General features: G+C 40.8%; 19 protein-coding genes across 29 annotated transcripts in view; 8 read left to right on the plus strand and 11 right to left on the minus strand.

Moving 5' to 3' along the window:
- Positions 1-20,258: 20,258 nt before the first annotated feature.
- On the plus strand, positions 20,259-21,907 carry lbx1a (ladybird homeobox 1a). Its single transcript, XM_047029911.1, has 2 exons — positions 20,259-20,859; positions 21,414-21,907. The coding sequence occupies exons 1-2, from the start codon at positions 20,532-20,534 to the stop codon at positions 21,905-21,907; spliced, it is 822 nt and encodes a 273-aa protein (XP_046885867.1). The 5' UTR covers positions 20,259-20,531.
- Positions 21,908-39,927: 18,020 nt separating this feature from the next.
- On the plus strand, positions 39,928-44,817 carry tlx1 (T cell leukemia homeobox 1). Of its 2 annotated transcripts, none has more exons than XM_047029556.1 (3): positions 39,928-40,560; positions 41,165-41,366; positions 42,272-44,817. In XM_047029556.1, exons 1-3 carry the CDS (start codon positions 40,116-40,118, stop codon positions 42,480-42,482), a joined length of 858 nt encoding a protein of 285 aa, XP_046885512.1. In that variant the 5' UTR covers positions 39,928-40,115; the 3' UTR covers positions 42,483-44,817. The 2 variants fall into 2 exon arrangements, with proteins under 2 accessions (XP_046885512.1, XP_046885511.1); XM_047029555.1 differs by having other exon boundaries at positions 39,936-40,560; positions 41,129-41,366.
- Positions 44,818-45,059: 242 nt separating this feature from the next.
- On the plus strand, positions 45,060-46,179 carry sdhaf4 (succinate dehydrogenase complex assembly factor 4). Its single transcript, XM_047030317.1, has 3 exons — positions 45,060-45,258; positions 45,497-45,610; positions 45,780-46,179. Exons 1-3 carry the CDS (start codon positions 45,180-45,182, stop codon positions 45,887-45,889), a joined length of 303 nt encoding a protein of 100 aa, XP_046886273.1. The 5' UTR covers positions 45,060-45,179; the 3' UTR covers positions 45,890-46,179.
- Positions 46,180-46,532: 353 nt separating this feature from the next.
- Positions 46,533-53,500, plus strand: cep68 (centrosomal protein 68). Of its 4 annotated transcripts, XM_047030310.1 has the most exons (9): positions 46,534-46,691; positions 47,990-48,025; positions 48,609-48,964; positions 49,204-50,521; positions 50,673-50,863; positions 51,001-51,123; positions 51,255-51,351; positions 52,184-52,340; positions 52,524-53,500. In XM_047030310.1, the coding sequence occupies exons 3-9, from the start codon at positions 48,701-48,703 to the stop codon at positions 52,534-52,536; spliced, it is 2,163 nt and encodes a 720-aa protein (XP_046886266.1). In that variant the 5' UTR covers positions 46,534-46,691; positions 47,990-48,025; positions 48,609-48,700; the 3' UTR covers positions 52,537-53,500. The 4 variants fall into 4 exon arrangements, 3 of the variants coding, with proteins under 3 accessions (XP_046886266.1, XP_046886265.1, XP_046886267.1); XR_006956804.1 differs by lacking the exons at positions 47,990-48,025; positions 52,524-53,500 and adding an exon at positions 51,664-51,751 and having other exon boundaries at positions 46,533-46,691; positions 52,184-52,198; XM_047030309.1 differs by lacking the exon at positions 47,990-48,025.
- A 953-nt stretch (positions 53,501-54,453) lies between these two features.
- Positions 54,454-61,876, minus strand: rab1ab (RAB1A, member RAS oncogene family b). Its single transcript, XM_047030316.1, has 6 exons — positions 61,472-61,876; positions 57,689-57,761; positions 57,336-57,431; positions 56,816-56,911; positions 56,376-56,507; positions 54,454-55,740 (listed from the first exon to the last, which is right to left on the minus strand). The coding sequence occupies exons 1-6, from the start codon at positions 61,483-61,485 to the stop codon at positions 55,543-55,545; spliced, it is 609 nt and encodes a 202-aa protein (XP_046886272.1). The 5' UTR covers positions 61,486-61,876; the 3' UTR covers positions 54,454-55,542.
- A 59-nt stretch (positions 61,877-61,935) lies between these two features.
- Positions 61,936-66,966, minus strand: zgc:153169 (uncharacterized protein LOC767799 homolog). 3 transcript variants are annotated; one of them, XM_047030312.1, is made up of 12 exons: positions 66,876-66,966; positions 66,483-66,613; positions 66,112-66,250; positions 65,714-65,870; positions 65,557-65,602; positions 65,407-65,445; positions 65,096-65,184; positions 64,793-64,808; positions 64,569-64,636; positions 64,313-64,417; positions 64,008-64,160; positions 61,936-62,700 (listed from the first exon to the last, which is right to left on the minus strand). In XM_047030312.1, the coding sequence occupies exons 2-11, from the start codon at positions 66,589-66,591 to the stop codon at positions 64,050-64,052; spliced, it is 879 nt and encodes a 292-aa protein (XP_046886268.1). In that variant the 5' UTR covers positions 66,592-66,613; positions 66,876-66,966; the 3' UTR covers positions 61,936-62,700; positions 64,008-64,049. The 3 variants fall into 3 exon arrangements, with proteins under 3 accessions (XP_046886268.1, XP_046886269.1, XP_046886270.1); XM_047030313.1 differs by having other exon boundaries at positions 61,936-62,696; positions 64,001-64,160; XM_047030314.1 differs by lacking the exon at positions 66,876-66,966 and adding an exon at positions 66,712-66,801.
- Positions 66,967-67,606: 640 nt separating this feature from the next.
- LOC124474311 (persulfide dioxygenase ETHE1, mitochondrial-like) lies at positions 67,607-70,765 on the minus strand. Its single transcript, XM_047030315.1, has 7 exons — positions 70,426-70,765; positions 69,593-69,737; positions 69,368-69,516; positions 69,036-69,165; positions 68,270-68,359; positions 68,008-68,124; positions 67,607-67,799 (listed from the first exon to the last, which is right to left on the minus strand). The coding sequence occupies exons 1-7, from the start codon at positions 70,534-70,536 to the stop codon at positions 67,753-67,755; spliced, it is 789 nt and encodes a 262-aa protein (XP_046886271.1). The 5' UTR covers positions 70,537-70,765; the 3' UTR covers positions 67,607-67,752.
- A 450-nt stretch (positions 70,766-71,215) lies between these two features.
- On the plus strand, positions 71,216-79,306 carry exo1 (exonuclease 1). Of its 3 annotated transcripts, none has more exons than XM_047030132.1 (14): positions 71,216-72,173; positions 72,588-72,800; positions 72,910-73,029; positions 73,231-73,354; positions 73,446-73,583; positions 73,938-74,150; positions 74,421-74,608; positions 74,775-74,877; positions 75,088-75,325; positions 76,247-76,460; positions 76,844-77,360; positions 77,474-77,566; positions 77,755-77,951; positions 79,096-79,306. In XM_047030132.1, the coding sequence occupies exons 2-14, from the start codon at positions 72,640-72,642 to the stop codon at positions 79,199-79,201; spliced, it is 2,412 nt and encodes an 803-aa protein (XP_046886088.1). In that variant the 5' UTR covers positions 71,216-72,173; positions 72,588-72,639; the 3' UTR covers positions 79,202-79,306. The 3 variants fall into 3 exon arrangements, with proteins under 3 accessions (XP_046886088.1, XP_046886089.1, XP_046886090.1); XM_047030133.1 differs by having other exon boundaries at positions 71,216-71,645; XM_047030134.1 differs by having other exon boundaries at positions 71,217-72,173; positions 77,758-77,951.
- Positions 79,307-83,430: 4,124 nt separating this feature from the next.
- si:ch211-125o16.4 (neuroblast differentiation-associated protein AHNAK) lies at positions 83,431-91,865 on the plus strand. The gene is made up of 5 exons (XM_047028691.1): positions 83,431-83,662; positions 85,134-85,203; positions 85,407-85,530; positions 85,639-85,814; positions 85,984-91,865. The coding sequence occupies exons 2-5, from the start codon at positions 85,201-85,203 to the stop codon at positions 91,144-91,146; spliced, it is 5,466 nt and encodes a 1,821-aa protein (XP_046884647.1). The 5' UTR covers positions 83,431-83,662; positions 85,134-85,200; the 3' UTR covers positions 91,147-91,865.
- A 128-nt stretch (positions 91,866-91,993) lies between these two features.
- edaradd (EDAR-associated death domain) lies at positions 91,994-97,322 on the minus strand. The gene is made up of 6 exons (XM_047028693.1): positions 96,737-97,322; positions 93,908-93,966; positions 93,539-93,581; positions 93,369-93,439; positions 93,214-93,262; positions 91,994-93,090 (listed from the first exon to the last, which is right to left on the minus strand). The coding sequence occupies exons 1-6, from the start codon at positions 96,876-96,878 to the stop codon at positions 92,705-92,707; spliced, it is 750 nt and encodes a 249-aa protein (XP_046884649.1). The 5' UTR covers positions 96,879-97,322; the 3' UTR covers positions 91,994-92,704.
- Positions 97,323-97,938: 616 nt separating this feature from the next.
- On the plus strand, positions 97,939-125,876 carry pdzd8 (PDZ domain containing 8). The gene is made up of 5 exons (XM_047029122.1): positions 97,939-98,957; positions 105,974-106,099; positions 108,833-108,935; positions 120,781-120,943; positions 121,169-125,876. The coding sequence occupies exons 1-5, from the start codon at positions 98,074-98,076 to the stop codon at positions 123,499-123,501; spliced, it is 3,609 nt and encodes a 1,202-aa protein (XP_046885078.1). The 5' UTR covers positions 97,939-98,073; the 3' UTR covers positions 123,502-125,876.
- Positions 125,877-128,221: 2,345 nt separating this feature from the next.
- On the minus strand, positions 128,222-137,923 carry slc18a2 (solute carrier family 18 member 2). The gene is made up of 16 exons (XM_047029892.1): positions 137,768-137,923; positions 137,310-137,521; positions 136,037-136,367; positions 134,595-134,653; positions 134,376-134,459; positions 134,129-134,221; positions 133,810-133,899; positions 133,600-133,643; positions 132,527-132,587; positions 131,971-132,066; positions 131,364-131,442; positions 130,706-130,757; positions 130,175-130,238; positions 129,938-130,057; positions 129,676-129,809; positions 128,222-129,347 (listed from the first exon to the last, which is right to left on the minus strand). Exons 2-16 carry the CDS (start codon positions 137,440-137,442, stop codon positions 129,243-129,245), a joined length of 1,545 nt encoding a protein of 514 aa, XP_046885848.1. The 5' UTR covers positions 137,443-137,521; positions 137,768-137,923; the 3' UTR covers positions 128,222-129,242.
- A 1,572-nt stretch (positions 137,924-139,495) lies between these two features.
- On the minus strand, positions 139,496-145,405 carry kcnk18 (potassium channel, subfamily K, member 18). The gene is made up of 3 exons (XM_047029294.1): positions 145,044-145,405; positions 144,746-144,889; positions 139,496-141,170 (listed from the first exon to the last, which is right to left on the minus strand). The coding sequence occupies exons 1-3, from the start codon at positions 145,258-145,260 to the stop codon at positions 140,344-140,346; spliced, it is 1,188 nt and encodes a 395-aa protein (XP_046885250.1). The 5' UTR covers positions 145,261-145,405; the 3' UTR covers positions 139,496-140,343.
- Positions 145,406-149,525: 4,120 nt separating this feature from the next.
- Positions 149,526-160,156, minus strand: LOC124473524 (cytosolic phospholipase A2 zeta-like). Of its 2 annotated transcripts, XM_047029043.1 has the most exons (20): positions 160,090-160,156; positions 159,310-159,388; positions 158,504-158,640; positions 157,911-158,048; positions 157,470-157,510; positions 157,341-157,383; positions 154,854-154,899; positions 154,636-154,772; positions 154,358-154,456; positions 153,980-154,014; positions 153,747-153,885; positions 153,439-153,575; positions 152,564-152,786; positions 152,240-152,357; positions 151,695-151,832; positions 151,509-151,616; positions 150,988-151,167; positions 150,649-150,821; positions 150,261-150,447; positions 149,526-150,150 (listed from the first exon to the last, which is right to left on the minus strand). In XM_047029043.1, exons 1-20 carry the CDS (start codon positions 160,147-160,149, stop codon positions 149,891-149,893), a joined length of 2,478 nt encoding a protein of 825 aa, XP_046884999.1. In that variant the 5' UTR covers positions 160,150-160,156; the 3' UTR covers positions 149,526-149,890. The 2 variants fall into 2 exon arrangements, with proteins under 2 accessions (XP_046884999.1, XP_046885000.1); XM_047029044.1 differs by lacking the exon at positions 154,854-154,899 and having other exon boundaries at positions 154,636-154,788.
- Positions 160,157-167,006: 6,850 nt separating this feature from the next.
- LOC124473525 (cytosolic phospholipase A2 zeta-like) lies at positions 167,007-177,273 on the minus strand. 2 transcript variants are annotated; one of them, XM_047029045.1, is made up of 20 exons: positions 177,190-177,273; positions 176,489-176,567; positions 176,001-176,137; positions 172,858-172,992; positions 172,719-172,759; positions 172,591-172,633; positions 172,328-172,373; positions 172,116-172,252; positions 171,857-171,955; positions 171,700-171,734; positions 171,467-171,605; positions 171,159-171,295; positions 170,265-170,487; positions 169,942-170,059; positions 169,462-169,599; positions 169,276-169,383; positions 168,626-168,805; positions 168,286-168,458; positions 167,898-168,084; positions 167,007-167,787 (listed from the first exon to the last, which is right to left on the minus strand). In XM_047029045.1, the coding sequence occupies exons 1-20, from the start codon at positions 177,196-177,198 to the stop codon at positions 167,531-167,533; spliced, it is 2,421 nt and encodes an 806-aa protein (XP_046885001.1). In that variant the 5' UTR covers positions 177,199-177,273; the 3' UTR covers positions 167,007-167,530. The 2 variants fall into 2 exon arrangements, with proteins under 2 accessions (XP_046885001.1, XP_046885002.1); XM_047029046.1 differs by lacking the exon at positions 172,328-172,373 and having other exon boundaries at positions 172,620-172,633.
- A 47,363-nt stretch (positions 177,274-224,636) lies between these two features.
- On the plus strand, positions 224,637-234,040 carry eno4 (enolase 4). The gene is made up of 12 exons (XM_047029388.1): positions 224,637-224,813; positions 225,285-225,413; positions 226,533-226,726; positions 228,689-228,831; positions 229,352-229,521; positions 229,864-229,992; positions 230,193-230,261; positions 230,784-230,948; positions 231,185-231,310; positions 232,101-232,296; positions 233,358-233,419; positions 233,825-234,040. The coding sequence occupies exons 1-12, from the start codon at positions 224,637-224,639 to the stop codon at positions 234,035-234,037; spliced, it is 1,773 nt and encodes a 590-aa protein (XP_046885344.1). The 3' UTR covers positions 234,038-234,040.
- Positions 234,041-234,538: 498 nt separating this feature from the next.
- On the minus strand, positions 234,539-258,168 carry shtn1 (shootin 1). Its single transcript, XM_047028807.1, is given in 18 exon segments — positions 234,539-235,020; positions 238,716-238,871; positions 239,496-239,616; positions 239,808-239,858; positions 240,519-240,625; positions 243,313-243,395; positions 244,890-244,945; positions 244,947-245,017; positions 245,219-245,372; positions 246,251-246,397; positions 246,905-246,999; positions 247,681-247,762; positions 248,052-248,149; positions 248,393-248,558; positions 252,840-252,934; positions 255,912-255,972; positions 256,769-256,821; positions 258,005-258,168. Coding segments are annotated over 17 exon segments (1,608 nt in total). The 5' UTR covers positions 258,063-258,168; the 3' UTR covers positions 234,539-235,020; positions 238,716-238,761.
- Positions 258,169-258,287: 119 nt separating this feature from the next.
- atp6v1ba (ATPase, H+ transporting, lysosomal, V1 subunit B, member a) lies at positions 258,288-277,249 on the minus strand. The gene is made up of 14 exons (XM_047028808.1): positions 277,023-277,249; positions 268,763-268,818; positions 268,512-268,610; positions 267,997-268,090; positions 267,205-267,282; positions 266,340-266,479; positions 264,191-264,292; positions 263,256-263,353; positions 262,930-263,053; positions 261,462-261,612; positions 261,080-261,162; positions 260,857-260,961; positions 260,560-260,689; positions 258,288-259,323 (listed from the first exon to the last, which is right to left on the minus strand). Exons 1-14 carry the CDS (start codon positions 277,129-277,131, stop codon positions 259,181-259,183), a joined length of 1,512 nt encoding a protein of 503 aa, XP_046884764.1. The 5' UTR covers positions 277,132-277,249; the 3' UTR covers positions 258,288-259,180.
- Positions 277,250-283,594: 6,345 nt separating this feature from the next.
- vax1 (ventral anterior homeobox 1) overlaps positions 283,595-285,973 on the minus strand; it is a 5,871-nt gene continuing 3,492 nt past the window's right edge. The window contains exon 3 of the mRNA XM_047028809.1: positions 283,595-284,134. Within this exon, the coding sequence (XP_046884765.1) occupies positions 283,595-284,134 (540 nt within the window). The remainder of the gene's footprint in view (positions 284,135-285,973) is intronic.

Below are 285,973 nucleotides of genomic sequence, written 5' to 3' on the forward strand. Positions count from 1 at the left end.
AAGTAACCATCTACCATTTTGTATTACATAATATTCAGATGATAATAACTCAAAGCACAAACTCACAAATGTGGAAATAGTAGGGCTGTCCCTATGACCCTTTTGTGGGCTCCAACGTGTTGGTATTAATCAAAAGGGAGGGAGGAGAGGGGGGATTGTAGGGGAAGCTGCAGTGCCCGGGGGCCAACTTCAGTTCCAAATTCCATCGACTATTAGCCAAAGTCTGTTACATTTTACAACCTGACCCTACCAAGAGTCAAACAAAGATACAAAATAGAATAGCTGTAACAGTAAGCTTCACAGCGCAAAACTAAATGTATTTTGCAGTTCACCTTTATTTATTGCCTGCAATTAGAAAACAAACGTGAACATCCCAATCGTCAAATTGCAAACTGAATACTTGCCCAACCATCAAATATCCGACAGTCAATTATTTGTGTCCAGCTGTACTAAGTAGTAATGCATAAAATAAATACAAACAACGGCTTGGACTCATTCTGACTGGTGTGGAACCCTTAGACAATACATTCCCCCAGTTGAGACTTCCCTCAGCTCAGCTGGGTTAATAAGCGTCCGCTGCACAGGTCAGCAGTCACTGACAGGAAGTGTGTTAAGAGGAGGTGGTAGAGATTTGTTTAAAGCCAGCACCAATAAACTTCATCATGATGAATGTGTGTGTGTGTGATGAGACAGCATGTTGGAGGGCTGCCTCTCTTTGTGGGATGACTGACTCAGCTGCTTGTCAGTGGGGGGGTGGGGGGAAGTAAATGTTGTGATTGCTGGGTGGGTCCAGCCACCTTAATGATGATGTCAGTCTGCTCTCATACACACATGTGAACGGACGGTGACAGTGTGCACACACATTGGAGATGTCAGGCTGTGATCTGTCAAAGCTTGCCCAGACAAAAGCCTCACACTTCTAGGACAATAGCCCAGTTCATTTGCATAGAAAATAACCCCTACGCCTTACAGGGGGTGGGGCTCAGGGGTCAAATGGCTCCATATGGGGGCCCTCTGGTCCCAAACCCTCTAAATGAAGTGAAAGGAACATGCCTCACTCTGCAGTTTATTAAAAAACCAGGCCAATGAATAATGCAATAAAGGCTTGAAATGTGGCTGGTTTAACAGACTGTTACTCAGGAAAGGGGGACACTACCTCCCCTCCCAAATTATAATATAATTGGAGCACTAGTAACAATACTGAATGTTATTTAGTACCTTTTCTGTAATAATAAATTAGATTATTTCACAGATTCGTATTATTCTGTGATAGTGTGTTTTATCAAATATCTGCTGTCTCTATTGATTACCTCTTTGTTTTGGAGAGAAGTGTAACATATAAAATGTTCATATGCATGTTCAATCATCTACAATGCCAATTTCCACCTCAGGTCAATTATTTCTGTTATGTTATGCTAACATTGTGTGTGTGTTTGTGTGTGTGTTTTTCTGGTCATGCATGCGCATGCGTGGTCTTAGCTGCCAAGTCTCCGTTGTGGGAGCAAGCTGCTGTTGTAATCCAATTACGGGAGCATAAGTGATTTGTTATACACTACTCATAATGTAGCAGTTTTCCAATAAACTCTGTCCGTAATAACGATGCTGAGCAAAGGCATTCATCTAAGGGGGTTAGGGAATAATGGGCTACAGATGCACTGTACTGCTCTCAGGACTTTCAGTGTGTGGATGAGTGTGTGTGTTTGTGTGTGTCTATTACGTGTATTACCACTTTCTAGTCTAATCTTGACTGTTGCATTTTCCATTTGGCTGTGCGGCAGGTCCAGTCTAACCGGTCTAAACTAAAGGTACCTGGTGTAGCAAGGCTAAAGTACAGGTACCTGGTATAGCCAGGATTGATTCTAGGACCTCTGTGGATCTTCTCTATGTTTGAAGGCTTCTGATAAATGGACACACATAGGAAACAATAGGCGTATAAGGACGTTGTCTCTATATTTCCAAATGTAGCTGTCTTATTGACTAGAATCTATTTTATTAAGTTTTATTGTTCTGGCATCTTATAAGCATGACTTGATGTCTGTGTTGGTAAAATAAAGTGGATAGGTCTTCATCTCCATAGACAAAAACAGGAATCACTCATTGTGTTCAATCTAGAGTCTTTTGTAAATGAAGGAACTTTTACAAACAGGACACAACCCCCCCCCCAATCCTAGCCAAAACACGATTTGTCCCCCCCAACGTAGGTAATGTATTACAGCACAACTTTTGGTGTGTCCCCTTCATAATTGCCCTTGAGAAAATGTCATGACATTGTCCCCCCCAAAGTATATAACAAGATTTTCTCATTTTGTCTTCTAAATTGTGGCCAATGGGTCTTCAGTCAGTCCCCTGGCTCTCAGGGGTTGTCACATCAAACAACACAATTGTTTGCTTCGGAACTTCTACGCAGTTGATTTGGAGTGACCTTTTATATAATTTACTCTAAGCCTAAGACTAACCCTAACCCTTAGCCTGTAAAGCATTACTTCTCCAGAAATCAATTGTCATTCCAAAAACAGAGTGATGCAGATTGGGGGAATATAAACACAGTATTTGTGCTCAAAACATAGGTAATAAAGAGAGTACAACTTCCCCTACATTCATAGCTGTAGTGCACAAGAAACAAATGATTGTTATCTTTTTGGTTTATTTGGCAGTATGAAAATGCAGTGCTTCTATGGCACCCACAATGTTTTGTCTGAGCTGCACATGACTGTAACACGCGTGTTAACAGAACGGAGGCTAGGGATCGTCTAATGAGATCAGATGCATCGTGTCCAAAACAGACCAGAAGGCCATTTATCACTATATTCATCAAGCACTGTGTGTAGACAGGTTCATTACCATCAAATTAGTGCTAGAAATCATGGCAGAGCTCTGAAATGATGTGGAAAGACAGAGCTGATAAGATTAATGATAAATACATTACCCATGTGCTAGCTTAGCCCGGGCATGATGGATGGCGTAGGCATTAGTGGTGTGGTAGTATGTAGCACTGATAAGATGAATGATGAATAACATGGTGTTGTTTTAGCCATGTGCTAATCTGATGGTGCAAAACAGGCCAAACACCTCATAACATAAACTGTTGTCAACACAAAGCCAAAACCTTGTTTGGAAATACTCCTGTGATTATCGGAATATTTCAACGGGGACTGTGGTTGTTGAAGAACAGGTGGAAACGTTGCTCCATACCGTCTGCCTTCGTGATTGGTGATTACAGGTCTAAGGACAAGTCTATTAGCCCCTCCCCATTTAAATGTGAAAATATGGATTACATTTTTATCATGTGATCATACTGTATGTCCATCTGATAGGAATACACTAATCTCTAGACTGAGACAGGCTGAATATTAGAAGACTCAACCCTAAAATATGAAAATCTGGCTGAAGTTCAAATTAGACAGCTGGTCTCACAGTAAAATATATAGAAATAGCCATAGAAACAGACAGACATGTTTAAAGTGTAAGGCTGAGCTACATGAGTGTTATATGGGGCCAGTCGGTGAGCCCCTCTGCCTAGCCCCAGACTGGCTGTCACAGTCCACAGGGTTTAGTGTGACAACTAATTTCTGTCATGGGGGGAAAGAGAATGGAATGCTAACAAAGAGCCTCTGCCACACGTAGTCTGAGGAGCTGCCTTGGGCTCTGTGCATCTGCCATTGAGATGGGAGGGAGGGAGGGAGGGAGGGAGGGAGGCAGGGAGGGAGGGAGGGAGAGAGGGAGGGAAAGAGGGAAAGAGGGAGGGAGGGAGGGAAAGAGGGAGGGAGGGAGGGAGGGAGGGAGGGAGGCAGGCAGGCAGGCAGGCAGGCAGGCAGGCAGGCAGGCAGGGAGGGAGGGAGGGAGGGAGGGAGGGAGGGAGGGAGGGAGGGAGGGAGGGAGGGAGGGAGGGAGGGAGGGAGGGAGGCAGGCAGGCAGGCAGGCAGGCAGGCAGGGAGGCAGGGAGGCAGGGAGGCAGGGAGGGAGACATCTTTTTTTGTTGGTTTGGTTTAAAACAACTGAGAAAGGTTTAAAATAACTACAATAAAGACCACAAACAACCTTTTGTTGGATGTTTAATGGGGGGCAGGTCTAGGCTAGACCGGGGAGAACTGTTTGAAGGTGTTTGTCCTGAGCTCAGCTGCCTGGGCTCTAGGGGGCGCCGTGAGTTCATGCCACGGTCAGATCCACTGCTCATCCCTCTAGCTGAGACACAGGCTCCAGTTTAACCATAGCTTCTTTCCCTCCTTCCTTCCTTCCTTCCATTTTTTTTACCGTGAAGAAAAAATGCACTGATCTTATATTACTTGGCTGAGACACACATTATCATCTATCATTTAATGTAGTAGAAATGTTAAAGACATAACCTTAAGGAAAGAAAGGTCAAATGTACATTCAGTATGTAAAGTTTTGATTGAAGTCAGATGGATGAAAAGGTGTTTCTCTCCATCAGGGCCAATAGATACAAAAAAACACAATCTTCTTTGTTAAAACTTTGTATCCTACATGCCTTCACTTACTTGATTTGCGGTACACTTTTCGAGTGTTTAATTTAGGCTGGGGGGGCTGAAAGCTACTTCTAGCGGGGAACTCAGGTAAGTGGCAAACTTTGGTGCTGTAGGAAGTGGTTTGCCTAGTAATTATGAGGAGATGAAAGTGTCAGCAGGAGGGTGATAGCCTCTCTACTCCAACCTCCTATCTCCCACCCAGCCATGCCATCTCTCAATACGAAGGCAGACATGCGAGAAATTAAGAGTGGGCCAGTACCAATCACTGCTGTTAACAGGCCATGTGGTCACAGGAGGAGAACCGCACACACGTGCTGGCACGTGTGTACACACAAATACACACAGACATGGAATGTGAACAGTGACTCACACGCATAGCCTGTATAAGTGCACACACATACACACGGCCAATACCTGCACTCTAAGCAAGAGAAGGGGAGTGTCCATCCAAGAGAATTTCATCTGTGTAATGGTCAATTGTTCAGACAGCGTCTCTGGCCCATTGGCTTCAGTGGTCAGATTCAATTTCAGCTGTGTGATTGTTGGACAACGTGCCATTAGCAGTCGTCCATTTCTTGCCCGTGGACACTTTAGGGGTCCAGCCAAATTTAAAGGCCAATTGAGTTTTAATATGAATCATGCTGGGATGGTGAAGACACATCCCTATGCTGTAAATTAACACCTCCAAGTGCACAGAACCATGTGCGCTGGGCAGATACACACCACGGCACATATTCTCACATTCTTAAGTATACAGAATTATACATGCACACACTCTATCTTTCTTCCTTCCGCTCTCTCCCTCGCTCCCGTGCTTGCTCACATACATACACCCCGTAAATATGCACTTTCCTTGCATTCGTACACACGCACAAACACAAATGTGGTGTACGTGCATCATTTGCGATCCATCTTTTTATTGACAGAACGATAAACATCTGCCAAAGGAGCAGTTTCATGAAGCAGACGAGCTTTAGGAGTTTTAGAAGTGATTCATTTCCGCTGTGTACAAAACTGCTTCATAGCTCAAAATTTTTTGGACTCACTCATATCTTCACATACCACTGTCTTTCCACCTTTCTTTCTCTCTCTCTCTCTCTCTCTCTCTCTCTCTCTCTCTCTCTCTCTCTCTCTCTCTCTCTCTCTCTCTCTCTCTCTCTCTCTCTCTCTCTCTCTCTCTCTTTCTCTCTCTCTCTGAATCATGAGCCAGAGAGGGATTCCCATTATCCTAATGGGAGAGGTGATGGTGCCCTCCAGCCACGCTCCGATTGGCCATAGAGCTGTACTTAGACACAGCACCAGAGTTCACTGTGAGTTCATTGGTGTGTGTGCATATGTTTGAAAGAGAGACAAGTGGGTAAGACATATGGATAAAGATGGAAAGAGAAAGAGAAAATCGAGATGTATAGAGCAAGATGGAGTGATGAAGAATAAGGGCTATGTCGGACAAGTGTATGTTGGCTAAAAACGAGGACTACAAAATGCAGAAATTCTGACCAGTTACAATTTGAGTCCTGGGAAATAAAGCACGTCCTTACTCTCTCACACACCTTCTTCACTTACACTTTCATGTAGACACACACTGATACACATACGGTACCTGGACCTGTCTTGGACGCCTGCTTGACTCCAGCTGCCATAATTAGCTGTGCTGTGTTATGTGCCATTGTAGATAACATTTGTTCTAAACAAACTAACATGCACAGATTGTAATACTACATGAATATACCAGAGGGTAGATGAGGAAGTAGCCTAGATGTAAGTACTTTTGTTGGAACCTCTAAGCCTGGAGAGACAAACATGAAATGTGGTTGAGCTGATTTTGTCAAACTCACAAAACTACACATGACCCATGCCACTGAATTATAAGCTTCTCATTGGTGTAACTGGCCTGTCAGTAGCATTGGAAGGTGGTCATCTATTGAAACTGCAATAAATGTCCTTTATACATACAATCACAGTTCTATTGGTGTTTTCTATTGCTTTGTTCCTATTGCATTGAGGATGCCCAGACTTGCAATGTAAAAAAACCTTCTTGGATACCCTGTGCTATTACTGGTAGCTCATGTCGGCCTTAACATAACTGACCCAGCCTCATGACAAACTTTCCTCAGAGACCTCTCATAACATGGATTCTCGGCTATTGCTCTCAGCTAATCCACACCCAGACATTGTTTAAAACCCATAAAACAAGTTTTTTTTTAGGTCATCACTCTCCTTGTGCTGATGCAGGTTTGTAAGCAACAGGCATTAGAATGCTGGGAGATGTGGGCATTGCATGTTTTCTCCATGTTGCATGTACAAGCAATGTTTATATCGGGCTTTCATCTGTGTTGCTTACGTGTGAACTGCATATCTGGACCGTGTGACATTGCAGGTTCGGCGTGTGTGGCCTTCTCCTGGTTTCTTCACGTTCCGCAGCACTGTTCGAAAGCTACAGTGTTCCAATGGCCGCTCCAATCGCACCGTAACTGTAGGAATCTCCACACAGTGACCTTTAATCCCAGCTCCATCAAAAAGGGCAACTCGTAAAATGGATTGACAGGATTTCTGGTGTGAAGAATGTGTGGACGTGAGCTAGGCCAAACACATGTGCTCATGAGAAGTGTTACATTTTCTTGACCACCATTTTGGTCGATGAATGTCGCTTGAAATCAACAATTATAACATGATCTTCAAGTAAAATGTGCTATAGTCAATTGAATACTAACTCATCATAAAGTGGAAGGATATAAAGTACTGGTCTGATCAATGACAATACAAGATACTGAGTCATCATCAGTAATAACAAAACAGATCGTTTGTGATATGGTATTTCATTGGTGAAAGTAGGCTAATTGTGCTTTTGATTGTTTTGAGGCGTAATCATAGGTCAGCCAGGTGATAGGCTAACAGATCAGTAATGTGGCTACACTCAACTCCCCCAAACATTTCTCAGACCGTGGGTTTCCCTTGCATGTGATGGGACAGTCCACTTTCCCAGCATCGCTGCCAATTTAAACAGCACGCTGAACAGAGCAATCAATGCCGAAATCCTGCACCTGTTTGGGTGACACAAACAGGGATACGTTTTCCTGGTCTCCGTGAGCGGTAGGTCTCACTGGGCACGGATCACCATGGCTATTGTGACGTGACAGTATCAGCATGCGGGGCTTAAAGGGTTAACACCGAGTCGTGTGTGAGATCATGTGTGAGTCCAAATGTCAGATTAGAAATCACACATGTGTTTTACATGTTAAAAGCTGATCCTCCATGATTACCTAACTCAGTCAGTTAAGTTATAGACGTTTAATACATAAATAATATTGAATGGAACCACCAAAATCAAGATTATTTGTTCTTATTCATCATCTGTGATCAGTTTTTTATTTTTGTTATCCATTTTCATGTAGTGGACCAGACATCAAGATCCATTCTAGCATAACCCTTTTAAATGGCCATCAATTAATTGTTTACAACCTAATTTGCAACAATTAAACTGAGAAAAGTAATTGACTCGCCAACATGAAAAAAATACAAACGCCCTGTGAAGTTCCTTTAGTTTCCTGTGCCAAATTGTTTATTCCATTAGACATAGTTAGGTGAGAGCAAGACAGACAGTCAAATGAAGGCACCGAGGAACATTGGGGATTGGTCATGGAGCGAATTTAACAGACGCTCTCCACAGACAGGACTGCACACAAAAACCAGCTCAATCTTCATCTCACACACATACTCCATTTCATATGAGCAGGGCTTGTTCAGGAGTAGTGTTGGGGGTCAGAGGTTAATAGAGGTCAGTTGACCCTGAGCCTAGAGAGCAGAGGGCCTCCTCGACCTTGCCACGGTGTTCAGATCCGTTACCGCGGTGAAGTCTAGACGTCCGCGGCTCTCCTTTCGCCTCCTCGTCCATCTGGGTGTTTGATCTGTGGCCTGCCTCGGCCTCTTTCAGCATGCGGCTGTTTCGAGAGTTTGTGAGGTGGACTATCTACCTCACACAGAGACACATGTGCATGCGTGTGAGGAATCAGGGTCTTCAGGGTCCGTAAGAATGCATGTTTTTGTGGCAGACTAATTAAGCATTGAAGCACTGAAACAGGGTTCAGGCTGTAGTGCAGAATGACAAGTGTTTCACAACACAATTTTTTACACACAAAAATCCATCATGAAGGGCACAAATTAAAAGGAAGAGTTTACGATTCCTGTCTCAGTTTTTTCTTACTAGATTTACAGATATAGAGATTTTTTGTCTGTAGGTATTTACATGTCAAGACTGATGATGATGTGTGTGTGTGTGTGTGTGTGCGTAAGTGTGTGTGTGTGTGTGTGTGTGGGGGGGTCTCCTTGAGCACCCGGATGTGAGTCTTGAAGTACAAAAGGATAACTGTAAAAACATCTATCAGATAGGGTGTGTGTGCGTGGGTGGGTGCTGACGAAAAGTGATCATTAGCTGTGACAAATGGGATTCCAAGCTGACTTCTCTGTTATTGATCAGGAATGAATGATACATCCCCAAAGTCTGAGACGTGATTCTGGGTTTGAATCATCAACTACAGAAGAGACACTTGCACGGCAGAACCCAAAACACGGGAATGATTCCAGTCTGTATTCTTTTAAAGTAAAATTCTTCAGAGTGACGGAATATCCAATGCTTCTGTTTTGTATATTAACATGAGACGGACATAAAAGTTGGAAAGTGAATAAAAATATATACACAAAATAATACACAATAAAAATATAAACTTGTTTGAGAATGTTCGGGCACCAGTGGCACAAACCTGTCTTTACCATGTATGTGTATGTGTTTGTTTCTACCAGACCCTTTGATGTCCACCACTAATGCCTTGTCAGTTCTGGACTGATGGAGATTATTTAGATAAACACACTCATTAGTCTGTGTTATCTGAGAGGAGAGGAGCGTGAGAGACCAGAGTGCAGCCGTCATGCCTGTTAGTGCTGTTTGTGTGAGTTTGTGTGTGCGTGCATGTGTGTGTGTGTGTGTGTGTGTGTGTGTGTGTGTGTGTGTGTGAGAGATATAAAGAGTTTGTGTGTGTGGGGGGAGGGATAGTTGGTTATCTAGTCTTCTATCCAAAATAGTTCTTTTGGGTGGGGGGCTAATGTCTAATGCAATTTGATGCCAAATTCAACATGAATTCCCTTACATCTAAAAAGGAACTGTATTCAGCCATCCTGGCCTCCCACAGCCTTCTGGAAGAGAGGATGAGAGGAGGAAGGGAGGAGGAAGAGAGGAGGAAGAGAGGAGTCTACTGGCCTTACTTTCCCAAAAGTGTGGATTTGGATGTGTGTGTTTCAGTGGGTAGGGGGTAGGGGCGGGGGTGTATTGTACATCATTTTGCTCCCAGAGGGAAGTCACTACTTGCACCCAGACCAGTGGCGGATCTAAGGGGTGGCAATGGGTGGCAGCGGCCACCCCAATAAAAAATACTGCCACCCCCAATTTTTTTTTAATGCATTTAGCAGACACTTTTATCCAAAGTGACTTCCAAGAGAGAACTTTACACAAGTGCATAGGTCTCTTATCATAACAACGAGAGATGCCCCAAACATTGCGGGTAGCCAAAAAGTGAAGCATACATTGTGAAAAAAGTCCCAAAGGGAAGAACCATAAGAGCATGTAGTGAAACAAGTTACAATTAAACAACATGAACCTCAATCTTCCCATGGAAAACTATTATTTGTACATTACAGAACAGTTCAATAAATAATATCAATGTTGGTGTTTAATTTAAACACCAATGTTCTAGCCTAATCATTTACCATAGGGAGTACTGTACCCCCCTACTTTGGGTTTGATTCGCCTCCAGGAGGCCACCCAACAACTTCCTTCTGCCACCCCATTGCCACTCCGAATGAAAGTCTCTAGATCCGCCCCTGACCCGGACACAGAGAGGTCCTGAAAGAATACATGCTCCAGAGTACACACAACCTCAGACTGGGGCGACGGTTCGGCCCACAACAACCCGAAGCAGACAGCCAAGACAACAATGGAGTGGCTTCGGAACGAGTCTCTAACTGTCCATGAGTGGCCAGGCCAAATCTACATACTTAATCTTGGTCCAGCACACACTCATAAAAAGCAGATTAAGCACCTGTACAGCACATGGAGTGTGAACACACGTACACATACACACAACATTGGGCCTCCCACAGTAACTGTGGCTCATGTTCCTATCACCTACTGATGTTTTTCAGTACATAGTATAAGTGATATGGAGAAGGCTCCTGTGGTTAGTGTGCAGGTGAAAGAGGCCATGTAGGACCAGAGGTTTTTCCAGACGGGTGAAAATCTACCTGCTCCAATTTGGACACCACAGTATCAAACAGACCCCATGCAGAGCGGGCCTCTCAGGGAATATTCCTGGCCAGGCCACAGCATACAACACCACTTCAAGCCCTGCCGACACACTCCCACAAACACACACATACATGCACACACAGGTTTGTTTTTCTATCCTAGTGGGGCCCGACCATTCACTCCCATTCAAAATTGTGTTTTTGCTAACTACTAACCCCTAACCATAACCCTAACATTAACCCTTAATGTAATTTTAACCTTAACACTAATTCTAACCCTAACCCTGAAGAACCCTGGAAAAAGTGTTTGAAGTTATGGGGCCCAGTAAAAGGGCCCCACAAGGTCAAGTTTTTAATGTTTCACTGAACTTGTGAGGACATTTGGTCCCCTCAAAGGTGGTTGAAGACTCACATGCACACACACACACACACACTCGCACACACACAGTCTTCTCACTAAACACACACGCACCTAGACATGAGACGTGCTAACAAATATTGCATACTAGAGCGTGGGTAGAGGAGTTAGTCATGCCAGAAATGGATCAGGTCCTCCCTGGCTGTAAACAATTTCAACATGATCTGAGAAACGCAATTTGACCCTTTCTTAGTGTTTGCTCTATAGCCTGAAGACTGAGAGTGTACATTTGTGCGAGTGTGTGTGTATGTGGGTGTGTATGTATGTATACGTGTTTCCATGTTCATACTGCACTGTAGGTAATGTATTTCAGGGCTGATTTCATTCCCTTGACCAATACTCAAGTGGAAACCTGTGTGTGTCGTGCTTTGGGTTTTTGCTGCTGAAACACTTTATGTGTGTTTGCGTTATAAAAACACTTTGTGTGTTTTGGGTGTGTTAACCTCTCCTGCAGACAAAATCATTTAAACCCGCTGCTAATCAGAGCTGAGAGCAGCACAAAATCTGGCCACATCACAAGGTTTCCCCTTTCCCTGCTCTCCTCATCAGAGGTGTGGGGGCACTGAGACAGTGTGTGTGTGTGTGTGTGTGTGAGAGAGAGAGAGAGAGAGCAAGAGAGAGAGAGAGAGAGAGTGAGAGAGAGAGAGAGAGAGAGAGAGAGAGAGGGGGGGGGGGGTTAGGATGATGATAGTCCTCTTTGTCTGTGACGAGCTAAGGAAACCATTACCCAGTATTGAACAGTAGTACAAAAACATTTAAACCAAGACTTTTACTATGGTGTGTGTGTGTGTGTGTGTTTGTGTCCCACTACACGTGTTGTGTACATCTGCCAACCTGATGATGTCCTCTCAACGACTGTACCTGGAGACTCTCTCCACAGTACAATCGGGTGTGTGCGTGAATATGTGTGCATGTGTGCGTATGTGTGCTTGTGTCACTCTCTGCAGGGGCTGAATGATATACTGGCTAAATGAGCTGCTTTATCAAGGGGACGGCAGCAGTCTGGGCTTATGTCATCAATATCCTCTTATATAAATGTCACCTAGGCCATTTTACTCAGAGCTATTTCCCACACTACTGATTACATTAGTCCAGAATGGACGGGAGCTGCACTCTCTCATTCAAACCATTCCTCACTCTCCCTCTCTCTTCCCTCAAACTCTCCCTCACTCCTTCCTGCACCAATCCCTCATACCCGCTCCCTTACCCACCCTTTTTCAGTCATATTTCTCCCCCTCTCTCTTACTCCTTCTCTCCTTCTCTCCTTCTCTCTCCCTCCCTCCCACCCTCCCTCTCCCCCTCTCTCCCCAGTAGTGTGTCAATAGCCTGCCTCCATGAAACAAGTCAATTTTCTGCTGGCTTGGCAGGAGTATAAATCTTCAAGCAATCTGAGCGATGGAGATATTTATTTCTGTATGTGTGTGTGTTTATGTGCACATTTGTCTGTGTGTGTTTGAGTGTTTGTGTTTATCCTAAGGGACCTGTCTAGTGTGTGATCTGGGTTGAGAGATTTGTCCATGCTCAGTGTAATTCCTTGTCTAAGCTAAGAGACAGCAGGTTCGCCAAATTTGCCAAATATATTTGTTCTTCACCATTTTGTGAGTTGCATAGGGACGGTCTGTGTGTATGGCTGTACATGTATGCACTTGTGTGTGTGTGTGCACGTTAGTGCATGTGTGTTTGTGTGTGTGCTGCAGGGAGACTTATGGCCAGATGGATGCTGCTGTAAAAGCTCAAGGCCTTTGTGCTTCCTGGGGAGTGGATATTGTGTTGGCCAAGTGATTCATTACCAGGAGTTCAAGTGTGGAGCAGCCTGGGAGCAGAGCTGATTTAAGGAGAAGAATCAGCCACCAAAGGACTCTGACCACACGTGCACACTTTTAACCACAGAACCAGTACAGCAGTGTGTAATTCTCTCAATTTGAATTCAATGTAATTGAAACTCTGGTATAAATATCTCTGATAAGTCTCTGTCTGTTTAGATCTGTACTGTCTGAAACCAAAATGTCAAGGCAACTTTTTTCTCTTCAAGACTGAACTTGAAAACATCAGGACATTCTGATATGGAAGATGATAAAAAAGAGCGATGTGTGAAAAAAGTGTGATGCATTTCACAAAACACGTACCATAAACCTGGCTCTATACAGGTATTAGTGTGTGTGTGTATGAGTGGTTTTGTGTGTGTAAGAAACAAATAGAACACCAAAACAACAGCTCCATTTTGGATAGATTTTTACAATGACTGCCGTTTTAGGCCGATGACCTTTACGTCCAATCAGGCGGCTCCTTAGGGTTAGGACCTTGTGCTCCTCTTCTAGCCTCGGGATGTCAGTTATTTTAAATTGATCTGAGGATAGAGAGAGAGAGAGAGAGAGAGAGAGAGAGAGAGAGAGAGAGAGAGAGAGAGAGAGAGAGAGAGAGAGAGAGAGAGAGAGAGAGAGAGAAGAGAGAGAGAGAGAGAGAGAGAGAGAGAGAGGAGAGAGAGAGAGAGAGAGAGAGAGAGAGAGAGAGAGAGAGAGAGAGAGGAGTCAACATTGAATCATCGAGACAGCAGGAACCAAAATCTTGTTTCAGTCAATATACCAAGCAGAGTACAGAAGCAAGTCCCAATAAGAAAAAACTATATGATTGTGTAATTTGCTGTGTGAATCATTTTAATATGTTCTGCATTTTTTGACGATGAGTGGGTGAAGTCATCAGCTGGATCTTTATTTATAATTATAGAACAGTTTTTCATATTACAGAATATCAACTGGTAGTCTGTTCCTGAACACACACGTACGTATGTGAAATATGAATTAGGTTATATAAAGCACTCATTTTGACCTGAAACCCCTTTGAAATAGTAACTCCTGAAAATTGCCTTACAGATGGGACACGAATGTGTGACAAAGATTGGTGGAATTGGTAATAATGGCCATTGGGCTCACTGAAGTCTTCATAGTGACAGAAGAGAAGGGTCAGATTGTCTCCGCCCCTTCCTCACCTTTTTCTTTCACACTCAGTCAGTCTGCACTAATGTACTGACACACAGTTCATTCAGCTCGATACTACAACAGCAATGAGGTTAATTTTGTTAGCTGTAGTAAGCTGTGTCATTGTATATTGTATATTTTTTTGTAGCTTGAAAATGTGAGGTTTTGCATGCTTTCTATACCATTGGGACAATATCTTTGCACATGCTGTAAAATTCTAACATTCTCACACACAAGAAGTCAGTACACACTGTCCATAGCAATCAAGGAGGCATGTGACATTTTTAGAATGTGTTAATTTAGCAGAAGGTTTTATCCAAGCAACATACAGGGGGAATTCAAAACTGAAACTTCTTGATCTACAGTCAAATAATAAACCACGCTACACGTCTCCTGAAAATGTTGAAGAGGTTTACCTCCATCTGTCATCTACTCATGAGTGATGTAACAATAGCAATCGTTTGAGTCGTGAAATTTAAAGGGCTCATTTTGTCTTTTGTTGCTAAACACCTTACCTTTAATTAAACATTGATTTTCCTCCCATTGACAAATGGCACAGTAGGAAAGTCGGCAGCATAACATTTGTTGTTAATGAACATGCACCTCTTTCTGTGAAAACAGCCACAGAAGTTCAATTCCTTGGTGGCTCTTTTGCTCAAGAGAGGATGATAAACAATAAAAACCTTTAACATGATACCGTATTGACAAAATAAGAAGGAATGATAATGGGTGGACAACCTTTATTCTGCTTGGTTCTCTGGATGAACCTTTGGGAACTGAGAGAAGTAAAGGGGAAAAGAAGAAAGTAGGCAGAAGGAAGATAAGGATACGAGGAAGTGAGAAGATGAGAAGTGGAGTGGATATTAAAAATGAAAAGGGGGTGAAGCGCAGTTAACGACTTGTGTGTGCTTGTGAGTGTCTATGTGTGTGCGTGTCTGTATGATGTGTGCGTGTGTGCGTTGCTGTGTGTCGTTGTAGTAAACAAGCCCCTCATTACTTTTCAGTAAAGTGGCACAAAAAACAGCTGAACGGCAGCAGCATCTGCTTTGTTTGTCACACCAGTCAGCAGAATACCTTTCTGTGTCTCTCTTTGCTATCAATTCATTTCTAGTCCTCCCTCTTCTCTTTTCATATTCGCTCTGTCTCCTTTTTCTCTTCCTCACTCTACTTTTCCTTCCACCTCTTTCTCCCATCACTCTCTCTCTCTCTTTCCTTCTCTGCGAAGCCTTACACGACCCGTCTGAACACCAGTTGTCCCAGAGTGTCTGCAACAGAATGATTTTGTTTGCCACACAGCCCTTTAATTAACTGACCAAAAGTGTAGTATTGCCACACCTGGATTTAATTAACTGAGTAATTCCATAGTAATTGCACAACCCAGACTGGTTTTAAATAATTCACTCTATAGTAATAGTGCAAACAAACCTGGATTTTTTACAATTATCGACCAATTACTTTTGTTGATCTCACAACAATAAATACACTTACATCCACATGAGTAAACAGTTTTCACAATCCACAAAATCAATTTCACCCCCCCACATTATGTTCAATGAAACCACTACTCTTAGACATTAAATAAACAGCCTCCTGGTTTTAGTGAGTACTTGAGTGTCTATGGCTAATAGAATCTAAGCCTCTATTTGGGTCTGTGTACAGCTGCAGTCACACAACAGCCAGACAGCTGGAGGGGAGGGAGGAGGAGTTACTTGATGACTATATCACATTAGTGACATCACTCACAATTAATGAAAAACATGCACTGTTGTCATTACTCACCCATAATGAATAAATCACATTAGTCGTGGCTTTCACTATAGGAGGGGCCAACTGTTGGAGTGCAGTCTATCATATGGTTTTACATTCTCAGTATTCATTGGCTGCACATTGTGATATGAGGTGAGGAGAGGTCTGCTGATGTGCAAAAGGTAACCCTTTACCCTTTAGACAAGCCTTGTCCTTTATGGACTGGAGGGAGTTTCAGAACAATATACACACACCCTCTCTTTTTTCAAACCCGATTAAGACGATTCACACTTGTCAACAAGAAGCCGTGTCATCCTCCCTCTCATCTGCAGACATTCCGTCTAGCTTTCCATCCTCCTCTGTTCCATCCCCTCCTCTCACACACAGAGCCTAGAGTACCATCATCCATCATAAGGCGCCCTCTCACCTCCTGTTCCTTAAGGTGTACCTGCCCTGCTTTCTGCTGTGAGCCAGGCACCGGAGAAGACATCTATCACCGCTCATATCTCTCCCTCACTCCTTACACTGAGCCACCTCCAGTCGTCTTCTCTCTCTGCGAGTGTGTGTGTGTGTGCGCGGATCTGTGGTAGAGATATGGAAAGGGCCGTCCTAATGGCGATCAAGTTGTCTAGTGGTAGGAGATCCCGCCGTCAGGAGGGGGTCTGTGCTGCCGGGTCGTGTCACTGCTGCTCCCTGCCTGTCTCCCAGGTCAGACTCTCACTGCTGCTCCCTGCCTGTCTCCCAGGTCAGACTCTCACTGCTGCTCCCTGCCTGTCTCCCAGGTCAGACTCTCACTGCTGCTCCCTGCCTGTCTCCCAGGTCAGACTCTCACTGCTGCTCCCTGCCTGTCTCCCAGGTCAGACTCTCACTGCTGCTCCCTGCCTGTCTCCCAGGTCAGACTCTCACTGCTGCTCCCTGCCTGTCTCCCAGGTCAGACTCTCACTGCTGCCTCCGGTGGCCAGAGTGATACTGTGATTAGTAACATGGCTTCAGGTCTGAGAGAAACACGCCCTCATCAACTGGGGCTTCTCTCAATCCTCAGTACTCTAAAGTGCAGGGGAATGTATACTGGGGATGGATGGTTGTATGGATGAATGGATAGATTGATGGCTGGTTGAGAGGTGTGTCTATGTTGACTGTTGAACCATTGTCATCTTGTTATTGTAGTCTACATTATAAGTCTTTGTGTTCAGTAAATTGTCTTAATCATGGATTTGTTCTACTAGAGTTTTAGCATTATATAGTGTGTCTTTGTGTTGTCTACTTTAGTTTGAGCTGGCTGCATGCTTTTGCTTTTGTTGGTATCTTCTGCTCTTTGAGACATCAGTGCTGCAGTGACATGCTGCATCTGGGTGTCGGATTAGCTGAGCTACACAGAAAGGCCGGTCACCACGCAACTGTTCAGTTAGCACCGGGCATCTGTCCAAGTGGCTGTGTTGTGCATGTTTGTGTGTGTGTGTGTGTATGTGTGTGTGTGTGTGTGTGTAACATGAGTACCATAGCCAGAGTCCTGCGAATAGTCCTAAATATGTCATATAGCATAACTCCACACCAGTATTACCTTATAAAACTGCTAAGACAATGATGATTGATGGCTGACTGGTTTTCAGACTCAGTTTTTGGTTTGTGTAACATGATTTTCGATTCAGCCTCAAACATTTGAAACATTGTGTTTCCATATGTAAACAAAATAGGCTACAGTTGATCTCGCAGTTCAGTTGTCATCAATTATGTTTTTCTTATGAGCTTCTGGATTTTCAGTGTTTAAGAAGTTTTAATGGAGATGGTAGACTACCATCTGCAGTATTGTAAAATCAATGAAAAAATATTTTGCACAAATGAAAACAATAACCACGATTCATCTGAAATATGATAACCCCCTTGTTGGCTGTGGACATCCGACAGGCCCGAGCAACGAATCACACAAGAGTGACGAAATTACACCGTGGAAATGTGAATATTTCTCAATTTCTCCGGGGGTATCGGGTGGAAACATCCATCCGTTTGTGCGGAGGTGGCCGAAATGATGAAGAGTAAAAGGGGTATGTGCCAAAGCAGGAGGCGAACTAAGAAAACATCCACCACGGCCCGTGTAATCGAATCTCACGCGCGAGGAAACCGTGAGTAAATTACAAAATAAAACTGTCACGAAAGACTTCTAAACCAAACGAATAAAGGTTATCGGGTAACAATACCATTACTCCAAACTGCAATCTTGATTGTAGATGACCTGCAATCTCCTTTAAACTTACTCAGTCGCTTCTTTTTCATTGGCTTTTGTAGTCAAGACCTACATTATTAACTGCTTGAATGAAGTAGGCCTCTCTAATGCAATTGCATAAATTGTCACGTGTGCATACGTTGGAAATCTGTGATGGACTGATTCTTCTGTCGTGCCTTTAAATGTCAGGCACTGGTTTCAATCAACTGCCGGAGGATATAAAACAGCATGGCATATATTCTGTAGGCTTATTTGGTTTGCAGACCTGTCTTATCCTTACATTTACAGTGCTGTTATTAAGGTATTCCACGGTTTTTCCATTGTGGTCTACTAATTGTGTAAGCTATTTCTAGTGAATAATAATAACCATCAAAGCAAGATCGAGCCCCCTTGCTTTATGTTAATGTAGGCTCGACATGACTGCTGTGTAGCTCACACAAGTAGGCTAGGGAAGGTAAATATCACAGGCGGGTCTAGTTGTGTCAATACTCTAGTTGAGTATTGGAAGGTTGCTTGTAGGCTGTGTCAAGCTGTTAAGCCAGTGCTTTTACACATTATTTAAAAACAATGGGATACAATATGAGGCTGTGACTGTTTATTGTATTAATGTTAGTTTCTCAATGATACTAATAGCCTATAGCTTTAACTAAATAATTACAGCAAATATTGATACCACTACAACATAAGATCGTTGTTGTTATAATTATTATCATTAGTAACCTAGTAGTTAGGCTACAGTTGGAGTAGGCCTACCCATAAGATAGCTGACTATACAACTATCATGATGTAAGTATTACAATGTAATCACCATTTCCTTCCTATTTATAATAGTCCAAATAATAATAGGGGCCTAAAATGATCATGAACATGTAGGCGTAATGATGAGCTGAAATAAACATGTAAGAAAAATGTAGTTCGAAATTGTATGTTAGTAATATTATTCTTAGTCCTATAGGCTATCTTACAGTGTTCTGAATCTATTCAGCTGCTCTTGCAGATCGATGCAAACTAAAATACGCCAAGGGTTCCTTAAAACTTGTCAATCTATCTTTTAATCTATTAGCCAGTTGTTTTGTTTGATTGTTTGTTTGTTTTGTTTTTTTTTCAACGCAATCAAACTCCATAGTTCTTTACTATTTCAATGCAATATCATTTATCCTGTACCTCACATATTGGCTACTGAATATCCATGCATAGGCCTACTTTTTAGCTCGATATAAAGCTCGGACAGCGTGGGGCAGAAGGTGAAACATCTCCCCACGCGCCTGTGCAGACTGGCCCTTGGCGCATGAGTTATAGTACAGAAGGATTTGGCGCGGCTAAAGGGAATGGTGATGCCCTCCTCTGTCTCACTGTGCCCGAAAGTATTATCAGCTTGATATACTGCCAGGCCTCTCAGTGTCTTTGTAAAAGCGGAGGGCATTTTCACACTCTCACAACACAAGGGTATGCAATCTGTATTCTTGTGCGCAGGCCACGTGACGTATAATAAACTAACAACTAGCCTAAAATAGTATCTTACTATAAAATGTACTAGGACATAACACATTGACACATGCAAATAATTACATTCTTACACATTAGTATAATTTAAATTAGCAGGCTGTCCATTTGAAAACAACGGCGGACGGTGAATTACGCATGGATGGACGTATAGGCTGCACAATACAATTTAGGTATTGTGCTGAAAAAGTTTTTTTCTCAAATTAATGTGACACTGAACGAGCGTTAAATATTCTAATTCAACTCCTCCCTCTGGCCATGCCCTCTAATTACTGCTTCTTTGCTCTTGCTGTAGCCTGCACCGTATATAGCTATCAAAGTGTGGAAAGACAGAGAGACAGAGAGATAGAGAGAGAGAGAGAGAGAGAGAGAGAGAGAGAGAGAGAGAGAGAGAGAGAGAGAGAGAGAGAGAGAGAAAGAGAGAGAGAGAGAGAGAGAGAGAGAGAGAGAGAGAGAGAGAGAGAGAGAGAGAGAGAGAGAGAGGGAGGGAGGGAGAGGGAGAGCGTGTGATAAAGTAAAAGGGAGAGGGAGACTGAGAGAGACAGAAAGAGTGTGTCAGTGGCTGTAATTGATTACCTTACAGTCTACAAACTTGTTAGTGGTGGTCATTTGCGGCTGCTTTTGGTACATCTCTGTCTGCCGGATGGGTTCGTGTTGTGGCTTGTGCGTCACCCCGGAACAGTGGTTTGGAGAAGTGGGACTGTAACGGGACTAGAAGTCTCCCAGCCCTGCGGCAAAGCGACCAATATGTGGTTGCAGAAGCACCTGTGATTCGTTGGATTTCTGTTTGCTACCACGTTTTTCTCAACTTCTAATCCGTCAACATTTTAGGCATCTCTGTTTAATTATATTGTGCAAAAATTCTAATTTGTGTAATTTGATAAGATATCATGACCTCCAAAGACGACGCCAAGTGCCCTACGGTTATGGAGGACCGGAGGCGCAGTCCGCTGGACCATCTCCCGCCGCCGGCCAACTCTAACAAACCTCTCACGCCGTTTAGTATAGAGGATATCCTGAACAAGCCTTCAATGAAACGAAGTTACTCCATCTGCGGGACAGCACATCTGATTTCCTCCAGTGAAAAGCTCCCCTCGTCGGGCCATAGCCTCTCCAACCGGGGCCTCTTCACCCAAACGTCCCCACTGTGCGCTCTTGAAGAACTCGCCAGCAAAACCTTCAAGGGTCTTGAAGTCAGTGTACTTCAGGCGGCTGAAGGTAAATATTTTCGATAAAAAATGTTATTCTGTAAAAAAAGAAAATCTATGCATTTCTGTGATTTGCATGACAATGTTTGGCCCTCATTTCGATACCCTATCATCACAATTTCCTATGTAAAATATTACCTATGTAAGGTAATATTTCCCCTAAGTCATAGGTATAATTTAATGATACAAAATACACAAAGCACTGCAAAGGTTTTTTTATTTATTTATTCCGTGTGTTTTGTTTAATGTTTTATATTGAGGATGTTAGACTTCCATTTTCATAATAATAAATCATTATGTTCAGAATTCAGTTGGCTAGAGAAATTATTTGCGTGAATTAACAATTGGCTATTTTCATTGATAGGTAGCCTATCGAAATCTTAGGTAATAGGATATTTGTGTATATAAAATCGGATGGTTTTATATCAAGCTTTTTTTTTTGGAATATGTTATGCAACATGCATTTTGTTGAAGTTGAATTGGTCTATTTATAGGAAAACAGCCCTGTACTATGCATTCACCAAAGGCTAATTGTCCATAACAGTCTAAATATTGTTCCTCTAGGACGAGATGGCATGACAGTATTTGGACAAAGAAATTCTCAAAAGAAGCGCCGAAAATCGCGTACAGCCTTCACCAACCACCAGATTTACGAGTTGGAGAAGCGCTTCCTGTACCAGAAATACCTGAGTCCGGCTGATCGCGATCAGATAGCTCAGCAACTTGGCCTAACCAATGCGCAGGTCATCACCTGGTTCCAGAACCGGCGCGCCAAGCTCAAGAGAGATCTGGAAGAAATGAAAGCGGATGTTGAGTCGGCTAAAGCAGTGGGAGTAGTCGCGTTCGAGAAAATTGCCAAACTTGCGGAGTTGGAGAAATGCGCAGCTAATGGCGCTTTGGGGCACTCTGGGCCCGAATCGCCGTTATCCCAATCGAACCAAGAGCGCGATACACAGAACAAACTGCAATTGTCCTCCCCCTCGTCCCCATACACAGACCACACGAGTAGTAAAGGTTGTTCCGAGGATGAGGATGAAGAAATCGACGTCGATGACTAAGGATTTCTTTGTCAGACGCATCAATCCGCTCACCATGACTATTTGAAGTGCCAATTAATGCACCAATTTGTAGTATTTTGTGAACTGAACACAGCATGAACTGTCATTATGCAGCAGCTACAAAACATTCTAGATATTAGCAGATCACATAAGCAATATGGGCCTCCTTTTTAATAGTGAATTATTCACACACACAGACGTGCAAACTCATAAGTCTTACCAATTATTTCATAAATCAGTAGGCCTACAGTGTTCAATGCATGTTTTTATTTTACTTACTTTTAATTTAAATGGTTGAAATGTAGCAGCTGGTACATAAGTCGGCCGAATATCAATATGGATACAGGTTTGTGTGTCATATGTAACCTTTGACCTTTTACATTTTCTAAATTGTTAATCAAACAAAATACAATTTCATGGTTGCTTGTAATATCAGTCACATTTTAATATATTTATAATGGTTTGTATAACCTACCTTAAAGTGCCTTTTAAGCCAGAACCCAATGTAGGCAAGCAAGTGTAATATGCTCAAAATGAAAAATAAACTGCGTTTCCCAGTATTGATTTATGCTGATTGATAGCTTTCCTTATGGCACATGGACTGCTTCTTGGAAGTGTTTTTTGTTAAATCAGCCTGTTATGGAAACATAGCTCTATTACATTCAGTAGTGTGTTTTATAGGCTTTATTATAGGTCCCATATATTGTCCACTGTATTTACGTTGATGTCAAATATTTTGTGATAGGCTATTTTGCTTTTGCGTTTTAGTCAACACATTATCTACGTTTTTACATTTTCCACGTTTTCCTTTCTTATTCAGTAGAGTGTCACATTATGACATCGCGACGTGTGTCACTTTCCTTAATAGAATAGGCTATGTGAGAAACACCAATCTGGTAGGCCTACAGAGAGCGACTCTAAATCACAAAACCTGGAGTTTCTGGCTAGTTTCTCTAGGCAGTGGGCCCAAAGGCCTATGCGTTGTTTTTATGCAATTTTCGTGGTCGAAGCGTGAAACCGATGGACAAATGAGCATCTCTCTCCGGTGTGACAGCGACAATGGGACATGGGCGGTCTCCAGCAGTGCGCAATACGGAGACAAGCGTGTCCTGCCACACAGAAAAGGAAACAAACGTTTGGAGGCCATATGGTTTGCGAATGTTCACAATTTGAGTCAATTTGATGGATTGAGTCAACCCTCCTTTTAAACTGTTCGGGCTTTGTTAAGAAGACGGCAACGCATAAGCTACATAGCCCCTCTGCTCGTAAGGGCATCTGGGACTGGGGATCTTGCCTTTTTTATTGTCGCGTTTTTAAACAAGTCTATGAATCACAATAGAGGTCCCTTATTTCGTCGAGGGGCATGTCTCCGCTATGTGTTTGTTAGAAAAAGCCCTAGTTGGCTACTTGGCTTAACGTTTGGGTCGACAGATGTAAAATATTTTTAGGACGTCCTGCAGAAGCCTAGTAGGGTAGGCGATAGGGTTAAGCTATGTTCGTTCATAGCCTAGCCCATTTGGTCGGAGGCATTTTCTATACCTTTTCTAAGATAGCATATCCGATATTATGATTCTTTGTGTTGTAATTTTTGTAATAGGCCTATACTATAATATAAGGCTACATTTTAAGGACTTGCCATAAATCCTTTATAATAATCAATGGCTATGAATAACATGACTAGGTTCATGCGCATGCTATTTTCCGAAAGATAGTCAGGTAGCTAATTAGGATAACATTTCTTTTTAATTGCAAACGCGATAATGCTTACATTCTCGTAATTCTGAGGGCAATTAGTTTGTATTAGACTATAAGGCGTAGCCTAGCCTATAGACTATTTAAAAAGGCAACTAAATGTTCATTTTTTTCAAAACAGTTTGCCTATTTCGTGATAGATGTAGGCCAGTGTATCATCAATCTGTGTTTAGGAAAAAGGAAAATGGTAAACACTAAAAATTGCCCACATGCTTTTCAAGCACATCAAGGGATTCATGATGTTTGGATTCAAATAGATTATTTGTTGCAATTGCCGACACCAAAGCCTATGGGGTATAATCTAAATAGGATTAATTGGGATGTAGCCTAGTGTATGCTAATTGTATAGCCTATCAGTTCACAACGATTTTTCACAAATTAGGTTGTATGAGTAGCCAATTGCATTTTATTTACCTGCGTGGCTATTAGAAAAACATCTTAACAGTTATTTCACATGATTTGACAACCTTATTGAGAATGGGGATCAAATGCATCACAGGCCTACTAGTCCAATAATGACTTTCGTAGGCCTATGTTTATCCAGAACCAACGCGTTGTGTTGGCCTGTATCCTTAAGTGAAGCCTACTGTTCTAGTTTGACTTTACCGCTCTCTTGCAGATAAGTGGCTGCTTTCTGTAGTCCTGCACATTTTGTTTTACATAAATTGTAATTAATCTACAGTCAGGAAGTGTAGCCTATTTAATTTGAGCAAAGACCCCAAAAAACAATTAATTCAATCGTCCGGAAAATGGAAGTTTGATACATTAGTCCCTTCTGATATAAGGTCTTTGCGACCTTATATAGCACAGTTATTTTGATATTGGTCGGTTTGAGTTAGGCTAACTGAACTGTAAACATTTTGCCATATCTGAATTTAGTTGACATAAATGCTATCACCACTATCACCACTATCAATATTACACACTATAATTATCATTAGCGTACATCATACTAGTCTACGCCTACCTTTATACTGTTTTTATTTGTGAAGTAGGTTAACCTATGTTTTAGCCTATGACTAAAATACGTTATGCAGGTAAAGTCTATAGTAGCCTACAACATTCTCCGCTGTAGTGGATGAGTTCACATGAATAATAATAAAGAAAAATCGACTTTCTCACCTTAGTCTATGATTTGATGTGAGAAATTAGCTGGCTTGTCCTGAGGGGAGAGCTTGATTGATCACTAAATAGGGCGCATTTGAAAGTTTTAGTTATAGCGTTCCTCTTGAGCCCCTTAACACTTCAAACTTCAATTTAACGGGCTATTGAACTAAGCATGTCGCTGACAAAATTGATATATGTATTAATTTAGTTTGAGCCATGATTAATTACGATCAACTGAGAGAATTATAGCAGACTTTATGACAGGAATTTGAATATTAATCAAATTCTCGTTGATAATTCAAATGTAAAACTGTATTTTGGGGCACTGGGATGCATAACTAGAGAAATATCTCTCTCTCTTTTCCTGCCTCTCCCCCTCTCTCTGACTCGCTCGTTCCCCTCTGGCCTGGCTCACTCTCCCTTGCGCGTTGCTAAGCCGCTTGTCGGGTGTATTAAAATCAGAGATGCAGAACGAGCTCGCGTGGCTATTTGGTGAAAACAGAAATTGCCTGTCCACTTTTATGATATGTTCATGCTGAGCAGGCACATCTTAATGTGGGGTGTCAGAGGACCCAGGATTTAGAGTAGGCACAATGTGTGAGAGTTTGTGTGAGTATGTGTTTGTGTGTGTATGTGTGTAAGAGAGAGAGAGGGAGAGAGAAACACACAAAAAGAGGTGATCATTAGATTTGTTGTGCTGTTTTGGGCATAGGGTTGTCAGACCATATACAATATGTGTGCCTGATGTTTAGGCAAAAGTATGTGGACCCCCAATTACTGGGGTTTTTCAGTTACACCCATTGCTCACAGGTGCATAAAATCCAGAACATGGAATGGCATCTCTAAAGACAAATATTAGCAATAACATTGGTCATACAGAAGAGTTCAGTGAAATTAAATATGGCAATGTCATAGGATGCTCAACAATCACTTGTCATCTGTTGCATCATTCACCGCATAATCCCAAATTTGCTTCCGGAAACATAAGCAGGAAGTGCCTCAGGAGCTTCACAGAATGGGTTTCCAATGCCAAGCAGCTGCACGCAAGCCTCACGTCAACATGCGCAACGCCAAGCGTTGGCCGGGGTGGCATAAAGCACGCCACCAATGAAGCAGTGGAAACTTGTTCTCTGGATTGATGAATAGTGCTTCACTTTCTGTCAGTTTGATATACGAATCTGGGTGTGGAGGATGCCATGAGAATGCTACCTACCAGAATGCCAAGTACCAACTGTGCCAAGTGTAAATGTAGATGTAGGAAGGATAATGGTCTGGGGCTTTCTCGGGGGTTTGGACAAGGCCCCATGTTTTGGTCATGGGTACTCTTACAGTAATGCAGGACACAAAGACGGTCCTGTTCCTGTTCCAGCAGAACTGTGCCCCAACGAGGGTCCGAAAAGAGATGGTTCAATGAGGTTGATGTGGGGGGACTCGTGTGTTGACCTCAACCCCATTGAACACCTTTGAAATGGTTTGGAATTGCGATTGTGATCTAGGTCCTTGCTGTCCAACATCAGGGCTTGACTTCACAAATGCTCTTTTGGCGTTTTACACATTTTCACAGACACACTCCAAAATCATGTGGACAGCCTTTTTTTTAGAAGAGTGGCAGCTGTCATAGCTGCAAGAAAAATGGGGGGGACTCCATATGAATGCCCATGGTTGTGGAAAGGAATGTCCAACAAGCTCATTTAGATGTGATACATACTACTGGCCCATATCGTGTACACTACACTACAACACAACCACAGACCTACAATACAGAAATTAGGAAAATATAACCAACAACCTAACCCTAGCAATATTTAGCACACTTAAAATATAATGTAAAACATTCTAAGCGTAACACAAATTCTTACATACACACATATATACACACACAAGTACACAATCATTCTAAATAGCCCCCAACCTATATTCAGTTGCACATCACAGACTTGTAAAGGTAAGACTGACAAATGGAAGAGCAGAGGTAAAGAGGAATCGCCTACACCCCTACTGCTGACGCTGGGGACCAAAGGCCACAACACCACAGCTGTTTGTTTCACATCTTACTGCAGGAGTTCAGAAGACACAGATCCAATCTGTCATGATTAGTCAGTATTCGGACATCAGTGGTTGAGCCAAGGATCTCAAAGCTATTGAGGAATCTTTCTTTCTTTCCGTTTCAGTTATTTAGATTCTGTCAATTATCTACTTACTATGAAAAATGGAATGTTCACCAATTATACACAACACTTCCCAATTATTCCAAACTATTCCCACTCACATTTTATGAGCATATCTTATGTACTGTTCTGAGGCCTGAGAAAATGCTGTTTTGTGTGTCCTGTAGTTTGTATTGTAGGATTGTCTCTCACACAGGCACATATTCAACATTATTTAGACTGTACTTAGCTTTTTTCAGTTGTCAGATACACAAAGCCATTATATTCCAGAACTAAACTGCCAAATAGCCGTAAGTTATGTGGCCAACTGTAATGCCAATTCACATTGCCATGCTTATCTTCACAAATGGATGTAAATTATTGAATGAGGATTAATCCTGATTTATGCCCCCATCCACAGTTCATATTCACAGTATTGAGTTCTCTGTTTTAAACAAGTCGATTCATATAGAGTCAGGAGAATCCCATCCTGTGTCTTCTCAACAGCCCATGTGTGTGTGTACGTGTTTGTGTGTGTGTTTTAAAGGAGGTAACCTTAAACTCTACACTTTATGTACTGTATACTTTCCCCTGTAATCTGGTGTAAATTGAACACATGTAGCCTACTGTTGCACAGTTAACTGTGTTTGTGACACAAGTGTCATCTTATTCTGGTGATTTCTCTCTGTCACTAGTCATCTGTCATCATTATCTGTATTGAGTGTATGTGTGTGTGTTTGTGTGTGTGTGTGATATGTGTCAAATAGAACTGTTGAGGCCACTGTTGAAGTGGTCGGGGAGTTTTTAATTATTCAAACCAGTTACAACAGATTTATGTGCTTTTATTGCCACCCTGTGGTCAATAGTATACCCTACAGCATTTGAACAGCTGAACCCGAGAACAACAGAACACTCATAATACCATATATAATCTATACATCTACACATCAGTTTAAGTCAAACCTAGTATTGTCATTATTTCAATTTAGGAAAAATACACAGTTGTAAAGAGATGAACATTGATGTCGAAGTGATCTGCAAATTTTTTTGAAATTTATAGACACGTTAAACATACAGAGAAATGCGTCCAAAACCCATTGTAAAGTATAAATGATAGCCTTTTCCATGCACACACACACACATACACACATATATGTATTTCAGAGAAACATAGTCTCAAGCAAGAATGGAAAGCTGCTTCCCACTCCCTAGACCCTTGTCTTGTTGAGGACAATGACTGTATATACACTTAAACACAAGCAAACACACACACAAGCAAACACACACAGACACACATGTGCACACACACACTTAGTGGCAGCTGACAGAAGCCATTTCAGCAGCAGCTTTTACTTATCTCACTGAGTTATGGACCTGTCAGCAGTAATGGGCTGTCAAACCCTTACTTTCTTTTTTTCTTTCGTTCTTTCTTTCTTTCTTTTTTCTTATTTTTGTACTTTCTTTCTTTCTTCCTTTTTCTCTCTGTCTCTCCATCACTCTCCCTTTTTTCTTTCTTTCTGTCCTTCTCTTTCCGAAACAACAGGGATTTGACAGTAATGTAATTGTTGTCTGTGTTTCTCTGTGGGCTTCTCAGAATTATGGAGCTCTTTTGGATGCAACAGGACAAGTAAAGGGTACAGTTTATGTCTTTCTATGTGTCTGATTGCCGTTGTAATTAAAGACACGTTTGAGTGTATGTCTCTGTGTGTGCATGTGTGTGTGTCTCTGTCATCTTAATGTTTTGCACTTCAGCTAACCACCACTGGAGGGCAGATTCTCCTCAGAGCCTGGAATCTTATTTCTAACCTAATCCAAATCTCCAATCATACGAAGGCAGAGAGAGATTTATTAAAATGTGTCATTCATATTCATATGAGTAAATGAATGAACAAATAAACAAATGTCTTCCTATGAAAACATGATAAAATGATTAAATATTTAGGTTGATGCATAGGCCATGAGAGAAGTATGTATTTATACATAATTTGTCATTTATATTTCATTATATAACTATTGATATGTATATATAATTGTTGTAAAAGTATAATTGTTTAATTAATATCATAAGTTCAGGCTGCTTTACAAATCCTTTTCAGACGGGCAAAGGAAACTATTAAGCTTTAAGTATTATAGTCAAGTGTTAGACGTGAAAATGTATATTTTATTATAATTGTGTGTGTGTGTGTGTGTGTGGAGTTAATGTTTCAAGTTTAGTATGTTTGTATGACGTTTAAAAAAGCTTTAAAAAGCTTTTAAACCTGTTCTAATGCTTTGTCTCTGGTTGAAAGAGTATGAGTTCAAACCATCCACTTTTTCCTGGTAACTGTGTTCAGATTGTGTCCCTGAAAAAAGAGAGGAAGAAGCAGAAAGAGAGAGTGGTGTGTGTGTGTGTGTGTGCATGTTTGTACTTCTGTGTTCTGTGTGTGTGTGAGTGAGTGAGTGTGTGTGTGTGTGTGTGTGTGTGTGTGTGTGTGTGTGTGTGTGTGTGTGTAAATGTGTGTAAGTGTATAGATTTGTGTGTAAAGCTTTATGTGTGTGTGCATAGCTCTGTGAGTGTCTGAGTGGATGTGTGTGCATATGCAGGGGTACCTGTACTCTGTCTCACTCTGTCAGTGGCTCTGACACTGAGATCTATCTTCCAGTGGTCAGGAGAGAGGGAACAGAGGGAGTGAAAGAAAAAGAGAAGACAGTAATTAAACCTCTTGGTGGACGGGGTGTTACTCTAATGTTGCCAGCCCTTGTGTGTGTGTGTGCGTGTGTGTGTGTGTGTATGTGTGTATGTGTGTGTGTGAGAGAGAGAGAGAGAGAGAGAGAGAGAGAGAGAGAGAGAGGTATGTGACATTTTTTAAATTACCAGTTGAGTGATGCAATAACTTGTCTTGGAGCCTGGGTTATAATGACAGGAAGGTGTCCTAATTATTTGAACGGAGCGGCCATTTAAACCACCATCAACAAATAACACAATCACTCCGCAATGAATGGCACAAGCCCTGGCATAGATTACATACCCCAAAATATATCCACATTTATTCCCCTAATGTTGATTTGCATCTGTGTAAGGTGAAGGTTTTATTGCATACACAGAGGCTAGTCCATCTCATAGGATCATATTTGGATTGTTGTATCAGGATGGTTTGATGGAAGTTTAATGTAACAGGAAACAAATAAATATCCCTGGCAAAGTGTGACTGAAAGTCAGTGGTGTTGTGGTCTTTTCTCCCAATGTTAGGAAGGCACAACTCATTTAAGTGTCATTGAGATGACTAGGTTGGCAGGTTGCTTCATGAACTGATATTAGAAGATATGGTCCAATAGTTACTGACATTGTGATGCATTCACATTCTCAGTCAGGTAATATCAGGTACCAGCAAAATGTGGTTCTGAATTAGCAATCATTTCTTGTATATGTTTCCAATCAACTATCAGTATGTTGGATTGGTTGGAGCAGGGTAAGGGTAATGATGAGGACAATGAAGAGAATGATGATCCCGACTTTGATTTGAGTTTTTAGTTGCTAAGGGGGAGTTTGGGACTAAAGGGAAAAGCAGAGGTGCCGATGGTGGTGTTGTGTGTAGGCTAAAGGGAGGAGCAGAGGTGCGGATGGTGGTGTTGTGTGTAGGCTAAAGGGAGGAGCAGAGGTGCGGATGGTGGTGTTGTGTGTAGGCTAAAGGGAGGAGCAGAGGTGCGGATGGTGCGGCCTCGGTTCACCCTACCCGGTTCTGCCGTCTCTACCCAAACTTCTGCTCCTTTATAACAGACATGTTGGGGTCTTCTCACTCTTGGGGTCCTTCAATACACTTAACAGTATATTGTACAATTTACTTAACACTGTACTTAACAGTATATTGTAACAATATACTGTAACTGAACAGGCCTTTTGGGTCTATGAAGCGCTATGGTAGGTATCACACACACAGACAGACCACTCATGAGGCGTGCAAGCTTGTTCCTGCTCGTTTTGTTCACAGCGCTCGCTCGTCGGTCTATGTGGGGGGGGGGGGAGGGTAGGTGGTTGGGGCCAGGGCCAACTCTGAGCAGGTAATCCATCTCCATCACTTAAATGATTATCCCCATTAATCTGGTGTAAACTAATAAAGTAAACACACCCCCACACCCCTCCTCTCCCCTGCAGAAGCTGGACGAAGCTTCATTAAGTCTTTAGTACATTAATATGTCTCCATGTCCTCCTGCCTTCCTCATCACCTGGTGTGCAGGGTCCCCCAGGGACTGTGGCAGGGGCCTTTGTGTGTGTGAGGGGAGAGGAGATGCTGTTGGGTGGTTTAGCTGGGAGTGTGTGTGTTAGTGTTTGTGTGGGAGAGAGAGAAAGAGAGAGAGACAGAGAGAGAGAGAGAGAGAGAGAGAGAGAGAGAGAGAGAGAATGCACACTTTGGTGAGATAGAGAGAATGTCTTTTTGTAAACTGTGTACACAGTGTGTATGTGTGTGCAAGTGTAAGTGTGTGTGTGAGTGACGAGCGCTGTGGATTTAATTTTGCGGCGTGAGGCTCAGATGGCCCCTGTGGTCGCCATGGTAATTTGCCTGATCAGGTTAGAGAGCCGTTGCCGCGGCACGGTGATCAATCATCCGGGTGTCACGGCGACAGGGGCCCCAATCGGCATCCACTCACCCGCCCGGCGTGAGCCTGCTGTAATTGGCTCTGGATTGATGCGCTGATGCTTTCTACTGATGTCAAACTAAAGTTTGGTCAATTAAAGGCAGTTAAAGTCCTGCCCCCCCAGGTTCCTAGGAGCCCCCCCACAAGGGCTGATGGGAGTGTTTACTTTGTCAGCGGGTGGCAGGATGACAACGCCAAGACAAGATACACTTCGGGCTTGGGGGGCCTGTTGGTGGAAACAGGGAAACGACACAGAGTGGAAAAGTGTGTGTAGGATGAAAAGGGGAGGTTCGAGTCACACTGACAGGTGTGTGCGTGTGTGTGTGTGTGCACAGACAGAGGGTCCTGGGCTGTTTTAAACTCTGACACTGTTTATCTTGTTGAGTGATGCCGTGCTGCCTCTTCTCATTATTGACCCAAACAGATCATAACTCTTTCACAACACACACACACATACTCTCTCTCATACTCACAGAAGCAGGCCTTCCTTCAGCATGCATAGACACAACTTCCGCAGACCGGCAGACACACACTCCAGGCTTCCGCCAACACACCAAAGACACACTGCTTTCTCCCTCGGACACATTAAGTGGCAAAGAGTGTAAACAACGTGTGTATGAGAGAGATGGATGTGCAAGCTCAACAGCTGGACACACATTAACAGAGACCCATACATCTACACTGTCTGTCACACTCATATGAGTAGTGGCCTCATTTCTTTAAATTGCAGAACCATTAAAATAACAGGGACATCAATCCTTTTTCTTAATAGCCTCAACTACATTTCAGAATTTGTATGTATTTGGAGAGTTTTAAGACAATGAACGTTTTTTGTGGTTGCAGGTTAGGGTTGGGGTTAGGACTTACTAAGCCTCCTGTGGAAGTGTTTTTTTTCTGCTTCCTGTGACAGATCGGAAGCTCCTGTCACCACAACTCACACCACTCAGCGATCTTTATGATCTCAGCAGTACAGGGTCCAGCCACGCTAACTGATCACCATTGTCATGTAGCTTTGTGGATAAGGTTGGTTCACAGAAGATGTATGAGAAGACATTCAGACGTCATTGCTCATAAAAAAATACCAATTCATGACGATTTCGCAATTCATAATTCCATGCTTGCGAGAAGAACAGCGTTCATCTGTCTACAACATATCAAGTAGAAAGGACTCCATACCTTCCAGGTATATTTGTGTGTGGTACTGCCTAGTACACCACACAGTACCACATAATAACTACATGACTGTCCAACATCCCTACCATAATATTCCATTAATGCATTTGCTGAACTATCATTGACGATGTCATCCAGGGTAGTCACACTATGATTTGGCAAGGCGTTCCTGTACCCCTGGCGTGCGTCTGTGTAACCCGGCCTTCTTGTTGAGCAGTGATGTTGTGTCTAGGTCCGTTTTGTCTTCTCGTTTGTTGTTCTTCTCTCGTTCTCAGTGGTGCTCGCCTCCTTCTGATCTGTGCTGACCTGAGATCTGTTTGTTTTGGTCCTGCGGCTCCATTAGGCCAATTAGGCTTGACCTTTCACCTGAGAGAGAGAGAGAGAGAGCTGTCTGTCCCACTTTTCACACTAGCACACAGTTGCCAGAGGGAGAGAGACATGCACTTTTAACTTACTCTGTTTCTTATCACGTGCCTGTTTCTCCCTCTCTCTCTCTCTCTCTCTCTCTCTCTCTCTCTCTCTCTCTCTCTCTCTCTCTCTCTCTCTCTCTCTCTCTCTCTCTCTCTCTCTCTCTCTCTCTCTCTCTCTATCTGTCTATCTCTTTGTGTCATATTTTTCCCTTTAAGATCTTTTTCGCTTACTCTCTTTTCCCCCATTCACACTCATTTTCGCACCCACATGTATTAGTGCCAACAGATGAACATATGCATGTATGTGGACCATTAAAAAGAGTAGTGTTAAATGTTCTAATGAAGTGAGTGAGTGGATGGGGGTCAGTTTAGCTGTTTTGCTGAAGGGGTGGAGGAGAGCCGGGGCACGGATCAGTTGCTCATCCTCTCACTAAGTGTGACTGGAGAGACACCGCAACCCTATGAGAGCAGGTCATTAAGCTAGCCGCACAGGCCCCTGGGGCAATCCAGGCACCAGGCAGTCTGTGTGTGTGTGTGTGTCGGTGTGTGTCGGTGTGTGTGAAAGCATTTTGAGAAAGGATTGTGTGTGTGTGTGTGTTTGTGTGTGTGTGTGAGATAGAGAGACAGTGATGTGGGCGTTTGAATGTTTGGGTTGGGGGCCTGTTTGTTTTTGTGTGCATTGCTGTGTAATTGGGAGGGACCAAGCGATAGGGCCATGCAGTGTTAACTGTTGAAACATCCAACATGTCCGACCTGCTCTTTGTTTGTGTTTTTATTCATGTGTGGTCTTCATTGTGTGTGTGTGTGTGGATTCATCCCCAAGATGTATCCAATTTTATTTGGATAATTTACATTCATATTTTTGATAACGGACCTAAAATAATTACAACAACAGAAAACAGATGTTTTCTCCACATTCCAAAATGATTTCTCATTCTGAATGATTGTGTCCCTAAGCATCTGTGTCTTAGGTGTGTGTTAGTAACAAAGCATCTGCATGACTTATAACATAATCCTCAACTCCTCGCAATAACCCCCTATTTAATGACATAACATAGATCATTAATATATGTATAAAACACTACTTGAGCATTCAGGGCAGAGATTCTAGGATAATAGCAAATTAACAGAGAAAAATCTGCTCCTTTACAGAGTGACACTTAGATTAATGTCCCCCTGCTGGTGCACCAAGGACAACAAAGTTCCTTAGGAAGAGTACCCTACCGTATATGTTCTAAGTTCCAGTAGGTTCCTAGGGTTTGTAAAGGGTTCTAAACAGTTGAGAGCTCTCAGAGGATTCACACCACAACTCTTACTGTTGTGGGGAAAAGCTGTCATTATGTTTCTCCTCTTGCTTTAACTGCAAGAGAACCATTAGCTTTCCCTGCTTTCCCTCCACACTGACCACGCACACTGCTGCTGTCTATGTTTTGTGCAGTTCCTACTGTGGTGTGAACAGCACTGACCATAGGGGGGGGGCCCAGCCCTGCACTGGAAGAGGTTGGAGTTTGAGGCATCATGGGGGAGAGCAGACCCCCTAGCCAGAGAGATGATTCCATCTGTCTAGGAGGAGTAAACGTCTCCCAGCTGGCTATGCAGTATGGGGAGAGGAAACCAGGACCCCCATCCATCCATACACACACACACACAGGCACACACACACACAGGCACACACACACACACACAGACACACACTCTTCCCGAATCAAATGCAGACAGCAGGAAGCCTGTACTCGACCCACCACAGGACAGGGCAGGCCAGGAGGCACCCATGATGCAGAGGGAAGGGGACACAGGGGAAGCAGGGTGCAGGGTTTGGGGGTGGGGGAGTGTTACTGACAGGAGCTACCGTTTGGCTGGACAAAGTCCACCTGTTAGCTTATTCTACTCAAGTGAATCCTGCAGTTCCTACGTGCATCCACAAAGCCCTTACAGTAAACATCTCAAAAACCCCACTTACTAAATGTACTGCCCTGGTAAGTTAATCCTTCTAACTAATTAGAAACCCTAGACAGGAGCGCTGCATGCTAACTTGGGTCCCAAGTTTTTCTTGGTCATGGTTGATCTAGATACAGCTGAACTCTTTTATTCCTCCTCATTGCTGTTAGTTGAGGTTCACATCTGTGTTGAGTTTAAACAGATGGTCGCCAGAAAGCTTCCACAATTCACACAGCTTTCTGCCAACCTAGTGTTCAACGTTAATGATAATCTCAGCATCGGCCCTCATGATAGATAGTGTTTGGTCTCAAATGACACAGTTCCTGTTGGGGTAGAGTGACAGGTTTTGTCCCATAGCTAGTCGTCCGTTAGTTGTGTCTACAACCTGACGCTCTAATGGCACATGTTTCCATCACTCGATACTAAAGTGACTACTGTGACATCATCATTGCTGCTTGGTGCTGCGTTAGAAGAAACCTAATGCAAGCTACACGCACCAACATCTCTTCGGTCCCTGACCACACATTCAACACATTTTTTTTATTTTTATGATAGATACCAAAGACTGACAGATTCACACAGACACACAGCCTTCATCCGCTGTCCTCTGTCAAAATGCAGGATATGAATAGGGGCTTTTCAAGTGGCATGGTCCCCCATAAAATGAGATTTCTGAGTTCTTTCTTCCGTTCTAAGCTTCCAGGCCAAACATTCTCGGTTGGATCCCTGTTTTTTACCCTCTCCTCTTAAGTCACTCCTTCCACCCACACCATAAATTCTGCTCCAGGGGTTAACCACACTGAACCTACGGGGAAAGGGGGCCTTATATGGAAACGGCAAGGGGTCAGAGGATCTTTCGGTTGGCTAGTGTAGACGTTTCAAAGAATAGATTTGGTTCTGAATCCAAGTAGGGATCTTCCTCCGGGGTTTATGTCTCCATATAGGCTTTCTCCAACAGTCTTTGGGTGTTTGTCTCACTTTCTTTTTTTCTCTCAGTCCCTCTCTGACTGGTTCCAATCCATCACTTGAAAATGGGCTTTTCTGGAAGTAGCTGACGTTCGGTTGATAAGCATACTGATAGAGACCTGTCACTCAAGCAAGTGGAAAGGACACAGCTAACCATATATTCAGCAAAGCTGGGAAAGTATGGTATCAAAGCAACTCTGTGTTTTCCATTCCTGAAAGTGGGGTCTAGAAGAAAATAAGCGAAGTAAAGGAATTTGTTCAATCTCCCCCGGAGGTTACTGTTATTTTGTATGTGTATATGTGTGTATGTGTGTGTGTGTGTGTGTGTGTCTGTGGGTGTGTGTAAGTGTGTTGACAGACCACATGAGGTTATTGTATCTGTCAGCACCTTTGTGTGGCTGCACATATGGCCTGGATTGTATGCAAGTCTTCTCCTCCCAAATGTACTCACAACTCAATTGTATGAATGATTAATCCTACATTTTACTGTAAAGATTAAAACACACAGTACGTAGGATTACATTTAGCAACATACCCAAAAATGCCCACTAATTCAGTGAGATTCCAATCTGAGAATGGATGCTTTGTTTCAGGACAACAAGAAATAAAAAAAAATGGATTTGTTGACATTGTACAACTTACACACAGACCATGCATGTGTGTGTGTGTGTGTGTGTGTGTGTGTGTGTGTGTGTGTGTGTGTGTGTGTGTGTGTGTGCGTGTGTGTGTGACAGATGTACTGCGGGTGATTCTTGCAGTCACCCTGGGAGTTTTTCTCTGCTCTCGTTTGAGGCTTTAGAACTGTGTTTAAGACAAAATATTGTGTCTTTGCTGCCTCACATTACTCACTAATGTGGCACAAAAGTAAGTTGAACTCTGAAGAATCATTTTGCCTTGGGCGGTGTGAACCAAAACAAACCTGCATATTCCCCCATGTTTTTCCCATGTGTGCATCCTATGAGTTTCTAATGTTTTCATTTAGAGACCTTTACTGTGTGTGTGTGTGTGTGTGTGTGTGTGTGTGTGTGTGTGTGTGTGTTTGTGTGTGTGTGTGTGTGTGTATATGTGTGTATGTTTGTTTCTGTGATCTCAGGAAGAAGTACAGGGGCTCTGGGTCCAGCGTGTTAGATCCCTCTGTGGCATCTGTTTCCCTGTGTTACTAAACAAACAGGATAATGGCTCACTTACCTCAGTGATTACTGTTTTTTTCAGACCTGAGATAGTCTTAGCTACTTCATGGATGTAAAAATGACTGTAGTTATATTAATAATGCAACTGTGCTGCTTGCCAAAATAACTTAATCTTATTCAATATGCTTAAAATGTCGGACTATTTTTTGGCTTAACATTCAAGAATTGAATAGCAGTAGGTTGGCCTTTGTACATTTTTTATTATTTTCGTATATTTCAATAGGTATTCCAATGGATAATGCCACTCTTCATATTCAGGGCAATGTGAACATGAAGGTACTGTTGGCAATGACAGAAATTTGGCTGTATTCCTTCGTTTTTTGTTTTTTTTACGTTTATCATGTCTGTTGATCGAACTTGCCTTTTGTTTTATCAGGCTAGTGGTTTTAGAATGTGTCACCACAATTAGATTTTTATTGATAAAATGTATTTGAGTTGGAGTAATGCCAACAGTTGACAGTACTGTCCGTTAAATTTTTCAATACGGGACGCATTATTTATTATCTATTATTTATCCTCCTTCCCCTCTCCTTCAAAGAGCTTGTGCTTTTTGCCAGGTCATCACTGTAAATAAGAATTTGTTCTTTATGATTCTGCCTGCTTAAATAAACGTTAAAGATCTATAATTAATTGGGCAATCTCTCCCACTGTCTTCCCGAAATGTGTGCTTCAGAGGAGCTGATGGAGTTGGCGCCAGACAGGCAGAAGTCAAAGGTTAAGGACTGCACAGGTAGACCCTGAAATACAATATATAGCCTCTACTGGGAGTACGAAACGCAAGTCACCACTGTATAAGCCCGTAGACATAGAAAACAATTTGACATGAACGGTCGTCCGGGCCTTTAGATAACTTCACACAAAAAGCTTAATAACACATACTGTTGATATTACTGTATTTATTGACACATGGTACCCTAAAATATAGGGTAGTTGAAGTTAGCTGCACTTGTCGGGGTGAGAAATCAATAAACGGCTTAATGAGGAGATTATGTTGGTGAAACCCCTTAAGGACAACCATGCCGCTATAGGATATGGCTGCTCGATAAAGGAGTTTGAAGAGATGCTGCTGCCAGTTTTAAACAGGGTCAGAGTAGCCTAAATCTTCTCTCATTCACAGACATCCTAAATGACCAAACACTAGCGTTACACAAATCAATCACAGCAGATTGCCAATAAATGCAACAGTCGTATTTATTTTGTGAGTTGGTTGACTCGTCAAAGTGCAGAATCTAAAAAGCAGAATAGGAAGACCGAGATGTTCTGCGGTTTGGGCGACTTTATCACTATAACTTCACACACAGAGGGTTAGAGTTATGTTCTGCACAAGTATTACCTAATTTGAATCATTAAGGCTTACTCTGCGGGCATAGTAAAGTTTGTTATTAGTAAAAATTTGGGCGAGGTAGCCTACTTTAAGGTGTGATACGTCTGCATTAAACTTTAATGTCGGTCAATTGGCCAGCGAGAATCGGCATATCAAATATTAATACCTTAATGCTCTCGGCTAAATAATCACGTCCCCAAAGGTTTCTTGAGGAGAGATAATCAATGACCCAGATGGTATAATTTTTCATTTAATTGTTTTGGAGTTTGTGTTTTGCCTATTGAAATTAATATGGTAAACATTAATTTTGTAGGCAAACCTTTTTCATAGCCTGTTGCAAATTGTACACCCACATCTGATAATTCAAAACATAGGCTAATTGGATTATAAATTCAATTTCTCTTTGGAATAGTATGCTATAGCCTCTAGACTACAATAAGACAAATACAAACCCATTGATCAAAAAGAAAATCCATTAAAAACTGTCGCCACCTAAAGTGACTAAAGTCCAGAATTATACCGCGTGCCATTTGTTAATATTTCAATCCGAATTAAATGAAGTTCTTTAACTGGATTTTGCCATAGCAAATGAAAACTAATTAAGTATTAATTGCCTATCAATGGAAAGGCAATTTAAAAACTTGGAATCATTGACACAAAATATGAATCGGCTACATTAAGCGTTTGGTTAGGATATTGGTTTTAGAGTTTAGTCTGTTGGTAAAGAAAATCAATCTCACTTTTTGCACTATAGGTCTAATCTTTATTGACCTTATTATCATTAAGAATTTAAAGTAACCTAGGCTATTATCCAAAATACGGTGGTCAATATAACAACATATAAGCCCAAGACCAAAACTTATAACAACAAATACATTTGCACTATGGGCTATTGGCTATGGTTTTCTTTGGTCAGAGCGAATTCGTTGTTCCATGCAAAGCCCCTCACCATTGCGAATGTAAGAGTCTTTACCTCAAGCAATTGTGCAAATATCGAATCCTACAGAATCCCATTATAGAACAGTTTTTTTTTGCTTTAACCTCAAAATTGAAGCCTTGAAAATGCTGTAGCCTAATTGTTGTTACAGGATGGCACACTTGACTGACACAAGCTTTCAATTATAGCACTTTCTAACAAATCCTTAACGCGTCCACAGCGTAATTTAAAAAAATACAACACCCCCTCCGAGTGCGGTGTGAGACGTCAGGAGCAAACCCAAGCGCTTTTACTTAAAGTGGCATGGGTTTGCAGTGAAGTGTTTAGCCAATTGAGTCTCGAGGCCTTAAAATTGGAGCTTAATCTCGCGCTGCCTATTTGGCACTTTGATTGATGTCTACGCGCACCAGCCGGCGAGGGCTATACTGCTCTCCCAGCCAAAAAGGGAAGAAGAAAAAACTCACTCACAGCAGCACTCAATTCACATACGCTCGTTCTCTCACACGCACAAACATACATACTGTACACTCGCACACATGCACCCACACTGATTAGATAACGACTGGAGAGCAAACAGACGAGGTTTTAAAGCTCAACAATAAGGCGCGGCGTGGAGCACCTCTGAACCTCGCAGGGGGCTCGCGGTGGCCATGGATCATATAGGAGCGCACCTCCAGCACACGCACGTGGAACCCATCAGCTTTGGGATCGACCAAATCCTCAACAATGTGGACCAGAGCTGCATGCTCGGGGCGAGAATGCTCGAGCTGGACTACGGACACAGCTGCATTGGTAGCACAGGCTACAACAACATGACCAGCAATTTTGCATGCAATAACTCCGGATATAATGGCAATGCGTGTGGGGTGACATCTAATAGCGGCTCCTATAACATGAACATGGGAATGAACGTAAATGGTAATAACGTCAACGCGGCAGGAGTCATCCGTGTGCCAGCGCACCGGCCGTTGGGGAACGGCATCTCGTCCATCCCAAATGGCATGCCCACAGTATCAGGCGCCATGAACAACCTGACAGGACTGACGTTCCCATGGATGGAGAGCAACAGAAGATACACCAAAGACAGGTTCACAGGTTCGTGCATGTATCTGCATGATTGTGGTGATTGTTGGACATGGGAAAATGGGAGTCTGATAGTTATTTGGACGTTGCTTATAGAAGAAAGAAGGGAATAATTGTGTAGCCTATAAGTCTTCAAAGGTCTATAATTCCATAGCTATAGCCTACATTACAGAGAATAGTTTAAATGTAGCCTAACTGCAGGAAGACGTTTGGAATTTTATTATAAATTGATCGTCAAGGTATTTAGCCTTAATCCTGAATATTAAGGAAATATGCAACGTCTCATTTGTGTAATTTATTTTAATTGTATCATACATGGCCACAATGTTTAGTTGTACTACTTTATAGCCCTTTGTTCTAATAGGTCTAAATATTGTTTCTGCATGACTGCATTGCGTATACATAAATTACATTATTTCTATGAGATAGTTGCCATGAATACCGTTTCTTTCGCATTGCTGTCATAGGGAAACTTCCCTTTCTGCCTTTTCATTCTTTGAACTTGCTGCGCTGCTCTGTAGCTGATCTATCGTTGATTTGTGCCGCTTGCTTTTGCCCGTGTCAATTCTTCCCTTTTTAGTGGCGCTTTCACCCCTCACTGTAACACGCCGTGTAGGTCACCCTTACCAGAACCGGACACCCCCGAAGAAAAAAAAGCCACGGACATCGTTTACACGTCTGCAGATCTGCGAGCTGGAGAAGCGCTTTCATCGACAGAAATACCTGGCATCCGCAGAACGGGCGGCTCTTGCCAAGTCCCTCAAGATGACAGACGCGCAAGTCAAAACATGGTTCCAGAACAGAAGAACGAAATGGAGGTAAAAAACAAAACAAAAACAAAAATACTGATGATTTGCAAACAGTTAAGTAGAAACATTCTCAAGTACAGAATTGTACATGTATTAAAGCCAACGTATGCATTATTAATGTGTTCAAATAGGGTCATAGCTTTGTGATTTACAGAACTTAAAGTTTGTAACCAAACGAACGTTATGGCCTAAGGTTATGTTTTCTGAAATTATGTTATTTATCAAGTCAAGATTGTCATCAATGGTTTTCAACTAAATTACTATATTTAGACAACCTGAGCATTTCTTTTTGAAAACTAGTCTGTCATTAACGAAACCTTGGCCTTCAATATCTTCTTAGAGGCCTGATGAAGTCCGTGTCAAATCAGATGGAATGTTAGGGCAGTCCAAAGGCTGAAAGTTTTGCGCATGCTAAAAAGTTTCGTCGAGCCTATTGCCTACTTAAATTATTTACGTAGAAATTGGCTTAATATAAGATAGCCTCACGTTGAGTCAAACCCATGGATGTTACCTTGAATAACCAATACACCGATCCAAAGAACCATCTTCATCAAAACAGACCTTAATTTTCCAAAGAATGACAGAGCGAAAACCTGTTCTTTAAATTAAATAATCTTTAATCTTTGTTGACCATCTAGTCCTGAAAAACCTTTAAATGTAACAGTGTAAGTTTATGGTAGCCTAAACGGACATAGCCTATTGATAAGTAGGCCTATAAGCCTATTGATAAGTAGGCCTATAATACCTACTTTACAGGGTGGGCTAGGCCACGCTAATGAATTATATTAGAGAATATATTTCGCACAGAAATTAATGTAGGCTATGTGATTTAACAATGACTTGTGCATGACGCAATGCTGGGTTGAATTTCCAACTGACGCCTCTTTGTCTCTGTGGTGTCTCCGGTGTTCAAGGAGGCAGACGGCAGAGGAGAGGGAAGCGGAGAGACAACAGGCTAACCGGATTCTCATGCAACTACAACAGGAGGCCTTTCAGAAAACTATAAACCAGCCAGTGAACCCAGACCCTCTCTGTCTCCACAACAGTTCACTTTTCGCGCTTCAGAATCTCCAACCGTGGACTGAGAACACTGCAAAAATGAGTAGTGTTTCTACGTGCGAGTAGAGGGGAAAACGACTTCCTTTATCATTGAAGTCATCGATAAATGTAAAATAATTCAGGACCACAGACACTTGAAAAGTATAGGCCTTTTGTGACTGACAAAGACCAGCATGACGGGAGTTATATAAATTGGCACATAAATTGTCTCGGTAAAACACTCTTGTCAGTGACCGAAAAATAGAGGTGTTCTTTGTAACGAGTCATTTTTTTAAACAAACATCCTATAGGATCGAGTAGTCATTTGTCAGTGCAGTTTATTTATTTTTTGTGCTTTTTTTGCTTCAAACCATAGGCTATCACCAATTTTGTAATCATTTGATTTGTTGTGGTGTTGAAAAGAGCACTGATCACTTCAGTTTGCACCTTTGAAGCATCATTCTGCTTGTTATTCATTATAGGCTAATGATTACAGTTTTTGGGGAGGTGCTTGGAGACATCAGTGTAATTTTACATTAGGCTAACATCAATGTCTCTGTACATTTTTGGTAAAATATTAAGGTAATATATTAAAATATATATAAAATGTAGCCTATATGCATTTTACTGACTTCACATTCTAGTGATAGAGCAAGAATATTTTTACAATATTTGGAGATGGTGAGTGAGAGCACATTGGTGAATAATGTGTTAATACATGATAGTATACTAAACCCAATTGGTTATTAATATCTCAGATCTTTTTATTAATTGTTTTGCAAACTGTAAGTGTCCATTGCTTGACAAAATGAAATAATTAATTTCTTGTAGTTTCTTTAAACAAATACCAGCTGAAATGTTTGTTTCATTAATTTGTAGACCTACAAAGATTTACCTTAACTTTTTTATTACAGTATGTCCAGCCCTTTCATATCCCCTTATATACCTCTAAACAATCAACTTAAAAAGAGGTGTTCAACATTTTGTTTGCAGAAGTGGGATACACTGGCGTAGGGCTATATTGTGTTCATGGGGTTCTCCCTTAGCGGAACAGTTACCATCCAAATGCTATCTGCTTAGTATTATTCAGTACTAGACTACCAGAATAATAAGTGTCTTGAGAAATGACGGACATTTGTGGTTGTATGATAAATGAGTCCTTGCTTGAATTATGAAAAAATTCAGTTGAATGTTTGGGTTGTGATAGTTTGAGCTACACGCAATTGTAGTGAGTATGTGTGTAATGCTGATTGCACACAGCTGTACAGTGTGTGTGAGCTAGTCCAGTGCCTCTCTCTCCCCAAAAAGGAATGCAAAGGGTAGAATTTCATCATCCACTCTGAAATTTCAGCACTGTGTCACATTGCTGGCTTTCCCAAATCTCCTGAAATTCCTTTGCAGAGCAGAGAAAAGGGGTCCAAGTGGCTGTAAGTGCAGCAGAGTGGAAAAACACACCAACCTTTGCAATGTAAAACTCTGTGGATTCAACTAGTCCACCTGAAATATGTCATTATCATAGATGTTTTCATTATCAATATTTACAGTTATTTATAGTAGTCATATTTACAGTTTTCTAAACACATTTAGTTTATTTAAGAATTCTATCAGCACAAGAAACAATATCAAGACATGTTTTGTTCAATTAAACAAGTCATGTATTAAGTTTGCGTAATCTGCAAAATGTTTAGGCCTTTGTGTTTCATTGCAAAATGCATTTCCTATTATGTATAATTTCCACATACATAGAGAGCATTTTCGTCTACAATAAAATTTCGTTTGACCTTTAAACAGATGTTTCTCAAATAAAGCTATCCATTAGAGAACTTTTAGCTACAGTTTGTATGCATCTGTTTGAGTTTTGCAATTTGGCAATGTTTTATTTCTATTATACAGAAAACAATAAATACTGGCCTACTGGTCTATATGGGAAGGTCCTAAAAACTATTTTATTGGGAATGATGTGCTCATTGTGAGAAACAAGTTATGGGATAGATACTAATGAATCGTCATTATGAACAGTCATTACAACAAATGTATTCTTGCACTATACCCTCTACTCCTGTGTCTACGCTATAACTTCATGCATTTATTCAACAGAGTAACCGAGTTTGAGCATCATTAATTGAAAGCATTACTTAAATTTCATCCTGATTTACAATATATCAAATTGTATGATGCAATTTTCTTTTTAAATCCTCAAGCTTAATTCTTTACTTATCATTTGGGATCGTTATTTTTTTTAAGGTATTGAGTCAGTAGTACAAAAAAAACATTAAAATGTTGTCTGTTATTGTATAATGAAGTAAATGGTTTAGCATTTCCATATAGTTTATTGCAAAAGTATTGTTTGTATCCTATTTATACATATATGGAAGTGTGGGCCTGTGTGTGCAAATTTGTATTAAACAATTCATGATTTGTAGGAGTGTTTCCTCTGAGCAGTTTAATTTTTTAGCTGTAAAATGTCGCTTCTTACCTAGAGACATATTAATTCCATGATCTGATGAACACACATTTGTATTTAGTGGTGAGGATAAAAATAATAATTCAGCTTTTTGAGTTAAACACACCTTTTGAAAAACTTCTAGCTTGTGCTATAGCCATCCCTGGTGGCCTTTGTGGGTATTACATCTGATTACATTTTTGTCGCAGGGTCTGACGCTCATTGCGTCATAATTGTTTGCCAAAACACAAGAACATTGTGTAACTGACTGTCTGAACACCTTTTTAACCAGGAGCATAGTGTACACGATAGATATTGTACCCCAATAAATTGTGCACAACATGTCTCTTCTACGCATATGTGCTTCTAAATCAAAACATATTTTGACGAAGGGATTACTCGTGGAGTCTTCTGTTACAGGTAAGAAATAAATTCATGCTACTTCTCTGACTGACACAAAACAGTATAACCTCGTACGAGTCGTTAGCTGCATACATCATATTATTGGGTTGATATGTACTCAAACGACGTTGGTTTTATCATTCTCTTATCAGCGCCAAAAAATTTCACTGTCAATCTCGATTCATGAATTCCCTGACATGACTGATGATGGGGTTTATGCTGTGGATAGAATGCTAATAATGCTGCTTTGTAATAGGATGTTCGCGGACAGTCAGTGGAGCAGCCAAGGACAAAGAACCGCTGCGGAAAGCCAAAACTCCGCAGGGTCGCTTCGACTTAAATGAAGAGAAAAGCAAGGATGTCCTCGAAAGTACGAATTTAGACGGTTGATCAGGCCACAGAATTATGCCATAATCTAGTAGCTTATTCAATTAGATGTCTGTGAAGTTGAACATGAAAAAGTTAGATGAAGTAAATGGGAACAGAATCTTAATGATTACCAATTCTTCACTTTGTTGCATCCATTTGGATCTTTCCAGAGTTCCAAGATGATGTCCACCCTGACACTAAGGAGAAAGGGGGCCCCAGAGGCCCTGAGCCCACACGTTACGGAGACTGGGAGAGGAGGGGGCGCTGCATCGACTTCTAGTAGCATGCAGCGTGAAGAAGAATTGGTGCACCTAACCCAGTGAAATTGTAACGCAACATACTGTTTCCTCGTGAAATAAACTAATGAATACCTTCATGTGCACTGTGTATGCAGCACAGTCACCACTGCTTCCATTCATGATTGTGATGTTGCAATACTGTTATTTGCACAGTTAAAATTACAGTTTTTTTTTCAAATTATGAAGCATGCAACTGGACTCCTGTAATGTAATGTTATTCCTCTTGTACAAAAATCTGAGTGTGATGATGAATAAATCGTCTGGACAATAACTTTCAGTTTAGGCTTTACGTTCAAGAGTGTAAAGCGTTCAACCAATAATGCAATACGTTCCATGCAATAGAAAATTACTTTCAGTGTTTTATAACGTAAATTATAATTTTGAGTCATTTCAAGCATATTTGTTGGATACAGACATGTTTTAGCACAATGTGGAAATAATGTTGCATATTCTTGACTGCAAATATGATAACAAATCTTATCTTTTAAAATGTCATTAATTGCAAAAGTAATAAAGTACTCATAGAGTCAGTACTACGCACCGCATGATAATAGTGACGTCTCAGTGCATCTCGTAGTTTGAGATTGTGAATCCTGTTTTGTCCACGAGGGGAGGCATATCAACCCTTTCCGTTTGTTCCGCCTGTTTACAATTGAACTATTTCCTCCTTGGCTGTATCTCAGGGTGCTGGTACACAATGAAAATTGAGACATTTGCAATGTTGCCACAAAATCGTATCTGTTGTACACATCCTGCACAAACAACTCGTATGCGCTAAATGAGGTAAGCCTATGTAGTATTTTAGGAATTAATGCCTTTTTTTGTTGTCTTTCGCTAGGTTTCTGGTGTAATCTAGGGATATCGTCGATACAATATGGGTTTGCTGGGTTTATGCCCTTTAACCTACATCATGCATAGGGTATGGTTCGTAGGACAAAATTAGGACGTGGGTCTAATGTCAATAGACCATGCAGTCCAAATACGTTTAGAAGTTTTCAGCTTTGGTATGGTTAAGGGTCCGTCACGCGTATATGCCAAAAGCAAAACCTAAGGGTGTATAATATTCCTAAATAGAAGAACATATTTAGACCCTGAGCATACGAATAGGACAGCATTCGTGTTTTGTTAAGACTGACAGACACCGGTCATTGCTGCAATGAGATGCTGAAGTACGGCAAATCTGAGGACAAGATACTTATTCATTCTAAAGTATCACGTTATTATTTGCTAGTGATGAAAAAAAACATGTTTGCAATGGAGAAGCAGTATTGAGGATTTCATCTCTATAAATCATATTATCTCAGTCAAGTCAACTGACTTATGTCACACATAGTCTTGACTTTCAGTAACTGTGTAAAGACTAAATAAGGGGAATATTTTAACCCTATTAAGGGAACTAATTGTTGGTTTACATTTGGCTTTGGTCTAATATGAAACAGCAATTAAACCAGCATACTGCTTGTATGAATGGTAACCAGCTATACAAAGCATGGAATTTGTAAGACATACAGGTCCTCTCTGACTAAAAGCAGAGTGGGCCTTGTGCTATTCACTAATGCTGTTATCTGCTGTAAACCACTGCCTAACAACTCATCTAGCCAGTCTTGTAGACTCCTAATGTAGACTCCTTATGTTGCTGTATGTGAAAGGCATGACACGGTAGTATCTGTCATGTTAATGTTATGTTAACATGTGAAACACTAAGGAATTCACATTGTCATAGGATGCTTTTAAATTAAGTATTTATTTATTTTACAATGAATTGTATCTTTGAGATAGCTATAGTCCAATGAGATTTACGTCTGGCCATTTGTTGTTAATGCTCCAAATAAAACGGCTTTACTGCTAGGTTACTGGAGCAGTTGTGTTATTGGACAACAATATCAGTGATTGACTCAGTTGCCCAGTTACTTTCTTTATCTGCCCAATGAGTAGGGGCAAACATATTGTTGCTAGGCTAGTATCTACAACAGGAGACAGTACTTTTGTACTGCAGTAGATGTATATGAGTTTGCCTACATTAGTATTGTCTGTTTTGAATAATACAAATAAAGAGAATACTTTTCTATTTTTTTCCCCAGCAAGGCTTCTACTACTATTATCCTTTGATCTAAAAGGTAACGAAGACAATCTGATAAGACGATCTGAGCCAGACCCATCATTCCAGTCTGTTCTTTGTTCTTTAGCAGCCATGCTTTGATTGACACCTCCCTCGTCGAGAGTTGTCTAATCTAAGGCCAGCCTCTTCAGGCGTTTGCCATGGAAACGAGACACACTCAAATCAGTGGGTATGCAGGAGAGTCTCAGAGTAACACCCTGATGAGAGGGGCGTCTAGCTCTTTGTTTTTAGGTTTTTGTTTGACACTATTCTTTGTGTGTCTCACCGTGGTCTGCATGGGTGTCACACTGGGATTTAACATAGCTGCTAGTCACAAATGGACAAAGGGATAGTTTTCCTACCCCTGGTACAGCAAACATGGGCAAGCCTGAGCATGCAGTCTTAATGAGATCAGTGAGGCGACGTAGGAGGAGTAAAAACATATCATTACACTCACGTGCACCCAGTGAGCGCTCTGCGTCACAAAAACACCCGGTACTAGCAAAACATGACCTGTGAAGCACAGAATTGGGGTCTTTACATGGACTGGTGCAGTTTTTTATTTGTAGATTTTTTATTATTATTTCCACATGCCATTTCAGAGGTTGCCGTGGATACGAGAGGCATCGTACTGCCCCGCCATGTAAGCATCGCCCTGGGAGTTGACAGGACCATCCCATAATCCTCTCGCCCAATGGACTTCACAGGCTGCAGTAGACGATGGAGGACTCGAATCCCGGAGTTCATTCGCAGTGGAACAGGGCAAACCACCATCCAGAATTTGGAAGACAGAGAAAGAACCCATGACAAGGAAAGGGCAGGGGCCAGGAAGAGTGTTACTATGGCACCAACGTCCAGATATATGACTGACAGAAGGCAGTATGTTATGAGAAGACCCCTGTCTGCCACAGAACACCAGACCTCCATTCTGAAGAAGTCACACGAGCACTCCGATAAGGTTAGTCAGCATTCAGAAGCACATGGAACCCAATATAACTTAAACTGGCCAATTGCCATTACAGTATCACCAACTGCATAACTTCGTTATTCCATCCACAATAGTTTTGTTTTGGATGGCTCAAGAAATAACACTACTCATATCTACAGTGTACATTCATGGTTGTGCTGTGAACATTGATGTCATTTAAATTACTGCTGAAGATAACATAAATCTTTTAATCATACCTCGTACCATAGGAAAAACAGAGGCAATGTAGCGTCACTGAAGAACACAATGATAATCTTCATCTACATACAGAGACAGATTTCCACGCTAAACAAGCTGAAGAGGAGATCCCAGACCTGTCCTTAGACCGTTTTCACATGGATATGTCACCTATCTCGCCCTCTGGAGAACATCTGTCTACCCCACTGGATGTTGCTGACCAAAGGCGCTGGTATTCCCAAGAGGAGCCTGTCTTTGGCTCTCCTTGCCAGGGAAGCAGGCTCAGTCCACGCAGCCTATCTAGCCCTCCTTTGGAAGTCCGCCAATTTAGCTCACCCCTTAGCCCCAAATGGAACTCCACTCTTCTGTCTCCTCCATCATGCAGCCCATCCTTCCGCCCCTCTAGGTCCCGACAGACAGAGTTAAGGTTAGGAGGAGGAAGAGAGACACGCTTCAAAGCAGCGTCCTCCTTAGGTTACTCCAAAAGTTACATCCCCCCTGCTCTTCACAACATGCCCCCTCATCAGGCTAACTACTGGGCGTGCGCCATCCCCACATCCATGCCCCCATCCCCAGACAGAGGCTCCCCAGCCTGGGACCCGGACAAGGAGTACCAGGCCCTCCTTGACTACACCTACCCCCTTCGGCCAGGAAGGGTGGTCAGTAGCTGGGAGACCTCTGAGCTAGAGGGTGTCTCTCTACTCCAGAGAAACCCAGGCCTCCAAGACTCAGGAATAGAACTGGATGGACTCTGTAGCTCAACCAGCCTATCAGCTATAGACTTTCCTTTAAGTGGCGCCTTGGGAGTAGGTACTGTGTGGGCCAGGGAGAAAGGAATGCTGGGCCCAGATCAGAGGTTGTCCGAGCCCCGTGGACTCTCGCACTCCAAATTCTCAAATGGCATTCTGAGCAGTAGCCCCTACTCCTCTGCAGAAGGTTTATCTTTGGAGAGCCTCCACTGCAGTAAAGAAAGGACTGGGCTGAACCAAGCAGCTTGTAGCGGGGGTGGCCAATATAGGCAAACAGGTGTCCTTTCCACTTCCAGCGGATTCATCCGATCAACCAGTGTCCTACCCCGTCTGAGTGGTCTCAAAGGTGAAGCATGGGATGAGGAGTTTTGGCCTCTGCCAGAGCGTCTGGAGGAGCTCCAGGTTCTTTCACGACAGGTCAGGGAGGTGACTGCACAGCTCAGCCAGCCTGTCACAGCCAGCTGGGAGTCCCTGGAGAGGGGGACGATGTCGCTTCACTCCTCCACAACGTTGCCTGACAAACAGGAGGATGAGGAACAGGATAAAAAAGAGGCCAGGGATAACAAAGACATAGATGGCTCTGAAGAACTTCGAAGGAAAGGTATGCCTCTTGAACATAAAATCTCTGATATTTAGTCTCTATTCAGTCCATATTTAAATGCATTGTTTCAGTTAAAACAACATAATACACACTGTTAGCTCTGTATGCTTTTTGTACTTAACGTTGGTTAAAACATGTTCTTATTTGACAGAGGTCCATGGGGATTCTCTGCAAGCTATCCAAGCCACTGCCTCCAGCTTAGACCATCCTGGCAAGGGAGTGAGGGCCAACTTGCGGGAGGTGGAGGCTGTGGTGGAGCAGCTCGTTGGACTGACCCTGCCTGAGATCCAGAGGAGTCAGAGGGAGAACCAGCAAGCCAATTCCCTCGTGAAGCACATCAAAGTGAGGCCATAAAGCGTCAGTTTTATACAGATAAAAAGTAGTTGACCCTGCTCGCCCCTTATATTTTACACAGATTCATTGTGAGTCAGTTATGAATATATTCATGAAGTAAGATACATGTTTGTTTTACCCTCAAGACTTTCTGCACAAACCTGGAGGATCTCATCCAATGGTTGTATACGGTGGTGGAGAAAATGGAGGTTCTGGCTCCGCCCAGAGTTGACATTGACAGTGTCAAATCATCACTAGCTGAATATAAGGTCAGAAATGAATCTCAAGCCTTGTGATTAGACTAACTAACTAACAATGTTACAACCTCTTCATGTTATGCATTTCCCCCCAATTTTCACCTTTCTACACTCAATGAATTTCCTTTGTTTGCCTTTTGTAGAGTTTTCAGAGAGATGTTAGTGCTCACCAGTCTTTGACCACCTCTGTGCTGCAGACTGGAGAACTTCTTCTCAACTGTATGACGTCCACCTCTCCAGGTTAGCTTTGCAACATCAAAGGCCTTGCCATGTACCGAAGACAGCACATTCATAACTCAGAATAGGGCCCACAAACACACATGCAACACAGGAGGTAAGCAAGGAACTAGAGGACTAACTGTATATCTCAAGAACTTAAATATTACAGATGGTCAAAATGTAACCACAATGAATCAAGCAGCCAACCAGTTGATCCAATATTCTTGGAATTTTTAGGGAGTGGGAGGGTTACTCAGATGACAATGAACCACACAACAGTATTATTCTTGTTTCTATTCCCTTCTTCTCTTTACTTTCCTTCTCCTTTGCCAGTGGAAAACATGTCACACTCAGACATCAGAAACTCTTGAAGGAGGCACCAAGTACTGATGGCTTCAAATTACAGTACATGTTTGATTAGGTATGAAAGGCTACATTGACCAAAGGCTAGCATGTCCTGTTAGCTTAGAGGGGCATGTGTATTTATTTTAGGTCTCGAGGACTGCTGGTTAGTTCAACAGCCAGCAACAATGTAATGTAGGTCTGAACTGGTTGGTCAGTGTAATTCTACACCCAGAATCCTCTCCTCTAACAGAAACAGGAAACTCTGTGTGACAGGAATGCTGCCATGCATGCATAACCAAGAACTGAAAAGAGGTTCTGTCATTTATTCTCAAACTCAACTTGTCACATGCTGTAGGCAAACAAGAAGTAACTTAGAAGAACGGTTTATATCCAAACAAACCAAATACAATCTGTCTACAACTATGTTCCTGTTGTCGATTTATTGAACACAACTCTGCTTCTCTCTCTCCTGATATATCTCTGTCTGCTGTTTCTATCCCTCCTCTAGTTTTGAAAGACACCCTCACTCTTATTGAGAGGCAGTCACAGGCACTGGAGATGCACACCGAGCATCTCTTCTCCTCTATCCTCTCAGCTATGGATAGCCTGACCCAGCCCAGCCAGCCTGTCCAGTCCAGCCAGCCTGGGGATCCACAGCCTAGAGGGTGAGAGGGGGCCAGGGATCTAGGGAGGTGGGATGTCTAGGGTTAAACTTTGTGTGAAAGTTTGAATGATTTGTACTGGTGATGTATGGCTGGAATGTATGTTATAAACACATCATGTTGTAAATGTGGGAATGGTCGTCATCATGGGTAGAAAGAATAAAGATCGTCCTTTCTCCCTTTCAGCAATGAAGCTTAATGGAAAGTCGATTTGTGGATCAAGTTTATCAAGAGAATTTCTTCAACTCTGTTTTTGGAAAACCACTGTTATAAAATGTCTAAGCTGTTGGATTGTTGTTATTGACAGACAAAATTACCACTTGATTGCTTTTTACATATGTGCTTTATAAACCTAGCAGAAGCTAGTATTATGTTTGCCTTATGAAGTATGGTCAAGCATGTGATGTTTTCAATTGACCTACACAGAAAAGGGCCAGATTCACTAATGTAATAAGAGCATAACGCATTGTGCTACAATTTTTTACACATATTTAAACTTTCGAACCCTTTTTGTATTACAGTCAATGTTCTTTCTACATTTAAGTCGTATAGGCATTGTGCCTCTGAACTTGACCTGTTGACTATGTTCAAGATTTCTAATGTCTGGTTATTCTACACTTGAGTGCCTTCTGGACTTACAGTCCAGATTTCACCTTTGCAGTGAATGTTCCTATTAAGTTTTACATTTACTTTATTCATCTAAAGTCACATCCAGTGATTGGACATAAAACTGTTCATAAATTACTAAAAGTCAACACGAGCAATACACACAACACAACATTTTTCATGTGTATGTTTCTGTGTCACTAGTCTTTTCACTAGAATGTTACTTAAGTTGCACTAATTTGAAGGCAGCTTTATTGGGATCGGCAGCTGCCCATCAGAGACACAGTTCTGGACAGTTCTAAGAATAGTATGTGCTGAATGTGTGTTACACTTTTTAAATTATATTAAAATGTTTTGTTTGTCACACAAACATTGGTCAAGTTAAAAAAGCAAAACAGTTTGTTGCACTTGTACTCGTTTTAACATTCACACAATAAATGTGAAAACTGTTTTAATTGTAAGACCATACTTACGAGCACAATACATTACAGAAATGTAGTATCAGTGTGTATCTTAAGTGAATGGCCTGAAGTTATTATTAAATCCATTGCTAATGACCAAAAACTGATTTTGTTTGTTATGTTTACCAGGAGATGATTTTTTATTATCTTTACTCTACCAAGCGAAAGTTACCTCTGACCTGGTTTGGTCTGAATCAAAGACACTAGCTCTGGTCTGAATCGGTTTGTATATAAGAAGTGGAAATGAATACATTTGGAATTATGAAATGTAGTCCTCTGAATGAAATAAGTCATTTTAAAAACAATTTAGAAACAAAATCCTATTTACTTATTTAACTATACTGACTCATTGATATATTCATTTGTACATGTATATATTTCAGGATTCTCATTTATTTTAGTATTATTTCATAGCCATATTTATTTCATAGGCCTACTTATTTAACATTGACTGAAATTACGTGAACACTGTGATATGCAGATTTTCTGTGTACAGAGAAGTCAACTCTTTTTCATTGTGGTGCTTGCCTTGGCCCATCTTCCGACAGAATATCATCTAACACACTGTCATGCAGGAGACTACACCCACGGGGTTTGATGTTGCACTTATGGTTACTGCTCTGTACATGCACTGTAATACATGCACATGTAACTGTGATTGAAACCTTCTTGTAAGGCTAGTTGAGGAACTGAAATCTTGTAATTGCAGTGCATTTTCTTTCACCATACATTTATCAGCTAGCAACTGTAATCAATAGGGTGTTTTTGCACTGCATTTAAGTGAGATGTTATTGTTGCCCTGTATTATTCTGTCTTGTTCAGCATGCCAGGTAGCTATGTGGCCAGTAAATACTGACCAGTCCTTGACACTGACCCTTTCAGATTTCAAGTTACCAGATAGACCTACTATGAATAAGAATGTCACTGACAGCACCTAACCTTTAGCATATCAAGTTATGAGACAATGGACTACAGTTAAATTAAAATATATGTAGTCATATCCATACCACAAGCATACCCTAGGACAGACAGTACTAGAGAAAAGGTTCTTGAGTTTTTTGTAAACTGAATCCAGTTGCCTTTATTATGAAAAAAGAACATAGTGTTTAATATGCAATTTTGTACTGAGATATTCCACAGGTATTGGCCAATTTGTAGACAGACCAAAGTCACTGGTACAATAGATTTGCCATATAAATGCAGAATAAATTATTAAAACAAGTTTTCTACATGTTCCACCAAGAAACGCAGACCGATCGTTCCGTATCATACAATCTGGTAGTACAATATTTCTTTATTTTTCCGTTTAAATGTTACATGTTGAGCAACAAAATTACAATTTTCTGCAGCCACAAATTTAATGTAGAAATAAAGTAAAGACTACCCGATAATGTACTGAGCACTAAAGATCTAGCAAATCAGATAATATATATATATACACACATAATGTATATGTACATATATATTCTTCCACTAGATTCTTTTAAATGTAGGACAATGAGACACCGTTGTGCAGTTGGCTGACAAGTTGGCGAGAAATTAACACCTTTGAAAGGGACAGAGATCTACACATGCCGGTACAAACAGCAGAATAATCAACGGGGGAGGAAAAAAGTTGGGAAAAAAAAACAGAGCTTAAAATGGGTAAATAAAAACAGAAAACAATAGCCTTTGAACACAGACCAACCCCACAGTGGAATGCAGTGAGATAGACACACAGTCACACACACACGCATTACTCTCATTAACCTGGACAGGGCGAAAGGGCATTTAACTTGAGCAGAGGATCCAGGTTAGGTTGGAAGGACCAGATGACTATTTCCATATCACCAACACTGTTCTACAACTCTTACCAGGAGGAGGAGGGAGAGAGAGACAGGAGGAGGGGATATTCAGTTATTTATATGAGGCTACAATACATACATTACAAATTCAGGCAACTTCAATTTTGTTTTCTCTCTCTCACACACACACACACACACACACACTTGCTCTCTGTATCAGACTCCCAACTCTTTCTCTCCAGAACTGCTAGGTTCACTGGGACAAGGTGGAGACCAGAGACTGGGGTTTGGGTGGAAGGGGACTGAGAGGCCAAAGAGGGGTGGGTGATGGGGGTACAGGAGGTGAGGTCTCTCTCAGCAGCAGCCCCCAGAGGAGGGCTTTACGGGGGTGCTCTGGATCTTGACGTTGGACTTCTCAGAGCCACCGGTCGTGGCCCCTGGGCCCATCCTCTTCTTGATCTCAGCTGCCATGGTCATGAAGGCCTGCTCTACGTTGGTGGCGTTCTTGGCGCTGGTTTCCAAGAACGGGATACCCAAGGAGTCTGCAAATTCCTGTTGAGAAACAATGTGGTAGGAGAACCTGTTATGTTAAATGGTAACGGTAGTGCCTGAGGTTCCTTCTCCTGTTGGTTTTCTTCTTGCTGACAAAACTAAACCGAACAGTTCCCACATAATGGACTCCCATGACTTTTTTTATTTAGACCAAGCATGACATATGCACGCTGTAAACACATGTGTTTGAGGTTAGGCTTATGTGAAAATGAGTTTAATGATTCATACTGTTTTTTAAGACTTTGCCCTTTTCTTTATTTCCATTATAATTTCCGGAGAATGAAGCATATTTCTTCACTATAATTTGGCACTATGGGTAAAAAGACTAAACCTTTAGGTCTCTATCCTGTAAATTAGGAATGCACCAACATTTAGTCAGTGGGAAACGAAAAAGTGCAAAACAAATAACAGAAAGAGGAGGTACAGTGTTGAAGCACTTTTCCACAACAGCTTTTATACAGATTCATTAAAAAGTCTAATATCAATACAATGATTTAATCATTTATATATTTAAAAATACACACAAAAAAAAAGCTATTATAGGGTTTTGGCCAAGTACATTCTGAATTTCTGGCTTCGGCCCAGATTTTTTGATAGAAGACAAACAATATTGTCTGCTATCATCTGTCCATTACCTTTGCTGTTGTGTAATCCACCACCTTCTTTGTTGTCAGGTCACACTTGTTCCCGACCAATAGCTTGTTGACGTTTTCACTGGCGTAACGGTCGATTTCCTGTAGCCACTGTTTAACATTATTGAAGGAGTCCTGAAACAAATAATGGATAATCCAGGTAAACCAAAAGTTAAATGTGAGCCAAATTAAATGTAACAAAAATAACTAATTTACTCTTATCACTGTCAATGTAGGCATCCAACAAGTACATTAAGCATATTTTTCTGTTTATTAAAGATTTAAAATGTAGGTTGCAACTCATTTATTATGGTCATGTACTGTAGTATAATCAAGCCTTAAAATTTGCAGATGAAACAGAAGCAAAAAGCCTTTTCACTATGCTGTCCTACAGAGACTAAACATGAGATGTTCCAGTGCGGTAAGGCAGGAGGCAGTCTGACCTGATCTGTGACGTCGTAGACAACAATGATGCCATGCGCTCCTCTGTAGTAGCTGGATGTGATTGTGCGAAACCTCTCCTGCCCCGCAGTGTCCCACTGTTAACACACACACCAGCCTTTAATATGGGCTCCCCCAACACCCACAAACAAACACCCACAGGGACAAGCAGACCCCCTCATCCCCTGTAAAATAGAAACTGTGACATAACTTTCAGTCTGATGGAGTTGGTAACCTTATTAGCAGATGCTTCTGCTGCCAAACAGAAGCTCATCAGACTGAGGTTTCAAAGAACATTTATTTCATAAATAATAAGTAGTAGTTCATATGGTCAGTCATACTTTAAAAGAAAGGAAGTGGATATATTGAAATAACCAAGTACTCTGTGAGAGTTAGGCCCTCTTTCTCACAAATTAGATAAGTCTAGGACAATCAAATCCATCAAGGCTACATAGACTTGTAGATCTCTTGTAGATCAAGAAACCTTACGTAGAATATGTGAAAGAGACAATCGGTACTTACAATCTGAAGTTTAATAGTCTTTCCGTCTAATTCTATGGTACGAATTTTGAAGTCCACGCCGATAGTGCTAATGTAGCTTTCTGTGTAGGTGTCATCCTGGAAGAAGATGAATATAAGTCAGCATGAGGGTTATACTTTTCATAAAACAGGAAGGGATAAGCCAGAATCATGCTTGCGAATTAGGCAATAGACATACAAGGGCATGTTGGTGAGCTTAAGGAACATCTATGGCTGCATACTGAGAAACATACTTAACGCTGGCATCTCTAGAAGCTAACATTTGAGCATCTCTAAAAGCTAGCATCTTAACATGTCTAAAGCCCAGCGAGGTGGCAGAAAGGAGGATAACTCACAGCGAATCGGAGGAGAAGACATGACTTTCCGACACCAGAGTCACCGATCAGCAGCAGCTTGAATAAATAGTCACTGGTGATGAAGATGAAAAACATGATTAAAAGTTGACAGCATGTAGATATTGTTCACAAGCTTGTTTTCCATAGTTAGGTTTAAAAAAAAATGAAAGACATCATCTTTATGTTAAATTGTTCCAACATGTTGGCTCATCACACAGGAGACGTTGATCCTTTACATTACATTTACATTTAGCAGACGCTCTTATCCAGAGCGACTTACAGTAACTATAGGGACATTCCCCCGAGGCAAGTAGGGTGAAGTGTCTTGCCCAACGACACAACGTAATTTTAACGGCCAGGAATCGAACCAGCAACCTTCTAATCACTAGCCCAATTCCCTAACCGCTGATCACCAAGAACACTGACTGGTAACACAAGTACGGTCGTTTATATTTAAGGAAGTGAAAGATTTAAAATGCAATCTGATTCTGCCAGTGTCTCCATAGGAAATAGCTGTTCAAGGAGACACTTTTCTGGGAGTTCCTCTGTTGCTACTCAATAGGAAATCCATTTAGCAAGAATCACTATGACACGCTGACTAAGCTGGGCTTTTACAGACAAACAAAACCTGGTCATGCCAAATTCATAGCTAAATTAAGATTGTCCATTAGGGTTGCAATTTTTTGGATAAACACAACCAAATCAGTAAGGTTGAACCGCCACTAATGATTGGACAGTATTTGAACCAAATCCAATGATTGGACCCTTTTTGTCTGTCTGTCTACCTCCCGATGGGCAGTTCATGTGTTTTGGAAGAGTGGCTTGTAAGGGAATGGGTGAGATATTTTGGTTTGAATCTTTTCAAACTCAAACAAAAATTGCTACGTTCGCAAATCTTATCCAACTTAACCGATCCTGACTTTAACATCCCTACTACGCTTAAGTGAAAACAAGACGTTACAATATGCTACAACAACCCAGTAGGCCAATTAAGCCTACAACCACTTCTTCACAGTAAGTTCAGCCATGAGAACCCCTGTGGGTCCTTCTCACTGAAGCCCCTCGGATTAGATGTCATATTGACCGAATGCATGTTTAATAAGCGGTTACAATAGCTGCTTGAGAGAATGCCAAAAGGTCTCTTTCTTGGCAGGCTAACAGATTCAAGTTTCAGAGTATGGCCAAACTTGATCAGCTATCGGACACTCCACATACACACAATCAGACAGGTGAACCACTAAAACGACCAAGCACGGTGAGCAAAACTACAGCAAACAACCCAATGAGAGCTAAAGGTGTGCTGGGTTGTTAGCTCAACAGTGTTGATGCAATTTAGCCTAGGCCTTGCAAATATAGATCTGCAAGACCTCTTGAGAAATTGCTGACAATATGCTGGGATTACTGTGCATTGCTGACAGATAAAGCAACTCCTTTGATGATCCAAAAGGAGCATGTTGTAACACAGGTATAGAATACTAGTGTAGTTAGTATTCTACTAAAAGTGAGAGCCCAAGTCTCTGAAAGCCAGTGGAACCAACAAACAGAATGCTTAGGCTAAGAAAACACGACACGGAAAATAATTGCAACAATCAATAACTTTGTTTTGTTCAGGCTAGAGACAAATGCTCTTGAACAAGATCTTCAACAATGCAGACATTCTTCACCCACAATCGTGTGAATTATGCTAAAGCTAATGACCCATAAAAAATAGGCCAAACATTGAAGACTTATAAGCAACCATTGTCCTGTAATGTTTCTCTACACACACACACACACACACACACACACACACACACACACACACACACACACACACACACACACAATACCAGAGTTTATTCAACAGAGTTCTGTGCACTGTGTTCTACCGCAAGGCTATACGAGGTATAAGGAAACATGAGTAAGCTGATTAAGCATTCCTCTGTGGAGGGGGAACTTGGCTGGAACTGGGTTTGGAATTCATTTGCTCAGCAAAAGGAAGTAACATTAGTATGATTATTAGAAAGTTGAATGTCAGACTTCAGGTGCGTGTTATGTTAAAAGGTGAAAAGGCAATACCACCAGGCAACAACAATTGAGCTGGTCTAAAACTAGGCTGCCACTTTTAGGACAACCATGTCAAGATAGTTTGGAAAAAAATGGGATGCTGTGAACTTTCTCATCCCCTAAATCATGCACTAATCCAAGCTGGCCAGGTCTCAAGTCCTGTGTCTAAGTAGCACTGCACCCACAGGACCTGCTGGTATCCTTCCTTCTGGGACACTCCTATTCCTCTCCTATTGTGTTGAGTCTCAGTCATGCTCTCTTCATTACACCAGTGACTGTGGACAACGGCTGCCTCTGTGTGTGCCTGGCTGACTAATACTGCTACCACTAGTCATGCTTGCAGGACTGAGGAATGGAGGAAGATGGAGAAATCAGGATTCAGCTTAGAACCTGCCTCAGACTGCTCCCCTATGCTGTTTGGGTGAAATTAAACAACATGGCAACTTTATAAAGGTGGTTAACACAAGGACACACTTGTACATTTACAGTCTGATCATTTATCAGATGCTTTTGTACACAGCGACGCACAAATGGTGCATACGGAAAGTACAACAGAAGATAACGGATTCTTCAGAAGTGCATAGTTCTACGGCATTCCAGTGGTCAAATCATGGAACAGTCTGTTTTAACTAGCCACTTCGCAGTAACCACAACTCATCTGACAGGCCCGTTGACCAAAGAAAATACTACATACTGCAACAATAACATTTCAATTGCTAAAGTATACTGTAGGGCAACTATGACATACCGATTAAAGTAACTAGCTGGCTGACTGTTACTCCCTAGCCATCACTTTCACATTCCTTAACCCTGTATCATTATCGATACTATCATACGCCAAGGTTGAACTGCGCGAAAGTGTTGAAATCATGGGCATGTCATACGGCATGTGACCTACACATGACTCACGGTACATGAGAGGAGGGGGGGGGGCACTCCATTACTTCCCACTGTATAACCAAAGGCAGACTACAGTGGAACGTGCTGTACCTATTCTTAATAGTAATGGTGATACAAAACGAAATGTATAACATTTTGAAAAAGGTTTACATTTGAATGCCTAGCCAACCTAGGCTTCTTGCTTTGGTGGCGAGATGGCCAATACTGTCTGCATGGGCACGACAGGTGTGTCTCTGACCCTGGAATACATTTTCCACAAAAAAATTAACTATAGCTAAGGTACAACTTAAGTGTTCGTCAGTCTAAGCACTAGCTGACTATTGCTGTACTAGTAGCTGGCTCACTAGACGCGTTAACAAGTGGCAAAGCAAACGTTAGCTAGATAGCAAGCTTCAGTAGCTTGTGCATTTACGTCAACAGCCTGGCACACTCTGGATTTGTATTTCACAACATACACCTAGCTAGCTACTGCGCTATACAGTACACATTACACATTAATAATCTAATGTTAGAGCTACTAGTAGTCAAACAAAACGAACATGTCATTTTACAGTTTTTCTCTGCTGAAAGTTAGTACAGTAGGTTAGCTGCAACTGTAGTCACGACTAATACTAGCCTAACAAACACCAGCTTCATTCTACACTGGCCATACTGCAATATGTTGCTTTTAAATAATGTTGGTTAGCTACTGGTAGTTATCTACAACTAAATTAAGCAGACATCACAACAGTTTAGTTAGTCCTGTAGCGATCTAGCTACTGAGCTAGCAATTACAATAACTACTAGTAGCTAGCTATTGGCAGTTAGCTAGCTACAGTTGCCATCTACTTCACTTACTATTCGGGATTCATCGTGGGCTCGTCAGAGTAAATCCCTTCTTTTAAAACGGCACTTCTTTTCTTCGTCAAGAATGTAAATATTTGGTTGAAGGGGAGAGAGCCGCCTGGGAAAGTAACGCTACCCCTAATTTCCAAAGACTGGCTAGTTTTCTGGAGAACCAAAATGGCTGCTACTAGCTAGCTACGTACACAACCAGGAAATACCAACTGCTAAACAACGGTTCCAGACGGTAGCTTCTCGAGCTGAGGTTAACAATACGTCTTAATTTATCAGAAGCATAAATTTAAGAAGGATGCTAGCCAACTACGTTTCTCAGGTCTCTTATTCCCAATTTTTTATAATGGTCTAGCCCCCGGCCCCTTCTGCAACCCAACTAGCAATACCAGTCACAGCAAGGAGGAGGGATTACGTCATTAGTGAAACGTGGCACAGTGTTGGCATGGAAATCAGTCAATGAGTGATAGCAGCAAGGATATGCTTTATTTTACTGTTCAATGATTAGAGTATTCCAAAAATATTACTCAAAAGTACAGAACTCCAAATTGTCAATACAAATTCAGTTTTAAAAAAAAATCCTGAATGTGACCCAAAAGTCAGAACATTCTTTAGACTGGCAACGCCAGACCAACTCTCAAATGCAGCAAGTAACCGTCAGCTCGCCGATTCGTCTGATTGCCAGGCTAGATTCTTCTCAATATAAGGAAAATTATCTAGTAAATGTGGGTGGCTTAAGACGGACAGGCTAGGAAATAACATTCTATAAGCTTGTCAGCACACTGCACATAGGAATGAGTTACAGTAGCCTACAAGTCGTCCATCTAGGCTACATCGAGATGCCTTCAACAAACATGTCCACATTTGATCCACATACTTTTCTAACTACAATTTCCATATCTACTTTTAGACACTAGTATATATGTATAAAGTAAATGTGATGCATCGAGGTGTCATTTAAGGTATCACTCAGGGCTCTCAAGTCTCCGCGCCGTTAGACTTGCGCATTTCAACCATTTCTCACGCTCTCATGCAACACCCTGTATTTCTCACGCTGAGAATTAAGGGTGAACATGTCCCGCTACAGTTAATGGACGAAACGCAGGCATATGGAGATACATTTTCTGCTGAGTTGAGAGCTGTCTCAACTCCCCCCCTCCCCCAGGGCTCCCCCCAGATTTTTGTACCCAAAACTTTATAATAGGTAGGCCTATGTTAATCTCAAGCCACACCAGTGGCGTAACTATAGGGAGTGCAAGGAGTGCAGCTGCACTAGGGCCCGTGGCGAAAGGGGGCCCGTCCTCGATCTCACCGTAAAAGTGAGACAACCTGACCGGGCAACTTCAGGCAATCTGACCGGGCCCCTTGCACCGCTGTGATACCACAAATTGAGGTTCACATATGATCCAGTCTTATCAATTCGCAAACATTTCTCAATTATGGTGTCAGTTATTCAGAATTATGAGCTATCACCTGCCCAATAAACATTTAAAAACAGTCAGTGTTAACAACAGCAAATAATTAATTTTTCCTCATTTGCCTTTTGCTGAATTAAACAAATGTCGTTTTTATTAAGTAATATTGCCCTCGAAAAATAGCAAGGATGTCTGGGTAATATTGTTGTCAAAGATTCCCGCCCACCCACACACGATTGTTCCCATCCAGTTGTTGGAATACCACAGACAGTTGTTGTTGGGATACTACAGTTGTGTTGCATTAGCGTTTTTAAGCGAATTAGGCTACCCCATGCCATGCCCTTTAACATAAAAGTGGCTCCAGAAAGCGGCAGGAACGAAAAGAGCAAGATGTAAGGGTGGCAAAGCTGTCAAAACTATCCTCATTTGGATTGTGGCGAAGCGTGTTGAAGAGGACGCTACGTCTGACCCCCAGCCCGGCAACAGCAATGAGTGTGAAACTCAGCCACCAGGGTAGGCTAATAATTACATAACGTTTACTGTCTGGTGTATGCAGTTGACATGGCTATTAAACGTCATAAAAATGCACATATAGGCCTAGGCTACCAGGCAGCGGCCAGGTTAGATATAGTAAACTATGTTCAGGATGTAGTCGGAAAATAGCTAAAGCTAGATAGACTAAATGTAAACTAGCATATCTAACGAACATAAAATCAAATATTCACCATCGAAGTGACAGTTTGTTTTTTAATAGTACCCAGATAGCACACATGACAGATCGAAACGTCATTCATAACGTCGGATAAGCGTTGGTAAATGATCAGATTTTCTTCTCATCTCTGTGCTCTATTTCAAACGTCGCAGATATGTCGGCTCATGACTGACTGTTCCATTATGCTCATTCCGTGTTGTAGCAAGCATAATCTAGAGCCAGAGACTCGCGAGTCAGAGCCGTTCACTTTTGAAAACAGTCATCTATCTTCACATAGAAGGAGCAGTCGTTACCCTTAATTGTACATCATGAGTAGCCTAAATTTCCTTGCGCATCGCTAAACTGAAAACTCAATAATTTCGCCGATCTGCACTCGGGCCCGCCAAGTCCTTGTTACGCCGCTGAGCCACACTTTTGATAAACTTAAGAGCCCTGCATTTTTTTGTACTTCAAGTCATTCATTGTTGTTTGAAGGTGGAAGCTGAACTCGAATCTCTACAGAATCATTCTCCATGTCCCAGAAAACATAGGGGAACTCCAACGAGGAAGCAGCCCCCACTTCACCCTAAAATATAAAAGTATTAATCAATGTAACTTCACCAGATAGATGGGGAAAGATGAAGGGTCAGTTATAATAGCAATAACTGATCATTGATTTGTTTCCAGTGATTCAACTATTAGAAATTCCTCACTGTAAAAGTTAGAGGCTCTTTATACCTTCATGTTCAGGGCAATCAGTCCAATCTCAAAACATTTTTCTGGAAATGTCCTTCTCCTGATGTCTTCCAGGACAGCACAGCAGGCCTCGTTGGGGGTGGATCCCTGTGAGGAAAATAGGGAGAACAAGGTCAGGAGTACTTATTGCTAAGTAACAAACATCTACTTATTATGAGATTAGATTTTTTTATATGATGTGTGATTTTCTTTTTAAAGTCATGCCTACTCATGACATATATTAAGGCTGACATCTCACCTGTTTCATCAGTTGAACAATTTGGAAACTTGGACAATAGCACATAATTCTGTCACCATCACCTGTGGCTGAGGAGAGAAGAAAACACAAACAAAATCAGGAAAAGATTACATTAAAAGCTAAATGTAAACTCAGATTTCAACAGTGATATTGTTGTTGAATTACATTCAGTTGTAGGCCTACTGTATTTCAGAGAAAACCTTTATAAGAAATTGACTACACACCTGCAGCCGCCCCCACCTTCAAAAATAAAACAGAGTTGAGACAAGTAATGTCTGACAAATTACACCAGTTTTGTAAGTTAGTTTAATTTACTGTAACTTACTTACCATTCAGTATGAATATGTCATGGTGTGATTACACAGACAATTGGTTATAAATAAGATCAAAATGACTTTTTGTGTGTGTTGTTAAGAAGAAGTACCCTGGAGGTAATGTTTTGTATCCATAAAGTGGTTTAAGCATAGCTACACGTCAAGTAATTGAAGAATAGCTGACTTTTTGACAGTATCAGTGTTTGAACTTGCCATGTGTTCAGCATATAGACCAGAACCTGGGATGGGTGAGTCCCCAACCCGCCCTGGGGATTTGAAGGGAGCCCCTGAAGTGGAGACTCCTGAAAAACAGACCAGGGACCTAAATTAATTAAATTTAACAACTTGGGGCTCAAATATATAATGGATGAGTATTCCATCTTATAATTGTCTTCAAGGAACATCTTGTGAGTGGAAAAGTGAAGTAAAGAGATGCTTTAAACCCAACTGGTCCTTTACTTTATTTAGTATTAGAGGATGTGCGTGGTTATGTTTGGTAAATGATTTGAATTGGTTGTCCTCACCCACTGTTATATTTCCCATCTTGTCTAGAGCAATGAGGCCTGTTGAAAGCGTGAGATAGAGAAACTACATCGGTTTCCGTTTCAGTTTGAGTAAAACTCTAGAGTTCAAAATGTTTGCATCTACACCAGCACACATTATGCAGCTCTTACCAAGTGTGTCATGTCCACTGGCTTTTTGTGTATTTTCAAGATATTCCTATATGGAGATCAAAAGCATTATTTTAATATGTGATGGTCCAGTACCTATATAGACAGTGTTTGTATGAAACAAGTGTTATTGATGGGTTGTCACCTGCAGATTAGTTACCTCATAAGCTTTGGTAGAATGTACACTCAGCATGCTTTCATTGGGTTCTATGCTAAAGCCCTGTTCCCTGGCAAAGATAGCTGCTCCATCCCCTACCAGTAAACTATGGGGGCTTCTATCCATGACCTTACGAGCCACCCGAATTGGAGTCCCTATCCTGCAAACACATTTACAAAAACTGTACAGGCTCATATCACCAACATCATACTCATACAGATAACCCTCAAAAGGGTAAAATAATGTCCATCACATTTCAAACATACATATTGTCATTACATGTAGTCTGTCTTTTGCTTGTGTGTCCCTACAAAAGAAAAAGCACCAGCAAATGAACATTTCTTTATGACAAACTCGACTACACCGCTGAAAGCTGCTGTTAAATCCAGAGGTTTTCTCACCCTCTGAGAGCAGCCACTGCTCCAAATTTCCCAGCAGTGCCTTGCATTATTGCAGCATCACACTCCAGCAACCCTTCACTGTTTGGGAATCCTCCTCTTCCCACAATGTGGCGGCCTGTCTCTGGGTCATTTTCCATCTCTGGAAAACACACATGCCCACCCCACCGGAATGGATGAACACATGCAAGTACATTGTTCGAGACACGTTGATATCATATTTGAACTACTTGGTAATAATAATAAAGATGCAAGACTCTAGTAAAAGTAAACTTGTTTCTCTTTTGAATCAGTAAGATAACCTTACACCTGCAGACCGAATGCAAACTGACCAACGGATGGATGGAACTTAATTTGTGTCATTTTAAGCCAACCTGCCATGGCTTCCTCCACAGCATCAGTAGCATGACATCCAGAAGTAATCAAGGACCGAAGTCTATCCACAGCAGGCTGAGAGAATGACCATGTCCCCACAGCTGCCATGGTCCCTGAATTCTCAACAGCTCTAAATGACAATAGAAAACGTGTTTAAGTTGCCTATAATTCAATTCAGTCACAAAGAAGTAGCCTACGTTTTAACAACACATTTCCATTAGACCTTACATTATGAATTCGTTTTCGTTTCAATGTGTAGGTCACAAGGAAAGACACAATCTGGACTTAAGTACAGGCAAGTGTCTGGCAGTCATTTATTGAAGAGAGCTATATGTCAATATACCAATAATATATATTAAATTAACAAAAAGTGTGGTTCGTGCTCCGTGTACCTAAGGGCCAGCGGTACGTTGTAAGACAAATAAACAAAATACGGGTTGTTGGTTTAACTGTGAATATGGCTCCAGAGAAACAAGTTTACGGAAGTTCTACAATATTCCCACCCACAAAAAAAAATGTAACCTTTTCAAAATAAAAGCACGTTTGTCCGTGAAACAGTCTGTCCGTGAACAAGTTGAACATTTATTAAGCTAGTTTGCGTTGAAAAAGCACAGGTGCTGTACTATGTTTTAGTATTGTTGCTTTTGCTGGCTGATATAATTTGTGAAGGCATTTTACAAGTTACTTGAAGTTGTTTAATATAATGTGTGTGTGCTGGCGTTTTGAGGTGGGGTTCAGCAGGACTGGCAGTGTCACTGATTGGGCTCAACAAGACTGGCAGTGTTACAGGTGAAACACAATAGGGGAACAGGACTGTTACAGGTGGGGCTCAGCAGGACTGACCAGTGCTACAGTTGAAGCAGAACAACCCTGTCTTCTTTTTATGATCTTACAGGGTAAGAGGTCTTAAGAAGTATGTGTAATCTGATTTTTAGGCAATTCACCCTTTATTATTGTTAAATAATGGCAATTTATGATATCACTTGACACTGATCGAGTGGTATCTACATTTATAAAGCACCCACAGTATATAGCCCTCCATTTAAAGTATTTGTATCACGTACCATCCTGTGTGCATTTTGCAAAGCCACATCACTAAATAAATCACACATACACTTGCATGTTAATCAATTCTAAGCTTCTTTAAAAATATATATATATATGAATATGAAATGTATCATCAATTAACTATTACAATTATAACTTTGCTGAATGTACAATATTGCATGGATATCATGAATTGTAAAAATGTATCTTGTGATGAAGGACTTAGTCTCCATGAAGTCCACACACCAGATTTGCAGGAACAGCAATATCTGAGACAAAAAGAGAAAGAAACTATTTAAATCGTAAACAAACATTTTTAAAAGTGAATGATATGTGCAGTTGAAATAACATCCACCAAAGGTTAAATGTCATGAACATAATGGCATTGTCTGGGGGTAATTGATGATATGTATGAGTCAAGCAGCAGTGATTATACAACTATTGCAACAGGAGCTGCCAGAGTAGAGGGTCTTGTACCTATTTTAGCCGGCTTGGAGAGGTTCAGATTGGCCATGATGTTGACAAACTCCTCCAGGGTCTTGGTCAGGCGTGGGTTAAACCTCTTTTCCTCCCACACAGAAGATACTGTCTGACCTAAAAGGATGAGGAAATAGGTTATGGGATTGGTTCAACACAAAGTATGGTACAAATGATGATTCACAAATATTAAAAAACAGTTTTAAATTACTAATGAATATTACACAATATTAGACAAACTAGCCAAGGATAGACTGTCAACCTTTGTAATCATGTGCAGGATAGATAAGACATTGTTCAGGTAGAGTGAAGATCTTTTGATGGATAGACTCATAGAGGGTCTTGGCGCAGCCTGTGTATAAAGTAAATTCAACACTAACAGTGAGTTTGAAAACATTGCACAAAATATTACAAGGATATTATGCCACCTAGCTTTCATCAGAAAAATTACAAAAACAAAACCAAGTTTGCGTTGCATTTATTGGAAAATGTCCCCTCTCCTCTATTACTACAAATCGATGCCTCCAAACGTTTGAATATGCATGAAGGTCTTTCTGCAAATTAATTGTGCTTACTGTTACACACTGGAGAATGTACCTTAAAACTGGAAACTTGCATATTTTGTATGGGGTATTTTAAGGTCAAAACCCATACTCTTAAGGATAACCCAATCCATTTTCCAGTGCATTTATGTAAAAAATGAGATAGAAAGTAGAAAATATATGCAAATCATTTGACAAATCAATTTTCACATATGTGCGGTTGATGTGTCCTGTTATTTTTTTCAGGAAGAAAATTTGTAAAGCATGTAATAAGAGCAAATAACATTACACTGTAGCCCAATTAATGGAATTACATGTGATGGATGAAAACAAGTAATATAACACATATAAACCAATTTATAAATAAATAAAATAACTCTCTGGGCTGGAAGTAGTGCCCAATTTGCATACTATTCAGTAAGTAAGTCAGTATATTCAAAACCTGAATGGAAAAAAATGAACCGTTTCAAGAAAAAACATGAGCACCTTGCTGGAAGTCAGTCCTACCACACCCCCTGATAAGGAGGGTGTCCCCTGTGAAGGCCATGCTCTGGTCCCCCATCACAACTGTAATACATCCATCTGTGTGTCCCGGGGTCTCGCACACAGTCAGGTACTGGAGTGGAAGAGAGTGAAAAAAATCACAACAAGAGCAAAGAATTATAAAATATTTATGGCAAGATATACTGTAGATAGACCTATGTAGTAAACATACTTGATCATTACACAGCCTGACCTCAAACCTACATATTACACACTTTTTTGGTAGCAGGTTACTTGATGCTTATATGTGGGACCATGTTTGAAATGTTCCCTACATGCTTTCCAAAAGGGATTTTGTCCCCTTCCAACAGCAGAATATCAGCAGTAGCTCCACTGTGCTTGGATATGGCACTCTCCAATCCCAACACTTTCTTTTTCAGTAGTCCTGTTCCAGTAATGTGGTCTGCATGGCAGTGGGTGTTCACTGAAGGGATGGTCAAAATAAGTATTAATCTGAATTAATTGCTGGAAAAAATTATGTTTAAGATTTCCAGACTCACCTGCCAGCTTCAGACTGAGCCCAAGTTCATCTATGAGCTTCAGGTCCCTGCCAACAGTCTCCAGTACTGGGTCAATCAGTATGGCCTCTTTGTTGTCTGTATCAGCCAATAAATATGTGTATGTGCTGCTCACCGACTCAAATAGCTATACAAAAGAAAGTGCAGGCAGTGAATGACTAAGCAAAAACAGATATGGGCGGTTCAATATACTTGCAGTACAAGTATAACCTGGTACTGTCACCCATTCACCTACGTCCATGACAAGTGTGAAGCATATTGGCTTTTTGCTCTAAAAGGGTTAAAATAAACTGACGATATGACAGTTTAGTTGCTTACAAATAATCTTTATCTGTGCTATTTCTTTTCACCAAATTCAAGTAAATGTTGAGATCATATGGATCGTGTCAGCATCATTCCATTCTTTGCACCCTCTCCACTGTGCTTGTTTAACCGTCTAAAAAAGTTCATGTTTGTAGAATGTCTCTGATTCATTTAAAATCACACGGCTGATGTTGGTTTATTATTTGCGTAATTGCCCGGCAATCATAAATCATTTCCATAACCAATAGAAATCCGACAGCTTTCATAGCCTAGAACTCGAGTGACATGTTGTGTTGTGAAATGTCTACTTAAACTAGACATTTAACTGCAAACATAATATTAACAAAGACTAAACTGAGAGGAGTCAGCCATGATGACGTTGACAACATGTCAACAATAGAGTTTGCACATCATTTCAACACATTCCTTGCAAATTGTGACAAGGAGGATATGCCTATATTTTTTATTCTACGCCGGTACATCTCGCATGTACATTAACAGACGACACTTGCCTGTCGGAAGAGTAGACCTTTACCCAAATCCATTACAGCGCAGTAGGGTCTTATAATCGATGTCACGGCTACGGGCTGTGAGGAGGGTAAACCTGGACTGATGAGCTGCATGCGCGCAGGGACTTTATACAGTGCTTATACCCGAGAGCATAGTGTACCAGCAGGCCAGAGCTCGTTGGCATAGTTTCACTCTGTTGACAACGGAATGCATTTTTTACTGGAACGGCTTATGCGAGTCCATCAAGTTGTCAACTTAGACCGTTATTGTTGTGTAAATTAGCGTGTTCATTTTGATTAACCAGAAAAACGAACTTTACGAAACCCCCTAACCACACCCATCCAGTTTCAGTAAAGCATTGAGCTGAGGATTTGGTTAATGAAAAGCTCTAAGCATTTAGTTGACAGTGACATCTACTGGCAAGCACAGTTCTCGTAGCAGGTAGTGCTGTGTGGTCTAAAAATTAATGTCCACAGAGGCTGAGTGGGATAAGAAGTCTTGTTAGGATGATGTGTAGTCTATCTAGAGTCAATAGTTTTGCATATCAGCATATTTTGCCAAAATGCACAGATTTTTTGATCGGTTTGAGACAGTACAAAAAATACACTTCACTGGAAAGAACTTCACCCTCACGGTCAATGTAACTGTTATTTATTCATTCAAATTCTATACTTTATTATATATATCTTTTTTGCTCTGTCTCTTATACCCTGACTGCATTATTCAGCCTGTGGTGTGATGTATAATAGTGTTACACTGTCTGGGCACTAGGGGGCAGTAGGGAGGCAGAGTTCAGGAAGTGCCATGTGAATCTACCCTGCTGCGTCTTTATTCGAAATCTTAACAACCCAACACGACGCAGGCCATGGTCTGCATGTGTCTGTATCACCTGTATCCTATGTGTCACCTGTATCTGTAGAGGAGGGGATCCCTGATCCTTAGGCTCCCCCTAAGGTTTCTTCCATTTTTCCTGGGAGTTTTGTTGTCTTTGGAGAGGCAGCTAAATCTTTTTATTGCGTCATGGACGTCCATAGACTGACGGCGATGGCTGCTGATCTTTGCATGGATGGACGGACGGCGATGCTGTTCAGAGTGCCGTCCATAGAGGGAGCATATAGCTCCTACTGTGTCTTTGAGGGCTTAGGTTGGTTTAGGTGCAGTTATATGGACAACGGGTGTACACAGAAGCCTTCTGTGACATTGCTTGTAAATAGGACTAAACGTAAGCTAATTCATTTGATCATAGCATCAATATTTGCTAATCAGAAACATTTGATATAGCTGCTCCTTTGGAATTGTAGAACACTTTCTATGTATTCTGCAGTGCATCTTGTCTAGGCCTAATATATGTATTTGTTTTCATATACCGTCCTTGTGGGAATATTTGTGAAGTGAAACAAACATTTTTATGAACCTTCGTGTACAGTGAGGAGAAAACTCACGTGAAGAGTAAACAACGCTCGAATTCGTCTGCATGTAAATATAAAATAAACCGTGGCTTTTATTTTGAAGTCGTCAGAGCGACATTGGCGCTTCAAGACACTCTTTAAACCCTCCCCAGAAGACCCACCTCTTGTATATGATTGGTTTGTCAAATTCCACTGACCAATGGTAACAGTGTATTGTGTGCTACCTCTTTTTGCCGCTAAAACTAAATCTAAATGTGTTTCGAGTCGGTCGTTTTCACGGTTTTCATACGGGAGTATATTTAGTTATGACTACTTATATATCTACTTAGATAGCCAGAGTGGTAAGTTACACCTGTCGTTTGCTATTGTTGAATATACGTATTAATATTGTACATATGGTTAGATTGTTACAACTAAATGCCGACTTCAACAACAACAACGTTGGTTTTTGAAGTTGCATGAAGATTCTAAATCAATACTGACTGAACCGTTTTGTTTTCTAATTTCTACAGCTAGTTTTCAAGCCAATAGCTGTTTAAATGAGAAAGGGATGGCTAGTTGCTAGTTTTGATATCAGAAATAATAGATATATGTCTAGATGTGTCCTGCTAGCCAGTCTAGATTTGTCCTGCTAGCCAGTTAGTCATTAGTAGCTCAATAACGGTAAAGCTAGTGCTAGCACAAACTTTTCAAACAATAAATGTCCATTGTCTCACTACAGTAGACGACTGTATGTAACTTTCTTTACATTACAGGAAGCCCATATCAAGCCGCATCAGCATCTACCCCAGCGATTCAACAGTCAAAATGGGAATCTCCGGACTCTTGCAGTTTATCAAAGACGCTTCAGAGCCCGTCAGTGTGAGAAAGTACAAAGGACAGACAGTGGCAGTAGACACCTATTGCTGGCTTCACAAAGGGGCGTTTTCTTGTGCTGAAAAGCTGGCTAAAGGGGAACCAACTGACCAGTAAGTTAAAACGATTTCACTTCGGGCCAATATCTTATAATGAATGGGGACAACATCAGTTTGGTCCTATCAAACATAATTTTATACATTTCATTTTCTTCATCTTTAGGTATGTGTCCTACTGTATGAAATTTGTAGACATGCTGTTGTCTTTCGGCGTAAAACCTATCTTGGTGTTTGATGGATGCAATCTGCCATCAAAACATGAGGTTGAGAAGTCTCGGCGAGAGTAAGTGATATTAAACAGTAGTTATATAGTGTTTACAGAAAGCACTTTGAGCTGCAATTCTTGTATGAAAAGTGCTATATAAATAAATACATTCTTACTTACTTGCTTACAGTTTTTACAAAACAACTATGATTCCCATTATACGCTTTATGTAAACACTATTGGTACAATAGGTCGGAAATGAGGTCTTTCTGTCTTCAGGCGTCGACAGGCTAATCTTCAGAAAGGCAAGCAGTTGCTACGGGAGGGGAAGGTTTCTGAGGCCAGAGACTGTTTCACACGCTGTGTCAATGTCACACCTTCAATGGCACATGACGTCATTAAGGTAAATCTCCTTAATACGCTGTTCACTGATTACTGTACGTGGAAGATACATCAATCTGAACTCTGATTGAATGTATTTTTGTTTTGTTCAGGCCGCGAGGACTAGAGGAGTGGACTGTGTTGTGGCTCCATATGAGGCAGATGCCCAGCTGGCCTTCCTTAACAAAGCGGGCATCGCCCAGGCTGTCATCACAGAGGACTCTGACCTGCTGGCGTTTGGCTGCAAAAAGGTATCTTGAGCATCAAGTTAAGAAAAAACACAGTATGTATGTTTATGACAAGCTTAAACAGTGATTTGATCTCAGGAAATTAAAACCTCACCAAGCTGAAAACGGAAGAGAAACTGTTCAACGGTCTAACTCCAAATTTCAGTGCAACAAAGTTTTCACGCTTTGCCCATGTGTTCACTAACTAATTTCACACGTATATAATGTACTGAGCAAATCATGGAATTTGCTTTACGGGATCTTTCAAACCTCACTAAACAGGCTACAGCTTCCATAGCAGCTCTTGTGCGGGCAACAGCTCAATAGTTGACCAAAGTTGTTGACAATGTAAGCTTACCATCATTTCCACTCTCTCAGGTCCTCCTTAAAATGGACAAACAGGGTAATGGGCTGGAGATAGACCAGAGCCACCTGGGCCGCTGTCGCTCGCTGGGTGATGTCTTCACAGAGGAGAAGTTTCGCTACATGTGCATCCTCTCAGGCTGTGACTACCTGGCCTCGCTGTATGGGATCGGCCTGGGGAAAGCCTGCAAGCTGCTGAAGATGGCCAACAACCCAGACATCTTGAAGGTTGGAGAGAAAAAAATTGTTGATGCTGAAAGAAACAAGCGATATCAAAGCCACCTTTTTTAGCCCTTAAAAAAAAAGCCCATGCAATGTTTTGGGGTCAAGCATCTGGGACAGCTGAGATGTTATGCACATTTAACAATTTAGGCCAAGCTACTATATTGTTCCACTCCTCTCCTTTCTGCTCAAGTAATTGGGGGTTAATGCCAGCAGATCATTTAGACCTTGCAGTCATAAATCCCCTTTTAACTCAGGTGAACATTATACCCTCAGGTCATAAGGAAGATTGGCCAGTACTTGAAGATGAATGTGACGGTGCCTGATGAGTACATCGAGGGTTTTGTGAAGGCCAACAACACCTTCCTCTACCAGCTAGTGTTTGACCCTATCAGGAGGAAAGTTGTCCCTCTCAACCCCTACCCCGACGACATCGACCCCTCCACCCTCAGCTATGCTGGCCGGTATCCTCTCAAGTCACATCTGATTATGTTGTACATAATCCTGGTGAAACCTGTGTTGAACCAGTCATACGGACACCATACAACATGAATTATTTTGACATCAAGTGTTAAGACAAGTGTGGCAGTATGACCTGTAAATGTGTTTTCCTTAATGATGCGAATGCAGTAACATAGGAGATGACAAGGGCTTGCAGATGGCCTTGGGAAATCTGGACCTCAACACCATGAAACCGATTGATGACTTCAACCCAGACAGAGCAAAAACAAAAGTACTGGTGGCGCAGTCATTTTCTATCCCTACAGTAAAAAATATGGCATAGTGTATTCTCTATATGCAACAGCCTGATTATTACCCATTTTGGAGGTTTAATATTAACAGGTTAAACTCATCTCAAATAACCAGTGAAATGGGTTGAAAGCGTCCGATTATTTCAGTTATGCTTGTGTTTCTAAAGATATTTGGTCAACTGTCTCTCCAGCTGGTCAAACCTCGCAGCCGTGGATGGAACGACAGCCGGACCCCCCAGGCCTTCAGCCACTCCAGCATCTGGAGCCGAGGGTACATCCCTGGTAGCAGCTGTCTGTCTGTCGCTCCACCCCTGCCTGAGGGAAGTGTTCTAGAGAGGCCTCCCTCCACCAGGGGGAAGGAGAGAGTTGTCAGTTTGAAGGGACTCAGACTGACTCACAAGGAGGCCCGGGTAAAGAGGCCCAGGGAAGGTAAGTTTGACTAGCTGTACCAAGGGCGTCATTTAAGGGGGGGCGGGGGGGCGGTAATGACGTGTCCACCGCTACTCGGCACAATTTCCATCTATTCAAATATAATTAATTGACATCAAATTTTCTGCTACACTCAGCATCCCCGTTGCTCTTCCTGGTTGGTGGCAGAGCGAAGAAGTCAGTGGTGACTGCAATGAGCCATAAACGTTTTAGCAGCCAAGAGACACTATTAGGAGGATACTGTCAGTTCTGTAGAAACGATAATACAACTAATTATTTTCCAGTTCTTGATAGCACTGTTGCAAACAAGACCTACTAGTTAACATTTGGTGACTGATACTGTTTTTGATATTGTCACACCATCTTACATCAGCTCAGCCTAAGCTAGTTGCTTATGTGTTTGCAGTTTGCAACAGAAAGAATGGCAGCAAACAAACCACCTACAAATAAAAAAATATCACATGTGCATAACAAACATGTTTAGCTTTACATAGCTATTCAGCAGTGCAAGTGCAATTTAATCTTAGACTTAATGGCAGTACATTTTCTGTAAATAACTGTTTTTCTTAGAGGGCTTCCTTATATACAACCTACCATACTTATCTTTTGGTTCAGAAATCTCTTTAGAAATCTAGCAACCACTCCCCTTTTCACACCATGCAGTATAATGTTTAGAAGTAAAATGTCAAACCAAACCACTGCCCTTGAGCTGTAATAGTTTCTCTAGCTATGGTTTGAGAGGTAAAGCTTTTAGGGAATGTCATGGTCATGTGGTCCTTTAAACCCAGCTAGGTTTGTGTGTGTGGGTATTCTTAAACCTTAAGTTTGCAGATCCTTTCTTATTTATATATAGTACACTGAATTGACAGTCTATAAAATGTAGGATTGTTAAGATGCATTAACATTCCCTAAATCCTACAGACTCAAGCATTTCAGATGAGGATGTGCTGCTCCAGTACTCTCCCTCCAGTCAGAAAAGACCCAGAGCAGACCTGGACCCCTGCTCCACAGACAGACCTACCTCTACTGCCACCATAGTTGGCACAGCCCAGCCCAAACCACGTAACCGCTTTGCCACCCTGCTCCAGAGGAGGAACCATGACGGGGATGGACATGGTCAAGGCACTTGCAGCAGGTGATGGCTTGTGGATGTTATTGACACACTTCTCTTGCTCGGTGCAGGGCGAGAGAGAGTTAGTACTCTCTTCTTCCTGTTTTCTATTTCTGCTTGCATACCTAATTTCTGAACGAGAGAAGACTTGACTTGATTTGGATGGAGCTTCAGGTACAGGCTGGTCTGTTAAGCTCCATCTCTATTTAGCCACTGTTTGACTCTTTCTGACTGGGGAGTAAATGTTCTATAGGGAGAGATTAGTGTCTTATTGACTGATGTTTTCTCTCTCTCTCTCTCTCTCTCTCTCTCTCTCTCTCTCTCTCTCTCTCTCTCTCTCTCTCTCTCTCTCTCTCTCTCTCTCTCTGTCTCTGTCTCTGTCTCTGTCTCTCTCTCTTTCCATTTAGGTTTTTCTATAGCAGCAGCACCAGCGAGGTGGAGACCCTTTGCCAAGAGTCCTTGGGAGAGAAGGAAAAAGCATGTGAGATCATGCAAAGCCCAAATGAGGATTCATGTAAAACAGTAGAGCTGGACGAGAGCGACGGGCCCAGCATACCCTCGGTCGAGACCCCCAGCCCATCTCCTTCCCCCTCCCCCACGTCTGCCAGTCAGGGCCTGGGGGTCTTTCGGTGGTCTGGCAGTTCCTCTGAAAAATCCCGGACCACCCCAATAGCTGTGCTTGGCGTTGCTGCTCTTCAGAAGTTCCATCGTAATAAGGACACCATCTCCTGGAGCCCGCTGGGCCAGACGGCCCCAAAGTCCCCCAGCATGCCGTCACCCGTTCCCTTTAGTCTGCTGGATGAGGGTCTTCCCCCGGATTTGCCTCCTACACAGGACAGCGCTTATTTCTCACAAACTCAGCACACTTCCTGCCATGATGACGAAAGTCCTTCGCCCGACTGTTTGGAGGAAGTTGTCAACCCTGTATGTCATCACTCTCTGTGTTGAAAACTATCCCTACGTGGGCTTTTCCACTTCATTGTAGGTTTGGGTGCTTTGCCGCTGGTTGGTTAACTGTTTGTCTTGTGTTTTCCTAGTTTATGAACTCGAGTACTGATTTGGATTGTGGTGAGAGGCCCACTTCCTCCCCAGAGACGGTTGATAAGAAGCCAATCACAATTAGACCAAAGGTACTGTGGTAGTGACAGAGTGTTTTTAAATGTATTTTATTTATTTGATCACTGTCTTCATTTATGACTACCTCACTTACTTTTCATGCACTTTTTCCCCTCCACACACGCAAACATTCCAATACATACTTAACTCTCTCTCTCTGTCTCCTTATCTCTGTCTCTCTCTCTTTGTCCCTCTGTCTCAGCAGGTGGCAGGTCTACCCAGGATGAGGCCTAGTGACCAGCAGAAGGGGACAGCCATCCGACTGTCTGCCCCAGCCAGGGCCAGCGGCCTCAGGAAGATACCGAAGGGGCCCAGGAAGAAAGCCAGCCCCGGCAACGAGAATAACTCAGGGCTTCAATCCACCATCAGTGGTCTATGGAAAAACTTTGGTTTCAAGAAGTAAGTAAAAGTAATGTAATTCATACAACACAATCTACATTATGTCCTTTCAATCTTGTAGCTGAATTATTTTTCATGGGTCATGTATGGGTGTGATGGTAGCTGCTTTGTGGTCTAGGTTCAATATATGATATCAACCCCAAAAAAGGATTAATATTTCACAACCGATTGAAGGCCCTTTGCAACATTGACTCAAATTGCCAATCACCTTCTACTGGAAAAATCATACACGACTTGGGTAGTTTGCAAGTTAAACGTTGCTTAAAATGTTTATTTTATTAGGGCCAGCTCTATTTGTTGCGCATTACTTATGCAACTCAGTAACTTTGACAGCTATCACATCAAAGGATTTACCTTTTGTACATTGGGTACTAGTTAAGCAGCTAGTTTAGCCCTCAGCGACATTGCTTGTAAAAAGGGCTGTACAAATACATTTGATTCAGAAGTTACTCAGTGTTTAGATTTTTTTTAAATATCCATGGACAAAGGAACAATTAAAATGTGAAGCCGCACCTATGAAACAAGGCTTGCCACTTGCATTTCAAATAATGCCAAGCCAACTTGAACACAGTTCGATGCAAGGATTAATACTTCTACAAACCAGGGGAACACCGTATATGACTTTTAACCTTTCAATAAAACAATTTAAGCTGTGGCAAAAACGCTCAATAAAAGGATGCAGATAGATTTGATAAACCTAGCTGCCTAGCTGTACCATCTGTATATGGGAATAAACCTGGTTAATGTATTAATGCTGAATAAATTAAGGCGGTGTAACTAAATGCTAAGTTCAATCTGAAATAAGGAGTGGCTGGTACATTGTGTTAATTGGGTGGTGGTGGCTGGCAACAGAGGAATTTACTGTTCATCTTCCAAGAAGCTCGAAACATCATTACCATAAATAGGATAGATTAGAGAAACAATGCATTCCAGTTAACCACAGGCACTTGTCCCATTGCAAAGGCCTGTGTCACGTAGATGACTGAAGAAAAAAAAAAATCTAATGTCTGCCTTTTCCTCTCTCCAGTTAACTTCCGTTTGGAACTTAGCATCATCTACACGTCTCAAATGTCTTTAATCATTTGATTGTTTACCTTTTCCTCTTAATTCTTAATGAGCACATATCTATTTATCTGTTTTATAGAGAGAATGAAAAGATTTTGCCTTGTCAAAAAGGGGAACCCATGTCACCAGTGAAGGACAACGTGCCAGTCCGGATACCTGACATGGACAGGGATATATACTTTTAGCATTGTTATCTTTAATCTGTATAACATACTGTGTATGTGAATGAATTACCATGGACATGTGTACATTAATCCTAAAATACATACATTTTAGTTTTAATAAAGCAATCTTCCTAAAATGTTGTGTTTGGGTGATCTTTCATACTCTCGGACTTTACATGACTGTCAGCATAGAAATGCAGCACTGAAACACAAACTTAAAGTTACTCAGGTGAGTAGCTTTTTTATCGGTTCTTCTTAATAACATTCTTGGAAGAGAATGGTATGTGTCAACTCTTAAGATGGCTGAACAATGCATACTTGAGTGTTTACTCAAAATGGACTACCAGCATACTACTTGTGGAATGCTGGTTGTAGCAGGGGCACCTAATTCCTGTTCTTGATAGTTTCAAACCATGTGTGTACTCCCTTTAAAAATACAGTTTTGGTTTGACTGTTTTGGTATGCAAACTTGCGGTGTTAGGTTGTGTTATGGTAAAAGGTAGAGGTAAACAAAGTACACTAATCATATTTATCCCCAACATGCCTGTACCTTATGAGGTGTTATTATAACTCCTCTTTTTTCATTGATGTTCTATATCCGATGTTTTTGCCAGCTGTTCGTAAGATAAAAATAGGGATACATTTAATGTTAGTTTACTTGTAGAGGAAGGCAGAACTCTTATAAATTTTCAACCATAAGTTCTTACACACCTGCAGTAAATCGGTTCGATTTTTAAAAAAATCATTCCTGGGTTTGACTGCATAGCAAAACACGTCAGCCCTCGTGGATTCTTGACGTATCTGTCTCTTCCTATTCTCCTGGAAGATTGCGCAAAAGACGGTGACCTCACCTGTTAAACACCGTGAGGTCAGATTCCTCTCACACGTTTTCCTTTTTCAAATGTAGGTATTGTTGCATATCTACCAACACTTGCTATCTTGGGAATGATACTGTTGACATCAGTTGATGTGGAAGTTACTGTAATATTGTTGTACCTTTCTTCTATGTTGCTATTAGCAAGTTTAGCACTAATGTGTCTTTGTTATCTTGGCAGCTTGACGAGGATGTAAAAGAATGAAACACTGGTAAGAATGCCACTTAACAGCATTCCTTTAAAGGATGCTTTCTGTAACCTGGTACTCAAAATTCATGCCAAATCAAGACCGTTGCTATTTTATCACATGTTGAGGCCACAGACAAGAATTAGAGGCAGGATCAACATCAAGTCAGTTCTGCAAAACAACCTTCAGGCACTTAAGGTATAATAACCCGTTCCTTTACAATGAGGATGACTCAAATACAAAATGCCTCCATGAATCATCCTGTACAGGAATCTAATTTGAAATTAATCCAACCTACAGTACCTTTTTCCAAAGACAGCTTTCTTGATGATTTTAATACGATTTCAGCAGTACCAGTACATAAATGCGCACACAACACCTAAGGTATGCGTATGTATTTGTATTACAGTACCTTTTTAACTTTGCCATTCTTACAAGTTTTGGGAGGTGTTTGAGTAGAGGGAATGCACAAGTGCCAAAATATACTATTATTACTATGACTGAGTGGGATTGCTTAAACAATGGTGTCTGGTTGACAGAACAGGAAAAGTTCCTCTGATTAAAATGCATCTTCTGTGTGTGTGCTTGGTATGTGTGCATGGTTTGCTAAATCATGTGTCCACGTAGATCTATATGTGTACCACACACTCTTTATTCTTAACAAAGCATCTCTAATATGAGATTTGTAACTACCCACAACTGCCTAAGCATTACTTCTAAAGGTGTGGAGAAAACTGTCTGATCAGGTACTACTAACAGAGAACACAAGTCACAGTAACCGGATTGACAGTGTCGAACCACAAACCTAAAAGATTCACTCATGTTCTGTACAAGTCAGATTGCATGGATAGTCAAGTGACAAGACAGACAAATATGAGTGGAATGTTGTGTGCTTGATTGTCAGTGCTGCAACAAAAATGTTTCACTGTGACGCTTTAAACTGTTCTGAATGAACTGATTGAAACATTGTACATCAGTGCTGTGGACTGATTGGGTCTTTGCTGTATTTAGTACTTAATTCTGTAGTAGGAGGGCCTAGTGTGTTTGAGTGAGATGCTCACAAGACATCATTTCAAAGGCTTTCTATAAAGCCAGGAGTGTAAGTGTCTCTACATGTTAGGACAAGTAAAACATGACTTAAGAAGCAATCTTTTTTTTCTCCTTTCCAGAGCCTTCCCTTCAGGCAAAGCTATTTGGACTTGGTCGGCTGCAGGCATGTACAAACAAATTCACAATCTTGTCTGTGCAATTTTTATTCATTAAAGTGAGAGCATCTGGTTATTTTCCCAATAGAGCACGTCTTTGTCTGTTTTGTTGGACACAGCTGATTCCTTTCACAACACATCCATGGTGCATGACTGGTATCTACCTCAATGTATGTTTAGTTTAGAAATACCTTGGAGTGGTGTTGAGGGGACCATCCCAGTTATATCATTGTACACACTTACAGTACACCATTTTTGAATGAGAATACATTGTAATTCTGTGGTATGTGAATATTGCTCAATGACATACTGAACTGTTTTCCTATCAAGATTAAACTTCAAGATCGCATCATCAGGACAACAAATTAGTGAGAGGAATCTACATGGTGAATGGTAATGAGATGAATTTCAGACACTTGGAAAACAAAACTGAGACAATAGGGGTAATTTGAATCATATACAGATAGGCCAGGCTTAGGTTATTCTTGTTGTTACTCTTCGCTTGTGCAGTGTGATATTCCATTTGTAACTCATTGAAACTGACACTATAAAAAATGTTTTGAAGTTGAACCATTCAACTGTTAAAGCACCTTAAGGGATATTGTGTTCTCTAAAACTATGTCTACTCTGTAAATGTATTCACCCTAAACGTGAAAAAACAATAAAGCATTTATGACAAGGATGGTGTGGGAGCAACTTTCCTCCTAAGTTTTTGTTCCCTTTTTTGTCCTTTGGTTTGTGCTTAGGTCGACGCGCCTTACAAGACTCAGACTCACTCCCCAGATTCCTTTTCTTTGCTGTATTTATTTACCTTCAGTCTTCACAATCAGATACGTTTCCACAATTCACGAATTAACGACAGCAGAGCAAAATAAAGATATAACAAAAAAATTACAACTTCGACTCATATCTGTTCTGAGCGGGTCTTGAAACAGCGGTCAAAAAGCCGTATGACTACCAAACCAAAGGCCCCAAACTGGAATGACAGCCAGCTGTTTATACCCCAGCTGATTGCAATTACCGCATTGCTCAGCTGACTGAAAAAATGCCATGCTTAAAAATCGACTAACGTGCGCATTTTGTAAAGGCAAAAGTTTAACATTGAAATTATAATAAACATAATTTTGGCTCCAACAGATGCATGGTTCCACACAATGATTGCCCAGCATACAACTGTAAGGTTCTGTGTTATATTGGTCTTTGTTTTCTTGTTACTTTGTCTTATTGTAAATTTTTTACTGATCTAGTGTCTACTGATGTAGCGGTCTGGTGTTTTTCTAGGTTACAAAATTCTGGGTTCTCCATTTTCTATGTTCAGTGTGGTTGTTCATTTTGGTTGATGATTTTCACCTGGCGCTTGCTGGAGAACCCTATTTATGCAGTTCAGTTCCCCCATGTTCTTTGTGAGCTGGTGTTTTGTGTCTACTCAACATGCTAAGCTTTCTATTCTAGCTAACTTAGATAGCCATTATGTGTTTTGACCTTGTAGCTGCTTTGTTTGACCAACCAAATATATAAAAAAGAAAAGAAAAAGGTTTTGCCTGTACCTTTGCTATGGTTTTTGTATATATCGGCCTTGATATTCAGCCTGATTGACTCAGATTTTGCCTTGGTCTTTGTTATTTTTGCCTTGGATTTTCCTGCAACAAAAATAAACAACGCACACTAAGGAACCATGCATGTTCATTACAACAATGGCCCTGATATGAATCAATTGTACCTCTTTGGGCACCCCAAAGCGTGTGCATTTTGATGATGGTGAAAATGGTTTGTTGTTTTGAATGTCGATGCTTTTTGTTGCTAGGTATATGTTTTGCAATAATTTCAATTGTCTCTGTTTGCAAACCTGGTTCAGCCTGTTAAAGAGGGAGTGGTGTGCTCTCCTTTCCCTCTCTCTATTTCACTCACTCCCTTTCTCTCTTTCCTTCTCTATCTCCATCGATCCCTCTCTTATAAGTCAGTTCTTTCTCCCTCCCTCTTTCGACAGGTTTCGGCTGTCACCAGCCTTGTATGTGTATGACTATGAAAGACTTACGGATGGATGTGTGAGTGTGTTGGGGGGGGGGGGGAGGTGTCCTGGTGTTGTTCAACCTGTTAATCGGGCTCAGGTGGCAGTCCAAAAAGGCATTTAACTGTTGTCTCACACAAGTTAACAGCCTACAGTTCTGAAGAGACAACACTTGCTAGGTGGACGCATCTCTGGAAACATCACAGGGTGAGTCCAGACCATCATGAGCTACATGGCCATTGGTTAAACCTTTCATTTTGGAAACAGTGATTTCACTTTATTATAAACTTAAAATTATTTATTATATTAAATGATGAAACAAAACATGTGCCTAAATGAATTGGTGATAGAGAAACATGACCACATTAAAACAATTCATCCAAATAATTTAAAACAGACTAAACAAAAGGTGCATTGTTATTGACCCTGCTTGTACAATGGGATTTATTTTTGTTGGCAGTTAACCAAAGCTGTTCTGCTCTGTTGATGAAAAGTACCTATACTGATTCAACTTTAAGATTTTAATCATAGCTGTGCTTTCAAATTCGATTTTAGTGTGACTAGTAAGACTATGTATCCTATTGATATCCAATTGAATCGGAATGTAGATTTGAAATTATGTTTTGATTGTTTATGTGGCTGTTGTGAGCAGAATATTTTGGTAAAGGCTGTTACTGGGCTTGAAGTTGAGTAAATGGGCTTGAAGTTGAGTAAATGGGCGTTTTTTCCAAGTGTAGTTATGGTGCAGACAATGTACGTAGGACTATGCCATTAATTATGGACTACTGTACAAACTGTGAAATCCATAATGGATTTATATGGAAACCATGACATTTTGAACAGATGAAAATTGTCATCGACAGTATGACTTGACAGTACTTGAAAACCAGATGGGGTTGCCTCTCTCTACCTGCCATCCACATCAGAATGCTGAAGCATTACACTGACATGTAGGCCTGTGGATGTACGAGTTGTAGGTGTGGTTAGGGAGAGGTATGGCACTCATGCTCCATGCATCTCAACCGACTGGTTTTAGACACTTTCCCCTAAGCATCCTTCCAATGACCATACCTTGGATTCCTGAAGTGTGAGACAGTTTGTGGTTGAGACAGTTTGTGGTTGAGACAGTGTGTGGGTGAGACAGTGTGTGGGTGAGACAGTGTATGGGTGTATCAGTCAGTCTGTGCCAATAAACCAACCGACAAGCCTGTTATAAAGGAAAATCAAATAACTTCAAGGAACAGGTTTATTCATTAATTTAGTTACTTGAATATTGGGATTTTTTTTCTGCATAAATAATATCCAAATATGTCACTTAAGTTGTACCCTATTAAGTGTGCAGGCCCTTCATCAGCTATCCAGTGTTAGATCAAGATGTAGAAACTGCACTGCACTTCAGTAGATCCAGTTATGCATAAGTTTAGCTTACAGATTTATTGTGGAAGGCAATTTAAGGCTCAATGAAGTAGTATAGGTGTGTGTATGTGACAGTCACAGGGTTCTGTTCCTGGAATTGGAAGAGGATGTGGGTTTTCAGTCTTATCTTCACATACAATTTGTTAATTGTCTCATCCAAGTACATGAAAACTCCTATAGTTACATTTGATAGCTTTCATGTTCATACATTCTGTCATCACTACATATAAACTGAAGTTAACTTTGCCTTTGTATTTTACAGATAAAGTGGACATTAAACTTGATATGACGAAGACGCAGATGTAATTATACTCACTAACTAAACAATCATGGTGAGTAGGTTTCTATTATCCAAGCAATGGAATAGAGACTAGTACGTAAAACTGTTGTACCCACAATGTATCTCCACATTTTACTGTATAGGCCTAATAGTACACTCCCCTGCACTCCATGATGAAAAAATTCACCCAAGCACACTGTTCAATGTAGTGATTCTTAACACTAGACTAAATATCAACCGATTATCCTTAACCAGAACGGTGAAAGTATAAAAGGAAGTTACTATGAAGGCCTTATCCTTGAGGACTCTAAGGCAGGAGGAGTGGTCATCAAAGGAGTCACTGACCAAAACATTACAGCTAAGAGTGGTCTCAAATCAGGTAAAATTTGAAATGTAATACAATGGAGCACTGGAATTATTACCTCTCAAGACCTTTTGAAATAAATCATTATATCATGTTTTCTTTTGTTTGTTTTTTTTATCTTAGGAGATGAGATTGTTGCTGCCACTATACACTTGGACCACCTCAATAAGGATGACGTATTAAAATTACTCAAGATCATTGAGCCTTATGACGAGAACATGAAAGTTCTGACAAAGCAGAACTTGAAAGCCAGTGTCAGCCTTGGTTCATTGAATGGTGATCTTGAAGGTTTTGGGGGTGTAAGTTTCTCTGCATACATTAGTAAAAGTCTCAATCATATATTTAAGATACTTGTCTATATGTGCTTTATTACTGTATGTATTTTTTTATATGAATAATTTGTGTTGGTAAATACTTTCAGCTTTATGCAGTACCACTTATATTCATATGCTGTTTGCTTGTCTACAGATGCTCACGGATAGCAACAGCAGAGGTTTGAAGAGTCAAATCAATGTTCCTAGCTTGAATGGAGAATCACTAAGTGAAGCTGGGGGCCTGAAGGGATCCCAGTTTACAATGCCCACAGTCGGAATGGCTGGACCTAAGATTAAAGGAGCACCTCTGGATGGCACTCTGAGAGGCCCGGAGGTCAGTGCCTCTCCTCCACAACTTAGTACTCCAGAAGCCCTACTTGACATTAGGACACCTCAGGTAAAGACAGGTGGAACGAAATACAAGGCTCCAAAGTTCAAGATGCCCCACTTCAATCTGCCTCAAATGAAAGCGAAGCCACCAAAGGGAGACTTGAACTTATCTACAGATGTTGAAGTCCCTGCTGTTAGTGGAGAACTCCAAACACCTACAATGGCCCTTTCAGCTCCTAGAATGGAAATCAAAGCCCCTGGAGTAGATGTAAATGGGCCAGATGTGGATCTGGATACCTCCATAGAGGCGCCCTCAGGTAAACTGAAGTTGCCAACTTTGGCAAAGCCCAAATTTGGATTATCTGGGCCAAAAGTAAAGGCGCCACAGGTGAATGTAGATGGTGATCTGTCTGCACCTGCCGTTAGTGTTTCAGCTCCTGAGCTAGATTTACAAGGCACAGACATTGAGGCTCCTTCGGGTAAATTTGTTTGGCCTCATCAAAAGTGGGGCAAACCTGGGTTAAAAGTTAAGGCACCTGATCTTGAGACACCAGGCATGGATCTCTCCACCCCAAACATTGAAGGTGAGATTATGGCACCAGATATTGACATCCAAGGTCCCAATGCTGACATTGAAGCTCCCTCTGGGAAACTAAAATTTCCAACACTGAAAAAGCCCAAGTTCAAGCTCCCAGGCCATAAGATTAAAGCCCCAGATGTTGATGTTAATGCAGATGTTAACCCTGACCTCAGTCTCCCTGACCTAAAACTTGGTCCAGAACTAGACTCTAATGATTTGGACTTCAGTTTGCCAAATGCAAATATAAAAGGCCCCAATGCAGATCTGAACACTCCTGATGTGGACATTGAGGCTCCATCTGGAAAGTTCAAGTTGTTCACACTAAAAAAGCCAAAATACAGACTGTCTGGACCAGATGCTGATCTGTCTGGGCCTGATTTGAGTTTGTCCACCCCAAATATTGATGGAGAAATCAGTGCACCAAATGTTGATTTGAACTTACCAAAAGCTAGCCTGATAGGCCCTGATGTAGACATCAACTCTCCAGATATTGATGTTAACCCCCCTTCTGGGAAATTCAAATGGCCCACCCTGAAGATGCCCAAACTGGGTAAAGTGAAAGGACCAGGCATTGATCTTGATGCTGATGTGGATGCACCTAAAATGGAGGGAAACATCACTGCTCCAGATATAAATGTCAGTTTGCCTGATGCTGATATCCAACCCCCAGGTGTTGATATTGATGCTCCCTCTGGAAAATTCAAGTTTCCAAAAATGCATCTACCAAAATTTGGAACAAAAGCCAAAAGTCTAGACATTGATACCAATATTGAGACTCCAGATATAGATGTTAATGGACCTGAACTTGAATTGAAAACACCAGACTTCTCTGCGCCAAAGATTGAAGGTAAAGTCAATACTGAAGACCTACATGTCAGTGTACCAAATGCTAAACTAAATGCTCCTAACGTTGACCTTCAAAGCACAGAGGCTGAAGTTCCATCAGGGAAATTCAAATTTCCTAAAATGAAACTCCCAACGTTTGGCTCATCAAGAGTGAAAGGAATGGACATTGATGCTGATGCTGACCTAAAGACCCCAGATTTTAATGTCTCTGTTCCTGATGCCAATGTACAACTGCCGTATGCAGATGTGAAAGGGACTAATGTAGACATAAATCTTTCTGCTCCCAAAGTTGAAGGAGACTTGTCTGGAGCTGATGTAGACATTAGTTTGCCCAAAGCAGACCTCAAAGAACCTAATGTAAATATTCAAGCCCCAGATGTTGACCTTGAGGCACCCTCAGGCAAATTCCACATGCCAAAAATCAAACTGCCAAAATTCGGTCTTTCTGGACCAAAGGTGAAAGGTCCAGCTCTGGACGTCAGCACTGATCTGAAGGGTCCAGATGTTAATGTGAATTTACCAACAGCAGATGTCAAAGGTCTTGATGTTGATCTTAAGGCCCCAGATCTAAATCTCTCAGCTCCAACAATTGGTGGAAACATTGCTGCTCCAGATCTCAAAGTGAATTTGCCAACAGCTGACCTCAAAACCCCTGAAGTTGCACTGAAGACTCCACAACTCAACCTTTCTGCCCCAGAAATCCAAGGAGATGTCTCTGGGCCTAATGTAGATTTTAGTTTGCCCAAAGCAGACCTCAAAGGACCTGATGTAAATATTCAAGCCCCAGATGTTGACCTTGAGGCACCCTCAGGCAAATTCCACATGCCAAAAATCAAACTGCCAAAATTCGGTCTTTCTGGACCAAAGGTGAAAGGTCCAGCTCTGGACGTCAGCACTGATCTGAAGGGTCCAGATGTTAATGTGAATTTACCAACAGCAGATGTCAAAGGTCTTGATGTTGATCTTAAGGCCCCAGATCTAAATCTCTCAGCTCCAACAATTGGTGGAAACATTGCTGCTCCAGATCTCAAAGTGAATTTGCCAACAGCTGACCTCAAAGCCCCTGATGTTGCACTGAAGACTCCACAACTCAACCTTTCTGCCCCAGAAATCAAAGGAGATGTCTCTGGGCCTAATGTAGACATTAGTTTGCCCAAAGCAGACCTCAAAGGACCCGATGTAAATCTTCAAGCCCCAGATGTTGACCTTGATGCACCCTCAGGCAAATTCCAATTGCCCAAAATTAAACTGCCAAAATTCGGTCTATCTGGACCAAGGGTGAAAGGTCCAGCTCTGGACGTCAGCACTGATCTGAAGGCTCCAGATGTTAATGTGAATTTACCAACAGCAGACGTCAAAGGCCTTGATGTTGATCTTAAGGCCCCAGACCTCAATCTCTCAGCTCCAACAATTGACGGAAACATTGCTGCTCCAGATCTCAAAGTGAATTTGCCAACAGCTGACCTCAAAGCCCCTGATGTTGCACTGAAGACTCCACAACTCAACCTTTCTGCCCCAGAAATCAAAGGAGATGTCTCTGGGCCTAATGTAGACATTAGTTTGCCCAAAGCAGACCTCAAAGTACCCGATGTAAATCTTCAAGCCCCAGATGTTGACCTTGATGCACCCTCGGGCAAATTCCAATTGCCCAAAATTAAACTGCCAAAATTCGGTCTATCTGGACCAAGGGTGAAAGGTCCAGCTCTGGACGTCAGCACTGATCTGAAGGCTCCAGATGTTAATGTGAATTTACCAACAGCAGACGTCAAAGGCCTTGATGTTGATCTTAAGGCCCCAGACCTCAATCTCTCAGCTCCAACAATTGACGGAAACATTGCTGCTCCAGATCTCAAAGTGAATTTGCCAACAGCTGACCTCAAAGCCCCTGATGTTGCACTTAAGACTCCACAACTCAATCTTTCTGCCCCAGAAATCAAAGGAGATGTCTCTGGGCCTAATGTAGACATTAGTTTGCCCAAAGCAGACCTCAAAGTACCTGATGTAAATCTTCAAGCTCCAGATGTTGACCTTGATGCACCCTCGGGCAAATTCCAATTGCCCAAAATTAAACTGCCAAAATTCGGTCTATCTGGACCAAGGGTGAAAGGTCCAGCTCTGGACGTCAGCACTGATCTGAAGGCTCCAGATGTTAATGTGAATTTACCAACAGCAGACGTCAAAGGCCTTGATGTTGATCTTAAGGCCCCAGACCTCAATCTCTCAGCTCCAACAATTGACGGAAACATTGCTGCTCCAGATCTCAAAGTGAATTTGCCAACAGCTGACCTCAAAGCCCCTGATGTTGCACTTAAGACTCCACAACTCAATCTTTCTGCCCCAGAAATCAAAGGAGATGTCTCTGGGCCTAATGTAGACATTAGTTTGCCCAAAGCAGACCTCAAAGTACCTGATGTAAATCTTCAAGCTCCAGATGTTGACCTTGATGCACCCTCGGGCAAATTCCAATTGCCCAAAATTAAACTGCCAAAATTCGGTCTATCTGGACCAAGGGTGAAAGGTCCAGCTCTGGACGTCAGCACTGATCTGATGGCTCCAGATGTTAATGTGAATTTACCAACAGCAGATGTCAAAGGTCTTGATGTTGATCTTAAGGCCCCAGACTTCAATCTCTCAGCTCCAACAATTGACGGAAACATTGCTGCTCCAGATCTCAAAGTGAATTTGCCAACAGCTGACCTCAAAGCCCCTGATGTTGCACTGAAGACTCCACAACTCAACCTTTCCGCCCCAGAAATCAAAGGAGATGTCTCTGGGCCTAATGTAGATTTTAGTTTGCCCAAAGCAGACCTCAAAGTACCTGATCTTCAAGCGCCAGACCTCAATCTCTCAGCTCCAACAATTGACGGAAACATTGCTGCTCCAGATCTCAAAGTGAAAATGCCTACAGCAGAAGTAAAGGGAGAGAATAATATATCTCCAAGTGGTGAAGCCAGTCTTCAAAATTCATATTCACCAGATCCCCCAAAAAGTACATCCAAATGGTTAACTAGGTGGAGTTTAGACGAAAAAGAGGAGGCTTCTGCCTCAGAAACTGAAGGAAGTATGAGTGAGGATGAAACTGAAAACGATTTGTCTAACATTGAGGTGGAAGTTCCCAAGTTTAAATTCCACAGACTACCAACACACAGCACTGAAAACCTTACCGAATCTATCGGAGTCTTAAATTTGGACACAATAAGTCCAAAAATTAAAGGTTACTTTAGACCAGATGCTGGCGTCACTTTGCCAAAAGTGTGTGTATCGACAAATCAGGGAAAGAAGGGCACTTCACCCTCTGGTCCTATTGACATAATGGAGCGACTTCGATTGTCTAAGGCAAAAACTGCTACAGTTAATGTTTCACAGCCTGAAGTGAAAAGTGATCTTCATCTGGCAGGGGACGTCACCGCTCCTAGCCTTGCTGTTGGCTCCACTACAGACACAGTCAAAATCGCAAAATCTGAGTTTGGAATCAATGTGAATTCTCCTGAAAACTCATCAGAGCGTAACGATATTATGTCAAGAAGCCTGTCAAACATGCTTGGCCTAAACATTAATTAAAGATCCAGACACTGAATTATTTTAGTTCCAAGCTTTGTGAGTCTCCAAAACTGTCCAAATGGAACTTGTTTGTAAATGGCTAACGATTCTAAGCCACCATGACAAAAGTCATTTTTGTGACCTAGAATGCATAACCTTTTTGAAAGTGTCTATTCGTGAGTAGTTACAACATGGTAGATATTTGTGACAGCTACAAACGGTAAAATAAAACACAATATTAAGTTGCTGATTAATGTTACATGTGGACTGTAAACATGTGCTATTACAGCTTAGTACAACACTTTTTACACTGTCAAATATTTTGTGTATGACATGGATCACCACCTAATGGAGCTTGTTTATTACTATGTAAAATTAGAAAGTAGTATTTTAATATTTGTAAATACATTTACCAAACACACTAATGTTGTAGTTCTGCAGTGTCTTGAGTTAGATAAGTTCAAAGCTTTATGATGGAATAAATTACTTCATTCCTGATCTTGTGTGTGAAAACACTATTTAAATGCTACATTTATTGAAATACCTGTCTACCTGTATGTGTATTATTTTTGAAGAAATATATCTGCATTGAATGTGATTCAGTTCAGTGTTTACCTTTGAAGGCAATCTGAGTTAAATATATAATTTTGTATATTAAGTGATGGCAAATGTATTATTGTATACAGGATGATGTAATTTAGCCAATCATTTGTTCTGTTAATAAAGTACTCTGTCGATTCTTTTGCCTCCATATTTCTATATTTTGTGCCAGTGCTGCTTTACTATAGATAGCCATATTGAGTATTCATAAATAAAAGAATACAATTCTAAAACTGAACATGTATTATGTACTATGAATACAATGCAGTAATTTGCGATATTTTAATGATACTATTAGAGCAAAATTAGACCAGTCAACTTTTCATATGGTATCTAAAGAAACAGAAATGTTGATTGTCTTTCCAAAAGTTAAATTACTGGATCTATTGTATTTGAAAAAAGCCCAAAAAGAAACAAAACACTATAATATTCTGCATTTTTTCATGATATGCAACACTACATCCATGATTTAATCAACTAAATTAAGAAAAATTGAAAATCACCTAAAGCAAACAACTAACTCATGACCAAACCCAAATTAACACCGAAAATAATGTTTTTCCCAGCTTGCCATGTCAGGAACACAAGGGTCAGGGTTAGTTATATTCCTAATATTGCTACAAAAATGAAACTAGACCGGTTGATTGAGACCATAAGAACAGATATGAGCACAATGGCAATACATTTCACTTACTATAGTTTCCTACCTTTTCAATAAACTCCGCAGGAGTCAAACCTTCCCTATTTCTGATAATCACTGATTGTTATACAAATCTCTGACCACAACAGATCTATGTCCCTTTGTTATTTCCTGTTCAATAAAGTGAAGAGCAAAATTAAAGAAAAAAATCTGCCTTTTCTCAGACTTGGATGTGATCTTAACAACTCTGATAGGAAACGTAGTTGTAAGATGATTTGGTTTCAACACAATCTGAATTTATGCTGGAAGCAGGGAGTAGGCGGGGATGGGGAAATAGCTTTAATGAGCCTGTTGCCAGCGTGAAGGCCAGTCATTCTTCATCCAGCGCTGAAGAAGCTGCAACACATCAATGCGCTGGTAGTGACGGCAAAGGTCAGTGAGTTCAGTGACTGTCTTCTGGTTGTAGCGTAGCAGAAACTCCTGTGTAGGGCTGTGGCACATAGATCCCTGGGTCCGGTGCTCCAGCATGGTCAGTTCATCATAGCTCATACCCCAGCGACTGGCAAAGTTCTTCCAGTTCTTGACAGTGCAGTGGTTGGGGTCCAGTTTCAGACGGAGTAGATCCAGCAAGTCTTTGTCGTTCATCAGGTCACTTATCTTGGGTGGTGGGACTGAGTAACAGCACTTGTCACAGGGGTTCAGGAACTGTGGTTCTTTAGAGAAGTCTGTAAAGCAGAGGGAAAACCAATGTATAGTCACTCAAACATTATGTGTTTGCTCATGAGTACATAAATGGTCAGTAAGTAGTCCTCGACCCTGTATTTGACTTTTTATCTTGATTGATTTACCTGGGGAAATTGACCCTGTGCAGATACAATCTAGTCCATTTTCCTCTGGCTGCAATAGGTGGGAGGGATGGTCAACATATCAGTGTAGAATTGTAATTCCTGGTCAAGATTTATGAACCACCTCATTCAAGGTGGACTTGAAGAGGACTATTTACCTGTCTTATTCTGTCTGAATGAGATATAAGGTATCCAGGAGGCATGGAACTTAGCTGCAGTGTCACAGTATCTGGAAGGAACAATTAAAAGTATGAGGGAATGCCCCCCATCACAATGTAAAGATAAGCACATTGTATGACTGAATGTTACAGACATTCTGATGTTCTACCTTTAGGTTCTGTAACCTGAACTGGATAGTTGGATTTCAGGGACTGAAAAATAAAATAAAATCAGAAAACAGGAGAATGGGAGCAACATTATGGGGTAACTATTCATTGTTGTTAATACACTATACAATCTGTGTAGGGAAATGTCAATAACAAGTTTTCAGCCAAAAAGGCTTGCTCCAACTTGTTTCTTAATAAATCCCTGGTTCTATGAAACATAGTACATCAAGCTTACTACAGCAATGTTTCAATGGCTTCATACACTTTTTTCGAGGAACTGCATTCAACTTATAAATGCTCGACTTGATACAAGGCAGAAAGTTAACTTGTAACTTTGCTCTACTATATGTTCTGAACAATTTAAAACTTACCATTTCTGGCATAAAACTGCTAGTATCAGTGTCCTCCACTGGTTCTACAGATATTCTATCTGTGAAGGCCAAGCAGACATAACACCTCTGTTACAATGCTGACAACCTTAATGCATACAGTTTGGTATGGAGGTACATTTGTGTCTTGTTGAGAGAAAAAGCTTTTTCTTTTCAATCCAAAATAATTATTCTGAAACCAAAACAAAGCTTCAGAGTAAAAAAAAAAAAAAAAAAAAATTGGAAAATGCTATCATCCACACTCCATTTTGGCAAGACTGTCCCCATTTGCTTGCAGTACTATCATTGCAGAGTGGCAAATCACACTTTTTATTCTCAAACTAACCAAAAGAAAGGCTTAACAGTATTGGTCCATTGGTTATTTTGAAACCTCGGTTTTGTTTCAGAAAGAACCCCAAACTTTTTTTATCAAAAAAAAGAAAACGTTTTTGCTCTCATCAAAAAGACACAAATGCACCTCCATAGTTTGGTGTGTTGCTTTATGTTATTTAAGACAGTGTTAACCTACATTTTGAGAATCACTTAGAACTGATTAAACATATGTCAAGAACCACACATTGATTAGTTGAGAGAAGCACAAAGCACCGCTTTCAGGACTAGAAAATAATTGTGCAAGGCCACATGGGTTTCTATCAGTCAACGTCACTGTGAAGCCATTGTGTGAGACCAGAGGGCTCTAAATAAAGCGTCAGCTCTGACCTTTCTTCAGTTACACTCCATGACGTTAACACCTTACTTCAACTTGTATGTGAAGCTTGGATAAGAAAATGCAATAAATTAAACCAAGATGGTAACTGCAATTTTTATGTAGCAAGTCCAGTCCAGAAACAGGCTTCCAGGCTAAACCTACAACATTGTACTATAGGCTAGTTGCTTTCTGGGTGAGAATACTGATTTCACCTCAACGTATATGAGCATTTCCCTAAAATATTTGTAAGCGTCTCATATACTCAAGGTTCAAGGTTCCTGTCATCTATCCTGTTAACTATGACTCAAAGTGTATTTATAGAACTCCCACAAGTTTGGAGGTATCATGACGTCTGTTGTTTTGAGGGGGTGGATATTTGCTGAGAAATAAAAAAAGAATAATGTCTCACGGTATTTGCGTATTTAAACTGTAAACATTATCTACAAGACACACGGTAGTGTAGTGTGGTGTACATACAACTATTTTATGTTTTTCTCCACTGTGTCACAAACTACATAGATACTGAGAATGTAGCTTTTGCTTTCCTTAGTGGAAAAGATTATGGTAATAACTGTAACAACACTGTACAGGTTACTTACGTAAGACCTTATACAGCACAAGATGGGAATACAATAAATTCATTTTTGTGCAACAACAACAACAGTGGAAACTACAAAGATGTACCACTGTCCTCTAGAAATATTATTGCATGGCATAGCCCAATGTTTGAATATTTGGGGAACATTTCTTGATATCATTCCATCTTGCACCAGTCATTGGTAAATTCTCAGACTCACAGAACACACTGTATAGTATCAGGCCCAAGCATATCTCAGTTTGTTGGAGTCACATATAATCAACTAAAGCAGAGCCTCTAGATCTGTTGTGCATTGTTTCTGTCTCAGAGGGAATGTACGGGCATGTACCTGCTCGTCCTGGATGAAATAGAAAGAGATGAAATAGAAACCACATCATAATATATTGCTCAGGGCCGCAATTCCACACAGATGAACCTAGATTTTCTCCTTTCTGACCACCCATACCCTGTATGAAAGGATGACTAGAGTTTCAAAGCTATTCATCCGACTGTGTGCATTTGGTTTGCAGCAACTAAACATGCTTTTTTCCACACATGGTTTGAGCTGAATGGCATGCTAATACTTGACTCAATCCATTGAATACCCAGTGCTAAAGCAAAGATGTACATTGTCATGTCTTTGCATGATCGTTCGTGTTAGGTGTGTGTGTGTGGGGGGGGGGGGGGGGGGGGGGGGGGGGCACAAAATACCCAGTTGCTATTTGTCTGATAGAATGTACTCTAAGTCAGAAACTAGGATAGAGACTGTTTAAATGAGTTGAAATGAAAACATCCAACTATAGTTACTTTAGTTAATAATAAACTATAACTTTAACTATAGTTAGTTAAAAGCCACAACACTGGATGCACTTTCATCAACAAAAACAAGTTATTTAGGCTTATAACTAATTTTGGACAATTTGAACTAAGTGTTGAAAAGCAAAAAAGTAAAGTTTATCAGTATAATGGCCATTGGTACCCTTCATCAGTAGCCTAGAACACAAATAACTGCAATCCGGACATGTAAACGCCTAAGGAAGTTAACCTACTACAATTTAGCCCTACATCTGTAGACTATGCCAATGACGATGGACCAGTTCTGCCCCACTACGACTGTACATGAACAACTCTTGATGAGTCACATGGACACATTATTACTGTGTTCTAGAATTACGTATGATTTGGAGTCTTTCAACGTTAACAGTTTTTTTCTGCAATCACTAGAGACTATACATAAACGAATTTGTAGTTTCCTGTTAATATATATGGTATGGTAAACATGGTGAGATAAACATCGAAATCATCCTACTAATTCTATCCTCAAATGAATGGTCAATTTAGGCTATAGGACATTAAGGGTAAAATGACTTTACAAATAATAGCCTAATTATATCAAAACATTTCCTTTCGACAAATTGCACAAAATAGCCTTTGTGTTTGGCCTTAACACCACAATAGCCAACTTAATTTACAGGATCAGTAAATGGGATCATAAAGAAAGATGGCATGCAAGGGTAGTAGATTGTTATTAATTTCTCCAACTTACCAAATGTCTCCTGAAAAGCCTTCAAGCTGGTCATCTTTACACCAATAGAGTCACACATATGAGAACAGTCAGTTAAGCTAATATGAAAAATAATAACGAATAAATAACTGTTTTGCGTAGAGATGTTGCCACTGCCGCACATAAGACTGGACTACCTGTGCCTGTGTTGAGAAGCGGAAGTTATGCAAATGATGTGTTAGCTAAGGAAAAAGTTTTAAGTTCGGTTTCTGAGAACTTCCCTCCCTGTGGTTAAAACGAAGCCGCAGGTTAGACAAGTCCAGGTCCGCTTGTCTCTACCTCTCCTTACAGTATTCTGACGTCCTTGTCTTACTACGTGGGCTTATTCAAATGCCACGCTAATAAACAAATCAGTAGGGCTAGAACATTTTAGTAAACCGACAAACCTTATGTAATTGTGAATAGCCTATAATTGTTGGCTACCAATTGATTAGACGAGAACCCGGACGATCATGTGCACTTCGGGAACTAACTCGACTGCCAAGACCACAGAGGGCTATGTGCTGTTGGCCTTTATTATCGATATTTGCCTACCTGCAGTGCTCTTTCCTACGTGACCTTTACTGTTTTCTATCAATAATAGGTAGGCTACATGAGTAATTTCACAGCCAAGTGGAGACGTCCCATTTTCAGACCTCATGTGACAGTTTGCTGCCACCTGCTGTAACCTCGGCTGAGAAACAGACGCATCACAATTCGAGTCAAGGGGGCCAGCAATTTTTCGAACATTTGGATACTTAAGTAGGCCTACTGTTTAGGCTATTAATGTGGTCAAAACCTTTTAAAGTTTGTTCAAAATAAAGAACATATTATTGGCATGTTGGTTTTTGAAGTAATCCTTCAATGCGGATGCGGATCAGACACTGTTTAACAGAGCACTGGCTATGCCATAAAGTTGTAGGGGATTGGAGGGAAACGTAGGCTATTCTGACTACAAGTAAAATGAAGCGTATTATAATTTATACAGTGGGAATTGTAATAGCCTATTTGTGCATTATTTAAACAACATGAATCAATGCGTAAAACTGATAAGTGACGTTGAGTATTTGCATGCATCACGCAGACCGTTTGCTAGCTTATTTTTTATCCTTTGCCTTTCCTGAAGGCTGCACTCGGCTAAACTGATGGGTAAGCTCCGTCATTACGTACAACTACGTAGCACGTTCGCCCAATCAGCTGAGGAGCTACAACCCCAGGAAAGAGGCAGATGATATGGCAGCTTTGTGAGCGTCCAGGTGGAACTTGCTTTGTTAATACGGTTAAACATTTGAATATGAAAACGTTTTAACGCTAAAGCGGCGACAGAGCAGTTGCTCGAAATGATTTACTTGATATTAATTTCCGCGTTCTCTGGAGCAGTCATTACATTGATATTACAGTTCTTGCTTATTTACCGAAGAAGCCCGGAGCCTGTAGCCAGGACAGTGCAATATGTCAAAACAGTGCCTGATCCCACATTGAAGGATTACTTCAATAATCAACATGCAGAACCAGGTCAGCAACAACAAGAAAACATACTATCTACTTCATCCAAACAGCAAGAGGCCATCTCTCCAAGGCAACAGGAAGCGACTGTCACCAGCAGTAGCCCTAAACAACATTCGCCACCGCCTTGTCAAAGCGAGCCCATCCACACCTCCAAACCAGAGACGTGCAATTTTCTAAATGCAATCTTTTTGTTTCTATTCAGGGAGCTCCGCGACACCCCAGTTGTTAGACACTGGTTGACCAAAAAGATTAAAGTGGAGTTCGAGGAGCTATTACAGACCAAGACAGCAGGTCGACTGTTGGAGGGACTCAGTTTAAGGGACATTTCCCTAGGTAATTCTTTGCCTGTCTTTAAAACGGCCAAACTTATGAAGCCGGTGAATTTAAACGAGGATGGTATGCCAGAGGAACTAAATTTCGAGGTGGACCTTGAATACAATGGAGGTTTCCATTTGGCAATTGATGTAGAGCTCGTTTTTGGAAAATCTGCGTACCTGTTCGTCAAGATGACTCGTGTAGTTGGAAGGCTGAAGCTGCAATTTACTCGCATGCCTTTTTCGCACTGGTCCTTTTCATTTCTTGAGGACCCACTGATAGACTTTGAGGTGAAGTCTCAGTTCGAAGGAAGGCCGTTGCCTCAGCTCACGTCAATTATTGTCAACCAGTTGAAACGAATCATCAAAAAGAAACACACCTTGCCAAATTACAAGATCAGGTAAAACTTTATTAGAGATCAAATGATCCTTGAGTGTGTGTTATTTAACATAATGTTGGACATCAATTATGGAAAGTCCTGTTTGTCTGGACATTGACATGCATTTTGACGTACTCCACTACCATTTTTAGATGATACAGGGAGAGCTGGTTTGGACTGGGGAGGCCTGTCAATTTAAATAGACCATATGCAAAGCTCTAGGTTATACCTGCTTGCAAATCTCTTATGTGATGTTCGAATAGTACTTGTAGGCCTACATCCTCAATGAGCTGTAGGCTAATAATTCTGGATCTGCAGGAAATCAGTTAAGATTGGGATTGAGTTCAGAGCACAGGATTTTACCAGTGTCAAAGAAAGCCAGTGTGGTGCCTCACATAGCCTGGTGTGGTAGGCAAAGCAGAAAGAGGAGTGACCTGTCACTGCTGAATAGACCACAATTGGGTGTGAAACTGGCACTACCAAATGCAAACAGCTGAAAGGAGAAAGTCTTCTCTTCCCCTTCACTAGGGTTGCATTAAAGGCAACTTAAGAACGTTCTTTCTTACATTTCCTTTCATCTCTCTGCTTTTGCCTTTATTAATACTTTAGGCCTATATGTTTAACGTCAATTAGCCTACTGTTTATAATTAATAAGTTAGACTTATCATTTGTGGACTATATGTTCCAGAGTTTTGCAACAATGTAGGCCTATGTGAAATACTAATATAATGCAGCCTAATTGAACAACTATTTAGCCTTTTCATTTCCTGAGACTCTCCTGAGCTCTCTTCTCCAAGATTCAAAGCTATTTTATCATGTGAGCTCTTTAAAATGGTAGCTCGGATCACTTCCAAGATGTGAAAAAGGTTTGACCCGCACTGAAGTGCTTATTGACACTGTCAGCTTGTCATGACTGCTGTGACAGCATTTTCCGAGCTCAGCATTCTAGCCCCAAATAACATGACACAGTGACCTATCCAGCCAGCTTGTTTGTGTTACATTTGGAAGGGTCACATAACTTAGGTGGGACTGAGAGGAAAGTTTGAGGGTACTTAAAAATGTAATTTACTTTCTCGTTATCCTTAAATAATCCTATGAAATCTAGAGGAATTGTCAAATAATCTGTATAGTCTAGTGGTTGTTAGTTGTAGTGGATTTCAAAATGAGTATGTCTACATTGCAGTTAGGCTACGCACTTTTGACAAAATGTACAGCATGTGTAATTGTCTGCAATATTTGTCAGGTAATTGTCTATCAAAAGATGCACAGTTTTTCCTAGAATTAATATTGCTAAACTCTTTAATTGCTCACACGTAGTTCAACATAATATTCTTTGTGGGCTGTTTAAAAGAGACAATAATCTGGCTGTTCATAAAACCAAAACTATTTCAACATGTCCCTCAGTTGTGTTTAATGACAGATATAATTTGTCATTAAAGACAAAGTACACAATTCACGAGTAGGACCAAACTGTAGTGCACCTGTCTGGGAATCTTAATACTGTGCATGCCTACATTTGTATTTGTCTGTTACTCAAGTGTGTGTGAGATAAAGAGAGTGAGAGGATTGCCCTTGATTAGGATGCTGAACGAGTGAGCGGGGTGAGTGTGATGATGTAATGAGAAACAGCCTTTAAGGATGGAGCAGTGGATGGTGGGATTTGCTGAATGGCACAGATGGTTGGACTCTGGAGGGAGCAGGGGGTTCTGGACATAATCCAGACATTACAGCACACTCATGTTGAGTCTGATCAAAAGCAAATACTCTACTAGGATACTCCACTAAAAAGTGGGATACACTACTAGCATACTAAAAAGGAGGATACTCTACAGCCTGCTTCATGTCACGTATGCTGCCTGTTAAACTGTAACTTTTTTTTACCTGGTAGGACAACATTCTTATAATTCTTAAAATTTGTTTGGGTTATGATAATGATACACTCACAATCCGGCATGGTCTGATCATGGCATCTATGCTGACAATGTGTCACTGCCACCTGAATAGAGCATCAGGGGCTAAGTAGGCCTATTACTTGGTAACTTAAGGGAAAGTGATGCTGCAGCAAAGAAACAAAGTTTTGATTTGGTTGAGCAGTTCCTCGTCTATGGCTTACTAAAAGGGCCCTACTTGCTTATCTTTGACATGAAGTTGGGAGTAGTTTTTTGTGTTAAGGGTGGGGGATACATCCAATCTTTGACTGATTGATTGATACTTTGATTTGTAGATATACAGCAACTGTAAACCCAGTATAGGGATGGTTCTAGGATTGCAGTTCCTGGCCAAGTTTCACTGTATTCCTTCCACTGTAAGCTTTGGCTGTTTATTGTGGGAAATTATGAAATCATTTTTCATTTGAGACTTCCTGGACCATCAGTAATGCGGCAATCCTCATGGCAGGGTTAGAGGGATTACAGCATCTCTCTCTCGCTCTCTCTCTCTCGCTCTCTCTCTCGCTCTCTCTCGCTCTCTCTCGCTCTCTCTCGCTCTCACAAACACACACACACACACACCCATATCCTCAGTCAGCTGTGTTGTATGTTACATAATTGCTCTGTGGACATCTGTTATCCCTCCACTCGTCCCCTCTCCTTGGGCTCTTTGACTTCATCTGCAGGGGGCAGTTGGGGAGGAGCTTGGGCACATTTATACATTACAAGGTACAGTCAGAGATATGTTAGTAGGCTCCTTAATCAAAATTCCAGCTCTTTTTTAGCACCACTCCAGACACCAAGAGGGGACTCTTGCATCGATTGGACAATTATTGTTGTTTTGATCAGTTCATTTAAATCCCAGAGAGAAAAGGAAATGGAAATTATAGGTTCAAAGGCAGGGGGTTGGAATAGTAATTGGAAACTAATACTTTAGCAGAACACCATCCATCTGGTGTCAGAAGATGGAGTACAAAGGCTAGTTCTGGGCATCTCAAACAGATGGCCGAGTCTTATGATGGCTGTCGCATGCTCTTGACATTGGGTTATACTTTTTTTATTCGGATCTCATAAATCCTAACCATGAACCTAAAACCTTTCAGCTAAGGAGTACCAGAGCAGGGGAAAAATTGATTGTATAGTTATTGCAAAACTTAGTTGTGTATCACTTTACATTTGTCATAACTGAACAGTTACAGTCACAATACAGTTTTAACATTATTGTTGTGAATTTTGCATGAGTACAATGTGTTTCTTTGCTACAGTTCAAATTGGAACACACTGTTAGAGACTTTTATACTTTCTTCTAGCAAGTCCTCCTGCCACATGTGGCCTTGAACGGATTATATCCTGGAACATCAGTCTGCACGTTTGAGACCGTCCCCTAAAATAGATGCTAATCTGGATCCATTCCTGCAGGGCGATTAAGCCATGAGTTTGCAGATCTCTATTGTACAACCTTGGCCAAAATCACATTACTTGGCAAGAATGATAGTCTAGGCTTAATTGAGTTGTCTTTAGGTTTTAAGGATTTGGGGATCTTGGAATGTTAAACAAGCGCTGATGGATTGTTTTCCTTGATCAGTCAGTTCTTCTGTGAATTTATGTAGGCTTGTTCCATAGAAGGATTGTGTTTCTAATGCCATGTGGTCATCTTTATGTATCCTCCCTTTATACTGCATTAGATCACTGCATTCCATCTGGCTCTTCCACTCTGAATTTGGGAGTGTGTGGCAGATCCAGGACGTGACATGTTCAGAATACTAAACTTCAACCTGTCCTTTTCCAATTTCCAGTTTCACACAGCCATAAATGAACAGAGACATTTCTTTCTGTTATTTCAGCCCAGCTCGATATCCAGTTAATATAATACCAGCCCAGTCCATCACACTCCTCTGTCCTTTAGTGTGCGCTAGCCCTTTTCATAGAGAGAGAACAGCACTAATCTGATTAAAGAGTAAGGTTTCCCATCTGAAAGGAATGTCCGGTCCAGAATATTGTTCCAAAATCCTTTTGACTTTTCTTAAAGAGAGCTTTTTGTGCAGACCGTTTGTTTGAGTCAGGAGATGTCAAGCTCTAGGCCCTAGGGCATAATGTAGGCCAGTGAGATCTATATGTTATGGAGCAATGCAAAAGTGCAGTCTCATTGTATGTCAAGATGCTTTTTGTAATGCTATCCAATACGAGACTTCATTAAAGTTAGTTTTTGGTGAACGGCATCCCTTAAACTCTTGGAATTACAAGACTCTATTAAATCGCTTAAGAAGTGGGAAGCTGCACAGCATTTATTAGCTAGCTGCTCTAATTGCAGTTGTTGGTCAGATTTATATTACATTAAGGGAGAATATCTGTATGATGTAGTCTTACATTAGCCTTAGGATGTTTTGTGTTGTAATGTCCTAATGGATAATTATTTAAAAAAAAATACTCAATTCAGAAAACAGGTATAGACTCTAGACAAAGGGGTAGCAGGGAGAAATGTGTACCATGCACATTTAATGGGGTCTGTTCAACCTGACTAACGCTATCTGTGGAATGTGATAGGGCCCTTGTCTGCTGGCATGTTGGCTACTTAGTAGTGAGACAAAATGCAAGTTTGTTTTCAAATGAAGACTACTTTGTTATAGGGCACCACTGTCCCATTACATTTGGTAAATTCCTTGAACTAAATTCGACAAAGGAATGTAGGCTGGGCATTTTTCCCTTTGTGATATTAAAAGAACTAGTTTCAAGGCTGCATGGGGCAAAACGTCACACTGACTGTAGATTAAAAATAGGGTATGTTAAGTCTTAAAACATTTCATTTGTGGACTTTTTAGCTTTTTGCCATCATTAGCAGTGTTGTTGAACTAGTCAAGTCTAGTTTTCTGGGTTAGCTAGCATGTCCTTGGGTCTGAGGAGAAACTGCCCAGAGTTAGGCCTAGCCAGTTAGCAGCCAAATCTTAGAGAATGTCTGTCTTTGTCCCTCTTGACAATACCCACACAAGTGCGCGCGCACACACACTATTGAGTTCTATTTTCTCCCTAGGAGAACCAACTACTAGGAGCCCTAAAGGAACCTCAGACCCCAAGAGTGGTGAGAAACAGAGGCTTATTCAGAACCCCAGTTGATCAATGGTTCTGTTTGTGTGCAGCACCTACTGAACCTGAAGGGTGCAGACTGAACACATCAAAACTGTGTTGTGTGGACAACAGAAGGTTGAGATTTTCAACCAGTATGATTTGCGGTGACCTCTACTCATGAAGTGAACATGAGAAAATGTCTGTGACAAATAACTGAGCTGTAAATTACGTCCTTAGTGGTACATCTAGCTGAAGAACAAGGGCTGTACTTATTTACAACCAAACCTATTATACATTACTATTGGAACTACCACTAAAAATGGCATTAGCTTCCTGAAATAATAATTTCTAGAGGACGCATGCTCACATACTCCAACAACTGCTCCATAATTACAATGAGGCCCACCAATTAGACATCAACTGTTAGCAGGCCATGGTTCTGCTTTTAGCCCCTAACCACACCCAATAGAGGAAGTCTTAGTCACGGGAGCAAGTACTATGACTGCTAAGTCATTGCCTAGACTCTGGTTTGGAATGTGCTTTTCAGTCAGTAGACATTGACTCTGCTTGAACTTAAGGGTAGTAAAGTGGGTTGTCTACTGACTTATGTCAAAGTGTTAGAATTGAGATACACAAGTGAGTACGAGTAGGCAGACACTTTAATCAGTTGGTGTGTTAGAGGATAAGATGCATCATCAGAAGGATAAGTGGGGCATGTTTTGATAGTGGGCCAGTGTGTTTGTGAGAACCATAAATCTGGAGCGCTGTGCAAGGGTGTGTCTTTCAGGACCATGCTGGGTTGAGGTCATCCATGGTTTGTACAACAACAGGAAACACCCATGAGCCTGGTATATAATCTGATACCTGCAGGTATTTCCTCCAGCTTTTCCTGTTGTTCTCTGCCCCAACAACTGGAGCTGGATGCTAGCAGTCCATCTCTATCTGTTCTCAATTTACCATCCATCTCACCTCTGTGCCCTATATGTCTTCTGAAACCCTAGTATATCATTCTCTCTTTCTCTGCCTTTTCTCTTCTTTTGAAGTCTTACTGTTCACCTTTGCACTTCATTCTTCAAATACTGGACTTAGTTCTATTTGTCTATCCCCTCATAGACTACACAATCTCATCATCTCTCCATCTTTCTCAAGTCTCAAAGATCCCTTCTTTACCTATCCATCTCTTCACAGTATATCATCCTCCTTCTTATGTTTGCCCCAGAGGGACATTAATTTTGTTGCCCTGAGATACAGTACAGATACAGTACCTTAATGTCTAAAATGTCATCCTGCAGTAGGTTATACTGACTTATGGCCATGGATAACAACTGGATTAAATCGAAAACAGATTTTGTCTTAAATTTAGGATTCAACATCTTAATTTTGGATGGAAAGGTGATTTGATTGTGTAGTGTTATGAAGTAGCTAGTAGGCAATTGCACCATCTGTTTATGTTGGTGGCTTATCTCTATTGCCTTGGATCCATACCTCGGTCAATCCTGAGTCCGTCCTGAACTTGATGACATGGCATAGAATGCTAACCGGCTCTGTGTCTTTTAAGTGGCTAGCCTCAGGGTAACAGCAAATCATCATCTGAAACATAGACGTTAGCAAGTTAGCACATATTGTATGTCCACAGGGCTTTACCTTCTCAACTCAAACAGCACAAAAGCAAAACTCAGCAATGGGGTGTTTTGAAGCTGTTTGCGCATTCGCTGAATCTATTTGCTGAAGCAGTGTTATTGTGTGGATGACTGATTTGAGGGAAATCACACATTTATTTCCATTAAAGGTTCTTCACAGTAGATTTATTAGGAGCTGTGCCAGCTTCATTCCAGGTCAGATGATGATGTCACCTCCACATGTTGTCATTTTCCTGTTTAAAAAAGTGCAAATATTTGTAGACTTCCCTTTGCTGCTTTTCTCACCACTTTATTCACCTAACTGACTTTTTGTAATAAAATATGCAAAGAAAATTTAAATCACTGCTCTTTTCCAGGATTTCTCTCTTAATTGTCTTCTTTGTATTTCCCCTCCCCCTGTCTCCAGATACAAGCCCTTCTTCCCGTTCCAAGTGCAGCCTCCTTTGGGGTCAGCCTGTGATTTGGACTTCTCCGTTCAGGACGCCAAATTGGTGGAGGGCCGACTGAGAGTATCCCTCATTGAATGTAGCAGGTAGGAGGTCTCTGTATTGTGTGATATTCACAGTGCATACTGTACATAGGCCAGCCATTTTAAAAACATCACTGCATTGGACCACTAGTCTAGTCACACGCTTGTAGGGTTACCCCATATTGACAAGAAAGACAATGTATGCATCCAACATCTACAGTTAAAACCCTTGGCATACTAGATACTTATCCTGCTGTACCTGTGGACCATGGCTAGACTGTGTTGAATCTGAAACCTTCCGGCCCTACAGTAACAGCAAAAGAAAAAACACAGCCTTGTATACTCAACTACAATGTGAGCTATAATGTGTTGAAACTATATAGCCCCAGACCAGACGGTGAGGCAGTACAACAGACCTATTGGGACTGAGGGCAGAAATACTGTTTAATGATCATTATACTGATCACCCTGCAGTACGTGGAGGTTGTCAACAGCCTCAGTAAGGCAGTTTCTTTCAGCCGCTGTATGTATCTCACAATGGTATTGTGCAACACATTTATAGTACAAATTAGAGCCTGACCGATTTATCGGCGGGCCGATATTATCGGCCGATATTAGGCATTTTCCAAACTATCACATCGGCATTTATAATGGCCGATAAATGAATATAAAAACTATTTAAAAAAATGGACGAAACACCCGTCAACCATGTTATGAGTGTTGGCGTTGCATAGATTGTCCACCAGAGGGCACTCTACAACATCCCTGTTGCATTTAGACATTTACATTTAGTCATTTAGCAGACGTTCTTATCCAGAGAGACTTACAGTAAGTACAGGGACATTCCCCCGAGGCACGTAGGGTGAAGTGCCTTGCCATAACGTCATTGTGCATGGACGGGAATCGAACCAGCATCCTTCAGATTACTATCCCGATTCTCTAACCGCTCAGCCACCTGACTCCCTGTTGGCAACACTTGTGTTTAAAACGCCACAAACCCTACAACCAGCTGATCCAGCCAGAGTCGTGCAGAGTGTTAGGGAAATCTGTTTTGGTACGCGTTTCTTGATAAAAAATATATAAATCGTCCGATATCAGAATATCAAATTTTTTAATTACCAAATATTTGTATCAATATCAGCCTTAAAAATCCTTTAGTCGGGCTAGTACAAACAATACAAAAGCACTATTTTACTTAGTAACATAAGGTTTGGGAGAAGCCTCAAAATACTATAAAATTTAAATGACCACAACAAACCTAACTACTGATGTACAAGCAATATGTCAAACACACAAGTATTGCACCTTTTACAACATTGTCACAATGTTGGTCTACTGTAATGTGGCTTAATGATTGATATAAATGGTCAATTATATAGATCTCGGACTAGATGGAATAAAATGTAAAGCAAAACATTTAATAACTAACTACCTGATGAACGGATACCTTATTACCCACTGCAAATCCTTTTATCTCATAACAGTCCAATATAATGAATTAGCAATCACACAAAGAATCCTGTCAATTATTTAGTTTGGAGACACATGCCAGGCTTTTACAGTTCAAAGATAAGGACACCTAATTGATTTAGGCCTATGTCCAAGTTATTTTGTCTGTATCTGGACCTGGTATTTGTCACCAGATTCTATGCTAGGTGTACGTCTGCTCTGGATCCCGTTTCTATGTCCTTAACTGCCTGGGCAAACCCCTGAATGAAATGCAACACTAATCAATTTAACCCTTAAGGCTCTACATTTACGATGTCATTTCGTTACGTCTTCTTCAAAGTAATCTAATCCATTACAGTGACAATGCCAAAAGACAAAAGGAGCCCCTAAAATGAGTCTTGCTGTCCTGGATTAAGTGTCACATCCCTTTTCTAGTCTTGCTAACCTGTGCTTGGAAGACACACCACATTTTCTGGGGCCAATTATAATTTGAAACATATCCACTCCATAAACCACTTCCTTCATCTTGTCTGTGAAGGAGGGTGCAACAATTGTTGTGCCGGGAAGGGTTATCATTGTGAAGCGTGTGAATAGAGCAGGACGTTCACATCAGCCACCTCATTAATAATGAACATGGCCCAGTCCCAGGCTGCCCATTATGTAGCCAGGCAGACCCAAGTCCTGCCACCCGTCTCAGCCCATGGGGTGCAAATGGATATCCTCTTATCTCACCCGGAGCAGCCAGCCATGTCTTGCCATGATGGCTAGCTACTTTAGGCTCACAACCACATTTGGGGTGTAAAACATTTTGTGTTGTAATAGTTTTCCTAAAGTATGTATTACATACTTTGTTGAGGGTGTTGTAAGTTATCTCTCTAGTTGTCATTCATTTTTTAATTCTTGAAAATGAATGAAAACCTACTGCTCAAAATATTAATATGTTAAACAAAAACAAGCTTTCAGAACTTATTTTACAATCACAACTCTTTTCTTCATGAATTGGAATTCTTTCCAAATAACCTTTGATTGTTTCTTAGGACTACAAAACTACTATACCACTCCTCATTAATTGCTTGTTTTCAGTCGAATGTTATTTATCTCCACCAGAGGGAGGTGTTAATTATGTAGCTCAACAAGATTGGACTTCTGCTGGCAGACTCCATTTCTGTGAATGATTTAAATTCACACCAGGGGGCAGTAGTGACCTTCTTAATGTGTATAGTCAGTGCAAAACAGCTCTCAAGTGCACTCGTTCATTACAAATATTTTGACAAAGAGAGCATTACAATCGAATCAAAGTCTGACTAATATTGTTTTTTCCTTTTGTTTTGTCCTTGTGTGCACCAGACTGTTTATCCTGGGCTCTTATGACAGAGAGACCTACGTCCACTGCACCTTTGAACTGAGCAGCCATGAGTGGAAAGAGAAAACTCGCAGCTCCATCAAAACGGTTTGAACCTTTGTCTTGAAATGCTACTTCCTGTGTGTACCAGTGTCCCACCCCCACCCTTCTCTCCCCTATGTAAAAGGATACTAGCCATTTTTCAAGATCACTCATTCAGAGGGCCTGTTTGCTCAGACAAAGACTTTAGGGACGACATATGTTTGATCAGCTATCCCTTGCTCATAGGCCCAGGCAACGCATGATAACAGGTGTTCATCAGTGTTGGGGTTTATTTACAGCAACAATAATATTTTCATCCTATTCTTTGAAATTATGTCAGATCATACTGGAAACCTCAATGTACGATTAAATGTATAGGCTACTTTGGCAAATGCTGAATACGTAAAGGTTCTATTTAATTGAATTCTTTGCCCTTTCATTCAACTTTTTATTTTCATTCAAACGGACAAATTGTGTACAACTTAACTGTAAGTTGTATTACAGTGAGCTCAGTTGGAGCCATTGTCTGCGCATCAATCATGTTAATACAATGAATATGCTGTTTTGGCACAAAAACTCTAACCTTTGTTTTATAAGCACGTAACATACATGATATAAGGCATATTATTGTCTAAACATTTTAAATTTAAAAATAATGTTGCCTCTTACAAAGGAGGAGGACATTTGCCTACATAAATGCTACCTCACTGTTACTAGATAACGTTGTAGGTGAGGAGCATACTGTAGCTACTTACTGGGATGTATGAAAGGAGCGTTGCATTGATGCCAGACATGACCCCCACCCCCCTTCCTCCATGACATTTGGAGATTTACAAAAAGAATTGTCCCTGGTAGAAAACCTTTTCTAATTGCCGCAATTGAGAGATATTAACATTATCACATCAGGACTGTTGGAAGTGACTAACAAGCATTTAAGACTTAAATGTCAGGTCTAATTAATTCAACTCCATCAACACATCCACCGTGTTACTGTGGTATTTGACAGTTGAAATCTGGTTTGACACAAGGTTTATTTAAGTTTTGTTCAAAATGTAATTTATCTCAGCAAATTGTCAGCGTTTATGCATAGTTTTCAGTTTTTGTCCAGCAGGGGGCAATGTCACTGTACAATGCATTACATACCTAATTAGAAAGTTTTATCAATACAGTGCAAGCCATGCTTTGCATGATACTAGCTCTTAATATCATTGCTGTGAAGAGCAAGAACAAACACATACCTTTGGAAATTGTAATATTCTCATAATCCTTACCAACCACTGTTCCCATTTAGAATGTTTATAATAAAAATGTATTTACTATGTTTTCTGTTCTTTAGGGACCTGAATTTTTTTAAAAGTCAAATAATCAGCTCCTTTGTCATGTTTTTCACACAGTGCCATCATTGTAATTGTTTTTGACTTTGTTATCTAGTTGAGATATTGAATTGAACACTTTCTCAGTATCTCTCCCTGATGCAGTGAACACAAGAATAATATATTTTACTCATCAAACTCAATGGTTCTACTGGCCCATAAAATCTTTCCACTACCACTCTCGAGATCACTGAAATGTCCTCAACTCCAGGACTGTGCTACAATAATTGTATACTTGACCAAGATGGCCCTCTTAAACATCCTCCACATACTTCATAGCTCCTGCTGTGCTCTCCATTAATATGCACGTAAATGCAGATACAAGGTGGCATTTGGGCCGTTTTATCAGACTTCACCAGACCATGTGTACCCAGCAGGACTCTATATCAGGGATTAAAGGAGATACCATCTGGAAAAGGTCAAAGCTCTCTGTTTCCCCTCCTCTTTTCACCCTCCTCCCCTCCAAGCATGATCAGTGGAAATGAGAGGTTCCCACTTCCTTCTGTAACCGGAGACACTGTGTCATATGTATGTATGTACTCTTTCGTGTGCTCTCCCTTTTTATTTCTCTCTCTCTCTCTCTCTCTCTCTCTCTCTCTCTCTCTCTCTCTCTCTCTCTCTCTCTCTCTCTCTCTCTGTGTCTCTTTCTCGGTCTCTCTCTCTCTGTCTATCTCAAAGCCCCTCACACAGACAAGCACCGTCCCTCTTTCTTTTTCTCACACAGACAGGCACACTCTTCCTCTGTCTCTGTGTCCTGAGCAGCCTCACCCGATCCTGCTCGTCCCTCACCATAGCTTTCTTTCTCAGACAGATGCATATGGGTCAGAGTAACCTGGTCGGAAACACTGCTTTTCAGTGAGCATGTGGAATCTACTGGTCACAGCTGCGTGTTACTGTTTGACCAACACAATAGACTCTCACAATATTGCATTTACACAGGGAATGCCGCAAAGCTGTGTTTACAGTAACCTTTTCTTTCTGTATCAGCTAGTATTTACTCAGTTGTGTCCGTGATGTTGATAACAGAATATTGCTGTATGGTCAAGGTTGTTAATTTTGATTGCAAAGGCATAGGCTTACTTAGGGTTAGGTTAGGGCTAGACTTCTGGGGGTTCATAAGTGAAATTTAACTAGTGTCAAGTTCATTCTGCTGATAAGTTCAACGAATATGCAGGCTCCGAACAGGGCTAATAATGAGCATGTCACTTGCACTTTGTAAACACGCAATTTAGAATCGCGACCAGATCAGACAACTCAGATCAGTGTTTCTCTTCAAATTCTGAAGGAATCCCCTTACCCTCACTTTTACCGGACACTTTTACTGACCATCTCTGATGTCTAGCAGTAAACGTGTGTTTGTGGGTAGGTGCGTTCATGTGTGCTTGCTCGCTTGCTTGAGTGTGTGTGTGCGTAGGCTACCTGATGTTTCTGCTGGTTTGCGTGTGGGACAATGCACGCATGTGATGGAACACCTGTGTGCGTGGGTAAATTTAGCCCTTTTCCATCACAGCGCAAGGGCAGGATTTTATTACTGATTTGTGGTGTTTGGTGGGGCCCTCCTTGCCAGGCGTGTTTAGACATCTGCCTCACTGATTCCATCATCTGGCCCTTAGTACTGATGTCTCCTGACAGGCCAACTGATGGTAAGCCAGCTGTCAACCTGTCTGTGTTCCTGCATGTGGGTCTTTTGTGTGCATGCATGTTTGTTTGTGTATCAAGTGCTCATGGTAAGTCAGTATGAGATTTATTATGGTCTCTCTCTCTCTCTCTCTCTCTCTCTCTCTCTCTCTCTCTCTCTCTCTCTCTCTCTCTGTGTCTTTCTCTCTCTCTCTCTCTCTCTCTCTCTCTCTCTCTCTCTCTCTCTCTCTCTCTCTCTGTGTCTCTCTCTCTCTCTCTCTCTCTCTGTGTCTCTCTCTCTCTCTCTCTCTCTCTCTCTGTCTCTCTCTGTCTCTCTCTGTCTCTCTCTGTCTCTCTCTGTCTCTCTCTGTCTCTCTCTCTCTGTGTCTCTCTGTCTCTGTCTCTCCCCCTCTCCTTCTTATTCATTGGAGTGGTGTAGGCAAGTAGAGGACCCTACTGCTCTGGTCAGGAAGAGCAAACAACCTGTGGCTACAGAGCCATTTTCACGGTAGAAGTGGCTGGAACCACAATCTGTCTCTCCAAGTTTAATCACTACAGCTGGCTGAGCTTGCCTCCAGTGTGTCAGTCAACACATGCGTGGTAGACGTGCTCATAGGGTCTCCATGCACTGCAGGTATCCATAGAAAACATAGAAAAGATTGCTCCTTGTCTTTCTTTCTGTCCTTGCAGTCTTTCACTCTTGTTCTTTCCTACTAAGGACGCAAAGTTTTTATTTATAACAAGACAGCTTCACCCCTTCAGCTGTGAGTGTATTCAAGAAAATCTGTCAACCACTTTGACCTAAGTCCATTTGGCCTTCTCTCCCCATCCTACACTTCTTCCATCCCCCCACTCTCCCACCCTACCAGTCCACTCAGGCGTTTCACCAAAGCTGGTTCAGAGAGCAAGAGCAGGCACTTCCTGTGCCTATTGAGTGATCAGGGTAGCTCTGACGCACCTCTCTCAGATGGCCGCTGTTTGATGTTCCACTCATGTATACGTGCATCTGCCTGTGTTTAATCCACCCCACGTGGCTGATGAAAGGGACTCAACTGATCGTTCTCTCCACTTCTCTGTCTCCCCCCACCTGCTTTTACTGATCCTGCTTCGCAAGGAGGTACCGAGGAATAATTGAGTTATAAACCACCCCTCCCTTACTTTGTTTTCTATACTCTACTGTATGTCAAAGAGCGACGGAGAAAATTGGTGTGATCGGGCTATTATGAGAGAACCCCTCTCTCTAGAAATTTGATTTGAAACAAGAGATGCTTCTCAGCCACCAGAATAGGTTGGTGGTTTTCAGTCATCCAATATCACCTAGGGAGCCTATCACCTCAGTGTCTTATATGAGAGCAAACACATTGATTGGTCCATGCAATATCTTCCTTTTAAGGTCGAAACGGATCAGAGACGCAAGCGGCAGGTCTTGTGGGCTAGGTGTTTGTTCTAATTGTTGTATTTGCAATCCATTCATCTCCGAGAAGACGGCATTGACGGGCCAATTTTGTGCATGACAGACATCATGGTGGCTACATTACTGGCTTCATGCCATTTTGGTTTCGAAATGCTTTTGTCTGATGCAACAGACTGTCCTGCTCATTAGAGCGCAAACAACCTCACAGTTATTTTCTCATCGCCGTCAAAATGTTTCCCTTTCTCTCGAAGAAACGCCAATACGTTAGGAATGAACCAAATGACCTTTTAAGACTGGTCAGTTGAGGGTCTGCTGATCCAGGCTTACTTCTGGTCTGCTCTGTCAGTCTGTTATCTCGGTTGGCTTTTTGCCTGTTTGCAATCCTGTTTTGTGATCTGCTTTTTATGAGTATCAGACGACTGGCAAAGCCTCTGTTTTTCTTCCATTGTCTAACTTTTATTCAATCAGATATAGATTATGTTATTGTAACTATCTTTGTGGTTTATATTTCCTTGAATCTCCAATGTTGATATAACAGAGTAAGGCCATCAATTAGTTTGCCCTATATCAGGCACAAAATTATTTTTTGGGGAGGTTTGATTATGTTTAAAAGGTAGTCCTTCTTTTAAAAAAAATCTTCCTCTCAAGTCCATATAAGACACAGTGAGACTGTTAACTTCAGGCTCCAATCATCTCATAAGCTTAGCAAATGTTACCGAGTCAATAAGTCAATTCACTTTTCAGAAGCTGAGTGACAGTTGGCAGATCCAAAAGACTCAGGCCAGCACTGCAGTGCTTGATTGACAAGCTATGCATCTGAGCATGAGTGATCAAACACACAGAAATAAATACCATAGTGATAAGGAAAATTGTGTGCACCTCTCATAGCAGTAGGCATATTTCAGATATGAATGGTCATTATTTGCGTCTTCTTCATGGTGTTTCTGTTCTCCGTTTTAGAAAGCTGAGCGGGCATGCAGACAATAAATGTTCAATTTCTTTGGGTATAAAGGACAATGAACGTGCTATAAAAAGACAACCGAGTGGACTGGGTGGGTGAAGAATCCAGTCATTGCCGTATATCCTAGTGCAAATTAGACAGGGCGACAAGAGCACCTTTTTGTTTGCCTCTGTCTCCATAACAACTCCTTTGTCCCCTTTGCTTTTGAATATCAGCCTCCCATCATAAGCCAATGAGGGGATATGAAAATACAAATGGCTGTTGATGACAAATTTGAATTTCAGTGGTTTTGTGTGGTTTAGGTACAAACAGAAATAAAAGACTTGATCAACAAAATTAGATTTTGAACATATTTATAAACATTTAGTGAATTGTACCTGCCAATTTATTTGTTAGGGGTTAGAGGTGCCGCATGTTTCACACTTTGTGATGTGTGGGTTTTTCTATTTGCTGTAATTGTTTGCTCAAATGAGTCGCTCAATGAATGTTGACATTTGAAGAGGCGAAGTGGAGATGAAGAAAATATTCATTAGAATATTATTGAGTTAACACAAAAGGGAAAAGGGCAACCATAATATTGTTTGGAATTTCTGACACCTTTCACATTTCACCATGACAGTTATATTTGTTAACGTCTATGGTTTGCAATCCATGAAAAGTCGTCTGTCTCTAATCTGTATATAATCCATTCCGTTGTTAGCTAATATGCAAACAAACAAGCCAACGGAACTCATTGAAGTTTAAACACTTTTACATGAAACTAAGGCCCTAGGGAGTTGTTTTTCAGTAAGTCAGTTGTAATGTTCATAAGAAATCTGATGTCATAATAAGCATAGACCAATATTTAAAACGAAACTAATTTAAGTAGAAGAATAAAGAGTTATCTGACCGGCCATACATCTCTGCAACTTCTATAAACATCAATGTAGCATCGATATGCAAATTCACACATTTGATCTTGAGACGGTTCAGTGATAAGATTTACATCTGCATCTACAGGGAAACTTGGTGGAAAGCTTGATTTTAAATATTTTCAAATGGAGTGTCAAGCATGCAAGTTTGGATTTTTCTTTATTCTATTTTAGGCACATTTGGCTGATATCATGGATATTATTTTAGACCTGAGGCAGGGAGATACAACTTAAGCAACTAGCTTTAGTTGTGTAGCGAAACCTAAAGCGATGATTATATTTGGCAAAACTATGGTAAAAGCTTTATTGGCTTTTCGCTTGTGAAACTTTGTAAGAATGTTTGCCTATTGTACTCATTTACCACACTGTCTGTGCTATTCTAGTGATAATTCAGTACATCCATTTAGATGGAAATTAAGAGTGAGAAAGGGATACATACATGCTGACTCCTTATGTTTGACATTAGGCGGACATTTCGATTCTTTAAATAAGTCATTCTTATACCTTCATATTGTGATTTTTTTGTATCTTGTATCAAATTGCAAAGCCAGAAACATTTTAATCTTTGAAAATCAATTGACAGGGAATTTAACAATTGGCCAGGCCAGGGTCAAACCGTTGATTCATACAACATTCATTATGACTTGTGATGTTCACAGCATTTATTTTAGTGGAGCTAATCAACCTGAGCTGTACCAATGCAAACCTCCTAGCCAGTGGCTATCCAAGCCCCCACCGACTGTGCCACTAATTGAACATGGCAGCGAATTGCTGTGTGCTTGCCTTGCAGGGACTTGTACCCTATAACCATACACAAATCGATCTGACATGTGGTATTAGATTAGATTACTGGGCAGCGCAGTGACAGGGAAAAGGATTTGCTCACCTCGACCAGCATCCGGCAGACGTTTCACTGCTCACGTGCAACCCCCTGGACCTACCCAAGTGGTGCACACTGCTCCGCCATGCAGCAGCAGCAGGCTCCGCATCTTACAGGTCAACACTCCTTAGTTAGCCATGCCACTGGAGCTATCCTGCTGAAGCAAGCGAGATTTGTACCACAAAATGCAAGCATGTCCTGGAGCAGCTGTAGACCGGACATGGGAACCTATGATGTATACTACAGGAAAGATTTCACACCTAATCAGTGTCTCACTCTGTTTTATGAAACAAACACTGTTAATATTTGATAAGTTGGTTAGTGTGTTGTGTGGGAATACTTCCTTATTAAGTAATTCCTCAAATCATTGAAGTAAGTCTTAAATCTTAACCTCTAACATTTACATCACATGCCGGCCACCAACTTAAGGATTCAGTATTTCACATGCTCTGAGAATTAAAGTAAAAACATGGCCAACTACCTTCAATCTCATAAAGAAAATCGCAGTCTGCAGATCAACCATTATTTAGCAGTGATACCTGCTATTTTGTCATATTAACCTTTCATTTGCTTTCCTTGGTAGATGAAAAAGAGAGCCATTGCTGAAATAGAAGGCACACGCTATTTACATCTGGGCAATTCCCTGTTGCCACGTTCTTGTTTGTTTTTCTCCTCAGTGAAGGAACCAACGGCTGGCTGGTCCCTCAGTCGATGTTAACAAGGTTAGCCGGCCGCTTCAGCTAGGCAGGAGATAAAGCTCTCCCATAAAGGAATAGAACAATGTCATTTCAGGGGAAAAGCCACAAAACAGACCCTTTTAGCTAATAGTGAGAAAATATGAGTTGGATCTCACACTTGATATGTGTATATGTCATGTTGTGTTTCAGGCATGATTTTGAATGTATACATTTAAAATGCAATAGTCCATTATATAAAGATTGTACGTTAACATGTATAAACAGAAAGATAGGTCATGCTTTACTTAAAGGTGATCTTTAGGCATTCCAAACCTTTTTTATAAACAATGCTGCACCTTTAAGCTCATCTGTGTTCATGTATATGTCTTGCTTCATGACAAATTCAATCAGCATGTGTTATGGGGGAAAAGTCAAAGAAAAAATATATATGAATTCAACATGCAATTTTGATAAGATGTCTTTTGACCATACCAGTAGCAGTTTTTTTTTTTTTTAAACATTAGTGACTGTAATGATAGAGCCATGAAAGTAATGCATTGATGGAGATCTGTTGAGCCTTACTCTTTAATGAGCACCTGCTTTAGAGCTGTGGTCTTTGTAAATTCAATAGAGGGTTTTCTATCTTGTCAGAATCCCCCGTGTGTGTGTGTGTGTGTATGTGTGTATTGTGCACACAACACGTGGGAGTGATGAGGACGTGAGGGTTTCACCCACTATTTGCACTTCAGAAAATAAAAAATCCTGCTCTAGTATGCAGATCAGCCTGACAAATAGGAAGCTGAGGGGGTGGACATGGCTGTAAATCTCCAGGTGTATGCACATGGCAACTGTGTTTGTGCGTAGACAATGGCTTCATTGAATGTCCCTCAACACCCACACACCAGTACATACAGGCACACACACCCACCCACGTTCAATAAGGTACACTTACTCATAAGCAAACAACCAGTCTCGTGCGTCAACCCTTCATGTCACTTGACATGCTTGCTCAATCTTTTGGCATCTGCTGCACGGGTAATTTGTCTGTAACCGAGGTGGTCCTGTCTCACCGCCTGTCTTTACAATTGCAGAGCTCGATGTGATGTCTGTGCATTTCCTTCAAAGGCAAAGTTAGGTTAGCAGAGCATACAATTGTGTCTGTGGGGGTGCTGTGTTTTTTTTGTTGTTGCGTCGATCAAAGAAAAAGTGTAAGGCAGATGATTCATGTTATCTGACCACTGATTTTTGCAATGCTAATGTGTTTGTGAACTGCAGGGTATTAAGAGTATGAGCTGCACAGATCATTATGATTACCACAGCTGCTGACTCACCTCTCGTCTCTTGTTCTAAAAGTCCTTTAAAATTATTTTTTACAAGTGGTAGTTATGGCTCTTCAACCTTATTGTTTGCGAGGAGACAAATGTGCTGTGTTTGTGGTATTGTATAATGCTTCTTCACAATATATTGCAGTTCTGATAAAAAATGTTATGTATGTGTAGCCACACAAATAACCAGTCTTGTGTCAAGTCTATAAAAGCCACACTTACAGTAGACTATGCACATTTATTTACTGTGTGAAACATGCACCCAATGTACACTGGCTTGGTGGCTACAGTAGCTTGCCAGCCATAAACTGTCCACTCTTGTCACAGTGTGTACAACAACTGTATCAGGGATGCAAGCTCTGAAGATATCACTTGTGTGAATATAGAAGTCTTCAATCATGAAGGCAAGCTGGTGGTGATATGTCAGGAACACAGCATTAAAGGACAGTGGGGGTTTTTCTTATTAATCTAAGGACAACGCCCCGAAGGGTAGCCTCCCAAATTTATCACTTATATGCAGACAAGAAGTTCTATGGAACAATCCTTTTTCGAAGTGTCTCAGCACAACACACTGTATTCTCCAGGAAAGACTGCATCTGTTTACCTGCTGCTTTTTCATTATTGGCTTGTCTTGATCCTATGCAATTCCCTACTGCTCCCCCCATCTTTTCCATAATTGCCCTTTAGTTGGTGTTCATCCTTGCAAATCACGCTTCATTGCTGCTCAGTGATGTTTTTCAGTTTGTGTGTCAGTTCTGGACTTGCCTGTGTTCTCTACAGAAGACAGGGATGTAGCCACATGAGAGTTCATCAGATGGACTGTAGCCGACGTCATTTTAGTTTTGGAAGCAGATTTCCATGAGGAGAGGCCATCCGCTGATTTATGTCCTGTTTTCAAATTGTAACTTTGTTGATGTTTCAATCCACTTATTGGACCATTTGATCATATTTTGAATTCACTTTAGTGTCCGGCAGTGTTGTCTCTTGTTGTTGAAATCCGTCCCTGAAATGTTGGCTTAGGGACAGGAGTGGGTCTCAGTACTTTCAAAGGCAGACATTTTCAGATGAAAGGCCTAGTTTTAGATCATACAACGCTTCCTCCTCCAGAACAAAGAGGAGGTTTGTCCTCAATAATAGCAATAGCCCCCCTTGATATTATTCCAGCTATCTTATGCCCAGCTACATATTGAGCCAGAAATTGCTTTTTATGTGTGAGTGGCAATGCTCTTTCTGTTCTGAATTTCTCATTACTCTGAAAGAGCTTTTTTGCAAGGGTGTTGCAAAAAACAAATTAACAAAAATATTAATTATACATTGAATTAGGGACCATTATCTATGCTCTGAAGATCAAATATTTTGATGATATATTTTGTTGTAAAGGTGTTATGTGTTAGAACCTGTTCAATTAGTAGCCTAAAGCTGAACATTATTATTTGTCTTCAGCCTAAACATAATACAGTATACTACATTTAATATATAGTATATCAAGTGACTTGCTTGTCTGTACTACCTGTGGCCTTTTAAGTGTAAAGAGCAGTTTGTTGACTTTGTACCGATGAGGACAATTGTTTAGTGCTATAACGGTGAGTGTTTTATTTGCTTACTTTCCACCACACACACACCTGTTGTTGCCTTTTCAATTGTATTAGAGGATACTGGGAGGGGGTGCAAGAAGTCAAGATCAGGTTATGCCTCGAGGCAGAAACCAGTGTTAAATAGATGAGTAAAGTCTCAATGAAATAGCGGTTTATTGGTATACAGGATTTAGAAGGATTTTCTGTCAGTTGCTATACCGTGTCAGTGTGGCCTACTGTCTATTTTCATAGTTAAAAACACTAGAACAATGAAAACAAATTAGAACAATTGTATACTTCAGCCATGTGGAGTTTGTTCCCCAAAAAACACTTAAGGTTGGGTCTTGGTATCTTTCAGAAACATTCTTCAGCTTCAAGTGGATCAAGCCTCTCCTGTGCTTGCCAGCTTTTATAGATCATCTGCTTATTCATCCTCACCCCTAACTCTATCAGCTCTTTCCAAGAGAAGGATAACAAATGACAGCTTGGAAATTACAGTCATTTGTCTTTGTCTTTCCAGCTTTTCAGACACTCTTTCTCTGAGACTAAGACTTTCATTGTTACCCTTTATCATCTCTCCTGTGGCCTTCTATTTTCCCCACTCCACAGTAAACCTTCCTTTTGAGATTCGATAGACTTCCTAAACTTCTTCAGCAATGTGGTTTTGATGTCTAGATGTCTAGTTTTGGTGATGGACATCGTTCATGCTCAACTTGTTACTATCATCAAAGTACAGTCCTAAAACATGCCTGGATTATATACTGAATATGTTGTCATAATATAGTCGGTTAGATATACGAAAGCAGGTCAACCTGACGTCACACCAGGTGTGTTGTGGGATACATGACTTGTCCAGTGCTGTGTGACAGTGATTGAAGCAGCTGGTAAACTCCAGGGGTGGAAAATTGGCTCTAATTGCAGGCCTCCTTTCTCCCTCAGAGTTGGCATGCATTGTTTTCCTGTCATCAAACCCACCAATGTGTGGAGGCAAAGCTCCTTGTCTTGAAACATTTAGCATCTCTCCTAAATGTAATAGCTGGTTGCCATATTTGTTCTATAGGCCCCACACTTTTTAAATGTCAGATTTATTCATGCATCCTTTTTGTTTTCCTATGATCACATTCATAACACATTTTGAACAGATATTGGTGTGTGATTATTTATATCGTTTTGTTTTAGACTGAGGTGATCAAGGGACCTTCTGGCAGTGTGGGGATGACCTTCAGACATGTCCCAGCCAGCGAAGGTGACGCGGTTCATGTGAGCATCGAGACCATTACCCCCAACTCCCCTGCCGCCCAGGCAGACCTGCAGAAAGGCGATCGTCTCATTGCCATTGGAGGTGAGACACAAAGACAGTTGCCAGTATATACATCTTTTGGCGAAAGCGGTTTAACTGTTTTTTTAAATAATATTTTTAAAAAATTAAATAATGCAAAAATGATATGTTAGACTCCTTGTTCATGCTTTACATAATAACACTTTAATTTATACAGTATGTTGTTACATGTCTGTGGTTGATCAGCACTTATTGAACATTTATTAATTCTTATTTTAACCTTGGCAGGTGTTAAAGTGACATCCTCTGTTCAAGTGCCCAAATTGTTGAAACAGGCAGGGGACCGGGTACTGGTCCTGTATGAGAGGCCTGTGCGTCACCAGTCCTCTGCAGTGGGTGGCTTGGCCCCCCTCCAGGAGGGGCTGTCCCAGCTGGACGAGCCCAGTTTCATCCCAACACCTGGAGGCTACGAAGAAGACCCGGCTCCCATCACAACTCTCTCTGACATATCTGACAGCAAAGACATGGACTCTGAGTATGAGGACTTGAGTGTGGACCCCAGGCCTAGCCAGGTTAGTGGTGGTGGCACTGAAACCAAGGAAGACTTCTTACTGGCTGTAAACCAAAGCCCCAAAAGAACTGTGGTCAACCTGGCTTCTAAGCCTCTTGGCAGCATATCGCCCCTTCTTAACCGCAGACTCAACCTGGCTGGCCTCCAGTCCCCACTTAAACCCCAACCCAAAGACTTACCAAAGCCTTCGCCGCACAAGAGCAGTGGAGAGCCTGGGGAGGGACTACAACGGCCCTCTATTCCTCCCCCACCCCCGCCTTCTCGCCCCCCTGTGCCCCCAAGACCCCAAATCAAATTGACGTCAACATCTTCTGAAACCCAAAGTCTGTTTGAGGTAGGTGATGGTAGTACCACAACTGCCACAACTTGGTCTGAGAAATCTCCAGAAAAGACTCAAGGGACAGGAAGCAATGATGACAAGGCCAGCGCTGAGAAGACACCTGTCAAACAGCCTGATTCAAAGCTTACAGTCAAGGTGCCTGAGCCTTGTGAAGACCCGCCAGCTGCCCCTTTGGTACCCAGCAGCAGCAAGTTGGACTTGGCCAAAGACAAGATGTCAGAGAGCTCCTGTACTACACGGGACAGCATGGAGGACAACTCACTTTGGGAGTCTTCGGAAATCATGTTCCGTAACCAGACAGCCCGCTGGGCCAAAGCCGCTGTAGTGTTTGAGGTTGAAAGCAACCATAAGTACCTTAACGTGGCCCTGTGGTGCAAGGACCCCTTCAAGCTGGGCAGCCTGCTGTGTTTGGGCCATATCAGCCTAAGGCTGGAGCACGTTGCTTTGGAGTGTCTGTCCACATCTTCCTCAGAATACCAGAGCACCTTCAGGCTGTGTGCTCCAGAACCCAGAGCAAGCGTCAGTCGCACGGCCCTGCGCAATCTCAGCACCCACAAGGGCTTCAATGAGAAGCTGTGCTATGGAGATGTCACTATCAACTTCTGCTATCTCGGTGAGGGTGAGACTGAGCTGCCTGGCCGGCTGTTGGAAGGGGAGAGGGAGGGCAGTTTCCTGGATGAGGAGCTAAGGGACAGGGACAGGGAGAGAGAGAGGGAACAGTTGTCCTCGACACCTCGAGATGAACTGGCCTATGGTTCCATGCAGCTGGTGGAGGTCCGTCACAATTTCCAGGACACTCAGTTCCAGAACCCCACCTGGTGTGAGTACTGCAAGAAGAAAGTCTGGACCAAGGCAGCCTCCCAGTGCATGATCTGTTCCTACGTCTGCCACAAAAAGTGCCAGGACAAGTGCCTCGCCGAGAACCCGTTGTGTGTAGCAGCCACTGATCGCCGGGGTGCTGACCCAGAGGCAAAGTCCACCATCAACCGCGCCACCACAGGCCTCACGCGTCACATAATCAACACCAGCTCCCGTCTGCTTAACCTCCGCCAGGTACCCAAGACGAGGTTGGCAGAACAGGCTGCCGATGTCATACCAGGTGTTGCGGAGCCTTCGCCCAAGCACACTCCGAACACCTCAGACAATGAGAGCAGCGACACTGAAAACTACTCTGGCGCTAGCCCTTCCAAGCTGCCAGCTAGTGGTGGAGGCAGTGGTGCCAGCACCAAACTAGTTCGAAGGGAAGGTGGACTGGACGACAGCGTGTTTATCGCCGTAAAGGAGATCGGACGGGACCTCTACCGGGGCCTACCCACTGACGAACGTTCTCAGAAGCTGGAGTTGATGCTGGACAAGCTGCAGCAGGAGATCGACCAGGAGCTAGAGCACAACAACGCTCTTATGCTGGAGGAGAGGGAGGCAGAGGATGCCAGGCGGAAGGCCTTGATCACTGCCGCCCTGGCCAAGTCTGGTGAGAGACTCCAAGCTCTAACCCTGCTCATGATCCACTACCGGGCAGGCATTGAAGACCTTGAGTCTGTAGAGAGTACCTCACCCTCTGAGCAGCATGGCTTCAAGGCTAAAGGGGTTGCTCTTGAGGAGGCCCTGATGGAGGCTGAAGCCTATGACAGTGACACATGCAGTCCTGTAGAGGCACAGATGCTGGATGACATCACAGAGGAACAGATCTGTGTAGAGGCGCTTCATTAAAAATGGATAGGCTGATTTGGATAGGCTTTGGGCTTGGGACTCACAGCAAAACCTTTTAAAGATTTTTCTATTTTGTCGTTGGGGTTTGGGGACAGATTTCTTTGGTTGGGCATGCGATATTTCTCAAATTAAATGATGCTTGATTTAAGGCTTACTATCCCTCCATCCAGTTTTCTCTATAGTTGGTTCAGCAAGACAATGTATGCTCCAGAAGACTGCAATTTAATGTACTCAAGTCAGTTATTTTAAAGGGAAGATGCAAGGTCATGTCACCTGTTTGAATCCACTTTGACTGTCTTCCAAAACATTCGTAAATGTGTAGTTAAAATTGGCAAAGAAACAAATGTACTGATTTTTCCAGAATTTTGGTTAATTTGTTTCATTTCAAAAGCACCTTTAAAACCAAAAATCTATTTTCTTACTGCTTGAAATGTGAACGTAATATGGTATTTAGTCTTTAAATCTTACAGTAGTTTTGTTCTTACCCCCCCTCTGTTACAGTAAAGGCCTGTGCTTTCCATTCTCTATTTTAGTCTACAGTATTTGTTTTATCGCTCTGTTATGTATGCTGTGAATCACAAGCCCATGGGTATCTTTAGACACGGCAACATACCGTGAGTCTACAGAGGGATTACAGTGCAAAATGCAGAAAGCAAGTCCACCATATAGACTTTTTCCATGGATTGTGTACTTTTCATAAGACTTCATTACCTTCTATAATGTTTTTTCCCTGGATTTTGCAAACTATGTGACTTCAACCCTCTTCTTGGACCTTTTAGAATATCCATAAAGTGAAGGTAATAAATATGATGGATAAGAATAAGTGGAATCAGATAAGTTAGTACCTCCATTGTTGGTTTACTTTATTTTTATTTATGAGGCCAAACATGTAGGATTGTCTGTGACCATCGTTTAACGATCGTTTAGCAAACAAAAGACAGCGCTAATGCTGTTTCCCCTTCATTTAAAGTGTTTTTTCATAAACTGTTTTTTTTTCTGTCTTTTGTTGGCGGGTGGGGAGGGGGTTCACAGTTGTAATAGTCAGGTAAAGTTGTGTTCCAACAGAGAAATAATTTGATAACAAATGATTTGATAGTTTGTTTTTTTACGTTTTTGTTTCATTCCTAATCCGCCTAAGAAATCATGGTGATTGTGTGACTATGTTTTATAAACTCACGTGATGGAAGAGGATAGGATGGAGTCACTTAATCATACTTGAGTTCAAATGCTTGCTGTTTAAAAGGCATATTGACCAATGCAAATTGTGTATGTATCTAAGGCAGAGGGATCATTTATATGGTTAATTTCTGAATCAATGTTCACACACTGATCTCTTTTTTGTTATTGTATACATCACAAAATTACAGTTGGTAATTTGGTGATAGTGTGGGGTTGAATGAATGCTCAGAGCTTGATGGTGGGATTGTGTTTTTGCATTTTTAAAGTTCTATCACGTAGAAATGAATGTAGGCCACTTACTATTTACGTGTATATAATGTTCTGCACAAAGCAAGACTCCCAAACGCCCCCTGACCTAACCCCTGTATACTTGGTGTGGACCATTAAAGAGATGTTCTCATTCACAGCCAAATCGTACATTAATATTACAACTGCAGTTAGCCACCAGGGGAAAATTATTGTTAAGAAATGAATGCAAATGCAAACCCTCTGGCTATACAACAACCATGCCTGCTAAGTCTTTACACATGAAACAAGTTAAGGCCCGTTGATATCACAGTGCTTTTAATGTCTGTGCTGCTACTGCTTTATCTGACCAATTAGGTTCAGTCAGACAGGACACAAGATAAAAGAATAGAGACTTTGAGGGGATAGACAGCAACGCCACATTTATTTTCTTTGCAATAGACGTAATGCTCTTGTGGATACTGGATAGACTACTATACTTGTCACTCTCTTCAATCGTTTGTATATTCAGATTTTTTTGGTGCAATATTTTTGTAGGTAAACCTGATAATCAGGAAGGGATTTTTTTTTTTTTGTAGTTTCTTTTTTTTCCTGTTTCTCTCCCATACGTACTGTCTTTCCCATGTCACAGTTAGTCTGGTGTCTTGAATTTCCTGGTCTGGTATTAAGGGTATAAGAGGACTTCAGTAAAGACAAAACAATTTATCTTATCCTATGCTACTATTGCTGCTGCTGCCGTTGTACAATGTGTTCTTCAAACCCAGTTATCACATGCTTCTGAACCTTCTCCTTCCCATGTTTCAGTGTGTTAAGAGTGTCTGCCATGGCCTTCTGCCATTGAGGTGTTCTTGTTTTGTAAGAGGAATGTTGTATACAGTTCTGATGGCTTGTGTGATGAAGTGCTATTGTACATAGCCTAAATAAACATGCTCACCTGGGAATAATGTAAATGAGATGTCTTCACTATTCTATTATACTAACTGTTCTGAAACTGTCTGTAGTTAGCTACAGCTAATTTCTTCTAAATGGGATACAGAGATACTTGAAAAAGATTAGCCTGTAGGTTGAAATAATTGTAAAAATAATTAATTGTAGACATGCATCACACAACTATGGAAAAAATATGCAAGAAATAAGCTTGAACAATAGCGAACCAATAATGATTTAGGCCGTAGTTATATAGTAATACATAGTTATACTGTATCGACAAATGTTTGACGAAAGTGGTGTTTGTGATTGTGGGGGCAGTGTGTCAAGTGCAAAAATGCTGTTTGTCAATCTGGATTATAAACTGGGATACTCTGGAGTACAAGAAGGGCTTTGTGAAAGACTTTGGCTCTGAGTTTAGATCCCAACCAGTAACCCCCAGATTGTCTAGGCCCTAGAACCAAAGGGAGAAACTGTGGGGGGGAGGGAGGGGGGGTATTCGTCCTGGTTGGCTGAGATGATATATCCCTGAAGACCCATCCTGCAGGTCAGTGTTTAATTTGAAAGTGAATCTCATGGTTGTACCTTATATTGGGAAATATGTTCTACAACCAACTGTTCTATTTTTTCTTTAATCTACAAGTGAGGGTGAGATTTAGGCACTGTGTCCTCGCGCTAAGGTTCCTTGGTGGGGAGGGACATCATTATGCAAGCATCTGGTAAGTAATTGGAGCCCAGCGGAGAGATGGATGGGATGATTACAGTGTGTCTCTTCCTACATGGGGTGACTAAGTGACACATTTCCCCATCATAGCCTGCTCTTGTGTTTTCTTTTTCAAGTGCTCAAAATGGACACCCAGAAAAGGTAGCATTAACCCCTTATACATCTTATACATGTGGAATGGACATCATTGATGGTCGTACTTATCCGTTAAAAGCAGAAAAATGAAGAAATGATGGATCATAGAATATGACATGGGACCGGCAGACAGGTCTTGAACGTGTATTATGTTGTATGCAATCTATATCCTTTACATATGTTAATGGTGGGCTTTAAGAAGCTGAGCTATTCAATTGATTATTATAAATCTCTGACCATTCCATTGTGTTTAAGTGGTTAACCGTCAGTATTAGATAAGGCCTCAAATCTGAGGATGGATCAAAGATAACATACAGCACTGACATGTCCATACAAAAGTTTTTTTAGAGTATACAACATTTAATTTAGGATTTCCCTTCTCCAATGAATGTCAACATATATTACACAATCAGAACACCTCACATGTAAACAACCAAGCAACCATCAGTCCAGAATATAAAATGGCAACATTATTTGCACCATTTAGTACTTGAGACACATAAACCAATGACATACATGTCAGAAGGCACACACACTGACAATAACACACGCACAAACACATACTGTACATGTTTGTGCGCGTGTGCCTTAATTTTCTGGTATACAAAAAGACAAAAAAAATATTTAATCTCATGTATAACCACCATGATTTAACAAATGATTGTAAATAGTAAAAACAAAAAAAGAATCTCTATTGTAATCTTGTCAAAATAATTTTCTTATAAAACCAAATAAAATATATCAGCAAATAGTAAAGAGTGGGGTCATTTCATAATATTTAAATATCAAAATTATCTAAATACATAAAATGTTTTTATACCATAAACAAAACATACAATATAATAGTATAAAGTGTCAAAACAAGGACATTTGGAAAAACCAAACTTTTGTATCTGAACCTTATAATTGTCAGTCAATACATGACAATTATTGTGCTATGCTGTATGCCTTGTCGTTTCTGTTAGGTCAAAGAGAGACAGTCAATATTTTCATCTTCTGGTCCGTGTTTAACAGAGGAGGGGATCCTTGTGAATAACACTAGGGACATGTGCAAGAGCTAGCTAGCCAATTCCATAATCTGTGTGAAGTGTGTGGACACGCATACAAATCCTGTAAAGTGGAATTCTCAATATTTATTTCATGGTAGCAGTCAATCGAGAAACAATGTTGTAAAAACCTTAAGGACTGAATACTACTGTCTATACAGTAGCACAATCCTTACGTTAACATCTTTGTATTTTATCAAGTGAACAACTACCCTTAAGACAAACTTCATTGAGGCTGAAGTCATTAGTTAGAACTTAGAACTAAGATCCTATTGGCACAACCCTATTACTAGATCATCTCTGTTTATGTTACTAATAAATGACTCAGTCACTGTGGAGTTCGGTGATTATGTCTGTGTGATAAAGTGCTTGGGTCATCCCCCTCCTAAGGTGCCATGTACTGGAACAAAATAGGAATTAATTACTACTAATAACTACTTGGGAAAAATGATTTACTTACAGGTAATCAATGAATGGTTTATTATGTCAAGTGTCAATATGTATCATGATCAACATCCTGCAGATCATCATTTTGTCAAAAAATTGTATTGCATTTCCATTGTCTAACACGTCCACCAGAGCATAATGTCACAAATTGTGTTAAAAACAGAACAGGCAAATACAAATAAATGTATTTATGACAGAAAGTCATCCCAGAAGTGGGTGTTCCTTTTCACACATTCTAAAGGCCTACCAAAAACGTTCAACAATTAGCCACATCTAAATCGACAATGCCGTCGTTATCCAATGTGCTCATGATGAAAACTCCAGAGGGGGACAATTAACCCAGAACTGCTTTTGAAAGTACATCATTTAACATAGCAAGTTAATTTCCAGGCAAACACTGAATAAAATTACCCCTGACTCAAGAATAAAAAAAGATAAAAGGATGAAATACAATTTCAGACTTTTTTTGTCTAAAATGAGTGGACCAATAAAATAATACCCACATCATTTCCTCACAGTGCTTTGAGTTGCTGAATCTAATCCAAAGTCTGTTTCTAAAGAACATTCTGTCTTCCATCAGAATCGTATTATGTCCTGTATTCAAAGAATCGCAGCACTGTCAGGTGTGTAAAACTATTAATGGCGAAAAGGTGAATTAAGACAGATGTTTAATCCTAACAAACAACTCTACAGAAACAGGTGATTACTCACCCTCAGATGAAGTGACCAACTCCCTCTGATGGCACATACAACCCTGTTTTTACATGTGTTCCTCCTCACTATGATAAGGCTGTTATCTAAAAATGACCCTCATCAAGCATCAGCATTTGACCACAGGGCACAGAAAACAACTTTGGTTTGCTCCAGTCGTAAAAACGCTAACAATGACACATAACAGTGAAGACCAAAGGCAAGACATTCACACGGAAACGGCTTGGCTGTTTTGCTTCGTTGTTACTATTTTATATTTTCTCAGTTTTTTTTTCCGTACAACAAAATAGATCCTCTGGAGGGTTAACATACATGGTTGGGGACTGTTATTCGTCATCATATTCTGGTTCCATATCATCGCCTTGGTAGCATGTTCCCTGAGTGGAATACGACCTGGTCTTCATTGAGCAGTTGGAGTCCATCAAAATGGCCTGAGAAGAACACAACAATTGTCTATTAGTGTTATTAGTGGAATAATGGCAGTGCATAGACCACAGCCATGAAGACAAAAGTTTATTTTCCCTGATGGAAGTACAAGGAATAATACAAGTGAGCTCTTATTTTTAGCACAAAGGGCTTACAGTCCCCTGTGTTTAAATGAAAGCCACTGTAAAGTGGCAAATGCATAGGTATGGAAGATTTAGTTTGGTTTGATGAGGACAAAAAAACATGAATAGCTGTGTACTGTATGTGAAAGGTGTTATGTTAAATTACGGTACAGCATGCACTGTATGCGTGTGAACTGCAGATTTGCCTCACCATTTTTTCCTCTTGTCCAGGTGGACTCCTGAGGAAATAGCATAGTGGAGCAAAGAGGATGTCCACAAGCCCGATGATAGTCATAAGCCAGGGAAAACCAATGGTTTCTGCTATGGGTCCCCCAATAGATGGACCTTTGGGACAGATAATACTAGGTCTAGTGTTGACAAATATACTTACTTGATGAATTTATAGATCAAGCTATAATCCTTTATGTATAAATGCTTTATAAACAAATACATTCTTGATAGTATTACAGTACCAATAGCAAAGCCCATGCAGAAAGCCACATCAGCGATGGCATATACACTGCCATAGACTGACACATGTCGCAAGTCCACCAGATAAGCCATGATGGGCATCATAGAAGAATCCACCATACCTGTCAGAAATGAGACACCAAGTACGTGTAACTTCAATTAGATTTTTATACAGTCTACTGTACTACTACTTATGCCTTCTGCTGCTTTAGTGTTGAAGACTGTATGAATAGACTTACCAATGGCAAAGCCCACTCCAAAATTGGGAATTATTAAACCATAGATGTCTTTGGCAAGAGGAACCTAGACCACATAAAACAGAGTTTGGTAAGACAATATATAATTGAGTTATTTACTTTTAACATGAGGCCTTTCAGTGGTCAAGTCTTTGAGCGTAGCTAGAATACTGGAATAGCTGATTTCTTGCTACACAGACATTGTCAGTGCACTGGTTTTATGCACCTTCAATTGACTTCTGACTGAACTCTCATTCCCTTTAGTGGCTCCAAATGTGATTTGGGGAATAGTGGGATATGGTAGAACATTAACACAATGTCCTCAAATGGACTTTCTGCTACAAAGGCTCTCTCTCGTGCATCCAAATATGGCATTTAACCTCTACCTCACTCTTGAATGCACTCGCTCACAGCACATCTGTGTTCGTTAGGACATTCACTCAATCATTTCTCCCCAAATCATCTTATGTAGTTCCTCATGTTAGTGTATGTGACTCTGTAACAGCCATTTGTAACCATGGCTCCAGTACTCACACACATGATGCTTATCCCCACGACGAGCATTCCAATAAGAGCACACAGCCATCTGGGTGGAAAAGAAGAAGGGCTGCTCAGTGTCTGCCCATTTCCACAGTCCGTCACGCATCTCCCGCCTACCCTTAGCCCCCCCCCCCCCCCCCCCCCCCCCCCCCCCCAGTTCCTGTTCCTGTTCTTCTGTACCGTGAGGTTGTATAAATCAGATTTGTTGGAATAATAAACTTAAAACAAAGCAAGAAGCGGAAGCAAACTGTCCGGCTGATAGTGATCTGCTCTTTTTGAGGCTAGTTTGGGACATTTGAGCTTTGAGTTATTTTTTGTAGAGTACATCTTGCAATGTAACCTGGCTTCCAAGAGGGTCTACAGTAAACAAAGGTCACAAAACACTGACAATGAATGGATCAGACCTAAGCTTAACAGGCAAAGATTGATATATGACCAAAATGTTTTTACCCAAGGTAACAAACATCTTTATATAAACACAGTGTCACCCCAAGACTTCAATAAACAGTATCAGACCACGCCAGCAGAAAACTCATTTTGAGCTTCTCAATAACACCGGAAACTCCGAAAAACGGAAAGTGAAAAAGATTAGAGTGTGAGTCAGAGAAGATAAGAAGTATGAGAAAAATAACAGAGTAATTTCCCTCCCTACCTCCCCATCTTGTGGGCCATTACACCAAAGATGTTGGTTCCAATAAGGTAGGAGATGCTGGCTGGCACGAAGGCGACACCTGGGTTGAGAACAGACAGACAGGCAGAAAGAATGATGTGAGCGAGCGAAAGAGAGAGAGAGAGAGAGGAGGGGGAAGGGCTAAGATAAGGAGTCCCACTATCAGTTTCTATCTTGGTCTGTAATGAAGACTTGTGCTCTTCACTCGTGAACGAAAGACACCCTAATATCCTGTTCCCCCCAATCCCATTTCTCTCCATTCACCTCTCTCATCCCGCCTTTATCTATTACCTCTGAGACAATGCAAGGAATAAAATAGTTAGTGCCTGCAATGAAGAGGAATAATTTGGTTTTAACAGGAGGGCCCATTGGGCTGGAGTACTGTTTCAATGTATTTTTTGGACAATTATCCAAGAGCTCCAAATCTGTTTTTTATACTCAACGGCATCATTATAAAGTTAATATAATGCCCCCTATGTTGTCACACGAATTGAAGCAATGAAGTACTTTATTTCACATATGTCACACAAGTAAAAGGGATCATATGCAGTTTGGCAAGTAGTAAAGTGAAAAATAAATGAATCAGTACCTAGTTGCCATTTCCTTGCACACATGGTCTCCATCATCCAGATGGGTAGGGCTGGTTCCAGCATCGCGATGGCCATGTTTGCAAAACAAATGGAACCTAGAAATGAGAATGTGATTGTGGATAAATAGGCACAATGCTTATTTCGATTTTTTTGGACTGTTCTCCTCTCTCGCTCTCTATCTCTCTCTTTCTCTCTTTCTTTCTTTCTTTCTTTATCAGGTTGCCATGACCCATTTGTGGTAATTGACCTGTGGAAAAGAGGTCTACTGACACATAGACACACATTTTACTCAAACAATTGCATAATCTCAATCGCATTCGCACACACACACACTCACAAACAAACACACACACACTAACACACTAATAATACTGTACTCCACCCAGAAATCGATTAGGAGGCTTAGCGTTGATCGTGTCTTACATTTATAGGGGGGCACAAATATAGGTTGACCGTTTTGGTTGGTTATCACTTTATCAAGTGGGACTGACAATTGAAATTTCTAAACATATATGGCTTCATTGTTTTACAGCAATGCATATTTGTTTTTCTTACCTGCCGCAATAAGAATGTATGGATCCTTCATGAGAGTCAATAGTGGTGTTCCTTTTTGACTCTGTAGAGGGGAAATGAGACAGGAAACACTAACCGTCTAAGATGGCTATCTTACCATGACTGATTATGTACAGCAAGTAGATTGCTTATAGCAAGCAAGGTAATTATACATATTCATGGAGAAGACACAACACATGATGTTATAAGAGAGCGTCTTTGTAGAACAAAAATAGTTATTTACATCCACTTTGACATAGTCATTTGTTATAAAAGCAGTATTTGTTGACATGATGCTGATAGTACTGTCTCTGAAGCATTAGGGTAACTGATTCTGAGTTATTGTAAGAGCTTTGCTAGTCATTAGAGAACTCAATGATGGGGCCCCATTCATCACAGCAGGTTTTCACATTAATGAGAGGGAGTGTAGCATCCAGCTCACTTTGAGAAGAACATCGTATTACTTGTGACACTTGTAACAAGACTGTAAAATTGGTGTGAAAGCAAAAGAGACCCTGTGGTCATGAAAGGGTTAGTTATCTTGGTTGCTGTGACGGCGGACAACAATCAGGCCCGTAGATCAAATTTAGAAGAGAGGCAACGGATAAGAATCAGCATCTATGGCACATGTCTCTTCTGACTCCAAGACAAAGCCATCAAATAAAGAATGGCTGCATTCTACCCATGTATAAAATGTGTTGAACAGTCCGTGTTGATTCAGATATCTAGTGATTCAGCTTGAGTGTTGGTGTGAGAGACACTATGTTTTCAAGATACTCCTGATTAAGTGTAAAGTCGTGTATGAGGAACACAGGCACTTCAATTGTTTTCTTCTCTTTCCTATAAAACCCTGTGTAGAGTTACACAACATATGAATCACAGGACAGTACACGTGAAAAAGATTGTGGTACCACAAGATTTGAATGTTAAATGGGATATTGATGATGATCTAGTCATACGGCCCATTTTACTTCTTTTCTCAAAATAACAGAGAGCAATGAGAGCAACGGAAATCAGACAGCTCCTTTCTGGCCTGGTAGTTCACCTAATTCAGTCTGGCTGACAGGGCCACTCACCTCTGGCTCTACCTTGGAAGGCTGGAGAATGAAGAGCTGTAAAGCTGTGGAGAGACACAGAGACTGAACTTTGTTTGCCATGAACACATCTTATCAAATATAAAAATCTACTGATTAAAAAAACCCAAAAAGTGTCATTATCATAGATTAATCAATGTTGGGTGTTTTTGTAGAAATGTTGACATGTAATAATTCATATACATGACATACCTCCATCCAACAAGGCCAGAACTGCCAGGATAAGGAAGGGAGCTGTCTTCCCTACAAACTCATACATCACACTCCCGAATGGTGGGCCCACTGTGCAGATAAGAGTGAAAATGTTCAGGAGTGTAGTGATAATAATAAGGGGGACAGAGCTACAGTATGTCAACATTCCACTGTCATTGCAGAACATTATCTCCCTAGGGGATGAGGTCCTGCTCCTACTTTAAAGGCTGAAGAGGACCTTTGAATAAAGGTTAGTTGTTTTTTCTGAGGAGGATGTTTATCATGGATCGCAAGATTACACTGAAGGCTGTGCACACACCCAGTACTCCCATAGCAAGGCCACCCAGCGCTATGCCGATAGCATTTCCTCGCTCCTCATCGTCCGTGTACACACTGGCCAGCATCCCCATTCCTACAAGAGGTAAATGTCTAATGAATGTACCTTGGGACTCATAATGTTCACTCATCAACTGTATACAGTACTAGAAGGGTACAATACATGTAGTCATGTGAGTGTGGTCATGCACTTGCATGACACTGGCTGGGCCCCAGGATCATGTTCTTACCAGCCACAGAAGAACATGAAGAACCGACACCTTGCATGGATCTGGCCAGGAACAGCAGAGCGTAGCTCGATGAGAAGGCAAACACTTGACAAGAACAAGAGCAACAATAAAACATTTGAAAAAGTACAACAGGCACACATTCTAAACGGACAAATTACAAAATGGTATTATTGCGATGCAGTTATGTAGAGACCAGTGCAGATGCTGGGTGATACTTACTAATGGTCGAGAGGAACATGATACAAAAGCCTGCAAACATGGGAATCTGGTACCCTATTCTGTAAAGACACAGAAAGAATTGCTTGACACAAACTGTGATACAAAACAAGGCCCAACCATACGTTCTACAATATATTACCCATATTTGCAGGAAGTGCATAGAATAGCATGTTTATACATTGAACTGACTGATTCCAATGCAAATGGAGTCTATTAACCGTTGTACACCTGACAGATAAACCAATTGCTGCTTCTTATTTGGCATCATACAATTATGACACTAGATAAAACATTAGAAAAAGATTGAGAGGACAAACACCAAGAGAATATGCTATATAGAAACATTTACGGCCCCTTACTGCCATGTCCCTGACATGCATGACTTCCCTTGTGTTGTCCTTTCTCAGCCAGAAGGTGACAAAGGGGAAATAATAGGATTCCGTTTGTTTGCCTCAATTACAGCATATCTGAGAGCCGACTACAGACCATAAACACTTATTTGAATATGTCTGTCAATCCTGTGCACTGTTAAAGGAAGCATCGTTGCTCGTTGTTTTTTACCACACTCACTACATCCTTTCTATAGAGAACATCTATGTGCATGACAGTGGATGTGTTCAGTGAACAGTGCTTGCCTACAGAAACGGCATAAACAAAAATATTACAGCTGATCACTATCCAAGACAAAACGCTAACCCTGAATTCAGTTCCATGTGATCTATATAGATTGGATCTACATGACAAGACGTTTGGCCTCTAAATACTATTATTTAAACAGTATTACCACACAGCATTTTATTTTACTTCCCACCACTTGAAGAGAGTCTGTTACAGTTCCTCCTCTCTATTTTACTGTGATTTAAACATAAATGTTATTCAATGATGACCTTTGACAGAACGGAAGCTGAGTCATTATTTGGGCTCCAGGCTATCAGGAAGCCAATGTGACCTGGGAGGAGACCACCATCATGTACTGTGCATGTGCAGTGAACTCTGAAGAAAACACACTGGCCCTGTCTCCTGTCAGTTCAGCTTAGTGCAATTCACATCTCCACGTCATAATTACCCGTAAAATCAGTCATAATAGTATGAAATGCTTGGACACACTTATAACCATTATTTACCATTAAGTGAATTAAGAGAAAAAAATTATGGCGGCATCAAATGCCAGGCAGAACACTCCTTAGATCCTTTTTAAGGATCTAAATGTCATATCAAATCAGCGTGTACAAAGGTTACAATTATATTTATAGCTCTGAAGTTGCATTCTTGTTGCCATGCAAACCATGGCACGTATTTCATGGCAAAAACATCTATGAGACTCACAGGAGGATGGAGGACGCGAACATTAAAAACACAACTAAACTGGATTAAACACATACTCTCAGGATGTAGCATTCCAATGCCCCGCTCACAATGGTGAGAGGGAAGCAGTCACCCACCTGTTGGTTAGTGGCCCTATGAAGGGGTTGGTGATCAGCTGTACAGTAGCCTTGGAGGCAAACAGCAGTCCCACTTTGACGTTCTCATTAAGAAGCTGGTCATCATTTGTGATGCAGTCAGAGCTGTTCTGGGGCACAAGGGTGGTAGTAGGGGGAGGGATGGTCCCACCTAAGGGTCTGGTATCAGCGGGTTCCCCGCTGGTCACCCTGACTGAGTTGTCATACAGGGACACAATGGTCTGGAAGGTTCCGGAAGAGTTGTGTGGTGAGGTGGTGTGATTCTTGACAGTGTTGGTATCAGTGGTATATAGATAACTGGGAATGATGGGTACTGAAAATAACAAACATGCCAGAATAATGATTAGTGAATCAATTTACATCCTGTGAAATACTTTCTCAATTTATATTTACATTAAACTCCACAAATAAGTTAGCATGAAGTAATAGGTAGTATAATAAAAGTATCAGCTTTTTCCATTTCCATAGAAATTCTAATAGGCTAGATAAATAACGATTACTGTGGAGTCAACACAGCACAAGCATCACCTGTCTTGTGTTTTTGCGATTGGTTCCACAAATGAGGGGCACGCTAGTCATTTACGAACGCTCTCAGGGAATGAGTGGATCTGTTTGTATCCACAACGCGCGTTCGTGCGTAATGGATGTGTCCTAGAAACACTACGTCGCCGAGAGGCAATGTCGCACCCAAATATACAGCCGCTAAACGGTCATCAATGTCATGTACAATTGGATTAGACTTGGAAATGGTTTGTATCGTGAAAATGTGTTGCCTTTTAGAAAATGCTTAGGATACCTACTATAGTGTTTTCAGACAGATCAACTGGTGGTTTTTGACGTGTATCCTATGGGTAAATCTGCTTTGCATTTCTAAACAAGGACATGTATTTTGTGTGAGTTGGCCACATATTGTTGAATCAGTCATGATAGAATATTTTACGATTCCGGAACGTATTCAAATCACGAAGTTTAATGATCTGTTTTAAGTTTGAGTCTATGTATGATGCATGAAACATGTGAGTAGCCTATTATATGTAGGCTAAAATATGTACAAAAATAAATACATAAATTAAAAACTTAGACGGTTCATTAAACATGTGCTTCTGATTCAAGACTCCATAGCCCATTTAAGTTCTAACTAACATTTGATTTTTCACATGATTTAAAACAAGTTGCCACCTCAGGTTGAACACAAGATTCGTGGTCAATGCTTTATAGGGTAACAGGTGTAAGGTGTATGCTGAGTTGTACCTACCGACCACCGTGAGAAGCATATTATCCAATAGCAAGGCGATGAACACAATAACCAGAATCAACTTCCTTGATTGCCTCTCCTCTCTCAGCCATGTTAATAAATTAAATGATCTGAGAGTGTCTAATCTTCCCATTGTTAAAGTCCACAAAAGAACGAGCGAAAAGAAGGACTCGTTCTGCGGTGGGAAAAATAGACAAACGTTTGAGGTCCCCCTGTTGTGAAGAGAAAAGAGACAAGTCAAAAGGAAATCGTTTCAAATACAGCTGTGGCTGTAAAGTGTTATTTTTCTGCAAGTTAATTTTTAGAATACAGTCCTGAGAGTAGCTTATAAATAATAGCCTAATATTAAAAAGGTCCAAACATGTTTGAGACTACAGTATAATTGTGTGGTCGTATAATAAATACAAGGAAGAAAAATAAACTGTAGTTGAATGTGCAGAAGTCCTTAAATATCTAACCTTAAATGAACATTTGCGAAATCCTCTTGCAGCAGCAACCGTGGTAAAAAGACCCAAAGATGCGGGGCGTTTTACTTACTTGACTGATCCTTGACGTCATTCAACCTTTATCAGGAACATCCTTACCTACAGCATCGCAAACTCAACGCATTGACAGATGCCCAGTGTCTTTCTTGAAACATTTATGGATGAAATAGCCAATTCTCATTTGTGAACAATAAATAAATACAATATTTTGCGTCCTCTATGGGCTTACTCGACATCAACCGATTTAGCATAGAATATTTTGAATGATTGCTATGAATATATAGAAGAGCGAGGAAAATACAGAGATGAAAGAGAGAGAGGGGCATTTTCCTGAAGAGTCATGGCAAGAGCATTATAGTCGATATACCCCAATATTTTAACAGCGAGTCTTTTAAGGTGAGGGGAATCATAGCGCGTAAACTTTGGCTTGGGGCTGGCTACTACTGTCAGTTTAACTGGCATAATACGGATCACTCCGTACAATATATGACACATTTCTAGCTGGCCATAAAACATATGACAAATGATTGAGCATAGTCAAACGATGGCAATCAGTACTTTGGCTATCATCTATCTATAGAGCTCAGATATGGCCAACTTTATCTCAAACCATCACGAAGCCGTCTGACAAACTTCCTCATTGAATAATCCATTGCTTTATAGACTGCGATCAAATTCAATTAGTCCGATAATCAAAACAAATTCGTGCGCACTCTTTACAGTGACAATGGCGCCATCGTGCGTTACGTTGACTTCCATACAGTCCCGATGCGCGGCCACGAGAAAATGAACGAATCACACTCTCTGATACAAGCCCGACAACTCGTTACTTCCAAGTTAGGTTATTAACGATCCGTTCAAAATAAACAAATCGTTCACGAACGATACATCAATAATCGATGCAACATTTTCAGCTATGAAGAACAAGTGAAGTGACGTTCCCTTAACACAGTCCAAGTATGTTGCTATAAACAGATTCATTTTTTTTCCATTGCGACGCAGCTGTTGTACGAATTTAATTCAATTGTGTTTGCATTGTGTTACAATTAATGTGTTATTAGAACAACACGTGATGTATTATTGAAGCTTCGGATGGCGACTGGTTTAGTGTGTCTGCCTAATACCATCAACAATAAACGTTCCACTGCATGAAAGGATTTCAAGATGCAAATAAGCGCCAGGACTTTCTAGTAGGCTAAGTAGCCTATCCTAATTCCTCATATTTCTAAATGTGTAACAGGCTTAGCTATTTGCTCCTGCACTACAGGGAAGTTTTCTTTCAAAAACACACCCACTGCTACTTTCATGTACACAAAGGTACAACAATGTGGGGTCATTGCAAGTGAGAAAGTTAACTTTTTCTCCCTACCACGCAGGCATGGTTGAGACCTGTCCCTCTTGTCAGATACTTTCAGCCTACTTTCATCAGTGGTTTACGAGATTGCTGTAACAGTCAGTCATAAAACCTTGACATGAAGTGGCTTTCCCTGAACTGGGAATTCACTGAAAGTGTCTACAGTTGGACTTATATCCTGGTTGGTTATGTCCCGGTTGGGGCCAAATTTGACTATCCCAGATAATCAAAATATTCTAAATATATACACACTATAAGCATATGCCCACAATAAAAATATACTCAAGATTCCCACGATAAAAATACTCCAACAATGATCCCATACTGATGAGAAGCATTAAAAGTTATTTTCTTTAATCTTTTTATTCTTCATCCATCTTAGCAATTAAGGGATAGAGAGGATCAGTTGGGTATCAGTTAAAGCTTTATACTGAGCCACAGGCTTTGGAAAAGACATCAATGGCTGACACAAACATATAGTTGTTCTAGTAAGTGCAATATGTCTATATGTGAGGATATAAATTATGGCATCAGGTTCTTCTTAATTAAATATTCACAAGCCACACATACATTTGATGGCATTGTGAAAGCAACAAACTGCAAGCAAGAGCATATAAGCTATAAGTTCAGGTGACAACACAATTGTTGGCACAAAGCTATAGATGTTTAGATGTAATATTAGAATGATCAATCCTAGAGGAACAATTTAGTAGAATAAATTAATTGTAGACAAAAAAAGTCAACATTATTATTGTTAGGGTTGGTTGGTTGAGTAACCAGATAAGTGAGGCACAGCAAACAATAAGCTCTAGGAAGATTCGAACACCTGGAAACTCAAAAGAAAATGGAAAGGTCCAACAAGAATGTTATTTTCAACCAACCAACCAACCAACTTACATTGACTATTGCAGCCAAAACTACAAGTATCAAGTAGGTCAACATGAACTCAGCTTTTAAGCCATTGATTGAACATACAGGAAAAAAAGAGCGATAGAACCCCCATTCAAAGAGTCCGTAAAGCCACAGACACGTGTACAATTTCTCATGCTACTGAGGAAGGCTCAAACATCTAATCTAGATTCACCCCAAGCTTCCCATATCCCAAGTCAGTCAACCTTTGACACCAATCTTGAACCCAAATTGGGGAAGCCCTTGAACTTCAAAGCCACCCAGGCCATGTTGAGACCTCTACTGCTCATTCACTTTCCTCTTCCTCATTGCTCTCCACATTTCCCCCTGTGATACGTTGCATGCATTGGCGATAGCAGCTAATGACACGCAACTGGCTCAGCTTGAAGGCCATGGACATTATAGCCATTCCAGCAATGATGAAGAAGGAGGTGAGCATAAAGTACTTGGGGTGGCTGGGCACAATGTCACCAAATCCAATGGTGGTGAGCGTAATGAAGCAGAAGTAAAAGGCATCGAACCGACCTATCTGTGTTTCCCACCTGGGCAAGATGAGGCCTCCGAACAGAATGTAGGTGAACACAACAATGAGGATCAGGACCAGAGGCACATCTAAATGTTCCATGCTCTCCCCTATTCCTGTGAAATCCCAGATGGCAAAGCCCTTGGGCAGAGGAGACATGCGGTTCAACTCGGGGCAAGACATGCTGCGCATCAGTGCTCCCTTTCTGGATAGATTGTCCCTGGCGATGATGCGCTTGAATATCTCAGTGTTGTCTCGCAGCTGGATCGACTTGCGCTTGACATCAGCCTGGGTGTGAAGAACGTGCCGGATGTCCATGGGCTCGTGGACCACCACCTCCTGGTTGAAGATGTAGGTACCATCCTGCATATGAATGTCCCCAGATGTCCCCTGGGCCTGCCTTGGGGACCAGGTGCGGTAGAGGAGAAGCTTGCAGAGGCGGTGCAGGCGGAGATATCCTTCGTATAAAAGCACGGCGAGAATGTCCCCTACATCCGAGATGACCAGCAGCATGAGGGGAATTCCCAGCATGGCATACAGGATGCATACCATTTTCCCAGCCAATGTCACTGGAAAAATCTCTCCATAACCTATAAATGGAGGACAAAGGTTGTGGCATGAGGATAGGTTTGATAGGTGCAAAATCTGCTCCTGGGGATCTATGCTCCCATATGGTTTCAGTCTATTCCTAGTTGTAAAACATGATTCAGCTAACCAAACAGTTTGTTATATGAATCTCCAGAAACAGGTTAGCAAACCCTTGGGTAAAATGTACAAAGACGTAAAATGTTCTCTGAAACATGTGTACAGCTGTTTCTACACAGTTTCTGACTTATTCATCTGTTATATTATTTATCATGGGCGTGGCTCTCTGCCGTCTCCTGTGCTCATCCTACCCCTGGGCCACCCCCCAGACCTGCTCCGGCCCCCGGACCTGCCCTGACCCTGGGTCTTGCCTCCGGGCTGTCCCCCGGACCAGCTCCGACCCCCAATTCTGCCTTGTGGGACATCCAGTGACGTCCCTTCAGAGGGGATACAGTCACGGCCACAGCCCTGCCCCCGTTTTCGGTTTTGCCCTGCCCTAGTGTTTCCCTGTGTCTGTCATTGTCTTTACCTGTGTCTGTCATTGTCTTCACCTGTGTCTGTCATTGTCTTTACCTGTGTCTGTCATTGTTGTCACCCGTGTCTGTCATTGTCTTCACCTGTGTCTGTCGTTGTCTTCACCTGTGTATGTCATTGTCTTCACCTGTGTCTGTCATTGTCTTCACCTGTGTCTGTCATTGTCTTCACCTGTGCCTCGTTCAGTTGTTTCAGTTCTCGTTAGTCTCAGTGTCCACCTGTGTCTTGTTTGGTTCTGTGTAGTTAGGTTCCTGTTTTGTGTCCAGTCTTTGTCTTGTTACCCATTATCAGCATGAGTACCCTGTCTGCTTCCAGTTTTTGAAAATAAACCCTTTGTTCGATACAATGCTTCGTTACTCTCCTGCATTTGGGTTCTTCCCCACCACTCGCCGTGACACATACACACACACAGTCATAATTCCTGCTTTTGTAGTTGGATGATACAAACTTTGTTTAAAGAGAGTGTGACATGGTGACTCTGTGGCCAAAAGGCAAAAAGAAATAGCCTACATAAATAATAACAGTTTACTGGTGTAATTGTATGTTAATGAACCAATGTATCTATAAAGCAATTGATGCTAAAATATGAATAGCTTTTTAAAGAGTGAAAAAAGTTTTATTCATTTTAACCAATAATGAATTATGCCTAATATAGGACCAAATAAGCTCTATGAGGTAGTCTATGACAGTAGTCTTGACTAATGACTTGATGACATAATGGCAAGGTATGCAGCACTTAAATGTACATTACTACTTCTGGTGTATGCATCATTGACCCTCTGTGTATTTGAGATGATGTGATGATGTGTCTTGGAAAACACAGACTGTTACTGTTAGAACCGTGCACTTCAAGTCTTTGATTATCAGCACCATCTAAATGTATGTATATACAGTATATAAACAGATCATTTGGACTTGAACTACAACCAAAGGGCAGCATACAGTACATATCCTACAGTATCATGAATTAACCAAGTGTCTTTGGTGTTAAATATTGACCTCTTCTAGAAAGTTTCTTCCCATCTGCAGCTGGCTTCATTAAGAAGGCCCCAGGTCCCCTGACTGACACTGATTTGACGTTATAGTCTAAAGCTTTACATTGACGGACTTCTTCTGGTTACTGTCTTGCACACTGCACACTACACACTTGCACATCTTCTTGAAACAACATACTGTGAACTTTTGCACATTCCTGCATAACCTGTAAAGCTATTCATTTATTTCAGGAACAGTCATATTGTACATATTTTACAGTATTCTTTATTAGAATTTTGGAGTAACTTATTTTCTGTTTATTTATTTTTTGCATATTACTTACAGTACTTGCTTTATCTTTCTTTATATTTGTCTTTATTTATTGTTATGCACTAACCTACCAAAGCAAATTCCTCATATGTGTAAACTTACTTGGCAATAAACCAGATTCTGACACCTTACTGGTTATTCTTTGCAGTAAAGATCCTGTTCTACAGATTAGTCTTGAATACATCACAATTCATCAGTCTTTCTGTCCCCGTTGAAGATATAAAATACGCCAGTGGCTTGGCCTGCCTCCCAGTCCCAACTTCAATCAGAAGCCATTTCTAGCTACAGTTGTAGCATTAGTGCCTACATTAGTGTAGGTTTACCATCACCAGATACATAGCTTCGTATTACATACAGCGTTGATCTTCTTTCACTGATGTATTGACACAGAGTTAGACACGTTCGGCCGGTCTACACAATTGAAATAGTATGTCCAAAAACATTTCCATGTATTGGTTATCAGAAATGTGGGCTTTCACAAGGACAGAACCCAGCCCACAGCCCTTCCAAGCACTTCATGTGGCCAGGTTTTTACTAAGCGTCTGTGGTGTTGTAGAGTGCATCTTCCTCAGAGTGTTTCTCTCCATGATTTGTGACCATTCAGTCTGCTGAAAAAGCTATTAGCCATTATCTATTATCTAACCTCCAACCACCCAAGCTCTCTGCTCAACTTTAAAGGCCTTCTAAGGTATTACAAGGTGGAACTATTTCCACCATTTAATAAACAACTGTCTTACATAAACCATTGACAGAAAAAGTGTAATATAGTACATTTAGTTTGATAGATTGACTAAACAGTCATCTAATAGTATGTGAAGCCTATCCACTGCATGTAAATATTCCAGAATCACAATTCTTAATGATGAAAAGCTTTTTATCTGATTATTGTAAACCTACACTAATGTAGGCACTAATGCTGAAAGGTCTGAGGTCGATCCTGGAAACTAAAGACCTTTAGTTCATTCATTATTCTATACGATATATACTGTATCCCGTCCTCTGATTGTGGTTCAAGTCCAAATGATCTCATCATCGAGACGGTCCATATTAAGTTAATGCATTTTTCTTAATAGAGACAATGATTCATTTTGTTTAAAAATATTTGATGAGCGTATTGGTCTAGTCTTTGATTGTGATGATGTGAAAACTGATATAAAGTGGATTTTTCTGTAGATATGCCTGGGAGGTACCCCATTTCAGTCAGACATACTTGCCCATTACTGCATTTTTGTGCCTGAAAATGTATTTTCCTTCTTATACAGCACATGTACACTTAATGTATCCCCTTTGGGTGTGTTTAATAAACACTAACACAGGCCGAATCCTAACCGTATTTTTAAGGTCAAAATATATGTAGGCCTACTGAAATACATACTAATCCAAAAATATTCATCAACAGTTTAGGAATAATTACTTATTTGAAATTGAAAGGTAATGATTTTAAGAGCAAGAGCATGTTTAAATCTTCAGTGCTTACAAGCATTAAATGTTGTTTGATCACATGGTTGACTGCTTAGGTCTACATTAAATGACGGAAAGAACATGTGTCCTTCTTTACTGCCTGGCAACACCACACACAGAAAACTTAAAGCAAAAATGAAAGCAAAAGGAAACATTTTTTTATTTAGCCTATCCAATAGTGTCCAAGGCAACCTACCTTATTGGATGAAATAATATGCTTATCTGATTTGAGTTTGAAGTTTACAAGTTTTAGACAGCTGGGCTGACAGTTGAAACTTACCAACAGTTGTAAAAACAGTGCAACAGAAGAACAAGGATCCAAAAAATGTCCATCTGTTGGGATGCTGAAGCCAAGTAGACTTAAAATCATTTCTGATTTTCATCTCTACTGTTTCCACTTCTTCTTTGGTACAAGACGAATTATCTTGAATAGAAAAGCGTAGAAAATCTATATTAATAAATACAGTGTATAATTGAAGCCTAGTAGGCTACAAGGCTACCTATATTGTGTAGCCTACTACATTTTATAGCCAGGCCTACTGTTCAAATTTGCAATATAGTAAAATGAGAGATTTTACCTGACCGGTTCAACCTTACTATGTCACATAAAAAATTATGATAATCTTCTTCTCCTGTGGGCGTACTGTTCCCCTCGACATACATGAATAATATGGCGCCCAATGCGGCATATCCAATTAGTGAAACTATGAGAAAAGCATGAGGAAACACTTTCCAGAGTCTAGCAACACATTTGGACCTTTCTTCCGAATATCGATTGTTTTTTGCCAAAGACATGTTCCGGTCTTAATTGAGCTCGCGTGTTGTTAACTTTTGAATAGGCTACATAGACTGCATTGTAATCCTATCAAATCAGCCAGAACAGTCGAAGATTAACCAAGCATGAGACTGTGTAAAACGCAGACCGCACCATCACTTCAGAGCAAACACTGACCCTCCCTACTCCCCTTCTCGTGTGATAGCCTACTTCTCATCATCTTGGTAAATACGCTGTCAATTTGAATCAACCATTGGTGAATAAAGCATCTCACTTCACGTACAACGCGTTTTTGTTTGTAAAAAAATAATTGCTTTTAAATTTGTGTCATGTTGATTGCTTTAGAATGTCTTAGCTAGGATTTTTTTTTGGTCTAGAGTAGGGGAGACCGGGGCTGGTTGTCACACGGGTTGGTTGTCACAAGCTCATTACAGCTAGCCTGACGTTGTCATACTCATAATTCTAGTCAGAATATGAGTCTGAAAACTCTCCGTTGGGCTGTGACTACCGGGCGTGTTTCAACCGAACTCGTAAAACAAATGCCTCTTCGCTCAATTGGATAGACCTACAACCAATCAGAGCAACGTAATATGTTGTTTGTTGAAAACGAATCAAACCCAAGCGCTCTTTCGTATTTGGGTATCGAAGCATGTAGCATAGGCTACGTATGCAAAAGCATAAATTGCAGTGTTAAACGTAAACATCGATAGCCAAACAACTAGTCCACGTAACTCTGTCATTGTCATGAAATTAATCGTTTTGATTGGAAGGAAAGAGGAAACATTAATGTTGACAATTCAGAGTCATTACACTAGCCTACTCTTTATTTTAATCAGGGTCATTCCTATGAAATAATCCTAGATCTGCTGTTAACGTTTCACAATATAAGTAGGCTAGCCTATGCGCACGCTAAAAACGCAGTTGAAGGAAGCAGGACTTTTCAGAAGAGACTAGTCCACTACAGAAGAATGAAATGCCACAATGACAGAGTAACGTGGACCAGTATAGTTGTTTGGCTATCGATTTATACATTTAACACGAAATACTTTTGCCTAAGTAGCCTACTATTTGCTACATTCTTCGATAGCCAAACAAATGTTCTGGTGCACTTAACTCTGCCAGGCTATTGCATTTTGTACTTCTGTCGATCAATTTCTTATTTCTTGTTAGTTAGCCTACTGCATCCAATCAGCGCTAAAGTGTAGTATCTACCCTTTCCGTTCAGAGTTAATGTAATGTGTTTTTGAGTTAATGTACTGTCGTTTTCCATTTGGGGGAGCGCGTTTTTGTATTGGGGGGAGGTGAACAAGTCATCCGATTTGGGGGAAGTTGACTCGTATTGGGGGGGGGGAGCGCGTTTTTGTATTGGGGTGAGGTGAACAAGTCATCCTATTTGGGGGGAGTTGACTCGTATTGGGGGGGGAGCGCATTTTTGTATTGGGGGGAGGTGAACAAGTCATCCGATTTGGGGGGAGTTGACTCGTATTGGGGGGGAGTATTTTCATTTGGGGGATGTACTCATATTAGGGGGTGTGGTTTGCACTTCAGGGCCACCGTACACAAGAGTAAAAAAAACAAATTTCATGGGTAATAGTAACTATTTATTAGCATAAACATTTTTCTGTAACTTTGTACGTTTAACTTATCTCTATTTTGTAACTTTTGTTTAAGAGTAAAAGGGAATAGCTAGACTTTCAGAGGGCCTACATTCATCAGATGCTAGGTCAAGTCATGTGGTTGCTGGCTAAACATTTAGCTCAAGAGTTCAGATGGGGTTGGTTGTTACACTGGTATGGGGGTTCGTTGTCACAGTTTAAATATACAGCAATGTTTGTTACAAAAGTGTTTTACATTTTATCGTTCATGATTCCTTTTACTGATGGATAATGATTTATTTTATGTATTGCTTTTTTTTAAACCTTAAAGTCCCATGACATGAACATTTCACTTTAGGAGGTTATTTAACACTAATGAGTTCCCCTAGCCTGCCTTTGGTCCCCCCAGTGGTTAGACATGTTAATAGGTGAAAACCAAACCCTGGGTATTCTTGTCCGCCTTTGAGAAAATGAAAGCTCAAACACTGAAAATGTTCCTCTTATGTCGTCATAAGAGGAAAGGTTACCTCCCCTTTCTCTGCTTTGCCCGCCCAGAGAATTAGGCCCGCCAATGAGAAAATGGGCTACAACCTGCGAACGCAATATTTTTTTCCCTCGAGAGACAACATGGCTTGCAAATTACGGAAGAATGGCATTTTGCCCTGCCTTTCTCCTCCTCATAGCATTTAAAGCTACAGACTCAGAAATGCCAATTCCATTGCCTGTAGGAGATTTACCCTTGTATATGGGTTTCAGTCATAGATCTTTCACCGCCAAACAGAGAAAAACTCTTCAATTTGGTTGAGGAAGGGGCTGTATGGTGGAAGGTAAACATTTACAGTAAAAAATGCTGGTTGATATTGAACTTTTCTTGTACATAGACTGGTGCTGTCAAACGATTAAAATATGTAATCGTTAATTGCTATCGCTCGTAGTTGTGTTTACTGTTTGCCCCCTGTGTTAACCATTTTGCAGCACAAGTGCATCTCAGTGCAAAATGTGTTTAGTGAATGAGAATGTGTTTAGAGTTTTGCCAAAAGAGTGTCTTAATTGACTAATTGGTTTAGTTCACTGAACATTTTACTCAGAGAATGGGGTTTAGTGTTTTAGCAATTGTGAAAAACTGTAATGCTTCATTAAATATGGGAAACCAAATGAATCAGCCATATGGATAAAACATTAATAATTATTTCCATAATAAAGCATTATCTATTGAAAAAAAAGCACTTGCATCATATCTCTTGAATTATACAGTTCAATCAAATTCTACAAATACATTCCCCATGATTATTGCAACTGTACAAGCACTGTAGAACAATATACTTTTAAATAAGACGGCACATATTTAACTCAAGTAAAAGAAAGTGGGACTCCTATCCTGAAGACCACTTACTTGTCAGGTGTTAGGTCTGGTTCATGTCAATGGTATAAACATTTAGTTGACATCACAGCTTGCATATACAAAGACCTGTGTGTCCCTGCGATTTAACAAGCAAGTTATGGCAACATTCAGGCCACTCACTCTGGAATGACATAATTTCTGTCTTTCCACAGCTATTACTCTTATGAGCCTTTTAACAAGACGTGATCTTATTACTCTAGTTTGATTTCAGATGTGGTGCTACATGATGTAGTATGGTAAGCTCTCAAAGCCAGGCACATCTACAGCAAGTCAACCTATTTTAAGGTGTTTATGCTTGAGCTTAGTTGTCATGGTTGAGTTGGGGCAGGGCCCAAGGATGGAACCAAGGGGAGAAAAAAAAACATCACTGGTGTGGTAAGTCAACTTTATGTTCTGTGTACAGTCTACATCAGATTCAATGTGGTCTTAAACCATAAGGATTTACAGTAAATGTACTAAACAAATGTGTCTCCAGCATTGCAAACCCACATGGTTAGGGGAATTCTATGTAAACACTACATTAGAGTAGTTCACTTTACTTTCATCATGAGGAGTTAGGCTAATTAGATTTGAATGATTCATATAGTAATGTGTATCCAACTCGAAACCATTAGAGCAATTTAGAGGTCTTAAGACAGACTGAAGGGTGAACCACTCAGGGCGTGACATTTCTAACTCTCATTTGATCTGGGATGGGTGCCAAGTGTCCCATCAAAAGAACTGTGTGGTAAAAGTAAATTAGTAAACAAACCTTCTCATGAGTGATGGTCTGCTTAAATCTCTATTGTTAAGCATGCCTTGGGTTTTCAAATGCTGATTAAGATTTGCTGTGTGGAAAGTATTGTATTGAAACATCAATGTCTTGGTGTTTATTAGGCTTATCTTACTTCAATAAGATCAACCGGAAGGAGTTAAAGATTTGGCAAACAACCAAAACTATTCCATAAAGGAAGAGAGGTCAACTGAACAGTGTACTTACCTTAACCAAATATGCTGGAATTACAGTTATTTGAGGATATAGGTTAAATCAGATGTTGGGTTCAGATGGCTGAGTTGTAAGGGAAATGGGCTATTAATCAGAAAGTTGCCGGTTTGCCGTGCAAAATGATGTTGTGTCCTTGGGCAAGGCATTTCACCCTACTTGCCTTGGGGGAATGTACTTGTACTGTAAGATGCTGTGGATAAGAGTGTCTGTTAAATGACTACATGTAAATCAGAGCAAGAATGGTCAACTTTAAAATGAAATATTTAATAACATTGCAAGTGAATGAAATCAATTACAAGGCAAACATGTTACAAAGATTAAGGTTTTAAATCTTACCTACTCTACCACGATTATTGTAAAATCAGAAAAATAAATCAAGAAGTGAGCAAGGAGAAGGAGCTGAGGAGAAATTCTCAGGAGATCAAGACTCCCCTTTGTTGCTTCACAACTCTCTTTATACCCAACTATTATTTGTGGAACAACCAATCAGACCACATCTTGACCCTTTCTCATCAACATATGACTACCAATGCGACGGTAAGTTACACAATGTGGTGTGAGACCCATCAAGCAGAGACTCCGTCCAGCAACACCCAAGGTGGGGGGCACGGTGACACCCAGCCTTACAAACTATGTTGAATTTAATTCTTAGCGGAATAACCAAATCCTTATATAATACAATTTTTTATTAATGTTTCTTTTTTTTCTTGACCGGCTTCTTCCTTCACAGGCCCTGCCCTCTCTTGGGAACTGCGAAGAGCCTTCACGATCGCATCCTTGTTGTTGACAACATTGTAGGTGGTGAGATCCACCAGTGACCTGTAGTCCTTCACAGAGTAGGTCAGGTTGGAGGTCTTGTAGGGAGAAGAGTCAGAGCTAACATCAACTTTCCCCGCCTCCATCTCCTCCTCACCTTTCCGTGGTTGACCTGTCAAGTATCAACAAAGTACATACAAATGATGTCTTACTGTTTTAAGACAACAAAGGGAATGACAACTTTCACAGAATGTAGTCCTGGCATCCTCAGAGAGCACTTACCAGGAGCCTTGAACTCTCGATACGAAACATTGACAAGGGGCATGTGCAGCAGGATGGGAGCCTTTGGGTTCTCTTTGTCTTCAAAGACGTAGAGCTCTCTCACAGGCTCAGCCTGGAGCTTGCTGAAGTCAATGTGGGGGAAGGGTATCTTGTGGTCTTCACAGTAATCCTGTGTCAGTTTAATAACCTTAGATAGAACAAAATCATCTTAATATGGACTACCGATTTATAGTAGCAGTGGACAACCAGATCATTCAGGCACTTTCAGATAGGGGTTCATAGCCAGTCAAATACTACCTCCTACCTAGACTATGCAAATAGCTAAATTATACAATTCTGCTAATTACCCTAGGCATAATTCTAAAATGGCTGCTCCCTTACTATTTACCTGTAAAACATCCTGCGGATCCCATGAGTAGCTTAAAGACAGGATGACATCTACACCCCTCTGGGGACGCAACACTGGAGGGCAACCAATGTTTATTGCATGGCCAGCATCAACTAGGTGCAGTTTGGAGTCAGCTGGTGTTAGGTTGTTTGGGAAGGCATCAGGGTGGCTATCTACACATGGAAGGCCAGAAAGTACAGTGATATGAGTCATTTTATGTCCCAGATTCTGTTTTAGCCAACCGTAAAATCATTTTTTTTTTGCAGAATCAGAAACAACAAAACACTAAGGTATTTAAATACATTTTCACAGTGTTTATGAAAGATTATAGCAAGTCACCTTTCCAGGCTTTAAAGTTTGAGTTTTTGTTATAATTGTAATGCATGAAGAATCCACGCATAAAGTTGTATATCTCAGTGATGACTGGTCGGCTCTTGAAAAAGCTGGAAATCATGCTGGCTGTGCTGGTGACTGGCGTGAAGAGATATGTGTCCAGGGTTATTGTCTCATTGTCTGCTTCTATGTGGGAGAAGTTTGGGAGAAGTTGATGGAGAGCAGATGAAAAGCAATTGAAGCAAACACTGTGGCTAATCACTCATCACTATCAGGACTGTGGTGTAGCTAAGGAGATGCACACCTTGGAATTCCTTCTAAACTAAGCAAAATATGTGGATGAAACAATGTTTTCTGTTGCATTATTACATTTTATCATTTTAGCAGATGCTCTTATCCAGAGCGACTTACAGTAAATGCATTATTGCTATTTTAGTCTATCAGTCTATCTACAGCATGTCATAATGCTGCATTTTTACCCACAAACTTCTATTCAACCACTATGTTGAAGAGAAATAGGTCGTTACCTATGTTGCTCACATTCTCCCCCAGCCATGGGCTCCAGGAAGGTGGCATTCCTGTGAAAGCTGTCCACAGCTGAGTCAGGCTCAGAGAAAAAACACTGCTCCATAGTCCTGTCAACGGACAGACAGAGAAGATGATAAATACTCTGATACACGCGTGCAAATATGCATAGATGTACAAAAACACACCTATCAGATAGGGGAGACGTGTCTCTGGAAGCTTCTTGATCATGTGACCTAGGTAGAATTCACTGCCAAAATCTTCAGCACGGACAAAAGCCCCATACTTTGGAATCCCCACTTCATATGGCGTGAACTCACACCATTCTGACAGGAAAGGAAGAAATGATATAGAAAGGTATGAAACACAAATGTGAAGCATAAATCACATCTAATATACATATGACGTGCTGTATTTATATTTCTTAGATACACTAAATAAAGTCAAACCTTTTAACCTTGTAAGACCCCTGGACGTCACTTTTCTCTAAATGCTCATTTCTTTTTTTTGAAAGACCACATTTATCCAATGGAATTGCAAGGCAAGACAATAGGACCCATTGGCTATGTGAATGTAGTCTTTCAACAACATTTTTCATTTGCAAATGTGTTTTTTGGAGAGCTAAAAGTGATGTTGTAATTTTAAACCAGGTCTTACAGGGTTAAAGATTTAGAAAGACCCTTTAACAATAGAAAACCAGAAGCTGCTTTAGCTGAATAGAAGCTTTAATGACCTTTCTCAGCTGTAGTGCCTTTCCTTCCTTCCTTCATATTGACAGCAGTGTAGATGGGGAGGGGGTTTTGGCCCTTTGAGACTGCCCTCTGCTGCTCAGACAGAGTATGGCTGTTTTTCTTTTAACAAACAGTGGAGTATTTAACACGTACTTTAGGCTGGAAAAAAAATTCAAGGGACACTTGAAAAATAATCTTTTGTACATAGTGGGGTCCAGCATAGGTGCACGACAATGACATTTCTGTGTCCAAGCAATTAAATAACTTTTACCCCTGATTTGCACTGTAACAGAGAGGTGTTGTGTAGTATCATGAGTGTACTATACCTTCCCATGGGTCAACTGCTCAATGACCAATCCCCACATGTCTATGAGTGACACCGGGTGTCCATCCTGCTCTCTCTTCCCAGTTTCAGTGTTGTAGTACTGCAGTTTCTCCAAGGTGAAGGCACTAAGAGCACTCTTTGTGATCTCCTTCTCCAGTTCAGCAATTGCCTTTTCCATGTCACAATGGGACCAATCATCTTGCTCGTTTAATTTGGCCATGGCCCTGTCAAAAAAGAATTTTATGGATGCGTTCATAGTTATGCTTTGTGGTTTGGTAGACTTTTCCGATCAAAATTCCCAAAAGTGCTAATATTTCTGCCATATCACAAGCGCAAAGCCCGTACACCTTTACACTGCAAATACCCCACCACTGACTATTAGGTAGTTTTCATGTTAGATTTACCTAAAATATGTAGCATTTGGGGTAACTATTTAGCACACACAGCTAGTTTAGAATTGACTTAGTGTTTTACGTCACTTCGCTTTTACTTTCAGATAAATATAAATGACCCTCCATAGAATGAAAGTGGTGAAGTCATCTGCTAGTCATTCTAGCATAATCTTGATGAATGGCATTTATAACTGTTAGAGCCAACGGAACGGATTACATGTAAGGTTATGCCTGTGTCATCACCAGCCTAACTAACTTGCCACTAGGCCTTTCAGGGATTGTCAAGTTTGAAATGTAAAAATGACCCAGAAACAGGGATGTGGCTCTGTGGTTAATTGTTTTGAGACCTCTTCTTTTTTTAAATCCGGAATGACTGGATTTTCAAGTCACTTTGCATTGTTAAAGATCATGTGTTTCAATAACATAGACCTGTTAGAACACGTTTGTAAGGAGCCACTTAAAGAGTGGTAATCCCCATACTCACCAGGTAGAACCAGACACTCCAGTAATATAAGTCACAGTGTCCAGAAGGCCAATTCTCTGTAGGCCCCTCAGGCTCCCATACATGCCAGTCATAGCTCTAGTCCCGCCCCCTGAGGCCACAACAGCTATTACAGGTACCTAGGGAGGAAGATAAATGAGCAGCACTTGGGCAATCGTTGGGCCTGAGACGCAGTAGTAAGACATATACTTAAAGAACATCTGATAGACTTGTAACTGATTATTGTTGTCATTGTTACAGTTTCAAATGAAAGTTAATGTGACCTCACAGGAAATGTATTTTCAGAGTACCTTTTTAAGTGTACATGAAGAGTTATGCTTCAACACTTTCTTTAAGGCCTGATCCACCACCACTCTTCTCTGCTTCAGGAACTTCTCCTCTTGGGGTGAAAGGTTGTAATCCAAACGAACTTGAAAATCTGTCTCTGGGCTGTAAATAACATATTGTGTGTACACATAAGCATACATATTTGTCATATATAGAATGGAAAACATTGACACAAATGCATGCAATGCACATTTACCGGTCCTCCATTTTCAAAAGTAAGTCCAGCTTTTCCTGTGTTGGACAACATTCAATGTCAATGAGATGAATTGGAATGTCGCATGCTTTTGTTTGGATCCTTCTAGTTGTAGCGGTTGGGTATTCCTCGTGCGTTGTGTATAGATGACACCAGTTATAAGTAATAGTCGTGGTTTTGCTCCATGAGAGGGCTTAGAATGGTCGTCCCTTGCTGGTATCGAACCCGCCACCTCTGGCATCCCAAGCGCGACCACTACCAACAACGCCAAAGAAAAGCTGGGTTTTTTGACGCGGGTGGCGTATTATATACTTGAGTTAGTTTAACCTGCTACATAGGCCCTACACAATTTAACAAGTGCTTATTAAGTACCTACTGTACCTCTCCAAAGGGAATAGACACTTTAACTTGGTCTTTGACTGGCATTTTCATAAGCTGAACAGCATTTGCTGAACTGCCATTCGTGCTGTCCAGCTGATTCTGGGGATTTTGGGAGAACAGATGTTCAACAGAAAACACATATGAACATCATATATTTAAACTAAATGCAGATTCTATAGAACACTGAATCAAGGAATGTAATATTTCCTGTACAACTAATTGTAGTTCATGTTGTAGCTGATGAGTAGCCAGATGAAAGATGGAAAAAGTCAACTCACTATCTTGAGTTCTGTCTCCAGATCTCTGTTCACATAGAACCGCAAGGTTTTTGCAAGCTCTGTAGTTTGTTCTGAACTGGCCATATTTTGATCTTCATTATATGCTCCTGATAGACTCAAAACCAAGTCTGGTTTCACTGTAAAAACACAAGACTGTCACAGAACCATGAACAACTAACTAACTGACAGAAATGTTGCAACTATGACCCTCTACTCACAGTTTTTGTTGATCAAACTAACATCCACAGCAGTGAGTGGGGCAGCCTAGGATAAAACATTTAGCAAATTTCTGATAAAATAACTTACAAAAAAAGTTACAAACAAAAAACTAACAAGAATCTAATGATTACAGTGATAAAAATGTTAAAACATAATATAAATGTGGTACTGTTAACATACATACGTACAGTGAATACAGAAATACAGTGTCACAAACTGATCAGGGGTGCGTTTCCCGAAAGCATCGTAAGCCTAAGTTGATCGTAGAGTCCATCGTACGATGGATCTTAGTTGTACGGGCCGTTTCCCGAAACCATCGTAGCTAAAGAGGCACTTGAAAATCGTCGTAGATCAACGAGAGCTCCAGACCAGTTGTAGATCGCTAAGTGCATCGTAGCACAGAGACTCAGTGGAGACACGCGTAGGCCGACCATGAAAACTACATTAAACTCATGCTGAAAGTTAATTCCGATGGAAAATAAGATTTTTTTGGTCCTCTTTTTACACCAGTTACGCTGGAACTGGGATATTTCTTAGTGAACCATACAAGTTTAACTGCCGAAAAAATATCAGAATCCGGTTTATCCTCAAGTAAATTTAGGTTACACAAAATAATTTGATTTAGTGGGTTTGGCGCATGCAATGAAGGTAGGCCTATTTAAAAAACAAATGTCAGTCTTATTCAAAATACTATAACATTGAAATATGGCTGTTGTAATGTGCAATAGAAACTAGAAATGCATTAACGTAACGCTTTTACGAGTACAATAACACAACAACAATTGAACATTGAAGATGTTTATTAGAATTGTAGGGCTGGTAGCACGCCAAGCCCGGTGGATGAAGAGGCTGGTGGCAGAGCCGAGCCTGATGTTAGGAGATGGTGGCGCCCAGGAAATGGAAAGACTCCACAGGGTTGACTAGGAAGTCACACAAGGTGAAGGGGCTGGGAGGGAGTGAAAACTCGTACGAAAATTATAAAAGCCATTGAAGATAGCCTAAGTCCTGCACTGCAGACTTGTCCCCTCTGATATGGGGAATTGGATGTGGTCTGAGATGTGGCAAAGTAATGCAGTTGTGACAGCCTGCACAGATCTTGACACTGAGGCCTTGGCGAGCCCATGTCCATCTCCAATAACCTCCAGAAAACTGCCAATGGCATAGAACCTTAACACTGCCAGTATTTGGGTTACAGGGGTCAGTGCAAAGGACCTCCTTGTTAGCCTCTGCAGGTCTGCTTCTATGTGGTTCAGGAGCATCATGATATCATGATATCATCTGACATATCTTACACTCATAATGAGTATAATTGATCAACCATCAATTAAAGTAGAGTTGATTATTCATGTCAGAAACAATGATTCCATGTTGAAGACATGGGGTATTCATTACTTATGTGTTTCTCATTTGTCACAATGTCATTTGTGGCCAATATGTGATAATTATGAGATTGCAAACATGGTCTTGGGAAGCTGTTGGCCTATGCAAGATTGTAGATATAGTCAGCACTAGAATATAAGACAGTAAATATGTTGGATTGAGATGCTTGTATTTGTACATTGAATTGTTTAGGATGCTAGCTGGGACATGCCATGTGTGATACCATTCATATGCATGGGTTTTAACCTTGTAGTTCAATCAAGTAGTAAATATAGGACTCATATATATATGCCTATGGAAAGTGGAGTACCAAGAAGAGTTAAAAACCAAGGCACAAGTAATTTGAGAAATAGTTGTTTTATGGGAGTTTGTTCTCCCTGCTCCTGCTCCTCACATGGATCTATAAGGTAAACATGTAAGGATTGGACAGGCAACACTGAATATATGATACAATACACAATTCAGCCTTTACTTAATTTAAATAAACATTGTATGCTTTAGGCTATAAGGTAACCTAAATGTGACACTACCTTGTTGATTGGGCAAAAGAATAGGCACAGAAATGGAGGGCCTTGTGAACTTCATCTCTTCATACAAAAGCTTCCTCACCTCAATTTGGAGACGAGCCCACTTAATTTCCAAGACCTCCTATTGGTATTTTGCATCCTGTGTCGCTGATGGCAAGGTCCTAACACCGGTGTAAACTCAGATGCAGCATAGTTTGCACGTTCACCTTATTGTCTTTACCTTCATGTAGCATCACATTGAAAAGTACTCAAATAAGTAGCCTGTAATAAATGTAAAGTTTTCTGTAGCTACAGAAAATATTTTTTTGTGTACCGTAATTCGTCAAATATTTTGGTTAACGTTTTAATTTTAAAGTCTTCAAGTTGCGTCAGAAGAATCACATTTCAGTACAATGGACAGCGTCTTGTTAAGTGCAACTTAAGAGATACGTACGATGGTTCTCCTTACGAGCATGTTCGGGAAACGCACGTAAGAAATAACGATGGATCGTTATTTCATCGTAGAGAACCCTCGTAACAGCTACGATCCATCGTTATCGGGAAACGCACCCCAGGTCATTGGCATGCCACAATACTTACCAATAGGACTCCGTTTGAAATATATTTACAAGGAGGATCACCACTGCACACAAAAAAGAAGAAATATCTTGTAATGGATTTTTGCATGAATTTTGACATATTGCATCATTTAGTCAGTATGCCACATACCACTGAAGCAGCTGAAATTCCATCCACAGTTCATCATTCGTCTGAAAGAAATAGAGCATGCGGGAGTCAGATGGCTGAGCGGTGAGGGAGTCGGGCTAGTAATCAGAAGGTTGTTGGATCGATTCCCCGCCGTGCCAAATGACGTTGTGTCCTTGGGCAAGGCACTTCACCCTACTTGCCTCGGGGGGAATGTCCCTGTACTTACTGTAAGTCGCTCTGGTGAGCGTCTGCTAAATTACTAAATGTAAAATGTAAATCCAACCCAGACTAAGAATACAGTACATCCAAATATTGATTTCATCTTTTTAATAAAGTTTATTTGAGTGAAATACAGTATGTGAGAATACAAACTTTTTAATTGCATAAAATGAAGTTATATGCTACCAAATACTTCCAAGGTCTAAAATATTCCTGAAAGTTTCAGAAAGGCCTATTATTCACCTGTGAGTCTCTGTTGAAGACTTTAATTTCCTTCACTCCTGGTACGAGGTTGTTGATGTCAAATAACACAACTAAACACAAGTCATCACCATCTACGACCATCATGTCCTCATCATACAGTCTAATCTCCAGGATGTTCTGAAAAAAAAATGTTTTATATGTTATTCTTTCCATATTTGTTATTAATTTACAAATAATAATATGATCTCATTTATAGAAACTAGCCTAACTAGACCAACTTATAGTCAAGCAATTTACATCCATCCATCGTCAACCGCTTATCCGGAGTCGGGTCGCAGGAGGAGCAGCTCCAGCAATTTACATTAAATGTGTCACATGTGCTTGAGTAAATATACTCAGTGGCCTCCTTTTCCAGGCATAACATCACATCACAGAATAACTTGTAACAGGTTTTTGATACCAACTGGCCTTCACATGGTGTTAAATATCATGTACCATATGAGTTTGAATGATCAGTTATGGTAAGAAAACGTTACTGATCTTTCTTTTGTTCACTGTGTCTGATCCGATGTTGTATGATCATAGAATCATGCTCTGACTGCTGCTTGACCAAAAATGATAACATGACTTACCTTTACACAAGTCTGGACCCTAAAGTCGAAAGTTTCATTCCACTCCGGGGTGCTACTATTGTCTACAGTCTTGGTACGGTGAATATTCGAAGAGGCCGTGGGCAGATGTAAAGTGACATAGCAGTCGGACTTTGACCCTATACAAAAACACAAGAGAAGCCATTATGTATTGATATATGGAGAGATTGTACCAGCAAAGAACACGGATGTCAATTGATTTTTTCACTTACAAAAAGCATAATATTTATCGGTAACACTTTAGATGAGCTCACCAAATTCATAATTTATTAACCAATTTGTTACCTATTAATTAACGGTTTGTTCACCCATTAGTTATTTATTGTTTATACAAAATGTATCATTAGTAAAGCATTTGTTCACACAGTTAGGGTTCGGGTTTAGGGCTAGGGTTTAGGTTTAGGGTTTAAGTTTTGGTTAGGGTTTAGCTTTACTAATGCTTTACTAATGATACATTTTGTATGAACAACAAATAATTAATGGTGAACAAACCGTTAACTAACAAGTAACAAATTGGTTAGAGCTCATCTAAAGTGTTACCTATTCATCTATTTAATATACATTCACAAAAATATAATTGAGAACCCTGAGCATAAACTCAGCAGTATTTCAATTAATACTACAGCAACAATCCTAAAGAGTCAACAGTAAATTCTGTGCCAACATGCCTTCATGCCCATAACCATCCATTCTGTTTAGAATTCCCCCAAGTTAAATGTAGTTTGACGATAATAATATTCCTTTATTTAGTTTGCTTAAACATTTGTGAATGTTTAGAGGACACTTACAATAATCACGGGAATAGCTGGTCTTTGCTCCAAGAAGAGTAACCTTCAGATTTGAGTAGGACCCTGTAGGACTCTTGTTCTGTTGAGGCCAAAAAAAGGTTACAGAATATTCCAAAATACCCTTAAATATATACCCAGTAATATAAACAAATGAGGGATGAAGGAAAGTCTATCAATGTCAATAGTGTGTATCATACTTTGTCAATCATCATAATTTGCAAGTGTTGGATTTTTATTTCTATGTAAGCCTTATCCTACTTTTTAGTTTTAAGATTTTTCCTAAAATAAGTACGTTTTAAAGATAAGAGTATAAATTAAAAAAAAGAAATAAGTTTGCTAGATAAGAGTTCAAATGCAACCACAGGCAAACTCATCAACAAAGCCAAAACGCTCACCAAGCCTCTCACACAAATACTTCCGCAAGAACAGAATTTAATCTCCACCGATTGCTCTTTTATTCTTAATAACAATGTATATACTAGTAATATCCAAGTATTATTTGTAGTATCTCAGAATTGTCAGCAGAAAAAGTCAAACAAATAATTCTTAATATTGTCAATTAAGATACCTATAATGCCCTTAGAAACAACCTTACAATGAGCACCTGCAATTCGTTCTTATGTTGCCTTTATTATTACATTCTCGAAACAAATAATTATTTGTATTTCTCAATTAAGCTACACAAGAAATAGCTCTAGAACATATAGGCTACCTGTTCATTTTTGGTTACCTTGTATTACTAAAACAACTGCCTGACTGTCTGTCTGAAGAATAACCTACTTTTTGCATGATTCCTCCTTTTCGGTTTCCAAGTTCTTGCAGATCTATCAGCTCGTGCATAGACCTGCCCTGTATATCTTGTTTACTGGCTGAAGGTGTGGTCTCGATTTTTTTGAAAGGGGCGTGTTATTTTATACTAGTTGTTAATTTATCTCTTTCTTAACTTCAACAAATACTATGTTCTTATGTTCAAATGTAGCAATAATCCAACTAGCATTACCTAATGTAAATTTACTATACAAACTAAGGTAAGGTAATAAAAATAAAATATTGTATCATATATCATAGGCCTATTACAAAACAAAGGATATAAATATATAAGATTAGGCCGGAGTTGGTCGTCCAGCAGGCTGGATCCTTTCCTTTGCTACATAATCCAAACTGTGGGATGGCTGTGACAACAAATAATCCACAAGTGGTTCTTCCCCATCCCACTCTCTGCGTCCATGAATGGGAGTCAGATGGCTTAGCGGTGGGGGAGTTGGGCTGGTAATCAGAAGGTTCCGGATCGATTCCCCGCTGTGCCAAATGATGTTGTGTCCTTGGGCAAGGCACTTCACCCTACTTGCCTCGGGGGGGACTGTCCCTGTACCTACTGTAAGTCGCTCTGGATAAGAGCGTCTGCTAAATGACTAAATGTAAATGTAATGTAAATGTCCATGCTTCTCCATGACCCTGTCACTCAGGCTGCAGTTACTTGCCTCGTTACCAGGTTGTTAGGGGGTTTAGTTGTCTTTACAGCATGTCACAAGAGAAGCTGCGATGCAGCTGTTTCGGCGAGTTCGCAAGATATAAATTTGTGTGGATTTATGGGGTCATACAAGGTGATAAGGAAATGCCTATTTTGATCAGCATAAGCACATAGGAAATGTATTTTCTTCCACCTCCTATATCCCTGAAATGTTCAAATAGAGCTGTGTTCATCTATGTTTAATACAACTAAATGCCCCATTATTTTCACCATGTATGCATTGCAGTAGGCTACTGTGTATGAGTCTCTTTATCTTACATGCTACCTCACCAATTTAATTTAATCCTAATAACTGCTACTTGAATCAACTATTTAATGATGCAGTAATTCAGTATTTATTTTTTATTTACTGGGGGAGTAGGATTTTGGCAACACCTGAACATCATACCTGCTGAAATCCCCCCCCCCCCCCATATCTTGGGACTATAAGCTCTGACACACCCCAACTATGCGGGGATGTGGACAATCTGGATGGCAACACTAACTGGGTAAAAGCTTGTAAACTGGTATTAAATACAATACTTTGTCACTACTAGACACATTTATAATGAAATTCATCTTAATGTTTATTCAAAATCGCAGGTTGGCTGTGACAGCTGCCTCAGATGGTTCCATCAGTGTTGCGCTCAAATCCAACTGACAGAAGAATGTCTGTGCTGCCTGCCGTAAACAGCCCTGACCTGTTTTCATGACCAAGCCTCCAACTTGTTGATACTAACTGTAACAAAGAGGGTGAAAACACGCCTGTGCTCATCACTTGTCACGTCAGGGCCATGAGGTCTGGTGAGTCATATTGACCAATTATGTACTTATTCTACTTGGTTCATTTGGTACCAAATGAGGTTCCGCTCTGCTATGGTCAGGGAAAATAAATGCCCTACCAGAGATGGGAACACTTTGGATCACTGCTACTCTACAATCAGTAAAGCATACCATGCAGTCCCCCTAGCAGCACTAGGTTACTCATGGTCCACCTGATTCTTGCATACAGGCAGAAGCTAAAGCGCTGTAAGCCTGCTGTGAGGACATCGAAACAGTGGACCAGTGAGGCTATGGAGGACCTACGGGCATGCTTGGACTCTATTGAAGCGGCAGTTCTCTGCTAACAACTCTGCTTCTGTCTGGAGAGGGCTCAGGCAGATTTACAACTTCAAGCCCAGAGCCCCCCACTCCACTAACGACTCTCGTCTGGCCAACAACCTGAACGAGTTCTACTATCGTTTTGAAAGACAATAGTGTCAAGCCCACACAGCGACCCGTTGTAGGTGTGATTGTGTTTTGTTTTTCTGTTTGTCACCCTCACTTTCCTCAGTTTGTGGCGACACCCTCCTGTTCTCTCCCTGCACCTGACACTAGTCACTCATCAGCGCACCTGTTAACAATCAGTTCATCAACCACCTACAAAGTCCAGCCCGACCTTCCTCTGCCTTCCGGATTGTTAGTTCCCCCCCCAATGCCTTCATCTCCCAACCATCTCCTCAGGGCTGTGTCCTTTCTCCTCTGCTCTTCTTTCTGTACACCAACAGCTGCACCTCCAGTCATCCGTCCATCAAACTCTTCAAGTTTGCGGACGACACCACCCTCATTGGGCTCATATCTGGTTGAGACGAGTTTGATTATAGGTGGGAAGCTGACAACCTGGTGACCTGGTGCAGCCAGAACAACCTAGAGCTCAATGCTTTCAAGACAGTGGAGATGGTTGTGGACTTTAGAAAGAATACAGCCCCACTCAACCCCATCACCCTGTGCGACTCCCCAGTCAACACTGTGGAGTCCTTCCGCTTCCTGGGATGAACATCAGCTCCCTCACCCAGAAAGCACAACAGAGGATGTACTTCCTACGGCAGCTGAAGAAATTCAAACTGCCAAAGACAATGATGGTGCAGCCATCCTCATCTCCTCCATCACTATCTGGTACGCTGGCATGTGATTGGCTGCGATCGGCCTACCTTCGAGGACCTGCACACCTCGAAGATCCTGATGCGAGTGAGGAAGATTGTGGCCGAATCCTCCCACCCTGGACATTCCTTGTTTCAGTCACTCCCCTCCGGCAGAAGTCTGCGGTCCATCAGGACCAATACCACACACCACATAAAAAAAAGTTCTTCCCATCCGCTGTTGGCCTCTTCAAGTTCAAGTTCAACTTTATTTATATAGTACATTTACAAACAGCCACATGGCTGGCCAAAGTGCTTCACAATGCATTTGACATTACACATACACTTAAAAATACATACGTACACAATGAAATAGAATTCAAAAAGCTAAAATAAGAATTATTAAAAAAGAAAGTAGACACAATAAAAAAACCTGTTTCAAAGAAAGTTATATAAATATGAACCATGAAAATAAACAAACATAAACCCCAGAGCAATAGCCAAGGGCTATAGCCAAAACCCTTAAACAAGGCCAAGGGTTCACACTGACCCCCAGGGAGTTGCAGACGCGCTTGAGAGACTTTTATGACAAGTGTATGGTGCCAAAAGAGAAAATGAAGGAACAAATAGGGGATGTGATTTTGATGGCGCAGTTTCTGAGTCCTCAACTCAAACCCTTGCATCAGGTTGCACCATATTTCACAGCGAGTACAAGAGTTAACTTTGTTATAACTGACCTACAAGAGCAAGAAGTCACTCCATAAGAGTCATTGTGATCCTGGAGGAAACTAACATCAGGTCTAGCCAAGCATTCCTAAGTGCCGTTGTACTCCCGGAAAAAGTGTATCTTGAGCCTTTTCTTGAAGGTGGGAGACAGTCAGTGTCCCTGATGGATGTGGGGAGCTGATTCCACCATTGGGGGACCAGGCAGGAGAAGCGCTTGTGTTGGGACCGGGCAGTCTTGAGCGGTGGGACCACCAGGCGGTTGTCTGAAGAAGACCGTAGTTGACGGGTGGGGGTGTAAGGTTGCAGGAGAGACTTGATGTAGTCGGGTGCAGTCCCGTTCACTGCTTGGAAGGTCAGTACCGGAGTCTTGAATCTGATACGGGCGTTGATGGGAAGCCAGTGGAGAGAGATGAGGAGCGGAGTAACGTGGGAGCGTCTGGATAGATTGTAGACCAGGCGGGCCGCTGTGTTCTGAATCCTCTGAAGAGGGCGGGTTGCACATGCTGGGAGACTGGCGAGCAGCGAGTTGCAGTAGTCCAACTTGGAGAGGACCAGTGCTTGGACTAGCAGCTGGGTGGAGTGCTCAGACAGGTATCTCCTGATCTTCCGGATGTAGAGGGTGAATTTACACTACCGGGAGACTGCAGCAATGTGGGCCGTGAGGGAGAGCTCGTCTTCCATGGTAACCCCAAGGTTCCTGGCAGAGGATGAAGGGGTCACCGTCACAGATCCCAGGGTGATTGACAGATCGTGGGAGATGGAGGGTTTAGCCGGGATGATGAGAAGTTCTGTTTTGGCGAGGTTCAGCTGGAGGTGGTGCTCGGACATCCAGACGGAGATGTCTGTGAGTTAGGCCTCAATCCTAGCTGATATCCCCGGATCAGTCACGGGTAACGACAGGTACAGCTGCGTGTCGTCAGGGTAGCAGTGGTAGGAGAAGCCATGGGAGGTGATGATTGGTTCAAGTAAGGTGGTGTACAGAGAGAAAAGGAGGGGTCCAAGGACGGAGCCCTGTGGGACACCAGTGGAGTGCTGGCGAGGGCCTGACAGTTTGCCTTCCCAGGAGACCTGGTAGGATCTTCCCGACAGGTATGATGAGATCCACTGGAGTGCAGTGCCAGTGATGCCCATCTCAGAAAGTCTGGAGAGCAGGATCTGGTGGTTAACCGTATCAAACGCTGCAGAAAGGTCCAGCAGAATGATGACGGATGACCCTGAAGCCGCTCTGGCAGACTGGAGGGCAGTGGTGACTGAAAGGAGGGCAGTCTTTGTGGAGTGGCAAGTCTTGAAGCCCGATTGGTTGGGGTCAAGCAGGTTGTTCTTAGAGAGAAAATTTGACAGTTGGTCAGATACAGCACGTTCTATATATCTCTAGGGCTGTGTCTACTACCGCGCACTTGTGCACTTCGAGCACTGACTTTCAGTGCTTAGGGCACTTCACTCACCGAGACAGGTGCAGTAGAGAGAACAGAAAACTGGGTTTGACTTGGTTTGACACATACACAGATACAGAAAACACATCATTAGAGAATACATTTGTATGATGTGTTATGTCAGCACGAGTGTGTGTGTGTGTTCACTCACACACTGTTTGAGGTCTCTCTTAATGGTGATAAAGGCGTTGGCGAGAGCACTGACGGTACGGCGGTCCAAGGATGCGTGGCTGGTGAACACATGGACACGGCAGGACATGGACACGGGAGGGCATGGACACGGCAGGACATGGACACGGCAGGGCATGGACACGTGAGGGAGGGCATGGACACGGCAGGGCATGGACACGGCAGGGCATGGACACGTGAGGGAGGGCATGGACACGGCAGGGCATGGACACGGCAGGGCATGGACACGGAAGGGCATGGACACGGGAGGGCATGGACACGGGAGGGCATGGACACGGCAGGGCATGGACACGGGAGGGAGGGCATGGACACGGGAGGGAGGGCATGGACACGGCAGGGCATGGACACGGCAGGGCATGGACACGGGAGGCTACAGCAGCCATACACTCTTGGGCCAAGGGGTGGGGGTCTGGCTCAACGTGAGAAATTGTCTCTTGACTTACTGCAATTTACACAAGGTGATGTTTTTGCCAAACTAGCTAGCTCGTAGTGTAGTAAAAAGTCAATCAACAAGTTAGCTGTTGCTAATTTGCTAGGCTATCTTACGTTGTTTGTGTGGTCGAATTATAACGAATACTAAATAATTCTGGTACATCCAGTCAGTCTAACTTGATTGCTATGCATCGTTTTGTTTTCTCTAGCTGGCTTCCATCTCGTAAACCTAGGGAGTTAGCAACACAGCTCTTTCAAAAAAAAGTTACTGGGTGGAACCCCGCAACACGAAAATAAAACGATGCATTACAATCCTAGCAAAATTGTCTGACTGGATGCATCTGCATTATTTTGTACTCGTATCCCTTACAAAATAAAGTGATGCATTTTCTTTTAAGGTTGTAGCAGGTCCAGGGGTTTGGGGTTTCCACAATAACAATCTGCAAAAACCTTTGCGCACTCAGTCCACTTTCCATACACAAGACCCTTTTATTTGTCACATACACTCTTTTATCAGCAATCCACAACCAATTAACCTCTCAATGAGACACAGCATGTCTGCGAAATATTCTATTTTAGCTAATTTTGTTTTTTATTTTTACTGTTGCTTGCTTTTTCTACAGGTACACTTGCACTTAGAGATTCATGTTGTTTAATTGTAACTTGCTTAACTACATGCTCTTATGGTTCTTCCCTTTGGCACTTCTTTTTTGGTTGTTCACAATGTGTGCTTCTTGTTTTGGCTACCTGCAATGCTTTGGGGCTATCTTGTTGTTATTATCAGTGACCTATGCACTTTGTAAAGCACTCTCTTGGAAGTCACTTTGGATAAAAGCGTCTGCTAAATGAATAAATGTAAATGTAAATGTTCTGTGTACAGTCTACATCAGATTTGATGTGGTCTTAAACCATACGCATTTACAGTAAATGTACTAAACAAATGTGCTTCCAGCATTGCAAACCCACATGGTTAGGGGAATTCTATGGAAACACTACATTAGAGTAGTTCACTTTACTTTCATCATGAGGAGTAAGGCTAATTAGATTTGAATACTTCATATAATAATGTGTATCTTACCCGAAACCATTACAGCAATTTAAAGGTCTTAAGACAGACTGAAAGGTGAACAGTCTTTCTACCACTCAGGGTGTGACATTTCTAACTCTCATTAGATCTGGGATAGGTTCCAAGTGTCCCATCAAAAGAACTGTGTGGTGAAAGTCAATTAGTAAACAATCCTTCTCTGCTTAAATCTCTATAGTTAAGCATGCCTTGGGTTTTCAAATACTGATTGAGATTTGCTGTGTGGAAAGTATTGTATTGAAACATCAATGTCTTGGTAATTGTCAGGCTTATCTTACTTCAATAAGATCAACCGTGGTGAGTTAAAGATTTGGCAAACAACCAAAACTATTCCCTAAAGGAAGAGAGGTCAACTGAACAGTGTATTAATATTAACCAAATATGCTGAAATTACAGTTCTATGGGTTAAATCAGAGCAAGAATGGTCAAAGTCCAAATGAAATATTTAATAACATTGCAAATGAATGAATTCAATTACAAGGCAAACATGTTACAAAGATTACGGTTTTAAATGTTACCTACTCAACCACGATTATTGTAAAATCAGACAAATAAATCAAGAAATTAGCAAGGAGAAGCAGCTGAAGAGAAGTTTTCAGGAGATCAAGAATCCCCAGAACAATGCTTCATAATTCCCATCATACCCAAATATTATCTGTAGAACAACCAATCAGACCACATCTTAACCCTTACTTATCAATAATGAATCAGCAATGTGACAGTAAGTTACACAATGAGGCGTGAGACCCATCAAGCAGAGGCACCATCCAGCAACTCAAAATATTTGCATATGAGAGGTGGGGGGGCAGGGTGACACCCATTCTTACAAACTATGTTGAATTTAATTCTTAGCGTAATAACCAAATCCTTATAATATACTATTTTAAAATGTCATGAAACATGCACGGTTCTCCCTTCCAATGTTTCTACAGGAATTATACTACTTTCCTCACTGAACTGAATATTTTACTGACTTGTCCTGATCCTGACTGTTTTCTTCCTTCACAGGGACTGCCCTGTCTAGGGAACTGCAAAGAGCCTTCAAGATCGCATCCTTGTTGTTGACAACATTGTAGGTGGTGAGATCCACCAGTGACCTGTAGTCCTTCACAGAGTAGGTCAGGTTGGAGGTCTTGTAGGGAGAAGAGTCAGAGCTAACATCAACTTTCCCCGCCTCCATCTCCTCCTCACCTTTCCGTGGTTGACCTGTCAAGTATCATCAAAGTACATACAAATGATGTCTTACTGTTTTAATATAACAAAGGACATGACAACTTTCACAGGATGTAGTCCTGGCATCCTCAGAGAGCACTTACCAGGAGCCTTGAACTCTCGATACGAAACATTGACAAGGGGCATGTGCAGCAGAATGGGAGCCTTTGGGTTCTCTTTGTCTTCAAAGACGTAGAGCTCTCTCACAGGCTCAGCCTGGAGCTTGCTGAAGTCAATGTGGGGGAAGGGTATCTTGTGGTCTTCACAGTAATCCTGTGTCAGTTTAATAACCTTAGATAGAACAAAATCATCTTAATATGGACTACCGATTTATAGTAGCAGTGGACAACCAGATCATTCAGGCACTTTCAGATAGGGGTTCATAGCCAGTCAAATACTACCTCCTACCTAGACTATGCAAATAGCTAAATTATACAATTCTGCTAATTACCCTAGGCATAATTCTAAAATGGCTGCTCCCTTACTATTTACCTGTAAAACATCCTGCGGATCCCATGAGTAGCTTAAAGACAGGATGACATCTACACCCCTCTGGGGACGCAACACCGGAGGGCAACCAATGTTTATTGCATGGCCAGCATCAACTAGGTGCAGTTTGGAGTCAGCTGGTGTTAGGTTGTTTGGGAAGGCATCAGGGTGGCTATCTACACATGGAAGGCCAGAAAGAACAGTGATATGAGTCATTTTATGTCCCAGATTCTGTTTTAGCCAACCGTAAAATCATTTTTTTTTTTGCAGAATCAGAAACAACAAAACACTAAGGTATTTAAATACATTTTCACAGTGTTTATGAAAGATTATAGCAAGTCACCTTTCCAGGCTTTAAAGTTTGAGTTTTTGTTATAATTGTAATGCATGAAGAATCCACGCATAAAGTTGTATATCTCAGTGATGACTGGTCGGCTCTTGAAAAAGCTGGAAATCATGCTGGCTGTGCTGGTGACCGGCGTGAGGAGATATGTGTCCAGTGTAATCGGCTCACTGTCTGCTTCTATGTGGGAGAAGTTTGGGAGAAGTTGATGGAGAGCAGATGAAACTAATTGAAGCAAACACTGTGGCTAATCACTCATCACTATCAGGACTGTGGTGTAGCTAAGGAGATGCACACCTTGGAATTCCTTCTAAACTAAGCAAAATATGTGGATGAAACAAAGTTTTCTGTTGCATTATTACATTTAGTCATTTAGCAGATGCTCTTATCCAGAGCGACTTACAGTGAATGCATTATTGCCATCTTAGTCTATCAGTCTATCTACAGCATATGTCATAATGCAGCATTTTTACCCACAAACTTTTTTCTTTTTTTTTACCCTTTTTCTCCATTCTTCAGTATTTAATTAATTTATTCTCTAAATTGAACGGACATTGAGCACAAATAATTTCTTTACTGATAAATGCTGTTCATGAGTAAATGATAATAAACTTGAAACTTGAACTTGTTGAAGAAGAATAGGTTGTTACCTATGTTGCTCACATTCTCCCCCAGCCATGGGCTCCAGGAAGGTGGCATTCCAGTGAAAGCTGTCCACAGCTGAGTGAGGTTCAGAGAAAAAACACTGCTCCATAGTCCTGTCAACGGACAGACAGAGAAGATGATAAATACTGTGATACACACGTGCAAACATGCATAGATGTACACAAACACACCTATCAGATAGGGGAGACGTGTCTCTGGAAGCTTCTTGATCATGTGACCTAGGTAGAATTCACTGCCAAAATCTTCAGTACGGACAAAAGCCCCATACTTTGGGATCCCCACTTCATATGGCGTGAACTCACACCATTCTGTCAGGAAAGGAAGAAATGAATGAGACATACAGTAAAAAAAATCAAACCTTTTAACCTTGTAAGACCCCTGGTTGTAAAATTACGACGTCACTTTTCTCTAATTGCTCATTTCTTTTTTTTGAAAGACCACATTTATCCAATGGCATTGCAAGGCAAGACAATAGGACCCATTGGCTATGTAAATTTAATCTTTCAAAAGTATATATATTTTCAAATGTGTTTTTTGGAGAGCTAAAAGTGATGTAATTTTTACCGGGTCTTACAGGGTTCAACATTTCGAAAGACCCTATAAGGAGAGGAAACTAGAAGCTACTTTAGCTGAAGAGGAGCTTTAATGACCTTTCTCAGCTGTAGTGCCTTTCCTTCCTTCCTTCATATTGACAGCAGTGTAGATGGGGAGGGGGTTTTGGCCCTTTGAGACTGCCCTCTGCTGCTCAGACAGAGTATGGCTGTTTTTCTTTTAACAAACAGTGGAGTAATTAACACATACTTTAGGCTGGGAAAAAATTCAAGGGACACTTGAACAATAATCTTTTGTACATAGTGGGGTCCAGCATAGGTGCACTACAATGACATTTCTGTGTCCAAGCAATTAAATAACTTTTACCCCTGATTTGCACTGTAACAGAGAGGTGTTGTGTAGTATCATGAGTGTACTATACCTTCCCATGGGTCAACTGCTCAATGACCAATCCCCACATGTCTATGAGTGACACCGGGTGTCCCTCCTGCTCTCTCTTCCCAGTTTCAGTGTTGTAGTACTGCAGTTTCTCCAAGGTGAAGGCACTAAGAGCACTCTTTGTGATCTCCTTCTCAAGTTCAGCAATTGCCTTTTCCATGTCACAATGGGACCAATCATCTTGCTCGTTTAATTTGGCCATGGCCCTGTCAAAAAAGAATTTTATGGATGCGTTCATAGTTAAGCTTTGTGGTTTGGTAGACTCTTCCAATCAAAATCCCCAAAAGTGCTAATATTTCTGCCATATCACAAGCGCAAAGCCCGTACAACTTTACACTGCAAATACCCCACCACTGAGTGTTAGGTAGTTTTCATGTTAGATTTACCCAAAATATGTAGCATTTTGGGTAACTATTTAGCACACACAGCTAGTTTAGAATTGACGTGTTTTACTTCACTTCACTTTTACTTTCAGATAAATATAAATTACCCTCCATAGAATGAAAGTGGTGAAGTCATCTGCTAGTCATGCTAGCATAATCTTGATGAATGGCATTTATAACTGTTAGAGCCAACGGAATGGATTACATGTAAGGTTATGCCTGTGTCATCACCAGCCTAACTAACTTGCCACTAGGCCTTTCAGGGATTGTCAAGTTTGAAATGTAAAAATGACCCAGAAACAGGGATGTGGCTCTGTGGTTAATTGTTTTGAGACCTTTTTAATCTGGAATGACCGGATTTTTAGGTCACTTTGCAGTGTTAAAGTTCAAGCACCTGGCATAACATAACATAAAGATAATGTGTTTAAATACCATAGACCTGTTAGAACACGTTTGTAAGGGGCAACTTAAAGAGTGGTAATCCCCATACTCACCAGGTAGAACCAGACACTCCAGTAATATAAGTCACAGTGTCCAGAAGGCCAATTCTCTGTAGGCCCCTCAGGCTCCCATACATGCCAGTCATAGCTCTAGTCCCGCCCCCTGAGGCCACAACAGCTATTACAGGTACCTAGGGAGGAAGATAAATGACCAGCACTTGGGCAATCGTTGGGCCTGAGACGCAGCAGTAAGACATAGACTTAAAGAACATCTGATAGACTTGTAACTGATTATTGTTGTCATTGTTACAGTTTCTAATTAAAGTTAATGTGACCTCACAGGAAATGTATTTTCAGAGTACCTTTTTAAGTGTACATGAAGAGTTATGCTTCAACACTTTCTTTAAGGCCTGATCCACCACCACTCTTCTCTGCTCCAGGAACTTCTCCTCTTGGGGTGAAAGGTTGAAATCCAAACGAACTTGAAAATCTGTCTCTGGGCTGTAAATAACATATTGTGTGTACACACAAGCATACATATTTATCATATATAGAATGGAAAACATTGACAGGAATGCATGCAATGCACATTTACCGGTCCTCCATTTTCAAATGTAGGTCCAGCTTTTCCTGTGTTGGAAAACATTCAGTGTCAATGAAAAGAATTGGAATGTAAAAGTCACATGCTTTTTTTTGGATCTTTCAAGGCCCTTTACACAACTTTACAAGTACTTGTATAGTACCTACTGTACCTCTCCAAAGGGAATAGACACTTTAACTTGGTCTTTGGCTGGCAATTCCTTAAGCTGAACAGCATTTGCTGAACTGCCACTCGAGCTGTTCAGCTGATCCTGGGGAGAACAGATCATCAGAAAACACAGATGAACAACATATATTTAAACTAAATGTAATCCAGATTCTCATCCAGATATAACATTTCCTGTACAACTAATTGTAGTTCATGTTGTAGCTGATGAGTAGCCAGATGAAAGATGGAAAAAGTAAACTCACTATCATGAGTTCTGTCTCCAGATGTCTGTTCACATAGAACCGCAAGGTTTTTACAAGCTCTGTAATTTGTTCTGAACTGGCAATCTTCTGATCTTCATTATATGCTCCTGTTAGTCTCAAAATAATTTCTGGGTTCACTGTAAAAACACAAGACATCACCATGAACAATTAACTGACTGACAGAAATTTTGGAAATATGAACCTCTACTCACATTTGTTGTTGATCAAACTAACATCCACAGCAGTGAATGGGGCAGCCTAGGATAAAACATTGCAAATTATTGTTAAATAAACTATAGCAGCGATCAGCTCTTGGGTTAAGATGTAAAAAAGAAAATACGAACAAAAAAATAACTTGAGTCTATTGATTACAGTGATAACATTTTCTAAAACATCATATAAAATGTGGTACTGTTAACATAGTAAAATACTGTGTCACAAACTGATCAGGTCAGTAGCATGCCACAATACTTACCATTAAGACTCCATTTGAAATATATTTACAAGGAGGATCACCACTGCACAAAAAAAGAAGAAATATCTTGTAATGGATTTTTGCATGAATCTTGCCATATTGCATCATTTAGTCAGTATGCCACATACCACTCAAGCAGCTGAAATTCCATCCACAGTTCATCATTGGTCTGAAAGAAATAGAGCATCCAACCCAGACTAAGAATACAGTACATCCAAATATTGATTTCATCTTTTTAATAAAGTTTCAGAAAGGCCTATTATTCACCTGTGAGTCTCTGTTGAAGACTTTAGTCTCCTTCACTCCGTGTACGAGGTTGTTGATGTCAAACAACACAACTGAACACAAGTCATCACCATCTGTGAAAGTGTCCTCATCATACAGTCTAATCTCCAGGATGTTCTGAAAACAAAAATAATGATTTATGTTATTTTTTATGGAAGCAAATCGTGACCAAAATTCAAATGAAAATGCATTTCCAGAAATGCATTTTCATTTTAAGAATGTGGCTGCATTATTTGACTCATAAATCAAATTAGTATTCAATCATCCTATTTGCATTTTCATTTTCTTCTTTAAGACTGCTCATTCTTTCCCTTAATTAAAATGAAAACGAAAAAGACATTTGAAATTTAATTTTCAAAATATGCCCCAGCAAATAGATACCAAAATTCAATTTGAAATGTAAAATTTGAAAATGAAAATGCATTTCCAGAAATGCATTTTCATTTTAAGAACGTGGCTGCAAAATCGTGACCACAATTCAAATTCAAATGCATTTCCAGAAATGCATTTTCATTTTCAAGAACGTGGCTGCAAAATCGTGACCACAATTCAAATTCAAATGCATTTTCAGAAATGCATTTTCATTTTAAGAACGTGGCTGCAAAATCGTGACCACAATTCAAATTCAAATGTATTTCCAGAAATGCATTTTCATTTTAAGAATGTGGCTGCATTATTTGACTCATAAATCAAATTAGTACTGATTAGTACTGAGCGGACATTGCATTTTCATTTTCATGTTCTGCCCGCAAAGAACTGCCCATAATTCGAAAACGAAAATGCATTCTGAGCGGCGCAGTAGAGTGACGTCAGTAGCCGCTCTTCTTCAGCTCCCTGCTGACCGAGCTACCCATCTTGTTCGGTAGGGGGCGGTGTGCACATACGCATTGCATTACATGACAAATGTGCCGGGAAATTGATTGAATTGCCGGGTCTTTAGAGGACGCATCACAGATCATGGCGCTCCCTCAAATTGTGCAGACACTGATAGAATTAGCTGAGCTGGTAGAAACTAATAATATATCTGAGTCTGATGCCCGTGACCGAGTAGAACAAGTCACAGAGAGCTTGGCTGCATACTCTTCCGTCACAGACGTACACATTAATGAGGTTGCCATAGTAAACCTCTCTTCAGTCCTGGAACGGCTGGATGCTGTGGAGCCTCAAATGGGACGGGATCCACATCCCGTTCGAGTCCATCGAAAACTATTTATTAAATGGTTTAAAAATAAAGGACATAGCGGAGCTGTTGTCGGCCACCAGACCATCCGTCGGAGGATGCAAAGCAACGGATTTACGGAGCTAGAAAGCTGACAAAAGTATCTGAATTTGAATATGAAAGATCTGAAATATTTGTGTCTCGAATTTCATAAAACTGAAATATATTGCTGTTGAATATATAATATCTGAATTATTTGTATGCCAAATTTAATACAACTGAATTATTTTGATCCAAAAATAAAACATTCTAAAATTCAGATTGCAGGAATTCAGATTCTTGAAATTCAGATTGCGGAAATTCAAATTCAGATTGCGGAAATTCAGATTTTGTCTGAACCAGGCCAAAGGTGAAACAGCTTGCTTTCACAGGAAAAAGTATACCATTTAATAAATAGTTTTCGATGGACTCGAACGGGATGTGGATGGTTGGTCGTCCCCGTCCCATTTGAGGCTCCACAGCATCCAGCCGTTCCAGGACTGAAGAGAGGTTTACTATGGCAACCTCATTAATGTGTACGTCTGTGACGGAAGAGTATGCAGCCAAGCTCTCTGTGACTTGTTCTACTCGGTCACGGGCATCAGACTCAGATATATTATTAGTTTCTACCAGCTCAGCTAATTCTATCAGTGTCTGCACAATTTGAGGGAGCGCCATGATCTGTGATGCGTCCTCTAAAGACCCGGCAATTCAATCAATTTCCCGGCACATTTGTCATGTAATGCAATGCGTATGTGCACACCGCCCCCTACCGAACAAGATGGGTAGCTCGGTCAGCAGGGAGCTGAAGAAGAGCGGCTACTGACGTCACTCTACTGCGCCGCTCAGAATGCATTTTCGTTTTCGAATTATGGGCAGTTCTTTGCGGGCAGAACATGAAAATGAAAATGCAATGTCCGCTCAGTACTAATCAGTACTAATTTGATTTATGAGTCAAATAATGCAGCCACATTCTTAAAATGAAAATGCATTTCTGGAAATACATTTGAATTTGAATTGTGGTCACGATTTTGCAGCCACGTTCTTAAAATGAAAATGCATTTCTGAAAATGCATTTGAATTTGAATTGTGGTCACGATTTTGCAGCCACGTTCTTGAAAATGAAAATGCATTTCTGGAAATGCATTTGAATTTGAATTGTGGTCACGATTTTGCAGCCACGTTCTTAAAATGAAAATGCATTTCTGGAAATGCATTTTCATTTTCAAATTTTACATTTCAAATTGAATTTTGGTATCTATTTGCTGGGGCATATTTTGAAAATTAAATTTCAAATGTCTTTTTCGTTTTCATTTTAATTAAGGGAAAGAATGAGCAGTCTTAAAGAAGAAAATGAAAATGCAAATAGGATGATTGAATACTAATTTGATTTATGAGTCAAATAATGCAGCCACATTCTTAAAATGAAAATGCATTTCTGGAAATGCATTTTCATTTGAATTTTGGTCACGATTTGCTTCCATAATTTTTTCCATATTTTCGTTTTATTAATTTCCAAATAATAATATGATAGGCCTAATTTATAGAAACCAGTCCAACTAGTAAAACTTATAGTCAAATAATTTACATCCATCCATCCATCGTCAACCGCTTATCCAGAGTTGGGTCGCGGGAGGAGCAGCTCCAGCAATGTACATTGAATGTGTCACATTTGCATGAGCAAATATACTCAGTAGCCTCCTTTTCCAGGCATAACATCACAATAAGGAATAACTTGTAACAAGTTTTTGATACCAACTTGCCTTCACATGGTGTTAAATATCATATACCATGTGAGTTTGAATGATCAGTTATGGTAAGAACACTTTACCCAACTGTCTTTTGTTGACTGTGTCTGATCAGATGTTGTATGATCATAGACTCATGCTCTGACTGCTGCTTGACCAAAAAGGATAACATAACTTACCTTTACACATGTCTGGACCCTAAAGTCGAACGTTTCATTCCACTCCGGGGTGCTACTATTGTCTACAGTCTTGGTACGGTGAATATTCGAAGAGGCCGTGGGCAGGTGTAAAGTGACATAGCAGTCTGACTCTGACCCTATACATTAACACAAGAGAAGCCATTATGGATCGATATATGGAGATATTGTACCAGCAAAGAACAAGGATAACAACGGATTTCTTCACTTACAAAAAGCATGTTATTCATCTATACAATATATATGCACAATAATATAATTGGGAACCCTGAGCATAAACTCAGCAGTAATACAATTAATACTACAGCAACAATCCTAAAGAGTCAACAGTAAATTCTGTGCCAGCATGCCTTCATGCCCATAACCATCCATTCTGTTTAGAATTCCCCCAAGTTAAATGTAGTTTGACGATATTAATATTCCTTTATTTTGTTTGCTTAAACATTTTTGAATGTTTAAAGGACACTCACAATAATCACGGGAATAGCTGGTCTTTGCTCTAAGAACAGTAACCTTCAGATTTGAGTAGGACTCCGCAGGACTCTCTTTCTGTTGATGCAAAAAAGGTTACAGAATATTCAAGAATACCCTTTAACTTCCAATAATAAACACAAATGAGGGACGAAAGATATATTAAATATGTACCCAGTAATATAAACAAATGAGGGATGAAGGAAAGTCTATCAATGTCAATAGTGTGCATCATACTTTGTCAATCATCATCATTTGCAAGTGTTGGATTTAAATTTCGACGTAAGCCATATCCTACTTTTTAGTTTTAAGATTTTTCCTAACATTGAAACAAGTCTAACAGAAAATAGTATAAATGCAACATTGAAATACGTTTGGTAGATAATAGTTCAAATGCAACCACAGGCAAACTCATCAATGAAGCCGAAACATTCACCTAGAAAACCAAGCCTCTCACACAAATTCTACCGCAAGAACACAATTTGTTCTCCACTGATTGCTCTTTTATTCTTAATATGTATATAGTAATATCCGAGTATTATTTGTAGCTAGTATCTCAGAATTGTCAGCAGAAAAAGTCTGACAAATAATTCTTAGAATTGTCAATTATGCTACATAATGCCCCTTAGAAACAACATTCTTCTGTTCCCTGTATTACTAAAACAGTGTATTCAGTCTGACTGTCTCATGAATAACCTACGTTTTGCATGATTCCTCCTTTTCAGTCACCAAACTCTTGCAGATCTATCAGTTCGTGCACAGACCTGTAGGTTATATATTTACTGGCTAAAGGTGTAGTCTACATGTTTAAAAGGGGCGTTTCCTAAATATTTCAGCTGTGAGAAACGGCTTGGTTGCGGACACTATTCAAATTTTTAGGCTGTTAGTGGCAGCTGGTTACTCATAAAATTGGGGAGGACAGGACGAAAACCGACACACTGCATGTTATTTTATACTAGTGTAATAGAAAAAAAAATTGCTGAAGTTTTAACTTCTGTAAATGTTCTGCCCATAATATGTTTTTATTCTGTCCATAATGTGTTTTATGTATTGGGTTAATCTAACTTGAAACGTTTGTATGTTCACGTGATGTAATGTGTTTGATATGAAAGCAAGTTTGGAATGTTTGTATGTTTGGAATGTAAACAAACCAGGCATCGTTCACATAGCAACTATCAACTGTCACAGAGCAAAATAATAATTTTATGTATTTTCAATCCGTTGTGTGAATCTTAAAGAAAGCAATGACTAAGTTTTAAACGATCGTAATATGTACATTAAGTTAAATACAATGAGTTATATTGTAACCTTGATGATGATTTGGATGTTGTAGTCAAACTCAATCGCTACAATTGCTAAATACTACTGTCGCATATGTTACGTTATGTTTTCTAGCTTAGAGCTAGTAATATCAGTTATGTATGTATTTTATAACTAAGCATTATTCTACTTTCTCTTTTTATTTTGTAGTTTCACTCCATTTCAATGTTGTCAATGACTAGTCAATAAAGGAGCAAGAGGCTCATTTTCCTGGCTCTTGAAAAAGGAGTTTGGCTCGCTGTTGAATCTACGTTGACGCTAGGAAGCACAACACGTAGAGAGAACAGTACAGTGAAAAGTCAGTACCATCATAAAGATTTATGCTAACCATGGAGACCCAAGCAGCAGAAAATGCACCATCAGTGTCCGGATCCAGGCACTCGTCTGCCTCAAAGTGCTCAGTAACCGGCGCAGCAGCGAGAGCCAGAGGCACAGCTGAAGCCGCGCGCACCAGAGCAGCGTTCTCACAGCAGGAGCTAGAATTAAAGATACAGAGAGCTAGATTGGACCTGGAAAAAGCTACACTGGAAGCGAACCTGCAAGCACTGGAACTTGAAAAGGCAGCGGCTGCTGCCAATGCAGAGGCTGAGGTGTTAGAGGCGGCAGCTGAGATGGAGTATGATAACATGCTCAGTCCCAAGAGCGCCTTAACACTACTGGAGGTACAGCAGCGGACGGAGGCGTATGTGGCACAGCATGCACAGGCCAGCCTCAACCCCAACGCTCCCCTTCCAGACAGATCTCTTCTCAGTCTCAAAGAGTCACCACCATCAAGACACACCTCTGAGTCAGAGCACCAGCCCCATTTACCTCGATGCCCCACCTCATACTCTGACTCTTCATCCAGAGTCTATCAGCAACAAGGCAAGCGTGTAGTCTTCCAAGACCATTCAGTTAGGAATGCCACAAAGAGCCCTTCTCCTGTCAATCGGGCTCCTGACATGATGAACTTTGCTAAGTATCTGGCCCGCAGGGAGTTAGTTACTACAGGGCTAAATATATTTGACGATAAGCCTGAAAGTTTTAGAGCATGGCAGTCCTCCTTTTTTAATGCTACTCAGGGCCTAGAGTTAACAGCCAGTGAAGAGCTAGACTTGCTCATTAAATGGCTGGGAAAGGAGTCTTCAGACCATGTTAAAAGAATCCGAGCGGTGTATATCTCTAATCCCCAAGCTGCACTGCAGTTGTCTTGGACAAGACTTTAAGAGTGCTATGCCACCCCGGAAGTGATAGAGAGTGCACTATTCAAGCGGCTGGACTGTTTCCCTCGCCTCAGTTCAAGAGAAAACTCCAAGCTGAGAGAGTTTAGTGACCTGCTCCTGGAGCTGCTCTCAGCCCAAACAGATGGGTACTTACCTGGCCTCAGTTACCTCGACACGCCACGGGGAATCAACCCCATAGTCGAAAAGCTGCCACAGAACCTACAAGATAAATGGCTGTCTACTGGCTCAAGATATAAAGAACAGCACAAAGTCTGCTATCCCCCATTCTCCTTCTTCGTTGACTTTGTCCGCTGCGAGGCAAAGGCCAGGAATGACCCCAGCTTTATCCTAACCAACAACAGCTACAATCATCACCGCAATGAAAGGGCTACAGGGAGACAGGAGAGTGTGAGGACCGCCATATCTGTTCACAAAACCGACGTGGCAGCAACAGATAATGTACACCTGACTTACAGAGCCGAGAGAGAAGTAAAGGATCCAACTAAGAACTGTCCACTTCATGACAAGCCGCATCCTCTGGAAAGATGCAGAGGTTTTATAATGAAGCCGCTCACAGAACGTAAAAGGTTACTAAAACAATATAGAAGATGTTTTAGGTGCTGCTCTGCTGTTCACATGGCCAAGGAATGTCCAGTGAAGCTGAAATGCAACGAGTGTGGAAGTGAGGAACACTGCACAACCATGCATCCAGACACCACCCGGTCACCAGCAGCGTTTCCTGTGACGGGGCCATACACAGAACAGCAACACAGCTTCCCGTCAGAGGTGACTTCCAGGTGTACAGAGGTCTGCGGAGATGGTCTCCCGGCTCGATCCTGTGCAAAGATATGCCTGGTGCAGGTCTTCCCACAAGGCGAAAGACAACGTGCTGTGAAGATGTACGCCATCATTGATGACCAGAGCAACCGCTCGCTTGCCAGGTCTGAGTTTTTCCAGCTCTTCGGCATCCGCGGTAACCCTGCACCTTACCTGCTGAGGACCTGTGCTGGTACCACTGAAATGGCTGGGAGGAAAGCAGTCGGTTTCCAAATAGAAGCAGTCGACGGCCCAGTGTGTCTGGATTTGCCCCCACTCATTGAGTGCAATGAGATCATGAGCAACAGGTCAGAAATCCCCACAGCAGAGGTTGCTCTTTCCCACACTCACCTGAGGCCTGTGGCTCCTCATATCCCAGAACTTGACCCTGAAGCACAGATTCTCATTTTATTAGGGAGAGACATTATCCGTGTTCATAAAGTGAGACAACAGATTAATGGCCCTAACAATGCACCTTTTGCCCAGCGCTTGGACCTGGGGTGGGTCATAGTTGGGGAAGTTTGCATTGACAATGCCCGCAAGCCCACTGTTACTGTCTTCAAGACAAATGTCCTGCAGAACGGACGTCCATCGTACCTGACACCGTGTCAAAATCACATACACGTCAAAGACAAGGCAAGCTACGGCGGGGAGCAAAGACATGACTTTTCCAGCCACTCTCTCACCATTGGCGCCCTGAGGACAAGCTTGGACTCGACGTGTTCATGAGAACAGCAAATGACAACAAACACGCTCTGTCTTTCGAAGATGAGACATTCTTGAATGTCATGCACACAGAATTCAAAAGAGATGAACAAAACAGCTGGATTGCTCCCCTGCCATTCAGGTCACCCAGGCCACACCTCCCAAACAACCGTGCTCTGGCCCTCTCTCGTCTACACCTTGCGGCGCACACTGAACAAAAAACCTGAAATGAAAGAACAGTTTGTTAGTTTTATGGAAAAACTCTTTGCAAACAAACACGCAGAACAAGCAGCCCCCCTTCAGGAGAATGCAGAGTGTTGGTACTTACCCATTTTCGGGGTGTACCACCCCCAAAAGCCGGGTCAGATTAGAGTTGTGTTTGACTCGAGTGCACAAGAAGACGGCCTCTCTCTCAATAGTGTCCTGCTTACTGGCCCTGATTTGAACAACTCCCTCCTCGGAGTACTGATCAGATTCAGAAAAGAACTCATTGCACTGACAGCTGACATCCAACAAATGTTCTATGGCTTCTTTGTGAGAGAAGATCACAGAGACTACTTAAGATTTCTCTGGCACAAGGACAACGACCTGACGAAGGAGGTGGTGGAGTACCGCATGCGAGTGCATGTGTTCGGCAACAGCCCGTCACCCGCGGTGGCTATACTTGGACTTCGGAAAGCGGCCCAGGAAGGCAAACAGAGGTATGGATCCGACTCACGCCACTTCGTGGAGAGACACTTTTATGTGGATGATGGGCTTGTCTCACTGCCGTCTGAGTCTGAGGCCATTGATCTACTCAGGGGCACTCAAGCATCGCTGGCAGAGTCAAACCTCAAACTGCATAAGATAGCCTCAAACAGTGTCACAGTAATGCAAGCCTTCCCACCTGAAGACCTGGCTGCAGGCCTGAAAGACTTGGGCCTGGAAGACGGAGCTTTGCCAATGCAAAGAAGCCTGGGGTTGTGCTGGGACATTGACTCTGACACCTTTACATTCAAGGTCAACGTCAGCGGCAAACCATTTACCCGCCGTGGAGTCCTATCCACAGTCAACAGTCTTTTTGACCCGCTGGGTTTCGCCGCACCTGTGACCATCAAGAGGCGTGCACTGCTGCGAGAACTCTCCACAGAGGTCCACGACTGGGACGCTAAACTTCCTGCAGACAAGCTGAACAAGTGGGAAACATGGAGAAAATCACTGCAAGACCTGAGCAGCCTCCATATCCCTCGCTCATACACACAGCAGTCCTTCTCTAACACCATACACACTGAACTGTGTCTTTTTTCAGATGCTTCTTGCTGGGCCATCGGCGCAGTGGCTTACCTGAGAGTCATCAAAACAGATGGGCAGTGTAGAGTGAGCTTTGTGCTTGGAAAAGCAAAACTGGCTCCTCAACCAGAACCAACCATCCCTCGCCTTGAGCTGTGTGGCGCTGTGCTGGCAGTAGAAATGGCTGAACTGATCCTGGAGGAGCTCGACCACAAGCCAGATGCAGTGAAGTTTTTCTGTGACAGCAAGGTAGTTTTGGGATATATACACAACGAGTCTAAGCGGTTCTACGTGTATGTGCACAATTGCGTTCACCGCATCCGACAAACCACATCCCCTCAGCAGTGGCACTATGTACCTACGGAACAAAATCCAGCAGATCTGGCCACCAGGTCAGAGCCTGCATCACAACTCACCAACACCATGTGGTTTACAGGACCAGAGTTCCTATACAAGCCACACCAGCCTGAAATTCAGGACCCCTTTCAGTTAGTAGATCCTGAAACAGAAACAGACTTGAGGCCTCAGCTGACAGCGCTCGCCACTCACCTAAGTGAAGGTAAACTCACCTCAGAGCGGTTCCAGCGCTTCTCCACTTGGGAGTCATTGCTGAGAGCTGTCTCTTGCTTAATCCACCAAGCCACATCATTCAGGTCAGACTGTCCGAATGTTTGTAAAGGATGGCACCTGTGCAAAAAAACACACACTCCAGAGGAGCTAGATGCGGCAAAACGAGTCATACTCATGTCTGTCCAGAGGGATGCTTATCCAGAAGAGTATGCAGCACTACAAGAAAAAAGGACAATTTCCAAGTCAAGCACAATCCGGAACCTCGATCCTGTCGTGTGCGACGGCATGTTGAGAATAGGCGGTCATCTGAAACATGCATCTGTTCAGCCTGAGGTGAGAAACCCCATCATTCTCCCAAAATGTCATGTGACAAAGTTAATGGTGAGCCACCACCACACAAAAGTGCAGCACCAAGGACGACACTTTACAGAGGGTGCTGTGAGAGCTGCTGGCCTGTGGGTCGTTGCAGGCAAGAGACTGATAGGCTCAGTCATCCAGCACTGCGTCACCTGCTGCAAGTTAAGAGGGAAGTTCGAGGTCCAGAAGATGGCTGACCTCCCCCCGGAACGTCTGAGCTCATCTCCGCCATTCACAAACGTAGGGCTGGATGTGTTTGGCCCCTGGAACGTGGTCACCCGACGCACCAGAGGCGGTGCAGCTCACAGTAAGCGGTGGGCTATACTCTTCACATGCATGTGCACCAGGGCTGTGCACATAGAGCTCATTGAAAACATGGACTCACCCAGCTGCATCAATGCCTTGAGAGGGTTTTTTGCCCTGAGAGGGCCAGCAAAGCAGCTGAAATCAGATCGAGGTACGAACTTCATCGGGGCCAGTGCTGAACTGGGCATGAGACCGGACAACCCAAACCAGGTCAGGACTCTGAAACACCTTCACGAGAACGGCTGTGTGTGGGAGTTGAACCCGCCACATGCATCTCACATGGGAGGCGTATGGGAGCGCATGATCGGCATAGCCCGCAGGATACTCGACTCCATGCTCCTGCAAAGAAAGCTAAAGGACCTGACTCATGAAGTGCTGTGTACCTTGATGGCAGAGGTGTGTGCCATAATGAACGGAAGGCCATTAGTTCCAGTCTCCTCTGACCCCTCGTCACCAGTGCTGCTGACTCCTGCTATGCTGTTGACTCAAAAACCAGGGGTGTCTGCTCCAGCCGGCACTTTCACCGAAAAGGACTTATTCAAGTGTCAGTGGAGACAGGTGCAGGCCCTGGCAAATGAGTTCTGGAAGCGATGGAGGAATGAATACCTCCACACTCTTCAGTCAAGGCGCAAATGGCACACAGCAACACGAAACCTACAGCCCGGGGACATTGTGTTGCTGAAAGAGAGTCAGTCCCCCCGCAATGAGTGGCCTATGGGTCTGGTCACTGCCGTCTTTCCAAGCAGTGACAAAAGGGTTAGAAAGGTTGAAATAAAGACCGCATCACAAGATAAAGTAAAGACATTCTTCAGGCCCATTACTGAGGTCATCCTGCTTCTGCCTAAGGAAGGTCAAAGGTCAAGCGAGGACTGTTGAATCTTTAGTGACATTAAATGCCAGACGGGGAGTGTTCTGCCCATAATATGTTTTTATTCTGTCCATAATGTGTTTTATGAATTGGGTTAATCTAACTTGAAACGTTTGTATGTTCACGTAATGTAATGTGTTTGATTTGAAAGCAAGTTTGGAATGTTTGTATGTTTGGAATGTAAACAAACCAGGCATCGTTCACGTAGCAACTATCAACTGTCACAGAGCAAAATAATAATTTTATGTATTTTCAATCCGTTGTGTGAATCTTAAAGAAAGCAATGACTGTAAGTTTTAAACGATCGTAATATGTACATTAAGTTAAATACAATGAGTTATGTTGTAACCTTGACAGCGGCGTAACAAGGACTTGGCGGGCCCGAGTGCAGATCTCACCAACGGGCCCCTTACCGACCTATCGTCAGGCGAAATTATTGAGTTTTCAGTTTAGCGATGCGCAAGGAAATTTAGGCTACTCATGATGTACAATTAAGGGTAACGACTGCTCCTTCTATGTGAAGATAGATTACGGTTTTTTAAAAGTGAACGGCTCTGACTCGCGAGTCTTTGGCTCTAGATTATGCTTGCTACAACACGGAATGAGCATAATGGAACAGTCAGTCATGAGCCGACGTATCTGCGACGTTTTAAATAGAGCACAGAGATGAGAAGAAAATCTGATCATTTACCGAGGCTTATCCGACGTTATGAATGACGTTTCGATCTGTCATGTGTGCTATCTGGGTACTAGTAAAAAAAAACAGTCACTTCGATGGTGAATATTTAATTTTATGTTCGTTAGATATGCTAGTTTACATTTAGTCTATCTAGCTTTAGCTATTTTCCGACTACATCCTGCACAGTTTACTATATCTAACCTGGCCGCTGCCTGGTAGCCTAGGCCTATATATGCATTTTTATGACTTTTAATAGCCATGTCAACTGCATATACCAGACAGTAAACGTTATGTAATTATTAGCCTACCCTGGTGGCTGAGTTTCACACTCATTGCTGTTGCCGGGCTGGGGGTCAGACGTAGCGTCCTCTTCAACACGCTTCGCCACAATCCAAATGAGGATAGTTTTGACAGCTTTGCCATCCTTACATCTTGCTCTTTTCGTTCCTGCCGCTTTCTGGAGCCACTTTTATGTTAAAGGGCATGGCATGGGGTAGCCTAATTCGCTTCAAAACACTAATGCAACACAACTGTAGTATCCCAACAACAACTGTCTGTGGTATTCCAACAACTGGATGGGAACAATCCTGTGTGGGTGGGCGGGAATCTTTGACAACAATATTACCCAGACATCCTTGCTATTTTTCGAGGGCAATATTACTTAATAAAAACGACATTTGTTTTATTCAGCAAAAGGCAAATGAGGAAAAATTAATTATTTGCTGTTGTTAACACTGACTGTTTTTAAAATGTTTATTGGGCAGGTGATAGCTCATAATTCTGAATAACTGACACCATAATTGAGAAATGTTTGCGAATTGATAAGACTAGATCATATGTGATCTTCAATTGGCGGTATTACAGCGGTGAAAGGGGCCAGGTCAGATTGCCTTAAGGGGCCCGGTCAGGTTGTCTCACTTTTACGGTGAGATCGAGGACGGGCCCCCTTTCGCCACGGGCCCTAGTGCAGCTGCACTCCTTGCACTCCCTATAGTTACGCCACTGAACCTTGATGATGATTTGGATGTTGTAGTCAAACTCAATCGCTACAATTGCTAAATACTACTGTCGCATATGTTACGTTATGTTTTCTAGCTTAGAGCTAGTAATATCAGTTATGTATGTATTTTATAACTAAGCATTATTCTACTTTCTCTTTTTATTTTGTAGTTTCACTCCATTTCAATGTTGTCAATGACTAATAGTCAATAAAGGAGCAAGAGGCTCATTTTCCTGGCTCTTGAAAAAGGAGTTTGGCTCGCTGTTGAATCTACGTTGACGCTAGGAAGCACAATACGTTGAGAGAACAATACAGTAAAGCTAGCATAACCTTTTGGCGTAAGACAGTATTGCTTCAGTTTCCGTTTGCTGACAAACGTTTAACAAATTTGACTGTTTGACCCTGGTTGTTTTGCCCATAGGCCTACTCCCTGTTTTGCTGACAAGTTCTTCTTTCTTGTCTCAAGCTATGTTTTTAATAATGAGCATATGTTTTAAGTTTTGCAACCTATTTCCTTTTTCACTTTCTTGTTTATTGAAGAGTTCCTCTTTTGATAGACATTAACTATCGAACTAATGATGTAACTGTCTGGAATTACTGTATAAAAGAGTGCTCAGATCATTACATTTTTAGTCAGCCCTTCTACTCCAGACATCATTTATGATACCGTTTTAGAACTGCTCCTTGCTTGCAAGAATAAACAGATAGAGACAAATTCTTATGACCTCAGACATTTAATCATAGAAATTCCACCACACTAGTTGGCAATTTATCTTTTAACTTCAAGTTATGTATGTTCTCATGTTTAAAACTTCGTTCTCTCTATGATCTGTCAGTTGCTCTGACACACTGCCAGCGTGGGTAAAAATAAAGCGTGCAGCGCCGTGACAGATTGAATTCCTATTGGTCGGTTTGACTATCAGTGAATCTTCAATAGATGCTGAAACAACAATTAACTTTGCACCATAAAAGTTATTTGGGTTAACATTATGCATTCCAATGTGGATTGAAAATAATTCAAATAATATAATCTAATTGTAATTAGCTTTTACCTGTTAAGAACATTTTAAATGACAATGTGATCAAAAACCATATGTTTTCCAAATTCTGGAAATTGTGCAAGGAACAAATATTAATAATGTATATATATATATATATTTATTTTAAAGCTCTTTAAAAACGACAACATTGATCCAAAGTGGTTTATTGAGAAAATGGTTAACAGAGATAAGAATAGCACACATCCCTACATACTCAAACTCCACACAAACCACTTATCCACAACATTTTGGAGTGTGTCTGTGGGAATTTGTTACCATTTAGCTACAAGATCATTAGGGTTTCTGGACTCACTGGACCTGGATTGCAGATGGCAGTACAATTTGTCCCAAATGTGTATGATGATGTTTAGGTCAGGGATCTGTGCAGGCAAATCAAGCCACACCAAACTCAAAGACTTTTGTACAGACCTCACTTTGTTCATTCGATTAAAATCAAGCCACATTAATGGTGGCATTTTTTGTTTTTGTTATTTTGTTTATTGTAGTTTTGTTTATTGTAGACTGGATACAAAGATATACAGACAAACACACTTCAGGTTTACATTAAAAGTACATAGCCTATACACTCACTTTAGCAGTCATAGAACTGACTAAACAAAAAGGTTTTTAACCTAACTTTGAATGTCGAAACAATATCAGCTTCTTTAGGTAATTGAGACAGGTAATCTGTTGTAGAGAAGGGGTGCTCTTTATGAGAACGCCCTGCCTCCAGCAGGCATGTTGAAACAGAGCTACAGGAACAAAAAATATATAAATCTCTATCTGTCTGCAGGGCGCCACTCAGAGGGGGGCGCAAAAAAATGCGCCCATAAAAATAAATAAATAAAGGAGCAAGAGGCTCATTTTCCTGGCTCTTGAAAAAGGAGTTTGGCTCGCTGTTGAATCTACGTTGACGCTAGGAAGCACAACACGTAGAGAGAACAGTACAGTAAAGCTAGCATAACCTTTTGGCGTAAGAAAGTATTGCTTCAGTTTCCGTTTGCTGACAAACGTCTAACAAATTTGACTGTTTGACCCTGGTTGTTTTGCCCATAGGCCTACTCCCTGTTTTGCTGACAAGTTCTTCTTTCTTGTCTCAAGCTATGTTTTTAATAATGAGCATATGTTTTAAGTTTTGCAACCTATTTCCTTTTTCACTTTCTTGTTTATTGAAGAGTTCCTCTTTTGATAGACATTAACTATCGAACTAATGATGTAACTGTCTGGAATTACTGTATAAAAAAGTGCTCAGATCATTACATTTTTAGTCAGCCCTTCTACTCCAGACATCATTTATGATACCGTTTTAGAACTGCTCCTTGCTTGCAAGAATAAACAGATAGACAAATTCTTCTGACCTCAGACATTTAATCATAGAAATTCCACCACACTAGTTGGCAATTTATCTTTTAAATTCAAGTTATGTATGTTCTCATGTTTAAAACTTCGTTCTCTCTATGATCTGTCAGTTGCTCTGACACACTGCCAGCGTGGGTAAAAATAAAGCGTGCAGCGCCGTGACAGATTGAATTCCTATTGGTCGGTTTGACTATCAGTGAATCTTCAATAGATGCTGAAACAACAATTAACTTTGCACCATAAAAGTTATTTGGGTTAACATTATGCATTCCAATGTGGATTGAAAATAATTCAAATAATATAATCTAATTGTAATTAGCTTTTACCTGTTAAGAACATTTTAAATGACAATGTGATCAAAAACCATATGTTTTCCAAATTCTGGAAATTGTGCAAGGAACAAATATTAATAATGTATATATATATATTTATTTTAAAGCTCTTTAAAAACAACAACATTGATCCAAAGTGGTTTATTGAGAAAATGGTTAACAGAGATAAGAAAAGCACACATCCCTACATACTCAAACTCCACACAAACCACTTATCCACAACATTTTGGAGTGTGTCTGTGGGAATTTGTTACCATTTAGCTACAAGATCATTAGGGTTTCTGGACTCACTGGACCTGGATTGCAGATGGCAGTACAATTTGTCCCAAATGTGTATGATGATGTTTAGGTCAGGGATCTGTGCAGGCCAATCAAGCCACACCAAACTCAAAGACTTTTGTACAGACCTCACTTTGTTCATTCGATTAAAATCAAGCCACATTAATGGTGGCATTTTTTGTTTTTGTTATTTTGTTTATTGTAGCTTTGTTTATTGTAGACTGGATACAAAGATATACAGACAAACACACTTCAGGTTTACATTAAAAGTACATAGCCTATACACTCACTTTAGCAGTCATAGAACTGACTAAACAAAAAGGTTTTTAACCTAACTTTGAATGTCGAAACAATATCAGCTTCTTTAGGTAATTGAGACAGGTAATCTGTTGTAGAGAAGGGGTGCTCTTTATGAGAACGCCCTGCCTCCAGCAGGCATGTTGAAACAGAGCTACAGGAACAAACAATATGTAAATCTCTATCTGTCTGCAGGGCGCCACTCAGAGGGGGGCGCAAAAAAATGCGCCCATAAAAATAAATAAATAAAGGAGCAAGAGGCTCATTTTCCTGGCTCTTGAAAAAGGAGTTTGGCTCGCTGTTGAATCTACGTTGACGCTAGGAAGCACAACACGTAGAGAGAACAGTACAGTAAAGCTAGCATAACCTTTTGGCGTAAGAAAGTATTGCTTCAGTTTCCGTTTGCTGACAAACGTCTAACAAATTTGACTGTTTGACCCTGGTTGTTTTGCCCATAGGCCTACTCCCTGTTTTGCTGACAAGTTCTTCTTTCTTGTCTCAAGCTATGTTTTTAATAATGAGCATATGTTTTAAGTTTTGCAACCTATTTCCTTTTTCACTTTCTTGTTTATTGAAGAGTTCCTCTTTTGATAGACATTAACTATCGAACTTATGATGTAACTGTCTGGAATTACTGTATAAAAAAGTGCTCAGATCATTACATTTTTAGTCAGCCCTTCTACTCCAGACATCATTTATGATACCGTTTTAGAACTGCTCCTTGCTTGCAAGAATAAACAGATAGAGACAAATTCTTCTGACCTCAGACATTTAATCATAGAAATTCCACCACACTAGTTGGCAATTTATCTTTTAAATTCAAGTTATGTATGTTCTCATGTTTAAAACTTCGTTCTCTCTATGATCTGTCAGTTGCTCTGACACACTGCCAGCGTGGGTAAAAATAAAGCGTGCAGCGCCGTGACAGATTGAATTCCTATTGGTCGGTTTGACTATCAGTGAATCTTCAATAGATGCTGAAACAACAATTAACTTTGCACCATAAAAGTTATTTGGGTTAACATTATGCATTCCAATGTGGATTGAAAATAATTCAAATAATATAATCTAATTGTAATTAGCTTTTACCTGTTAAGAACATTTTAAATGACAATGTGATCAAAAACCATATGTTTTCCAAATTCTGGAAATTGTGCAAGGAACAAATATTAATAATGTATATATATATATTTATTTTAAAGCTCTTTAAAAACAACAACATTGATCCAAAGTGGTTTATTGAGAAAATGGTTAACAGAGATAAGAAAAGCACACATCCCTACATACTCAAACTCCACACAAACCACTTATCCACAACATTTTGGAGTGTGTCTGTGGGAATTTGTTACCATTTAGCTACAAGATCATTAGGGTTTCTGGACTCACTGGACCTGGATTGCAGATGGCAGTACAATTTGTCCCAAATGTGTATGATGATGTTTAGGTCAGGGATCTGTGCAGGCCAATCAAGCCACACCAAACTCAAAGACTTTTGTACAGACCTCACTTTGTTCATTCGATTAAAATCAAGCCACATTAATGGTGGCATTTTTTGTTTTTGTTATTTTGTTTATTGTAGCTTTGTTTATTGTAGACTGGATACAAAGATATACAGACAAACACACTTCAGGTTTACATTAAAAGTACATAGCCTATACACTCACTTTAGCAGTCATAGAACTGACTAAACAAAAAGGTTTTTAACCTAACTTTGAATGTCGAAACAATATCAGCTTCTTTAGGTAATTGAGACAGGTAATCTGTTGTAGAGAAGGGGTGCTCTTTATGAGAACGCCCTGCCTCCAGCAGGCATGTTGAAACAGAGCTACAGGAACAAACAATATGTAAATCTCTATCTGTCTGCAGGGCGCCACTCAGAGGGGGGCGCAAAAAAATGCGCCCATAAAAATAAATAAATAAAGGAGCAAGAGGCTCATTTTCCTGGCTCTTGAAAAAGGAGTTTGGCTCGCTGTTGAATCTACGTTGACGCTAGGAAGCACAACACGTAGAGAGAACAGTACAGTAAAGCTAGCATAACCTTTTGGCGTAAGAAAGTATTGCTTCAGTTTCCGTTTGCTGACAAACGTCTAACAAATTTGACTGTTTGACCCTGGTTGTTTTGCCCATAGGCCTACTCCCTGTTTTGCTGACAAGTTCTTCTTTCTTGTCTCAAGCTATGTTTTTAATAATGAGCATATGTTTTAAGTTTTGCAACCTATTTCCTTTTTCACTTTCTTGTTTATTGAAGAGTTCCTCTTTTGATAGACATTAACTATCGAACTTATGATGTAACTGTCTGGAATTACTGTATAAAAAAGTGCTCAGATCATTACATTTTTAGTCAGCCCTTCTACTCCAGACATCATTTATGATACCGTTTTAGAACTGCTCCTTGCTTGCAAGAATAAACAGATAGAGACAAATTCTTCTGACCTCAGACATTTAATCATAGAAATTCCACCACACTAGTTGGCAATTTATCTTTTAAATTCAAGTTATGTATGTTCTCATGTTTAAAACTTCGTTCTCTCTATGATCTGTCAGTTGCTCTGACACACTGCCAGCGTGGGTAAAAATAAAGCGTGCAGCGCCGTGACAGATTGAATTCCTATTGGTCGGTTTGACTATCAGTGAATCTTCAATAGATGCTGAAACAACAATTAACTTTGCACCATAAAAGTTATTTGGGTTAACATTATGCATTCCAATGTGGATTGAAAATAATTCAAATAATATAATCTAATTGTAATTAGCTTTTACCTGTTAAGAACATTTTAAATGACAATGTGATCAAAAACCATATGTTTTCCAAATTCTGGAAATTGTGCAAGGAACAAATATTAATAATGTATATATATATATTTATTTTAAAGCTCTTTAAAAACAACAACATTGATCCAAAGTGGTTTATTGAGAAAATGGTTAACAGAGATAAGAAAAGCACACATCCCTACATACTCAAACTCCACACAAACCACTTATCCACAACATTTTGGAGTGTGTCTGTGGGAATTTGTTACCATTTAGCTACAAGATCATTAGGGTTTCTGGACTCACTGGACCTGGATTGCAGATGGCAGTACAATTTGTCCCAAATGTGTATGATGATGTTTAGGTCAGGGATCTGTGCAGGCCAATCAAGCCACACCAAACTCAAAGACTTTTGTACAGACCTCACTTTGTTCATTCGATTAAAATCAAGCCACATTAATGGTGGCATTTTTTGTTTTTGTTATTTTGTTTATTGTAGCTTTGTTTATTGTAGACTGGATACAAAGATATACAGACAAACACACTTCAGGTTTACATTAAAAGTACATAGCCTATACACTCACTTTAGCAGTCATAGAACTGACTAAACAAAAAGGTTTTTAACCTAACTTTGAATGTCGAAACAATATCAGCTTCTTTAGGTAATTGAGACAGGTAATCTGTTGTAGAGAAGGGGTGCTCTTTATGAGAACGCCCTGCCTCCAGCAGGCATGTTGAAACAGAGCTACAGGAACAAACAATATGTAAATCTCTATCTGAAGAATATGAATTCCAGATAAAACGGTTCATGAATGCGTGAATTGCCCCGGGCACTTTAGTGGAGTTGAGAAGAAAAGATACCTTATCATTGAACGTTTTTCTACTCCCTGTCACATAACCTAGTTCTTTAAGGATTTTACAGTAGCCTATATAAAAAATGATATGTCCATTTATTCTACGTTATACAAAAAAACCACGATTAAAATAGGGACGCACATATATAGCCAATTAGCCAGTGCAACAACACTACAAATATTACTCGTTGCATAGCACACCCAATAATTGCCGTTTTTGTCTTCCTTAATGTCCTTAATGCCTAATGGGTGTGCTATGCAATGAGTAAGATATTTGTAGTGTTGTTGCATTAGGCATTAAGGAAGACAAACACAGCAATTTGTCAACAAGTGAGGTATACTGGTAAAATCCAAGTGTTGTATTGTCAACTTTAGCGAATGGATTGTATGTAATCTTGCCAGATAGTTAGCTAACACTAGCCAGTGACTTCTGACGTTCCTTGTTATTGTCATTCAGTCGAAACATCAGTTCAAGTTCAGCTGTAGGCCTACCGCAATTTGCATCATTTTCGATGTGTCATGACATTTTGGTGAATTCCGTTTTGTCTAATTTTGTTCAGGGAGATTGATTGCTTAAAATGAGTGAATATGTACGGTGGCCCTGAAGTGCAAATCACACCCCCTAATATGAGTACACTTCTAAGATTGTTGTTTGCCAGGCATCAACAGAACAGAAGACTAAAAAAACATTATTTGCAGGCGATGAGGGAGTGAATGTGACCGTGCACCGTGTGTGCACCGTTGAACAGGGGGGCGTGGCCGGAGCGTAGTTCAGCATAGATTGGACATTTTCTCAGGGATTTTTTTTTTAGGGGGGGGGGGGGGCGCCACGAGTGAAGCTCGCCTAGAGCGCCAAATGTGCTAGGACCGCCCCTGTCTGTCTGCAATACCGCTCTCGGCGGATTGACAGTAGAAGAAAGCACATGCAGCGATTGCCTGGTTGAAAAAAAGAGTGAAAGAGTTCACAGACACAAGAATGAACGCGTTTACAGTATTGTTCATCCGGCAATAATATAATACATTCAGTTCCCGTTCACCAAAATTATGAACAAGTTCATTAACTTTCGTTCAATGAACGTGTTCAGGGGCGACACTGGATTTAACCCCTACTGGAGAGAGCTGTTAGCCTGGCTCTGCCGTCCTACGTACTTCCGCTCAATTTGGATTTTGCTTCTGTACTAGGCATAGAGTTAATATAACTAGAGTAAGCTACTTTTGTCTTCCAAGATGGCGTCCCCATTCATTTCTATGAAAAGTGCTCAGTGGCGCAGTGAGGCAAGCGAGATCGGGAGACCGGACGCGGCCATCTTTCCACTTCCGTGTCTTCCTGTCTAACTTTAAACAGTGGCTCTTTTTTTCCCTAGCTCCGAGAGCTCATGTAAATCGGCTATCGGCCAATGTAAACTTTTGTGCTCGTGCCCTGTTAGTATCCGCCAGCACATTTGCAGGCAACTTTCATTGACTAAGCAAATAGATGGGTTGCTAGTTTACCCATTTCGGATTGGTTTCAAACTTAGCAAAAATGGGGAAAAATTATTCTATGAAAAAGCTAGTAGTATGAGCCAGGTTCGAGAATCAAACAAAAATTATTGGTGGAGATAGTTTTGTAAATGTTGAATGGAGTTAATAGAATAAAAACGACCGGAAGAGTCGGAAACCTAACCGTACATGCAATACCACCTACATCCACCGGGGCCGTTGCTTCAAGCCTAGGGGCGAGGGGTGGGGGCTTGGTACTAGGTCTGGGATGTCGGTTCTGAAGTCGGTTTCCAGAAACAATTTTTTTGTAGGTCCAATCAGTGAACAGAGGGAGTGGCTGAGAACGATGACGTTAATGTCGTGCACTTGTTTGAGTAGTTTAGTAATGGCGGCGGAGAAAGATGCAAGCGAAACTATTCTGCGGTTGTGGCAACGCTGCCGAATATAGGTTAAAGCCGGAGCAAGAACATTCCTTGCTGAGTTTTGTTGGTGGCCATGATGTTGTGGCCCTCCTCCCCACGGGGTTCGGGAAAAGTTTGATTTTCCAGCTACGGCAGCTAGCTCCGTTACAGTCCTAAGGCGAGTGCTTGCGATTGGTTATGGCAAATCAGAGTAGCTCTGGGCGGATCCAATAGTTTTAAACTTCAACACCTGCCTTCAAGGAAGTTAACGTTTGTCAATCGAGAGATCCCAGACCCTCTGTACAAATGAAATGTGGGAGACGACGAAGATTGGTCAAAGTTGCAGGAAAATTGCGGTGATTGGTTAAAATTGCAACGTTGCGCTGAGTTTGCGGGGAATCGTTGAATTTGCGTAAATTGGTCATCGCGAATTCATGGAGGGTCTGGCCAAGGCTCCCCTGAATCCCCTTGGGGCTGTTATTACATTTACTCATTTACTCGTGTTTGTTCAACATATTCATGTACTTTACATACTATACTGTAACAATATTTCAAACTAAATCAGGCAGGTTATATCATTAGAAAAGAATCGTTACTGTAAAAGTGTGCACAAGAGTGTGACTGGTTCAAACAGAGTCAAATTTTATGAACCATGGAAATCTGGTCTGGATGTTCCCTACACATACATGGATCCTGAGCTGGTGGAGAACAGTGTGGCTAGCAGACAGGGGCCTCATCCTTCATCAGCATCTGGTGCCTGCTCTGGGTTTAGATGTGTATAGGATGTTACAGTAATAGCATGTTAGTTGTGTCAGAATATGCTCCTGTTGGTTCCTGCCTGACCTCAATCACAGTAACATTGGATTTGTTTTCATTGAGACAATACATCACAAAATTGAATATGATTTATACATGGATAAAAACTGTATGCTGATATTTTGATGCAAAGCAGAGCAAAAACTGTGTTTGCAGCTCAATAAAAGATATAACATGTAATCTAACTACACTGGATTTTAAAATTAGGATTGTGACCTGGTTCTTTCTGATTAGGTATGTAATTGTGTGTGTGTGTGTGTGTGTAACAGGAGTACAACAGTTGAGGAGGTAAAAGGTGATGACTCATGTCTTATTGTGACCAATTCTATTGACCTTAGTATAATTCTAATATTATTACATTATTAATAAAATATAAATGAATACATAATAATAACTTAATGTCAGGTTTTTTCTTCTGTTGATTACCGTAGAGTCTCTGACGATAAACAAACTAACTAGCTTTCCCAGCATGTCCCGTATATCTTTAAGTACGAATGTGTGTTACAATCTGGTGATTCTGGGCTAAAATCAGGAGTATTTCCTTATTGCCGAATCCCATTGAAAAGTATCATTCAGACTTTTCTCGCAAAATTGTATAATCTCGGATCATCTCTGAGTGAAAATCCAAGTGTTGGTGTTTGTCGCTGTCACTTGCTTAACTATGAGAGTGTCGGAGGTTAAATATAGTCCAAACAACCAAAACAAATTCCCCTATGGTTTAAAGGAAGATGGGAAACTGAACAGTGTATTAGCATGAACTAAATAATGCCAATACAAATATATTTACAGTTGTTTGACTCAATGGGTTAAAACAAAGCAAGAATGGTCAAAGTAAGGTTAAATGAAATATACATTTAATAACATTGCAAATGAATGAAATCAATTACAAGGAAACAGGTTAAGGTTAACTCTTACCTACGCTACCATGATTATTATAAACCAGAGATAGAAAGCAAGATGTTTGGAAGGATAATGAGTAGAAGGACAAGCCAGAGCTGAGGAGAAGGTCTCAAGAGATGAAGAATCCACAGAACCATGCATCACAATTCCCTTTATACACAAGAGCACCCAATCAGACCACTTCTTGACCTTTACATGTATTCATTTAGCAGACGCTTTTATCTAAAGCGACTTCCAACAGAGAGAGTGCATAGGTCACCTTCAAGAAAAGGCTAAAGACGCACTTGTTCCGGGAATACAACGGTACTTAAGAAAGATTTGCTGGATATAAGAGCGTTTGTAGTTAAACAAGTTACAATAAAGGTCACAGACATGAAAACTTCACTTTAGGAGGTTATTTAACATTAATATGAGTTCCCCTTGCCTGCCTTTGGTCCCCCAGTGGCTAGAAATGTTGATAGGTGTAAACCAAGCCCTGGGTATTCTTCTCAGCCTTTGAGAAAAAGGAAGCTTTTGAAAATCCCCTTTTGTCATGCAACAGTAGGGAAGGTTACCTCCCCCATACATTATATATATATATATATATATATATATATATATATATATATATATATATATAGGCTAGATACCTTACGGCGGAGTCTAGAATGACATTGGGTTGGTGTCAAGTTCCTCCTAATATTTTGTGCTACCCCACTTGAAAGGGATTTTATGCTTCCACCCCGAAATAAAGAACTGGATTCCACTCAGATCATTTTCCCTTTTCTCATTTTTTAAAAATTTGATTTTCAGTTCAGTTAGTCAGTTCGGTTCAGTTCAGGTGAAAAACCTTTTAACACAAATACACATATTTAAATACAAACTTTTATAAGATTTTTACAGTTTTTAAACCCAATTTAACATTTAAAACAGTTAATAACACTAACACCATAGATCTAGAGCATCAAAAGCATTACAGACTCGCTCATCTTAGTACTCTTAAAGTTTACCACACACTCAGTCCTTAAAAGCGGACACATTTCCCCGGCAACACAGGGTTCAGTGACGTCAGTTGATCGTCTGCCAACTGTGTCAAGAGTGTATGGCTGCAGCCTGCAACCTACCGCCTCATGACCTCCCGTCTCATGCCCTGCCGTCTCATGCCCTCCCGTCTCATGCCTCTACTTTTCAAAATAAAAGCTTGCCTGGTCCGCTATTTCTCCTTCCTACTTTGGTGTACGTGTTTTTTTTTTGCTAGACTACAAACTAAAATCCATTCTACGGCTGCAGCCTGGGAGGCCCGGTTGAGTTTAGGTGTCACAACGACGGTTGAGGTTAGGATTAGTTTAAGGCCAGGAGTCGTAGCAGAGGTCGAGGTTAGGGTTAGGCACAACCACGACGGTTGGGGGACAATGATGGTCGGTACACCACACCGTGCATTTTGTCACCTGCGGTGTGTTCTTTTTTTTAAAGACACTGATGTGTACCTTAAGGAAAATTACAAAAAGAAATCATCAAAGTCTGCAACCATAAATTGCTCTAGGTAACGTTAGCTAATATTCGCTACAACATCAGGGACAGAACAATAACATCCAGAAATCAGCAAATAATAAAAAGAAAATGCCGTCCCCCTCTTCATGCCGCCCTAGGCGGCTGCTTATGTCGCCAGTAGGAAGAACCGGCCCTGCCACCCACCCCCATCACCCTGTGCGACTCCCCAGTCAACACTGTGGAGTCCTTCCGCTTCCTGGGCACCATCCTCTCCCAGGACCTTAAGTGGGAACTGAACATCAGCTCCCTCACCAAAAAAGCACAACAGAGTATGTACTTCCTACCGGAGCTGAAATAATTCAACCTGCCAAAGACAATGATGGTGCACTTCTACACAGCCATCATTCCACCCTCACCTCCTCCATCCATCACCATCTGGTACGCTGCTGCCACTGCCAAGAACAATTTGAACAAGAACTTATTTGGTTTCAAAATGTATGCTTCATGTTTGGATACTCACAATGTTTGGGGCTATCTCGTTGTTATGATCAGTGACCTATGCACTTTTGTAAAACTCTCTCTTGGAAGTCGCTTTGGATAAAAGCGTCTGCTAAATGCATAAATGTAATGTAAATGTAAGAACGAGTAGACTGCAGCGTATCATCCGCACTGCCGAAAAGGTGATTGGCTGCAATCTGCCTACCCTCGGGGACCAGTACACCTCGAGGACCCTGAATCGAGTGAGGAAGATTGTTGCTTACCCCTCTCACCCTGGCCACTCCCTGTTCCAGCTACTCCCCTCCGGCAGAAGGCTGCGGTCCATCAGGACCAAAACCTCACGCCATAAGAACAGTTTCTTTCCATCCGCTGTTGGCATCTACAACAAGGCCAAGAGCTCATACTGACTTTAATTACTTAATCACAATCTGCACAATGACACCTTTACACATTGCAATTTGCACTATTTTTATATTTTGTACTATTTGTATTTTTTGTACTATCTGTATTTTTGGTATTTTTAGATTGTAAATGATGTCTACTTTATATTTCATTTTGTATTTTAAATCCCCTCAGCTAGACTTTGTTCCTTTTGTGTAGTTAGACCACATATTTTTTATTTTATTTTATGCTATCTACCTTTACATAAGCGACAGTACCTCAGCTGTTAGCTGCAGAGCTAATGTTACAGCCAGATTCTAAGGGTAGCAAGCTAGGTAACCATAAAGTAAGCAACAAAATGATATAGCAATAGTTGACTTACTTGTCCGAGGTTTGTAGCTGGATCAAGGAGAGTTAGTACTGATCCAGAATTTAATTTCAGACGGTCAGCAAGGCCAACTTTGTATTGGCTCAAGTTAAGGAAACAGTGGTGGCTGAAATGTTTGGTGCAAACATGCAAAACTTTGGGAAGTTGCGTCGACGCATTTCCAGAGAAAATAAAATGAAGATACTGATTGTGAAGAGGCTCGGATGAAGAAACTTTAAAAAAGACTTTTGTTTTCATTTGTACATCCAACGTCACAAGGAGGAGATTTTCAAACAGAGCAATTGAGCCTTCATTTTCTCAAAGGCGGAGAAGAACACCCAGGGCTTGGTTTACACCTATCAAAAATGATTGCCACTGGGGGACCAAAGTCAGGCTAGGGGAACTCATATTAATGTTAAATAACTTCCTAAAGTGAAGTTTTTATGTCATGTGACCTTTAAGATTCTTAAGTGTTTAATGTATGCACCTTCCTGCCAAAGTAAATTCCTTGTCTGTGCAGACTTTCATGGCTATTAAAACCCTTTCTGATTCTTATACTGATGGCACAAATCCTAGAGTGTGATTAAAGATTAATCCTGATGAAAATCTATCCATTAGTTAGGCAGTCTAACATAAAACGTCATGTTGGAAGTCCACTGCTGCTGCTAACTGGGGAAGTATGAGCAGTTGAAACACAGTTTCACAACAATACAATTCATGTATTATTCCCTGTAGAGTGTGTACTGAGCCTGGGCTAATTGTTTCTTGTACTCTGCGTCCCATCAGATATATATTTTCAGTATCTTTAAAAACGTTTATGTATGAGTCTATTTTGTCCCCTTCAGTTGATTCCGATCTTTGTGGTATCCTACATATGTTATGGTAGGCTATTGATTACATGTATTTTGTGTACATGCTTATAAATCTATTAGTAACTTTTTGGTCCACAAGAGGGAAGTGTTGCTGCAGAAATTGGCAAAAAAACACTTGTTGATTTTATTGACGATTGTAGTTGTTGTGAAGTTGTTGCACATCTGTGTTTCAGAGTACAATAAACTAAGAATTCCCTTAAATTCTTGAGATTTCAGATTTTATTTCATTAGTAATCATAAGACAATGTTGTGGATGAATTTGGTTCAAACCAGGTTAATCTAACCCTAAACTCACTTGTTTTATTTGGTCTGACCTAAGATTCATGTTTTAACTACAAAGTAATAACTATAAAAAGTTAAATAATTAAACAATACCACTGGAAATATGAAGAATTATAACACTCTGGGGTGAAATGTGAGCTGAGGTTGATGGAGAGCAACTTCAGCTACAGGCTCATCCCCCAGGTGCAAGATTGAGTGTTTCAGGCGTGCTTTTGTACTGCGAGCTGTCAGACTGATGTGCCTGAGACCCCCACCCCCATTATATGTCCTATATGTTATATGAACAGCAACACAGCTTCCCGTCAGAGGTGACTTCCAGGTGTACAGAGGTCTGCGGAGATGGTCTCCCGGCTCGATCCTGTGCAAAGATATGCCTGGTGCAGGTCTTCCCACAAGGCGAAAGACAACGTGCTGTGAAGATGTACGCCATCATTGATGACCAGAGCAACCGCTCGCTTGCCAGGTCTGAGTTTTTCCAGCTCTTCGGCATCCGCGGTAACCCTGCACCTTACCTGCTGAGGACCTGTGCTGGTACCACTGAAATGGCTGGGAGGAAAGCAGTCGGTTTCCAAATAGAAGCAGTCGACGGCCCAGTGTGTCTGGATTTGCCCCCACTCATTGAGTGCAATGAGATCATGAGCAACAGGTCAGAAATCCCCACAGCAGAGGTTGCTCTTTCCCACACTCACCTGAGGCCTGTGGCTCCTCATATCCCAGAACTTGACCCTGAAGCACAGATTCTCATTTTATTAGGGAGAGACATTATCCGTGTTCATAAAGTGAGACAACAGATTAATGGCCCTAACAATGCACCTTTTGCCCAGCGCTTGGACCTGGGGTGGGTCATAGTTGGGGAAGTTTGCATTGACAATGCCCGCAAGCCCACTGTTACTGTCTTCAAGACAAATGTCCTGCAGAACGGACGTCCATCGTACCTGACACCGTGTCAAAATCACATACACGTCAAAGACAAGGCAAGCTACGGCGGGGAGCAAAGACATGACTTTTCCAGCCACTCTCTCACCATTGGCGCCCTGAGGACAAGCTTGGACTCGACGTGTTCATGAGAACAGCAAATGACAACAAACACGCTCTGTCTTTCGAAGATGAGACATTCTTGAATGTCATGCACACAGAATTCAAAAGAGATGAACAAAACAGCTGGATTGCTCCCCTGCCATTCAGGTCACCCAGGCCACACCTCCCAAACAACCGTGCTCTGGCCCTCTCTCGTCTACACCTTGCGGCGCACACTGAACAAAAAACCTGAAATGAAAGAACAGTTTGTTAGTTTTATGGAAAAACTCTTTGCAAACAAACACGCAGAACAAGCAGCCCCCCTTCAGGAGAATGCAGAGTGTTGGTACTTACCCATTTTCGGGGTGTACCACCCCCAAAAGCCGGGTCAGATTAGAGTTGTGTTTGACTCGAGTGCACAAGAAGACGGCCTCTCTCTCAATAGTGTCCTGCTTACTGGCCCTGATTTGAACAACTCCCTCCTCGGAGTACTGATCAGATTCAGAAAAGAACTCATTGCACTGACAGCTGACATCCAACAAATGTTCTATGGCTTCTTTGTGAGAGAAGATCACAGAGACTACTTAAGATTTCTCTGGCACAAGGACAACGACCTGACGAAGGAGGTGGTGGAGTACCGCATGCGAGTGCATGTGTTCGGCAACAGCCCGTCACCCGCGGTGGCTATACTTGGACTTCGGAAAGCGGCCCAGGAAGGCAAACAGAGGTATGGATCCGACTCACGCCACTTCGTGGAGAGACACTTTTATGTGGATGATGGGCTTGTCTCACTGCCGTCTGAGTCTGAGGCCATTGATCTACTCAGGGGCACTCAAGCATCGCTGGCAGAGTCAAACCTCAAACTGCATAAGATAGCCTCAAACAGTGTCACAGTAATGCAAGCCTTCCCACCTGAAGACCTGGCTGCAGGCCTGAAAGACTTGGGCCTGGAAGACGGAGCTTTGCCAATGCAAAGAAGCCTGGGGTTGTGCTGGGACATTGACTCTGACACCTTTACATTCAAGGTCAACGTCAGCGGCAAACCATTTACCCGCCGTGGAGTCCTATCCACAGTCAACAGTCTTTTTGACCCGCTGGGTTTCGCCGCACCTGTGACCATCAAGAGGCGTGCACTGCTGCGAGAACTCTCCACAGAGGTCCACGACTGGGACGCTAAACTTCCTGCAGACAAGCTGAACAAGTGGGAAACATGGAGAAAATCACTGCAAGACCTGAGCAGCCTCCATATCCCTCGCTCATACACACAGCAGTCCTTCTCTAACACCATACACACTGAACTGTGTCTTTTTTCAGATGCTTCTTGCTGGGCCATCGGCGCAGTGGCTTACCTGAGAGTCATCAAAACAGATGGGCAGTGTAGAGTGAGCTTTGTGCTTGGAAAAGCAAAACTGGCTCCTCAACCAGAACCAACCATCCCTCGCCTTGAGCTGTGTGGCGCTGTGCTGGCAGTAGAAATGGCTGAACTGATCCTGGAGGAGCTCGACCACAAGCCAGATGCAGTGAAGTTTTTCTGTGACAGCAAGGTAGTTTTGGGATATATACACAACGAGTCTAAGCGGTTCTACGTGTATGTGCACAATTGCGTTCACCGCATCCGACAAACCACATCCCCTCAGCAGTGGCACTATGTACCTACGGAACAAAATCCAGCAGATCTGGCCACCAGGTCAGAGCCTGCATCACAACTCACCAACACCATGTGGTTTACAGGACCAGAGTTCCTATACAAGCCACACCAGCCTGAAATTCAGGACCCCTTTCAGTTAGTAGATCCTGAAACAGAAACAGACTTGAGGCCTCAGCTGACAGCGCTCGCCACTCACCTAAGTGAAGGTAAACTCACCTCAGAGCGGTTCCAGCGCTTCTCCACTTGGGAGTCATTGCTGAGAGCTGTCTCTTGCTTAATCCACCAAGCCACATCATTCAGGTCAGACTGTCCGAATGTTTGTAAAGGATGGCACCTGTGCAAAAAAACACACACTCCAGAGGAGCTAGATGCGGCAAAACGAGTCATACTCATGTCTGTCCAGAGGGATGCTTATCCAGAAGAGTATGCAGCACTACAAGAAAAAAGGACAATTTCCAAGTCAAGCACAATCCGGAACCTCGATCCTGTCGTGTGCGACGGCATGTTGAGAATAGGCGGTCATCTGAAACATGCATCTGTTCAGCCTGAGGTGAGAAACCCCATCATTCTCCCAAAATGTCATGTGACAAAGTTAATGGTGAGCCACCACCACACAAAAGTGCAGCACCAAGGACGACACTTTACAGAGGGTGCTGTGAGAGCTGCTGGCCTGTGGGTCGTTGCAGGCAAGAGACTGATAGGCTCAGTCATCCAGCACTGCGTCACCTGCTGCAAGTTAAGAGGGAAGTTCGAGGTCCAGAAGATGGCTGACCTCCCCCCGGAACGTCTGAGCTCATCTCCGCCATTCACAAACGTAGGGCTGGATGTGTTTGGCCCCTGGAACGTGGTCACCCGACGCACCAGAGGCGGTGCAGCTCACAGTAAGCGGTGGGCTATACTCTTCACATGCATGTGCACCAGGGCTGTGCACATAGAGCTCATTGAAAACATGGACTCACCCAGCTGCATCAATGCCTTGAGAGGGTTTTTTGCCCTGAGAGGGCCAGCAAAGCAGCTGAAATCAGATCGAGGTACGAACTTCATCGGGGCCAGTGCTGAACTGGGCATGAGACCGGACAACCCAAACCAGGTCAGGACTCTGAAACACCTTCACGAGAACGGCTGTGTGTGGGAGTTGAACCCGCCACATGCATCTCACATGGGAGGCGTATGGGAGCGCATGATCGGCATAGCCCGCAGGATACTCGACTCCATGCTCCTGCAAAGAAAGCTAAAGGACCTGACTCATGAAGTGCTGTGTACCTTGATGGCAGAGGTGTGTGCCATAATGAACGGAAGGCCATTAGTTCCAGTCTCCTCTGACCCCTCGTCACCAGTGCTGCTGACTCCTGCTATGCTGTTGACTCAAAAACCAGGGGTGTCTGCTCCAGCCGGCACTTTCACCGAAAAGGACTTATTCAAGTGTCAGTGGAGACAGGTGCAGGCCCTGGCAAATGAGTTCTGGAAGCGATGGAGGAATGAATACCTCCACACTCTTCAGTCAAGGCGCAAATGGCACACAGCAACACGAAACCTACAGCCCGGGGACATTGTGTTGCTGAAAGAGAGTCAGTCCCCCCGCAATGAGTGGCCTATGGGTCTGGTCACTGCCGTCTTTCCAAGCAGTGACAAAAGGGTTAGAAAGGTTGAAATAAAGACCGCATCACAAGATAAAGTAAAGACATTCTTCAGGCCCATTACTGAGGTCATCCTGCTTCTGCCTAAGGAAGGTCAAAGGTCAAGCGAGGACTGTTGAATCTTTAGTGACATTAAATGCCAGACGGGGAGTGTTCTGCCCATAATATGTTTTTATTCTGTCCATAATGTGTTTTATGAATTGGGTTAATCTAACTTGAAACGTTTGTATGTTCACGTAATGTAATGTGTTTGATTTGAAAGCAAGTTTGGAATGTTTGTATGTTTGGAATGTAAACAAACCAGGCATCGTTCACGTAGCAACTATCAACTGTCACAGAGCAAAATAATAATTTTATGTATTTTCAATCCGTTGTGTGAATCTTAAAGAAAGCAATGACTGTAAGTTTTAAACGATCGTAATATGTACATTAAGTTAAATACAATGAGTTATGTTGTAACCTTGACAGCGGCGTAACAAGGACTTGGCGGGCCCGAGTGCAGATCTCACCAACGGGCCCCTTACCGACCTATCGTCAGGCGAAATTATTGAGTTTTCAGTTTAGCGATGCGCAAGGAAATTTAGGCTACTCATGATGTACAATTAAGGGTAACGACTGCTCCTTCTATGTGAAGATAGATTACGGTTTTTTAAAAGTGAACGGCTCTGACTCGCGAGTCTTTGGCTCTAGATTATGCTTGCTACAACACGGAATGAGCATAATGGAACAGTCAGTCATGAGCCGACGTATCTGCGACGTTTTAAATAGAGCACAGAGATGAGAAGAAAATCTGATCATTTACCGAGGCTTATCCGACGTTATGAATGACGTTTCGATCTGTCATGTGTGCTATCTGGGTACTAGTAAAAAAAAACAGTCACTTCGATGGTGAATATTTAATTTTATGTTCGTTAGATATGCTAGTTTACATTTAGTCTATCTAGCTTTAGCTATTTTCCGACTACATCCTGCACAGTTTACTATATCTAACCTGGCCGCTGCCTGGTAGCCTAGGCCTATATATGCATTTTTATGACTTTTAATAGCCATGTCAACTGCATATACCAGACAGTAAACGTTATGTAATTATTAGCCTACCCTGGTGGCTGAGTTTCACACTCATTGCTGTTGCCGGGCTGGGGGTCAGACGTAGCGTCCTCTTCAACACGCTTCGCCACAATCCAAATGAGGATAGTTTTGACAGCTTTGCCATCCTTACATCTTGCTCTTTTCGTTCCTGCCGCTTTCTGGAGCCACTTTTATGTTAAAGGGCATGGCATGGGGTAGCCTAATTCGCTTCAAAACACTAATGCAACACAACTGTAGTATCCCAACAACAACTGTCTGTGGTATTCCAACAACTGGATGGGAACAATCCTGTGTGGGTGGGCGGGAATCTTTGACAACAATATTACCCAGACATCCTTGCTATTTTTCGAGGGCAATATTACTTAATAAAAACGACATTTGTTTTATTCAGCAAAAGGCAAATGAGGAAAAATTAATTATTTGCTGTTGTTAACACTGACTGTTTTTAAAATGTTTATTGGGCAGGTGATAGCTCATAATTCTGAATAACTGACACCATAATTGAGAAATGTTTGCGAATTGATAAGACTAGATCATATGTGATCTTCAATTGGCGGTATTACAGCGGTGAAAGGGGCCAGGTCAGATTGCCTTAAGGGGCCCGGTCAGGTTGTCTCACTTTTACGGTGAGATCGAGGACGGGCCCCCTTTCGCCACGGGCCCTAGTGCAGCTGCACTCCTTGCACTCCCTATAGTTACGCCACTGAACCTTGATGATGATTTGGATGTTGTAGTCAAACTCAATCGCTACAATTGCTAAATACTACTGTCGCATATGTTACGTTATGTTTTCTAGCTTAGAGCTAGTAATATCAGTTATGTATGTATTTTATAACTAAGCATTATTCTACTTTCTCTTTTTATTTTGTAGTTTCACTCCATTTCAATGTTGTCAATGACTAATAGTCAATAAAGGAGCAAGAGGCTCATTTTCCTGGCTCTTGAAAAAGGAGTTTGGCTCGCTGTTGAATCTACGTTGACGCTAGGAAGCACAATACGTTGAGAGAACAATACAGTAAAGCTAGCATAACCTTTTGGCGTAAGACAGTATTGCTTCAGTTTCCGTTTGCTGACAAACGTTTAACAAATTTGACTGTTTGACCCTGGTTGTTTTGCCCATAGGCCTACTCCCTGTTTTGCTGACAAGTTCTTCTTTCTTGTCTCAAGCTATGTTTTTAATAATGAGCATATGTTTTAAGTTTTGCAACCTATTTCCTTTTTCACTTTCTTGTTTATTGAAGAGTTCCTCTTTTGATAGACATTAACTATCGAACTAATGATGTAACTGTCTGGAATTACTGTATAAAAGAGTGCTCAGATCATTACATTTTTAGTCAGCCCTTCTACTCCAGACATCATTTATGATACCGTTTTAGAACTGCTCCTTGCTTGCAAGAATAAACAGATAGAGACAAATTCTTATGACCTCAGACATTTAATCATAGAAATTCCACCACACTAGTTGGCAATTTATCTTTTAACTTCAAGTTATGTATGTTCTCATGTTTAAAACTTCGTTCTCTCTATGATCTGTCAGTTGCTCTGACACACTGCCAGCGTGGGTAAAAATAAAGCGTGCAGCGCCGTGACAGATTGAATTCCTATTGGTCGGTTTGACTATCAGTGAATCTTCAATAGATGCTGAAACAACAATTAACTTTGCACCATAAAAGTTATTTGGGTTAACATTATGCATTCCAATGTGGATTGAAAATAATTCAAATAATATAATCTAATTGTAATTAGCTTTTACCTGTTAAGAACATTTTAAATGACAATGTGATCAAAAACCATATGTTTTCCAAATTCTGGAAATTGTGCAAGGAACAAATATTAATAATGTATATATATATATATTTATTTTAAAGCTCTTTAAAAACGACAACATTGATCCAAAGTGGTTTATTGAGAAAATGGTTAACAGAGATAAGAATAGCACACATCCCTACATACTCAAACTCCACACAAACCACTTATCCACAACATTTTGGAGTGTGTCTGTGGGAATTTGTTACCATTTAGCTACAAGATCATTAGGGTTTCTGGACTCACTGGACCTGGATTGCAGATGGCAGTACAATTTGTCCCAAATGTGTATGATGATGTTTAGGTCAGGGATCTGTGCAGGCAAATCAAGCCACACCAAACTCAAAGACTTTTGTACAGACCTCACTTTGTTCATTCGATTAAAATCAAGCCACATTAATGGTGGCATTTTTTGTTTTTGTTATTTTGTTTATTGTAGTTTTGTTTATTGTAGACTGGATACAAAGATATACAGACAAACACACTTCAGGTTTACATTAAAAGTACATAGCCTATACACTCACTTTAGCAGTCATAGAACTGACTAAACAAAAAGGTTTTTAACCTAACTTTGAATGTCGAAACAATATCAGCTTCTTTAGGTAATTGAGACAGGTAATCTGTTGTAGAGAAGGGGTGCTCTTTATGAGAACGCCCTGCCTCCAGCAGGCATGTTGAAACAGAGCTACAGGAACAAAAAATATATAAATCTCTATCTGTCTGCAGGGCGCCACTCAGAGGGGGGCGCAAAAAAATGCGCCCATAAAAATAAATAAATAAAGGAGCAAGAGGCTCATTTTCCTGGCTCTTGAAAAAGGAGTTTGGCTCGCTGTTGAATCTACGTTGACGCTAGGAAGCACAACACGTAGAGAGAACAGTACAGTAAAGCTAGCATAACCTTTTGGCGTAAGAAAGTATTGCTTCAGTTTCCGTTTGCTGACAAACGTCTAACAAATTTGACTGTTTGACCCTGGTTGTTTTGCCCATAGGCCTACTCCCTGTTTTGCTGACAAGTTCTTCTTTCTTGTCTCAAGCTATGTTTTTAATAATGAGCATATGTTTTAAGTTTTGCAACCTATTTCCTTTTTCACTTTCTTGTTTATTGAAGAGTTCCTCTTTTGATAGACATTAACTATCGAACTTATGATGTAACTGTCTGGAATTACTGTATAAAAAAGTGCTCAGATCATTACATTTTTAGTCAGCCCTTCTACTCCAGACATCATTTATGATACCGTTTTAGAACTGCTCCTTGCTTGCAAGAATAAACAGATAGACAAATTCTTCTGACCTCAGACATTTAATCATAGAAATTCCACCACACTAGTTGGCAATTTATCTTTTAAATTCAAGTTATGTATGTTCTCATGTTTAAAACTTCGTTCTCTCTATGATCTGTCAGTTGCTCTGACACACTGCCAGCGTGGGTAAAAATAAAGCGTGCAGCGCCGTGACAGATTGAATTCCTATTGGTCGGTTTGACTATCAGTGAATCTTCAATAGATGCTGAAACAACAATTAACTTTGCACCATAAAAGTTATTTGGGTTAACATTATGCATTCCAATGTGGATTGAAAATAATTCAAATAATATAATCTAATTGTAATTAGCTTTTACCTGTTAAGAACATTTTAAATGACAATGTGATCAAAAACCATATGTTTTCCAAATTCTGGAAATTGTGCAAGGAACAAATATTAATAATGTATATATATATATTTATTTTAAAGCTCTTTAAAAACAACAACATTGATCCAAAGTGGTTTATTGAGAAAATGGTTAACAGAGATAAGAAAAGCACACATCCCTACATACTCAAACTCCACACAAACCACTTATCCACAACATTTTGGAGTGTGTCTGTGGGAATTTGTTACCATTTAGCTACAAGATCATTAGGGTTTCTGGACTCACTGGACCTGGATTGCAGATGGCAGTACAATTTGTCCCAAATGTGTATGATGATGTTTAGGTCAGGGATCTGTGCAGGCCAATCAAGCCACACCAAACTCAAAGACTTTTGTACAGACCTCACTTTGTTCATTCGATTAAAATCAAGCCACATTAATGGTGGCATTTTTTGTTTTTGTTATTTTGTTTATTGTAGCTTTGTTTATTGTAGACTGGATACAAAGATATACAGACAAACACACTTCAGGTTTACATTAAAAGTACATAGCCTATACACTCACTTTAGCAGTCATAGAACTGACTAAACAAAAAGGTTTTTAACCTAACTTTGAATGTCGAAACAATATCAGCTTCTTTAGGTAATTGAGACAGGTAATCTGTTGTAGAGAAGGGGTGCTCTTTATGAGAACGCCCTGCCTCCAGCAGGCATGTTGAAACAGAGCTACAGGAACAAACAATATGTAAATCTCTATCTGTCTGCAGGGCGCCACTCAGAGGGGGGCGCAAAAAAATGCGCCCATAAAAATAAATAAATAAAGGAGCAAGAGGCTCATTTTCCTGGCTCTTGAAAAAGGAGTTTGGCTCGCTGTTGAATCTACGTTGACGCTAGGAAGCACAACACGTAGAGAGAACAGTACAGTAAAGCTAGCATAACCTTTTGGCGTAAGAAAGTATTGCTTCAGTTTCCGTTTGCTGACAAACGTCTAACAAATTTGACTGTTTGACCCTGGTTGTTTTGCCCATAGGCCTACTCCCTGTTTTGCTGACAAGTTCTTCTTTCTTGTCTCAAGCTATGTTTTTAATAATGAGCATATGTTTTAAGTTTTGCAACCTATTTCCTTTTTCACTTTCTTGTTTATTGAAGAGTTCCTCTTTTGATAGACATTAACTATCGAACTTATGATGTAACTGTCTGGAATTACTGTATAAAAAAGTGCTCAGATCATTACATTTTTAGTCAGCCCTTCTACTCCAGACATCATTTATGATACCGTTTTAGAACTGCTCCTTGCTTGCAAGAATAAACAGATAGAGACAAATTCTTCTGACCTCAGACATTTAATCATAGAAATTCCACCACACTAGTTGGCAATTTATCTTTTAAATTCAAGTTATGTATGTTCTCATGTTTAAAACTTCGTTCTCTCTATGATCTGTCAGTTGCTCTGACACACTGCCAGCGTGGGTAAAAATAAAGCGTGCAGCGCCGTGACAGATTGAATTCCTATTGGTCGGTTTGACTATCAGTGAATCTTCAATAGATGCTGAAACAACAATTAACTTTGCACCATAAAAGTTATTTGGGTTAACATTATGCATTCCAATGTGGATTGAAAATAATTCAAATAATATAATCTAATTGTAATTAGCTTTTACCTGTTAAGAACATTTTAAATGACAATGTGATCAAAAACCATATGTTTTCCAAATTCTGGAAATTGTGCAAGGAACAAATATTAATAATGTATATATATATATTTATTTTAAAGCTCTTTAAAAACAACAACATTGATCCAAAGTGGTTTATTGAGAAAATGGTTAACAGAGATAAGAAAAGCACACATCCCTACATACTCAAACTCCACACAAACCACTTATCCACAACATTTTGGAGTGTGTCTGTGGGAATTTGTTACCATTTAGCTACAAGATCATTAGGGTTTCTGGACTCACTGGACCTGGATTGCAGATGGCAGTACAATTTGTCCCAAATGTGTATGATGATGTTTAGGTCAGGGATCTGTGCAGGCCAATCAAGCCACACCAAACTCAAAGACTTTTGTACAGACCTCACTTTGTTCATTCGATTAAAATCAAGCCACATTAATGGTGGCATTTTTTGTTTTTGTTATTTTGTTTATTGTAGCTTTGTTTATTGTAGACTGGATACAAAGATATACAGACAAACACACTTCAGGTTTACATTAAAAGTACATAGCCTATACACTCACTTTAGCAGTCATAGAACTGACTAAACAAAAAGGTTTTTAACCTAACTTTGAATGTCGAAACAATATCAGCTTCTTTAGGTAATTGAGACAGGTAATCTGTTGTAGAGAAGGGGTGCTCTTTATGAGAACGCCCTGCCTCCAGCAGGCATGTTGAAACAGAGCTACAGGAACAAACAATATGTAAATCTCTATCTGAAGAATATGAATTCCAGATAAAACGGTTCATGAATGCGTGAATTGCCCCGGGCACTTTAGTGGAGTTGAGAAGAAAAGATACCTTATCATTGAACGTTTTTCTACTCCCTGTCACATAACCTAGTTCTTTAAGGATTTTACAGTAGCCTATATAAAAAATGATATGTCCATTTATTCTACGTTATACAAAAAAACCACGATTAAAATAGGGACGCACATATATAGCCAATTAGCCAGTGCAACAACACTACAAATATTACTCGTTGCATAGCACACCCAATAATTGCCGTTTTTGTCTTCCTTAATGTCCTTAATGCCTAATGGGTGTGCTATGCAATGAGTAAGATATTTGTAGTGTTGTTGCATTAGGCATTAAGGAAGACAAACACAGCAATTTGTCAACAAGTGAGGTATACTGGTAAAATCCAAGTGTTGTATTGTCAACTTTAGCGAATGGATTGTATGTAATCTTGCCAGATAGTTAGCTAACACTAGCCAGTGACTTCTGACGTTCCTTGTTATTGTCATTCAGTCGAAACATCAGTTCAAGTTCAGCTGTAGGCCTACCGCAATTTGCATCATTTTCGATGTGTCATGACATTTTGGTGAATTCCGTTTTGTCTAATTTTGTTCAGGGAGATTGATTGCTTAAAATGAGTGAATATGTACGGTGGCCCTGAAGTGCAAATCACACCCCCTAATATGAGTACACTTCTAAGATTGTTGTTTGCCAGGCATCAACAGAACAGAAGACTAAAAAAACATTATTTGCAGGCGATGAGGGAGTGAATGTGACCGTGCACCGTGTGTGCACCGTTGAACAGGGGGGCGTGGCCGGAGCGTAGTTCAGCATAGATTGGACATTTTCTCAGGGATTTTTTTTTTAGGGGGGGGGGGGGGCGCCACGAGTGAAGCTCGCCTAGAGCGCCAAATGTGCTAGGACCGCCCCTGTCTGTCTGCAATACCGCTCTCGGCGGATTGACAGTAGAAGAAAGCACATGCAGCGATTGCCTGGTTGAAAAAAAGAGTGAAAGAGTTCACAGACACAAGAATGAACGCGTTTACAGTATTGTTCATCCGGCAATAATATAATACATTCAGTTCCCGTTCACCAAAATTATGAACAAGTTCATTAACTTTCGTTCAATGAACGTGTTCAGGGGCGACACTGGATTTAACCCCTACTGGAGAGAGCTGTTAGCCTGGCTCTGCCGTCCTACGTACTTCCGCTCAATTTGGATTTTGCTTCTGTACTAGGCATAGAGTTAATATAACTAGAGTAAGCTACTTTTGTCTTCCAAGATGGCGTCCCCATTCATTTCTATGAAAAGTGCTCAGTGGCGCAGTGAGGCAAGCGAGATCGGGAGACCGGACGCGGCCATCTTTCCACTTCCGTGTCTTCCTGTCTAACTTTAAACAGTGGCTCTTTTTTTCCCTAGCTCCGAGAGCTCATGTAAATCGGCTATCGGCCAATGTAAACTTTTGTGCTCGTGCCCTGTTAGTATCCGCCAGCACATTTGCAGGCAACTTTCATTGACTAAGCAAATAGATGGGTTGCTAGTTTACCCATTTCGGATTGGTTTCAAACTTAGCAAAAATGGGGAAAAATTATTCTATGAAAAAGCTAGTAGTATGAGCCAGGTTCGAGAATCAAACAAAAATTATTGGTGGAGATAGTTTTGTAAATGTTGAATGGAGTTAATAGAATAAAAACGACCGGAAGAGTCGGAAACCTAACCGTACATGCAATACCACCTACATCCACCGGGGCCGTTGCTTCAAGCCTAGGGGCGAGGGGTGGGGGCTTGGTACTAGGTCTGGGATGTCGGTTCTGAAGTCGGTTTCCAGAAACAATTTTTTTGTAGGTCCAATCAGTGAACAGAGGGAGTGGCTGAGAACGATGACGTTAATGTCGTGCACTTGTTTGAGTAGTTTAGTAATGGCGGCGGAGAAAGATGCAAGCGAAACTATTCTGCGGTTGTGGCAACGCTGCCGAATATAGGTTAAAGCCGGAGCAAGAACATTCCTTGCTGAGTTTTGTTGGTGGCCATGATGTTGTGGCCCTCCTCCCCACGGGGTTCGGGAAAAGTTTGATTTTCCAGCTACGGCAGCTAGCTCCGTTACAGTCCTAAGGCGAGTGCTTGCGATTGGTTATGGCAAATCAGAGTAGCTCTGGGCGGATCCAATAGTTTTAAACTTCAACACCTGCCTTCAAGGAAGTTAACGTTTGTCAATCGAGAGATCCCAGACCCTCTGTACAAATGAAATGTGGGAGACGACGAAGATTGGTCAAAGTTGCAGGAAAATTGCGGTGATTGGTTAAAATTGCAACGTTGCGCTGAGTTTGCGGGGAATCGTTGAATTTGCGTAAATTGGTCATCGCGAATTCATGGAGGGTCTGGCCAAGGCTCCCCTGAATCCCCTTGGGGCTGTTATTACATTTACTCATTTACTCGTGTTTGTTCAACATATTCATGTACTTTACATACTATACTGTAACAATATTTCAAACTAAATCAGGCAGGTTATATCATTAGAAAAGAATCGTTACTGTAAAAGTGTGCACAAGAGTGTGACTGGTTCAAACAGAGTCAAATTTTATGAACCATGGAAATCTGGTCTGGATGTTCCCTACACATACATGGATCCTGAGCTGGTGGAGAACAGTGTGGCTAGCAGACAGGGGCCTCATCCTTCATCAGCATCTGGTGCCTGCTCTGGGTTTAGATGTGTATAGGATGTTACAGTAATAGCATGTTAGTTGTGTCAGAATATGCTCCTGTTGGTTCCTGCCTGACCTCAATCACAGTAACATTGGATTTGTTTTCATTGAGACAATACATCACAAAATTGAATATGATTTATACATGGATAAAAACTGTATGCTGATATTTTGATGCAAAGCAGAGCAAAAACTGTGTTTGCAGCTCAATAAAAGATATAACATGTAATCTAACTACACTGGATTTTAAAATTAGGATTGTGACCTGGTTCTTTCTGATTAGGTATGTAATTGTGTGTGTGTGTGTGTGTGTAACAGGAGTACAACAGTTGAGGAGGTAAAAGGTGATGACTCATGTCTTATTGTGACCAATTCTATTGACCTTAGTATAATTCTAATATTATTACATTATTAATAAAATATAAATGAATACATAATAATAACTTAATGTCAGGTTTTTTCTTCTGTTGATTACCGTAGAGTCTCTGACGATAAACAAACTAACTAGCTTTCCCAGCATGTCCCGTATATCTTTAAGTACGAATGTGTGTTACAATCTGGTGATTCTGGGCTAAAATCAGGAGTATTTCCTTATTGCCGAATCCCATTGAAAAGTATCATTCAGACTTTTCTCGCAAAATTGTATAATCTCGGATCATCTCTGAGTGAAAATCCAAGTGTTGGTGTTTGTCGCTGTCACTTGCTTAACTATGAGAGTGTCGGAGGTTAAATATAGTCCAAACAACCAAAACAAATTCCCCTATGGTTTAAAGGAAGATGGGAAACTGAACAGTGTATTAGCATGAACTAAATAATGCCAATACAAATATATTTACAGTTGTTTGACTCAATGGGTTAAAACAAAGCAAGAATGGTCAAAGTAAGGTTAAATGAAATATACATTTAATAACATTGCAAATGAATGAAATCAATTACAAGGAAACAGGTTAAGGTTAACTCTTACCTACGCTACCATGATTATTATAAACCAGAGATAGAAAGCAAGATGTTTGGAAGGATAATGAGTAGAAGGACAAGCCAGAGCTGAGGAGAAGGTCTCAAGAGATGAAGAATCCACAGAACCATGCATCACAATTCCCTTTATACACAAGAGCACCCAATCAGACCACTTCTTGACCTTTACATGTATTCATTTAGCAGACGCTTTTATCTAAAGCGACTTCCAACAGAGAGAGTGCATAGGTCACCTTCAAGAAAAGGCTAAAGACGCACTTGTTCCGGGAATACAACGGTACTTAAGAAAGATTTGCTGGATATAAGAGCGTTTGTAGTTAAACAAGTTACAATAAAGGTCACAGACATGAAAACTTCACTTTAGGAGGTTATTTAACATTAATATGAGTTCCCCTTGCCTGCCTTTGGTCCCCCAGTGGCTAGAAATGTTGATAGGTGTAAACCAAGCCCTGGGTATTCTTCTCAGCCTTTGAGAAAAAGGAAGCTTTTGAAAATCCCCTTTTGTCATGCAACAGTAGGGAAGGTTACCTCCCCCATACATTATATATATATATATATATATATATATATATATATATATATATATATATATATATATATATATATATATATATATAGGCTAGATACCTTACGGCGGAGTCTAGAATGACATTGGGTTGGTGTCAAGTTCCTCCTAATATTTTGTGCTACCCCACTTGAAAGGGATTTTATGCTTCCACCCCGAAATAAAGAACTGGATTCCACTCAGATCATTTTCCCTTTTCTCATTTTTTAAAAATTTGATTTTCAGTTCAGTTAGTCAGTTCGGTTCAGTTCAGGTGAAAAACCTTTTAACACAAATACACATATTTAAATACAAACTTTTATAAGATTTTTACAGTTTTTAAACCCAATTTAACATTTAAAACAGTTAATAACACTAACACCATAGATCTAGAGCATCAAAAGCATTACAGACTCGCTCATCTTAGTACTCTTAAAGTTTACCACACACTCAGTCCTTAAAAGCGGACACATTTCCCCGGCAACACAGGGTTCAGTGACGTCAGTTGATCGTCTGCCAACTGTGTCAAGAGTGTATGGCTGCAGCCTGCAACCTACCGCCTCATGACCTCCCGTCTCATGCCCTGCCGTCTCATGCCCTCCCGTCTCATGCCTCTACTTTTCAAAATAAAAGCTTGCCTGGTCCGCTATTTCTCCTTCCTACTTTGGTGTACGTGTTTTTTTTTTGCTAGACTACAAACTAAAATCCATTCTACGGCTGCAGCCTGGGAGGCCCGGTTGAGTTTAGGTGTCACAACGACGGTTGAGGTTAGGATTAGTTTAAGGCCAGGAGTCGTAGCAGAGGTCGAGGTTAGGGTTAGGCACAACCACGACGGTTGGGGGACAATGATGGTCGGTACACCACACCGTGCATTTTGTCACCTGCGGTGTGTTCTTTTTTTTAAAGACACTGATGTGTACCTTAAGGAAAATTACAAAAAGAAATCATCAAAGTCTGCAACCATAAATTGCTCTAGGTAACGTTAGCTAATATTCGCTACAACATCAGGGACAGAACAATAACATCCAGAAATCAGCAAATAATAAAAAGAAAATGCCGTCCCCCTCTTCATGCCGCCCTAGGCGGCTGCTTATGTCGCCAGTAGGAAGAACCGGCCCTGCCACCCACCCCCATCACCCTGTGCGACTCCCCAGTCAACACTGTGGAGTCCTTCCGCTTCCTGGGCACCATCCTCTCCCAGGACCTTAAGTGGGAACTGAACATCAGCTCCCTCACCAAAAAAGCACAACAGAGTATGTACTTCCTACCGGAGCTGAAATAATTCAACCTGCCAAAGACAATGATGGTGCACTTCTACACAGCCATCATTCCACCCTCACCTCCTCCATCCATCACCATCTGGTACGCTGCTGCCACTGCCAAGAACAATTTGAACAAGAACTTATTTGGTTTCAAAATGTATGCTTCATGTTTGGATACTCACAATGTTTGGGGCTATCTCGTTGTTATGATCAGTGACCTATGCACTTTTGTAAAACTCTCTCTTGGAAGTCGCTTTGGATAAAAGCGTCTGCTAAATGCATAAATGTAATGTAAATGTAAGAACGAGTAGACTGCAGCGTATCATCCGCACTGCCGAAAAGGTGATTGGCTGCAATCTGCCTACCCTCGGGGACCAGTACACCTCGAGGACCCTGAATCGAGTGAGGAAGATTGTTGCTTACCCCTCTCACCCTGGCCACTCCCTGTTCCAGCTACTCCCCTCCGGCAGAAGGCTGCGGTCCATCAGGACCAAAACCTCACGCCATAAGAACAGTTTCTTTCCATCCGCTGTTGGCATCTACAACAAGGCCAAGAGCTCATACTGACTTTAATTACTTAATCACAATCTGCACAATGACACCTTTACACATTGCAATTTGCACTATTTTTATATTTTGTACTATTTGTATTTTTTGTACTATCTGTATTTTTGGTATTTTTAGATTGTAAATGATGTCTACTTTATATTTCATTTTGTATTTTAAATCCCCTCAGCTAGACTTTGTTCCTTTTGTGTAGTTAGACCACATATTTTTTATTTTATTTTATGCTATCTACCTTTACATAAGCGACAGTACCTCAGCTGTTAGCTGCAGAGCTAATGTTACAGCCAGATTCTAAGGGTAGCAAGCTAGGTAACCATAAAGTAAGCAACAAAATGATATAGCAATAGTTGACTTACTTGTCCGAGGTTTGTAGCTGGATCAAGGAGAGTTAGTACTGATCCAGAATTTAATTTCAGACGGTCAGCAAGGCCAACTTTGTATTGGCTCAAGTTAAGGAAACAGTGGTGGCTGAAATGTTTGGTGCAAACATGCAAAACTTTGGGAAGTTGCGTCGACGCATTTCCAGAGAAAATAAAATGAAGATACTGATTGTGAAGAGGCTCGGATGAAGAAACTTTAAAAAAGACTTTTGTTTTCATTTGTACATCCAACGTCACAAGGAGGAGATTTTCAAACAGAGCAATTGAGCCTTCATTTTCTCAAAGGCGGAGAAGAACACCCAGGGCTTGGTTTACACCTATCAAAAATGATTGCCACTGGGGGACCAAAGTCAGGCTAGGGGAACTCATATTAATGTTAAATAACTTCCTAAAGTGAAGTTTTTATGTCATGTGACCTTTAAGATTCTTAAGTGTTTAATGTATGCACCTTCCTGCCAAAGTAAATTCCTTGTCTGTGCAGACTTTCATGGCTATTAAAACCCTTTCTGATTCTTATACTGATGGCACAAATCCTAGAGTGTGATTAAAGATTAATCCTGATGAAAATCTATCCATTAGTTAGGCAGTCTAACATAAAACGTCATGTTGGAAGTCCACTGCTGCTGCTAACTGGGGAAGTATGAGCAGTTGAAACACAGTTTCACAACAATACAATTCATGTATTATTCCCTGTAGAGTGTGTACTGAGCCTGGGCTAATTGTTTCTTGTACTCTGCGTCCCATCAGATATATATTTTCAGTATCTTTAAAAACGTTTATGTATGAGTCTATTTTGTCCCCTTCAGTTGATTCCGATCTTTGTGGTATCCTACATATGTTATGGTAGGCTATTGATTACATGTATTTTGTGTACATGCTTATAAATCTATTAGTAACTTTTTGGTCCACAAGAGGGAAGTGTTGCTGCAGAAATTGGCAAAAAAACACTTGTTGATTTTATTGACGATTGTAGTTGTTGTGAAGTTGTTGCACATCTGTGTTTCAGAGTACAATAAACTAAGAATTCCCTTAAATTCTTGAGATTTCAGATTTTATTTCATTAGTAATCATAAGACAATGTTGTGGATGAATTTGGTTCAAACCAGGTTAATCTAACCCTAAACTCACTTGTTTTATTTGGTCTGACCTAAGATTCATGTTTTAACTACAAAGTAATAACTATAAAAAGTTAAATAATTAAACAATACCACTGGAAATATGAAGAATTATAACACTCTGGGGTGAAATGTGAGCTGAGGTTGATGGAGAGCAACTTCAGCTACAGGCTCATCCCCCAGGTGCAAGATTGAGTGTTTCAGGCGTGCTTTTGTACTGCGAGCTGTCAGACTGATGTGCCTGAGACCCCCACCCCCATTATATGTCCCATCACCCCCAAACCTTCCTTCCACACTGAATTTATTTATATATAGGCCTACCCTTAGTCTACGCTTTATATTTGACTAGATTTCGTACTTTTATATGCAAATGTTAGTTGATTGACAGCTTCAAATATCCTCTTTAGGAAGGCATTCTACATGCTAATTGCCTAAGTAGTCTAGCCTGTTTGCTTCTTGAATGGGAGGAGAATATAACAGAGTTCTTGGAACATAGCCGACATGAGATGAGGTCAGCTGAAGTTTGTTCATCCAAGGAATTATTCAAAATGTTGAAGTGACAACTGAAATAATGAAATTATGCTTTCATGATAGGCTATAGTATGTAGGACTGCGCTACGTAACAACGTCAAAAACCTCGGAATATTTTTTTAATCACTCAAATAGCCTACCTACTTTACAGGATATTTAACTGTTAACAATTTTATGTTGGCACAAATTTTTACACGGCTTACTCTCATTGGTGTCATCAAAGACAGTCTAATTTATGAAAAAGTTGGGTAATTGCCTATACTAGAGGGCGGATAAGCATGCAAGCTTGTGGAAAGTTACATTTTTGGAAGTGTAGTGTCAAAAGTTGTTCTAAGCAAATTTAACACAAAGAAATGTTTGATTTACAGTAAAGTATGTTCTTAAGACCTGGTTCAATGAGTTCAGTAAATCTTGTTTAAGTCAGTCTCCCAAGCTAACTAATGGAAAGGGTTTACGGACAGGTCGACCATTAATTTGAGTTAAGCGGCCATGACACATGCAGGCTTTATCGGCCTATCCTACAACGCTTCTCAATGTTTATATATTTTTCTTTTATTCTCTCGTCACCCATGCCATGCCATGCGAAGATCCACTGTCCAAAATCCAACATGCCAGGCTAAAATGCAACCCTTGCAGGTCGCTTGGCTTGTTCCTTTATAAAGTTGCGGCAATAGCCGAAATTCAATCACGATAAAAATGAATAACAATTGTGTACCATTTTCAACAAAAACAGCCAATATATGATTCCAAGTCAAAAGAATTAAGGAGACCATCCAGTTACCACATGGTTCAGCAGTGTTAACTGAATGTTCAACTTCAAATAAGTCGCATGAAGAAAGTTTGGTATGGCTGATTGACCTTCAATTGTTCAAAGAATGTTGATGATGTTGGACACCTCAAGCGTCTTAAACCACAGTACATTGCATATTTTCGAATGTAAACTTTTCGCAAACCTATCCTGATTTTAATAACGCTTTTTCTCACCACTAGCTAGCCTAAGGGTAGGGTGAATTCGGGTAATCTGGGACACCTTAACTGCAGAGCGTTTTCTTCCCTATGTCTAGTCACAGAACGTCTCTAGGTTTAGCATGGATGTTATGTGACTGAAATCACAAAACGTGGTTGGTGTGGTGTCACAGAAAGGGTACTTAATTAGGAAACTCCGATGAGAAAATTAATGCAAAAAATGTCCAAGATTAGGCTATCCGAATTCAGACTAGGCTAGTTCCACCCTAGTTCTTAATGTGCTCAATAAAGAAATCGTAATTCTTGTAGGCCTACATAACATCGAAATATACTTTTGAAGACCATCATTCATTCAACATCTTGAAAACATGACTGACTGGTAGGCCTATTTCAGTTAGAGGCAATTAAAAATTAAACAAAGTCTGGGTGTGTTGGACGGCTTCTGAGTTTGAGAAAAGACGCACTAATTAGGTAGAAACTCTACTTTTTCACGTGACCCACAAAGACCCCTGGCAAGCTGTTTAACACCATTAGTTAAACAATTAAAACGCGTGAATTCAATTAATGAGCCATTTGGTTGGCTTGACAATTAGGCTACGACACGTAGACTATCTCTGCACGATCTACTTGGGCATGAGAAATGTGGAGGTCACAACTGGAGATGATTAGCAAAACAAATCAAAACTAAACAACTCGAATGTTGGGTTAGGGTGGAAATTAAATATCCATAAATGTTAAGGAAACGTCGGCTATACGCCATGAATTAGGTTACATATATAAAGATTTAGGAAATGTAATTTCAAATAGCTTAGGCCTACATCGAATGACAAAGCTATATTAACTTAAAGTGTAGTTTAAGACGAGTCACATGCCTTTTGTTGATCCGGATAAAAATCAAAATCCAATAGCCTGATGTAGGCTTACGCCACTATTATGGGCTATAGGTTATCAGTAGCCTATGTGAACAGCCATGAGCCTAGGCCATGCATGTTACCCCATTTGAGCAAAATCTAAATTGTGTTGCTTGTTTTCATGATATAGCCAATAGGCCAACTGAAGATGACTGACAATGATGTATATTCAATACTTAGGGAAGGTCTATCAATGTATTTGAACATTATAATATTCACCTGGCTGTTACTGAAAATGTGTAGGCTATAAGCTCAATGCATTGGCTGTCTGTGAGACCAATACTCTTTTAGGGAAAAAAAGGTTAGGTCGTTTTCAGACATTGTCCAGGTGGTGGCGGCAGAAACAAGCAATTGCCTTGTTGAAAGTCAACCTTGGTATGACCTAATAATCCTGCCAAGCCTTTGAAAATATGCATGTATGCTTTTCGATCAATATTTATGATTACACCCCCACCCTCCATACACTCACACACACACACACACACACACACATTGGCTGTTATTTGTGTGTCTATGTGAGTGTGTGTGTGTATGTGTGTGTGGAAGGGGTATTCTGCTTTGTTCTTATTAGGTAGGCCTACCTTCACAGTTGCGAAACATTGGTTTTTACATGTTGCGTTAACGTCGTAAAGTCACAGGGTTACATTTTGTATGAGCCTAAAACAACATCATATCTGTCATATATGTCAGTTGACCTAAACAAATAAGATAGGTATGGGACTCTTGTTCTTGCGACGCAGATATGATTTATGTCACTGACATCCGTGCATTCCATCATAACCTGAATTCAAGCCAAAGAATTCACTTGACTCCATGACGTAGCCGATGCCGTTGCTCTCCTGTTGACTTTCTGTCCTGGAGCAAACTGCCCTTTGAGTGAACCCTGGAGGCTTGAGCTAATACGAGCCTTACAGCCCACTCTTTATCCAGTGCGGTTTTAGGACTGTGCATAGTGTGCATGTACGCCATGGTATTAAATTGCAACCATTAGTTGCAGTATAGGTTTAGAGTAGAACCTTTAACTACACGATGGCCCTTGTTTATGTCGAAATGGTATGGCGTTAGTTTTTTTGCAGATGGTATATACGGTTTTTTATTAGCCCATTTCCAGTTTATGCACGACTTTATCTAGGCTACAGTATCCTGTGGAATGGATCATACTTATTAATCATCCAATTATTTGTTCTTTAAACTAAAATAATGTAGTGATATGCTACAGAGATAATGGTGCAGGACTTTCAGAGTAGGCCCTACTCACTATCAGTATAACAATATTTGATTCGCCTAAACAGAGGCCTATAGGCCACTGGCTATTTTCATTCATCCTAGCCCTTGGAGGATTGACGACGAGTAATTGTACATTAGGCTAGTCAATGGAAAATAGGAATCAATGAAACAAATCAGTAGCATACATTTCTGAATTAAGTCTAGGCCAATTTGTGAACTTTTTTATAATCCGTGCATTTGCAAATTGTTATAAAAAATTGAGCCCTATAGGCTGTGTTTTGAATACATAAATACATCTTAGTGATTTCAGCTAACAGTTGATTTCCGTTATGCGATAAACAAAATAACATTTTGGCAACACGACTGATCTTAATTCAGAAAACTACACTGTCATGCTGAATTTATAATCTCACTGCTGCACGTAAATTGACCATTTGTCGCGGGATTGAACGCTGGCTGTCTGCCATCCACCCTGCAAGATGGTTTAGACTAAACATGTGATGAATACGTTTAGGCCTACTTTTTTTGAAGACGAATAGAATTAAAGTATATGCGATAGACACTGTTGAGGAGGCCTTTGTAACCAAATTCTCTCTTGCAATTAGCCAAATATATTTGTCACCTCTACACAAATCTGTAACTAAATATGCTTGAATATCACCCAAACAATTCAAGTCACACTACAAACAGGGTCAAAAGTTAAATGTAGTACCCATATAGGCCTACCCCAATTGATTAAGTTTTTCTCAATTCATTTGACTGTGCAGCATGCACCTCCCTGCCAAAGTATGCACCTCCCTGCCAAAGTGAAATTCCTTGTTTGTGCAAACATTCATGGCGAATAAAATCCCTTCTGATTCTGATTCTGATGAGAGTTCCTCTGACCTCTCGTTGTTGTGTGGGAACTGTTGACATGAAGCCTATATTCAATGTGAATGTAGATGTCACTGATGAAGAACTAACCCTAGCCGACCACTGAATAGTCGGTTTACTTAGCCTATCTTGACAAGTCGCTTTGAATACAAGCGTGACAGAACTGTTTAATACAAAAATACAATTTCAACGAGTAAAAATGTTTTGGAAAAAAAGCAATTAAACAGGATTTATTTTGTTGTCTACATTTGTTGACACATCCTTTAGGGCCAGGTTCTGCTCGAACAACTACATTATTTCATATTCATAAATAATCCACAAATACCACAATCCACAAATGTGTACAACTAGCCTATAATATTCATCACGTATATTGATAAAGCAGGGGGATTATCAGATAATATAACATATTTGAACAGAGCGGCATACAAAAAGGCAAATTCGAAATAAGTAAAAGGCAGTTGTTGATATCTTAAAAAGTATGCCGATAGAGAAAAGAGATCAGACATGTATTATCCAATGTTGATTTTCAAAGGCAGTTTATTAAACATTTTCAAATTAAGCACGAGCTATGCAGACAGAAATGTATGCTATATTATGGACCATATTGCTCCAAATGTAACTGCTGCAGGCCAATTATAAACTCCACAGAGGCCTGCTTTGGTAGAGTTTGCGTAATCCAAATCGGTCATGCCACACGATTTGTCTTAACACATTTCGCATAAGGAAATTCAAGCACGTCATTCAGTATTTCAGGGCAAAAGGGGATAACATTACATTTTTTCAAGCCCACATTTTCGCAGTACAGCTAACCAACAATAGGCTATAATATTAATAATATTTTTTTTTGTAAAATTAGCCTACTAATGACGACAACAATAATAATATACAGATAATATTCCTACGTCTCTTCGGCCCACCACAACAAAAGTTGGCAATCAGGCAGACTACAACAATTATAAAAAAGATTATAGGCCTATATGTTTACTGTGGCCAACTTCTATTTATTAATTTAGTGCAGCTAAAATTGCTGTCTTCCAGTCTGCACAATTGGAATTTTCTGTGTTACAATGTTGGAATTTTCTGTCTTTTACGGAAACGGTTTCCTGTCGGTGGGTGACGAAACCATCTAGTATAACAAACAATTACAATTATGTAATTAATAACTAGTCACAGAAAAGCAACCTTATGGCTACACTGTAACGTTTGAGGTCCTCTGTTGTGATGTCACCTTTAAGTTGCTAAGCAACCACCAAGCGTACACAAAGCCGTATTCGTTTTGATTAAACCTTTCTGTCACTGCACTTATCAGTAGTAAAAAAACAACTGTATAGTTTAAGTCAACGCAATGTCTTATAAAGGTTTTCTTGGAAGCAACAGTCGTATATCAAAAGAGGATCAAGAGTTTTATGAATTGAAAAATAAAGCTGCTGAATTTTATAGGGAAAGTGGAATGCAGCACAAGATTGAAGATGTCTTGAACAATATGTTCTTCGATCAGCCTGATGATATTTACGGATACCTGGTATGCGTTTGCTGTTGAGTTATATCTATTGCAGGCCTATGCTGACACTTATGCTATGACATTAATGAACATTGTAAATTATTAGCGTAATTTACGTTATCGTTAGCTAGCCAAAAGTAACACTTTCTTTGTTTGGTTAGAGTATAGCTATAGCCTAGCTGGCCAGCTACTGTACAGTACTAGTACTGTGCAATAACATGCTGGAAATGGACTATGAACACTAAAACCTGAAAAGTTAAGTTGACTCATGGTTTTATGAAATTAATGGCCAAGAGCCATTGGAGTTGGAAGTACTCAATTGATCCAGTCCTTCAAAAATGGCTCAAAGCAATTTATTTCATCAAGCAATATGATAAAACATCTGGTTCCAGCAAACCATAACGCACCAATGCTATGCCTTCAACTGATTCTGCAACATAATAAACTGACTGTAATACAATTATTACATTCATAAATTATATTTTGTTTTAGGCAAATTACTTTTCAAAATGGTCAACGACACCAGTGATGAGCAGAGTGATGGGGAAATGCATTTTTAATGGAAAAGGCCAGTTGTCTGTGCAGGCAGAAATCTTCTGCAAGATCAAAAATGAAGAAAAGGTAAACATTTAACAAAGCCGCTTAAATTATTTCTTGTTATGTCCACAGCCACAGTTTTGGCACCACTTAAAAGATTATGAACACATTGCTATGATAAGAATATATACATGCAATCAATTAGGCTACCTAATTTCAACCGTGTCTGGTGTATGTTTTTCAGTAGGACTTCTTCAACCATGCAATGATCATCTCACTGCAGAGTGAACACTTGAGTAACAAGGAGAATAGTGAGAAGAAATTTTGGGCCTTTCTCTGGCCTGTAAAATAATAAACAGTAATAGTAGGAGAGAAGGACAGGAGCTGTCAGATTTAGTCTAATCATAAATTGATTTGCATATTTGTATGTAAATAGTGTATCATCCACCATTCTGGGACATCTTATCAACATGTGGAGACAGACAGTGCTGAGGCCAGCAGTTGTAGCACCACTCAGACTCAGTTTAGCTCTTTACTATTTGTGTCTCTCGGCACTGGAACATCAGCTTTAGCAGCCTTTAGAGTGATGCTCTTGGATTATTACTGCACCCATTTGGGAGATACAGTGAGAAGGCTGATGGTAATCTCTTCTGACAGTGAACAGCCAGGCTAGTGGGTGAACGTATAGGGGGAAAGAGAAGGTAGGAGGGGGAGAGAGTAAGGGAGGAGACTGGATATTAACTCAGATACTCCACCTTCTAACCATGCTGTTGGCCTCAGGTCACTGGGAGGTGACTGTGTCTGTCCGCCTCAGTGCTCACATCACAGTCTGAGCCCTGTGTTAAGATGGCAGGCCAGACAGAAGAGAGGCGTGCAACGCAAACAAACCTTTATCTCACTGTCCTGTCCCACTTTAGTAATTGGATTGATTCACATCAGAATTATGACACAATGCTTTTGACATGCATGTTTTTGTTTTGATCATTTCTCTGACCTTGACCCTCTCATGCTTAATAGCTGTTTTCTCCATTTGGAACCCGAAACTATGCATATTGTATGTTGACCCACTTGTGTTAGACATATCTTAGTGGTGTGATAGTGACACTTGAATTGCACTTGATCTTGATCTTTGTTGCTTGGATGCCCTTCCTTGCTTTAGTGTTTATGGCTTATTCTTTCATTTTTTCTGTCCACGGTCTGTAGAAAACATGCTCTGCAGAAATATCCAGTGTCAGTGAGGTCTTGGAAGACAATTTCCAGGACCCAAGTATTGTACCTGGCAACGGCAACAAGAGTAGGGATGTTATAGCTGCTGTACACTGGATCAACGACCCACTGAGCACCATGCTGAAGGGCTGCAATCCCTGTGACCAAGAAGGGGTGGATAAGATACTCAGGTATGATTAGTATGTGAGACACTGTCTAAGGTACATGGGTTTGGGATAGAAAACATGATGGAGAAAAATATATAGCGCAGTGTAAAGTTATTGACATTTACAGTCATAAGACTTGATTATAGTTATTAGATAGATTATTTTGAGCATTTTGGCACTCATATTGCCCCCTACAAGAAAGCTGTCATTAAGATGAGGGTGCACTGCACATTTAGACTGCAGCCCTCCTGTAAGATTGCCTTTGTTGCATTTGTATAAATGGAATGCATTGTTTAAAAAAAAAAATCTTGAATTGCATTGCATGACATTGACATTTTCTAGACTGTTCAAATACAATAAACTGTAGGCATCATACTCTACTATATTAACATTAACCCTCTTAAAAAACACAAAATATGTGGGCTGTCATTCAGTTGAGAACTTTTTGAAAGATAGGATCAGGGATAATAATGGATGGGAATGATCTAGAAACTAAACTAAATACGGTATCACTAAGTAAGGCCTTAGGGTAAAATAAAAAACATACCTAAATGCGAACCTTTCATTGATGCCTAAATGCAGTCATGTCCTAGGATGCTGCTTTTCAGATGAAACATCTTTTATGTTGGGTAAACTGTTATAAAATGACCAAATGCTTGGCAAACTTGCCACGTCACATGTACAGTTGTAGTGTAACAACGAATGCCCATTAGATGATTTTGAAAGACGTGGCACCCCTCCAACTGGTGACTTTCAGCCCCAACAATCACATTATATTATCTCCCAGAGTTGCCGCTGTGGCTTGGGCGTCCCCGGGGAATCACAAGGGCACTAGATCAGCAGGGTAGGAGAGGCTGGAGGAGGACAGCACCTTCATCTTTCCCTCTCTCGGCAAAAGCACCATATCTAAAACAGGGACCCATGTTGTGTGTTGTTCCAGAAACTATATAATTTCGATATGGATCGCTAAACTGAGTGTGATTTAATATTATTTAATGCAATAGCTCTGCCGCAGCTAATTCTCATTTTTTGTTTGCAATTTTCTGAAAAAGGAAATCAAAGATTATTTGTGTGCACTCCGATTTGAATATTTACTTGAATATTTAGCTCACTGTTTGTTGACCTTCCAGTGGGGTCGTGGAGAAGGAAAACCGCTTTTTTGCCAACTGTCAGAGCCAATCATATCATTTCTTGTGAGCTTGGCTCTTCTTATTGGTCCTCTTTCTCCATATTTCCTGCATGAACCAATAGAAATACCTGATGAGTTTTCCTGAATTGTTGTAGCTGTAGGGTAAGATACTGTTTGTCTGAGAGCATTACATTAATGTAACAGCTGGGTTACATCACCAGATAGTTTCTGATTGGACCCCAATGCCTCCTTGTTTGTTATGATTCACTCAATTTTAACATTGTTTGAACCACAAATGAAAACCACAAATAAATAAATCAGCTACATCATATTACATAACATCTTGTACGTTTTTATATGTCAGATTATTCTTGGTTAAGGTCTCTGAAGGCAGCGTTGCAGCATATGATACTATAGCAGGCATCCCTCAGGCTACAGCGTATCGTAATGTGACATTTCTGAGCTCTTTCTAGCAGCTTGGTTTATGACAGACTTGCTTTTGGATTAAGACTCAATTGTCTCAAACAGATCAAGTTGAATAGAGACATTGTATCATGTCAGATCGTCTAATCACGTCTGCTATGGTTTTCTAAGTCACTATAGGTTATCTATATTTGTTTGTAGCAGAATGAACTCAATCCGTACTGCTGTACAGTATACTCTTCTCTATACTTTCAGGTAACTGACATTCTGACATTTCTATTTTACCTTGACACAATGCCAAGCTACAACACTGTACAGAGACCCTACCTCACGACCTCTGTAGGGTATTCATTCATGCAGCTTTTACTTGACTAACCCCATACAGTGGTTGCAAAGGCCAAGGTCAAGTGTAATTTCTGTGTTGTATGCCCCAGTGATTTCTTCATGGCTCGCTACTTGGAGGATATGGACCTCCGCAACAGGGAGAAAACGGATCAGTCACCAAGCGAGTTTTCGCCCGAACCCCTCCCTCCCGCCGCCATAGCCACCTCCAAAGACAAGAAGGGTGGGGACAAAGGTAATGCACACTGTAACCTTTGCTGTATCAGAAGAGTACTCCAGGCATAGTCTGGCAGTCTTCCTGACAGACATAATCATGGTTGACATTACTTCACTTTTTTGACTAAAATGGTAGGTTTCCAACAACTTTTGATTTAATTTGACCCTTTTGGCATCTTTCGTGTAGAGTAGTCTTTAAAAATATGTAGACTCACTTTGTAGAGGTCATTCCTGTTAAGTGTGTTTCTACCTGGAGGACACAGTGAGAGGTGTTATTGAAAGAGCTTCTGATGCACTAGTATCAGAACTGCACTACTCTGCAGGAACCACAGTGGCCCAAAGCATTGCTAGTACCCCCAGTGATGCTTGTGGTGAACCGTCACGTCTCCTTTCCCGCCTCTTCAGTAAGAAATGAGTAGCCCACCTGGTCTTGCAAGGAGGGCCCCATTGGGTCATGTCCCTGTGGAATTAGGAGATGGTGGTTCCTCTTGAGTTGTGTACAGAGCGGTAGTATTTTATTTACGTGTGCGTTTTCCTAGGTAAGAAAGGCAACATCATAGAGAAGCCTATTCCTCCTCCAGAGCCCTCCGAGCCAGTCTTACCAGGCAGTGTGGCGGTCGGGACAGTGTCCTTGGCTGTGGCTAAGACCGGGGCGCTCTTACAAGGCATCCCTCTGTACAAGTACATCATGATTCTGAACAGCCAAAAGGTTATTCAGAAACATACACAACCACCCACACACGCATGTACATTTACAGTTGATTCATTTAGCGGACTCTTTTATCCAACATTCAACATACAAATAGTGCATTTAGAAAGTACAGCTGAAGATCAAGGATCAGAAGTGTGCAGTTCTGCAATGTTTCCATGGTCAGTCAGGAAACAGTCTGTAATGAGCCACATCGCAAAGTAACCATGTATCAGCTACTATTTCTCATTTAACACCCCATTAGGAAAGATGTTGTTTTTCCTATATATTATATTATTTATTTGAACATGAGTTCACTGAAGATCCAAAACTCAAATATAACATGTAATTTTTTCTCCACAGAGCGTGGAACAACTCCATGTACCTGTGCCCTTGGTGACTTTGCTAAGCTGTGGAAGGAATTCCCCAGGAAAGCTCAATTTACTGGAGGAAGTCATTTTGATCCCTAAATCAGGACAGAGATTCAAACCAGTAGGCTATACATCCATTCATTCTCCTTTCTACCACAAATACAAATACAAGTCTAGAATCAACTTCTAACACGCATTTGTGGCACAGTATAGTATATTTGGAGTATTTTATTGTTGTGCTTCTTGTTGACAGAATGTAGACTTGTACACACACAAGGTTTGTCCGAATCTTAAAGGTGATATGTAAACCTGCGCCCACAGTTCATTACTAAAGTCCTCGAGCTTCAGAAGGAGATGACTGGAATCATGAATGCAGCATCAAAAACAGGGGTGAGTGAGATTGTGCCAGTACATGATTTTAATTACAAAACATTAAGCCTGGATTAAACTGGTGTACACAGTAGATGCATTCTAATATTCTGTGGACATGCTTCATTGATAGCAGTTTAAACCTGTCTAGTCTGCTCCATCACTTAAATGCTATGTGAATTACACAGCAGAGCTCTGGGTCAAAAGGTAAAGTACAATTCAGTGCTGCCTCTCTAGGGGCACTGTTTGGGACCTGCAAATTGAATTGTTAATTTCATTTTGCCATTCTATAGGCCTATTACTTGCTCTCATCATGTGATCACATTTCTACTGTCAAAATCAAAAGTCCCGATTCAACCAAAAGCTTTCAGAAATGTATTAAACCATAATGTCACATGGTAAAATCAAAACTATTAAAGGAAATGTACTCATGGTATGCTACCTTGATAACTGTACTCTTTAAATCAACAGATATAGGCATGTTATGAGAAGGGATATTGAGGATTATACATTCATGATGCGAATTGCCTCCTCTGCCCCTAGCCTGTGCTAACATCAGTGTCTGACTTGGGGGCCTTGGTAGTCAGCTATGAGCGTCCTGAACAGCCCTTGGATCTAGTCACTGAAGCATGCAACAACATTGGATTGGCACTGGGAAAGGATATTCATTTGGCAATAAACTGTGCTGCTCACGAGCTAATGGATTATGTATGTAAAACAATATTGATTTGTGCATACAGTGTCCTTTTCTCCTTTACATTTGATACTTTATGCATTGTATATTTTTTGGTTTTATTAATACTAGTGTGTAAACTATCCTCTGTGGTTTAGAGCTAGTCTCAAGAAAGTGATATTTTGACATGATTACCTCAACAGAAGTGTATAATCAATTCTATTAGTCGATGGAAATTAAATTATTTTTCCATTGTTGTGTTTGTACCCAGACTAAAGGAAAGTATGACGTGATGACAGGAACTCCAAAGAGTCCTGACGAGCTGGTGGACCTGTATGAGGCTCTGATTAATAAATACCCAGCCATCGTAGCCCTCATCAACCCTCTAAGAAAGGAGGTAAGATGAGTAGTGCACCTCAGACAGAATGTGGATGTTAAGATTCAGCTTCAACATTATTTATTATTATTTGTGATATGGTACGCATTAACACCTCTGCACACTAGGTGTGCCTTTAATTATTTATTTATTTTTACTATTCCCTATAAACATATTATGTAAGTTAATGAGGCCCTCAGAGTTGTTTTAGCAGTTCAGTGCCAGTGGAATGTAAATTTTGTTTTCCGGAGTGTGCCGCTACTTTCCAGCCAATTCTGTTCCAGCCAATTGATTTTTGCAAGGCATGCCTTCCTCGGCTTGACATGCCTTCCTCCTTAATTTATTTCACGTAAATCAAACTTGAGCGTAAGACAGCGCAGGAATCTCGACAATAATTGGGGGCGGTGTTTTGAATAATTTGAATGTCTATTTTTGGCAGTATACAATTGTTGTGTATTTTCAAGTCACTTACTGTGTATGCGCCACCATACCTCCTTCAGGTGTCTTTTTATGGGATTTCACTGCTTACCAGACTTAACATGTATTCTCTAGAATGCCTTGACAAGAGACAGAAACAAATGAGTCATAGAAAAGTCAATGGAAAAAGAAAGAAAACGAAGTAAATAATACAAAAAACCTTAGCAGTACCCTTTGATAAAATGCAAATTGACACTACTAATTAGCAGGCCAGACTGGCTATACAGACCAATATTCTAAGAATGCTTTTTGCACTTCTGCAGTGTCCCAGTGGGTGACATCTCTTTGTCTATATATAGATACATTAATTTGCTGTGTGAATCTTGTTTTAAAGGATTTGGAGCAATGGGAGAAACTGAACACTGTGATTGGTGCATCCTGTATCCTGCTCTGTGACATCACATCCAGGCCCCCCAGAAACAGTGTGCAGGACGAAGCCTTGCCTCTCCCAGGGGCCAAAGGTTACATTCTCAAACAGACCAATGAGATGACAGTCAGTGAACTGATCAGAGTGAGCAGAAGGCACAAGGGTGAGGATGATAACCTTGTTGGCATGGAGACAAATGTTAAAGGGAGCTGCAATTGGGTGCATCACACCGGTACATTTCTGGTGTAATATTCTATGCACATAATTAGCTCAATTGAATGTATGCATGCAATTTTGAGCTATATAGTCAGGTCATTTTTTTAATAACCTAGAGATCATTTAGGGGTCTTTCAAGCCATTCAACTTCCTGAACATTCCAGATTGAGCACTGTGCCAGTTTACATTATATTAATGTTATTTTCTCAATTGGTTCTTTAGTGGGTGATCAGTAATTCATCTCTACCATCCATCTATCCCACTTTTACCCTACATCTATCACTATTTTATGTATTAGGGTTGTAAAGTAGCTATACAAATGTTGTCAGTTATGCATGTTAATGCTTGTAGATCCTCCTCTTGTTCTTCTCACCATGTTGATCCTTTCCTCACCTTTTGTTTATCCACCCATCAGCCATTTTAGCTTTAATAGTCTGTAACAGTATCTTTCAACTTCTGTCTCTTTTGCACAATCTTAGTGACTGTTTACCTTTACCACGGGGACATTTGAGTCATTCATACGGTTTCTCTTATCCCTCCTACTTGTTCTCTTACGAAATTCAGCATTCGTTCCCCTCCTCTATCCATGTGTTCATCTCCACCTTTCTTTTCTTTTAATAATCTTTCTATCAATATGAACAATTTCTTTCAGCAAACACCCAAATAAAGCAACAAATAAACAGGACTGACCTTTTCTACTTTGCTATATTGACACAAACAATTCGGATGGCATGTTTTGAAAGGGTGTGTATCGAATATTTGATCCATATAAGGGTACAAAGACAGAGAGTATATCTGAGATTCCATTGGCCATATACTCAATACGGAGAACCCTATTTGTGCAATGAAATGAAATGTTAGATAAAAGGAAGTCCAATCAATGTCAACCGTCAGGGGCAGACAGGGCCAAACAATGACTGAACGGCACAACATATACTGTAAACGGATCTAGAATACAGAACTATGAGGTTGTTTAGGGAAGCAGTTGTAAACTACTGTGTGTTTCAGGTGCGGTCATCATTGGGACGACATATGGAGAACCCTGCAGTGACGACTCCTTAGCAGATGTGGTGAGGCTCAGTTGTCCACTCCTTTTTGCTTTGTCTGCCTTTTCACATGAGCTGTAACGTACATACATGTGCTATATTTGGTGTCAGACGCTTCTTGTTTAAAATTCTCTCAGCGAAAGATGTCCCGCGTCACTGCATTCTTTCATAAGTGGGCACTGTGCTCCGCACCAACGCTACAGCAGGTTACACGAGTCTGGAGTGCATTCAGCAAGCCTCGAGAAGTCGGTCGTAGTGATATCATAAACAGTCTACCAATCTTTGAGGTCTTGCCCAGTAACAAAGCCTAGAAAGCCATCTTTTCCATGATCGCTTTTCTCTTGGCAACGTGCAGTCACACATTGGTGCTCTGAGGCCAGTAAACATGCTTCTCTATCTCTCTGTCTGCATCCTTGTGCCTTTCCTCAGGCTGTAGGAGTAGGCGCAGACTACGTCAAACTGGGAGGTCTGAGTCGTGGCGAGCGGCTGAATAAATACAACCGTCTGCTTTCTATAGAGGAAGAACTGGCCCAGCAGGGAATCCTGGGTATGTCTTTTTCCCTCCCTGGTCCTTTCAGCTGTGGTAGGCAGAAAAAAGAGAAGGTGGATGTAGACAAAGCCATGAGGAGGGAGAGGCTGTAATGGCTGGGCTGGTGAGAACACATCTCTCTTTCCTCTAAACCTGAAAGGAAGCTGTGTGTCAGGAATCATAGGAAGGGGGGGCCTGGCGTTTAAAAAAACTACCTTAGTTTTATTAATTGGCCACCTAATTACCTCCACCCCGACCCCCCTCTCCAGAAAAAGGACAGGGACACTGCATTGGGCAATTACTAAAAAGCAAGTTCATCTTTGTGTAAAATAAAGAATGATTGCATATACAATGAGAGTCTTGTAGAGCATAGGCCTAGGATAAAGGCTAGTGGAGCAAGGAGTGGCATGCTCAATGTGGCTAGACCTCAACAAAACTGTTTCAATACACCACCAACCAGGGCTTATTTTCTCTCAATCCCTCTTTCCTAAAGCTCATGTTGTCCATTCAACTTATTCTTACTTTTTTTCTTGTCTGAAGATTTAAGGAAGCAACACACGTTTCTATTTGTCAGCGAACCAGAGGAGCAGTCATCAGCATAATGGTCTCTGGGAACAAGGATGCAAACAAGTACCAAAGGAAATATTTTTATTCAGTATTTACCCCTTTCTTTAACATTTATGTTAATTGTTTCTTTTTAAATGATGAATTACATTGATTTCATACTGCATTAGTGATGAATACAATTACAACCAAAACTAGCATCAGTCAGAATTTTACATTGTCAGCATAATTGAAATTGTCTTTCATTAAAATATCTTTCCATTTAAATTAAATAAAATGTCAAAAGTAAATCAGATTTTTCATTTGCACACCTAATGAGACTGATCAAACAAACAAAAACTCTAATTCTGTAAATCAATTTGATATATGAGACTCAAACTCTGTGAGTTGTTGAGATTTCAGTCTGTTGGCTAGTCCAGCACTGTTTTCCTAACCAAGGTTTGTCACAAGGCAGTGGTCCGCTCTGCCCCCCTCAGCCAGAGAGCTCACTGCAGCGGCAGCATTGGCAGGTGCAAGTCCATCCTTATATCCTCTAAAGAGAAACAGATGAACAGGCACAGATATAAGACACACTGAGCCACATCAATGGTTTCCCCACTCATCAGTTGTTGAGAGTGTTGAGCAGGTGGGCCAACAATTTCACAGCGACCTTGATTGGCAAAACATAAAAGCATGACGGCTTGATATCGACAGATGCGACGCTCTAAGTAAAAGTTATATGAACATTTAATAATTCTTCAGACTTTGTTGTTCAATAATTCATCAGAGTGGTTGTTGAGGGAACTTGCTGTGAAAGGATGGTTTGAGAGAATAGTGCATTTGAAGAGGCACCCAAACAAATACCAAAGCACACAGAGAGCGTTCTCAATGTTGGCCCACCAAACAGAGCCCTCTTATTGTTCAAGGAAAGGCTCCTTCAGCATTGCTCCAATCCCCGCCCCACCGCTCCCATGCCTCCACAGTTCCTAGAGGAAACGATTATGTCACTTTGTAAAGACAAAAAAATGGACGGTTGGAACAGTTGCAGCGTCTTCCATTCCAGTGCAACAGAGGAGAGAGTTGTTCCAGTGAGAAGCAGAGGGTTCAGAGGCACTTTGTGCACTGACAGAAAGAAAGGGAGAGGGGGCGACTGAGAGGGACAGGACATCCACACAGCTGCACCAATAGCCCCCTCCGTTGAGTTCTCTCATTCCCCTTAAACGTAACAGAGGACATTTAGATGTAGCTCGATTTCTTCTCAACATCCTTGGGACGTTAGAAAATATATCGAAGGGAAAAAGGCGCAGAAAATATGACTAAACCTTTGTAGAAAATGTAACATGTAGTATGTTCACCACTATTTCACAAAAATAGGTTATCAGAGTAAACATCTCCTGAAAGTTAAATCATCAAAACTGGGAACAAAACATAAAAGTTATACTAATCAATATGAGTGTGTGTGTGTACACAGTCACCAGTCTACTGTACTGGCCATGAGCAACCATGACTCCCCACCAGGCAATTACTGTGTTTGTAAAATAAATGAAATGACTAACAAAATAGGCTAAATTGAGTGTTTCCCAGGCACACAAAATGAGGTCTCCCTAATTGCCAGTGCCTCTAGGAGACAAAACACAACAACAAAAACAACACACTTGTATTGGCTGATGGGAAGAGGAATAGAGAGGTAAAGATGGGCAGCACCAAAGACGGAAAAAGAGACCCAGCATGGCTTCAGGTAATTATATGTTCGGCTTGATGGGCAGAATGTTTACCGCCTGTCAATCACTGTCAGGCTTGTGGTGACAGGAGCGGTAAGCAAGGAAAGGCAGTGAACAGGTCATTGACTCTATTCCAACAACACATCAATAAAATGTCCACACACCTAAAGACGGCTTCCATAAAAGCAAGCGTCAGCTAAAGATTACAGAAGGTTCAAAACGAGAGAGCACCACGTTGGCATACTGCTTAAGTACAACGGTTTCAAAAAGACATGGAGACTGAGACACCCCGTACTGTGATTCATTACCGTCTTTTCCTTCAACTCCATCTCTCTCCATCATTTCTTTGCTTACTTTGCCTACCTATAATGCGTGCAGCAGCTTACTCAGGCAAGATGTGTTACTCAATGACACTCTCCCCTTGGCTGCCATCCGAGTTAATTCTAAGTTAACCTTGTGTTCCTTCAGCATGAGAAAATGAAGGGCAGAAAGAAAATACATGAGTCGGAACGATCAGTCATTCCTGAGTTCCTGGTCCATACAGAGTTCCATCATCCACATCTCCTTTGTCCATAAGACCATTGTCAAAGCCAAGTGTGCTGTAAAATAAAATTAAAGAAAGACTTCCTCTGTCTTTTGGGGTAATCAGGTAGAGAAAGGATTTGAAAAGCCGACCAACATATGTTCTCGAGATAAGATAAAGTCGGAATTCACTTCAATTGTTTTGTTGATCATCTAATGCAATGCCACAAGGCTTTCTTAGTATGCTATTTAAAAACTAGAGAGCAGAGAATGGAGTTGCCCAAATTGTATTTCCTCCATCATATTAAAGGATTTGGACTCATTCTCTTAGCTGAGCTTGGAAATGAAATTGTACCTCAGTGTCAAATCACCAAATCATACCCCAGAACCTCAATTACAGCAACACACAATGGAAAATGGACCTTGCTAATGTTTTCAACCTCTCACGTTTCACCTCAAAAATATTCCATGCAGGTGAGGGACAAACGGAAACAAAAAAAGCCCACCCTTGTGGTCAACTAACCATGATGGCCATTGTAATTTTCAAGGGCTTAAGATTAATCCTTCAACTTATCCCAGTAAAAGAAACACCTAGTTGGATAGCTTAACCCCTAGGCGACATGGACTTGCATTTGGAGACTGTTCCTAAGGTCTAGTGGTGGTAAATGGAAGACCTACATTATACTCCCACATGCTTTTCTATATACATGTTCAACCAATAGCAATCAGTAGATTCTCCACAGTAGTAAAAGGTCTAAACAGTCCAACATAATTTTGACTCTGAAAAAAGTCAGACTAAAATGTAACATATTTGAAAAAGCTGGGAGAGTTACAGAACATGGGGTGCAGTGAAAACAATGTCCATCACAGTGCCCCTGTAATTGCTCACTAGGACACTGCAAGTTTAATACTGGTCTAGACAGACCAATTTAAAGACGTGCTTGCTTTGGCAAATGTTCAAGGCTACAAAAGCCGGTCCTGCTCGGCAAACAAAGATTGTCTCAATAATTTGGGCTTCACCTTCACCATTAGAAGCTGTTAGACAAATCCTTGAGACGTGGCTACTGTGGGAGGTATAAAGAATTTCATATGTGCTTAGGTTAATCATAATCAGCAGATTCGCTATTGCCTTATTATTTGTTTATGTATTCTATCTTAATACTCATTCATGTGTTCTTACTGTCATCAATATTTTGTATCAATGAAAGGCCTGTAAAGAACAGTAGTCAGGCCTGAAATACATTCTGCAGGCTGAGCAGCAGCCTTCTATGCACTGGGTGAAGACGAGTACTGGGGTCAAGAGAACCATAATCCTTGACCTTCTAGGCCTGGCTTGTAGGAGTCCTGTAAGTTTTCTTAAAATACTGTGACTGTCGGGTCTATGATGCAGTATGTGCCTGATTGTCTATCTATATTCTCTATCAATTCTGTCCTCTGACCTTCATGCTTAGAGAGACATTGCTAATACCATAGTGTGATTGAATTAGTCACGGTGTAGCAGCTATGCATTATGTTGAGGTTTGTGTTAACTTTCTCTTCAAACAGCAGCTATTCTAATAATCAGAACCTATCCTTAAACTGATCGTCTCCACTAGAATGGTGTGCCTGACAACTATTCCCCAACAGAACAATGTACTGTATATCATAATCCTTCTTACAGTCGAGTGCTTGCCAGCCATCTTGGAGGTAATTACTTCTCATTATACAATCTGTAGTTTGAGGCACACCTCAACCGTTTAAAAATGTATGCAGGGAAATTACCCACATTTGACTCATTCCTTTACATACAGCTTTATCCCTCAGACTGAAGGTAATTCACATTGACTTAATAACTACGGTGTATAGCAAGGAAGGGTCTGTGTTTGGCAAACGGTGTAGAGATAAGATGAAACCCCTCATTGGAACCATCCAAAGTGAAAAATCCAGATTTATTTAGATATGGAGGCCAGCCTCCTGCTAGGCCTAATTCAACATTAAAAGACTGAAGCATGTGAGCCATACTTACACTCAGGGCCTTTGAAGCACCGAGCCGTCAGGTCAGTTGATTGGGCCTAACATGGGCTGAAGTCCTGGGAGGTATACGTGGGCTGGCGCTGGGCCTGTTTCACTCTGGTGAGGTCTAGCACACTGCTGGGGAAGGTCTGAGGGGAGGATGGGGGACCTGTACAAGGACACACAGACATACATGTGAACACCATGTCGGCTCACAGTTACAGTCCAAATATTCCATTAGATACGGCTCCCGTACGCCTGGCTTTAAATTTCCTGCTTTAAAAAGACATGTCTCAGGGCGACAGTTTTGTTGTGATGTTTGACACATTATTGATTGCCGAGTAATCAAGAGATTCAACAATAAAGTACAGATAAAGGAACCACCAACCATAGCTCCCCTCACTGTAGCCACCTATTAACAACCAAAATGCTCTACAAAGAGTTAATGAAAGCTTTATCAACCTGCTCACTGTATATAATGATCTACTGGACATTGCACACAAGTATAACGAACAGTTCAGAGGGAAGATTAGATACAAAGTTTGTATAGACCAGTTAAATTCAATTTTTACGTTGAGAGCCTATGTTGCTAGGAACATTATAGAAACATTACTGCAGGTCCTATCTACTGCATGTTAATAATGAACGAGTAATTTACATTTTAACAATATCTTGTACAGTTTTACTATCTCTAAGAAATGTTTGCACAAAACTAAATACTGTTTACATCCTAACAGCACATACAGTTACAGTTTATAAGACTTAAGCTGTACAATACAAAACATAAACTCACTACTATCCAGTGGGGTCTTGAATGCGCCCCGTCGTCTCTGAAGAATTCTCTCCAGCTCTGATTCATTGTTTGTTGACGGAGATTCTGTTTTAGGTTGGGGGGAGGGTCTTTTAATAGTCTCCTGTAAATTAAAAAAACACATTTCTATTATGGTCTTATGGACCTAAATTGGATTTTAAATGTTTTAAATGTCCTTTTTTAATTGCCAAAAGATTTTCCTTGCTAGCTTTCAGTTTGGACAAACACAAAAAAAAAAGAAAAGTTTTATACATTTGACGTTTCATCTAAATGTTCCACCAAGAAGTATATTACCAGAATTCCTTTGAGTTCGTGAATGGCAGAATTAGAGGGAACTCTGTCTCTCTGGTAAAAGCAAAAGAAAATAGAAAGGTTTAGGAAATAAACTGAAAATAGACACATTAGTCCTATTTTCTATCATTTGCTCCAGTTAGCCATCAAACTACGTGAGGCTAAATTATGCATCTGGTCACAATAACACAAGTACAAGTACAATTACCTGGGGATTGTGTGCCTTCATTTGAAACCAAGGAAACATAACATTGAATTGTAAAAGTTTGTGAAAATGTTCTAATCTTCACATTATTTATAATCATGTCAAGGTATAACTTTTCATGGTACATCATTTTGTAGAGTAGTGTAAGAAAGCCAACTAACAACAACAACAACATGCATTTCAAGATGTCGTAAACGTTAAAAAGAGCCAGTTTTGCAGTAGGGCATAGACAAACACATACAATACAATGCTTTTTGGAAGGATTTGTATTTCAAATGTCAATAGAGTAATTTAATAATAATGAATAATTTAATAATCCTGTCTGAACAGATGCTACAGTATTACAGTACAGTCTATTTTAGCACAGAAGAGTGCTGCAGTTGTGCAACAATGGTCCTGACGGGTTTAGTCATCATTCAGCTATAGTCTTTCATCAGACAGCACACAGTTTATTGCTCGGAGGACTACTGTGGCGCTGCTATGTGGCCACCAGTGAGAAGACACTGTACCTGTATGGGTCTGGCCCTGTTGGGTGACTGGCCTACAGGACGGAGGGCAACCCCCTTCTTGATTCTCTGCATCATCTCGTCCACCGCCTGCTGCCTAATGTCCGGCTCTGAGACAGACACAGATGGATAGTGAGAGGGACAAGGACAAAAAGGAGCTTGCAATCTCCACCTATTCTATTATAAACAACAATACTCCTGGAGAGGTTATTATAGACAGGACAGTATTCTATTAGAAGGTCCGGTTGAACATGAACGTGTTGAGAAAACTAAGAGACTTTGAAGCCTGTGTTGGTGCTCCAGCCATTGCTGCAGTGCTGTTGAGATTTTTGAATAGAGAACCTTCAATTCTTTGCAAGACAGACATTACAAAGACAGTACTTTGTTCCAGTGGGGAAAGTTCAACGTCAAAAGAAAGGTAATCTTAAAAAATAGCAGAGCTGTAGTTGACAATCATTCATTCCAAAACTTGTAATTGAAAATTACACAATCAACAGATTGATGGCTAAAACTTGCCTCAAAACGGTATAAAAATGTGTTTTTATACAACTGTATGCAAAGGTTTGGCTTCCCTTGACAAATAACATATTTTGCCAATTTCTTTCCATTAAAGAATCTGTCTCAAGGGTTGGCAACCCGAGGTTACTTAACCACTTATTATGTGGCTCCCACACATTTTTTGACGTTATACAATTAATAGTAAGTAGCCTAAAACTTAAGTCACAAATAAGGTTTAGGAATGCAGCCATTCTTTACAAACGTGCAGATTTTGTTGGCCCATCTAACTCGACCAGTGGAGCCTTGCCCAATCTAACAGACTCAAATTAAGATATTCATCCATTGTTGCTCCCAATGCACCCTAATTTAGTTAAAAAATAAAAAGATGTCTCTTTACATCAAAAAGGTTGCCAACCCCTGTTCTACATTTTAGAACAAAAACTTGATATGTTCATTAAACCTTAATGCATGGTTACTTTATGAGTCATAAATTGAATAAGTTTGGTCCCCTAGAGTTCCCAAAGTGTCAGATTAATTTTACAAGGTCTCCGACCTTAGTTAGCTCATTAGGCCTGAGCCATGTCAACAATTAGAAAATGTCAGCTAGTGCCAATTTCAAAGCTTTACAAATGCTCTTGACTCTTCAAACCTTGTGCAAGCACTCAGCCACTATGGGTCCTTTAACCAACTGTGTAAGACTCTGACAATAAAAGTTATTCATGCCCGCAATGCAAAGGAAGGTAGAACTACTACAAGAAGACAGCAAAGTGCCGTCAGCTTGCAGTTTCAAGAGCAGGGAAATTTCATTAAGAGATGGCAGTTTGGGGGAACTGTGGAGGTCTAAATGAGATCTGGAACACAAAGAAAACTCTAGGAGAGAACCGCTCGTATGCAGGTCAGAAAGGCAAAAACATGCAGGAAGGTTTAGCAGACTCAGGAATGATGGTGCACCATTCCACTGTGCAGCAATGCTTGCCCAAACAAGACCTTCATATCAGCAGAAGAAAACCTAACCTGCATTATAAAATTCAACATCAGAAGTATGCAACAGGTAATCTACTGAAGCTTAATGCATTTAGTAAACAAGTGCTGCGTACTGACGGGCATATATAACTCTTTGGCCACAACCAGCAAAGGTATGTTTAGAGAAAATAAGGAGCAGCATTTCATGGAAACATGGGGGCGGATCTATCATGCTTTGGAGTTGTGTTGCAGCAAGGGGCATTGGAAACATTGCACTGGTGGAGGGAAAAATTGATTCTTCTAAATACCAGCATATTCTGGAAGCAAACATCACAACCTCTACAAAGATAAAGGTGAAAAGAGGATGGCTTGTTCTACAATAAGATAATGATCCTAAACATACAGTACCTAAAAATCAACAACAACAATTGGCTACTCGAAGGCTACTGCAAGCTGACTCAAGCCCTTGACTCAAACATAATTCAACATTTGCTTTGAATATTGCAGAACTAGAAATCTTTTGCCAGGAAGAATAGGAGAACATTTAAAATTCAAAAGTTGAAAGACTTTCAGCTGGCTACAAAAAGCATTTTCAAGCTGTGATTATCTGTCAGAGTTGGTGTTACTTAATGACAAAGGAGGTTTCCCAAACTTTTTCACACACCACAATGTTTTTGTTGTTGTTCAATTTATGGCATTACAAGTAACTGCATTAATATTTGCTGAAAATTAAGTTTTTCCATATCCTAGAGAGACTGCATTTACATAATTAGTTTAAAAGAAATACAAAATCATATGGTATTTGTCAAGGGGTAGCCACATTTTTGCATACAAAAAACCCCATTAAGGGAGTGTACAGGTAAAAAAAAAAAAAAATTGTATGTTCATAGATCTCATCTGCTCAAACTATTCAAGGTTTTCTTTTGTTCAAGTAAATGGAAGAATGTAACTAAAAATGGAAGAATGGTACTCAAACTGACCTGAGTAGTCAATGCTCAATTCACAAATGATAATCCAACACTGTCCTTGTTGATCTTGAAGTGGGCTTTTTTATTTTTACAGAAATACATTTTATTTTTAACTTAACTGCTGATTCCAAATGTGAAAAAGCTTAATGCATATCATGCATAATGGCATAATGACTCCTAACGACAATTTCTGAACAAGCTTCTTACTTTTTAAGGTAAAAAAAAACACCTTTAACCTGCCATTCAAATGTTCAGTGTTTATAGACAAATAATGCCTTACTATGGTTGAATGCTACAACAACTGATGGAGCAAAGGAATTTGGGAAATTGTAAGTTTTGAGAGTTCTAGAAGAAGATCTGAACAGTACCTGGCTTTTTGGAGGAGTCTTGGACCACTAATGGAATGTTGTTACTGTTATCTTTTCTTTTGACGAGCATGGATAGAAGTGCACTGTAAAATGACAGTTAATATGAAGCAAGGCATTCATTTTAGAACATCTCCATTCTTGCTAAGGTTGATTGATATTTTGATGGCATTTATTTTTTATGGTCCCGAGTTAGCAAAACTCAAAACCAATGTAGTTGTCAGACACTGTATGACTTTGGTTCATGCTGTTGATCGAAGAATCATAATAATATTATGAATGTGTTAAGACTCAGCATGAAAACGGGTCAGGGGTGAAAAAGGTGAGAAGGATATTACCCCTCTAAGGGGGTCCGGGTGCATGCTACCCCAAAAGGAACATTTGAATATTCCATATTTGAAAGCATCTATCTGATGCATTTTGAGATACTTTTTTGCCAACCTGGGGAGAACTGGAGAAACGTAACTTAAGCCATGAGTCAAAAATTATTATGGCCTCCTTACTAAGTATTATGCAAGCCATTTCATGCCAGCCTGTCACTGGGTCTAACATTTAGGCTACAGTATGAGGCACAATGTGGTAATGGCACCACAAATGGCTTAATGCATAACCCCCCAAAAGATGGTGGACATGCTGTAACTTAACTTGTCTACTCTTCCATCATGATTGACAGCCAATACAAGTACCAGCGTATTTTGAAGTCAAAATGCGTATCCGCTACACAAATTGCGTACAGGTTGGCAGGTCTGCTTATTGATCCAGACCGGCCCACCAGAACCGGTCCCGTATACGCCACCACACCGAGCGCTTTGCTAATGCATGCAAATTCTGTCTGATGTGATGCTAGTTATGGACTTCCATGGTTAATGCGAGCGCGCATAGCGTGCGAGCGAATTTCTTTGCCTGATTTGAGCGAAAAATAGTTTTTGGAGCTTGAAACAAACATAGCCGTTTGTCCAATTGGTAAAGCGTTGTCTAGTAAAGGTAATTACGTTTCTTAGCCTGGTTTTCCATCTTTATATTGTCTCAAATTAGTTTTTCTGTCAGTGTCACTGTTGTGTGTAAGCGGCATTAAGGGCTGCATACGTTCATTTGGAATTTTCCACCGGAGCTTTAGCTAGCTGGCTAACGTTGCGTTCTCTTCTGCTGTGTTCAATGACTCAATTCATCAAGCTGTAGCTAACGTTAGCCTCGTCTATGTCAACAGAGCTCCTGGGTAACTAAACTTAAATATACCAGAAAATATAAAAATTATTGAAACCATCCTTCACCAAATTCAGTCAAGTAAATCGCCAAGGCCAGGAGTGCTTTCAGCTTCTGATGGCGGTCTGCACTGGTGATGCAAGGACCTTTGCGTTAATATTTCCATGCACTCGCGCTCCCTTCTGACACGCGCACCTGTTTGCAGTTCACTGAATATGAATACCACCCCCCCCCCCCCCCCCCCCCCCCTAAAACAATTTCTCATCGAATCTACACGATTCACGTAGGTCACCTATTTTGGTTTCAAAACGGCGATTTTCGCCGAAAGGTGAGGGATTTTCATGTCTGTAAGAGGGCCTGGTACATGGACATCTTACCTGAGAGGGTTGGAGGACAGTTGTGAAATGGGTGGAGGGGGTGGGGGCGGGGGGGGGAGGAGGGGGAGGCAAAGCTGAAGCAAAAGGGGGGTTCATCGCCGCCTGGAGTTTCTTCTGAAGTTCCTCGACTGATCCATCAAAAAAGAAGGTCTTTCTTTAACTGCTATTGGACACAGTCAGAGTGCTTTGAGGGAAAAAATACATTTTACGGTTGAAGCCTTTTGACCTACTATTGTTAGAATCTTCCTACGCCAGATTGAGAGTAACACGGTATGGTTTATGCTGCTCTTATGTTATGTTCAGTCCTTCAATTCCCAATACTGACTCACCCATATAGCGGAGATCCTTGGCCTCCCCCTCAGCCTTGAAGCACGTCCTCCTGCTCTCGTTCCTCTCCTCCTCCACTAGTTCCAGTTGACGTTGCAATGCCACCACCTCCTTTTGCAGCACGCTGCCTCGAAGCTGCTCCTCCATCACCTTCATCTGGACACACGCACATAATTTCTGTGTCTTTTAGGAAGACAGTATTAAGTCCTACCCTTGAAGTTGAGAAATAGTGACGGATGTATTGTAAATGTAAGTGATGCTCTGGTCAAACTGATACACATACTGATAATGAAATTCCCATTAAATAAGTGATTGTTTTTGCCATACTTTTTCAAGACAGGCTGAAACACATGTTAGAATATTGCAATGAACCATGCACCTGTGTGTCTTTTCCTAAAAAGAGATTGACCAGGAAGTAAGCTTTTCAAAGCCCCTGCCATAAACAGCTCCTGTGGTGATAATAGCTGATAAGTAGCTTTGGGCTGGTGCCAGTACACATTCTTTTTTTTTTGTCTCCTCAGATAATATGTTAATTGTTCTTTAAATAGAGGGTCTGGCTCACCTCCACCCCTAGACCCAGAGAGATCACTGATCCCACTCCTGTGTAATTGTTTTCATGAATGTAAGTACCCACAAGAGTGAATGGCACTTGCAATGCTCCTCATCATTATGGATCTAGCAAGTTGCTGCCCAGAGAGCTGGAAGCAGCCATTACTATTCAAAGACCATCTTCCCAGTCAATTGCTATTTTTTTTATATAACTGATACATATATCGATCTCAGGGAGAATAGGAAGAATAACAATCTTTAAGTGAAACAATATAAATTGTCTCAAACATCTAATCCAGTGGTCCTCAACCCTGGTCTCAATCACCCTTGTCTAGTATGTTTTAGACGTTTCCCTGCTCCAACACACCTGAGTCAAATGATTAAGTCATTATCTAGCTCAGCAGAAGCCTGATAACGACCATTCATTCAAGGGTGGTTATGAAGGGATTAGGCCCTCAGGTTATCACATGTTGCTGGTGTCTGACCTGTTGTTGGTGCTCCAGTGTGTTTCTCTCCAGGGCTTCAGTGAGTCTGCTGACATCACTGAGGGCAGATTGCAGGGCCTCACCGGGACTCGTACTCTGCAGCAGGACCTGACTTTGTCTTCTCAGCTTCCTCTGCTCAACCAACATCTATAGAGTCATACAAGACACCAGAGCTAGCATCGCCACTATAGGAATATCCATCTCAATCACAAACACCTTCTGAGGTTGTTCTACCAAATCGCAAATATGACTAGTTTACTGTCCAAGGCTTAACAAAGCTACAACAATAACAAATAAATAAAAAAACAACTCACAAAGCATTTATCTTGACTAGCTATAGTCAAGGCATGTCTTGGCACTATGTGGTTACTTTGTTTTATTAATTCAGTGATTAAATTGCCCAATGTTATTGAACTAATGGCTGTATTTTATAATATAATATCAAAACATTGCAGGCTTTAATATCCAAGTGATGATGAGTCATTAGCATCAACAGGTGGATGAAATGGGATTAGACCAACGCCATGTTAATCACAACTGAGATGACATGTTGAGCAGACCGAAATATCCATCCAAAGCTGCTAAACCTATTATGGTTACAGACAAAAGTAGAGAGATAACAAGAGAGGTGAGAGAAAAAGAGAGATGATTTACCTCTCTTGCAAAGTTCTCTGCCTCTGCCCTAAGGTCTTTCTCTAGGTTCAGATTCTCCTGCAAGGATTCATACTCCTCCACTGCGTACAAGGACACTGGGTAGAAATCATTGGTAGCATTTTGTTATGACTTGAACGCCTACTTAAATCATTTGTATATAAACATTTTAATAAAAAAATAATAATAATCTGTAGACCTGCTATGAAAGATCAGTAAATTATAAGTAAATATATACTCAGAGAAAATGTCTGAAATTATGGTTAAAACTTCTAAGGTTAAAAATAAAAACTTCACACAGGGTTTCAGAACTATAGACGTTGCCTTTAGGAATTCCTTCATTGGCTATTAGTATCTAAACTTAGGGGTTTGTCTAGATGCAGAATATAGAAAACCTTAAAACCTCTGACACCTCCTTCTAATAAGAAATGTGCTGTCTTAAAAGCAAGCAAACACATCCACCAGCCAGCATTTCATTCAGCCAGTCAAGAGACTTATTAATAGTGATTTAGCCAATTTAGGCATTATTTGCGGGAGATATGTTCTTCCAGTCATGAAGTTTCCCCCAGCTTTTCCTGCACATGGAGGTAGGTTCAGACTTTGACTCTTCTTTTTATAAAATATAACACCACTCAAGGTTACAGTGCACAAAGAGAGCAGGAGAGTGGGGTCTCTTAATTGCTTAGCGTTGAAGGTGCACACAGATGTCATGCTTGTTTCCAGGGACAAGCACCAGTGATCGACATGACAATATTCCATCGAAGCAGACCATCGCTGACCTCTGTTGTATTTTGCCAAGTGGTTCTTTTGTCGCACCGTCTCAGCAATCAAAACCGTATTATCATGTCTTTCTTTCTGCAGCTACAATATGGATAAAGACGGAGAGAGAAAGGAGGAACTCAATTCACTGGATTGTGTCATTAATTGATTTGTTACACTAGTAGTATTGAGGCATGATTTAGCTGCAACAGAATTTTAAGATAGTGAAAGCCATTTCATTGAAGTTCTGGAGTTACATTCTTTGCACTATACTGACGATATAAATATATAGTTTATAGTGTACAGAATTCTTTCTGTTCTGGAACATCAATATTTTAAGAATCTTTGAGTAACAAAAATACAATTTTCTCAAAGTTCCATGTAAACTTACATCTTCTCTGAGGTCCGTTAGTTTCTCTCTTGTTGCCTCAAGATTAATGGCCACTTGTTTTTTCTCTTCTAGCGTCAACTTCAATTTATCACTTAGCTCTGGTCCATGAAAATGAAGAGGAAAATACTGTTTCAGTCTTAGAGTGTAGAATAAGTATATTGGTTCAATCAAATGAGAACTGGGTATATTCGTTCTTCAATCAAAATCTTATATGAAAATCATCTAACCAATAAGATTTATTTTAGTGATGATGGCCCAGTCTGGGAAATAGTTTTGACAACAGCGTCCACTGGTGTATGCATTTAAAGTACATGCACAGGTGCCAAAATGACACTCAGTACCTGTGATGATGCTTTGGCATTGGGCAGAGGAGCAGGCCTTGCCCCAATCCTCATTTTCTTCTTCCTTCTCTTCATCCTCCAACCTGATCTCAGCAATAGTTTCTGATCCCAGGTGAGAGAGTAATAGCATACTCTTCCTCTTCAAGGAGCGATTCTCTCGTTTCAACTGGTAAGAGAGAAAAAGAGAGAGTGAGAGACCTTTACATTGAATGATGATACTACAATTAAAAGTGGTCCTATATGCAAGTGACCTTAGAAGGTGAAATGTAAGGGACCGTAATCTGTGTCCAAAAAATAAGATATTGTAGTTGTTCCACTTAAATCAGATTTAGTTGATGGTTTGTTGCACTCAGGGGGACTAGTGGTCTTCTCAAGGGCACCTAAATGCTGTGATGAGACTGGCATCTATTCAGACTGGTTGCTGCATACTCAGTATGCATGGAATCCACAACGTAGAAACACAAGAATTTATACAACATACATAGGCGCTTTGTGTATGTAAATCTGAGTATAAACCGCACTAAAATATATGCCGCACTTGATCCCGGTAACAATAATACCAAGCAATGCACGAGTATAGGCGATCTTACAGCATGCCCTTCTTTAACACACTTACTTACGTATGTTTTCTATTGCCCGGGAATTAACAAATAATAACTTTTATACGCTTACGTTTTAAATATTTCCGACGGTCCCCAAAGGGTAAGTTATTTTTCCGAAACGGTAGCTACTGTAGCTAGCTTTAGTTAGCTTGCCGGCTAAGTTAGCTAGCATAATACTCGTAGCAATGCTACTACCATGCTAGTGTTACTTAGCCTTCTCATTAGTACATTTTGAAGCCATACGAATGGAATGTTGGAATGTTCAAAATTGCATATGCGACGTTACACCGTCTCTTAACTGGATGCAAGCGTACGACAGTCGCGTAGCATCGGATGCTCTCTGTCCACACCGAATCCGTCAAATTCACTTATGTTACATCATACAGTAACCACGTTAGTATGACTTCATTTGCTACAGAGAGCGTCCCGTCTCTCGCGTCGCATCTAATTAGGACAGGTATTACGCTGTCAGACCCGCATTCGAAAGATCACGTGTGACGCTACTCCTTAACGGGTTGAATAGCATTCATGAAAAAAAGAGTTTCTACTGTTGTTTTTTATAAAAAATGTGCTATAAGCCGTTTCGAAATATAAAACGCACCACCACAAGAAAAATGTAAAATCGGGGGAAATTGGCTAAACTGCGGCTTTATTTCCGAAAAATACATTTTTTCAGTACAGACTGTCTCAAAGACATTTTCTATGAATCCTATAAGGAAAACAAATCTAACATAATAGGTGATGTTGTGCAGGATATGCCAGATGAAAGGCTGCTCCAATCTCTACATTCCCCATCCCCTTAATCACACACTGTACCTGGAAGTAATATCCCAAGGGAAGAAGTGCAAAAGCCATACTCAGGTGTGAAATAACATACATCTTATTAGTATTTGTGACATTGGGGAGAAAAAGCCTAGAATATGTTTGCTTTTAGAGATAATCACAGTGCTCTGTGAAACATGCTTATTTACATGCACCACTGCTATATGGCACTTTGTGCTGGTATGGTCTCACACGTTCCCTTGTCAGATGCCTGGCAATTTGATGTGTTGCTAAAGCCTTCGCTATTGAACTTCCACAATGGAATGTTCCCTTTTTTAAAGTTCTACCATCGAGATTACCATGTGAGTCAATTAAGGGTACTACCACTAAGTGAAGACTAATGAGCCCCACAGAAAGAAGATGGATGCAAATTATGCATATTTTTTGATGTCATTTCACGATGAAAATGTGTCCGGAGAATAAAGCTGAGAGAAAGCCGAGATATGGCAAAGGAGCGTTTATTAATGACGTCCCGGTCTGAGCAGATTGCAGCAATTTCATTTTCTGATGATGCCCTTCAGAGTGCATCTTTCTTGAAATGCAATCAACAACACATAACGCAGAATCACACTCTTTTGATAATAATCTACAATTGATGAGTGCGAATGAATGAAATTACATACTCAGAGAAATCAGGGCCTTGGCTTGTGGATGGACGCTACAGAGGTCACAATTACAAAGTCACGACCCTCTTATCTTCTTTGATAAAACATCAACACAAGAATGTAACACGTCGCAATTGCTCTCTGATTTGACTGGTTGCAAATAACATCCCCCCTCTATCATTGCTTTTTAATTCAAAATGTTCCATAGTATTTTTTCCTCCTTTTTCCTACAGGACTTGGGGCGTGGGGGAGGCAAAATAACCAACAGTGGAAAATGAGGATATTAAACAAAAAAGAAAGGGAGGTAGATTTGTATGTCTTTCTCTTGTAATATCTTCCAAAATATTTGTGTCTGATTTAAATGTAAATGAGCTATGAACCTAAAACATAAGCTATGAATGATAGTGCTGCATTGCCTGGAAACAGATCCTCATAGAAATGGCAAGTGGTTATGGTTAAAACATACTCCTACTCACTATGGCATGTCAATTAACTTGTCACCTTACTAGTACATCTGTTGTAGCATACAGTACATATCACTCAACAAAAGACAAATGTGAAACACTGGGGACTGTTTTGCATTACACCTAGCAAGGTGAAAAACTGTGCCATATATACTAATTACTGTATGTTTTGTCCCAGAAAGAAGCTAAAGAGCTAAGGTACAGTAGATTACAATAAACGTGTGGCTCAAACCAAGAGGTTCTAGAGGCACTGAGACCTTTGGAGAGAGGCAAACGTGAGTCCTGGTGCAGCTTGATAAAGGGCACCAAGAAAAGACACAGAGAGAGTGGTTGAAATGAGCATAGCCTAGCATGCTTTTAGTCAGCATGCCCTTAAAGAACCAAAAATGGCCTCTGCCGTATTTGAGAGATGGGGTAAATAGTAAGTCAGTGATGCTCCACTGCTGCCTCTTTCAATTTGTGATCCATTTTAGTGGGTATAAATTATGGCTTGGTGCTGCTGTGTTCCTTTTAACAAAGAACAAAGATATGGTCAATGAATAAAGGGAAGCAAAGTCAGCTTACAAGATGTGATTTCGCCATTGTCGATCTGCAACAATTCCACAAATTGATTGCTACTTATCACATATCATGAGTTTTACAATCTTTATACACCCTTTGTTTTGTTCCACAGTATGGAATTCAATGTCCACTCCATATAGTACATTCTTTATAGACCCTTCTGTCTGTTATTTGCTGTGACCTCAATGTCCACTCCACAAAGCACAATAGAGCACAAACAAAATAACATGATATTCAAGGTTCTCTGCTCTTTTAGTTCATTCAAAGACATATTCCATTTTGAGTCGATTCAATAAAAGCATGTCTGTCATCATAGTGAATGAAAGCTGGAGCATTGTGCTTGAGACAAATGCGAACAAAGCTGTGTTTACAAGGCTGGTCTGACCCATTTAGGAGTTCTATAATGTTGTGTTATGTCTACACCATGCCACATTTAGAATTGTAAGTAGTACACTTTATTACATTTTCTATAGGCACTCTCTGGCACTCACTCCTCATCTCCCTAAACTGATTTGGTTTTCAGCCATACCTCAGCAATATCACAATTCGCAGATTGTAACACAAAACAAATCACTGATACTGTAACTGACTGAGTTGCATCACCACAATTACTTATTTAATCTATGTTTGCAAGAGATACAGACCCCACAGTATTTAATATACTAGAGTGATGAATCAATCCGATCAATTTATTTATATGATATGGGAAAGCAATTCTATGGATTAAAGAGAAATAGGATGAGGCAATATGTGAATGATATTTACATTATGATAGACAATATTCACAAATTATTATTCCTTGTCTATATTGAACAGACTTTAATATTATAATGTAATGAATAGATGCAAATCCAATAGAGACCCGATATCAAGTTCTATGTTGTTGTAAATTGTAATTACGATTATGTATCTATGTTGACAGAGTAAGAGAATTATAAGAAAGACAAATAGGAAAAGGTAGGAATGAAGAAAAGGGGGGAAAGCAAAAGGGTTCTGGAAGAAGAGAAAGCAGAAGCTGAAAGGCCATGACACACACACACACAGACAGACAAACCCCTACTTGCCCACCAGTCCCCCTAGCCAACACTGTCAGGTGGATCCAGGGGGGCTTTTGTCCGAAAATTGTGTGGGTAATGATTACCGTGATGAGTCCAGCAGTGAGCTGAGAAATCACTCTGCACCAGCCTGCCCATTCCTAATCACAACAAACATTTTGGCAGGCAGTACACCCAAAAAATGTGCTCTGCATCGCAAGTCAGGTGCTGCCATTTTAACTCTAACAAAGTGGACTACAACCGATGGCACATGACACATGATGGTCATGTTGATTAAAAAAGGAAACAAAAAGGAGAAAAAGCATTAAAGAAATTATAGAAATGGTCATTTGACATACCTTGGAGGCCAGCACCTCCACATTTTCTCTGCACGTTCTCTCAATTTCAAGGTTCTCTTGAATAGTGTTTACTTCTTCAATAACCATATGAGACACTGTTAGAGGGAAATAAATTGCATATAAATATTATGTGGTACATTATATTTCATATTCATTCAAAATATGTTATTATATACTGTATAAAGCCTGGAGCACAAAGTATTTCCTTAATCAACAAATGAAAAAATTGATACAACATGGCCTGATCTATGGTTTGGACCTAATTGCAGCTTTGAATATTGTGCAATGACTAATAAAATTGCCTGGTATTCAAAAATTCATGAATGACAAAACTGGACATATAATTCAACTATATAAGGAATTAAGGTTAAAATCAAACACTTTAAATCTGTCACCTGTTGTCTATTGTAACTGGGATTTTTCATAACTGCCAGAGTAGTTGCTAAGTATGTAAAAATACAATGATCAAGACAGCATGTATTGAGGGATGTATTAACCATATACGAAGTTACAGACGAGACTGTTGATGAGTTACAGATGGTGGACAAAAATATAGACAACCTTTGGGCCAAACTATAACCCTCATCTATGTAACATGGTAGAGATATTGAAATGGCTGGGGTGTTTGGCTGACACTTGAACTGGATCACTTGTCTTCATTGATAATGTAACTAGGAATGGAACATGGAAGTGTATATAGGCAAAATAACATCATGTTTAGAGTGTTTTATACATTGGAATGAACAACAGACAAAGTGGCATTTTGGTAGAATTATTTTCATAATTAAATGTTACTCCCCACACCCAGTTCAAAATAAAATTATACACACAACAATTTTCAACTTCACTCAGAAATTACAATAAACCCTTGTCATGTTTTTCATATAAACATTTAGTCAAAATGCCATGTAAAGAAACTTAGTGATTGAGGATCCTATGAATGATTGCGTGCATGATGCGTACAAAATGCAACATAATATACACTACATTTTTTCTTAATTTTGATACACTGTGGATGAACACAGACCGACCAGAAGAGTGGTTAACCAATAGAAATGTCTTCAAACCACTAAAACGAGAATGTTTTAAACTGATGCCTAGTGCATTCCAGTTTTGTTGCTAAACTTGGATGAACTTAATTCACCTTTCTTCACAATGAAGAACTTGGTTTAATTTATTTGTCTGCATTTCTGGTAATGTGCTTATACTTTATTAGTCTAAATTGTCAACAGATTCCATTACTGTATCATTTATTGACAAATAGTACTATCCCATTTAAATGATCCAGACTGTCCATTCAAAAAATGTACCTACAAAAATAAATTCCCAACAAAAGCCATCAGTGGCTTCTTATAGAACTCTAGTAGGACAGTCTGGTGAAACCATTAATATTTATGTAATAATGGTCTAAAGATAAAGGGATAGCTATTTTTCCATATCTTTCTCATTAAATTAACTTAATGTTGGTAGGCTTATAATAATGATGTGTGTTTTGTCAACAACAAAAAGTCGCTGTGCTTTCATCTTCTATCGTTTAAGATTAAAACTTTATTCTGTCATAATCGATAGTAAAGACACAAATCAAAATAACTGATCTATCTCTTTAATAGGAACAACTGATGTTCTTTTTAAAGACCTTTCAAGAACTGTAAGGTACAAAATATCCCCTTTAGCTAGTTCGTAGACAAAAAAAAGATATAATTCAGAGACATGTCACAAGCTTAATGTTCCAAACATTGACATAATTTGAAGCTGTAATCAAAAACCTTGGCTAGAGGAGACCGGGCTTACTGCCACTTAACTAATTAAACATTGTGGTCGAAGGGGAAAAATAGAAATGAATGCCGTTGGTTCGGTCTTTTCCTTTCCCAATGACACCTAATTAAAACTTGGTGGGCCTGTGCCTCGAGATATCAAAGTTCCTCCCGCGTCCTCTCCACGTCAGTCATTCAATAGCACTTAGCTGCCAGTTTCATCCCCGGCCTCTCTCTCTTTCCGCTCTTTCACAGACTCTATAATGCCCAGCCACACTCAAAACCAGCAAAGGACGCCTTGAACTAAATGACACGTTAATTATAATTACTGGTAGACATGGTAAATAAACAGCGCTGGAAGTGGAAAGTGTACAAGTGTGTGGCGACGGGGGTTCTTAGATGTCAGAATTGGCAGTCTTAATTGTAAGTTTTAGCCTCCCCATCATCACTCCATCTTTTTTCCCACTTCTCTTTTTTCCCCTCCAAGACAGTGATTACCCCTGTGTCGACGTGGCGCATAATGGTATCAGCGCCGCCGACAGAGCAGTGAATTAAATTGTATCTGCAGCCGCACCGAAGCCTTGATGAGGGGGGCAGATGCCTTTGTGGTGTTATCATTATAACACAATGGTCATGTTGTCATCAACCTTGCCATCCCCAATTGAAAAGACGTGATTGTGTGTTGGGGAGCTTTTTCTCCCACTCTCCCCCCGCCGTTTCGTTGTGAATAGGAGCAATTTTCTAAGAGCTATGAAATCACGTAATAGGTCCTAATATGCAGCTGCTTGGCATTGCGAGGCATCCTCTATTAAAGTGGAAGTCAAACACAATATGTATTTTTGGCTGGAGAACCACTGTCTACATGAGCAAAGGCCAAATTATTCATGTAAAATTCCCCACAACTGCCCTGGACAACAAAGGAAAACTATTTGAACCACCTTTAACATTTTGTATATTCTACATTGTACCCTTATAAGAATTCCACAGTTCAAATAACAGGCCGAGCAGTTTTTCTGCAACATTTTAGTTATGTTAAAAAACAATCTGATATAACTGTGGTACACATTATATACATCTTAGATGGCCTTAAGAGTCAATGGTTTGGATGACACATTGTAAGCAGGTTGGCCTTGGTTGGCCACCTCATCATGAACAATATAACTAAATAGAAATAGGTGCATGACTGGACAATACGTTTTGACATTAAGGTAGAATTCAAGGAAAACCATTTAATATAGTAACAGCATTAGATGAGAGCTGTAATATGAGTGTAAAAACTTCAAACAGATTCAAAGACACATTATGAATCAGACCTCACCTCGCTGAAACTCCTTTAGTCTATTGACCGCTTCGTCTCGTTCTATCTGCATGCGTTTGCACTGATAAACCCAAGTGGAAAAAAACAAACATGTTAAAATACTTTACCTTGTGGTTTACCTTGACTATGTGAGATCACACTCCACTTGAGCTCAACATTAAGATATTTCTTTGTCAAAATAGCTGAAGTAGCTGTTTTGCTAATAAAACTTTCCAGAACTAAGTTTTAATCATACATATGTCCACATATCCAGCAGTGAAATAAAAAAGGTGATACCGATCAATTTATAAATCAATTGTAATTTACTGTATTCCTTCAAAGGATTCCTTTGAAAACATGTTTATAATTATATTGACTTTAAACAAACAATTCTAAAATTACAGATTTATATTTTCATTTTTAGTGGGCGATAGAAGAACAGATTTTCTAGTGAGCAAACAAATTAGTTCAGTACAATAAGTTTGGAAAGCATCATATTCTTTCATGTTTCATAAAACATGACAGTTCATGATACAGTAAATGAACTGAACTGAAGAACTATGGGGAAATTATCTGAATTTACCTTCAGGGTGTCTCAAGCCATGTCTGCCATATACAATTATAAGGCCTGCCACAGCACTACAATACAATAACCCCCATCCAACCACCCAGACCCCCTGACCCGCCCTCCCATCACTCCATATAAAACACACTGTCCCTTTTCTCCATCTATGCACTATACTAACATGTTGTAAATGAACATGATCAATTATTTATCCCTATCAAATGTTGATTAGTGCAGTATAAGAACCACCATGTAACATGTCCATTAGAAAAGAATAGATTTCTACTAACACCCAGACTTCTGAAACACTCACCTCCATTTCTGCTCTCTCATGCTCCCTCTGAAGGCCTTCATACTCTTGGACAGCTGTTGGACACAAACGGTATCAGCCAGTCACACTTTGGAGGAAACAACAAGCCCCATATTAAATCCTTTGGAATCTTTCCCAGTTCCTTAACTCTAAATACAGAACAGCCACATGGAAAGAATAAGTGACTTGCTCATGACTTAAGTCTAACATGACAATGAATCACACTCTAGTCACCAAGTACTGCTTGTTTGTGTTAAAATAAACAGTTAGCAATGTCTCCCCACAAGGTACATCGACTTGACAATAATGATGTATTGAACAAAGTGGAACATGTCGTACAACTAATGTGATAGAAACAGAAGATTTAGGGCACTCTGAAAATAAAGAACATAACCAGTAGTGGCTGTGACAGAGATGCTCTACTCCAGAGTGAGATTCTGAAGTCATATTTCAATCTGCAAACCAGGTCAAGTACTATTTCCTCTAGGGTACAACATTCAGGTCACATGTGCTTACTCACCCCTGCTGCTATACCACACATTGTGTTATAGCTCTCCACCCCTCCCCCTGTCTCCCACGTGACGTGACTAAAAACACTTGACACAGTGATTCATCCTGTATTTGTTAAGGTTGCAGACTAAGTGCAACATTCATCGGGTTATGAACTGCACAGGTGAATTGAAGTCTGACTTAGTCCAACTCTGCTGGGTCAACACTTGAATGTATATTCTGTGTTGACAACCCCACTTTCAGAAGTAGGTTAGCACCACCAGTCTTTCTGTAAACAGATGTCTCTTACCTCTCGACTGCTAACTAGGAATACAACGATGTAATCATTGCCTACACAACCGAAAGCCATTGGGCAATTTGGCAGAAATTGTAATGGGGGTGGTGAGAAGAATGACTGTTCTCTGATTAAGTCAAAATATAATGTCAATAAATCTCAAATTATGTCTGCAAACAATAAGCCAAACGAACGACATTTCAAACAATAGGTTCTCGTCAGTGACACATTCTAAAGTTGAACTTTGCCCGCGAAATCAAGCCCCATGGTAGAATGGTCGACTTTACTATTCGGACCTAAGCTATATGATTCGGACCCAGAGAGCGAATTTCCCTCTGAAATGTTGTTAGGCTAATGTTACGTTTTTGTAGCAGGATTGACTCGCAAGTCTTTCGTAGAGACAAATAAACGTATATTTACAAAGCTTTCAGTGACATCATGGTCAACACACTCACCGTGATTGGACAGGTCAGCAAATTTCTCCATGTGTATACGTTCCTCTTCGTGCGCCATTTTTGTAAGAAATTAAGTAGCCTACACTAAATGGGCATTATAACTTCTACAATCTGTACTACACAGTAGGCTACTGTTGCTTCAAACAGGAAATGACACACCTGTACAGGTATCGTCCTTCAGTGCTGTTAATTATTACAAAGCAGTGCCAGTGTGCCTGTAAAGAAAACCCAATGAAATGTGTATTTAATGAATAGCAGACGATTTAAGGACGAGTAAATCAACTTTGTCTAATATAATTTAATATATTTACGGTCAGATAAAGACGAATCAATACCAATACACAGATAGATTTACATTTTTCCAAACAATACAGATAATTTGCTGTGGAAGAGACGGGAATGTTTAGTATACCTTTTCTCACTTCACACATCACACAAAACAAACACAATGTAAACTTCCTTTGCACTTTTTTCCAAAATAATAAACACCAAGCACGAGGGGCAAAAAGTAGTAAGCAACGGGTATCAATCATTTTAGGTTAAATGAAAAGTCAACATCTACAACTGAAATCCATTTCAAGTTAACCAAGTTGTTCATTATCAAATAACCCACCAAACTAATGATGTATTGAAGTACCAATGATGTGGCCAAACGAATATAATTGATCACAAGCTGGTTTACAATAGTCACATTCTTTCAGATCTTGGTAATCAATACTTTGTTCACTTACATCCCAATCAAATAGGGTAAATGATAAATGTACACTGGACAATTAAAACCATTGCAATATAGCCTAATAATAGCGATTCCCTTTTGGAATTTTAAAGGATGTTCTTTTTTAAAGGCTCAATTCCATTTTTGTGTTGGATTGACAACATACCATAAACCGAATATATATTCAGCAGTAACATACCCCAATAAATAACAGGATTTTTCTATAATTCTTCTAGGGTAAGTTTACATTTAAGAATAAAATATAGATTACAATCACAGACACTATTAATACGAGATTTGGAACACGGGTACAGTACAATACATCTACAGAGGGAGCCAAGATTAATGCTCCGTTCTCTGTGTGGGGATAGGGGTGGGAGAGTATCTCCCCTGGGGCGAAGGGGCGTGAGATAGGTGGAATCAGGTGGGGGTGGAGTCAGAGCATCCCTGAGAGCATCTTCTTAGTGGCGGGCAGCAGACTCCCTGGGGTAGAATTCAGCCAGGGTGCTCTGGGGAATCCTCTTCAGCATTTCTTTGGGGAAGATACGCAAAAGCTGCCATCCGATGTCCAGAGTCTCGTAAACGGTTCTGTTGTCATAGGGACCTGAGGAGGGACATCAGCAGAACAGGGACATCAGCAGAACACTGTAATCCAATGGGTCGTGCCCTACAATGTTCCTGGCCTCTTATTTTTTAGGTATTGAGTCAATAATTATATTAGTTTAAACCATGGGCCATGGCAGAATAATCAGCATTATATTCCAACAACTGTCTGAGCATAAAATACCTTTTCTAAGTCTCATTGTCCTAAGAATGAACGGCACTTTGCCGTAACCCTGGAAAATGTTTTGTTCGTTTTGTTTTTTTTACAGAGTATGACGCAAAAGCCTTTTAGACATTATTGGCGTCACATATCATTCTTATGTTTCCATGGCTTCCTCATTTCGAATGAGATTATTTCAATTTAATGATTAAACATAGGAGCTTTCCTTTTCTCTCTGCAATCAACATGAGGGATGGAAATGCTTGCCTGTCATTTGAGCAAATCTCACTGCATCAAGGACATAGAAGAGAATATATTTGGATAAATGCATTGAAGGTTGGCAAAACATTATCTCTGAAGGACTCTTAGAGATGTTACTGGCTAAATGAAAAACATCTATGAATATGCCATGAAAGTTTACAATTGTCTTTTATCAAAAGGCTCTACGACTTAATTTGTTTTATCTAATTACTTTATAAAATTGTGTTCTTGCTTCCTCTCTTCAGTTAGAAATATTATGGAAGAGAAACAGACAAATCTACAAGAACAACAAAGGCCTGAATATAACCAAAGATGCCTAGGCATAGTAGAAAGAAATATCCCATCGAAGAACAAACCATTTCTTTCCCCTACAATGCATGAATCGAGAGTAACACCGTTATTTATTGATCTCCGACACGGCACTGAAGGATGCATTTTTGTTTATCCATGTCAACTACCTGAGGTTGAGCAAAATAAAGCCATGCATACCCCTCCGAAGCGGTACTACGAATAGATAAATTCAGAGAACAAACCGCCAGAGCCGGAAGGGTGCCATTGACCTATCTGGGTGCTATCTAATGCCTCTCACTTAACGGTGTGAAAAGCCTGCCAACACTCCTAATCACCCCAACACAGTCATGTGCCCCCTGGGAATGTCACATGCAAGTTCATGTAATACTGCTGCCGAGTTCACCGTATGACCCTCATCATGCCATGAAAACTGGAAACTCAATACCTGTGCTCTCTTACCTCCGTCGTGTCACCCCTCCCCCAAATCAACAGTACTCTATATGATACACTGTGAGAATGTTTTACCCTGAGCAATGAAGTTCCTCTCAAACTTCTGGAGGAATTCCAAGTAGAGCAGATCGTCTGAGGTGAGGGCCTCCTCTCCCACCACAGCCTTCATGGCCTGCACGTCTTTACCAATGGCATAACAGGCGTACTGGGAAAAGGGGGAAGATCATAGCACAGAATAAAGACGGAAGATCACATGATTAGCATTACGTAGCTAGGGGAGCTTATTAACATTCACAGAGACCTGGAAAAAGCTCTGGACCCCAGGTCAGGTCTGTGGGTTAGGTTTGTGTGTGGGGGGAATTCGGCAGTTACCAGCTGGTTGGAGACATCGGCGTGGTCCTTGCGTGTCATTCCCTCACCAATAGCAGATTTCATCAGTCGAGACAGAGAGGGTAACACGTTGATTGGTGGATAGATCTAAAAGTGAGATGAGATCCCCCACATTCAATCAAGGTCAATAGTGTATTTAAAATCAACCGACCCACCTAAAAAAGTACTGATGGGAAACAAACCAGTGTAACATTCCATACCGTACCTGTCTGTTATGCAGCTGTCGGTCCACATAGACCTGGCCCTCAGTGATGTATCCAGTCAGATCAGGAATGGGATGGGTGATGTCTATTAAAACAGAGTTAAACACCATAAGCTCACAACACAGGTCTTAAGAGAACTTGCGGAACAATATACACATGTAACCAGTCTGCTGCCACTGTGTACTCAGTATGCTGAATCACAGTCTGTAAGGAACACTATTGGTGTTGTGGCGTTATGTTCCAGGATCAATAAAGTTCTGTCAACCCAACCCATGTACCTACAGCATCAGTGTACGGAATATATATGTCCTGGTCTATTCTACATCTAGTCTCCCGTTTGTGTGGCAAGCAAGTGATCTTCTCAGACTGCCTGCATGTGCTCACCATCGTTGGGCATGGTGAGGATGGGGATCTGGGTGATGGAACCGTTCCTGCCCTCCACACGGCCGGCACGCTCGTAGATGGTGGCCAGATCGGTGTACATGTATCCTGGGAAGCCACGGCGTCCAGGGACCTCCTCTCTGGCAGCAGACACCTACGGGGACAAGGGAGCAGACAGAAATCCACAGGGTTCTATGCCTTCGCGTCTCCTTTAAATGGCAACGTCTGTTCATTTTGGAGGATTTGGATCAATAAAAGAGCAAAAGATTCATAAAGCTCCAAAACGTGGTTTGTGAAAACTTTGACAAATAATATCTAGTTGACCTACATGTTTTACCACATCCTTATCATACATGCAGCCCTATACAGTTTAGTCCAATTCAAGGATGTTCCCATCATAGAAAAACATTCCATGTATCTGTATCAACAATAAACATGTATTTAACAGATATTTGAAGTAACCACTTGTTATTTCTTATGCACACGGTTTAAAGAAACTAGGAAGTTGGAGTAGTCAAGCACTGCCATTTTATCATAGGACAAGATCAAAGAATGACCAAAACGTTCATAGTAACTTCTACAGCTGTATTCAGTGCAGTCAGTTTTGCATTTCCCCTGGACTTTGGAGGTTGCACAGCCTGACACTTGTAAACAGTGGATTCATTTTGAAACTCAACCTTCACGCAAGTGAATGGGAGCGCAAGTTAAATGAAAATGCCCCGTTCGCTCATTGTAAGTGGTTAAATACCAGACAAGCCACAGTCTTAGCCATGGCTTTATTGATCCAGCATGTGTGCCAAGGTCACAAATGGACAATGCACTGAGGCAGCCATGCTTTCACATGTGCATAAACTATTTAAAACCTGCTTTTGTGCAGCTGACACATTGAATCATCAAAACATGTTCTGCTGTATAAAAGGATTATTATAGCCATAAAAGGAGGAGGGGAGAAGGCCTGACTCCTGGAAGGAAAAAAAGCATGGGAGAGGGCGGTGTAATCAAAAGCCTCCTCTTTCCTTCCATGCTAAGCAGTGGAATAATGACGTTAAGACATCTTGGCTGAAGGACACATTATCCAGCCTTTCAACCAGAACACAGGAAACAATAGTGAGCTTATCACTTAATCAACACCTTAACAGATGTTTTTGAGAGAAGAGGTTTGAGGCATGTATATATGTGTATGCGCTTCCAGCCCACTTCCTCTCAGGTAATGTTGACCTCTGGTGAATGGTTTCTATGGTGGTTTTTGAGGGGCGCTTGTGTGTTCCTGAGGGTGTGTTATTAGGACCCCTCGGTGTGTGTGTGTGTATTAGATAAAGCCTAAAAGCCATTTCCAACTTGGACATGTATGCTTCAGAAATCACACCGATCTTGGCCCAATAGATAGAAAAAAAGATCAAATAGCAGGGCCATTCTGCCAAGATAACATACTTTGAGGATGTTCCATTCAGAATTTGTCAAGTTCCCCTACCTCTCTCAGAGCCTCTGCATAGGAGCTCATGTCAGTCAGGATAACCAGCACATGCTTCTCACACTGGTAGGCCAGGTACTCTGCTGAGGTCAATGCCAGACGCGGAGTGATGATGCGCTCAATCCTGATGGGATGACAAACTGTGGTTAGAGAACTTGGCCTCTATACATCTGTTAAGAGTCTCTCAAACAGCACATGCACTACAGCCACCGAGAGGTGATTGAACAGGTAGGTTCTTCTTTATTGAGTCACTAGTACAATACAAAATACTTTATAGCAGCTAGTGCATTGTTGATGTGCTGACATCTCAGGTGTGGGGAACTCACGTCGGGTCATTGGCCAGGTTTAAGAACAGGCAGACATTGTCCATGGAACCATTCTCCTCAAAGTCTGACTTAAAGAAGCGAGCCGTCTCCATGTTGACCTGAAGCATAGAAAAGTGAAGAAAAACATGAGTTTCGGATTCGAACAGTGGATATCCTTGAAAAATAATGAGTCTGCACAAACATCTTTTTTAGACATGGATGTATTCACAGATTACCCATGTGTAAGGATGCAAATGACAGTCATTGTTGAGCCTCTTTTATATGCTGGTAAACCTGATATCTTCCAGTGCTGTGAAAACATTCAATAATTTGCTAAAAATCACCTGCTTTATACTGTGTTTTTCCTTAATTGGAGGTTTCTTTTTTGAGAATGTGTTAGTTTCCATGTGTCCAAATCCCTATTCATACCCATCTGCCTTGAATTTCCACGCTCCATTAGAGATTTAGTGCTTGTGTTACAGGGTCCTCAATGGTGTGTGAATTAGACATCATATGGGAAGGTTGGGGATAAGGGTGGGGGTGGGGGGAGGTGGGGCAGGAGCAGAGGTGTGGGAGGGTCACTAACATCCCAGTCACAGGTCACAAACACCCACCACCTACCCCTCCCGACTGGGAGTTAAATAGTCAAGAGGAGAGCAGCTGAACTGGAGCGAATTCGATACTGACTGGATGAGTGTTAAAGGGGGGACAACTTCAGAATAAGCACCCTGTCGCTGTGGCCGTGCCCTGCCTAGAGGAGCAGAAGTAATATGGGGAGATTTAGCACCAAGTCACCTGGTGAATGAGAGGGAGAAGTGGTGAGGGGAAGAGTGTCACACTGGGGTTAAGAGGGGGGATTAACACCACAGAGGAAAAACAGAGACCAAAAAAAAACAGAACAGGGAAATGAGGGAGGGGGATTGTGTTGTCAGTTGATCACAAGCCATTGTCCTCACCCCCATGGCGGCAAAGACAATGGCAAAGTTATCGGAGCTGTAGTCCATCACATCCTTGGACTTCTGTACCAGGCCTGCCTGACGACAAATCTGGGCAGCAATCTGAATAGGGAAACAGCAGAGACAGAGATTACAATTTAGAGGATAAATATATAAATAAATAAACTTGCCATTTCAATTACACACAACAATAAGGCTTTTCAAAAAACACGTTGGGAGACACTAGCGTTTTCATGTTATATCCATGCCTTTCCTTTTGTTAGTGTGTGTGTGTGTGAACAGAGGATACAGTATGAGTGGGGGGAGGTTAGTTTGAGGGCAACAACATGATTGTCGAAGGGGGAGGAATTTCACGCTTATCGCTTAATGTAATGCAGGCTGTCCGCTGATCCGGCCTGACCTCTCAGTGCACCCTGAGCTGAGACACCTGGTCCATACAGGGACCGCTGTGTCGATGACCTCCGTGACATCTGGCTTGAAACGAGACGGAGAAGGGGGGGAGGTTATGTGCTCCAAAGACATGCCAGGCCAACTGTCATCATTAGGCAGACAAGGCGTGCTCCTGTTCCACTGTTCTTACAGTCGACTTTGACAAGCGACGGGTTCTCATTCAAGCCCAGCTCATTTTGATCATGCAACCAGAGCAAGTCGAAGCAATAACGCCGGTGTTTTCTCATTTCATAAACACAGTTTGAGCTTTGGCGCTTGTGCCATGTTGTGGATGTACAGTTTAAAAGCCTTCGATTGAGGAACTGAAGTCCCTCTAAACTTATTGTGGAAGTTCTGTTTGGATGCCAGTTCTAGCTAACAGACAACACGGGCCTCTCACAATTTCCCCGCTCACAAAAACATTGGAAAATGGGGGAGGCCTATTGTCTAGGCCCCAAGGTCATAATGAGGCTGTTGGTAAATGGTGATGTCCGGTGAGAGGACAGCCACCTCAAGCGTTAACAGTCTCATGGCATGGGCTACCGATCCTATATTAATCAGTGCCATTCACATGATCGCCTAATCCTTCATTGCCACCATTGTCTTATTAGTTTAATTAGTTTAGCGGTTAGACCTTGGGGTCCTCGTCAGGACCTCATTTGCCTCTGTACCACTCTTTCTCACCAACTCCATCTTTCAGCGCTTTTGCACCCGTTGCAGTCCTGCTTTCGCTCTGAGGTCGCAATCAAGGGTGCTCTTTGGTATTCCAAAGCAGAGGTCTTGACACAGTGTGATATTAAACAGTGTGAACTTTTCGCCATGTCTCTCAACTCAAGGGGCTGTGGTTTTTTATTCCCAATGAGTGAAACTGTGCTCATGCCTCCTTTTCTTGTCCCTGATGTGTGATGAAAAGAACACACATGGGAGGATGGAGAATTATTTCGTTTCAAAATGCAGGGGGGGTCAGGGAGTCAAGAATTCCTATTTTTCTTCAAAACCAAAGGTCAAACAAGGTGCTCAAGGTTGTGGCGGAACAGTTTTTACTAGTTTATGGCCATTCCTTTATGCTCATACCAAAAAGGATGGGGTTCTTTTCACAACAGTGTGAAAACAGGGCCTCTCCAATGTGCCCTCAGTCGACTACCTTTCCCTGCAAAATCTCATGTTGAGGTGAATCATGTCACACAGATCCATCTGTAGAAAAAGGGATAGGACAGCGCTCTGTGTGGAGTCAGAAATTGCCTTACACAGGCAGGGAAATGTTCTGCTGTATTCCTACCACATCCTTGTGACCCACATCCCAGTTTACAAATGTGCACACTATAGGGACTAACAAATGAAATCTCCAGCTATTAGCACTCATTATTGAGATTTACTGTGGGCACACCTTTTACTCAGACACATAGATCCACAAGAGGTGTTTGACAGTGCATGAAATAACAGGATGGACAGATTACAGCATTACAAATGTGACACCACCCTATGAGGCTTCACTAGGCAACAACAATCTACTGTCTCAGGAGAATCTTCTCTAGGAGTCCAGTTTCTTCATTTTAGAGTTATTGGGGGAAGGGGGGGGGGAAACCTTTCAAAACATCAGTGGTGAAAGTGCTTGACAAAAGGCAAGTCCTCCAGGTTCATATGAAGCACCTTTGCGATTTTACCGTCTGGTTTTTGTGCCGACCCTGACCCTTAACAGCTTCACAGTCTCCAATCTTACCTCGTTGTGGGGCAGCCCAGCAGCGGAGAAGATGGGGATCTTCTGTCCTCGGGCAATGCTGTTCATGCCATCGATGGCAGAGATGCCCGTCTGAATCATCTCCTCCGGGTAGATACGACACTGGGGGTTGATAGGCTGGCCTAGGGATGGACGATTTGACACGGTTCTCTTAGACCCCCATAAGTGTCCATCCTATGAACATTTCTATGTTTTACCGCAGTAACCGTCAATAAGGTTTACCTAAGAGTACACATATGGTTACATAACTAGAAGAGGACTTGGGAAGGGTCTTTAAGCCGTCACATTGTAGGGTTGCATAAAAGCCAGGGACAGCGTGTTGCTTATCTTTCCCCGTTTGTAAACGGGCACTTGAAAGGAGCTCAATATGAAAGGTGAGCAATCCACTGAAGGTGTTTGTTTGCATCAGAGTTGTGTGGGAACAGAAAGGTCAGCCTTGAGGTTGACATCTTAATCATAAAACGTGAAACTCCTCATCATCAAATCAAGTAACTTCCCCATCATCGAACCATCTATTCACTGGACTGTGATGTACATGTTTTCTAGTAGGACTCGACCGCAGGCTTAAAGACTGGATTGTTCTTTGGTTTTGTGATATGCAGATCAAGGCCATGTCAAGACATTCACCTCCTTCCCAGTATCAGCTCTCATTTCACATGATGCACACCAGCATGCGAAAGAGATAAATGTATTTATTGTACTTAAGTTAATCATAGTTGCAACGTGGACAGGTGCAAAAGGAGAATGCAACAGATGGAAGAAAAGGCATATGCTTAACACAGCCAGAGCCAGAACTGTCCTTTTCTGACATTTACTTTATACTCAAAAACCTGTAACCGTATCTTACCCATGATGTCCAGGTAGTCCTCAGCCAGTACATTGGGGCCACGATCGATGGGCTTGCCTGAGCCATTGAAGACACGCCCTGAAGTGTGACAGGTATTTGATATCATATCAATTCACATCGTGAATTACAAGCATTAAGAGCACAGAGTACATGCAAATGGATTTCAAACATCATTACAAGTTGTGAAGGACAAATTGTTCTGTTTTACAGATCTATAAATAGATTAGGTGGATGAAGACCTCTTCAGTTAACCCATGTCCAATGGTCTAGTCTAGGAGTGCTAGCCGGGTCTTGTTTGTATTCTTAAAATGCACCCATCGGTATTCCCTGAAGGGTTATCTTGGATCTCGTATGATTTGCATGATCTAGCCATGATCTGTGCTGCAATGCTGATCCCCACTCATCCACTCGTAAAATCAGTGATCTCTTCAAAGTAAAAATAAAATGTATTTTCAGAGAAGAAAAACATACTAAAAACTGTGCACGTCTCATGTTTCTGTTCCTCTTTTTCTGCTTCCTAGGCAGATGGTGCATGAGTGAAATACCAGGGAGTGGGAACGGCTGAATTAAACGGGTGCAAAACAATTGGATTCTGGGCAATTAGCGAGAAACGCTTATCAGCCGATGTTCTCCTCTTGTGGGTGAGAGGGGTGAAACACAGTGAGAGGCACTGATGAAAACCCAGATGCAGGGAAAGCTCTGGAGAGGAGACGCATGTTAGGTTAATCAGCAAAGGATTTCACGCTTCCTTCTGGTGGGCGACTTTGTTCAACGGTGGAAGGCTCGTCTTACCAAGCATGTCCTCAGACACAGGTGTGCGCAGGATGTCGCCAGTAAACTCGCAGGCGGTCTTCTTGGCATCAATGCCCGATGTCCCTTCAAACACCTTGGGGGAATAAAGACAGTTGAGAGCTTCAGCTCACTGTAACTTTTCATGTACCCAATGTCCTGTCTTTAAAATTAAAATGACTCCCACTACAGAAGACTTACAGTGGCTTAATACTTGCAGTTAAGCCATTATGGAATGTGAAAAGTCCGATAAATTCCGTGTTTGTGTAAACTTACATGGCAAATAAAAACTAATTCTGATTGTGATCTTACACATTACATCCTTTCTGGTAGGTATAACTATGGCGTCTGAAAATTATGACATAGTACAGAGCCCCGGCAACGGTGCATGCTTATGCAGTGGCCGTTGGTCGACAGATTCCTGCCTTCATAGTTAGATGTGAGCACACTTTGTGTGAACATGATCTTTCCAGATATGTCTGTTGTGTGGAGCGTGCATGCGTTTCCTTGCATCTCACCTGTACAACGGCCTTTGTGCCAATCACTTCCAAAACCTGACCACTCCTTCTGGTGCCATCAGGAAGAGTTAAGTGCACAATCTCAGCATACCTGGGAAACTAGATCAACAAGACAAAGTGTTGTTGAACATTCAACATTTGACACTTGATTCAAAATGAAAGGTCAAATACTAACTCCCCCAATAATTTACAAAATGTAAATAGGTAAAGTGTTAAAAAAAGAAAAAGAAAATCTCTAAAACAAAACTCACCTTCACTTTATCTAAAATCACCAGGGGCCCGTTCACGCCAGATACAGTGGAGTACGCTGAAATAGAGAAATTAAGTAGTTTCACGTCAAAATATCAACAAAAAGCTTTCCCATTTTCAGAGCTCCTGTTCATCTAATAAATGTCTTTATAAAACAATACACATGACTTCCGCTCTAATTAAAAGTTATTACTCAAAATGAAGTCTCGGAGAACCCACTCCATCTGTCAACTGTAAACAAGTCTTGGCTTTGACTAAATGCTTTTTATAAGATGTACAGAGACGCTGAAATATTAAAAGTGGAAGTGACTGAGGAAAATAATGCTATGGATGAAGCTAGTGTTATTTTAGCGTGAAAGCCGACAATCAGAATTGAAATAAAGTCTCTTGTAAGGGCTGGGTTAATGACCACAAACTGACCTTTCATGGGGGGCTAATGGCTTTCATGCATTTACATGATCAAATGTCAAGGCCAGGCAAATGTCAAAGGAAATACATGTACTTTACATGAAGGGCAAAATAAAATACCTAGAAGATCTAAGTCGATAATTACTGTGACATGGTATTGTACCTAAAGGTGATTGTATTTAAAGTGGTGCAAATATTTTTGCAATTGGGGCTTATATCTACTGTATACTGTGGACCATCCCAGGAGAATCCATTCACCCATCTGCAAACTGAGCAACACATTCACAGCTATCTGTCATCCTTTGGTTCGTTGACTTTGTACCCCTCTTCACCCCGATTCATATAGCAAGCACACTTGAAATGAAGTTATTTTTATTATTAATATTACTTTTTTTGCCTCTACCATGTTAGTGACAAATGTGAGTTTAGTGTTTGTTGCTAAAACAAAAGTAGATAGGTCTACATGTATTTGACTGCACACCAACGAAAAAAACTAGAGACCCAAACACGATGGCAGTTGTCAAAGCCCAACAGACAGAAGAGATCCTTTCACTTTACACTCAAGTGTGGGTGGTCTGCTTTGCTTCAACATACTTCCTGATTTCAAAACACACAGTCTGCACAGAGACTCATTCTACCAAAGGCAGCTTGGGCCACATCAGCTTCATCTTGCCAGCTAAGCATGTAGGGCATTTGACACAGCAGATAGTTCTACTTACAGTGTCTGATGGCATCCCTTCAAGGCAAGTGGATAAAAGTAAAAAAAGGTGTCTATGATGTAGTTGTGATAGAGCCACAGCTAGTCTGTGGGCCTGATCAAAACCTGTGACAGGAAGTTTCATCTTACCAGTGACTTTCTTTTGATCATTTTATTAAACAACATGAAGCTTTATCAATATTCTGGACCATAACTCTTTATAGATATTGATTGACTGGGAGGACAATGGGTGGGGGAGGGCTGTTTCCAGTCATTAATGACCAAAATGCATAATAGAACCTGGGTGTGGTCTTGACAACACGGTCCCATTCACTCTCTTTGGGAAAACATTAGCTCCGCTGACATTGGAGCCAATTTGGGCCGGGTCTGTGCGGAACAGCCTGGGACTTCCAGGCTGTCTCTCCACGCACATCTGCAGCACGGGGAGGAAGGCTCGGACAAGGAGCACCAGGGGCGGCAGAGCATTGTTTCCACCAGGTCTTCCATCATACCCTTGTGTTTCTTTTTCCCCCTCTCCCTTTTTTTTGTGAACCGTCAATCTCTTCGCCAAAATCAAAGGCGCGAGGGAAATTAGAGCAGACTGGTTCTAACACGAAGCACTAAAGCCTAGCAGGGTGCATCCACTATGCCACTAATTAGGCGGCGCCCGACGAAATAACCTGTCAATGCGCTATAGCGCTTGAGCCATTTCCCACACACCTGCATTTCGCCCCCCATTAGCCACAGGCTGTGAGAGAGCTGGGGGGGTGGGAGGGGAGGACGGGGTGGGAGGGTGGAGACGGCTAGAGGAGACGGAGAAAGAGCTCCAAGTGTGATAAAAGGAGCACCACAACACGGGGGAGCTAGTTGCCCTTTACTTTTCTGAGTGGACTGTCTCTCTCCAGTGGCCGCTTTGTCAAATCAGCATTGTAGGTGCAGTGTATAATGAATATAGTACAACTGTTCCTCTTACTTTGTCTCCAGTGTAGAAACATGATTTGCTGATGGTGGGATATCCTGGTGATAGCAAAGTCACCAAGTGATTCTCGTCTTCATCCTCTCTGCTCCATATCACATTCCTGATGTGGACTAATGTGCCATCTAGCATGAATTAACAGCTCCCACCAAGGCACTGTTGTAATGATCCGTTCTATTTGAAAACTTTCGAAAATTCTGATCTACAGGTTGTGTAAGTTTCTACATCACAGCAAAGGGCCACGTTGTAAATACTCTAAACAAACCACAGAATAAACTACAAATAAAAACAAACTGTAAAGAATTTCTAAATTGATTAATAACTCCAAAATAAAACCAGATCCCAAACCTCAGGTCAAAGAGCACAGATACACCACAAACAAGAGTCTCTGATTCCCTACCCAGAATCTTAGACAGCGAATCACCACGCACTTTGGTGGGACGAAAAGATCATCATGCTTTACAATCACAGCTGTATAAGTAAAGGATAAGCATCATGATTGACATAATTGTGTTTCTGCCTCGCGACAAAACCCCATATCCCTTTTATCAAGGGCTGGGAACTTACATTATGCTTTGTGCAAATTCAGTGAAATTTTCCAAGACGTTACAATCCCCCCCTCCCCTCCATTCCCACAGACAAATTGCATCCTGTTCAGTAGTGGGTTGTGTTTATAAATGTGCTTAATAGCTACACTTAGCCTACAAATTGCCCATATGTCTCAAAAGAGATACATATGGCTATTTACTGAAGGGTGGTGATAATTATGATGTGAGAAAATTGCAGTTGTGTAATTGTGCATCAACCTCTTAGAAATATTTCGAAGTCCACAAAGCTCTAATGGAACATTTTTGGAAACAGTAATGAGGACGTGAAAGCAATTTTTAGATATTTACAAGGACTTCGTATTTTGAGTTCTTGTGGGCAAATATAGACATTTGTTGCATTCCCTCGAAGGAGGGTAGTTGGTGGGATAGGGCACCCATATACAAAGAAAAGAATCAAGCGAACAACCTATAAAACCAAACAACTTAGATGATAAACTGAACTCAAGGAAACACTTTGCTTATAAGAAACGAAGTCACATTGTCTTCTATAAAATAGTAGCTCTTTAACTCAGAGCTAAACTCTTTCTTATTTTGCAGCCTGAACCCAAAAATTCAGTTGCCCGCTCATTTCACAAGATAACAATTAATCAATGGGACTATACATTCATATGGTGTGAAGTAGCAACATTTCCCATTAGGTTTGAAAAACTTTCTCCACCCCTCTTTTACTACTTGAGCTCAAGTGCGGTGGTCCCCTGGCTTGGCATGCAACGGCAGTGTGGGTCACCCTGCGGCCTGTTCAGCTGCCAGAGTCCTTTGTGTATATAGATGTTAATTGGTCCTAATCCGCCACTAGAAGCTGTTTTGGTAGCCTGACCTCGCACCCTGAAGGACACCTTGGTGTGAAATACTAAAGGGCCCATTCAAGTGCCAGAGAAAGGAGGCACAGAGCATTCCAACACAATTCAATTTCCCAGCTGAAAAAAAAGAGGGGGGGGGGGGGGGGGAGATAAGGGGCAGGAGGGGGAGTATATGGTGGGGGGAAGGAGAAGTGGGGTGTTGGGATGGAGATGGGGGGGGGGTGCATCATCCTTTGGTCATCCATGAACAAAGCAGTGGTGCACTGTGGATGGTCACAGGGCTCCCAGTCCCATGTTTCACGGTTTTCCAGCCACAAGCACACAGATGCATCCTCACAACTGGCAGCTACTGTAGTAAATGGGAGGGATTCAAGCCTCAACCCTGGAACCAACTCCTCACACATGCAGCGACCTAATCAGATCCACCCAAAACAAAATCACAAGCATGGCCCTAGAATCTGATTCAACCTGCTCTCCCCCCTTTAGTTTGAAAACAAACCAAGTTCAAATTCCCCATCCCAGGTGTCTGGAACTCTGGAAGAAAAGTTTCCTTTTCACTATACAAAGCTCAGAGCCCAATGGCAATGCCACCTCTGTTTCCTAAGAGAGCTTAAACAAAGATACTGACCGCATCATTGGGGAACCAGTCAATATTCTTGCCAAACTGGTTCATTCAGACTCCACAAATGTTACTATATATTATTTTTAAAAACAGCAGCCGAGATCACAATAGTGTGGAAAAAAGGTGTGCAGATGTAAATTGTTAGTACACTTTTTTTTTTTTTTTTTTTAACTAAGATGTGTAGAGATCAGTCAAATATACAAGGACAAGTTGAATAACAGACATTTCATTGAGGGAAGTAAAATGGGATCCATTTACTTGATCCAACATTGTAGTCTAATTAGGCCTGGCTTTCATACAAAAGGCTTGTCTGAATAGATGCACATCTGCTTTATTGACTGTGTACATCTGTTTCAAAATGCCTACAGAACATTTGTTGTCAAATAGAACTCACTTGTATCTTGTTTAACAATAAAAAATTGATTTAGGCCAATAGAATAATTTGTCTCAAAGCATATCCAAAACCTTGCTGATAAACCTAAGCAGGTGAACATTTTGGACATGCATGGAATTCTTAAAATCTCTAGGACACCCATTACAATATTAACTCTGCAAATATTCAATACAAGGACATTCCATTAAAACAAAGCCACTAGGTCCATCTCCTGCCACACAGAAATTCTATTCCACTGTGCCGTCACTACCCTTCACTAACAATGCTCCTCATGGTGATGACAACCCAACCAAATGGGGATGCTTTTAACCCCACAGGTAGATGGCCCTAGTATGTAAAGAGGACTCCCCACCTGACTGCATTGATTGGAAGAGCATGTAATCAGACTCGGACCGGAGAGAATTGGCTGGCAGGGAGGGAACACTTATCTGTGGGGTCTTTTTGCTGGCAGGGAACATACTGATGGAGTGACACAGCCTATAAAGAAGGACAGCTGGTTAACCCCAGAGTCACAATGCTAAGGTGGCAAAAATGGAACGTTTACAATAGATCGAAACAGGAGCAATGTCAAAACAACAGTTTGCGTTCGTTTATGGGGTGGAGGGGTGCGTTTCTCCACAATTTTGTCAGCTTGCCTAGAGACTGCACCCCTTGTTGTCAGCAGGGGCAAATGGCCATCTTTGGCAAAAGTCTGGAATATTCGAACCGACTGTTTTCTCTCAAATAGATGTAGGCCTAGAAGACGAAACGAAAAAGGAAGTCACCACGGAATAATAGCATGACGGAATATTTTTTTTGAAGTGCAGTGGAAAATCGCTGGCTTCACTTCTCTCTATCGCTCACGTCTGTGAAGGACACAGAGAACAACAGATAGCCAGTGATTGTATCAGATCTCACTTAAATACATTTATCACTATCCAATACTGCTCCAAGTTACGAGCCCACATTTTACAGTTTCTTTCAGGAAGACAGCAACGCCCACAGCAATCATTTATTTCTGACTGACAAGCTAAGTCCTTAATTACTTGAAAAACTGAAAGAATGAGCGCAAAAAAATTGCACACAAAAATTGGGGTGGATTTTTCTTTTTTCAAACTTACTTTTCATCGTGACAGATGAGGCATTTGTTTATCATAACTAGGCCTACATCGTTACCATTAATTGCCTTTTCACAAAGGAAACATCTTGCCTTGCTCAATGTCTTTTTATAGCATTTAAATGTCTGTGTGCAGCTAAAACAATGGCAAGCCATCTAGTGGGTTAATTGCCTTTGTTGCGATTGACATGTGAGAGACAAAGGACCTTTATATCTTAGGACTTGCTCTGACTGTACACCTCTTTTATTTGTTTATTTTCCACCCCCGCCTTATAGAATCTTGTCACCACCTCTTTCAGAAGCCTGTCAAGCCACTGATGTAATCCAAAGCACTGGAACGTCTTGATCTTATGGGCTGTATTCAAGCTTTGGGAATGAATGCTTGAAACATTTTCTTCACCCACAGGTTACAGTATGCATAAGCCTGTGAAATAGTTTTCTAACTAGACTAATTATCTGTGTAACACACACATAGAAATTAAGTCTAAAAAGCCTGAGTTCATATATTCTATCATTATCATTCATGAAACAGCTTTGTTATACTGAGACAACATGGGTGGACAAGCCTGGCTTTTTACAGCCATTTACTGTTTTTTATATATTTTTTTTTTGCTTAGAACACAAACCCCTATCCTTTGAAACCGACTAGTATTGGCTCATGCCAGCTCTAGACAAACACAGCAGAGAGGCTAAACAGTTTTTGAAAGATTGCTCTTGCTTCCTGTTCGTCATTTGGGTTTAAAATTGATGCTGGACTATCAGTATGCACTCTGAATGACGGCTGCTCGTTGAGTTGTTTGGAGAGAGTCAAAATGCTGCAATCTGGCCTGCCTACATTAGAGAGGACATTTGAAAAGTAGGACGGGAGAGGCGTGTTTCAGGATGGGGGTTCTAACACATACAACGTCTTCACCCCTTAGCTTTCAGATGGCCTTGGCTCCATTAAGTCATTTCCTTCCAGTTTGCTAAGAGGCTTTTAGTCCATGCTTCCCTTACTGACACTTATAAGAAAAAACACTACCTGGCCGCTCTTCCCTGATAGGCCATGTTTGAGGTGTAAATGAATGAGATGGACAGTGACTAACATCAGACAGTCATATATGGATTGGGGAAGAAGTGTAGGTGTCCTCTGTGTCCTGGGCAAAGGTAAATAAAAGAGAACCATCCTAAATCAACCCCAAAAAGAGGATTTTCTTTTAAAAAGATTACACATCTAACTTTAGTTCACAAGGTATTACCATAAACTGTGTAGAAATATTCCAATGTGTAGAAACATTACAGTAGATTATGTACAGTACTAACTTTAAAGCGAGTGTTTTTCAAGTCACTGAAACCACAGCATGGGTTTATCTTGGAAACTCCAGTATTGGGCAATTTGGGGCTTGCAGTTAATGGGCTTGTCTTGAAAATGCGTTTCACCACTGCTCAACATTCAACCAACACATCCAAAATAAGCAGAGCGCTAGACAGTAGATAGGTACTGGCTGTCTCTGCATTTGGGCATTTTCACACATTGGTGCAGACTCTATGCCTGAAAGGCAACCTCTTCCCAATATCCTATACCTCTGTTAAAATACTGTTGCATATCACAGATGGATGTTGGATCCATTAGCTGGGGAAAACATCCATTAGCTGTGGAAAACTAAGGAACATAAGAAATGAAATAGATGGTATTTGACTCTACATAACATTCCATTATGTAATTAACCATGTTCTTCTTACATTTACGAGTAAGACCTAAACCAAAGCGTATCCCAATTACTTTACTACACAATTATTATACTACAAATCAATGTAGGAAATCTGAACTCTAGACTAGATAGTCTTCCAATTTATAAATGTGCACTCTGCCTAGACAATGCAGGACTATGTTATAACGAAGTGCAATTGTCAAAAGTATGCGGATAGAGATATTATGCAGACCTAAATCAATGTAACGGGAATAAAAATGTCACCATCTTCTCAGCTGCAACCTTGTGAGTGTCACGTGATGACGTCACGCGAAGGTTCATCACTTCCATCTGTCGTTATTTGTTTCATGTCCCATCCCCGAAGTAATTAGCAACAAATCATGATAATTACCTAAACTTACGAAACCAATGAACATTATATCAACAAAAAGCTGTTCAGCTGTCAGCGTAACCAAGTAGTTAGCTAGCTAATAACCCTGCACTGTAATGGATTCGTTATTATTTTTAGCTAGCTACCTAGCTGCCTCGGCGTCGACTACTGTAGCTAGCTACTAAACTATAAAATACATTACTGCCACATTTTAAGCTACATAGTTATACATTGATTGCAAAATGTTGTAGTTAGAAATGTAGTCATTTCCGATTTCCATCTATCCACATGAGTAAGCGAAGAGCTCTACTATTAGCAAACAAGGTGCTAGCTAGCCAGAGCAGGGCCAATCGATATCAACGCGTTACGTCGTCAGCTTAAAGCTAACCAGCTAACAGCATTAGACAGCAAATACTAACAGCTGGCAAACATTTGTATGACGAGGTGCCATCGTTTTATTTGCAACAGCAGCGGCAGTATATTTGTACATTCATTGTCATTCTAATGTATTGATTAGATTTGTGCACACATCCATATCAGCTAGGTAGCTAACATATTAGCTTCAAATAATTGCTAACTTGCAACTAGCAGAGTACATACTCAGCCTTGGTTGTGAGATGTAGTTTCTTGTGACAGCTTGTGCATGTTCTCTTGCTGCAGCTTCGGGGCCGTTAAGGTCCATCACCCTATTTCCCACCAATGTTGCCATTGTAGAATGAATTAAACCAGGGAGTCTGTGCTAGTCTTCAGTATTGACGACGTACTGATGATGGCTAAGGGTATTCAATGGTACTGTGTGGCTAGCTAGTCATATGACATTGGAAGCAGGATGTGGAACCGGAAACTACGAAATAGCCGCGCGTTCACACGGACGTGATCGCGCTTTTATCCACGATCTGAATTGTGTGACTCACATGTCACGAGACTGAAGCTTGTGCAAAGAAGTCCTGAGTGACTGTTCTGATACTATAAAAGCATACCATTTGGATAGAGAAAGTTACTGTTTAGACAAAGCATGTATGGTGTCATTTTTGCATATATGGGCGTTACCAATCTGTCATTCACGTTACACGTATGTGTTGAGTTGAGGATCTATTGATTGTCGTAGACTAGAGCCAACTAATTTGGGGCTAAGGCCCAGTTTTGAATAGGTTACATTTAAAATGCTTATTAGAATTAGATTGGTATATTCATTATATTAACAATAATATTAAAAATGAATGACACACAGTGGCCCAGGATTCTTCTGTCACATTGAATGTGGGAACTATTAGTCAGTGAGCTGTTATATTGCCTTGTGACCTTGGTTTGAGGGAGTGCTGGCTCTAGATTGCTGGATCCACATGTGGCACACACTCACCTGCACAATGTCCTGGTGAGTGCATTATCACTTCTGTTGAATGACAGGTAAAACGGCATGATTGCACATGTTTTCCCCTTAAAATCTCTCTATTGCTGTTTTCTCATTTTTGAAGCTCTGATCCTGTCTCACTTGACGCAGCACGTCCAGCACAATAGGTTATATGTGACTGTTTGAAGATGGTTTTGAACTGCTGCCCCCTACCAACTCTCTGGCAACCAGTCTCTCTCTCTCTCCTTATCTCTTTCTCTCTCTCTCACTCTCTCGCACACACACACATGCACACGTTATTCTTACCTTATCACACATATTAACACACTATGCAGACACACTCATGCCATTTTTTACTCTCCTTATCACATTCACACACAACTCTCACTCAACCATCTCACCAACTCTCTTTCTCTGGGTTTCCTGTCTCACACAGACACAAAAACACACATACACACACACACACACACACACTGTACAGCTCACTGATGGCAGAAAAAAGCACTACAGGTTGAAGTGGGTAAGCGCTGCTGTGGTGAGGCTGATGGCACAACCCATTCCTGCAGTCCCTGGAGAGCCTATCCAAACGTTTCACACTGCATGCAAAAAATAGCAAATTAATGCAAGTGAAGAGCTCCCGCCTACAGGAGCACTGCCCTCGTTTTAAAAATATCAGCTTTCTCCAGAGTATTTTTCAATGAGTTCAAAAGGATATGATTTCACACAATTACTACCCACCCAAGCAACAGTATGCCAGCACTATCAATACATTTCAGCTTAATGTAGTGAGACTGTATTTTGATGAATCCTGCATCTAGAAGGTGATTCCTTTGCACATTTGGTGGCAGTTAATTCAACTACATGACTTTTTTTAACCAAATGCTCCTGAATGTCTGCACCGGCATTAAATCAAGTCACCGTGCTCATGGGAATAATTTTCTTTTAAAAACCGCTGCTTCAATTTCTACTGATGAAATTATTGTGTTTGAGTTCTTGAGTCCAACACAAAGCCTTAGGCCGGCTTGTCATGCTCCTCTGACAATGACACCGAAATGAAGATATTCTGCTGAAGACCGTTAGTGCAATTTCGAGATTTAAACGTTTTCAGTAAAGAATGAGTGGGCTGGGTCCCCTTCCCTCGAACCACTTGCTGCATATGATCCACGTTGGGCAAGTCATTTGAACAAATGTTTACTCAACGCGTTATTTAGCGTATTTTTGGGCTATAATGAACTGAGTGCGCTACTTCATGCATGTTAACTTCACAGTTGAGGCTTTCCAGTTACAAATCAAATTCTATGCACTTGAAATTCTGTAGGCTGCAAAAGATTCCTTTGTCACACACGCTAATCCCTCTTTCAATCAATTAAGCAATTCAAATATCTAAAAATCATTGTTTAGAGACCTAAGTAATCAATACGCTACGTCAATTTTCATTATGAACTTCCTGAACAGCATTTTTGGACCGTCTAAGTAGGCCTATGCATTTGAGTAATTTTAAACTTTAAAAAGTTGTATGTAGGCTACAACATGTCAGTCAATACAAAATAGGTTATGTGCTTTGGGAATGCCACATTTCAGGCTATTTCTTTCCAAATACATGCTCAAAGTGTTGCCATCAACAATCAATGTCAGCACCTTGGAGAGCTTCCGTTCTTACAACAGGCGTTAATCCGTCCAAGAAAATTATTAATATGTTACAGGATGGACCGTTAATTTAACTTCGGAAACGCATGCGCATATAGCTTACGTGTAGGCTACCGCACAAACCCGCTATAAAAGTATATATATATGTAGGAAAATAACATTACAGATGACAGACATGGACTACTGAGTAATATAAATCACTAGGGGCCAGCCTTAACAGAGACTTCAGGTGGCCTAATAAATATGACTCAGGACAGATGCTGACAGCTTGAGTTATATTCCTGGAAAAAGCAAAGGAGACTAGTAAAGGTGTAGTGGCTACCTGGGCTGCATCTCTCCTAATGTGGTCCATAAACTCACTAGGTGCTACCTATGTTTAGTTACATGTACATAGGAGGTAATTAATTTCGGGTCTCCTCTAAATCCTTTGTTTGCTTGATTAGATGAATTATCCAGTGAGCTGACAAGGCTGTATGAAGCAGGCTGGCCTATTTGTGTCTTGGAAGGCTTTTTGAAAATCTTGTGGATATGATGCACTTCAGAAACAGGGTTTGCAGCAGCTGTATGAAACATGCCAGCTCTTTGTTAAGGCCTGTTTACATTCTAATCATAAAGTGAATTTACACAAAGCAAAACCGAACAAACAAAATAAAAACACATAGAAAACAGACAGGATGCAGCTTTTCCTTTCTTTTCTACCTCAAAGGCCTGGGCTTATAGACAGGGTCATGTGATGGTAAAAATGTGTTGGTGGTCTTGAGCTATGACACCCCCCAACAACTCCACCCGCTCCCGAACCCCCCACTTACAAAACCTCTCCGACCTTCTGTCTAATTGGACTTTGGTGAAGGGAGAGAATAGGTAGGGTTAGAAAAAGGGGGGCACAAATGTGACCGTTTTTTTCTCAGGGGAGATTCCCAAGACACAGTAGGGAAGGAAGGATTCTCGGCCTATGGGCTCAGCTAGTGCTTTCGTTGATGGACAAAAGACCTTCAGTTTTCCAATGCTACTGAACCATCCTCGTATTGAACCTCAAAGAATCTTTCTCAGGAATTGGGACTTGCATGGAACTTGAGAGTATGACATGGACATATGACCCTGTAAAACATGAGTGCAATATAATGGGTGTTTATCTATAGGCTACGGTATGTAGCCATAAAACTATTTAACGTGTGAACATACTATATACATTAGCTGCGTTGAATGATATAATACACATTTAAATTTGTACACTTTGGTTAGTTAGGTGCAAACTCTTCTTCTTTAAAGCCAGAATAACCTTAATATTATTTCATTTCATCATAACGTGTATGTTTATTTTTTCGGTATGGAAAATTCTCTCTTGGATGCCACATGTGTTTAAAGGATTAAAGAAATGTGTGTTATTTCGCAATGACTTTGTGTTCATTGTGAATGTGATGAAATGCCAAAACAGCTGAACAGCCCAGAAGGCTGCTGTATGGCAAATCAGAGAACAGATTCTTTGTCACACACAATTGAATACAATAGTCATTGCAGGTTCATATGTTGCATGGTGGCACAAACACTTAATCAACCTTCAAGCAATATGCCACATGTACAAGTTGTAGAATGAAATGATAAGTCTTGGTCACATCATGTACCATATGCCTTTTTTCTGTAATAGATTCAAAGCATCTAAGCCTTAAAGGTTTAGTGCCCTTCCACTTTGTTTTACACACATTTCTGTGGTTTTACTGTGGCTTTTCCAATCTCTCCTTTAGTCTGTGTGTTGTGTTTCAAATGGTTAAACTTGGGTCCTTTCATAGGCCAGAGTGTTTTTTTCCTTGTCTTTAGAAAAAAATGCTATTGAAAAGGCCCCCAAGTGTTCTTGAAGATAGAAACTGCAAAGCACCTTTTCGCTGCACAGCTTGGCCCCCCAAAATTAATTTGTTTTCTGTGTCCATTTTGACAGTTCAATAACACTCTTCCCAATTGTACATTTTCAACCAACCTTATATGCTTGTACCAAAATGTTCACTAAGGTGAATCTGAGTTTTTTTTGTTTTGTTGTCTGTCCTGACCCATTCATTGCCACCTACATCAATTTAAAAATGTGTTGTAGGTTTATCTCCAGAGATTAAAAAAAAGTTTGGTTTTGATGGATTTTAAACAGTGATCTTTTAGACTTAAACATATAAAATCACCGTTCTGCTCTGTTCTAAGATATATTTTAGGGTGCGTTATATCTATTCTAGTAGGAATAAGTTTTTTTGCACTATGCATGATTCTTGGATTCCTAAACAGGTGTCTTTCCAGAGTGTGTCAAAAGACAGTTCTAGATCACATTATTGGATTTGGTTCTGACAACATTGTGTCCTCTAATAACACTATTTGTTTTAAACTATAGCATTTGATGTGAATTTGATGAGACAGAGCATCAGTCCTAAAATGATATAATAATATAAAACAGGTCTTACAAGAGAAAATATGAATTTCATCTCTATAAAGCATTATGCCTTGATTGAATAAAAACGACTAATTCAATTAAGCACTTCAGAACATTGACAAAGAAGTTATAACAGTAGCGAAGTTTATCACAACTGGATCATTATAATGGAAACATGTATCAAAAGAAAATGAATAAAACACACTTGGCTTTGTTTGTAGCCATATATATAATATATATCCACATTCATACCACACATTTCACAAAGTTCAAGATATTTCACAACAACAGCACCAAAGAGCTTTGATTGATTTATCACCCCCTCCATTACATTCATCATTCAGTATTTTGCAGATATACTAATCATCTATTAATTACAGACGTGAATAATTTACAATAAAATAACAATTTTAGGTACATTTCTCATTTGCCTTTCCTTTATCCTACAGTAATTCCACGCAGTCATCTCATGCTTTCCTTGTAAGCCATTCACAATGGCTGCTGATCTTAAAAGATTTCATACAGGGAAAAAGGTATCATGTTGTCTTAAAGATTGCTAAACCTTCTACTGGTTTCATCATATTCCTGGAATTTCCATTTTTAGCATATCCAACTCTGCAAGCAGCTAACTGAAGTTGAGAACTCAATTTTTTTTCTTTCTGCCCCTCTCCACATTTTCAACTGCAAGGGAATCAAGCTGTTCTCTATCTTTTACCTACACATGAAAATCAGAATGACCACTCCGGTACTAAAATCACAGACGAAAAGTGGAATACTGCATCTTTAAGACATGAATGTCACGAACCTTAGACTGTGTTTAAAATCATAAAGGGGAAAACCCTCACAAAGCCATTTAGAAAACAATTAACACATAACAATTTAACTATCAAACTGTATGACAACATTTTCCTTTAGATTGTTTTTGCCCAAAACAGAAAACGAATACAAACCGTTAAAAAAGACTGTTATTGTAGCTTAATATTGCAAAACACCTGCATATGTCATTTCGGGTTCACAAGTTAAAGATCTGTGTTCCTCATGTCATATGTCATTCAAGTCTTTGCTAGTGAAGTTATAAGTAATTTGACACTTAGTCCATCATTAATTCATGTTTGATAAGTACTTTCAAGCTCCCCAAGCCCACCTGTCATCGATAGTTCACAAGCTGTAATGCTTGCTAACGCTCTTTGTCAATGCACATTTATGACGTAAGTCCATCCAAAACTACCAAATAATGAAACACAACATTCACAAAAGGGCACCATCATGTTAAACCATCCCTAACCAATCAATGCTTTGTTTTGTGTTATTTTTCTGAGAGCAGCTTCATATTTTCAACTATTTGATAATTATCATCTGAAGAAAGTGGATTTTTATATATATATTTTTTTGCTATAATTGTCCATTGTCATTATGTTTGAAATGTAAGATAATATCTTTCAAAATGAAAGTTATTAACCCAGTCCTCATGTAATCTTAAGAAAAGTGACTATTTTAGATTTTTGCATTACAATTCAAAACAGAGGAAACTTGGATTTAGTGCAAAAGCTTAAAAAATCATCATATTTTTGTAAGAATGAGTATGAGTATGCCTTTGTTTTCCTCCTTCTGTGAGGTTTCAGATGTGTACTTGGATTTACATGGACGACATCTACAACACAAATCAGACAAAGGAAGGCAAAATAGTAACTGACAAAAACAATGACGAAAAGCTAGGGATACAACAAAACAATTAAAAATTGTCCAAATTTTGAGAGAAAAAAGATATCATTCCAAAACTTTCTTGTCCATGGACTCTTTGCCATTGGTCCGGGAATAAGGTTCAAAAGCTGAAGAGCTCAGGTAGCGGGCCGACAGTTCCTGTAGGTTCCCGGCCAGGGATCCAGCCATGGAGAGTGGGTTAGAGGAGATGCGGGTGGCCACACTGCCCAGCAGGGAGGGCATAGGAAAGCTGAACAGGCCATGGGCCGGTGGGGAGCCCTGGAGGCCTGACACCGTCCCTGAGCTGGTCACTGCAGGCAGGGGGGGGCTGCAGCCAGTCGTCCCTGAGCTGCCGCCACTACTGCTGCTACTGCTGCCGTTGCTAACCATGCCCATGGAGGGCCCGCGCAGAGCTGAGCCCAGCGTGCTGCTGCCGCAGTGGGGCAAGAGGCCCGGCAGCCCTGGTGGAGTGAGGAGGCGTCCCTGCTCCAGGAGTCTCAGTACACTGCATGTTGCTGCTGTCTCCGACACCACGGAGCGCATCTCTGAATCCTTGCCCTGGTCCTTCTTCTGCTTGGTGCGTCGGTTCTGGAACCAAACTTTTACCTGCCAAGAATGAGTGACACATACAGTCAAAAAACATCCTCCAAAACTATGAATAACCTCTCAATAACATTGGATAAACTTCACAAAGAACATTGTGTACTCATTAAACTTCTGACACATCTGTATCCATAGGATGTTCAGTGGTTTGCAGTAGATGCAATCATTGCGTTGTTGGTTCAAATAATCATATCCCTCGGGCCACACAAGTACACAAAACAATAATTGCAAAGATAATAATAGTGTTTGATGTTATAACAGCACCTTCATGCCAATGGAAGCAGGAATACTATCAAAACTCCACTACAATGTTTGTAGTCTCTCCGTGTCTGCAGGGAGCACACATACACACACATACACAGCTTTTCCTAATTTATTTATACAAAACGTAAACATGGTGGTGAATTTTGACAGCAGTCATAAAAATGCTGTCTAGCAGCCCATGTTGTTCAAGTCTTAGGTTAATATTCAATAAAATATCTCTGGGTGTAGAATTACTTACCCATGATGAACGTTGTATGAGTAGTAATATAAACATTATTTTGTCTGTTATTTGGTGTTTAGTAAAAACATCTATCTCGCTGACACCTGAGTTATGTTCACAGACCTCTAAGAACAATTTAACCTTGAACACATTACTATATCCAGTGGGCTATTCTGACTATGTCAACTGAATTGAGTTCTAATCTTGTCTTTATTATAATTAATCAGTCACAAAGCATTTAGCACGTTAGAAAGAACGGAGGTGATGTGGTGATTATGACATACATCTTCTGGACTTTTCCATGTCCAAGAAATCCCAAATCTGTTTTCCTCTACACAAAGAAATGCAAAGAACCAAACCGGACACATCCAGTAGCTGGCTCTGAATACACATTTAACAATGAATGACAATACAGACAACAGGAAGAAGAATGTGTTCCCATTGAGGCCAGTGATTGAATTGCAGCTAAAGGCAAGAATGTAAACACTTTAGTTTTGCGTGTTCAGGATAGTCTTTCTGCAGTCTACATATACCTAACATGCTATTTAAATGATCCAAATTTCAATTTGCCGATTTTCATAATGCATTCAGAAGTGGTAATTGGACTTTCTATTTGTTGCTGTTTATTTTATTTATTTTTCCCATCCCCATCAACTCTGGGGCAATCATACCTGATTGCTTCAGACGACCAATGATTAGGGTGGATGTGTCCTAATCAGTAGTCAGACTGTCCCTCAACCATCTAACTACTTCAATCACATTTGAATATAGAATTTTCATCCATGTTGTTTTGGATATAGTACCAATAATATTATCATATTCAACAGTTCATATTAGATGTATACAGGCTGGGTTACTGAACGGAAACAGAAATCTCTGTGATATTTATTTGTTGAAGTTATCTTGCATTTAATGTAGAGTGAACAAATGTATTTGCAAACGTATTTAATGTAGAGTGAGAAAATGTATTTGCAAACGTATTTAATGTAGAGTGAGCAGATGTATTTGCAAAAAATAGCAATATTCATGTGTACCACAGAATTTTAAAACATTGACATTTAACATGAACTGTGTTATTTTATGTGAAAAGATGTGCTTTGAAGCCAAAACGTTAAACAAAGATGATTAGGTGTGCACCCTTCAGCAAATGGCTGTCATTTCTTAATGTAACACCCCATGAGTACCACGGAACAAAATGTTAATTTCACGATGCTGTCATTAGAGGCCACTTCATCAAGACATGAAGGAGACATTTGAAAATTGAATGTAATCAAGGAGCATGGCTGTGTGCAACATTCAATATTGCATTAGAAGTCTTTTTTTATATCCAAGCCCCATTTTCCTCCAGGATTCCCAAA

The sequence above is a fragment of the Hypomesus transpacificus genome, chromosome 11, assembly GCF_021917145.1.
Source record: "Hypomesus transpacificus isolate Combined female chromosome 11, fHypTra1, whole genome shotgun sequence".
Classification (NCBI taxonomy): domain Eukaryota; kingdom Metazoa; phylum Chordata; class Actinopteri; order Osmeriformes; family Osmeridae; genus Hypomesus; species Hypomesus transpacificus.

What these genes read in the sequence shown, in the direction of transcription:
- lbx1a (XM_047029911.1), top strand. Translation starts at nt 20,532, where the DNA reads ATGACCTCCAAAGACGACGCCAAGTGCCCTACGGTTATGGAGGACCGG. An exon ending in TGTACTTCAGGCGGCTGAAG is followed by an intron (nt 20,860 to 21,413) that starts GTAAATATTTTC and finishes TTGTTCCTCTAG; the next exon opens with GACGAGATGGCATGACAGTA.
- tlx1 (XM_047029555.1), top strand. Translation starts at nt 40,116, where the DNA reads ATGGATCATATAGGAGCGCACCTCCAGCACACGCACGTGGAACCCATC. An exon ending in CACCAAAGACAGGTTCACAG is followed by an intron (nt 40,561 to 41,128) that starts GTTCGTGCATGT and finishes TTCCCTTTTTAG; the next exon opens with TGGCGCTTTCACCCCTCACT. An exon ending in AACAGAAGAACGAAATGGAG is followed by an intron (nt 41,367 to 42,271) that starts GTAAAAAACAAA and finishes CCGGTGTTCAAG; the next exon opens with GAGGCAGACGGCAGAGGAGA.
- sdhaf4 (XM_047030317.1), top strand. Translation starts at nt 45,180, where the DNA reads ATGTCTCTTCTACGCATATGTGCTTCTAAATCAAAACATATTTTGACG. An exon ending in CGTGGAGTCTTCTGTTACAG is followed by an intron (nt 45,259 to 45,496) that starts GTAAGAAATAAA and finishes GCTTTGTAATAG; the next exon opens with GATGTTCGCGGACAGTCAGT. An exon ending in AAGCAAGGATGTCCTCGAAA is followed by an intron (nt 45,611 to 45,779) that starts GTACGAATTTAG and finishes GGATCTTTCCAG; the next exon opens with AGTTCCAAGATGATGTCCAC.
- cep68 (XM_047030310.1), top strand. Translation starts at nt 48,701, where the DNA reads ATGGACTTCACAGGCTGCAGTAGACGATGGAGGACTCGAATCCCGGAG. An exon ending in TGAAGAACTTCGAAGGAAAG is followed by an intron (nt 50,522 to 50,672) that starts GTATGCCTCTTG and finishes CTTATTTGACAG; the next exon opens with AGGTCCATGGGGATTCTCTG. An exon ending in TATGACGTCCACCTCTCCAG is followed by an intron (nt 51,352 to 52,183) that starts GTTAGCTTTGCA and finishes TCCCTCCTCTAG; the next exon opens with TTTTGAAAGACACCCTCACT.
- rab1ab (XM_047030316.1), bottom strand. An exon ending in AGACTATTAAACTTCAGATT is followed by an intron (nt 56,912 to 57,335) that starts GTAAGTACCGAT and finishes GTGTGTTAACAG; the next exon opens with TGGGACACTGCGGGGCAGGA. An exon ending in TCTACGACGTCACAGATCAG is followed by an intron (nt 56,508 to 56,815) that starts GTCAGACTGCCT and finishes TATTTGTTTCAG; the next exon opens with GACTCCTTCAATAATGTTAA.
- zgc:153169 (XM_047030312.1), bottom strand. Translation starts at nt 66,591, where the DNA reads ATGGCAGCTGTGGGGACATGGTCATTCTCTCAGCCTGCTGTGGATAGA. An exon ending in CAGTGGACATGACACACTTG is followed by an intron (nt 65,446 to 65,556) that starts GTAAGAGCTGCA and finishes CGCTTTCAACAG; the next exon opens with GCCTCATTGCTCTAGACAAG. An exon ending in TGATTGCCCTGAACATGAAG is followed by an intron (nt 64,161 to 64,312) that starts GTATAAAGAGCC and finishes TTTATATTTTAG; the next exon opens with GGTGAAGTGGGGGCTGCTTC.
- LOC124474311 (XM_047030315.1), bottom strand. Translation starts at nt 70,536, where the DNA reads ATGCAGCTCATCAGTCCAGGTTTACCCTCCTCACAGCCCGTAGCCGTG. An exon ending in TAGGACTGACTTCCAGCAAG is followed by an intron (nt 68,360 to 69,035) that starts GTGCTCATGTTT and finishes CTTTATACACAG; the next exon opens with GCTGCGCCAAGACCCTCTAT. An exon ending in CTCCAAGCCGGCTAAAATAG is followed by an intron (nt 67,800 to 68,007) that starts GTACAAGACCCT and finishes TTTTTGTCTCAG; the next exon opens with ATATTGCTGTTCCTGCAAAT.
- exo1 (XM_047030132.1), top strand. Translation starts at nt 72,640, where the DNA reads ATGGGAATCTCCGGACTCTTGCAGTTTATCAAAGACGCTTCAGAGCCC. An exon ending in ACCCTCAGCTATGCTGGCCG is followed by an intron (nt 74,609 to 74,774) that starts GTATCCTCTCAA and finishes ATGCGAATGCAG; the next exon opens with TAACATAGGAGATGACAAGG. An exon ending in CAATCACAATTAGACCAAAG is followed by an intron (nt 77,567 to 77,754) that starts GTACTGTGGTAG and finishes CCTCTGTCTCAG; the next exon opens with CAGGTGGCAGGTCTACCCAG.
- si:ch211-125o16.4 (XM_047028691.1), top strand. An exon ending in TAAGAGTGGTCTCAAATCAG is followed by an intron (nt 85,531 to 85,638) that starts GTAAAATTTGAA and finishes TTTTTATCTTAG; the next exon opens with GAGATGAGATTGTTGCTGCC. An exon ending in ATCTTGAAGGTTTTGGGGGT is followed by an intron (nt 85,815 to 85,983) that starts GTAAGTTTCTCT and finishes GCTTGTCTACAG; the next exon opens with ATGCTCACGGATAGCAACAG.
- edaradd (XM_047028693.1), bottom strand. Translation starts at nt 96,878, where the DNA reads ATGTGCGGCAGTGGCAACATCTCTACGCAAAACAGTTATTTATTCGTT. An exon ending in GCAGTTTTATGCCAGAAATG is followed by an intron (nt 93,582 to 93,907) that starts GTAAGTTTTAAA and finishes TTTATTTTTCAG; the next exon opens with TCCCTGAAATCCAACTATCC. An exon ending in CACAGGGTCAATTTCCCCAG is followed by an intron (nt 93,091 to 93,213) that starts GTAAATCAATCA and finishes TCTGCTTTACAG; the next exon opens with ACTTCTCTAAAGAACCACAG.
- pdzd8 (XM_047029122.1), top strand. Translation starts at nt 98,074, where the DNA reads ATGATTTACTTGATATTAATTTCCGCGTTCTCTGGAGCAGTCATTACA. An exon ending in CTCGCAGCTCCATCAAAACG is followed by an intron (nt 108,936 to 120,780) that starts GTTTGAACCTTT and finishes GTTTTGTTTTAG; the next exon opens with ACTGAGGTGATCAAGGGACC. An exon ending in TCGTCTCATTGCCATTGGAG is followed by an intron (nt 120,944 to 121,168) that starts GTGAGACACAAA and finishes TAACCTTGGCAG; the next exon opens with GTGTTAAAGTGACATCCTCT.
- slc18a2 (XM_047029892.1), bottom strand. Translation starts at nt 137,442, where the DNA reads ATGGGAAGATTAGACACTCTCAGATCATTTAATTTATTAACATGGCTG. An exon ending in TGGAGTGGGCTTTGCCATTG is followed by an intron (nt 130,058 to 130,174) that starts GTAAGTCTATTC and finishes CATTTCTGACAG; the next exon opens with GTATGGTGGATTCTTCTATG. An exon ending in CTGCATGGGCTTTGCTATTG is followed by an intron (nt 129,810 to 129,937) that starts GTACTGTAATAC and finishes TCTGTCCCAAAG; the next exon opens with GTCCATCTATTGGGGGACCC.
- kcnk18 (XM_047029294.1), bottom strand. Translation starts at nt 145,260, where the DNA reads ATGTCTTTGGCAAAAAACAATCGATATTCGGAAGAAAGGTCCAAATGT. An exon ending in AGTAAGGTTGAACCGGTCAG is followed by an intron (nt 144,890 to 145,043) that starts GTAAAATCTCTC and finishes TTTCTATTCAAG; the next exon opens with ATAATTCGTCTTGTACCAAA. An exon ending in CACTGTTTTTACAACTGTTG is followed by an intron (nt 141,171 to 144,745) that starts GTAAGTTTCAAC and finishes CTCCATTTATAG; the next exon opens with GTTATGGAGAGATTTTTCCA.
- LOC124473524 (XM_047029043.1), bottom strand. Translation starts at nt 160,149, where the DNA reads ATGCACGAGCTGATAGATCTGCAAGAACTTGGAAACCGAAAAGGAGGA. An exon ending in TAGTTTGATCAACAAAAACT is followed by an intron (nt 154,773 to 154,853) that starts GTGAGTAGAGGG and finishes GTGTTTTTACAG; the next exon opens with TGAAACCAGACTTGGTTTTG. An exon ending in ATCCGCAGGATGTTTTACAG is followed by an intron (nt 150,448 to 150,648) that starts GTAAATAGTAAG and finishes GTTCTATCTAAG; the next exon opens with GTTATTAAACTGACACAGGA.
- LOC124473525 (XM_047029045.1), bottom strand. An exon ending in CATTTGAAAATGGAGGACCG is followed by an intron (nt 171,606 to 171,699) that starts GTAAATGTGCAT and finishes TGTTATTTACAG; the next exon opens with CCCAGAGACAGATTTTCAAG. An exon ending in CTTCATGTACACTTAAAAAG is followed by an intron (nt 171,296 to 171,466) that starts GTACTCTGAAAA and finishes CTTCCTCCCTAG; the next exon opens with GTACCTGTAATAGCTGTTGT.
- eno4 (XM_047029388.1), top strand. Translation starts at nt 224,637, where the DNA reads ATGTCTTATAAAGGTTTTCTTGGAAGCAACAGTCGTATATCAAAAGAG. An exon ending in AGATCAAAAATGAAGAAAAG is followed by an intron (nt 225,414 to 226,532) that starts GTAAACATTTAA and finishes CACGGTCTGTAG; the next exon opens with AAAACATGCTCTGCAGAAAT. An exon ending in CAGGACAGAGATTCAAACCA is followed by an intron (nt 229,993 to 230,192) that starts GTAGGCTATACA and finishes CTGCGCCCACAG; the next exon opens with TTCATTACTAAAGTCCTCGA.
- atp6v1ba (XM_047028808.1), bottom strand. Translation starts at nt 277,131, where the DNA reads ATGGCAACATTGGTGGGAAATAGGGTGATGGACCTTAACGGCCCCGAA. An exon ending in TTGTCTTTGCCGCCATGGGG is followed by an intron (nt 263,354 to 264,190) that starts GTGAGGACAATG and finishes TCTATGCTTCAG; the next exon opens with GTCAACATGGAGACGGCTCG. An exon ending in GACAGCTGCATAACAGACAG is followed by an intron (nt 260,962 to 261,079) that starts GTACGGTATGGA and finishes TCTCACTTTTAG; the next exon opens with ATCTATCCACCAATCAACGT.